At 39.0% G+C, this 288,358-nt stretch overlaps 1 protein-coding gene across 5 annotated transcripts; it reads right to left on the bottom strand.

Annotated features, from left to right (window-relative positions):
- Nucleotides 1-58,396: 58,396 nt before the first annotated feature.
- On the bottom strand, nt 58,397-257,664 carry AGTPBP1 (ATP/GTP binding carboxypeptidase 1). 5 transcript variants are annotated; one of them, XM_037998587.2, is made up of 27 exons: nt 257,407-257,480; nt 239,217-239,326; nt 232,549-232,613; nt 213,118-213,242; nt 202,977-203,044; nt 199,941-200,004; nt 199,070-199,216; nt 194,163-194,294; nt 191,107-191,200; nt 182,606-182,643; nt 179,118-179,326; nt 176,932-177,109; nt 168,280-168,377; nt 164,716-164,832; nt 154,183-154,895; nt 142,202-142,285; nt 140,225-140,311; nt 139,992-140,140; nt 116,799-116,886; nt 112,743-112,887; nt 109,790-109,943; nt 108,563-108,743; nt 107,141-107,270; nt 105,741-105,872; nt 98,845-99,021; nt 95,297-95,457; nt 58,397-59,140 (listed from the first exon to the last, which is right to left on the bottom strand). In XM_037998587.2, the coding sequence occupies exons 3-27, from the start codon at nt 232,578-232,580 to the stop codon at nt 58,963-58,965; spliced, it is 3,681 nt and encodes a 1,226-aa protein (XP_037854515.1). In that variant the 5' UTR covers nt 232,581-232,613; nt 239,217-239,326; nt 257,407-257,480; the 3' UTR covers nt 58,397-58,962. The 5 variants fall into 5 exon arrangements, with proteins under 5 accessions (XP_037854515.1, XP_007967824.2, XP_007967827.2 ...); XM_007969633.3 differs by lacking the exons at nt 232,549-232,613; nt 239,217-239,326 and having other exon boundaries at nt 154,183-154,558; nt 154,658-154,895; nt 257,407-257,618; XM_007969636.3 differs by lacking the exon at nt 239,217-239,326 and having other exon boundaries at nt 257,407-257,589.
- Between the last annotated feature and the right edge of the window lie 30,694 nt (nt 257,665-288,358).

Below are 288,358 nucleotides of genomic sequence, written 5' to 3'. Positions count from 1 at the left end.
TCTCTGTTAACCAGCCAGAGTGAAAGGAAAGAGGATTTTTTAAGTGTCCTAGAAGTACTTGCAATTACATTATACACTAGGGATGATTTAGGAATAATGTAGAGGAGAAATTCCAACCTCACATTGGAAAATGTAATGCTGATCTCTGTTCTGCAGCTTCAGTCGAGACTGTGTGTGACTGTTCAGGAACACAAGATTTGTAGGAAATCAGAGCTTCTGATTCTGAAAATCCAGACTGCATACATTAAAATGTGGAAATGCATCATATATTATCTGTCCTTCTTTGTCCTCTTAGAATTAAAAATATTAATATCATAATTAATTAATGATAATTTTTTAGAATCTGTACCAGTCAGAGTTTCAGCAGGAAAGAGACAACACACTCAGGATAATTCAAGAAATATAAGTAAAAGAACCCTCTAAGATTGCATGGGGAAACCACAAGAAATTGTGTGGTCCCTGGGGCTAGTGTCATTGACACTAGACACTGGGCACTCACAGGTGGACAGGAAGGAGTGCTTATGACCAGAGGGAGAAAGTTATGTGAGAGGCATTGTGATCTGTCAGAGGGTACAGTGGTCCAACACAAACCTGCAGGGAGACCAGGAGAAAACACACCCCAGCCTCATTCTCCTCCCTCCTTCCCATTCTCCTCCCTCCTTCCCATTGGCTAAGGCCAAGTGAAAGTGAGAGGACATGAAAGCCCATGTCCCCTAGCTTGGTTCAGCCATCGCCCCTGGGTAAAGAGAAGGGTAAAGTAGAGATGAGAGTGCAAAGAAAACATCCAGCCCAGAGCCCGAGTCTCAAAACCAACATCCACTTCCCTAGAGACCCCAAAACGACTTCAAAATGAACTCAGTAGACCCAAGATAATTAGAAAACAGATGTAGCCAATTCTTAGTCCAAATTGGACCATCCTCCTGACCTACCCAGCTGCTGTGCTCTTTTTTCCTAGCCCTGTATCATCAGATGCCAATTGACATCCTTAATAAATCATCTAATAAGATAAAGATATGGGTAACAATTTAGTAAATGCAATTAAGATGTAGCATCAGAAGTATGATTCATGAATGGGAACTGGAGCATCAATAAAAATTCAAAATCATCCACTATTTAAATATTGCTTGCTTGCTTTTCTTCTCATTGTTATATATTTTAGGTATAAAATATTTGTGTATTATTTACATAGATGCAGAAGATATTCTATAACAATAGGACAAGACTTGCCATTAGAGATCACCAGCTGAATACAAATAATTACCTTTTCTTTCTACCACATCCCAATGAAATAAAAGAAATACATATTATGAAAACAAATTCATAGCAATTCCCACAAGCCAGGGGGTGCCACCAGAAGACAAGATAATGATCCATGTGGAGATAAAGCAGAGGGGAGCAACTGATGCCAAACTCAACAGACTCAAGGAACCCGTCAACCCTAAGTCAACAGGGATATCCAAAACTTGTGAGGCTCGTCCTTCAGAACCTCTGAGTAATCCCACATCAGCAACAAAGTCCTGGAAAAGGAGCCTTTAGGGTGCTACATGCTGACAATTGGCTTTGATTTCTAAAATTGTCCTTCTGATGTGGCAGCAACCTGGGGTGGTTGCTGGGGGTCACCAAAGCTGACTGTTATAATAGACAGGTGGGGCCCTGTAACCCAGAACACCACCAGCATACCTGCCTCACCATGGCCTTGGCCAAGAGAAGCAGCTCACCGTGACAGCTGAGGGCTCTGGGACCCCACTGGGGACACTTCGGAGAGGACATGGGCTCCAGGTTCGCAAATCGCTGACATGAGAAAGTGTCCCAAACTAGGGAGCGTAGCAGCAGGAGCTGAGGGTGGAAGTAAACAACCATAACATTCAACTTTCTAGTTTCCTAGAAAGGAAGTTCCTGGTAGCAGAAACATGGTTTTTGTTACATTTTTTTCTATTCCTTGAATGTGTCAAATACTTTACAATGATTTTTTCAGAATTATAACAATATCTTGTAGCAGAGAAACATTTATCTGAAGTCCAGTATTTCCTTCAGTTTCACTTCAGCTTCCTTTTCCAACGATTTCAAATAAATTCCAGAAATTTTGTTTTTTAAAAGCTCTGTGTATGGTATAACCCTCCTCTTCTGAAGTTATTTCTGTAAGGACGTGTATGCTGAAATGTGTCTATTTTAATGTTCAGAAAATATTAACACAGGTGTTTTTCAGGATAATTAGGTTTACTGTGGTTTGTTGCCTTCTTTTTGTACCTTAAAAATACCATGTTGGCTGGGCACGGTGGCTCATTCCTGTAATCCCAGCACTGTGGGAGGCCAAGGTGGGCAGATCGCCTGAAGTCAGGCACTCGATTCAAGCCTAGCCAACATGGTGAAACTCCTTCTCTACTAAAAATACAAAAGTTAGCTGGGTGTGGTGGCAAGCACTTGTAATCCTAGCGACTTGGGAGGCTGAGGCAGGAGAATCACTTGAATCCAGGAGAAGGAGGTTGCAGTGAGACAAGATCGTTCCACTGCACTCCAGCCTGGGCAACAGAGCAAGACTCCATCTCAAAAAAAAAAAAAAAGTTAGTTTTTTATAATGAGCATGTAGCATCTGTAGAAAACAATATTAAATCTATGGGGCTAAAATCCTGGGGACCTGACCACTTTCCCTTGAGCATAACATAGAAGGAAGGAGTGTTCTCCTGTTGCTCTGTGGAATAACCAAGGCTGGTTAGACCTCGGCAAGTGCGACAGAGCAGCATCTTCTAAGAGAGGCTGAGGAACCAGCAGCACTGCCAGGGCTTCGGCAACTCCCACCCTGAGCCGAGCCTCTCATTCTCCCGACCACAGTCACAAAGACATGTATGTCATCAGCAAGACTGAGCCTGCAGAGAATCCAGCTCTCAGGAACCCAAGTTAAGCACAGAGCCATGGTGGTGAAGGCATAAGCTGAATGTCAGAATGGTGGGGCCCTGGGCCCCTCTGCCTTGGAGCACATTACAATACTTTTTAAAGACTGAATGGACTGCCAAAGGAACCATATCCTTCTTACTGTGTGAGAGCAGATCTGGGGCGCAGCCACAACTATTTAATCCCATGCTTCTGGGCCTGCCGATCCTCTGTTACACCAGCCAGTCAGGGCTGCCACATCAAACATCCTAACAGCTAGCATCAAGCCCCAGGCCACCAGAGGAACACTGGGGTATCTGATCCACTAGCAAATGTGACTCTTAGAAAATTAGGGTACAGTGGATATGATGGGGGATTATGAGAATATCAGGGTAGAAGTGGCCTCAGGAAAAGATTGGTCTCCCTGCCACACTAGGTTAGGACTCAGACTCATTATAATACAGGTATTAAGGCACAAGTGACCTAATCTATTCTTCCAAACTGTTTTCATCTTTAACCTCTCTTGCATGCTACTTTTTTCTACTTCATCCCCTCATTAGAAGGAGGAAAGGAAGGATTATATGTATGTGCGTGTGTGTGTGTGTTTGTGCAAAGGAAGGATTGCACGTATATTTACAGCTATGTATCTTTGTATATATTCCCACACATCTTTAGCTATTTATGTGTCTCTGATTTGCTAACTCAGCCCTTATTCAATTTCTTCATAATGCATATCCCATCAGAAATTATTTCCCTTTTCTAACAATTGCTTTCTTCTCCCTTCATCCCATAGTGGATTATAATCTCCATGAGGGCAGGAAGCTGGGCTACACTGGAGTGGGAGCAAACACAAGCCTCTGGGATGAATGGCCATGTCCCAGGCAACAAGATACTGGGCCCTGAGTCACTGAAAACAAGGGAGGGGGCTGTGAGACCCTAAAAGAAAGCCAGGACACCCAAAGTGGCTACATATTCACTGAAAGGGTGGATGGGCAGGACATCAGCCAGAATCGAAAAGGACCCACAAGGAAACCTACCTGTCTCTCCCTGAGACTCTGTAACCTTAGGCCTGTTCACACAAGAATCTGAGAAACAAATTCACACCAGCTGTGGTGGCTTTGCAATACGTCCACTTGGCTTGGCTGGACCACACATCCCAGGATTCCCTTCCTTCCGTATTTCCGGTTAGGGTGGGCAACAAGTGACACACTTACGGAGCTTTGGAGGGCCAAAAGAAGTAGCTGCCATGTTGCAGCTCCCCTGCTTCTCACTCACCTGCTGGGTAACCTCTATGGCCTGCAACTGTTCCATCTGCCTCTGGACCCTCCTTCAGCTTCTCTGACTCCTGGACCAGGGGTGTGTGTTTAGCTTCAGGACAAAGGGCCCATGCCACTAAGATCAAAGGCAAAGGGAACTAACACAGACTCCTGTCTGTCCTCGTGGGCTCCCACTTGTACTGGGGCATTCCGAATTGTCATTGGTCTCCCCTACTACACAGTCATCTTTCCTTTCCAACCACCTGCTGGACTCAAAGCCCCAGCATCAGAAGCAAAGACAGGAACCCTACAGAGCCTGATTAAACAGCAGCCACCACTGCATAAGGACAGATCCAGTAACAAATCACATGCATGTATATGTCCTAGTTTTTCTGCTTCCCTGGTTGAACCTTTCTTTTCTGCATTTGTCTCAGACTTAAGCAAATGCCTGATAGTGGCTTGGTTAGAAGATTCACAAAATGCCCCAAGTGTCACTAAAGCTTATGAAAATGGGCTTGGTTTATGTTCTTATAAAACAAGAGGTTTTTTTGTCTTTTTGTTTTTTGTGTTTAAGACAGAGTCTTGCTCTGTTCCCAGGCTGGAGTGCAATGGCACAATCTCAACTCACTGTAGCCTCCGCCTCCCACATTCAAACGATTCTCCTGCCTCAGCCTCCTGACTAGCTAGGATTACAAGCATGAACCAGCACACCCAGCTAATTTTTGTATTTTCAGTAGAGACGGGGTTTCACTATGTTGACCAGGCTGGTCTCAAACATCTGACCTCAGATAATCCGCCCGCCCTGACCCCCCAAAGTGCTGGGATTACAGGCGTGAGCCACCGCGCCCGGCCAAAACAAGAGTTTCTGACAAACCGCAGTACATCCAGACAATGGATGATTATTCAGTGCTAAAAAGAAATGAGCTATCAAGTCATTAAAAGATATGAAGGAAACTTAAATGCATATTACTAAATGAAAGAAGCCAATATGAGAAAGCTACATACTCTATAATTCCAACCATATGACATTATGCAAACAGCAAAATTATGCACTCAGTAAAAATGTTCAGTAGTTCCCAGGGGTGAGGGGAAAAGGAGGGATGAATAGGCAGATGACAGGATTTTCAGGGCAGTGAAAGCTCTCTGTGTGATACTAACAATATAGGAGTCCGGCAGGGAAATGCTGGGCAGAGAAGAGCTGGTTCCTGGCCAGGGTTCCACCCTTGGGCCTGGGTCCACGCACCTAGGTGAGGACAGGTTTTTCTGTTTTCGCACCCGAATGTTACGTTTTCTAAGACCACCCTGGCCCACCACACCCTCATCCTGTGCCCGTAAAAACCCCGAGACCCTCACGGGCACGCACACAAGCGGCTGGACATGGAGAGGAACACACCAGCGGAAGAACACACCAGCGGAAGAACACACCAGCGGAAGAACACACCAGCGGAAGAACACACCAGCGGAAGAACACACCCGTGGGCCCGGGAAGACGCCACGGCCCGGGAAGACTCCACGGGCTGAATGACGTGGGCAACAAGGGGAATTTGGCGGGGGCGGTCAGAGGAGAGTCCAGCCGCTGAGCCGGCTGACTCCAGGTAAAAACCACTTTCCCACTCCATCCTCCTCCTGGCTCCCCATCCATCTGCTGAGAGCTACCTGCACCATTCAATAAAACCTTGCACTCATTCTCCAAGCCCACCTGGGATATGATTTTTTCCTGTACCCAAGGCAAGAACCCTGGGATACTGAAAGCCTTCTGTCCTTGCAATAAGGCAGAGGGTCTAATTGGGCGATTAACACAAGCCGCCTACAGATGGCAAAACTGAAAGAGCACACGGTAACACATGCCCACTGGGGCTTCCGCTGTAAACGGAATGGGGAGTTTACATCTTCACCCCTAGACACTGCCATGGGGTCGGAGCCCCACAGCCTCCCCATCTGCATGCTCCCCTTAGAGGTTTGAACAGGGGGGACCTGAAGAAGTGAGCCACACCCCCATCACATGCCCTGCCAGGGGGACAAAGGAACCTTTACCCTTTCACTATAATGGTGGCTACATGTCATTACACATGCATTCAAGCGTGTAGAATGCACCGCACCAAGAGTGAAGTCTAACGTTATCTATGGACTCTGGGTGATATTGATGAATCAATGTAGGTTCATCAGTTGTAACAAATGTACACTCTGGTGAGGGGCATTAATAAAGGGGGAAGCTGTGCATATGTGGGGTCAGGGAAATCTAAGTCTTAAAAAAAAACAAGTCCTCCATTTCAGGAGTGGAAAGGCCAGATATATCAAGTATTGCTGCCTCAGAAGTTATAGTTTCACCAGAGAGAGAGAGAAAGAAAGAAAGAAAAAATTATTAGCAGAGATATTGTCTCTGGGAAATTCTAGTCTTGGCGCAAGTTGACATCCCATCCTTAACTTCACACGCATCCTGTGGGACTTTGTCAGCTAACATGCTGCCCTCCCAACAACCAGAGGAAACACTTCTTCCTCACAGAAGGGCCCTCAGAAACCTCAAATATGGAGAAAAAAATCTCAACAACAATGATTTTAGAGGAAGTTTACAGAGGAAAAGTTTATGCAAGAAGCAAATCCACTTTCATTAGGATCTTTGTAATATTTTTTACTAGATAAAACTCGAACTTCAAGCATATGCTATATTATGGGAAAATATACTTAAAGATATAGAGAAACTTCACTGGAATTATAGTAGTGTTTGTCAGATACTTCTGAATTTTAAGCTATTTAGGGTTAAGATAATTTGAAAATATTATATTCACTTTTCATTATTACTTTTTTAGCCATAAAAAGTAAAGTACAGCCATTTCAAAAATTGAGAACAGGCCAGGCATGTTGGCTCATGCCTATAATCCCAGCACTTTGGGAGGCCAAGATGGGTGGATCACTTGAGATCAGGAGTTCGAGGCCAGCCTGGCCAGCATGGTGAAACCCCATCTCTACTAAAAATACAAAACTTAGCCAGGCTTAGTGGTGGGCACCTGTGATCCCAGCTACCAGGGAGGCTGAGGCAGGAAAATAGTTGAACTCGGGAGGTGGAGGTTGCAGTGAGCTGAGATTGCACCACTGCACTCCAGCTTGGGCAACAGAGCAAGATCCTGTCTCAAAAAAAAAAAAAAAAAAAAAAAATTGAGAACAATGTATATATCAAAATGGTATGTTTGTATATTCTTCCAAATATAAAAACAAAAAAATGTATTTGTATTTACTTATAAAAAATAAGATGGACAATGGAGCTGCTCTTCAGAAATCTGTGCCTTTGGAAGAACACTGGGACAAAGAACATTTGAACGGTACCCGAGGCTGCAGAGAAGGAAACAGAAACCAGTGGGCAAATAAAGATAAGGCTGGGGCTGGGCGCGGTGGCTCACGCCTGTAATCCTAGCACTTTGGGAGGCTGGGCGGGAGGATTGCCTGAACTCAGGAGTTCGAAACCAGCCTGGGCAACACAGTGAAACCCTGTCTCTACTAAAAATACAAAATAATTAGCCGGGCATAGTGGCATGCATCTGTAGTCCCAGCCACTCAGGAGACTGAGGCAGGAGAATTGCTTGAACCTCGGAGGCAGAGGTTGCAGTGAGCCGAGATCGCGCCACTGCACTCCAGCCTGGCCGACAGAGCGAGACTCCGTCTACCAAAAAAAAAATATAAGGCTGGAAGCTCCACTATGAAGTTACTTGGACAGGAGTTGGACTTGCTAAAAAATGGAACACATCACACATCTGGAGCAAGTGTTTGAGACCCCTAAGTGAATGTACCTTGTGGTGGGGCTTTGTGAACAGGGAGAATTTGAAGAAATTCTGAATAGGAGAGGGCACATCCAGAGAATGAGTCAAGGTAGGTCATCCTAAGCCTCACATCTGCTGTAGCGTATCTTCACAATAAAGTACATAGAAATCTGAAACTGGAGAGCATAATGGTTCAAAGCAGCTTTATTGATGCTAACAACAAACTGAACTTCAACATAAAGGTAATTTTGGCTTAGCAGGGAGGAAGCCATGCTGCGCACCACATGTGGGGCTCCCGTCTGCACGACCCCTGAAGTTATCAATGCCCAGAGCTATAGCCAGCAATGTGACATTGGGGCCATCAGGTCACAAGGACATATCATTATGTGGGAACCCCCTTTATGGCAAGTTCAGAAGAGACATTTTTGAATTAACAAAAAGAGAGAACTACATTTTGAAGATCCACTTTGGGATTCTATAAGTGATTGCACTAAAAGCATTTTGAAATGACTTATCAAAGTGGATCCTGCTCCCAGAATCACAGCTAAGGAACTGCTCGGTGCCCAACGGCCAGCAGGCCATCTACTTCCTTTGGCGAGATCAACAAATGTGATAGAAATGATTTAAGAATGGAAAGACAACCCAGGAACCGATGAGGAAAACACGGCAGGTCAAAAGAAGAGCAACCGCTCCATTCAAAGATGGTTGAGAAGCTACCAACCCGGGGAAATGCCACTGATGTCCTAAGACTTCAATTGAGGAAGAGCAAAACCAGCCCTCTTGTGAAAAGATATCTTCTGTGGCCAGTAAGAAGGCAAATATGGACAGAAGGCAAATATGGACAAGCAAATAAGGACCACATGTAGCAAGCACTTTCTGTTGGGCTCAGTGGAGACATAGAGAAACCCCCTGTGACTTCAAGACAGAGAATAACAACCAAATGCATTATTAAATCAACTGCAATGCCCTGTGTAGAATCAAATAAGGAAAGTTCAAGGTTTCCTCCAAGGCTGAACAGTACAAGGACAAGCTATTCTTCCTTGTGCTAAAATGAGAGGATGAGAGGAAGAAAGGACAGGACTATTCTGAGCCTGTCAGCTCTACTGAGCCTTGTAGCTGCTTGCATCAATTTAAAATGAAAGCTGTGGCTGGGCACTACGGCTCGTGCCTGTAATCCCAGCATAGCACTTTGGGAGGCTGAGGCGAGCGGGTCACGAGGTCAAGAGCCCGAGATCATCCTGGCTAACATGGTGAAACCCTGTCTCTACTAAAAATACAAAAAATTAGCAGGGCACCTGTAGTCCCAGCTATTTGGGAGGCTGAGGCAGAAGAATTGCTTGAATCCGGGAGGTGGAGGCTGCAGTGAGCCGAGATCATGCCACTGCTCTCCAACTTAGGTGACAGAGCAAGACTCAAAAAAAAAAAAAAAAAAGTAATTAATTAAATTTAATTTTAAAAATAAAATAAAATGGAAGCTCTTTATCTGCAAAGCAGCATGAACTGTATGTGGTGTTACAGCACAGTCACCAATGGGCCTGATCACAGGCTACAGCCAGAATCAAGTCAAGACCAATCACAGGCCAAAGTTGTCTAATGGACAGATGCCCTCAAAGCCATAGGACCAGCTGAGAAGACTCTGAGTTATACTTGCTCAGTTTTCCTGACTGTGACAGCTAAGTTTATGCGTCAACTTGAATGGGCATTGACCATGAAGTGGTCAGCTTAAACATTATTTTTGGGTGTGTCTGTGAGGTTACTAAATTACTTATATATATCCAATTAAAAACAGATATTAACCCTGACCTTCATTCCCTGACCTCCCCCACCCGCCACACACACACACACACAAAATGAAGTCTACAAGAGTGTGGTGAGATTCATTGCTCATAGTAATGTCAATCAGAACAAATTTTCTTAAAAGTAATGCAGTTATAGCAAAAGCCTTTAGGACATACATATTCTTGGTGCAGTCATCCTTAGCCTCAGTCTTCTCATCTGTAAAATGAGGACAATGATACCTCTATATGACAGCTGAAATTCTGTATTCAGGCCATCTGAAAGCTACAGTTGCTTAATAAATGCCACTTCCATTTCTCTCTTTCCTCTGGTAAAACCCCATCTTGTTCACTATCCAAACAACAGCATGGTTAATACCATGGTTACCTATGTTATTATTTAGAGCTGTTATCTTGCAAAATGCACTTCCACATGGCTTTTAAACAAGGATGATAACCAGGGTAAGTCTGAGACCAAGAACCCAATTGCAATCACCTTATCAGACATTAACTTCATGATGTTTTTATGTGGTTTGATGTGTGTTCTGACCAAAGAAGCTAAGCAGGATATAGAAAATGTACCATGGCCATTTGTTGTGGACCCAGGACTGTCCCATGCGTGACTTTCCTTAATCTACACAACAACTGGCTAAAATAAAGCATTAGTAACTCCACTGGATAGATGAAGAAACTGCAGCTCAGAGAAAATAAGTGGCTTGTGCAAGGGCTCAGAGGTAGAGCCAGCATTTAAACCAAGATCTTCTGGCTCTAAGAAGCATCTATGGTCTTTCTTCCAACATGCTACCCCAGGGGAACTCCTGGCTTCACCTCTGACCGAAGTACTCTCTGACCAAAATCAAGTAGAGCCTACAGATGTCTCCGTATGGCATCACAGAAAGGGCAGTGGACTCTTTTCATTCATCTTTCAACAGGTATTCATTGAGCATCTTCAATGTGCAGGCTCCATGATAGGGTCTAGGAATGCAGAGGTCACCAAGCAAAACCCCTGCTCATGACATTGACTTATGTTTTAGTTAAGAAGCCCGCTTGAGGTGAATAAGTGCATGTAATGAGGTAAGCACAAGAATTGGTTGGCCAGAAGATCCAAGGACATCATATTGGAAATAAGACCTGGTAGTGCCAACCCTGCAAAGAACTCAGCGTTGGGGGTCGGAGGGTCTAGGCAGAAAAGCAGAAAGAGAAAAGAGCATTGGATGACATCAAGATTGTGAAGTAGGAAGCCCTGGAGCCTCCGTACCCCTGCTAACACACTGATTGAACAAAATTCACAGACAAGTTCCCTTCATGAGAAATCCAGAAGCTAATTGAAAGACAAAAGAACTAAAAGACTGACAGTAAACAAATCACAAAATGGCAATAGTGAATTCATCCTTATCAATAATTACTTTAAATCTAAATGGATTAAACTCTCCAATCAAAAGATACAGTGGCTGAATGAATTTTTTTAAAGACCCAACTATTTGTTGTCTACAAGAAATTCACTTTGGATGTAAGGACACACAGGCTGAATGTGAAGAGATAAAAATAGATATTCTATGCTACAAATAAACAAAAAAGAGCAGGGTAGCTATATTTATGACAAACAAAACAGACTTTAAGTCAAAAATTGGCACAAGAGATAAAGATACAATGATAAAAGATCAATACAACATCAGAACACATAAATATATAAAGCAAACACTGACAGAACTAAATGGGGAACTAGATACAATAACAGTAGGAGATTTAAACATCCTTTCAATGATATTTTTGATAGAACAGCAAGTCAGAATATCAATAAGAAAACAGCAGACCTGAACACTACAGACCAAATGGACCTAAAAAACATCCAGAATATTCCACCCAAAACCGGCAGAATATACATTTTTCCAGCTCATGCAGAAGTTTCTCCAGGATAGATGACATGGTAGATCACAAAACAAATCTTCACAAATTTAAGAAAATTGAGGCAAGGCATGGTGGCTCATGCCTGTAATCTCAGCAATCCCAGCACTCTGGGAGGCCAAGGCAGGAGAATCACTTGAGGCCAGGAGTTGGAGACCAGCATGGACAATGTAGTGAGAACCCCTCACTACAAAAAGAAAGGAGAAGAAGAGGGAGACGAGGGAGACGAGGGAGAAGAGGAAGAGGAGGAAGAAGAAGAAGAGGAAGAAGAAGAAGAAGGAGAAGAAGAAGAAGGAGGAGGACAGGGAGGGGGAGGAGGGGGAGGGGAGGGAGAGGAGGAGGAGGGGAAGGAGAGGAGGAGGGGGAGGAGGAGAAGGGGGAGGGGGAAGATGAAGAAGACGAAGATAGAAGAAGAAGAGAAAGAAGAAGAAGAGGAGGAGGAGGAAGAAGAAAAAGAAGAGAGGAAGGAGGAGGAACGAGAAGAAGAAGGAGAAGGAGAAGACTGAAATCATACCAAGTATCTTTACTGAGCATAATGGAGGAAACCAGAAATCAATGGCAGAAAAAAAAAAACTGAAAAATTGATAAATACATAGAAATTAAACAAGTCACTATTTAATAACCATTGGGTCAATGAAGAAATCAAAAAGGAAGTTAGAAAATATATTGAGAAAAATGAAGACAAAGATGCAAAATACCTAGGATACAGCAAAAGCAGTACTAAGTGGGAAGTTTATTGCAATAAATGCCTACATTAAAAGAGAAGATCTCAAATAAGCAACCTAATTTTATATCTTAAAGAACTATAAATAGAAGAACCGAAACTCAAAGCAAGTAGAAGGCAAGAAATTACAAAATATTAGATCAGAATAAACAAAATAGAAAACACAAAATAGAAAAGATAAACAAAACTGAGTTTTGAAAAAATAAAATTGACAAACCCTTAGCTAAACTAATTCAGAAAAAAGAGAGGAGTAAATAAAATTAGAAATGAAAGAGGAGACATTACAACTAATACAACAGAAATAAGAAGAATAATAAGAGACTACTATGAACAAATATACACCAACAAACTGGATAACCTAGAAGAAATGAATACATTCCTAAAAACATACTGCCTACCAAGAATACCCATGAAGAAATAGTGAACAGAAAGTGTGAACAGAACTATATCTAGTATGAAGATTGAATCAATAATCAAAAACCTGTCAACAAAGAAAAACCCAAACCAGATGCTTTCACTGGTTAATTCTACCAAACATTTAAATAAGAACTGATGCCAATTTTTCTCAAACTCTTTCAAATAATTGAAGAGGAAGGAACACTTCCAATTTCATTTTTTGAAGTCAGCATTACCCTGAAATCAAAGCCAGCAAAGATACCACAAGAAAACTACAAACCAATATCTCTGAAGAACATACATGGAAAAATCCTCAACAAAATACTAGCAAACCAAATCCAGCAACACATTAAAAGGTTCATACCTCAAGTGGAAATTTCCCCTGATATGCAAGGATGGTTTAACATATGAAAATCAATTATGTGATATACCACATTAACAGAATAATGACAAAATGTGCATAGTCATCTCAATAGATGCAGAAAAAGCATTTGACATTATTCAACACTCAATAAAATCTCTCAACAAATTAAGAATAGAAGGAAGGTACATCAACATAATAAAAGCCGTATTTGAAAATTCCACAGCTAATATCACATTCAATTGTGAAACACTGAAAGTTTTTCCTTTAAGATAAGGAAAAAAGCAAGAATGCCCAGTCTCCACTATTTCTATTCAACATAATACTGGAAGTCCTAGCCAGACCAATTAGGCAAGAATAAGAAATAAAAGGCTTCCAAATCAGAAAGGAAGAAGTAAAATTATCTCTGTTTGCAGATTACAGGATCTTATATATAGAAAACCCTCAAGACTTCATAAAAAACTGTTGGAACTCATATATAAATTCAGTAAAGTTGCAGGATATAAAATCAACATACAAAAATCAGTTCTATTTCTATACACTAACAAACTACCTGAAAAGGAAATTAGGAAAACAATCCAATTTACAATATCAACAAAAAGAACAAAAATACTTAGAAGTAAACTTAAAGAGATGGAAGACTTACACTAGAAACTATAAAACATTGATGAAAGAAATGAAAACACAAATGGAAATACATCTTGTGTTCATAGATTGGAAGACTTACTATTGTCAAAATATCCATACTACCCAAAGCAACTTAAAGATTCAATGAAATCCCTATCAAAATCTCAATGGCATTTTTTTACAAAAATAGATAAAACAATTTTACAATTTGTATGGAGCCAGGAAAGACCACAAATAACAAAATTAATCTTGAGAAAGAAGAACAAAATTGGAGGCACCACACTTCCTGATCCCAAACAGTATTACAAAAGTATAGTAATCAAAACAGCATGGTACTACCATAAGACAGACATAAACCAGTACAACAGAATAAAGCCCAGAAATAAGTCCATGCATATATGGTCAACTAATCTTTGGGTAAATACCCTTTGACAAGGGTACCAAGATTAGAAAATGGGAAAAGAATAGTCTCTTCAACAAAACTGAATGTCCAAGGGAAAAAAAAAAAATGAAATTCTACCATCCACAAATACTTACATTCAAAGATTGGGGCAGGCATGATGGTTCATGCCTGTAATTTCAGAGCTTTGGGAGGCTAAGGCAGGAGGATAATTTGGGCCCAAGAAGTTTGAGGCCAGCCTAGGCAGCATAGCAAGACCCTGTCTCTACAAAATATTTAAAATTTAGCCAGGCATGATGATGCACACCTATAGCCCTAGCTACTTAGGAGGCTGAGTTGGGAGGATTGCTTGAGCCCAGAAGTTGAGATTACAGTGAGTTATGATTGCGCCATTGCACATCAGCCTGGGTGACAGAGAGAGACACTGTTTATTCAAGGAAAAAAAAAAGATCTATTCAAAATGGATTAAAGACATAAGAACTGAAACCATAGAATTCCTATCAAAAAAACAGGGGGGAAGCTTTATGACATTGGTCTTAGCAATGATTTTATGAATATGAAACCAACAGCACAGGCAACAAAAACAAGTGCAACGCTGTACCTGTAGTCAACAATAATGTATTGTACTCTTAAAAATGTGTTAAGAGGATGGATCTCATGTTAAATATTCTTACAATAATAATGTTTTAACTTATAAGGAAAAGAGGTTTATTTGGCTTATGCTACTGCAGGCTGTATAAGCATAGCACCACCTCAGCTTCTGGTGAGAAAGAAGTCTTTACTCATGGAAGATAGTGGAGGGGAAGCAGGCACTTCACAGGGTGAGAGGGAGCAAGAGAGCAGTATAATAAATAAACAAATAAATAAATAAATAAATAAATAAATAAATAAATAAATAATAAGAGCAAAGAGTATTGGGGTGGGCAAGGAGTGAATGAGGGGATCAAGGAGCAGAACAATTGCTGGAGTGATGTGAGGGGGCGCAGGACGTAAGCAACGCGTCCTCATCCGTCAGGGCTGCGTGGGCCCAGGTGGGACTGTACTCTAAAGGATGGTGGGGGAAGCCATAGGGGAAGTGACACCACCTGATTTATATTTTTTTAAGACCCCCGTGACTTTAATGTGGAGAATGGAGTGAAAGCATTAAGTCCAGCTCCAGGACTCCAGCTGTACTCCCGCAGCAAGAGAGTGGTGGCCTGGTGATGGGCAGAAGTGGTGAGCATGCAGGAAAGTGGGGTTCTGAGTCACCTTGCTGATGAATTGGGTATGTGACTATCAGCATGAGGGTAGGGATAAAGGAAAGACAGAAATCATGAGTGAGCTCTTGTGTGTTTACTTAAACAACAAGGTGCCATTAACTGAAGTGAGGAGGCCAAAGGAGAAACAGATGGAAGGATTTGATGTTGTCAGAGGTAAGTTTGAGCTGCTGGTGAGATATCCAAATGAATATAAGAAGTTGGTAGTTGAACTTAGAAGCCTTTGGTTCCTTGCAGTGTTCAGGGTTGGACTGGATTAACTAGGAAATCAGTCTAGAGAAGAGAAGAGGGTCTAGAGACAGTCTGGCTCCTCATTTAGAAAGTTAGAGCAATGATTCCCACCTAGTCTACCATGTAGGGTCTCCACTAGGATTCATTGAGGAGAGGGCAGAGCTCTGTTCTAATTTCAAGGATTCTAAGTTGCAAACACCACCCCACTATTCCTTCTTATCAGAGGTAAGGAGGTTGGAGAGGAATTTCCAATGTGGGAAAGCTCTCCAATGACACTGGAAAGGTTGCTGAAGCCTCTACCCCCACCTCCAGGACAGGCTGGTTCTCCTAAGCCTTAGCCTCATTTCAACGATGCTGAGACAACCAAAAATGATACCTGGTCTTCTTCCCCATCCTGCCCATTGTTATTGTGAAGCCCGTCACCCCTTCATCAAAATACATAGCACAGAAGAGCCTACTCTGTTGTTGAGATGCTCATGAAACCCTTGGGCAGTTGGCCTGAGAAGTTTGAGAAACACCAGTGCCTCCTTTTCTCGAACTGTACAGGCACATTTTTCTTCATGCAGAATTTCACATGTGGAAGATTTCACTTTGTAATTCCCAGATGTTCTTCTGTTATCTATGAGTAAGATAAATTCTTTTTTTCTTTTCTGCATGTTACACACACACACACACACACACACACAGATGCACACAACCATCCTTCCATCTAGCAGCAAAGCAGAAAACATTTTTTCATTGAATTGTATCTCTCCCCTCCTTTTGAATGCAGAACAAACATGGAAAATTTTCAAAGGAATAATCCCTCCCAAGTCTATGATGTAAATAAAGAGGGGGTGATGACGATGTCCCCTGGACGCAATGCCGACCGCTCCTCACTATCACCCAGGGGGCAAATGCTGCCAGCGCAAGGCCAGCCACCTGCACTTCATCCACGCCTCCACAACTTGTCCAGCCTTTCAGTTGCCTTGGCCTTCATCTCCCATCTTTCCAGTGAAGAAGATGAAAGCATTCATTCCCTCCCTAAGGATGTTGTGGAAAGAGTATGTAAGAATCCACTGTGTGTGGCTGTGTGGTCGGAGTTACTCTAAAATGGAAAATATAATAATGGAAGTATAGAAAATATGAAATCCTTGCTTTAGGAAAGAGGCTCCTTTGATCTTACTTGATGATTAAATAAATCAGTATCATCGACACAATAACAAGTGTTTCCTACTCCTTCAAAAACGTTCTCATAAATATGTTGCACGAATCTATGTACCTCTATTACATAGACACACACATACTTCTTCTACACAGTTACACATAAGGAGGCTGTAGGTTGTATGTATAATACACATGTACAAATCTTCTCAGAACTCCTACTGTGTGCCAAGGTCTATGCTAAGTGCTATGGATGTGAACATGAATAATGCACAAAATGCCTTTCCTTGTGGAGCTTGCTGGCTAGTAGTGGACACAGACTTCTAGACAATCTCAGCCTGCCTGTCAAGTAAAACAACAGGCATTTTCTCAGATTTGAAGAATTTCAGAGGACAGACAGAACATCACTTTCTGGCAGAAAGTATAGGAGACTGGATACTGGTCCCCAAAGATGTCCATGTCACAATCCCAAAGCCTGTGACTGTCATCTTGCGTGGCAAAGAGACTGTGCAGATGGGATTAAATTAAGAACCTTGACAAAGGGAGGTTATCCTGGATTATCCAGGTGGGCCCAAGGCAATCACAAGGGTCCTAGAAGAAGGAGGCAAGAGGATACAAGCCAGAAAAACAAAATGTGATGATGGAAGCAGAGGTTGGAGTGATGTGTTTTGAGGATGGAGGAAGGGACCACAAGCCAAGAAAGCAGGACTGTAGAAGCTGGAAAAGGCAAGGAAATGATTCTCCCCTAGAGCCTAGAAATTGGCCCTGCCAACACCTCCATGTTATGCTCTGACCTCCAGAACTGGAAGAGAATACAATTGTGTTGTTTAAGCACTAAACTTTGGGAAACTGGTACAGCAGCAAGAGGAAACTCACACGGGTTAGGAAGAGATTACCGGTAGAGATCAGATTTAGGCTTTGAAAACTAAGTAGGAAGTTTCAGGAGGTCAACACAGGGGTGACAGGTGGGAGCACCCGGGCGTGGGGACCATGCAAGCAGTGGACGGAGGGTGCACATCCTGCAGCATCGCAGAGGCTCTGCTTTCCTTTGTCTTTTGTTCAGACGGTAGAGGGTAGTGGAGAGGAGGAGGATGTGATACTGAGTGGACTGTGCAAGGCCTTAAATGGGGAATATCAGCTACAGCCACAATAATGTTGTGTAACAAACCACCCCGAAACCTGTGGCTTCACACATCAACCACTATTACTTCTCACAAACCAGTGGTCAGCTGGGTGGTTCCGCTGATCTGAGCCGACACACCGGTGTGGCTGGGCCTGCACACGCATCTGTGGTTAGGAGCATGTGGGCTGGTTGGTCTGCGGTGGCCTCAGCTGGGAGGCTTGTGGCTCTCTTCCCTGTCTCTCTCACATTCTTTTAATGGGCTACCCTGGGTTTGATCTCTTGGTGGTAGCAGGGATGGAAAGGGAAGAGCAGAAGTTCACAAGCACTTTTTCAATTTTCTTGCATAAAGTTTGCCACACTCTCACTGGCAAAAGTAAGTCACATAGTGTATTGGTTTGCTAGAGCTGTCAGAACAAAGTACCACAGATGGTGGCTAAAACAACAGACATTTATTTTCTCACCCTTCTGGAGGCTGGAAGTCTGAGATCAAGGTGTCGACAGAATTGGTTTCTTCTGAGGCCTCTCTCCTTCGCTTGTAGATAGCTGTCTTCTCCCTATGTCTTCAGATGGCCTTTCCTCCATCTGTCTGTGTCCCAACTTCTCTTTCTTTCTTTTTTTTCTTTTTTTTTTTTTTTTTTTTTTTTGAGTTGGAGTTTCACTCTTGTTGCCCAGGCTGGGGTGCAATGGCGCAATCTCAGCTCACTGCAACCTCTGCCTCCTGGGTTCAGGCAATTCTCCTACCTCAGTCTCCTGAGTAGCTGAGATTACAGGCCTGCACCACCATGCCTGGCTAATTTTTTTGTATTTTTAGTAGAGACAAGGTTTCTCCATGTTGGTCAGGCTGGTCTCGAACTCCTGACCTCAGGTGATCTGCCCGCCTCAGCTTCCCAAAGTGCTGGGATTACAGGCGTGAGCCAGCACGCCCGGCCTCCTAACTTCTCTTTCTAAGGACAGCAGTCATATTAGATTAGGACCCACCCTAATAACCTCATTTTAACTTGGTTACCTTTTTAAAGACCCTATCTCCAAATTCAGTCACACTCTGGGATACCTGCTGTTAGAACTTCTACACGAATTTGGAGGAGGGAGGACACAGTTCAGCCCACAGCCTATGGCCAAGTTCAGAGTCATTAAGGGAGAAGAACGCCAAGGGGCATGGAGCCTGAGAGAAATGAAAAATTTGGCACCAGTAAGGTCATCAATGTGCTAATGAAGAATTAAGAATTTTGATTTAGATTCATTAAATGATGGGAAGCCTCTAGATTTTTAGCAGAGGAATATAATGATGAAAATTGCATTTAAGGAAATTATCGTTCCAGATAGGTGTCTTGTGACACAGAACATGGATTTAAAGAAGATTATTAGAAGTGGATTCTAAATGTCATGGCTCTGATCCAACATACTGATTTCAGTTATCTATTGCAAAGTGTCTCAAAACTTTGTGGCTTAAACAACCATTTTATTAGATCTCGCAATTTTGTGGGTAAGGAATTTGGACTGGACTAAGCTAGGCACTAGAGAGTTCTCTAAGAGCGAGAATGTGGGAACATGCAGTCTTTTTTGTTTGTTTGTTTTTGTTTTGAGATGGAGTCTCGCTCTGTCACCCAGGCTGAAGTGCAGTGGCATGATCTCAGCTCACTGCAACCTCCACCTCTCGGGTTCAAGTGGTTCTCCTCTTCAGCCTCCTGAGTAGCTGGGATTACATGCGCCCACCACCATGCCTGGCTAATTTTTGTATTTTTAGTAGAGACAGGGTTTCGCCATGTTGGCCAGCCTTTTCTCAAACTCCTGACCTCAGGAGATCCACCTGCCTCGACCTCCCAAAGCACTGGGATTACAAGCATGAACTGCCGCACCGGCCTTTACTCTTTTTTTTTCTTTTTTTTTTTTTTTTTAAGAGAGACAGGATGTCTGCATGTTGCCCAGACCAGAGTTCAGTGGTTATTCACAGGTACAATCATAGCACACGACAGCCTCAAACTCCTGGGCTCAAGTCATCCTCCTGCCTCAGCCTCCTGAGTAGCTGGGACTAAAGGCATGTGCCACCATGCCTGGATCAACTTGCAGTCTCTTAATGACTGGACTCAGAAACTGGCACAGAGTTAATTCAACTGCATTGTGTTGGTCAAAATAGTAATAAGCAAGATCAAGCTATTCATGTCTAAAAGCCATGCTTCCTTGGGAAGGCAGGGTGTGAGTAGCTGAATTTACATGTTATCTTTTCTTCACATATTTAAAAAGGGCTTTGAAAGAACAAGGGCAACATTTCGAAGCTAGGTGATAACTGTCCCCCCAGAACAGCATCTGATGTGGAATGCAGGTTTGGTCACCCATTCTCAGTCTTGCTGTAGATTCACATTCTAGAGGACGAGCCAAAATGCCCATGCACTGCACCCCGACCCAGGGTCTCCCAGCATGCACTTCTGTGCGTTTGGGTGCAACCAGCAGTAGTAGATTCTAAACCCTCCCAGGAGTGGAAAGAATGCAGAGGGACTGACTGCTGGCCCTTTTCTCTTGTGCTGTCATTCTACTGGCCCCTCCAACAAAGAAGCGAGGGAAACAGTGCACTGTGCCAGCCCCTCCAGGCAGTGAGTGAGAAAGAATTGCCACCTGTTCCAAGCGAGTCTATGAGTGTGAAACACCACTAGGGGAACGGTGAAGTGAGACCGGGAAGGAAGGATGCCAAGAGGATGTGCTAGTGAGGAGACTGCCTCTGTGAGCACTGGGGCTCACTCTGGCTGGGGGTTCCGGGGGCTGCTGTAGAGCACAGCGCTGAGTTGGCCCATCCGTAGAGTGGAAGTGGGATCTTGGCTTTGCAGCCCCTCTCCATCATGGCTGAGGGTTGTTCCCAGGGCATGGACTGCCTTGTACATCGAGCCTGCTCCATGCGTGGTTCTAGCAGCCAGAGAAGGCTCAGGCAGAGAGTTACAGATGCTCATAGGAGAAGGGCAGGAATGGCAGGTATTCAGGGGATCCACATGAGGCCCCAACAGCGTGTGCTGGAAACTTATATCAGGGCACCCACCTTGGACCTCACATCATGGCCATTTTCACCAATTACACCATTGAGACATTTTTATCAAATAATCAAAATATGAATGTAGCATGGATGCTCAGCAAATAAAATACAATGAAGTAAATTCAAACAGTACAGAAATGTGTGTAATCAGGGCGCAGTGGCTCATGCCTATAATCCCAGCACTTTGAGAGGCCGAGGTGGAAGGATCACTTGAGCTCAGGAGTCTGAGACCAGCCTGAGCAACAAAGTGAGACCCCGTCTGTACAAAAAAACCCACAAAGATTAGCCAGGCATGGTGGCACGAGTCTGCAGTCCCAGCTAGTTGAGAGGCTGAGGCGTGAAGATCACTTGAGCCTGGGAGGTGGAGGTTGCAGTGAGCAGAGATCACACCACTGCACTCCAGCCTGGGCAACAGAACAAGACCCTGTCTAATCAATCAATCAATCAGTGAAAGTACTATCATGTCTTCCTCCCTCTACCCATTCCACAGAGTTGTCCATTCTTGCAATTGTTTCTGTTTTAAACTGTTGGTTACAATCATCCTTCTAAATAATATACTTCAGAGAATAGGTCCTCATTATCCAAGAAAAATTGGCACTGGAAAAAAAAGCCACTTAAAGTGAATCCATTTAAAACAGCGATCAAGATTTCACAGTAAATGGTGATTAGGAGATTATCTGGAAAACTGAAACTAAAATTAGAAAAATGAAAGTATTTTTATTCAATAAAACTTAGATTATAATGGCAAGTGTGCATTAATTCTTAGAAAGAGTGAAGAATAAATCAAGTATTTAAAGAGTGTGGGGAGTAATTTTTATACAAAATTGTACAATAGCAGGATGCATCAAGAGGGAAGGAGGAGAACAGAAGGAACTGACATTTCACACGCACATTTCGCACACTCACTGCTGCACCAGGCTCTACATATATTATCCCCTATCATCCTTACAACACCATCAAGCATGAGTATTCCTGTTTTACAACTACTAAAACTGAAGCTCAAAGAGGTAAAGCAAATTATCCAGGTCATTTAGCTTATAAGTGGTAAAAACCAAGATTTGAATGCATGCAACTTGAGTCAACAAGACCCTTTCTGGGCACAGGCATGCAGAAGAGAATATTTTGGCTAAACTGTGTCCTCTTCCCAAAATGTGTATATTATCGCCCCCCACCGCCACCCCATGTACCTAGAATGTGATTGTGTTTATAGAGAGGACCTTTGAAGAGGTAATTTAAGTGAAATGAGATCATATGGGTGGACCCTAATACAATTTGACTGTTGTCCTCATAGGAAGAGGATATTTGGACAGAGAGACACCAGAGCTACACAGTCATAGTGGAAAGGCCATGTGAGGACACAGCAAGATGGCCGCCATGTGCAAGGCAGAAAGAGAGCCCTCCCCCACAATTGAACTTGTGGCACCTTGATTATGGTCTTCCAGCCTCCAGAACTGTGAGAAAAGTCATTTCTGTTGTTCAAGTCTGCAGTACTTTGTCCTGGCAGCCATCAGGAACTAACACACAGGGAAATGGAAAAGGAAAGGCGGCAGAGGAGGGAAAGAAAAATAAGAGGAGAAGGAGGAGGTGAGAAGAAAAGTATTCAATCTCAATTTACCTTGGGATTTGGGGAGGAGCTTGCCTATATGCATGAGTGAAAGGAATACAACAGTGAGCAAAACTTTGAGAAAACTTCTTAGAACCATTGTCAGGGATGCCTCTCCAGTGAGCTGCACATAGACACAAGCTCTACCCACACACCCACCGTCAACCCTCCAGGGCAGCCTCTGACTCCCAACAAGGAACAACCTTTGTGTTACCAGTGCCTACATTCTTAATGTGACATGTTACCACCTCAAGGGAACCATCCAAAGGAAATCCTATTAGATTCCTACTAAATGGTTGGGTTCAGTTTTTAAAAAGGTTTCCAGATGAATAGTGAGGAAGTGGTTGTGATCTGCATATTTTTCCAGACCTTGGAGTTTTTCCACCCTCGCTGCTTCTAGTTCTGCCTTCAAAGGGCCAGGGAGGTGAACTGAAGGGAAGATAAGCTCCTTTGTCTCCATCAAAAGCAGATGCCACAAAGCAGGGAGCAGCACTCCCCACAGGGCCTGTCGATCCTTCAGTGTTTTACCGTTTTCCTCGCAGTTAAAGGCTTGTCAACTGGGGAGGGTTCCACACTGGGGGGCAGCGGCACCTGCCAAGGTATGTTTACAGCAGATGCTTAGATCTTGTTTTAATGTCATCTGATCTTTAGAGGGAGCAGAGCTTGAAAGAGTTTCTGTCCAAGGATGCAAAGAACTGAGAACCTCACACTAGCAGCTGAGAAAGTAATGTTTTGAAAGATGGGATAAATTGGTGACCACAGAGGAAAGTTGTTAGAGCTGGGGAAGGGCAGATTTTCTTTAACCTTTCACGAGTGATTCTGAAATAACAGATGGAACACGGCCGTCGACTGCATTATTAGTTTGTTCTGTTTTCGTTGTATTTCCCCACTCTAAGAACCAGGAAAACAGCCAAGCTTTTTCTTGGTCCCTGACTTTAGAGAAAGATTGTGTTACAGGGCAGACAGCAGGGGCTGCCTGCATGCCATTTGCTTCTTGTGTCCCTGAAACATGGCATCCTTGAAGAGGTGTCTCTGAGTTTGGGAACCTCCAGAACAGCCCCCTGGACAAGGACATCAGTGCATAGAGTTTATTTGGGAGGTGAAGGCAGGACCAGCACTGGGGCAGGTAGGGAAGTGAAGGAAGATGAAGAAAGATCCCACTAGAGGGAGACAGCAGGTTATCAATGTGGGCAACTGGGGCTCAAGCCTGTTGGGAATTCTGGGAGACAGTGTAGACGATGCCCCTGAGTGATCCCAATCAAGAAGCAAAGAATCTGGGGTATTTATGCATCAAATCCCACATAGCATTTGTTGAGATTGCTCCTGGCAGGACATCAACTGCCCCGTCCTTCAGCCTGGCTGAGCAGGCCACAGGGCTGCAGTGAAGAGGAGGGCAAAGAACCCACATGTTCTTGCAGGTGGACGTGGACTTCCAGTGGGCTTTGAGTCAATGGACTTTGAGTCAATGGACTTGGGAAGGATGAAGGCTTGAGAAGGCATACGTGCACCATAGTCTCTGCCACAGTGGTTATGCTAAGAGAAGGGTGGGGAAAATGCCTTCTAGGACCATGAGAAAGAGGAGGAGAATTCCAAAAATGAAAGGGTGATGACGAGCTCACAGGTTTTGAAAGTAGGATTGTTAAGACCTAAGACTCATGTCTTCTGTGGACTTCGTGGAAGTGACAGGACTGGATTGGCCACCCAGTGTTTGCTTCCACACCTGGGGCCCATAAATTACTCCTGGAGCTGGAGTCTAGTCTCCTTACATGCACTTCACAACTGCCAATCAGAACAAATGCCCTGCCAATTATAGTGGACATTCAACCAATCAGAATAGATTCCCGACAATTTAGAACTGATCCTCAGCCAATCAGAACCAACTCTGGCCATTAACGATGGGTTCTGCTGATTGTACAGACCGAATAGCTCTAGCTGGGGGTAAACCCAGGCCTAAGCACAGACTTGTAGTCAGTGAGCCTGGACTTCAGCTTCCAGCCTCCACCTCTGTATCCTTTCCTCTCCCTCCTGTTATATTTCTTTCAGCAACCTAAAACCTTCATGTGGCCCAGTCCTCTTGGCTTCAGAATTCTCACAAAGGAAAGGCTCATGTATCAGTCATTTACACTATAGTATAAATTCAAGACCCTAAAGCATCTAAAGAGTAAACTTCGTATCTGATTGTTGAAAAAAGACAGAAGCCTCAATGAAAAGACACATCCACAACAGGGAAGGTCTTTGCCCCTGAAATAACTCCACAGTAGCAGCCCACATCAGTAGGCTATAAAGCAGCCCATCTTACTTCAGTGCTTTTAGGGAGACTGCTGGCTGCCTGTCCTCCCAGATGTGTCACAGCAGTTGGTCCTTGTGTCCCTCACATGTCAAAGTCTGATGACCACCTTTGCTATCCACTCAGCTGCTCCTGAAGGCTCCATCCACTCACATACGCATAACCTAATGGTCCGTGAGGAACTACAGGCTTAAATGAAGCTGAAAGCCCTGCTTTTTACAGCCTGTGCCAGCCAGGTTTCAAAGAACATCATGTAATATAGGTTATGTGGGATTTGGGCTGGGAGCAGCAGAGGTGAGGAGGGAACCCTATCTGTTCTTGCACAGCAGTATCTCTTGCAATGGCCCTTCCTTTCCGTGCCTGCAGCCACAGCTCACCTGAGATCGCTTCTCATGGAAAGCAGCCCAAAATGCCCTCCATCAGTCTCCCCGTCCCACCCTCCAGCCACCAGCCACCACTTTGTTGGTGGATTTTGCTGCTGATTCCTCTTCTGAAAGCACAGCCTGAAGTAGGCCGTTTCCTCCAGCAGACCTTCTAGTGGGTTCCGGCTGCTGGAGTCTCCTGGGCTGGGAGGATGACTGGGACTAGGACTGCCCTCCAGAGCCCCTCAATGTGGCTGCTCCTCAGTGTGGCTTCCCTAGGGCGTGGCCGGGGCAGGGTGGTGGGATTCTCACGTGGGGGCTCAGGGCTCTGAGCGAGCATTCTCACTCTCAAGGCGGAAACTGCAACTCCTTCACTGACCCCACCTTGCAAGTCCCGCAGCGTCACTTCCACTGGACTCCACTGGCAACATACAGGTCACCAGCTGCGCGATTCAGAGGGAGGGGAATTCAACTCCACCTTTTGATAGGGAGAAAAGTGTGTGGCGTGGGAGACATTGTTGGGATCATCTTGGGAAAACAGAATCTGCCCCATCGCTCAAAGCCAAATAAAGCACTGGCTCTACCCAAGCGTGCCCACACTCTCCCAGGCCATGTTCATGACGCCCACCTGTGACCCATCCTTCAGGGCCCACCACAATTGCCACCTCCTTCAGGAGGCCAGCATCCCAGCCAGAAGCAAGCTCTTCCTCCTCCGCCCACTCACCGTACTGCAGCTGCTCCTTCCGGCACCTACCCTCTTCCGGCACCTACCCTCTCCCGGCACCTACCCTCTTCCCTCTTGCATCCTAGGGCATCTGGCCTGCCCTGGGTCCTTCCAGTCACGAGGACACACGCCCCAAACCTCCCTGTGGCCCCACTGTGTCTTCAAACTGCCCTGCCACATAATATACTCAGACCCCACACGTTTTCCCTCAGCGCACCATGAGAGGCCGGCAGAATCGGAACAGCGCGTGCTGGGGACGTTTCTGTCCGTGAAATGCATCTCCGGAAGGTTTATCAGCCTTTGAATATGGCCCTGGGCCCTGGCCCAGCCCCAGCTGGCAAGCTCTGGAGGATGAGCTGGATGAGCTGACACCGTCACGAATACTGTCCAAGCCCACATTTCCAGCGTGGCTTCTTACATATGATGCCCTAAAACAGTGTTCCTCAGCCTTCTAGTCCAGACAGACGTCGCCTGCGGGGCTGTGTGGGGCTGACGGACAGGCTGGCACACACAGCTCTTGGCTGTACAAATTCTGCCTGGGGGTCCTTGGAGTCCAGGGTCTGTTGAGACATCTTTTCCCCGTGAGCGACGGCATTCACCTGCCAAATGTGGCTGCTCCATCTTCTTGACCCAGTTCAACAAACTACAGTTCAGGGAACCCAGTCCAGCCCCCTGCCTGTCTTGATAAAGTTTGATTGGAACACAACCTCGCCCATTCATTATGTATTGTCTATGTCTGCTTTCACTCTACCATGGCAGAGTTCAGTCGTGTGACAGAGAAATCATACCACCTGCAAAGCCTAAAGCATTTGCTATCTGGCCCCTCCCATAAAAGATTGCCCACCCCTGCCCTACACACTTGTAAATGACCTCACTGTTCCACAGTCCAGAGATGGGCTTAGGGAAGAAAGACATTCCCCATTGGCATGTCCCACCTCCTGCCCATTCAGTCTGAGAGAGCCCAGGAAGACAAGCAAGGGAGGAAAGAGCTCCAGGAAGACCACAAGAAAGAGGCCCATGTTACAATGGGTCAAAGGCACATCCAGAAGGAAGCAAGAATCCTCCTGGGTCCACCAGGCCACCCCAGCCTCTGCTTCTCCAGTCTCCTCCTGGGCAAGGTCCTTTCTTCTGCCTCCACTAAGAGCTGGGATTGGTATTGTATTCAAGGAAGACCCGGACAAACAAAAGGGAGAGGACATCAAGAAGCTCAGGAATGGCCTTATCTCCACACGGAGAGCCACGCTGCTGCCGTAAGGAAAGTGCACCTCCAGTCTGCCCACAAGAACTGCCCCAGGCTCACAGCCCTGCAGCCTCCCCTTAGCCAGGCTGGGGCACCGTCACTGGCTGGCCCAAAAGCTGGGTCCCAGCATGAGATTCGGGGCCACCATACAAGGTTTTTCTCTCTGGGATCCTTTCTCACCTCAGATCACTGCTGACACCCTTAACGGGTGGGAACCTGTAAACTCATTCTCCCCAGTGAACCACCTTCTAGGTGACTCTGCAAAGGGACACCTCTATTCTCAACCATCTGCAGGAAAGAAATGTGGACCCTACCCCAAGCATAGAATGAACAGACGCTTTTCCTTCTCAGGTGACCAGTGTGTAGCCCTGTCCTTAAGGAAAGAAGCTTGCAGAATTCTAATTCATAAGACTTTCAACATGATAAGTTCCAAGAATGAATCTATCACTTGCCAGCTTCATAAACTTGAGCAAATTACTGAAATCTTCTGAGCCTTAGTTTTCTTTTTTTATTTTATTTTTATTTATTTGTTTAATTTTTGAGACAGGGTCTCCCTCCATCACCCAGGTTAGAGTGCAGTGGCGTGATCATGTCTCACTGCAGCCTCGACCTCCTGGGCTCAAGCAGTCCTCCTGCCTCAGCCTCCCAAGTAGCTGGGAGGCACACACCACCACACCTGGCTAATTTTTGTATTTTTTGTAGGGATGGGGTTTCGCCCTGTTGCCCAGGTTGGGCTCAAGCGATCCACCTGCCTCAGCCTCTCAAAGTGCTGGGATTACAGGTGTGAGCCACTGCACCTAGCCCAGTTGTCTTTTTTTTAAATGGGATAATAACCCCAACCTCACATGGTTAAAGGATATATATGAGGCCCTTACTATGGTGACTGGAGCACAGGATAAATAAGGGCTTTGCACAAATGAACAATGATCGCACATGCAGCAAAGGAAGTCTCATTCTCTCACAGAACCCCTTGGGAATAGACCTAGTTTCTCCCCTTTATCCTGTCGCATTCAATTTACCCTTTTTTATCTCCATATAAATTTCTTCCCCTTTCTATTCCATTGTCAAGGCAATAAAGAATAAGAAGGCATACTTGTAAATTGAACTACATTTACTTATTTTGAAATACAAAATTTGGCAGGACAATCCCATATTCCTGCTTTCTGTCTCTTACCTCAAACCAACACCAGCCTTCATCTACAGAGCCAAATTTACATATGCCCCGTAAACATATCTGTGTGCTCCTGGTTTGCATAAGGAGGTAACGAAATAAAAAGGTTTAAATACTGGGACTCAGTAGGTAACCACCAGACTTAAACTTTTGCTTTGCCATAAACACTGTGTAAGCTTTAGAGGTACATGACCTGTGTAGATCTCAGTTTTCCCATCTGCAGCCATGAGGGATTTAGACACGATTCTATTATGCCCGGCTGTATTATGGGATATATGATATGAGACAAGGGTTGAGACAGAAGGACCTAAAGGATCTTTTTAGTTGGAGTCAATTCGCCATTGGTGAGTCAGAGCTGGCAGGCTCCCAGGCATCAGAAACCAATTTTTAATCTGATTTATTTGTATGTCAGTTCTCCTCCTTACTGCTGTACCCACTAGCCATGTGTAATTCCCTGCGACTTCACTCTCAGTCATCCTCCAAAGAAAATAAAGTTTTAAATAATCTGAAAAAAAATCGCTGATTATCTGAAGTAATTCATCCGTGGGCATCAGGTTTCTTGGCAACATACTCCAAGAATTGGGACGCTCAGGGGTGGTCATCTGTCTGCCATGGAGCCAATCTTATATGTGGCTAATGGATACGTGTATGCGCATTTGGTTTCCATAAGGAAGTAGCAAAATAAATAAGTATTATTCCCATGGCATCCTAAAAGTCATTTATGGAAACTTCCAGAAACCACTGGAGTAGGCAGGATTAGGCCCCAGTCACCAATCAGTAGGTCCAGGCCAAAAGCATCACTTACTCTTCAGAGCAGTATCAGGCCACAGACTGCCACCCTGCCCAGTCATCCCCCCAGCAGGTCATGGCGGCAGAAGAGCCCTGCCAGGGTGGTGAGCAGTCTCGTGGCCGTTGGGGCTTCTGCTGCCCTCCCCGCTGTATGGCTCATCCTTCCTGCTGTATGGGACAGGCCAGACTGGAACCTGAATGCCAGGCTTAGGACTCAAGGCCCCACCCCCTCTAGTCACTGCTTCCAAGACTGCAGCTGGCTCCCTGCAGAGAGGCCAAGGCTAAAACTCCATGACCGTCTCCTCTCGGGCCTCCCTGCAGCCCCTGCCTGCTCCCATCCACCTTCCACACTGCTCAGCGATGAGCTCTGAATTGCGTAAATGACCTGGTCACCCTGTTTAAAAATTCCTACTGGTCACTTGAAATTCAGTCTACAGCACCATGGCATTCAAAGACTCAGCCAGAGCTTCCCAGCATTATTTCTATGCCACAGATGCCTTCCCTGCCACACACACACACACACACACTCATGCGTACAACACACACAGAGTTATAAAGATACACTCATACCTGCACGCACCACCATGCCCGGCGAGGTGGATCACACCTGTAATCCCAACACTTTGGGAGGCAGGGGCGGGTGAATCACCTGAGCTCAGGAGTTTGAGACCAGCCTGGCCAACGTGGTGAAACCCTGTCTCTACTAAAAATACAAAATTAGCTGGGCGTAGTGGCAGGTGCCTGTAATCCCAGCTACTTCGGAGGCTGAAGCAGGAGAATCACTTGAACCTGGGAGGCAGAAGTTGCAGTGAGCCGAGATCACACCATTGCACTCCAGCCTGGGCAACAAGAGTAAAACTCCGTCTCAAAAAAAAGAAAAAAAAATTCATTGAACTATACACTTGAAATGAATGAAGCATATGATATGTAGAATATACCTGAATAAAGTATTTTTCAGTTCTGCAATTCATAAGCCTGTATTTAAAGACCATTTTGTTTTGGCATGACTGTCCCCTGCTTTAGTAAGCCAATCAGGTGAACCACATACATCTGCATCTGATGACTACTGAAGGTTTTACAATAGAGATGCGGACACTTCAGATGCAGAGCTGAAACTGTAAATCCCACAAGACCTACCCAGAAAACTTATTTTAAAAATTGGCAGTCTCCAGTTTTGACTCACCTGCAAGATGTTCATATTTCTGTATATTGGGTTCTGATTTGATCAGAATTTTATCCTACTGTCTTCTGTCTTCTTCCAGAATCTCCTGGGGGCTGGGAGTGGGGCAGGGTGGAAAGAGAGTGAGACTCAGAACCATGCAAGGCAACCTCAGACAGCGACCCTATCAGTTCCTGCACTCCCCATCACCGAGCGCATAGTAGGAGCTCAATCTGTGCAGGGCTGAACCCAAGCCAGGGCGTTTGTGTCTCATTTGGGAAACAGACATGGCCCAGTGCCGAGCACCTCCAAGCGGAGCAGCTGGCTAAACACAGCACCAGTGAGTCAAATTTGCGTTTGCAGGGGGAAACAAACAATTAAAGCAGATCAAAGGCTTGATGTGATAATTAGAAACACGCTCATCGCTGTTCAGAAGCTGCCGAGGCTCTCCATGCTCCAAGATGGAGAAAAAGCAGCAGGCACCGTTTTAAATCCATCCTCACCCTCTACCAGCATCCTTTGGATTTACTTTTATTTTTTTTGCTGAGGGGGGTTGACGTTTCTGCTTGCCAGATTTGCAACCAAAGGATAGTCCCCTTTTTTTCTCAGTCGGTTGGCCTCCCTACATCCATTAAGACAACTCAAAGTCCATGTCCTCTGGGAAACTTCTCCTGGTTCCCCACTGCGATGCTCACGGTTAGTTGTTGGAGCACATTCTGCATTCTGCTTAGTTCTCATAGCTGGGGGTGAGTCTGCCTGCCTCCTGGCCAGACTGTCAGCTCCATGAGGATAAAATGCAACTCGGCACACGCTCAATAAGATGAAATACACGCCTTTGGCTGTGTGCTGTGTATTCCCCTCTTCATGGGGCCTTCAGCATGCCCTGCACTGCTGTCTTACACCTTCAGCCTCCACTAGCCCCTTGATTCACAGAGGAAAGAGAAACATTTGGTTCTAATATTCCCTCCGCCTCTAAATTGTTCACCTGTGCCAGCTCTCGCCTCCTCTTTTGAGTGTGAAAACCCAATCAGGGAGGTAGATGGAGGTGTGGATTCTAGATTGGCCAGTTTGTGTTTTAAAAGTACACTCCCCAGAGGAGGCAATGAAGGGGACAGGAGTCACCCAGGCAAGGTGACTCAGGCGTATTAGTGGGTTGTCCAGAGCAAGGTGTATACTGCATAGGAGTGCAGGGCAGATGTGAAAGCATCAAGTTTACAGAAACAGGAAGTATGATTAATACAGTAGGTGCTGGCTGGGCGCAGTGACTCACGCCTGTAATCCTAGCACTTTGGGAGGCCAAGGCGGGCAGATCACCTGAGGTCAGGAGTTCAAGACCAGCCTGGCCAACATGGTGAAACCATGTCTGTGCTAAAAATACAAAAATTAGCCGGGCGTGATGGCGCATGCCTGTAGTCCCAGCTACTCGGGAGGCTGAGGCAGGAGAATCTCTCAAACCTGGGAGGCAGAGGTTGCAGTGAGCCAAGGTCGTGCCACTGCACTCCAGCCTGGGGGACAGAGCGAGACTCCATCTCTAAAAAAGAAAAAGAAAAAAAAAATAGAGTAGATGCTTACCGTAGCATGTGAACTGTCTGTCCACCCATCCATCCATCTATCCATTCATTCAAATGAAGTAGAAAGAATGACCAAATGGACGGATGGATGGATGGATGGACAGACAGCTCATATGCTAGTAGTTTCAGGTCATCTAGAGAAGTGACTGAAGCACTTCAATTTTCCATGCTTTAGTTTTTCACATATTCCAAATATGAGAGAATTGGGATTTGTGCATAAGACAATTCGCAGGCAAACTTGAGAAATAACAAGAGTTTTCTCCCATAGCCTGGCTATGGTAGAGGTATTTTACAGGTAGGCCATTTATTCACAATGTTTTCTTCTAATTAGGGTTAAACACAAAATTCATATTATAGTTCTAGGGAGGGAGGATGGAATTTGCATTGACCATCCCAGAAAATGCAATAAAAAAGGCAATATTCTGGTTTCGAAGAGCTCATTTGTGCTGATGGAGTCCCAGATCTGGAGCAAGATGTCCAAGGTCAGAAGAAAATAGAGCATTTGAGGGAACCCAACCTCAGAGTGGGTGGCTTCAGAAATAGCTAAATTGAGACTGAAACCCCAAGACCCTGATGCCTGACACCTACCTCACCTCTCTGTTCCCCCCCCTTCCCTCTGCTACAAATACCGAATTGTAGCCACTGATTAACAAATGACTGATGATTTCAAACCGAAGGCAAAGACATTTCAAAAGGAAGCCACACTTGGGAAAAGAGCAAAAATCGAACGCATCCCCCATCTCCCTGTGGGGCATCCCCTACCTTTCTCTGAGTTATATGTGATTACAAGGGGATTTTAACTCTTAGGTTTGGCATCATCAACCTCCTTAAAAACACTCTGCTAGCTTACATAATCAAAATTAATATAAATCCAAAAAGATATTTAAAAAATAAGACTACATTCTAAAACGGAAGACAGCAAACCACTGCCACAATGGAAATCTCATTTTCAATAATTTTTTTGTCTACCATTGGAACAGTGTTGGAAGACATTTGAGGAGCTCAGAAGGTGAATGTACAGCCGAATTCCACCATTCCCAAAAGGAAGGCCACAGGGGGCTCATGTAGCTTGGTCTTTAGCTGGAAGCTAATAGAAAGTGGGAAAATAGAACACATGACTGTAGTCAGAACAAGAGAGACAATACTCGGGTAAGCAGGCCAAGAAGTTTATTGCCTATTTCGTAGGGCCCAGTTCATTAAGCGTCCTACTGAAAACCGTGATGGTTCCAAGTTCTAAATGAAGTGAACTCTGCTGGCAATGAATGATCCGGGTAACTTCAGACTAAACTGCCATTGTTTTTTCCGCAGGGCATCAGAAACAAGACGAAGCCTTGGAAACGTCGGTGACTGGGCACAGGGAGTAAGATCAGCATGCCCAGGCCCTGGTCAAGGGAAATTCATAACAATCTTGGACTCAGAAGATGGCTTCATCGGGAGCCTGCGGGACCCGTGCACCACCACCGCACTCTCTCCAGCCCCCAACACCCAAATCACATTTCCTGAAATGCTGTTAGCTCACTACTACTCACTTTCCTTGTGCTGGACAAATTGTAACAACAACACCGTGCTGGAAGTCACCAGTCCTGTCTTCTTTCTGCCCTGCCACTGCTCGTGTACCAGGGGCCTGTCACTGGATAAGTTTGCTAACTTGCAGGAAAATTTCCCATCAAAAACATTCTTCCCCCTCCCTGAGTCCCAGCTCTCTGCTTTCTGTAGGATCCCACATACAGCCAAGGCTGGGCTGAGCCAGGATGGCAAGCTTCTCTGTCCCGGGAGGGGCCGTCTAACTCTCACCCTCCCACCATGCCGCTCCTCTCCTCTGACCCTAGGAAACAGTGGGCATCAGAGGGAGGGCTATGGTCTTCACTGTCCCTCTCTTCTGGGATGCATGGCTTGTCCCTGGGTCCCATGACACAAATGCTCGTGGCAAAAGTCTCTCCTCATCCATCTTTCCCCACATGATCAGTCCCTGAATCTATATGGCCTCTGCATTGGCCCAGTTTTGCCATTAAACTGATACTCTAGTCCCCAAATCCCAATTCCCACCTCCACTAGGGCCTGGGATCTATGACCTCTCTACCAGAAGAACTTTTTCTTTAATGGTTTCCTTGAAGAATTTTGATTTCAATCCCCAGCACTTGTTAAAAATATAGTCCCAGATGGTTCTGTTGCATAAACCAAGATGGAGACCCCTGAATAGAATCTCCACATCTTCTGTAGTAGCTGTTCTGTGGAAATACTACTCTAGATATACTGGGTCAGTTTGACTATGCACTAGACATTAGATGACATTATACAATTGTTGATAAATTCCGTTAGGTGCAATCAAAGTGTTGTAAGAGTACTGAAAATTTAAATGCCTAGAAAGAATAGCTAAATTATATATAGCAAAAGTAAATAATTGATCTAGATGGAGGATATATGGATGTTTATTGTACTACTATTTCAACTTTCTTCAACATTTAAACATTGTCATAACGGAAAGCTAAAATAAGAAAGCAGACAACCAATAAAATATTTCATATAACCGCAATTTATGTTAATAAGAAAAAATAAAAACTTTATTATATAAAGGTTTTCCATGTCAAGTTATGCTAATCATTGGGAAATCTAAGAGAAAATCACTCCAGAAAGTGACAAAGATTTGTGCCCTGAGGTGATAATGAGGGTGTGAAGCTGGGGTCAGCCTCATAAGTGGCAGGGGTAGGTGTCATTCACACAGACTTTGGGGAGGGTAGTTCAGGAATGTTGATCGAATGCATTTCTCCAGCAATTCCACTGCTAGAAGTTTACCCAAAACAAATAGGAAAACAAAGGGAGGAAGACATACACATGAGGATGTTCAACATAGTATAGTTTTTAAGAAAAAGACAACCGGTAACCAACCGTCTCTCAACAGGGGGCTGATACAACTGCATGGTGGAATAATATTCAGCCATAAAAATGAAGGTATAGATGTCTCTGTGTGTACTTGGAGAGAACCCTATGGTTGCAAAAGGCAGGTCAGTTATAGACAGGCAGATAGATAAAAATCAAGAAGAAATTATAGTCCTCATGGAGTTCTTTTTTGTTCATGTGTTGTTTAGTCTTGAGTCTTTTTATTCCTAGAAAACATTTAAATGAACATTTATTACTTTTGTAATTAGAAAAAAAAACTCTAGCCATTTCCATTTGGGAATTCAAAGGACACAACCCCTTCCACCCAGAGTGAATCAATGTGGCACAGCACGTGTCATGTGGCCCCACCTGTCCCCAGGGAGAGGACAGATAGCTTTGACAGAGTCCCCTTCCTGCTTAGCCAGGGCTGATGGAACACATCCACCAGGATGCCTTCCAGGGGCTGATGAGTTAACCACGTGTGCAGTCCTCGGCTTCTCAGAAAGAAGAGTACACACTGTTATGATCTTTCTCTCCAGGCATGCCAGCCTGCATTTCATAGTTTGATTGAAATTGTGCCATCCAGTCTGTCTCTTCACAAACAAATGGAATATTCTGAGCTGCCAGCATTTGGAGGCGCACAGCTTGCATCTTTTTATGAAGAAAAATAAACACTGTGTATCGTAACAACCAAGTCATGATGGATAAAACATGCCTGTGATCGAGAACCACTTGCACGGCCCACGCCACAGACTCGAGGCAGGTGGGGAACGGCTGGACAGTGATGGAGAACAGGCTGCGGGCGGCTGGCCGAGAGAGATGAGTGGGAGCCGCGTGTGGACGTGCCGTCAAGGAGAACTCTCTTTTCTGGTGGCATCCCCGCCATTCCTGAAGAACGCAGGCACGTGTTGTTTACTCCATGGGTGACAATTAGTGGTGGCGTCCAGCTCCCTTTGTGCTTCCAGTCATTACTCGAATGCTTCAGACTTGTCCCATCTCCTGGACATCCTTAGGTTGTTTTGTGGACTGGAAAGAATTTTAAACCACTCCCATGTGATTTGCCAACTCATTCCTTTGGACAACTGCTTTTCATAGCCCCAGAGTCCTAGAGCAGTGGTGCTCAAGCTGTGGTCCCTGGAGCATCAGCATCAGTCAGGGAACTTGGGAAACATGAAAATGCTTAGGCTCAGCCCCAGAGCTGCTAAAGGGGGATGGGCAAAGGGCGAAGAACTCACGTCAAGTGAATTTACACCCGTTTACACACTTTCTAGAAGTTTCATCCAGTGAGCTCTACTTAGGTCTCTGGCCAGAATGGTGTCATATGGTCGCTACACACTGCAGGAAAGACTAGGGAATGGAGCTTTTGCCTTGGGCCTGTTAGCATCTCACCAGCCCTCTGGACACACACACACACACACACACACACTCTCACGTGCGCGCACACACTGCACACGCGCGCGCACACACACGCACATTAACCAGGGTCCTGTCAGCAAGAAAGGCAGGCAGGCAGGCTGTTGAGCAGGGAAGTGGGAGTGCCCGCCGCCGTTCTCCTCTGTCCCTACTTCATCCCTCCTCTCTCACTGTCTTACAGCAAAGGACTCAAGAGAGCGCGTTCGGCGCCTGCGCGGCCAGGCCCGGGTGCTGGGTGGCGGCTTCCCGCGGGTAAATTTACCCTGTGGGTTCCGGATCCCCCTCTGCGGAAGGCCAGGAGAAGGCGGTTCCGCCTCTTGTGTCCTCTCTCTTCCCGCATCTGCGGATAACTCTCCCCGCATCGGCCTCTGTCTGCTGACATTAGAAAGACGTCCCTACCCCGCGGCGAGCTTCCTTTACCCCCAAGAGCGCTCCCTTTCTGTGTGCGGGAAACGCCCCCGACTCTGCGCGATCGCCCGGTGCACGCAGGAGTGACAGGCGCCCCAGCTCGGCCTCTCAGCCCGCCAGGGCTTGGCTTTGGCAGACCCGAGGCTCCTGACACGCCCTGAGGGACGGGTTGTACTTCCTGAGAATTGATCCTTAGTAAGCTCAAAAGCCCCAGAAAGGAAGTCTGTACAAATCCTTGGTGATCCAGTCAATTGTCGCTGCATAACAAACCACCCAGAACTGGTAACTTGAAACAATCACTTATTCTCTCGTATAGGGTTCAGGGGTTTTCTGGCCTTACCTGGAAGTTCTCACCTTACCTGGAGTCTCCCACGAGGTTGCGGTGGTCAGATGCGGTGCATCGTCTGAAGGCTCGGGTGCCTCGACATGGCAGATGGCTCCCTCCCAGGGCAGGTATGGGTGCTGACTGGCAGCCGAAATCTCCAGGGCTGGAGACTGAAGTGTCCGTTTGCACATGGCTTCCCCATGTGGCTTGCAGTTTTCACAGCATGGTGGCTGGGTCATGAGAGAGAATGTTCCAAGAGGCCCACACTGAAGCTGGAGGGCTGCTTCTGAGCTTGCCTCAGCCAAAGTCCCAGCCACATCACATGGGTTAAGCAAGTTACTTAGGCTAGCCCAGTTTCATGAGGCTTGGAATTAGATGCCACTCGTCAATGGGAACTTGTGGCCATCTTCAGTCTACCACACTTTGTTTCATAAATAAGGAAACTGAGGCCCAGGAAGGTCTAATCCATAGTCACTCACGCTGTTAATGGCAGATTCTGGGCTGATACCTACTCCCCATCCATCCCTACTCCAGCCCTGCAATCTTCATGATTGCTGATAAAGGTGTACAGTACTTTTTTTCTTATAAACACAAATATTATCATAATTAGAAGGGGAAAAACCCTCCTTTAGGTCAAAATTCCAGGCTTTGTTTTAGGGACTACTCATCGAATATAGAATTTTTCGCATCGAATATAGAATTCTACTTTTCAAATATAGAATTTTCATTGAATATAGGGATCTTCGTAAGATCCCTCCCTATTTCAAATGTGATGGGGATATGTGGTTGTCTATATAGATACAAAATTCATTCATAGCAAATAAAAGCAGCCATAACCTCCCGTGGCCACTCAACTCAAAACTAGATCCCGGGGAAATTCTCAAATTATCTGTGACAAGTATTTGCCGAGCCTCTGTCTTTTGAGTATTTTACCAAATACACCATAAAGAAGGTCTCCCCTTGTGGAAGTCTGTACTTTAAGGCCAGAAACAGAATAGAATGGGTAGTGCTGTCTTAGAAAGCCTACTACCCCGAAAGATGCCCTCACCACATCCTTCCCAGATACTCCACTGTCAACCCAAAGCAGTAGAATTTCTGCCAGAGTGTCTTCCTCATCATCTGTGTGGCAGAGACTTTAAGATATCCAAAAATCTCTCCTCCAATTTTTCCCACAAGTTTTATCTGGCCATATGGCTGTTTGCATAAGAACTCTAATTCCCAGCTGCTCATGCACCACATTCGGACCAATAGGAGATGCACTGAGGTAATGTGTGCAGTGTCTGGACCCGGACTTTAACGGGAAGCAGTATAGCCTCCATCTCTCTTCTGCCTTTTCTGCTGGCTGAAATGCCGACGTTCCCGTCAGAGGTAGAACAGTCCTAGCAGACCCACAAGATGCAAGCCTGCTGTAAATGCCAGTGTGACAGCCACTGGTGCTGCTTGCCGTGTTCAGTTCTCATTGCTCTGTGGGAACACCTGCAGGAAGATTTCTGGCCACTGAGTTGCATGTGTCACTTCCAGTCTCAACATTCTATTGCTGATGTAAGGCGTGTACTGTGGCTGCCAGAAATGTTACAGAGAGTGGCAGTTCCTTCAGCATGACTCTCAGAAAAGGACAATGCCCCTTTGTTGATCTGCAACAGACAGCTAGCACAAGGGAGAAATAAAACCTTGCTGTTTTCAGCCACTTAGATGTTTAGGATTGTTTGTTTCTGCAGCATAGCTAGGGTTTCCTGACTAATACACCAGGCAGCAAGATAGAAGTGTCTTGGGTCCCTAAAATCATAGCACCACGATCACTTCTGCACTGGTGGTTCTTTAGCGACCAAACTATCTGCTTGCCAATATAATCATCTTTAAGGGATCACATTTGGAAGGTTTTCTGGCTCCTGGTGATTAAAAGGGCACCAGAAACCTGAGCTTTGAGTGCTGAGCATAGTTGAATGTCCAAGTTTGAAGAAATAGAGTTTAATCTCACAAGGGAAACTCTGAAAGCCAGTGTCAAACCCACACTCCAGTTATTCCACCGAGCATGGTAAGGGAGCTGGGGTCTTTATTCATCAAATCCTGAGACTCATCGGTTGAGTGTGGCTCCTAATTTTTTAGCATTCCCAGCCTGATGTGTTGGCAGCAAGAAAGTCAGTTTGGAAGACAGAGAAAGCCTTCAGGTGAAGCAATGTAAGTGCCGGCAGCGTTGAAATTTGGCCTGTGTGCACCGAGGAGGTAAGAGCAAGAAGATAGAAACAAGGCTCCTCCAGCAGGTGCCATGTTCTTCTAGTTTCTCCCCCCTATCCTGAGCAGGAGCCTCTGTGTGCAGGTGCTGACAGAAAGAGCGTCTACAATCCAGCAAGCACAGCCACATCTGAGTAAAAGCCCAGCACAGCCCAGACCCTGCTCCCCTTTCTAGCCTTCTTGTTTATCCTTTACATATTCTGCACTAACCAGGCTGAACATCTGTAGCTCATCCAATATTTGTGCCTGTCACTCTCTAGCCTTCAGCACATTCTGTTCCTACTGCTCAGAAGTCTCTTCTCTGGCTCCAGAGGCTGAAATTCAGACATAACTTCCCCCAGAAGGACTTCCCTAGCCACTCAAGTCCAAGTGAGATGCCCATCTTCTGAGCTCCCTTTGCCCAGGTCTCCCAGTGTCCACCCCAGTTTACTTGTCCCCTTGCCCCTAAACCAATAACCCCAGACAAAATCTTGACTAGCAGATGAAGCAAGCACGTCTGAATACTAACACTGCAGTAAGCAAGAATCTCATTCTTGCAAGAGGTGGACACTCCTTCCACGCCCACACAGCACCTTCTGTGAAATAACTGTCCCCAAGCACCTTGATCGCTGGATTGGCCATTTTTGAAACTCTTTCTTTCAAAAAAAGAAGTCCCAGGGTGGTAGTTCTAAATGAACAATAAACAGAAGAAGGCAGCAAGCTGGTCAATCTACAGGTTTTGTATAATGATAGAGAAATTACCATCCACCCCTTCGCACCCACCCCAACCCAAAGCTGACCCAATGCTTCCTCTGACTGGAACAGGAAGCTGTGGCTTCCTGCACCATGTTCTAGAAGCAGTGTCTTGTCTCTCCCACTCAGTGCTTCCTCTCTTCCTTCTGTCTTGGAAGCTTCCTGGGAAAGCATCATCTTCCCCCTAAAATCCTAAAATGATAATCAACTGTCTCCAGCCTCCCTATCATAAACAAATAAAGAAGAAACACAGATAAAGGAGCAAACATGAAATAAGATGTTAAAGAATACAATTCTCACCAAGAGCCCAGTGGACTCCCTAGAGCTTCCCAGGTTGCAGTGGTTTGAATGATGGCTTCCACTCCAAAATTCCTATTGAGACTTACTCTCCAGTGTCATGGTATATTAAATTATGAGGGCTTTGCCCTCATGAATGGAATTAGCACCCTTATAAAAGAGCTTGAGGGAGCCCTCTCTTGCCCTTCTGTCCCTTCTGTTGTGTGAGGACACAGCATTTGTCCCTTCCAGAGGACGCAGCAATGGAATGCCATCTTAGGCACAGAGCATAGCCCTCACCAGAAGCCCACAGGCCGAACTTGATTTTGGGCTTCCCAGTCTCCAGAACCATGAGAAATAAATTTCTATTGTTTATAAATTGTCCATTCTGTGGTATTTTATTATAGCAGCACAAACAAAGGTATCTTTTGTCTGAAAATCTAAATTCCAAAAGCAGGCCTGGGTTATTCTGGGAGTATTTTTGGCCAAAGAAGGTTGGACCTGCCTCTGAGACAATTTACAACCCCAAGTGAAAAAGCCAATCCCCAGTGTCCCCCGCCAGTGCATGGACTACATCAGGGTCTCACTCATCTGGAAGTAGCACCACCATTTTCTGAAGAGAAAGAACTCCCATTCCCAAAGGGAACAGAAAAAAAAAATCACAACTATACTCTTTCTGCTTCTTGACCACACATTCCTCTGACTTTCGTTCTTCGTTTTTTTCCTTACTTGAAAGCAGTAGGGAAGAATTCGTTTGAGGGAATACTTGTAACATTTCTTCCCTAGTAAAAAATAAGGAAAAACAAAATATGATCATAGAAAAACAGAGTCAAAGGAAAGGAGAGAAGGGAATCAGTATTTGTTTAACGCTTAGTATATGTGCGGTATTGGAATAGCTGTTTTTATCTTATCATTACCCACAATCTTCTGAGGTGGGTATGACCCTAATTTACAGATGAGAGGAATGAAAATCAGAGAGGTTCAGAAATTTGTCCAAGATCCACAGCAGAGGTAGAAAACTCTAGTATGATCACTCTTCTTTTTTATCGCTTTAACACGGCCAGCCATCTGCTCTCTCCATTGCCAAGTTCATCTGCTGTCTGAAGGCCTCACCTCCCCTATCACAAGCTCACCCAGGTTGATCCAGGCACCTAGTTTGCAGAAGCTTTCATGTCTGTTGGACAAAACACAGGAAAGAAAGGCACTCTAGGCACAGTGTGAGCTGCAGAGCTTTCTGGAACAAAGGGTTTTAAACTCACCTTTTTTGAATGCTCTCAATTCTGAGAGAAACAAATAAAAACAAGAATTTTTCAGCTGTGGTCTGTTGGAATAGCTGGACACTTTTCTCGGCGCGTGACACCATTTTCCTTCCAGACTTCCGTGATAAAAATAGCCTGGCAGACCCTTTGAACTATTGTCTTCCTGAAACACAATGTGGATCGTGTGTGTGTTTACCACTTTGAAGAAACACTTTGTGACATGAGCCATGCTGACAAGCTGTTCCAGGGGCCTGACTGACACACAGCAGGACCTGTACACTTGTTAGGCTTACACTGAGCAGACACACACACACAACACACACACAGATGCTGCTCTTACGGGGTCCAACCATCCCACACTCAGCACGAGGCCCCCATTCTCTCTCTCTCCTAGGCAGGTAGATCAGGAAGATGCCTGATCAGAATTGTAAGAAGCTGCCATCTTAAATTTTCTAACTGCTTTCCTGTCTGGGTGGACTTAGCACATCCCGTCTGTGGACTGTGTCACTCAGGTGACCTCTCTGGGCTCTGGAAAGGTGAGGCGAGTAGGCCTCCTCTGTCCTGGGGCCTTGACAAGGGCTCCCCCTTATAGTAGCACTTTAGATGGAGAGCTGGTTGCCAGAAAGGAAGTGAGGACACTCACTGTGCAGCATATTTTGGGAGCGCGGGGAAAGGAAACAGACCGGTGTCCATGAGACTCACAGTATTAGAGCCTCTCAGTTAGACTGAAACATTCTGGCCAAGACCAGCTGCTCCACCCCTCCCCCAAAATCTTCAGATGAACAGTCACCAGGGCATGAAGCCACTTGACTAAGTCTCATAGTCACCTGTCAGCAGCCCCCAGCAAGGGCTCCACACCCAAGCCCTTCCCACATCTGGATGTCCATGGCTACCCCGTATCCACAGGCGAGACGGCGGGACCGAAAGGGTGGAGTCATGACTGGCCCTCCCACCAGAGCAGCAGCAGAGCGGCCTAAAGGTCTCCAACAAAAGTGAGTCTAAGTGTTCAAAGTGTGCGCCCTGTGGGTGGCAGTCACTCCTGCACTCCCTGTCAGCGTCCTTGGTCAGACCCAATGTACCAGCTAGTTCAACTTTCTCTAAGCATCATCAGGCCCATGACCAGCAGGAAGTGGTGACCAGCAGATGAGCCTGCCTTACTCTAGTGCAAGGGCAAGTGGACCACCAACTGCAGGAGTGTAGCCCCACCACCACCCCTACCTTCATACGCAGGCAGGCCCCGGGGCCATCAATCAAGAGGCAGCATGGCTGCAGACCACCACCAGCCTGCTGTCTCCTCCCGTGCCACCTCCAGCCCCCACCTCTAGTGCCCTCGGCTGGAGTCACCTGCATGGAGCCCATGGCCTTGCAGGAGCACTGGCCCATCCATTGGGCAGCAACTCAAGTGGGACACAGGAGAACCATCTCAATCCCAGCTGCCTTCCACAAGATGCCCTCCCTGGGCCCAGGGAAACTCTTACGTTCCTGCCTGCCTCACCTTTCCTTTAGGGCCCATCAGCATTTTGATCATCAGTAATCCCATATCCGCTGAAGGTACAGGTGAGAACACAATTGGTGAAAACAGCCTGAAAATTCCACCTTTCTGACATTCAAAAGTGAAGATGGACAAAATCATGCCAAAAAAAATGGCACCTTGTAGTGGATTCAAAACTGTTGGAAAAGGAGAATATGTGGCCGGGAGTGCTACGCAGTGAGAACATTCACATATTGTGAATAGCTCCGTGCAAATATGGGCACCAAAACTGGCTGAGCTAAGTGGTCCCCCTTGGGTCAGGCAACTTCCCAGACCACCTGGCAGACATCAAGGACAGCACTGGGCTGCTTAACAATCTCATTTTATTACATTTTATCTCTTTTTCTCCAAAACTGAAACCAAACTATCACTCCACACTGAATATCAGCCACATGGAAAGCCTTAAAATTCAACCCATTCTCAATAATTTGACTTTTTTAAATGCGGAAGGTATATTGTTCTTATTTTCCTGATTCTCATACTCAATGGGGAATTGAAACAAACTTTTCACCCACTTTGCAAAAAATACATAAAAAGTATCACCCTGAAGCTGAAGCCAAACATCAAATGTTCAACTCAAGCAATATGAAAGGTGGTCAGTTTTGCTCATGAAAGCAGTCACGTCACAGTTTCATAAGCAACGTGTAGAACTCATTGCATGATAGCATGGCAGCTGGCATTTGGTTGTTTTCTGTTCTCTTCTTTTTCCTCCAGTTCCTCTCCACTGTATTTGTGTTCTTTTGAGCCCCCAAAATGACTATAAATTTACCAGATTTAGCAAATCTAGCACCATAAATGTACTATCTCACAGTTTCTGTAAGTCAGATGTCTGGGCATAGCATGGTTCTGCTGGTTCTCTGTGTGGTCTCATAAGGGTAGAGTCAAGGTGGCACCCCTTTCTGCGGGCTCTGGGGATGAACTCACTTCCAAGTTCATTCAAGTTGTTGGCAGAATTGCCTTCCACGTAGGACTGAAGTCCCGTTTCCTTGCTGGCTGTTGCCCAGGGTCATTCTCAACTTCTAATTGCTTTCTGTGGCTTGGGGACTCCTCTTGCATCTGTAAATCTTTCTGGCTGAGTCTTCCGCATTGAAGGGTTCCTGTCAGTACATTGGGCCCACCCAGATAATCCAGCGCAATTTATTCTAAGGTCATCTGATTAGTAACCGCCTCTGACAGCATGCTGGGCCCCTACCAAATATCAAAGGCCAAGGACATGGGCTTTGAAGCAGCCCGAAGGAAACCAGAATCTTCTCCGGGAAGAAAGCTCATGATGGGTATTCCTGGGTCTCCCTTTGCTGATCACACACATCCTACCTCCATCTCTTTTTTTTATATTTATTTTTAACCTTCCTACTACCTGCTACACAATGTTTCCCACCTCAGTTGAAGGTTACACTTTCAAGTCCCCAAAACTGAGCATAAAGATTGATTTCTCTTTATTTCTTATGCCTCCATACACAAATCAAGTCTTGTTTCCACCTCCAAAAGATCACTCAAATCCTAAACTTAAGAAACTCCAGTCCTTTATCAAGACTGCATAAACTTTTCCTCAGAGATTGACGTGGTTTTTATTCTACTGGTCAGCAAACAATTGGCTCTCTGTTTGAAAAGAAGACACATTCTTATGTTCCCAAAGCTGTTTGCTTGAGAAAATAGTCTAGAACAGAAGCTGCAAGTGCCTCTGCTTACATGATATGCAGGAGCAGAAAAGATACATGAAAAATGTCTCCCAGGGCTTCTTTGAACCGTGTGAAAATTAAGGAAAAAGTAAGTTGATGTAAATGTTAGGGTGCATTAGGTTGCAAGTAACAGAAATCCCCACTAACAGTAGCCTAAGCAATAAAGTACAGAATAGGAAGTCCAGAGCTGGTTTGGTACCAATGTCAGTGGCAACAGGGACTCAGGCTATTTCTGTTCCACCATTCTCATCTTGTTTCCTGTTGGTCCTCATGTTCTCAGGATGGATGCTGCAACTCCAGGCATCACAACCACTTTTAAAGGAAGAAAGTAATAGCATTGCCAGGTGCTGAAAAGTTGCCCCTTTTGTGTGTCTTTTTCTTTTTATCAGGAAGAAATATTTCCCAGAAGCTCTGCAGAAACCTTCCCGGTGTGGCCCATTGGCCAGAACTTGGTCCCTTGGTTACCTCTATCTCTAAGGAAGGCTGGGGAAGCATTTGGTAAAGGGGAATAGGAGGCAGTGTTTGGTTTGGATCCATTACGATCTCTCCGAGGATTTATTGCCACCCTAAATAAAACCAGAATTCTGTAAGGGGAGCAGAGAATGTTTCCTGCTCCACCAGCTAAGTGCTATGCTGTGCAGGGATAGTATCTCACACTAATCAGTGAAACTCAAACTCATTTCAAAGAGAAAGGCAAAGTCCTGTAAAGAACTTCCAACATCAAATACACAGAAACAGGGCTTCTCCACTTCAGCCAGGGGTGAGCATTTGAGTCTCTATCTACTTAACCTCCACTCAACAAACCTCATCAGCACACACACACATAGTCTCACATACACACACTCATACACATACACACACTCATACACATGCACCCACTCATACACACATGCACACACATATACACATACACTCACACACATACACTCACACATACTCATACACTCATACACATGCACACACTCATACACACATACACACATACACAAATACACTCACATGCACATACTCATACACAATCACACACACTACACACCCACACACTCATCCACATAGACATACTCATACACATACACACACACTCACACACACATGCAGTCATACACACACATTCGCACATGTACACATACACACATACACTCACATATATGCATGTACACATGCATATAAACACCACACACACACATAAACACACACACTCACACACACATGTACACTCACACATGCACACATACACACATATGCACACACACACATACACACACGCAGATACAGACACACACAAACTCATGTACACAACAGGAGATAAGCTAAAGTCTTTGAGATAAGAAAAAAATGGCCATTTGTTTCAAATAACTTGGTGAATAAGGAAATTCTTTTAATAGGCAATTTTTCTCAAGGAATGTGGCCAAATAGCAGGAATACACGTGGCCCTAGAGATGCAGTGAGGTGGTCAGGAGCAAGAAATTCGTCCTAGTCGGGGCAAGTTGTGTTTATCTTTAGGTGTTTTAGACTCAAGGAGTAGATAGCCCAGCTGAAGTCCTTGTCTTCCTCCTAGCGCCCTATTCACAGGACTAGATCTTTCTACTACCCCACGCGGGATTCAGCCAGCATCCTTGGATGGAAGCTGAAGACTCTGAGGATATGAGAGAATATTGGGGGTCTGGGGTCTCTGCACTCTGGCTAAGGGGTGGCCTGGGGCCAGGACAGGAGAGTGGGGGCACCGGGCAAGACAGACACAGAAAAGGAGGCCACTTCCCTGTGGGCTGCCCTGAGAAGGCCACACAGGAAAGTCCTGCCCCTTGCTCAGGCTCAGGAAGTGGGTGAGGCAAGCCACGGGCTCAGTTCCTACTTTTCTCATCTCCCTTTGAATCCAGATCCACAGGGCATGAGCACACTTTTCTGAACCCCTCGGTGAAGAAGTTTTCACATCTCAGCAGAACCCAGGTGCGCTCCCATCGGTGCACGAAGAGCCAGGAGGAGGCCCAGCAGGTGCTGACCCAACTCGAGGGGGCCAGAGGCCAAGTCCCCCAACTGTCCTCTTGGTGGGACACAAAGGAGGCACCCTGCCTCACAGATGTCCCAAAGGTGAGCGGAATGTGGACCCTGGCCTGAAAAGAAAATGGTAGATTGTTAAGATACAAACAATGGGAACCCCTAGAACCTGACTTATCTTCCCTCTCTCCTTCTCCTCTCTCTCTTTCCCTCCTCAAACAGACTGTAAGGCCTCACTGATCCCATCTAATCAATCCATGTATATTGATCCAACATTTCCTTTCCCATCCCACTAGGAGGCTTCTAGAACTTTGGTTTGGTTAAGAGAGACAGTGAGCAGAGTTCAATGTGGGATTAATGATAGTAACAATTATTGTAGTAATAAGCCAAAGTCCTGCTTGGCACACTTTACATACTTCATACGTCAATGAATCCTCGCTTCCACATAAGGAGATGGGTGCTCCAGTTTTCTGCCAGGGCAGGAATCAGTCAGCTATTGCCTGGACACAGCTTTGTAACAAACCACACCAAAGCTCCTTGGCTCTCAGCGAACACTTACGTCCATGTTCACGGGTCTGCAGGTCGACTCAGGTCCAACCGATCTAGCCTGACCTCAGCTAGAGTTGAGTGTCTCTCCAGACTGACTCTCCTCGGGGAGGAACTACTCAGCAAATTCATCAATTGGAAATTTGTTTGCAGTTCTGTTGAGAAGGAAAACGAATCGTCAATGTATAGAAGATCTCCTAACTACCCTCCCCAAACTGTGTTTCTGTGACAATACTGATCCAGCCTAGAATCCTTAGTTGAAATTTCAAGATTTATCATTTGCATATGCTTGTTAAATTCAAGAATGTGATGTCTTAGAAGAAGTGGTAACCTTAGTTTGCCAAATGATTACAGCTGTCTGCCTTCCTCTGGGCTTCGGGAACAGGCTGCCACAGGCTCCGGCCCCGCGAGAGGTGGGTCCTCTTTCTGCGAGCTTGGGGTGGATGTGTTGCCCGGGGGCAGCTATCAGCCAGAGGGAGATGGGGGTCACATATGAACTCGTCCCCAAGGAGGGGAGTTGAGAGGCAAACCTAAGAAACTCAGCTGATTGTTGAATCAGAAGTGAAATCAGAGGTTTCTACCACTCCAATCCATTCCCTGTCTTTCTACAACATAACTGTAATCCCATTACTTAACTTGCTTAAGACCCATCCATAGCCCCCCACTGACCTGTGGACACAACACCATAGCGTGGCTTCCAAGTCCTTTCATGAAGGGACCCTATTTACCTCTCCTCGCCTACCAGCCTCCACCCTCTGCTCAACTTGTTTTCTTTGCCTGGATCCCTGCCCTTCTTCTACTCTCTCTCTGCCCCCATCTCCCTGCCTGCCACCTTTTCCCTATGTGTTATCATTCCCACCTTCTTTAAGATCCAGCCCAGCCTCCCAGCATCACGACACCTTTCCCACAGGCCCGTTTCGGGACTAGTCATTCCTTTGTTCCCACCCTGGCACTCGGTCCCTCCTGGCACATCATGTTCTGTCTTGCATCATTGTTTATGGAAACCAGGCCTATCTGCCCCATGGCACTCTGAATTCCTTGAGGATAAGGACCACATCTTACTCACTCTTGCATTCCTTTCCCCTTCTCTGCTGGCTTGCACAGCAGTACTCCATAAAAGTTTGAAAAATGAATAAGTGAATGAATGCCCTAAATGAAGAGCTTCCACACTAACCGGCGGGTTTTCTGTATGGCCCAGGCTAAGGGCAGATGGTGTTTCTACTCCAAGAACTAAACAATCAAATCATTTAGGCAACAGGAAAGAAAAACTTTCTTTTGTTTTTTGTTCGTTTGTTTGATAAACCTACAAACAATAGAAAGTAACTTCTAAACAAAGGACAGGAACATGGAACATAAAATTTGGGGGGAAAATGTCAATCCTGAGGTACTATGCTACAATTCTGCAAAATAATCAAAATCTTAACCAGTATTTGGGCAATGACCTGACATTTTGTGCCTTTCAAAATACAAAATGTACCAAGATAACCACAGACCTGCTATCAGACAACTCGTGTCACTGCAAAGTCCATTACCAAATCCCATTTGCTCCCATTTCTCATTTCGCGTGAGCTATCATCTTGCCGCTCTCCTGTGCCACCACTTAAGAGCCTCATTATTAGGAGTGGGGAGTACACATTTGGATGGGCAGAGTGTTTGCAATTATATTTTAAGGTGCTTCCTAAAGCTATAAAGTCAGAGCTCTAAACGGCATGATGGACAACGTAATTGTCAACAGACTACGAAACGAGTCTGAAAATAGAGTCAGCACTGCTCGGCCTAGAACGATGCACCCGCAGAGCAGACACATCCAGAAGGACTGATGGGGGGTTCGAGGAGCAGGGTCAGAAAGCTGAGTGGCCTCGAGCAAGTCACATAACCTCCTTGGACTGAATTTCTTCATCTAACAAAGACAGTGGGACGTGATGACCCCCGAGGGTCCTTTCATACTAAAAGTCTCTAGGGAGGAACAGGAAAATTCTACATTTGTTTGTTTCTTTGTTTTTTAGAGATGGAGTCTGGCTCTGTCACCCAGGCTGGAGTACAGTGGTGTGATCTCAGCTCACTGCAAACTTCACCTCCTAGGTTCAAGTGATTCTTCTGTGTGAGCCTCCCAAGCTGGAATTATAGACAACCGCCACCACACCTGGCTAATTTTTGTATTTTTTTTTAGTAGAGACGGGGTTTCACCGTGTTGGCCGGGCCGGTCTTGAACTCTTGACCTCAGGTGATCCACCCGCCTCAGCACTTCAAAGTACCGGGATTACAGGCGTGAGCCGCAGCGCCCAGCCATAAATATTAAGTAGAATAAATGAGACAGCCAAATGGGCCACCAGCCACAGGACACACTACTTATTGAGCTGTTATTTTGTGCTAAGCTTTGTGCCTGACATCCTACAATTGTAATTAAATCCACACACAATACAAAAACAGCACCATGATTGCCACTTCACAGGTGTGGAAATTCAGGCACAGGGAGACGCAGTGTCTTGCCCAAGGTCACCCAGCTGGCTAAGTAACATGGCAGTGGGAGATGAACTCAGGTCTGCTAAATCCAACACCCAAGCTCTTTCAACTAAGTGCAACTCCCTTTTTTGTTTTGTGTTGTTTTGTAAGGCACTGAAGGATTCATTATGCAAAAGTCTCACATACTGCACTCCTGTGACAACGTTGTTGCAACTCTACCTTTTCAAAAGGTTGCTCCCATAGGCTCCACTTACACAACAGTGTGACTCCAAGGCCACGCCAGGCCCTGTGCCCCTCTTGGTGATCTCCCTGATGAAGGGGCGCACTCATTTTCTCAAGCATATTACAACCCAGTTTCACTAGTGAAAATCACCAAGTGAGGACATGGGACTGACAGAGACTCAAAGGCTGAATGAGTCAGGTCCAAAGGTCTGGTGAGGTTGCCCTTCTGGTGGCTCACTGACTAAAATGTCTATGCTTTCAATGAAGTTTTAGGGACATTATTGATCGAAAATGAAGGAGTAATTCCTAGGTAATCTTCATCAAGATACTGTAGAACATCTCTTGCTTTCCTTCCTCTCCTTGTTATAAGCACACATTGTGGGAATAGAACAGACAAAACTCCTGAGTTGTACCATTTTTCAGTAGCCAATAGGTTGCTGCTATTTGCTGAGTTCTCAATAACCTTATAGGCTGGGACTGTAATATTTGGTGATTTGATTAAATGGACATTGAGTGCTCTACCCAATGCAAAATAATCCCACACTAGAAAGTAGGCCTGTGAAAAAGCATGCTCTGTCCCTTTGAACAGTTAGATAAATTCAAAGAGTCCACATTTCATAAGATTCTACGATTCCTCCTGCTGGGACAATAAAATAAACGTGCTGTGGATGCTGGAGAACACATGGGTGGTGCTGATAAGCGGAGAGGTTAGAGACTAGAACAAGCATTTGAAAGACCTACAGTGAATTTACACCTTTAGGTGTCATACCTGTCCCTTACAAATGCCCAGGCAGGTAGTTCTGATGTGGAATGAGGGCTATTTAAATAGTAAAGAACTAAAGGTAAAATCTTGGTCTATTATGTCTGGTTTCTACCCATTTGTCTTCCTACGCAGACCTCTAAAATGACACCATTTTAGACAAAATGGTACCTTACAAAATTAGGTAGGTAGGTTAAACAATATTCTTTTCCCTCACAATCATAGAAAGAGAAACCAGAAGGACGAAGAAAGGCCTGTACTAAACCATTACCTATTTTGTTAAACATAAAGTAAAAAAGACCCAAGGGCCTCTTTTCTTTGGAAAAAAAAAAAAAAATGTTTAGAAATACAAACTGGATGTACCGCGTTCTTCCCAATCACCCATAAAAATAGTGATTTGGAAAATATGAGAATCTTCCCATGAGCTAAAATAGAAAATGTTTCCATTGAGATTGTTTTCATAAGACACCCAGGAGAGTGCTTAATCCACATTAGATATGTTGTCAGTTTCAGCTCTCTCCAATCTCCTTAGGAACACTATGGCTTGTAGTGCTGAAACAGTTGCCATATTTTTCCAGTGTCATCAAACTATTGATACAAGGCTGACTAGGCTGACTTGCTTGCAAAGCCTGGCCCGGCCACAGGCTAGCTGACTGTGGGAGGAAGCACTGGGTCGTTGGCAGCCCCGGCAAGGCTCAGGTCTGAGTTCCCACTCCGCTCTGCACTCACAGGTGCAGGTGAGACACAGGCCATTCTGATCCCCAGTTCCCTCGCAGGTAAAGTGGAGAGGCTAATGCTCTCTGTTCAATAGTGTTTTCGTGATGCTGAAATGAGGTACCTTTTAGGAAAGCACTTCCTAAACTTGAAGGGGATGTTCATATGCTCTTTATGAATCCTGTGTGATGAAAAGGAAGGGGGTTGCAGTTCCGCTCAGTGAGTGGATGAAAATAGCTTTGAAATGCATAGATGAATAATGCTAAGACTTCTTCCCATTATATTTGTTCATGCTAGAAATTTCCAGCTTTTACTCTCAGTCATTGCATACTCGGTCTAATTGATATGGCCCAGCAAAGGGATCTCTGCCGTTCCTCAGCTTGCCCTCCGGGTCCATCTTATTATCATGATGCACCATTAAAGAGGTACTCAATTTCAACATGAATATTCAACAATATTTGTGTCCGTCATTACTACTAGAGAGAACTTTGAAGATGCTGAAAAGCCAGCTCCTAGGACAATATTATCTCTGAAGAAAACAATGACAAGTCTCACCACTGGAGGAAATATTTCCCGAGTTTAGCGCGGCGATGATAAAAATGTGGTTCATTTCCGGCTCAACATTGTTTTCTGGTAGACACAAGATAAAAATCAGTCGGTTGGACATGTATGAGCGGACATCTGCTGTTTTTGCCTGCCCAGGGTCCTTTTGGGTAAAGGAATGCATCTTTTCCCTTTGGCTTCTCTTGGGACATTAGCTGTGGGTGGAGCCACACCTTCCAGAATAGAGACTACAGGTTGCTGGCTTTTGAGATAGGTGTCAGACACCTGTAGGACAGACATATCTTCACTAGTAACAAAACATTCAAGTAACTTAAACAATGAAGGTGGCTTATAGGTCCATATAACTGACACAATTTAAGGTTTCATGTACAGTTCAATACCGGGCTGAAATGATAAAGGACCCAGTTTCTCTCAATGCCTTGGCTCCATTCTTTCAGTGTTGGCCTGCCTCAGGAATCTCTCCTTTCACACTTGCCTGGTGGCTGTCAGTAGCTGGATCCTTCCTTACCGAAGGAAGGGGCTTGCTCTAGCATTGTCCTGATGCTCACTCTGCGTGGACTGGGCTGGCTGACATGCTGGAGTGGACATTTGCTGTTTTTGCCTGCCCAGTGTCCCTTAAGAACTCATCTCTTCGTTTTAATGTTTCTGAGGACATTAGCTCTGGGTGGAGCCATGCCTCTGGAATGGACACTACAGGTTTCTGGGTGTAGGAGGATGGCTTGCTGTAGGATTGTAGGATCGCCATCAGCTCAGTCCCTGCAGTCAGCAGTGGAATGTGCCAGATGGCTCAGAGCAGGTCATGTTCTTCACCCCTGAAGTTGCTGGGAAATTAATGAGAGATCTAAAACACTGGTGAAACAAAGGGGAGAATGGGTATTTGGTAGGCAACCACATAAGGGTCCACTCCGTCAGGTAAAATACTTTAATTTTTATTTATTTATTATTTATTTAATTTGTTTGAGACACAGTCTCACTCTGTCACCCAGGCTGGAGTGCAGTGGCACGATCTTGGCTCACTGCAACCTTCGCCTCCCGGATTCAAGCCATTCTCCTGTCTCAGCCTCCCAAGTAGCTGGGATTACAGGCACGTGCCACCACGCCCAGCTAAGTTTTTTTGTATTTTTAGTAGAGGCGGGATTTCACCATATTGGCCAGGTTGGTCTTGAACTCCTGACCTCAGGTGATTCACCCACCTCAGCCTCCCAAAGTGTTGGGATTACAGGTGTGAGCCACCCTGCCTAGCCAAAATATTTTAATTTTGGCATGTAATCGTGATGGTGGTTTAGTTTTTCCTATTTTTTCATTTCGTAAGGCTCTTCGGAGGGAGAAGACTAGCAAAGGTAGGTGTACAATGGACATTTCCCTCTGCATTAAATAAAAATTAGACTCCTTTAAAGGGGATGTTTTCAGATTTTGAAATTTATCTTCTTACATGAAATTATACAATTCATCCACTCTACTTCAAGTGCCCCACATTCTGACAGAAAAAAAATGTAGATGAAATGTCAAACATTTCTAGAAATATGAGGAAAACAGGAGAAAGAACAATCCTACAGTTGACATAAGGGAAATATGGGAATGTATAAATAATTTAAGTCATGACACTGTAAATGTGTATGTAATTTGACTTTAGTAAATATTTACCATTGAACATGAAAACAAGTTTCTAGTCATAAAACCCTCTACTTGATTACACTTTTAGCTAGAGAAAAATCTACAGAGAAGTCAAGCTACTTTCAAAGGTGCAGACATTAATTTATTAAACACTAGTCTTTTCTAATTTTCAGTAACAAACATTTTTGCCTTTTACAATCTCTTCACATTTGCCATTTATCAAAGATCTGTATGCGGTTTAAAAGCACATCACGAACATTCAGGAGATCATGCATCTTCATAACTGACCAGATGTTTGCTATTGCCTACCCCACTCTTCTCAATGATGTCTTTGAGAGAGACAGTCCTACATTGGGTATTATAAACGTCAATCTTTCTAAATAATCAGAACAAAATCTCTTTAGCCCTTTAAGGTTATCTGGGTTTGCAAATAGAAGAATACCACAAATCCATTTCCACTTCACAGGGATCTAAGTATGCATGCAAATGCACATACATGAAGAATGCTGTAGGACTCGAGTGTCAACCACATCTTAGACTCCAAATATTACCCTGACTGACCTGTGTGAGGTCTGTATTCCACTGTAAAAGGGCCATTCACATGAATTTTGGCACTACAAAGTTAGCGAACTCAAACTGAGAAAATGTGTAATTATTCAATGCCTCCCAATAACCAGCCAAGCTGGAAGAAATGGTAGGATTTGATAGAGGGCACCGAGATTCGAAGAGTTGTAAATAAGGCTTGTGAAGCAGAGTGGGAAGGAGGAGTGGCCAAAGGCCACGTCATTGTTCACGTACTAGAAAGCGGAGTATTAAAAAAAGACTCCCATCTGCCCCGTATCAGCCCAATATAGGTAAGTAAAAATGCTTTGTAAATATTATTAATAGTGGAAAACAACTGATGTGATGTTTGAGGATTAAACCTTCAAAATACTCATTTTCATAAAGAAAATTAAACTTTCTTCTAGGTTTCCTTTTCTTTATGTCACAGGAATTTGAATATAGTTTAATCGGAGAAATACTTAATATTAACATCCTATTGTAAAAGTAGAATAGCATTCTAATTAAAACATTGCTTCAATAGGTTTTTCCTAATGGAAAGAACTAGAGTTTACTTACAGCTAAACCTTCACCAACATAAGAGAAAAATTCACCAGTTTTCAATGAACACTTTGTAAAGTATGTATAGGAAAACAAGGATTTATAAGGATACACTTATAGTTCCATTACTATCATTTATTACTGTATCATGCACAAAACAATTCCATTAATACATTTATTGTATTATCCATTTCAGTACTTATACTAATATAGTCATTTTAATTTGGATATTTGAAATTTAGAATAGATTCATTGCTGTTAGTGCACTATCTGAAGAGAATTCTAGGTTACTTATTTGTAATTAGGATTCAGACAAATGCCCATTTCTAAACACCACACAAAAACTAGCACAAGTGGCAGAGACTGATTCTACTTCCTGTCTTCAAAAGACAATGATCACTACAAAAAGTCAATGTGAACCATAGGATTTTGCTTTCTACCTTGCCTGAACAAATTTCATAAATTCAAGAAAGATCCTTGAGCTTTAAGCAGTTCTTACTCTTTGGGGAAAGGCAAAGGATAGCAGCTCCTCTGCGGTAAGGACCTGAGGCAGTTGTCAGGAGACCTGGGCTAAAACCCTGGCTCAACCCAAGTGCCCCTGTGACCTTACTTGACCTCCTTGATTCTACAAATTAGTTTGATCTAAATTCTCCCCAATGCTAATCTGCAGTTCACAAGTCCTATGATTCTCAGGAAGGTGTGAGGCTGGAAGAGCATATTGGATTATACTAGTGATTCTCAAAGTGTGGCTCTGCAGCATCACCACCTGGGAATTTGCAAGGAATGCAGATTCTTGGACCTCCACCCCGATCTACACAATCAGCAATCTGTGTCTTCAGAAGATATGCAGAAGATTCTGATGCACATCACAACGTGAGAACCAGTGGACTAGACCAAAACTACATTTAAGAGATTCAAAGTTCCAAATGCAAGGTAAAGGAAAGAAATCTAAACTCCATCATCAGACTCAGTTTATCAGATCCCATCACTGCTGCACAACGTAGATAATTTTCAGGACTGTGGCACTGAAGACATCTAAACCACAATTTAAATACTGAATAATCTGAGAAAGAAATGAGGCCACAGAAGTAAAAATAAGGGCATTTTTAGCTATTAATAGTCAACAAAACTTAATTATATTTCTAACTAGGCATGTTAGGATTTTGATTTTATTTATTCTTTTTTGAGACAGTCTTGCTTTGTCGCCCCAGCTGGAGTGCAGTGGCTCAGATCTTGGCTCACTACGGCAACCTTTGCCTCCCAGGTTCAAGTGAGTCTTATGCTTCAGTCACTCAAGTAGCTAGGATTACAGGTGCATGCCACCATGCCTGGCTAAATTTTGTATTTTTCATGGAGGTGGAGCTTTGCCATGTTGGCCACGCGGATCTCGAACTCCTGACCTCAAGTGATCCACCCGCCTCAGCCTCTCAGAGTGCTGGGATTACAGGGGTGAGCCTCCGCACCCAGCCCTAAATTATTTTTTTATATTTTCAAAGCTATTTATTGTTTATGAAAAAATCATTTCCTAACTATAAAGAATTTCTCCTTCAATCTTGTGAATATTTAATAAAAAGTTTTATTCAGGCTCATAATGTATGCTAAAGTACTTCATTAATATAAAATATAATAATATGTGGTTAGGAGTTTTTACACTGCTAACATAATAAATTGAAACATTTGAGTCATTCTGCACATTATAGTAACTGTAGTTACTTTTTACACATGACTATCTTGGCGTTTAATTTCTAATTTTGTAAAAGCCAAAAACAAATTCATATACAGCCAGTCCTCCATATCTATAGGTTCCATATCCACAGAGTAAGCCAATCTCAGGTAGAAAATATTCAATAAATAATGAACAATTTTTTAAAAGGCAAATTTAAAAAACTGCCAGGCACAGTGGTGAGTACCTGTAGTCCTAGCTACTTGGGATGCTGAAGTGGGAGGACTGTGTAAGCCCAGGAGTTCAAGACCAGCCTGGTCAAAGTGTCCCATTGTGAGTCCTCATCTCTTAGAACACACACACAAACACATACACTATATAGTATAACTGTTTACACAGCATTTGTATTTATATTGTATTAGGTATATAAGTAATCTAGAGATGATTTAAAGTATACAGGAGGATGTCTACAGGTTAAATGCAAATACTACCCCATTTTATACCAGGGACCACAGCATCTGTGGATTTGGGTATCTGTGCAGGGTCCTGGAACCAATCCAAGAATACCAAGGAACAACTAACTGTATGGACATAATCTACTGTATGGCTCCATAATCTACTCTCTGAAGAAGTGTAACTATAATAAAATATGTAATTGTTTTATACATAAAATATACGAAACAAAAAAGTTTATAATTTTATAATTATAAATAATTAAATGATTAAATACTTTCCTTGCTAAGTTATCCTGATCTTTCCTAAATTTGGTTACCACACAAAGAGGACTAGGTCTACTTCACAGTCTATTTGATCTTTGTTTTCTGAGATTAGGAAGAATTAGGCTAGTGAAAAAGACCCCTTTTCAATTGCTCCATACTACGTTTTTAAACATGGCTCCTCAAACATCAAAAAGAATCGACACTGTTAATGAAATACTTTAAATATTACAAAGAAAAATCATTGATTTGGAAAACACAAAACTCTGAAATCCATCTCTATCATTTCTTTTTCAATTCTAACAGGTTAAAAACACTTTAGGAAAAAGTGAGGAGGATATGTGCCAAAACCTAAGCACCTGAATCCTGGCGAAAATCTGCAATGAGGTATCTTTTGGAGGTTGTTTTATTATATCAGAAACTTAGTTCTTAAAACACTTAGCCAAAGTCAATGGATTTGCTTTATTTTATTTAAAAATAAAGTCATTCCTGCAGCAAGAAGGCTAAAACCCAGGTAGGTATCACTACAAGAAAGGGTTTAACCAGGCATGGTGGTGCACGCCTGTAATCCCAGCACTTTGGGAGGCCAAGGCGGGCGGATCATGAGCTCAAGAGATCAAGACCATCCTGGCCAACATGGTGAAACACTGTCTCTACCAAAAATACAAAAATAAGCTGGGCGTGGTGACGGGCGCCCATAATCCCAGCTACTTGGGAGGCTGAGGCAGGGGAATTGCTTGAACCCGGGAGGCAGAGGTTGCAGTGAGCCAAGATCATGCCATTGCACTCCAGCCTGGGTGACACAGTGAGACTCTGTCTCAAAACAAAACAAAAACAAAAACAAAAACAAAAAAAGACAGGATTTAAATGTACTGCAGTCATCTAGGATTCTGATACCAGCATCAGCACGCCCTAAATCAATTCACTTCAGTAAGTCTAATAACACAGCACAGCTCACGAGATGCTGAATAAGCTCAACAGACAAATGCACATTTAACATCAGATCATCTCCTCACTGCAGTTTGCAAGCTTCTTAACAAACTGTTCAACTGCAGTGATACACTTTAGGTATATCCATGAGGCAAAGTATTAGAGAAATGGGCTGTTCAGATATATCTCTTATGATAGGTGTGGGTATACCTCTATCATAACAAAATTTAAGACTAGCATATTCAGTTTTTTTTTTTTTCCTTTTAATGAGACAGTCTCACTCTGTCACCCAGGCTGGAGTGCAGTGGTGCTATCTCCTGGGTTCAAGTGATTCTCCTGCCTCAGTCTCCCGAGTAGCTGGGATTACAGGCGCGTGCCACCACGCCTGGCTAATTTTTGTATTTTTAGTAGACAGGGTTTCACCACGTTGACCAGGCTCAAACTCCTGACCTCAAGTGACCCACTCACCTCAGCCTTCCAAAGTGCTGGGATTATAGATATGAGCCACCATGCCCAGCCAACTTTCTTAAAAGCAACTTTTTATCACTGTGTCCAATTCTGGGTTTTCATCACATTCTCACAAAGTTCTATACATCAAATAATCTGAGCTGGTTAAAGAAGATGACAAAATGAATGCAACATTTAATACAGTTTTATTTGTTTAATTTGGTAAATGTAGAATGTAATGGTTTCAAGGCAAACCCTGGATTACTTCAGTCACAACCCAATAGTTAACATGATTCTGAAGAACAGTCTTATCTTCAATATCTACCCACTTCTAAACAAACACATCTATAGAAATCCATGTACATATATATTAGTTTTCAACAACTCAGGATTTTCAACAACTCTAAAATTTCAATTTTATATTCTGAACACACTTCAAAATTATCCATTTGATGCAGGATATAACCATAGGGAGATAAAAATTCATGCAATGATACTCAGGTTTTTTTAAAGGTAAATCCAATATTTGATCATTCAGTGCTACATAAAGTGCACTGAATATCTAAAATAAAACAAGTGCCAATTTTATTATTAATTAATAACATATTTATTGTCTTGAAACCAAACTGGCCCAAGTTACTTTTTGTCTTTTTGAGTCAGCTCTGTATAAACTCATGTCGCTCAAGTTTCCTGTGAAATAAAAACCAAGATATTCCATTTCTTCTTTGCGGTTAACAAGAGATGGCAGCAGGCTCAAGGTAGGTATGTTCTTGATAATTCAGAGTCAGAAAGCACTTCTTCTTGAGCAGAAGGTTCATAATCTCCTACATTTTCAGCCAACTCAATATCTAACTCATCATTACTTTCTGCACTGTAATCAACTTCTTCAAGGAATCGAGGTTCATCTTCATCCAAAACGTAAGTGGTAGGGCTGCAGCCAAAACACACAGAACATACAAGACTTTGTTAGGTCTTAAGGTCCTAATGTAAGATTATTTCACCATACTGGACTAACTTTGATTCCAACATAATATAAGCTGCATTAACTTTAAAAATCTTATCCAAATGAACAAGTTGAGATTTATAATAGGTGAAAGTTCCTTGTATTGACAATAAGCAGTGAAATGTGAATTATTAATTATATTACAAGAGTATCGACATATATCCTAACATTAGATAGCTTAAAAAAACAGTGAACTCTCTCATCAGGTTATTTCTTTGAAAGACTTCATCAATTTGCAAGCTAAGATTTATTTTTAAATTCTACTTTAATCACTGTAAATCAGGCAAATATAATTTCAACAGTCCTTACAAGAAACTGTGAGCATTTAATTGGCTTCTCGAGCAATGCACTAAAACCACTCACTCTAAGTCTATAAAGTGATTAGCTGCCATAAAAACAGCCCATGTACCCACCCCCCGAGTTTCCGTAGGTCAAGAATAAAAATGAAAAACAAGTGAACACTCTATACCCAGATTAATACTTTCCCTAAGGATACAGAATAAGACATTTGCTTAAAAGCACTAAGTGCTTCTAAATATTTTATGAAGTAAGTCGTTTGGGACTGAGACAACTTTTCTACTAGGTTCTGTAACGTATTCTTCCTAGAAAAATATCACATCATTCTGATATCTCCCTATTTGTGAGATACACCCCCCCACACACAATATCAAAGAAACACTACAGAAACATTTCAAAATCTCTAAGGTAGTGCCCAAAACTACCTTAATTTCATATAGATGTATGTTTATTTATTTCCCACCTGTTTCCAAAAAGGATTTCCTATAACTGATGCATTTAAAACCTATAAAATCAGACAATGAAAAGGGAACAATAATCTGTTAAAATAAGAGAGAAGCAGATGTCATTAGGCACCTAAAATGAGAGAATTCATGCAACTGAGTATGAAATTCAGTCCAGATATCTGGAAGTTAAGGTGGGATGGGAAAGTTAATAGATTACATGGTTCTAATTTTCGGAGAAGTTTGCAAGACTTTATCTGGCAAGAGTACCTTTTTTCCTATACTGGCTTTAATCTTGCTCATTAAAGAGAAAAATACATTGCAAAACCACCTTGATCTAATGTAGCAAACTTCCTCTTAAAAGTTCAGAGCTTGCAATATGATACAGTAGTCCAAATAAATCAGGCTGAGTGGCTTGAAGGATTGTGTGAGACTCAACAACATACCGAACCCTCGCAAGAACAGTTTCAGTTTTTAATTCGCAACTAAAATATTTAGTATGAATCTGTTAGGTCTTTAGAGAAACAAGTTAGGTTAAAAGAAATGATTATTTGTGTTTTTTGTTTTTGTTTTGTTTTTTTTGAGATGGAGTCTTTCTCTGTTGCCCAGGTTGGAGTGCAGTGGTGTGATCTCGACACACTGCAACATCTGCCTCTGGGTTCAAGCAATTCTCCCGCCTCAGCCTCCTGAGTAGCTGGGACTACAGGCTCCCACCACCACACCTGGCTAATTTTTGTATTTTTAGTAGAGATGAGGTTTCACCATGTTGGTCAGGCTGGTCTCGAACTCCTGACCTCAAGTGATCTGCCTGCCTTGGCCTCCCAAAGTACTGGGATTACAGGTGTGAGCCACCGTGCCTGACCTTATTTGGCCTTTTAAAATGACTTACCATGTTTCTTTTGAAATACAATAATTCATTCTTCCTCCTTGAGTTTGTATTTCAAATTCTCAGAGGAGTCCCAGGTGATTCTTAGAATAAATGGAAAACTAACTGAAGCAAAGAAGGGGAAAAAGGGAAGGGAGAAAAGACAAACCTTCTCTTGCCACATACTTATTTTCTTCCTGGAGACAGTCATAACAAGAAGAAATGATAATGGAAATGTGAGGAAGAGACACATACTAAAAAGTTATGCACTGTGCCAGCACAGGGGCTGGGGAAACCACCCAGAACTACAGAGGCTGCTTCCAGATAGACAAGAGTGGCCAGCGTCTCCCCACAGGTGGGAAGAACACAAAATCCACGTGTTGGGTAGGTGGGCAGGGAAGCACGCACTGTTCAAGAGATCTATGGACAACGGAATTCCAGCCTACCTTTCCCATCTGAAAACAGACTTGGCATAAGTGAAACTGGCTGCTGGGAGCCCAGCCACTGCACTGGAATCAGAGTAAGGATCTCATTCTCCATGGGAAACTGAATATTAGAGAGTTAATCAATTTGAACAAAAGGAAAGCGTTTACAGAAAAAGCCTACTCTTATAAGCTGAAGTCAGTGAGGAAACAGAATGACAGAAGTATGATTTAGGAGCAAGAAGGATGCCCAAGATGGAGCTAAATAAGCTCCTTGACAGTATGGAATCTACGGCAATGTTTGTATCAGATGTTGATGTGCACTTTTAAGACAAAGTAGCACAACCTGGAAGGCAAGCACCTGGAAAATTAAAAGAAGCATCTTCACAAGAAATGCTCAGGAAAATAATCTGATCCTGTCAGTTCTTGATCTTGGCTCATCCATCATGTTGACTATGAGAAGAACTCTATTCATTTATTGAAATCACCCATTCGCGTAAGGGTATGGAACTGGTCCATTCCTCTGATTCCACTCCTATAACCCACAATGGCCCTAACATTTGACTCTTGTTTCTCCAGGTGCTAATAAAATAATGTTCCTAGCCACAGCTTCATTAAGGTCTACCTTAGAGCTGAAGTACACAGCACACATCGAGTTATTGTGATGGGCCGACCAGTGCTAGCTCAGGCACATCAGTCAGGCTGAGTGTGCAAAGAGGAGGAAGTTCATGGTGGAAAGAGGTATGCACAAGTGTGTGTAAGAGTGAGTGTGTGTGTGTGTGTGTGGGGGAGAGAGAGAGAGAGAGAGAGAGAGATAAGAGATATTGGGGGATCTCGAAGGAGCTAGGGAAATAAATACTGAGACAGGGGAAAGAGAAAAACAGAAGATTACAACCCCCAACATTTCACTAAAACCAGCATTCAGACTGCTATTCCAATCACCATTTTCCAGTCCATTTTTACTAGCTCTTTCCACTGTGCTTCATGGTGGTGAAAATTCTGATACCCTTCTATTCTAGTTTGCTTAATTCCTTTCTGTCCCTTCTCAATGGTGATCATGTGCTCCTCATCCTCTATGTATTCCTCAAACCTAGGCACTGCATTTATAAAAATGCTTTCTTAACCAACAGCTCTTATAAGTATCCCGTCTTTGAACAAGTTCATCTATTTTAATCTGTATTCTGATTACTTCCAAATCCAAATTTCTGGCCCCAACTTCTCCACTGAATTTCTGTAGATGCATAGACTTGCCAGTTGCATGACTGTCTCACGTGCACCTCAAATGTAGCATCTGGAGAACTCACTGTTCTTCCCAAGCCCAATCCTCTTCCAGTATGCTCGGTATCAGTCACTCTGAGAGTCATGCAAACCAGTTTACTATAAGCAAGTCTTGCCACTCAATATCCTGACCACTCCATGCCTCACATTTCATATTGCAAGCCTTCACCGGCACTGTTTCCTCTGCATAAGGTATTGATAGGGTTTGGATGTGTGTCCCCTCCAAATCTTATGTTGAAATATAATGCCCAGTGTCAGAGGTGGGGCCTGGTGGGAGGTGCTTGGGTCATGAGTGGCTTGGTGCCTCTCATGGTAATGAGTTCTCACTCTGTGTTCATGCAAGATCTGGTTATTTAAAAGAGTGTGGCACTTCCCCCTCTCGTCATGTGACATGTCTGCCCCTGCTTTGCCTTCCACCATGAGTAAAAGCTCCCTGAGGCCTTCCCAAAAGCCAAGCATACTGTGGCACCATGCTTCCAGTACAGCCTGCAGAACCATGAGTCAATTAAACCTCTTTTCTTCATTAATTACCCAGTCTCAGTTTATAAGTACCCAGTTGCTACAAAGGAATATCTTTGTAATGGACAAATCCAGGTATACTTCACATCTTTCTTCCCCTAAATACTCTTATTTTTTCAAAACACAGCTCAGTCTCATCTTCAGATGTTCGTCCTTTAAGCTTATCTTGGGATATGTGTCCTTTTTCTGTATCCCCTTTGTACCTTGCACATTCTATCTGATCACTTTATGTATGCAATTGAAACCACTCATTTGTGTGCCTATCTTCTCAGTGTTAAATCACAAGCACCTGTAAGATCAAGAACTGTGACTTACCCATCTGAGTACCTCCTGTCAGCTTCCAGAAGGGCATGACACATTGCAGGCACCTCAATAAATGTCTGCTAAACTCTTTATGAAAAGCCTTGAGGTTGACAAGATCCTCAATTTTAATCCCACAGATTTTATTTAGTGAACAAACTTCAAGGCACAAGACCAATCACAGCAATTCATCTTTGCTTTTATTAATAATTTCAACGTATGTTTTGAGCACTTTACAACATAGGAAATGCTTTCATAGACATTATTTCCTGTGATTCTCACAAAACCTTCACTTAAGAAAAAGACTTCAAGGTCACTTGCCCTATGTTTATAAAATAATCGCTTAAATAAGCAGATACGAGTCCAAAAATTCTTACAATCATGAGAAAAAAAAGCCTAACCAGTACTTAATTATTTCCCATCATGATTACTTTGTTTTAATGCCACCATTTCCTTGCGTCCCCCATTTTCTTCACATAAGTTTACTCCTTTTGGCTTGTTCTGCTTCATTCTCTGACAGCTGCCCTGTGTACACCTGCCTTAATATCCATCCTTCTACTCTGAATAGACTAAGCCAAAAGCAATTAAGAAATATTTCATCTTAAGGAAAACAGCATTTTAGTCCAAAACCAAATACTGTCATGCTGCTTCAAGAAAAACATCGAAACTTTCACCCAAAGAGCCTTCCTCACAGGATGAATGCATTGAAATTCTCCGCTGTATGGTGTCATTATGATGCAGAAAAGGTTTATAATTTCAACTGATTTCTAAAGAGAACAGAAAAAAATTTTACTTCATGTAGATTCAGAAATTTTTCTGGCTACCCTCACATTAAGCTATTAAGTATAACACAAAACTGAACCTAAAAAATTCACCATCTCCCTCAAATATATGCCATCTCCTTCCACGAGAGCTGATTTGACATCCAACACACCAGAATGTGGACCCTCAGCTCCATCACCTACAACAGGCACAGCGAAGGCAAAACACTGCCTACGGAGTTGGAAATTCTGGGTTGTGCCTCTACTGTATTTACCAGTTGTGTGACCCCAAGCAAGCCATTTCCTTTCTCCGAGCACAGGTTTCTCAGTGTAAAGCAGAGATAACAATATCAGTCCTACCCATCTTACAAAGTTGCTGTGTTCATAATATGACAATAATAAAACCTATCTTGTTCAAGAAAACAATAAATCAACCTTTCTCAATTCCTAAAGAACCCAGGCAATGGCCTGTCTCAAGCCAATAGGATGAAAAATACTCCATCTACCTGTGCACCTCAGAACTCTGCACTCTGAACTCCTGAGCATAACCCAGCTGTTTTAAGATAGCATAATAAAATATCACGGGGGAAATTTTTTGAAAATGATGCACAAGCAGAAAAATATGCCATTGCCTCAATTATCAGCATTTGTGACTTGCTGAGTGTGTCTGATTTTCTTGTATTGAAATGTCAGATTTAGTGTGAAAGAAAATCTTTCTATTTGCACAAATACCAGAGGATGTTTCATTTATAGAATTTATAAAATTTTATTCCTATCTTGTGAAAGATAAATACAGCATCTCCTAAAAATATCACAAAGTAAACAAAGTTATCCATAGAAAATGCAAGTAACAATTTCTGTCAGGCTTAAATAGCTACAGTATATAGACATACATGCATACACACAGAGCTAGCGTACCGAATATCCAATGAGAGAATATGTCTATTTGAAAAAAAAATTTGCTAATTCATTTGTACTTTTGTTGAAAAGAACAATACAGTCCCTGACTTGTAATAGTTCAACTTAAATTTTTTTGACTTTACAATGGTGCGAAATCATTCTGTTTTTTTACTTTCTGTATAATACTCAATAAATTACTTGAGATATCCAACAGTTTATTATAAAACAGGCTTTGCCTTAGATGATTTTGCCTGACTGCAGGCTACTGTTTAAGTGTTCTGAGTATGTTTAATGTAGGCTAGGCTAAGCTATGATGTTTGGTAGTTAGGTGTAGGAAATGGTCTTTTAACTTCCGGTATTTTCAACTTACGATGGGTTTATCAGGACATAATCCCACTGTAAGTCAAGGAGCAGCTGTATCACTAAACTGGCTTTGGGAAGCGGCAATTAACTATGTCACTAAGCTCCAACTTATTTTGCCATTGATTTAAAACATTACTTACACATAATGAAAGTGTTAAATGATTAAATTATCCAAATTATACAAGAGCATTTCAAAAATTGAAACCATTATATTCTAGTAATTTTGGTTATACACTTGGGGGACAGAAGATACAATAAAGGAACATGAATTTTAGAGTTAGACCTCAATCCAATTCCTGATTCTGACAGGAATTTCTAGATGGATGGCCTCAGGTAAATTTCTCTCTCTGAGCCTCAGCTGCACACATCCATAAAAGGATCACAAAACCATCTGCCTCTGATCATTCTCAGTAGAACATTAGAACCTCTGGGATAACCAACCTTTACAGAAATGGAGAATGAACATGCTCATCAGGGGTCCCAAGACCACCTTAGGGTTAGTGATTTGCTAGGACGACTCACAGGACTCAGCACACAGTCGAATTCAGTTATGACTTATTACAGTGAAAGGATACAAAGCAAAATCAGCAAAGAAAAAAAGGTGCGTGGGGCAAAGTCCAGTGGAACCCAGGCCAAGCAAGGGCAGCTGTTAGAGGCAGAGAAGTCATCAGAGCTTTCAGCAATTTCAAAGGATTGGAGGCAAAAACTGAAGTTCAGAGCTGCCAAGGTTCCTGAAAGAAGGGAGGTGCAGAGATGTGACCTCAACACTTGACAGTTTTCCCTCAAAGACATTTGACAAATTTTTAAATTACATAGCAGAAGAGGCTAAAAACCAATGCATAAAGCAGCAAAACAACTAAAACAAAAAATAAAAAAGTGAGCAACAGAAATTTCTGGTAGTCCTGTGGTGCTGGGGAGAGGAGGAGCCTAGATCTTCAGTTGTGACCTCTGGAGGGCTACAGCTTACAAGAGTGAACCAAGAGTTAAAAGAGGTTTCACAGTTTGCAGCCCTACCTTAAGGCAACTCAGTGGCTCTCTGGACTGAGGCAATCTGCCCTACTCTAAAAGCCTACCAGTAGATAAAATGAATCTTCCGTGAGGGAAGATAATCCAGAGCCTCTGAAGTTTTTATACATAATACCTGGCATTTGACCAAATATTACCAGACCTATTAAGAAACAGAAACAGGAAAAGTATTTCAACAGAAACAGACCCAAAGGTAGTTCAGTATGGGGTTTCTCAGGCAGGAACTTTAAATGATAACTGTAATTAATATGTCCAAACAGACGATGAAATGAAGAATTTCACCATCTATTATCTATTTAAAGAGAATCAAATGGAAAGCCTAGAAGTGAAAAATATTTAACTGAAATTAAGAACTCAATTGTTTTGGACACAGCTGGAAAGAGAATTAGTGAAGAAGAGATAGGTAAGTAGAAAATGTCCAAATTGAAGGGAAGAAAGCAAAAAAGGATAGAAAACTTAAATCTCCACATAAATTAAACCTGCTGAGGAGAACTGAATGTGGCAGATGCAACATTTGAAGAACTAAGGGCTGGGAATTTTCCAAAAACAATGCAAGACTCAAATCACACATTTAGGAGGGGCTACAAATCCCAAGTAGTATAAATACAAAGAAAACCAACTCTCAGCACTCATAGCAAAATTGCTAAAAACCAGAGACAGAAAAACCTAAAAGCATCCAGACAAGACTCATTACCTTCAAAGGAGTAAAAAATAAGGTGGTAGGCTGGGCGCAGTGGCTCACGACTGTAATCCCAGCACTTTGGGAGGCTGAGGCGGGCAGATCTCGAGGTCAGGAAATCGAGACCATCCTGTACAACATGGTGAAACCCCGTCTCTACTAAAAATACAGCAATTAGCTGGTTGTGCTGGCACGTGCCTGTAATCCCAGCTACTCGGGAGGCTGAGGCAGGAGAAGCACTTGAACCTGGGAGGCAGAGATTGCAGTGAGCCGAGATCGTGCCACTGCACTCCAGCCTGGCGACAGAGCAAGGCTCCATCTCAAAAAAGACAGTTAATTTCTCAGCATAAACAATGGAAGCTCAAATTCAATGCAGTGGTCTCTTTAAAGCGCCAGTGAGTGGGGCGAGGCAGCACTAGGGGAAAGAGCCACTTAGAATTCTATACTGGAGATACAGTCTTCAAAAGTGAAGGTGAAATAATAAGAAAATTTTCAAATAAATAAAAATGGAAATAATTTGTTGTAAGCAGACATGCACTAAAAGAAAAATAATCTTAAACCAAAACACAGAAATAGAGGAAGAAATGAAGAACAACAGAAAGGTAAATATAAGTGAATATGACTAACTAAAACATTAATAATGTGTAATTAAATTTAAAATATATGGAGTTCAGTTTAACAAACCCTAGGGCATACTTTAGCGTGGAAAGTGGGAGAACAGAAAGGATCAGAAAAAAATAACTATTGGGAACTAGTCTTAGTACCCGGGTGAGGAAATAATCTGTACAACAAACCCCCGTGACATGGATTTACCTGTGTAACAAGCCTGCATATGTACCGCTGAACCTGAAAGTTTAAAAAATACTAATAAAAAATAATAAAATAAAATATATAGAGTTCAATTAAAATATATGACAGTAACACAAAAGGTGAAAAGGTGAGTAGAATACATCCCAAGGTCCTACCATTGTCTGTGAAGAGGCAATAAGAGTACTTTTTATTATACGCTAATAAACCAAATATCCATGTTGTCATCTCTAGAGCACCAGTAAAAGAATAGTGAAAGAGAATGGAACAAGCTTATAGAGAGACAAAACTGGAACAATAAAATGTTTTGAATTAATCTCAAAGAAGGCGAGAAAAAAAAACATAAAACAAGTGAAACCAATAGAAAACAAATATAGTAACTTACAAGTTTAATTGTATTAGTAATTCATTAAATGGAAATGGAGTAAATATTTCAATTAAAAGACAAAGATGACTAACTGGATTATAAAATACAATTACATGATACACACAAGATTCCTATCTTAAATATAAAGAGAAAACTGGGACTAAAAGGATGGAAAAGATACATTATGCAAAAACTAACCAACCAAAACTAGGACAGCTACACTAACGTAAACCAAAGCAGGCTTTTAAGCAAGAAGCATTACCAAAGAAGAGACGTTTCATGATAAAGGGATCAATCACCAGAATGATGTAATGATTCAAAAGTTCTACACATCTACTATAATAATACATAAAGCAAAAATTGACAGAACGAAACGGAAAAGTGGACACATTCACAGTGATAGGGGAAACTTGAAAACATCTCTCTTAATACCTAATAGAACAAACAGACCCAAAAACCATTACAATGTGAAAAATCTGAACGACAGATTTAAAAACTTGACCTTATCAGGAATATAGAGAATGCTACAACCAGCAACAATTAAGGAATATACACTATTTTCTAATATGAATAACACTATGTATTCTTCCTTATGCTGATATATTCTCATTTCGAAGTCTCACTTATTGTGAGAGAAATAACCTTCCAAGAGGCTACCAAAAATATAAATATCCATAAATCTTTACAATCATCAAATTCCTCATACAGCTAAGTCTTATAGACTAACAATCACTAATTTGACAGCTATTTACATCTGTTTAATCATTCAGATAACAGATAAAATAAAAATGCCTTTTGCTAAGCACAAAAATACTATAGCCATTTGCTTTTATGAGTCCTACCAGTATTTCCAGCTTTGGCCTGAAAGAGAAACACCCACCCCAGGAAAAACGTAATGCAGACTTAGTGTTGCATCAGATGGAATTTTTATTATACAACACAAATGGGCAAAATTAAAATGGCTTTTGTTTGGTAATTACCAATAAATGCCGTGGGAATATATAACGTAATGAATATTCAACAATGAACATTATTGAAAAGAAAGTTCTATAACTTTTGGTAAACACAGAGGATCTAACATAAGCATTTATTTCTGATCCCTTCTTAATTACTACTATGATGACAGTAAAAAAAATATATAACTTTTTTATTTTTAAGGATAAATTCATAGGGAGAAAATAAATTCAAGAGGAGGTAACGATGAGACAGGAATAATAGAGGGTGGACACAGGAGAATAGAAAATTCCAGGCAGCAGTTTCACATGACTAGCAAAAAGAAACTGCTGAAATGGCTACAGAAACTAGGGACTGGTAAGACCCTGAAAAACCAGGGTGTGGACCTGGCTAAGACCAACTGGACCCAACACAGCACTGGAATTGACCTAGGTTTTACCTAGGACCCCATCATATGCTCACTAACATACTAAGTCACACACCCACCAGTGTCATGACAGTTCCAGGTACACCCATATTTGGTGTAAAAGTGGGTGGCACAGCAGTTCTGAGAAATCTCCACCTTTTTCCAGTTATCTTCACAAATATTCCACCTTTTGATTAAAGAAACCGTACAGATAAAAGATAAAAATCCCAGACCCCACTGTGGGACTGTCTCTTGAGTATGCCTACAGTCCCCTTTCTTGAATGTGTACTTTTGTTTTGCAATACATCTCCGTATTTTCACTATATTCTGACTCATCCTTCAATTCCTTGGCATGCTGGTGTCAACAGCCTGGACACAGACACTGGCTGGGGTCAAGGTCCCATCAGCATTTGGAGACCCCCTCCAGCATACCAGTATCAAAAGCAAACAAGAGATATCAACAAAATGTTGGAAGATGGAGGCAGGTGGAAGCAGATGGATGAAACTAATGGTCTTGAGTTCCAACTTCCTTCACTTTGCTAAGTACCTACAGTAGGGAGAGAAATCAAGGGGAAAAAATGCTGATTTACATTACAAAGCCCTAGAAAAGTTCAGCAATTGGAGACAGTGGTTATTTTTAACAAATGAGTTTTAGGGTGGAATTGAAAACAAGAACCAGCTAAAAGATTTATAAAGAGGAGTTAGACCTTCAAATTCCCTTCTTCAGCCCATCTCCTATTTCACAAAGATGGGAAGTTGGCTTTCAAAAGATGCTTCAGAGAGGCTACGCACATAGGGCCAAAAGGCAGAAGTAGCAGAAGTACAATCCAGAAAATGGGGGAGCAAGTGGGGAGTGCAAGTCAAAGTCTGCTCGAAAGTAAAACCTATTGAGCTCCCCAAATGCTGGCTTATGCCCCGAAGGCAATATTTCTCAAATTAAAAAAAAAAGAAAAAATCCCCTGGAGTCTTTGTAGATAAATGTTTTTCCTAACTCCCACCCCTTAATCAATTACATCAAGTATTAAAAAGATAAATTTAATGTCAGATAACACCCAGCTAAACAGAGAATGGGTAAATCAGAAGGTGGGTTAGGAAAAACATCCAGAAGAAAGCACAAAGAGATAGAAATCTATTTTCTATAAATAGAAAGGACAGAAATTTATTCATAAGAGAATAAAAGACACAGAGGATATAGTGAAAAGATCTAATGTAAACATAAGCGGAGTCCCAGAAGGAGAGGTAATGAAGGCAGGAACAATGTTTGAAGAGAATATAGCTAAGAATTTCCCAAAACTGATAGAAGACATGAAGCTCCAAATTTAAGAAACTTCGGGAACCTCAAGCAAAAATAAAAAGAAAATCCTATCTATATAAAACTCCTAAATATGAAAGACTAAGAGAAATTCATAAAAGCAACTTACCCTTAAAAGACAGACCATTTTCAGCCGGGCATGGTGACTCACGCCCAGCACTTTCAGAGGTGGGGGCGGGCAGATCACGAGGTCGGGAGTTCAAGACCGACCTGGCTAACATGGTGAAACCCAATCTCTACTAAAAATACAAAAACTAGCCAGGTGTGGTGGTGCGCGCCTGTAGTCCCAGCTACTTGGGAGGCTGAGGCAGGAGAATTGCTTGAACCCAGGAGGCAGAGATTGCAGTGAGCCGAGATCGCACCACTGCACTCTAGTCTGGCGACAGAGCAAGGCTCCATCTCAAAAAAAAGAGACCATTTTCAAAAGGGCAACAATAAGACGAACAGCTAACTGGACATCCCAACAGTGGAGATGGAAGACAACAAAATCATATCTTTGATGCACTGAAAGAGAGTAAATGTCACCTAGATTCTCCAGCCAGTGAAAATATCCCTCACAAGTAAAGGTGAAGAGATAACAGTGTTCTTTGGGAAAAAGAAAACTGATCTCAGATAAAACCCAAAATGTAGGTAAAAAATGAAGAGAAAAAAGATCAGGGGGTGGAACGTGTAGTGAGAGCTAATGACTGCATTAAACAATAATATCTATAAAGTTAAAAATACTCACAGTACCTGAAAGTATCTAACAACAGCAACAGGTATGTTGAGGGGGGTTCAATGGACTTAACATGCTGTAAGAATCCTGTATTGTCCAAAAAAAGATCAAAGTAAATTTTTTTTCTTTTTTTTTTTTGAGGAGTCTCGCTCTGTCACCCAAGCTGGAGTGTAGTGGTGCAATCTCAGCTCACTGCAACCTCAGCCTCCCGGGTTCAAGCAATTCTCTGCCTCAGCCTCCTGAGTAGCTAGGTGGCACTTGCCACCACGCCCAGCTAATTTTCATATTTTTAGTAGAGACGGGGTTTCACCACCTTGGCCAGGCTGCTCTTGAACTCCTGACCTCCTGATCCACCCGCCTCGGCCTCCCAAAACTACAATTTTATGTTAAGAGTTTGATAAAGTGAGACTGCATGAAGTAATGCCAAGTGTCCATTAAAATCAGTTAAGAAAATAAAACCGATATAAATCTGAAATCAACCAATCCAAAAGAAAGAAAAAAAAAAATAGGACAGATGGAACAAATAGAAAGCAAATAATAATCTGGTAGATTTAAACCTAAATATGTCAATAATTACAATAAATGTAAGTGAATGAAATGCTCCGGTTGATAAAGAATAACTATATTCTGCTTACAAGACATATTTAAATTTAAAGACACAAAAGGCTAAAAACAAATAATAAAAAGATGGCTTACATACATAGTAACACCAGCAGGGTTCAGATTCTGTCAACTTTGTAATATTAACTCACACACTCAGAAGTTTCAAGCTTTTCCAATTAAAATAATTTTACAGATTAGTAGTTTTAAGCTCTGTTTAATTTACACCTATTTTTTAAATCTCCAATGTTATTTAAAAGACTAAACTTATCTTTCACCAGATAAAGCAATGGTGTAGAAACTAAATGGAATGTGGTGACTTATTTTTCATAATTATCACAAATTCACTTTGAATAAGTCTGTTACCTTTTTCTTAGTTTATTTAAACAAACTTAAATGTTACATGCCAAAAACCTGATAGTTCAGTGTTGTAAAGAATAATTACATAATATCTGAAATTGGGCGAATATTTACATCCCCCTTCCCACCCCAATTCATATGTTGAAACCCTAATTCCCAAGGTGATGGTGTTAGGAGGTGGGCCTTTGGGGGGTGATTAGGTCACGACGGCAGAGCCCTCTTGAATGGGATTAGTGCCCTTATGAAAGAGACCCCATAAAGATCCCTCACCCCTTCTGCCATATGAGGTTACAGTGAGATGACCACTGTCCATCAAAGAAGCAGGCCCTCCCCAGACACTGAATCTGCTGATACCCTGATCCTGAAATTCTCTGTCTCCAGAACTGTGAGAAATAGATTTCCGTTCTTTATAAGGTACCCAGTATATGGTATTTTGTCACAGGAGCTCAAACAAACCAAGACAGAAACTGACACCAAGAGCTGGGGGTGCTATTGTAACAAACATGTAAAAATGTGGAAGCAGTTTTGGAAGTGGGTAGTGAGTAAAAGCTGTAAGAGTATGGAGGTGCATGCTACAAAAGGGATACATGTATGGCTGTGAATGCCCATAAAGAGTGATTCTGATGAGGCTCAAAAAGAAAACAGGAAAGCTACAGAGAAAGCTTCAGACTTCTTAAAGAGTACTTAATAATCCTGATAGAATGTTGGTAGAAATATGACAGTAAAGACCATTCTGATGAGGTCTCAGATGAAAATGAGGATATTTGGCCAAGGAAATTTCTAAGCAAACTGTTGAAGGTATGGCTTGGCTTCTCTTGATTGCTTATAGTAAAATGCAAGACTAGAGAAATTAAAGATGGAATTGTTCATGAGAGAGGAAGCAGAACTTAAAAATTTGGAAAACTCTCACCCTGTCTATATTGTAACAAATGAGAAAGAGTTTGGGAAAGAATACCAAGGGTGTAGCCAAAGGACCAACTGATAAGGCATAAAGTCAGTCAAATAAACAGTGCCAGAAGCTACTGTCCAAGACAAGAAAAGAATGACCACCCTCCCTAACAGGCAATTCAGAGATCATCAGAGTGGTTTCAAAAGAGGAGCCGCCTGTGCCTGCAGGCTCGCAGACTCCACTCCCTGCAATCTGGCACCCTGCTCCTCAGCAGCACAAAGTGAGGCTCTGGAAGGTCCAGGTGTGGTACACATGCAGTGGTCACCACTGCAAAGGCTGCAGGCATTTGGCAGCATCCATGTGTGCTGTCTCTGCTGAGCCCCAGAATTCACCAGCCTGGGGAGCATGGCTACCTCCACCTAGATAGCGAAGGATGGAGCCATAGGCACACAACCCAGGCAAGGAACCACAAGGGCAAGGCCACCGCAAAGAGCTGCTACCAGGGCACGGCCCAGCAAAGCCGTGGGGACAGGACTGCTTGGAGGCTTAGGGATCCAACCACTGGCCAGCAAAACTGTAGGGATGGAGCCCCCACTCGAGTGTGTCCAGAAGGTGGAACGGCAGCCCCAGTGGGCCTGAAGAGCAGAGAATGCAGCTAAAGATCATTTTCAAGCCTTCAGGTTTTGGACATGCTCAAGAACTGTCACTCCTTTTTCTTTTTGGAATAAAAATGTCTGTCCTGTTCTTGTCCTCGCATTGTATTTTAGAAGCACCTAACTTGGTTGATTCCACAGGCTCACAGCTAAAGGAAAATTTGCCTCAGGACAAATTGTATCTTGAATCTCACCCATATCTGATTTAGATGACACAGTCATATGCTCCAATGATGTTTCAGTCAACGATGTCATGCATACATGACAGTGGTCCCAATTATAATACCATATTTTTACTGTGCTTTTTCTATATTCAAATATGTTCAAATTCAGAAATACTTCCAATTGTGTTACAATTATATATAGTATTCCATACGGTCCCATGCTGTACAGGCTTGTAGCCTAGGAGCAATAGGCTAGACCATATAGTCGAGGTGTGTGATGGGCTATACCATCTAGGTTACTGCAAATACACTATATGATAGTCATACGATGGTGAGATCACCTAACAATACATTTCTCAGAATGTATTCCTATTGCTAAATGATTCATGACTGTACTCACATGAGTCTTTGGACTTCAAACTTTTGAGTTAATGTTGGAATAAGCGAACACTTTGGGGCTATTGAGATGGAAATGATATATTTTGCTTGTGAGAAGGACATGAATTTTGGGATGAGAACAGGGATGAAAGGTAATGAACTGAATGTTTATGTCACGTGAGGTTACAGTGAGAAGAAGGCCACCTATGAGGAAGCAGGCCCTCACCAAACACCAAATCTGCTGTTGCCTAGCTCTTGGACTTCACAACCTCCAGAACTGTAAGACATGAATTTCTGTCATTTATAAGCCATCCAGCCTATTGTACTTCATTATAGCAGTCTGAGCGGACTAGGATAACATCTGTCAATGAGTTACTACTTATGTTGAAAAAGACATTTAATGTAAACATTTATTCTTATTGCTGCAATTATCAAGCATATTTGATATACATTGCCTATAAATGAAAATAAATTAATTTATAACAGATACAGTATCTCGGGAAATAGTTAAAACCAAGAAGGATAAAACTGAATTGAGGGCTAATTTGTGGAATAACACGATCCACACTGCATACAGGTTGAATAAAGCAAAATTCTGGCAGGGAAAGATGGATTTGAAAGATAATAAAAGGGTGAACTCAACTAAAAAAAAGTTGGGGGAACTTATATTCATTAACTTGATACCTCAGTTTCACATTAGGACACGAAATAGATTAAAAATTATAAGGACAAAGAAGGGATCCAGAAGAGCACAGACAATAAAGAGAAAAGGACAGGGGGGTGATCTTAGTAAAAGTTAAGTAGTCTCCTAGTTCCATCTCTAATACTGTCATTTACCCTTTTCACTTACACTTGGAAATGTGGCTTCCCCTACTCTGATTCCATATTCCTCATTACGACCCTCCAATGCTACCTAATACTACCTCCTCAAGCAATCATTGCCCCTTATCCTCACTATTCTTATTGAAGCACTCATCCTCCTCTCAAATATAAATGATTCCAAACACTTTCCTTAAGAATTTTCTTGCCTCCACTTTGCCAGTTTCAAAAAAATGCCCATACACTTCTTTCAGGTAAAATGGCATACTTTGTCAGTGGCTTTAAAACTCCCAAATGACTAAAGGATAAAGTCTAATGTGCTTACATGATTAATTAGGGCATATAAGATAGTGCTATTCCCAGAAATCTAATTCCATTGAATTTTTAAATCTTACATAGCTACCTACCTCTTATTCGAATAACTCACTATGTGACTGGCACACACTGCAAGGTACCATGAATGGCACATTATGCAGTACTAAAGAGCACAGATACAGTCTCTGGGGTTAACTAGGAGTTAGCCAGGCAAAGTGTGAGCAAAAGGCTTCTCTTAAAAGTTGGTACTGAAGCCAGGCACAGTGGCTCATGCCTGTAATCCCACACTCTGGGAGGCCGAGGTGGGAAGACTGCTTGAGCCCAGGAGTTCAAAACCAGCCTGGGCAACATAGGGAGGCTCCCTCTCCACCAAAAAAAAAAAAAAAAAAAAAAAAAAAAAAAAAAAAAAAAAAATTAGCATGTGTCTATAGTCCCAGCTACTCAGGAGGCTGAGATGGGAGGACTGCTTGAGCCCAGGAGGTTGAGGCTGCAGTGAACTATGATCATGCCACTACATTCCAGCATGGGCAACAGAGCAAGACCCCGTCTCAAAAAAAAAAAGAAAAAAAAAAACTGGTATAGAAAAGTACATACTTTTAGGTTCCTGTTATCCCTGTCCCAAAGACAGAGCAATGATTAGGTAAAATACAAAACAGGATGACAAAAATTATACATATGCATATAGAAATAAGATATACATCTCCTTGGACCGGAAAAAGAACAGAATCACGAAGTCAGGTCATGGGTGTGCCACCAGGTCCAAAAGCAGGCAGCAGTAGCTCCTTCAAGGCAACAGAGAGGCTGAGAAAGTGCCCTACAGGCAGGGAGCTAAATTCAGACTTGTGAATGCAGCAGCTGGAGTTAGGCTTCCCACTTTAGAAAGGAGGCTGAGAAAATAAGGCTGAGACTTCTGCCTAAAGCTAAAGCCTTTATAGCATTGCAATTATAAAGTCAGAAAGAAAGACAGAGGGGATCACAGCCAGAATTTTCATGAACTCAGTGACTTGTCCTGGAAAATCCCCAATCACTAAAAGATGGGAAGTCTGAAATGTCAGTATCATGCTACCATAAACTTGTGCCGGAGCCCTGAGAGGGCCAGGTAGAAGGAATCACAAAATCATTAAAAGATTACAGGGAGAGGCTTGAAAGGCCTGGGAGTGGGGGACTCTTACTCAAAGTGAGCCTGCAAACTATAGGATCATGAGAAATAGTGGATGAATTTACCAACACAATAAAAATAAACAGCACAACCTACAAATGACTTTGAAAGTGCTTAGGGTCTTCAAAGAAGGAAAGAATAACGGTCATAAGATAAATAAGAAAATGCGAGGGCTGGGGTGGTGGCTCAGGCCTGTAATCCCAGCACTCTGGGAGGCTGAGGCAGGTGAATCATTTGAAGTCAGGAGTTCAAGACCAGCCTGGCCTACATGGTGAAGCCCCGTCTCTACTAAAAATACAAAAGTTAGTCAGGCGGTGGCACCTGCCTGTAATTCCAGCTACTCAGGAGGCTGAAGCAGAAGAATCGTTTGAGCCTGGGAGGTGGAGGTTGCAGTGAGTCGAGATTGTGCCACTGTATTCCAGTCTGGGTGACAGGATGAGACCCTGTCTCAAAAAAAAAGAAGAAAGAAAATGTGAAATAAACGCAGAAACAAAACAGAGCAAATTAGATGTGAAATACATAGTCATTAAAATAAAAATCTCCCAGGAGATAAATTCTGGAACTAGTTGGTGAATTATAAAATGCTACTGAAGAATTTACCTAGATTGTAGCAGGAAAAGGAAACATGAAAAAGTGGTTAAGAGATATGCATGGAGAACAGACTGAGAAATTCCAGTACAGGAATTCTAAAAGAACAGAATAAAGGGAATGATAAAGAAGCAATTTTCAAAGAGAAAGTGGTTGAGAACTTCAAAACTGAAGTCAAGAGTCCTCAAATTAAAAGTACTTATTAAGTGTCAAGCAAGATATATTAAAAATAAGTCTACTCCTAAACACAATGTACTGAAACTGAACCAGATTGAGGATAATAATACAATCTTAAAGAAGTGGAGACACAGACATTTTGGTAGAGAAAACCAAAAATGCAAAGACCCTAGAGTGACAAAGAGATTGATCTGTTCTAAAATAAGGCTACTCAAGGTGTGGTCCACTGACCAGTGTGGTCCACAAACTCTTTGTTACTGGCCCATGGTGACAAAAGTACAGAAACTGAAATGAAGTGTTCAGAAACCCTTATAACAATTTGACACAGAAATTATAGGTATGGTGAATCTAATAATAAGAAATTAGAGGGGGAGGAGCAAGATGGCCGAATAGGAACAGCTCCAGTCTCCAACTCCCAGCGCGAGCGACACAGAAGACCGGCGATTTCTGCATTTTCAACTGAGGTACTGGGTTCATCTCACTGGGGAGTGCCAGACGATCGGTGCTGGTCAGCTGCTGCAGCCCGACCAGTGAGAGCTGAAGCAGGGCGAGGCATTGCCTCACCTGGAAAGCACAAGGGGGAAGGGAATCCCTTTTCCTAGCCAGGGGAACTGAGACACACAACACCTGGAAAATCGGGTAACTCCCACCCCAATACTGCGCTTTAAGCAGACAGGCACACCAGGAGATCATATCCCACACCTGGCCGGGAGTGTCCCACACCCACGGAGCCTCCCTCATTGCTAGCACAGCAGTCTGTGATCTACCGGCAAGGCAGCAGCAAGGCTGGGGGAGGGGCGCCCGCCATTGCTGAGGCTTAAGTAGGTAAACAAAGCTGCTGGGAAGCTCGAACTGGGTGGAGCTCACAGCAGCTCAAGGAAACCTGCCTGTCTCTGTAGACTCCACCTCTGGGGACAGGGCACAGTAAATAATAACAAACGCAGCAGCTCTGCAGACGCAAACGACTCTGTCTGACAGCTTTGAAGAGAGCAGTGGATCTCCCAACACGGAGGTTGAGATCTGAGAAGGGACAGACTCCCTGCTCAAGTGGGTCCCTGACCCCTGAGTAGCCTAACTGGGAGACATCCCCCACTAGGGGCAGTCTGACACCCCACACCTCACAGGGTGGAGTACACCCCTGAGAGGAAGATTCCAAAGCAAGAATCAGACAGGTACACTCGCTGTTCAGAAATATTCTATCTTCTGCAGCCTCTGCTGCTGATACCCAGGCAAACAGGGTCTGGAGTGGACCTCAAGCAATCTCCTACAGCTACAACCCACAGCTGAGGATCCTGACTGTTAGAAGGAAAGCTATCAAACAGGAAGGACACCTACACCAAAACCCCATCAGTACATCACCATCATCAAAGACCAGAGGCAGATAAAACCACAAAGATGGGGAAAAAGCAGGGCAGAAAAGCTGGAAATTCAAAAAATAAGAGCGCATCTCCCCCGGCAAAGGAGCGCAGCTCATCGCCAGCAACGGATCAAAGCTGGACGGAGAATGACTTCGACGAGATGAGAGAAGAAGGCTTCAGTCCATCAAATTTCTCAGAGCTAAAGGAGGAATTACGTACCCAGCGCAAAGAAACTAAAAATCTTGAAAAAAAAGTGGAAGAATTGATGGCTAGAGTAATTAATGCAGAGAAGCTCACAAACGAAATGAAAGAGACGAAAACCATGGCACGAGAAATACGTGACAAATGCACAAGCTTCAGTAACCGTCTCGATCAACTGGAAGAAAGAATGTCAGTGATGGAGGATCAAATGAATGAAATGAAGCGAGAAGAGAAACCAAAAGAAAAAAGAAGAAAAAGAAATGAACAAAGCCTGCAAGAAGTATGGGATTATGTAAAAAGACCAAATCTACGTCTGATTGGGGTGCCTGAAAGTGAGGGGGAAAATGGAACCAAGTTGGAAAACACTCTTCAGGATATCATCCAGGAGAACTTCCCCAACCTAGTAGGGCAGGCCAACATTCAAATCCAGGAAATACAGAGAACGCCACAAAGATACTCCTCGAGAAGAGCAACTCCAAGACACATAATTGCCAGATTCACCAAAGTTGAAATGAAGGAAAAAATCTTAAGGGCAGCCAGAGAGAAAGGTCGGGTTACCCACAAAGGGAAGCCCATCAGACTAACAGCAGATCTCTCGGCAGAAACTCTTCAAGCCAGAAGAGAGTGGGGGCCAATATTCAACATTCTTAAAGAAAAGAATTTTAAACCCAGAATTTTATATCCAGCCAAACTAAGTTTCATAAGTGAAGGAGAAATAAAATCCTTTACAGATAAGCAAATGCTTAGAGATTTTGTCACCACTAGGCCTGCCTTACAAGAGACCCTGAAGGAAGCACTAAACATGGAAAGGAACAACCGGTACCAGCCATTGCAAAAACATGCCAAAATGTAAAGACCATCAAGGCTAGGAAGAAACTGCATCAACTAACGAGCAAAATAACCAGTTAATATCATCATGGCAGGATCAAGTTCACACATAACAATCTTAACCTTAAATGTAAATGGACTAAATGCTCCAATTAAAAGACACAGACTGGCAAACTGGATAAAGAGTCAAGACCCATCAGTCTGCTGTATTCAGGAGACCCATCTCACACGCAGAGACATACATAGGCTCAAAATAAAGGGATGGAGGAAGATTTACCAAGCAAATGGAGAACACAAAAAAGCGGGGGTTGCAATACTAGTCTCTGATAAAACAGACTTTAAACCATCAAAGATCAAAAGAGACAAAGAAGGCCATTACATAATGGTAAAGGGATCAATTCAACAGGAAGAGCTAACTATCCTAAATATATATGCACCCAATACAGGAGCACCCAGATTCATAAAGCAAGTCCTTAGAGACTTACAAAGAGACTTAGACTCCCATACAATAATAATGGGAGACTTCAACACTCCACTGTCAACATTAGACAGATCAACGAGACAGAAAGTTAACAAGGATATCCAGGAATTGAACTCATCTCTGCAGCAAGCAGACCTAATAGACATCTATAGAACTCTCCACCCCAAATCAACAGAATATACATTCTTCTCAGTACCACATCGTACTTACTCCAAAATTGACCACGTAATTGGAAGTAAAGCACTCCTCAGCAAATGTACAAGAACAGAAATTATAACAAACTCTCTCTCAGACCACAGTGCAATCAAATTAGAACTCAGGACTAAGAAACTCAATCAAAACCGCTCAACTACATGGAAACTGAACAACCTGCTCCTGAATGACTACTGGGTACATAACGAAATGAAGGCAGAAATAAAGATGTTCTTTGAAACCAATGAGAACAAAGATACAACATACCAGAATCTCTGGGACACATTTAAAGCAGTGTGTAGAGGGAAATTTATAGCACTAAATGCCCACAAGAGAAAGCAGGAAAGATCTAAAATTGACACTCTAACATCGCAATTAAAAGAACTAGAGAAGCAAGAGCAAACACATTCGAAAGCTAGCAGAAGGCAAGAAATAACTAAGATCAGAGCAGAACTGAAGGAGATAGAGACACAAAAAACCCTCCAAAAAATCAATGAATCCAGGAGTTGGTTTTTTGAAAAGATCAACAAAATTGACAGACCACTAGCAAGACTAATAAAGAAGAAAAGAGAGAAGAATCAAATCGACGCAATTAAAAATGATAAAGGGGATATCACCACCGACCCCACAGAAATACAAACTACCATCAGAGAATACTATAAACACCTCTACGCAAATAAACTGGAAAATCTAGAAGAAATGGATAATTTCCTGGACACTTACACTCTTCCAAGACTAAACCAGGAAGAAGTTGAATCCCTGAATAGACCAATAGTAGGCTCTGAAATTGAGGCAATAATTAATAGCCTACCAACCAAAAAAAGTCCAGGACCAGATGGATTCACAGCTGAATTCTACCAGAGGTACAAGGAGGAGCTGGTACCATTCCTTCTGAAACTATTCCAATCAATAGAAAAAGAGGGAATCCTCCCTAACTCATTTTATGAGGCCAACATCATCCTGATACCAAAGCCTGGCAGAGACACAACAAAAAAAGAGAATTTTAGACCAATATCCCTGATGAACATCGATGCAAAAATCCTCAATAAAATACTGGCAAACCGGATTCAGCAGCACATCAAAAAGCTTATCCACCATGATCAAGTGGGCTTCATCCCTGGGATGCAAGGCTGGTTCAACATTCGCAAATCAATAAACATAATCCAGCATATAAACAGAACCAAAGACAAGAACCACATCATTATCTCAATAGATGCAGAAAAGGCTTTTGACAAAATTCAACAGCCCTTCATGCTAAAAACGCTCAATAAATTCGGTATTGATGGAACGTACCTCAAAATCATAAGAGCTATTTATGACAAACCCACAGCCAATATCATACTGAATGGGCAAAAACTGGAAAAATTCCCTTTGAAAACTGGCACAAGACAGGGATGCCCTCTCTCACCACTCCTATTCAACATAGTGTTGGAAGTTCTGGCTAGGGCAATCAGGCAAGAGAAAGAAATCAAGGGGATTCAGTTAGGAAAAGAAGAAGTCAAATTGTCCCTGTTTGCAGACGACATGATTGTATATTTAGAAAACCCCATTGTCTCAGCCCAAAATCTCCTTAAGCTGATCAGCAACTTCAGCAAAGTCTCAGGATACAAAATCAATGTGCAAAAATCACAAGCATTCTTATACACCAGTGACAGTCAAACAGAGAGCCAAATCAGGAATGAACTTCCATTCACAATTGCTTCAAAGAGAATAAAATACCTAGGAATCCAACTTACAAGGGATGTAAAGGACCTCTTCAAGGAGAACTACAAACCACTGCTCAGTGAAATCAAAGAGGACACAAACAAATGGAAGAACATACCATGCTCATGGATAGGAAGAATCAATATCGTGAAAATGGCCATACTGCCCAAGGTAATTTATAGATTCAATGCCATCCCCATCAAGCTACCAATGAGCTTCTTCACAGAATTGGAAAAAACTGCTTTAAAGTTCATATGGAACCAAAAAAGAGCCCGCATCTCCAAGACAATCCTAAGTCAAAAGAACAAAGCTGGAGGCATCACGCTACCTGACTTCAAACTATACTACAAGGCTACAGTAACCAAAACAGCATGGTACTGGTACCAAAACAGAGATATAGACCAATGGAACAGAACAGAGTCCTCAGAAATAATACCACACATCTACAGCCATCTGATCTTTGACAAACCTGAGAGAAACAAGAAATGGGGAAAGGATTCCCTATTTAATAAATGGTGCTGGGAAAACAGGCTAGCCATAAGTAGAAAGCTGAAACTGGATCCTTTCCTTACTCCTTATACGAAAATTAATTCAAGATGGATTAGAGACTTAAATGTTAGACCTAATACCATAAAAATCCTAGAGGAAAACCTAGGTAGTACCATTCAGGACATAGGCATGGGCAAAGACTTCATGTCTAAAACACCAAAAGCAATGGCAGCAAAAGCCAAAATTGACAAATGGGATCTCATCAAACTAAAGAGCTTCTGCACAGCAAAAGAAACTACCATCAGAGTGAGCAGGCAACCTACAGAATGGGAGAAAATTTTTGCAATCTACTCATCTGACAAAGGGCTAATATCCAGAACCTACAAAGAACTCAAACAAATTTACAAGAAAAAAACAAACAACCCCATCCAAAAGTGGGCAAAGGATATGAACAGACACTTCTCAAAAGAAGACATTCATACAGCCAACAGACACATGAAAAAATGCTCATCATCACTGGCCATCAGAGAAATGCAAATCAAAACCACAATGAGATACCATCTCACACCAGTTAGAATGGCGATCATTAAAAAGTCAGGAAACAACAGGTGCTGGAGAGGATGTGGAGAAATAGGAACACTTTTACACTGTTGGTGGGATTGTAAACTAGTTCAACCATTATGGAAAACAGTATGGCGATTCCTCAAGGATCTAGAACTAGATGTACCATATGACCCAGCCATCCCATTACTGGGTATATACCCAAAGGATTATAAATTATGCTGCTATAAGGACACATGCACACGTATGTTTATTGCAGCACTATTCACAATAGCAAAGACTTGGAATCAACCCAAATGTCCATCAGTGACAGATTGGATTAAGAAAATGTGGCACATATACACCATGGAATACTATGCAGCCATAAAAAAGGATGAGTTTGTGTCCTTTGTAGGGACATGGATGCAGCTGGAAACCATCATTCTTAGCAAACTATCACAAGAACAGAAAACCAAACACCGCATGTTCTCACTCGTAGGTGGGAACTGAACAATGAGATCACCTGGACTCGGGAAGGGTAACATCACACACCGGGGCCTATCATGGGGAGGGGGGAGGGGGGGAGGGGGGAGGGGGGAGGGATTGCATTGGGAGTTATACCTGATGTAAATGACGAGTTGATGGGTGCAGCACACCAACATGGCACAAGTATACATATGTAGCAAACCTGCACGTTGTGCACATGTACCCTACAACTTGAAGTTTAATAATAATAAATAAATTAAAAAAAAAAAAAATGAAGGATGTTAAGGGAAAAACTAAAAAAAAAAAGAAATTAGAGCTCATATTTGTATTCTTTGGGGTCCTCTCTTCCATTTTCATAGTATTTCATTCTCATCGTATTTTTACTCAAGTATCAGTACAGAAAAAGTTGTAAAACAGAAACTGGTCCTTTGCCATAGCTGGTTTAGAAGCACTGTTCTGAAAATTCAAGGGTGGTCAGTGCAGTTAGAATGATAAGGATACAAAGTGAGAGTAGGACAAGCTGAAAGAGAAGAGGAAGGTGTAGGTAGCTTATGCTGGACCTCAGAGACTCTGACAATGGATATATTCCATTACACACCTGGGACACTGATAATGGTTTCTAAGCATGAGAGTGACCAATGCATGCAAAGAAGGTGGAGGATACCAGAAGTAAAGTACATGGAGCAAGACCAGTCAGAAGGTTACTGGAGTCGTCCAGACAAAGGGTAATGGCAGCCTGGACTACTGTAATGGTAAAGGAGATGGAGAGAAATGAATGCTCTGAGAAATATCTTAGAAGAGAAATCGAAAAGTTCTGGGTGATGGATTGGGTTAAGGGTAAGAGAGAAAGAGGAAAATGCCAAGAATAAGACATGAGCATCTGGGTGGACAGGGACGGCTAAGAATGAACGGGTTTGTTCTGGGAGCAGGAGTCACAAGCTGAGTTCTAGACCAGTCAGTTTTGTGTCCAGGTGTACAGAAGCAAGTTGGAAGATGTATCCACAGGTCTGGGAGATTGTAACTATTTTGGAGTTGTTAACACACAGGTAGAACGTGAAGTTACAGGAACGAATATCACCCACAGAAAGCAGGGAAGCTGAGATGTGGAAGAGGAGAAAAAGCAAAAGAAGATGAAGGAAAAAATGCTCAAAGGAAAGTTTATGAACACACCACCCCTGTTTCCCGCTCAACAAATAAACCCAAGTGACCTGTGTTAATTAACTATGGCTGTTGTTACCAAAGTAACTTATTAGTGATCACTGATGCAGAGTACAACTAAAGGATGAATATCAACAGCTAAGAGAAGGAGGTAAGGATAAGAAATATGTACAACATCCCCCACATCACATTACCAATAATGTAAATAATGACAAGAATTTGCACTTATTCCTGAAAAGTTTCCAAGAGCAAGAAAAAGAATAGCTGAATGAATAAGCAATTCCTATAAAATAAGATATTAAAATAATAAATAGCAGTAACTAAGGAAAAAAGCTTTGCCAACCTGTATTGGGTGGGGGAAAGTAGGCTTAAAAGCAACAAGTATATACCAAAGATCTGATCTGAAATTATAAAGCTGGCTAGTTTCATCTTCATCCCATAGTCAGAACCTCCCTCATCCCCCTTATTTACTCTATCTGTATTACATGAAAAACAAAACAATAACAACAACACATTTACATTTAAGAAGCAGCATAAACTGAATAGCAGTACGCTAGTAATGTGTCATATCACACCGGAAGTATCCACCTCAAAAAACAACTCCAGATCGCTCTGCAGCCGCCACTCTCCTTAGAGTACCACATTAGCTGGTGCTTACGTCATAGAAGCACTAGGCTACTATAAGCTTCTAAATGTTGTGAATTAATACATTTTTCACATAGGATGGATCATTTATCATTCCCTACTTAAAGACACACACAATTACTATTTCCTCTTCTATAAAATCTATACTCATTAGCAAAGAACTGAACACGTGCTCCTCTGATGTTTTCTTGAGTCTTAACTTTTCTAAGCTCCAGATAAGTCTTTCCACCTTACCTAGTCTACAGTAGTCCCCTATTACCTGCAGAGGACAAGATCAAGACCCCTCTGTTCATGCCTGAAACTGTGGACGGTACCAACCCCATATATCTGGTTTTTTCCATCTGATAACTGAGACAGCTACTAAGTGACTAAGGGGTGCAGGGGGTGGGTAGAGTGTGTCTATAGTGTGGCTACGCTGGACAAAAACAATGACTCATGTCCCAGGTGGAATGGGGTGGGATGACAGGAGACGTCACCACATTACTGAGAACAACATGCAATTTAAAATTTATGAATTGTTTATTTCTGGAATTTTCCATTTAATGTTTTTGGACTGCGTTTGACCACAGGTAAATGAAACCATGGAAAGTGAAACCAAGGATAAGGGGGCTACTGTATTTTCCATTGCTAACTTTGTTTCCTTCACGTTCAGCTGCTATTTCTTTACCAAACCTCATCTACTATTATTTTTCAAGCCTTACTCTAAAACCTAATGACTTGGGAAAAACTCTCCCAGATAAACCCAGACTTCACTCAGTCACTCTTTTTCTTCAAATGTCTATGTAATTTTTAACTGTTATTTCTGTACTCTTTTATAACACCATCATGCCACTTCACAAACATAAACTGTGCTTTCTCCAATATACTATCGGCTCCCCTCAGGACATGAGCTCTCATTTCCCATTTCTCCTACTTTTGCAGAGATTCTAGCTCAACACTGCCCATAATAGGTTTGCAATAAACATCTAAACATAATGACTCATTAAAAGAACATAATTGGTCAATGAATAGCTACTACATGACAGATACTGAGATTACAAAAATAATTTTTAAAAAGCTCCCTCCCTTTGGATTGTTGGAGCCTAAGCAGGGTGAGGAAGGTATCCGAGAGAGAGCAGTGAGATAGATTAGTTACACACAGGCAGGTTGATCAAATAAGTAAAAAATATTCAAGATAATGACAGCCAGGTTTCTCACTGTTAAGGAAGGGAATTAGACATTTAAAATTTTAAAACTAGACTTAACCCTTAGGTGTAGAATCAGAATTGAACATATCACTGTGAACTCAGAATTTTCAGGTTATGTCTGTCTTTATTTGAGCACACATGTATATGCATGTGTGCACATACATAAAAATTCATGTATGTAAATACTTAAATATATTCTATAGCTCTGTCCACTGAGAGGACTTCAGAGCAGTAACATCACAAAAGCAATAAATAACAACTAGCACCGAGGCTTACATATAAATACTGTTTTCCACCAAAAGGAATCAGGGAGCATTGAAGAAATGACTGATTCCAACACTGAGATAAATAACATGCAATGACGGCCTGGGAAATCCTGTTCTGCCAAAAAGCAAGGAAATCCTCAAAGAATGATGGGGACATATAAAAAACATACAGAAGTTTGAAGGGGCCAAATCAGGAAAATTTTGAGCATCAAAATAAACAATGACAGCAATAGATTAAAACTCACTGAATTAAAATTATAAATCATAAACTCAATACATACAAATATAAGATGAATAAATTAAAAGTAGGATGATAAAATGGAATACTGACAGTTTCAAAGTACATGCCCATAAAAATATTTATTAATTATAAAAGAGGAAAAAACTAACTTCATAATGGAGAAGTTTGGCAGATACCATCTTAATTAAATGATCAAAGGGAACATCTTGAGTAATGGAATAAATTAAAACTGCGTTCTATGATAAGATGCAATGAGAAGCGCACAGTATCCGTGACAGTCTCGCCAAAGATGCATCATCTGAATATAATCATGCAACACAGACAAACGCAGATTGAGAACCTTTAATCCTCAAAAGTGTCAGGATACAGAAGTCAAGGAAAAGTCAGAAGTATGTAAAAAATTCATCTGAGATAGGCAAAGAGGAATGATAGCATGGAGGAAAAAGTGACTAGTTTCCTACATCAATAAACAGGAGAAAGAGCTACAGTAAAATCTCAAAAGAAAACTGAATTTGTAATTGGCCATTATTAGTTGTTGTTGTCGTTATTTTATTTTATTTTATTTTTTGAGGCACGGTTTCACTCTGTCACCCAGACTGGAGTGCAGTGGCAGGATCTCAGCTCACTACAACCTCTGCCTCCTGGGTTCAAGCGATTCTCCTGCCTCAGCCTCCTGAGTAGCTAGGACTACAGGCACACACCACCATGCTTGGCTAATTTTTGTATTTTTAGTAGAGATGGAGTTTTGCCATGTTGGCCAAGCTGGTCTGGAACTCCTGACCTGACCTCAAGTGATCCGCCCACCTTGGCCTTGCAAAGTGCTGGGATTACAGGTGTGAGCCACCGTGCCTGGCTTGGTTTGTATTTTTTTATATATGCAATGATAAGGATGAGGAGCTCTTAACCGTTTTTATGCCACAGTTCCCTTAAAGAGTATGATGAGGCCTCACCCATGGAGCCTCACTCACTGTTAGCACATCAGTCTGAGATCAAATTCTGAGGCAGCAGCGAGGCTAGGGGAAGGATGCCCACCATTGCTGAGGCTTGAGTAGGTAAACAAAGCAGCTGGGAAGTTCAAACTGGGTGGAGCCCACCACAGCTCAAGGAGGCCTGCCTGCCTCTGTAGACTTCACTTCTGGGGGCAGGGCATAGCTGAACAAAAGGCAGCAGAAACTTCTGCAGACTTAAGTATCCCTGTCTGACAGCTTTGAAGAGAGTAGTGGTTCTCCTAGCACCGAGTTTGAGATCTGAGAACCGACAGGCCATCCACAACAAAAACCCACTGGTACATCACCATCATCAAAGACCAAAGGTAAATAAAACCACAAAGATGGGGAGAAACCAGAGCAGAAAAGCTGAAAATTCTAAAAATCAGAGCGCTGCTTCTCCTCCAAAGGAACGCAGCTCCTCACTAGCAATGGAACAAAGCTGGACAGAGAATGACTTTGATGACTTGAGAGAAGAAGCCTTCAGACAATCGGTAATAACAAACTTCTCCAAGCTAAAGGAGGATGTTCGAACCCATTGCAAAGAAGCTAAAAACCTTGAAAAATGATTAGACGAATGGCTAACTAGAATAACCACTTTAGAGAAGTCCTTAAATGACGTGATGGAGCTGAAAACCATGGCACGAGAACTACGTGACGTATACAGAAGCTTCAGTAGCCGATTTGATCAAGTGGAAGAAACGGTATCAGTGACCAAAGGTCAAATGAATGAAACGAAGCAAGAAGAGAAGCTTAGAGAAAAAAGAGTAAAAAGAAATGAACAAAGCCTCCAAGAAATATGGGACTATGTGAAAAGACCAAATCTACATCTCATTGGTATATCTGAAAGTGACATGGAGAATGGAACCAAGTTGGAAAACACTCTTCAGGATATTTTCCAGGAGAACTTCCCCAACCTAGCAAGGCAGGCCAACATTCAAACTCAGGAAATACAGAGAACACCACAAAGATACTCCTTGAGAAGAGCAACTCCAATACACATAACTGTCAGATTCACTAAAGTTGAAATGAAGGAAAAAGTGTTAATGGCAGCCAGAGAGAAAGGTTGGGTTACCCACAAAGGGAAGCCCATCAGACTAACAGTGGATCTCTTGGCAGAAACTTTACAAGCCAGAAGAGACTGGGGGCCAATATTCAACATTCTTAAAAGAATTTTCAACCCAGAATTTCATATCCAGCCAAATTAAGCTTCATAAGTGAAGGAGAAATAAAATCCTTTATAGACAAACAAATGCTGAGAGATTTTGTCACCACCAGGCCTGCCTTACAAGAGCTCTTGAAGAAAGCACTAAACATGAAAAGGAACTACTGGGTGCCAGCCACTGCAAAAACATCCCAAATTGTAAAGACCACTGATGCTAGAAAGAAACTGCATCAACTAACGAGCAAAATAACCAGCTAACATCATAATGACAGATCAAATTCACACATAACAGTATTAACCTTAAATGTAAATGGGTTAAATGCTCCAATTAAAAGACACAGACTGGCAAATTGGATAAAGAGTCAAGACCTATCAGTGTGCTGTATTCAGGAGACCCATCTCACGTGCAGACACACACAAAGGCTCAAAATAAAGGGATGGAGGAAGATCTACCAGGCAAATGGAAAGCAAAAAAAAAAAAAGGCAGGGGTTGCAATCCCAGTCTCTGATAAAACAGACTTTAAACCAACAAAGATCAGAAGAGACAAAGAAGGCCATTACATAATGGTAAAGGGGTCAATTCAACAAGAAGAACTATCTTAAATATGTATGCACTCAATACAGGAGCACCCAGATTCATAAGGCAAGTCCTTAGAGACCTACAAAGAGACTTAGACTCCCACACAATAATAATGGTAGACTTCAACACCCCATTGTCAACATTAGACCGAGACAGAAAGTTAGCAAGGATATCCAGGAATTGAACTCAGCTCTGCACCAAGCAGACTTAAGAGACATCTACAGAACTCTCCACTCCAAATCAACAGAATATACATTCTTCTCAGCACCACATCGCACTTACTCCAAAATTGACCACATAGTTGGAAGTAAAGCGCTCCTCAGCAAATGTAAAAGAACAGAAATTAAAACAAACTATCTCTCAGACCACAGTGCAATCAAACTAGAACTCAAGACTAAGAAACTCACTCAAAACTGCTCAACTACATGGAAACTGAACAAATTGCTCCTGAATGACTACTGGGTACATAACGAAATGAAGGCAGAAATAAAGATGTTATTTGAAACCAATGAGAACAAAGACACAACATACCAGAATCTCTGGGACACATTTAAAGCAGTGTGTAGAGGGAAATTTATAGCACTAAATGCCCACAAGAGAAAGCAGGAAAGATCTAAAATTGACACCCTAACAACACGATTAAAAGAACTAGAGAAGCAAGAGCAAACACATTCAAAAGCCAGCAGAAAGCAAAAAATAACTAAGATTAAAGCAGAACTGAAGGAGAGAGAGACACAAAAAACCCTTCAAAAAAAAACAATGAATCCAGGAGCTGGTTTTTTGAAAAGATCAACAAAATTGATAGACTGCTAGCAAGACTAATAAAGAAGAAAAGAGAGAAGAATCAAATAGACGCAATAAAAAAATGATAAAGGGGATATCACCACCGATCCCACAGAAACACAAACTACCATCAGAGAATACTATAAACACCTCTACGTAAATAAACTAGAAAATCTAGAAGAAATGGATAAATTATTGGACACATATATCCTCCCAAGATTAAACCAGGAAGAAGTTGAATCCCTGAATAGACCAACAACAGGCTCTGAAATTGAGGCAATGATTAATAGCCTACCAACCAAAAAAAGTCCAGGACCAGCAGATTCACAGCCTAATTCTACCAGAGGTACAAACAGGAGCTGGTACCATTCCTTCTGAAACTATTCCAATCAACAGAAAAAGAGGGAATCCTCCCTAACTCATTTTATGAGGCCAACATCATCCTGATACCAAAGCCTGGCAGAGACACAACAAAAAAAAATATACCTGAAAAACATCGATGCAAAAATCCTCAATAAAATACTGGCAAACCGAATCCAGCAGCACATCAAAAAGCTTTTCCACCACGATCAAGATGGCTTCATCCCCAGGATGCAAGGCTGGTTCAACACAGGCAAATCAATAAACATAATCCATCATGTAAACAGAACCAAAGACAAAAACCACATGATTATCCCAAAAGATGCAGAAAAGGCCTTTCACAAAATTCAACAGCCCTTCATGCTAAAAACTCTCAATAAATTCGGTATTGGTGGGACATATCTCAAAATCATAAGAGCTACTTATGACAAACCCACAGCTAATATCATACTGAATGGGCAAAAACTGGAAGCATCCCCTTTGAAAACTGGCACAAGACAGGGGTGCCCTCTCTCATCACTCCTATTCAACATAGTGTTGGAAGTTCTGGCCAGGGCAATCAGGCAAGAGAAAGAAATACAGGATATTCAATTACAGAAAAAGGAAGTCAAATTGTCCCTGTTTGCAGATGACATGATTGTATATTTAGAAAACCCCATTGTCTCAGCCCCAAATCTCCTTAAGCTGATAAGCTACTTTAGCAAAGTCTCAGGATACAAAATCAACATGCAAAAATCACAAACATTCCTATTCACCAATTACAGACAAACAGAGAGCCAAATCATGAGTGAACTTCCATTCACAATTGCTTCAAAGAGAATAAAATACTTAGGAATACAACTTACAAGGGATGTGAAGGACCTCTTCAAAGAGAACTACAAACCACTGCTCAATGAAATAAAAGAGGATACAAACAAATGGAAGAACATTCCATGCTCATGGATAGGAAGAATCAATACTGTGAAAATGGCCATACTGCCCAAGGTAATTTATAGATTCAATGCCATCCCCATCAAGCTACCAATGACTTTCTTCGCAGAATCGGAAAAAACTAAAGTTCTTATGGAACCAAAAAAGAGCCCACACTGCCACGACAATCCTAAGTCAAAAGAACAAAGCTGGAGGCATCACACTACCTGACTTGAAACTATACTGCAAGGCTACAGTAACCAAAACAGCACGGTACTGGTACCAAAACAGAGATATAGACCAATGGAACAGAATAGAGCCCTCGGAAATAACACCACACATCTACAACCACCTGATCTTTGACAAACCTGACAAAAACATGAAATGAGGAAAAGATTCCCTATTTAATAAATGGTGTTGGGAAAACTGGCTAGCCATATGCAGAAAGCTGAAACTGGATCCCTTCCTTACACCTTGTACAAAAACTAATTCAAGATGGATTAAAGACTTACATGTTAGACCTAAAACCATAAATACCCTAGAAGAAAACCTAGGCAATACCATTCAGGACATAGGCATGGGCAAGGACTTCATGACTAAAACACCAAAAGCAATGGCAACAAAAGCCAAAATTGACAAATGAGATCTAATTAAACTAAAGAGCTTCTGCACAGCAAAAGAAACTACCATCAGAGCGAACAAACAACCTACAGAATGGGAGAAAATTTTTACAATCTATCCATCTGACAAAGGGCTAATATCCAGAATCTACAAAGAACATAAACAAATTTACAAGAAAAAAATCAAACAATCCCATCAAAAAGTGGGCAAAGGATATGAACAGACACTTCTCAAAAGAAGACATTTATGCAGCCAACAGACACATGAAAAAATGCTCATCATCACTGGCCATCAGAGAAATGCAAATCAAAACCACAATGAGATGCCATCTCACACCAGTTAGAATGGCGATTATTAAAAAGTCAGGAAACAACAGGTGCTGGAGAGGATGTGGAGAAATGGGAATGCTTTTACACTGTTGGTGGGACTCTAAACTAGTTCAACCATTGTGGAAGACAGTGTGGCAATTCCTCAAGGATCCAGAACTAGAAATACCATTTGACCCAGCCATCCCGTTACTGGGCATATACCCAAAGGACTATAAATCATGCTGCTATAAAGACACATGCACACGTATGGTTATTGCAGCACTGTTCACAATAGCAAAGACTTGGAACCAACCCAAATGTCCATCAGTGATAGACTGGATAAAGAAAATGTAGCACATATACACTATGGAATACTATGCAGCCATAAAAAAGGATGAGTTCATGTCCTTTGTAGGGACATGGATGAAGCTGGAAACCATCATTCTAAGCAAACTATCACAAGGAAAGAAAACCAAATACTGCATGTTCTCACTCATAGGTAGGAATTGAACTTGAGAACACTTGGACACAGGGTGGGGAATGTCACACACCGGGGCCTGTCGTGGGGTCAGGGGAGTGGGGAGGGATAGCATTAGTAGATATACCTAATGTAAATGACGAATTAACAGGTGCAGCACACCAACATGACACAGGTATACATATGTAACAAACCTGCACGTTGTGCACATGTACCATAGAACTTCAAGTATAATAATAAAAAGAAATTTAAAAAAAGAGTCTGATGAGGCCTATAAATTCCTTCTCATAGTACTTTTAAATATATAAAACAAAATAAATATGATTACAAAGGAAATCAATTATATGGAAATACAATTATCAAAATGTTAAAACATTTGTGATATAGCAGTATATGTGATTTCTTTAAAATATGTGCTTTTCAAAATATATTTACTCCCCTTAAAACAATAAGACCAGTGGAGGGTCTAATCATAACCATAGTTGTGAAGTATTAGTAAGTATAAATATATCTAAAGCACCGGTAACGTGTCTGTTGACTATGTTAAGAATACATGAATTAAAACGTGAAAGGAGGCTTAAGTATCAGTGAGAATTGACAATCATCATATTCATTTCTATTCTTGTTTAGGAGGTACTTTGAAGGGTAGGGAATGCAGGTGATTATTTGTCTAAATTATCACATTTATGAAGAATTGAGTTCCAAGTAACGTTTGTCACACCTAAAACTACTATGCTGACATAACAGTGCAGAGCAATAAATTAACAAATTTGATGACAAGTTAATACCTAACAACAAAAATCATGAAGGTTCTATAAAATGAGACTATTCTTACCCATATACACAAAACTATAAAATGCTAATCTCTGGCATTATGATTAAGAATTATGATATGAAATTATCTGAGCCTATAAACTTATCAAATTTGTATATACTAAATTTTAGGAGAAAAAGACTACCTATTTAGAAGTATATTTGGCAGACGCTGTTAAATTTTCAAAGGAATGCTAAATTAGCTGTTTCTACTATATATAACTAGAAGGATACTGGACAGCCATCTGATGTGTGTAGACATCAACAAAATCTTCTGAAATATTCCTGACTCTAAGCCCTCTTTCTCCTTTTTTTTTTTTTTTTGAGATAGAGTCTCCCTCTATTGCCCAGGCTAGAGTGCAGTGGTGAAATCTCGGCTCACTGCAACCTCCACCTCCCAGGTTCAAGTGATTCTCCTGACTCAGCCTCCCAAGTAGTGCTGAGATTACAGGCGTGAGCCACTGCACTCAGCTGTCTAAGCCCTCTTAACTTAGATATTAGCTAAGTACAATATTTCTCACATTGTTCATTTTAGGGTTAAAAGTAAACCAGCACAACCACTAAAAATATTTGAAATACATTTTTATTAAAATCTCATCCAAATATCAACATTAAAAGAATCAGCAGTATAATAATTTGGAATGAATATTAGATGTATTAACTTAATTATATTAATTCTAAACATGTTCTCGCCTGTCAAAATTTCCATGCCTTTTCTATGCTAAGCTATTTTAATGACGTCTAATAACATACTACAATATAATAAAAGAATAAACAATTTTGTCCTACCTAGTTACTTTGCAGCTTGATTCAATTAAATCATTTTCAAAGTCAAGCAGGCTGGAAGGCAGATTATACTCCAGTGGAGAGGTCAGTCTTTTCAAACGTAAAAGACCAACACAAAATTTTGCTCCCATCTCTTCCAGTTCTCGGGTACCAATCTGTAAACCCTTGAAATAAAGAATATTATGCATATAATTACAAAGTTTGCTATCTTCTGGATACATCTCAATGAAATTATATAAAAGGAATTTATATTAATAAAATTAAAAGGCTGGTACTTTGTATGGAAGTAGGACTCAATACGTTTAACATCTTAACAGTACAAGATTATTCTAAGTCACAAATGAAACTGTCCTAAAAGACAATTTCTAAAACGTCTATTCTCTTTCACTATGATGCAAACTATTTTCACCATCACACTAGGGGGAAAAATACAGTAACACTATGTTACTTGTAGAATTCATGTGAGAAACTATATTTTAACAAGAGCTTGTTAGTATTTCTTGTAATCCACTACTTTGTATGCTAATGTTGAAATATTATAGTATTAAAATCAAGGCTCCAATATGTATACTTGAAGTACTTTATAGATGCTTTTGTATGATAAGAGAAATTGATCAGTAAAAAGCAAATAAAGGTAACTGTCAAAAAAAAAAGAATCAAATCTAAGCCAATGAAGTAGTGGTAAAATAAATTCCTATGATTCATGTCAATTCAGAATGCTCATTTCAAATTTTGCCTACTAAAGCAAAAAGAGTATTTTATCTTAACCTCCCTATCTTTTTTAAAAAATGGTTTCCCAATAAGTAACATAAGGTTTACCAAAAGTTAAATGTTATCATATAAAACCATAAAAATGGCCTGCAAATTAATATACTCATCATTTTTTTCAGATATAAATAAATCCCTAAAAAAGGCAAAATTCTTGCACCTATAAAAGTTGTAGGTGTAGATGACAGCTGATATCAATTAGAGAGAAAGTATTTTAAAACAGCTTTTCAGTGACCAGACTAAGTGTGTTCCTATGGCACACAGTAACTGAAGAGAATGAACTGTAACAACTGTTACTTACTCTACATGAAGCACATGACTTTACAGTAATTTTTTAACTTTTCAACTTTTTGGTTTAACTAGTTTGGCCAACTCCCAAATATTCTAGGAAATAAGACCTAACTGACTTCGTTAGAACATTCATTTGACCTTTTGATTTGTAACTTTTAGAAAGGTTATACGTGTTTCTGAATTAGTTCATAGACAATAAAAATAAAGAATACTTACATCCTAAAACTCAGTAAGATAAAAATATTGTTGAGGGTGAAAAAGACTGTTACCTAAAATATTATGAGACTCACATACTTATCAGCTAACAAGTTTAAGAGATGTTAAGTGTGTGTGGAGAGGTTGGGAATGTATGGGAGCTCTGTGTACTTTCCACTCAATTTTGCTGTGAACCTAAAATTGCTCTAAAAAATAAAGTCTATTAACTTTTCTAAAAGTATATGTTATGATCAAAATCTTGCATTTTAGACATTAAAGGAAAGCCCTGGCTTAGTAAGACACTTCTCTCAGGAAGAGTTTTAAATCAATGTATACATTATTTACTAAACAATATCAAAGAAAAATGAGTATTAGGTATCCATTTTGTTTGTAAAAGTTTATATATTTATACATTAAAAACAAAAATGACTTGAAAAAATGATTTCACATTTTACATTTCAAAATATATCTTAGCTTTCTAAAAATCTGTGTTTTTAAAATGACCAAATTTATCAAAATAGAAATCAAAAAGCATTTTTAAATTCAATGAAAGTCTATCAGTAGAATCCAAATAGAGTGACAAAGCACTACTATTGTATACTATGGATGATTTCAGGGGTATCCAAGTCAGGTGTCCTGACAGCTTCTTTCTCCACTGCCCAGAAGCTTGTTTCAGAGACAGTGATGCTTTAAGTCACCTTCTGAGCCCAACTGCATAAGTCAACTCTTTAAGAATTAACAGTGTTTCCATAAATCATATAGCCCAAGGTTTTTCCCTAGAAATCACCTATATTCTTATAAAAAGTGATTCTCAAGTTTCTTCCCCATCCCACACACTTACTGAGTGAGACCCTTAACAACAATTGTCCACTGAAGCAATGATCAGGTGCAGGGGCTGCAAGCTGGAGTGGTACTAAAGCTACATTTTCTCTCTCACCACCACCATGCCCTTGGTAAAACTACACTGACTAGAAGTCACTGTTTTTACAATATTCAGGGAGATCTCATATTACACTTTGGAAGATCACATTGTGATCAACCTAAAATTCAGGGAAGAGTCACTGAACAGAAAGAACTGGAATTTCAGTAAGTTCTACTTTACTACTACTCTTCTTATTTAAGTTCTACTTTACTACAACTATACTTATTTAAGTTCTACTTTACTTAAACATCCCTTGCAAAATCAATGTAATTTTCTTCCAGTTTGTTACAGACTGAAAAAGTCATTATTTAAGCTCTCCTAAAATATTTCACATCAACCATAATATGTTTACATTTTAAATGCTAACCAGTTAGATGTTTCTTTTCAAACACGAAGTTATAACCACCTTTATGTGAGGTATATAAAAATCATTCTCAGATTCAGTACCCTCTTTCCCCATAACAAAAGAAATGAACAAAATGGAATGAGTGGAATAATTAGCATGACACCTGAAAATCTTTCTGGGCCAAGGCGAGACATAGAAATGCCCAGTTTTGCTCATTGCTTATCTAAAGTCCAACTCATTGCACATTAAGTCTTCAATCTCTAAAATTAATAAATCCAAAATCACCTAACATTTTACTAGTATTTAATTTCAAAAGTACAGTTTAAATTCTAATTATCTCCAGTAAAAGCCTATAGTACCACGAATGAGTAGTCTTAATGAAGAAAAACGTTTACTAATGGGATATGTATTTAAAAGTCACACATAAGGCCAAATGTGGTATCTCATGCCTGTAATCCTGGCACTTTGAGAGGCCAAGGTAGGAGGAGTGCTTGAGGCCAGGAGTTTGAGACCGGTTTGGGCAATATGGTGAGACCTGTCTCTATTTTTATTTTTCAAAATATAAACAAACAAACACATAAACAATAGCTACACATACAAAAACCTAAATATAACAAACCTGCTGCTTTTTAAATAAATATGATGTGTTTATTTTAAATGCATAAAAATATATTTACACCCAATAAATTAAAACAATAGAAAATTTTTAACGTACCACTTACACAGGTTAATATAAATTACTAATGAGTAAATATATACTCTAATATGCTCGCTTAAAAATTATGAACATAAACAGACTCAACCAAGAATTTAAGGATCCAAGCAAGCTATTTAGTTCAGAGAAGTAAAGAAATCAACAAAACAAAAAATAAAAACCTATTCTTAAGACTGTATGTGATTCCATTATTACAAATTACATGTAACTCAATAAAACAAACATCATTTAATATATACTTAAAAATCACAAGACATATATGAAAGGAAAGTCTTCAAATATCTTTCGTGGTTAGAAAACCTAAGATGTTTTACCTTGTATTTTCCCTGATCACAGCCACATAAAGTACTCTCCATGGTATAACTTCTTTGTACTCCTATTTCCCTCCAAACTACAACACGTGCTGTGGATTCTTTAGATTTTTCCACTACGAAGCTACAGCTGCTCATGCAAAATGCTGGGGCAATATGGCTCAGTATCTTAGGCAATGTCTGTTAAAAACAAGAATGATGATGATAAAATAAACCAAGAGGTAGTTTTTAATTTTAAATGTTTTTATTTTTAAGAAGTTTTTGATGAAAACACAGTAATCAGAGCAAAGCCATGTGGATGTTCTATTATATATCCCTTGCCATTCAAACAGCAAAACAATCCTCTTAACTAATTTCAAATTTTCTACTTTTCTAAACAAATACAGTATCCAGTTAGAAAACAATGGAAGAATCACATTCACAGTATAACCAGTAAGCAAAATAAAATCATTTGAGAAAACCATGTCTAAAAATATGAAAAAAATGTTTAAAATGTGAAATTTAGTCATAAAAGACTAATTGAGATGTTTAACACTGTAAATGCCAATCATCCCTAACTTAATTAATAAAGCTAAGACAATCACAATCAAAACTACTGTCAAAGTTTTCTGCAACTGAAATTATTCTCAATTTCATCTGAAAGCATAATATAGAAGTATACCCTGAGAAACTGTAGGGTCGGGGGGAAGGCTGTAACTAGAGAAATAATCCAACATATCAAACTAGCTTACAGACCTAAACTAAGTTAAATTGTGATACTGACACAGGAACAGATGCATCTCTAGAAAGAAAGAGAGTTCAGAATTAGAACCAAATGTATTAAACTTATTATTAGTAAAGAAAAGACTGATTATTCATTAAATACTGGCACTACTGGATAGCCATTAAGAAAAACAATCTAAAGTCACTCTTCATTAAATTAAGTTCTAGCTGGATTGAGAATATAAACTTAAAATTAATAAATATTTTTAAATGAAACGAAATAGTAAACATGGAACTGTACTTTTAAAACTTTAGAATGGGTCAGGCGTGGTGGCTCATGCCTGTAATCTCAGCACTTTGGGAGTCCAAGGCAAGTGGATCATGATGTTAGGAGTTCAAGACCAGTCTGGCCAACGTAGTGAAACTCTGTCTTTACTAAAAATACAAAAAATTAGCCAGGCGTGGCGGCAGGCACCTGTAATCCCAGTTACTTGGGCGGCTGAGGCAAGAGAATCACTCAAACCTGGGAGGCAAAGGTTGCGGTGAGCCGAGATCACACCATTGCACTCCAGTCCGGGCGAAGTGCAAGACTCCATCTCAAAAACAAACAAAAAAATGTTTAGAATGAAAAAAATCTTTCTAAGCCTCAAAACTCCAAAAAACAATTTATGAAATTAACAAATATAAAATTTTAAATTACTACACATCATAAACAAAAAATTAAAAAATATACTTGCAATATATAAAGAGGTTTTTGTTTTTGTTGTTTTTGGTTTTTTGTTTGTTTTTTTGAGATACAGTTTCACTCTTGTTGCCCATGCTGGAGTGCAATGGCACAGTCTCGGCTCACTTCATCCTCTGCCTCCCAGGTTCAAGCAATTCTCCTGCCTCAGCCTCCCAAGTAGCTAGGATTACAGGCATGCGCCACCACAACCGGCTAATTTTGCATTTTTAGTAGAGACGGGGTTTATCCATGTTGGTCAGGCTGGTCTCGAACTTCCGACCTCAGGTGATCTGCCCGTCTCGGCCTCCCAAAGTGCTGAGATTACAGGCATGAGCCACCACGCCTGGCCTAGAGAGTTCTTATTTAAAAAACAATAACAATTACATGACCTGAACAAAAGTAAGCAGAAAATATAAGAAAAGACTATTTTAAAAGACACAGATCATAATTGGCCAAAACATAGGAAAACTCAACCTTATTTATAATTATAGGTATGTTAGTTAACAATCAGGTATTATTTTCACCTGACAAAGATGATAGTACAATGTAATAAGGGTGTGGAAAAACAGTACTATCGTTCATGGTATTTGGTAGTATCAATTTGTACATTCTTTATGGAGGACAATTTAGCAATACTTATTAAATGACTATCAACAGAGACCGCTAAGTAAATAAATTTGGGTACAGTCTACAAAAATAACAAAAATGCACAATGGAAATCTTATCTGACTGTTTAAAAGACGGAGACAGATTCAGACATGATGATCTGGAAAGATGACCAATAAATATTATCATGGGAAAAAGTTACTATGTAGTGTTTAAAATACATTAAAAGACAAAAACTGCATACGCTACTTGCATATCTATATGGATGTGCTCAGAGGCAAGTCTCACAATATACATGGTAAAACTGCCTAGTGTTAAGAGAATGACTAGGAAAAGATAACTTTCACTCACTTCTTTATATAAATCTGGAGTGTTTCCCCATTTTTTATATAATTCTAATCACTTTATTTATTTAGGAGAGGGGAAGAAGAGAGAGGGCACCCAAAAAGAAAATGTGCTTTGAAGTTCTGCTAAGAGCTGCAGTAGGTTACCGAAAATGTTTTTTGGAAAATAACCTAGGGCGCTGGTTTAGGCATAACTGTAGGAAGAGAGGCACTGTGACAGAATGGAAAGCACACAGGACTTAAAGCAACACAGCTCATTTCAGTCCTAGGCACACCATATTTTGGCCAAGGCCTCAAGCATGTCAACTAACTCAGATGTCTTAGTGGACTTATTTGTGTAGAAGGAATGATGATCCCTACCTACATCACAGAGCATTGTGAGGCTGGCACAGAAAATTCATATGAAAGCTATAAGCACAACACTAAAAGCTGTAAGCACAATACAAATACGGTAATATAATTGTTACATGTTGGTCTATAGGTATAATTAATTCATCCATCCATTCAACAAACATTTACTTAATGCCTACTAAGAATCAGGGATACTCAGTCAACCAAATAAACAAAAGTCCTAATTTACATTGTTGTTAGTCATCTCATTCAGGAATGACGATCTACTATCCATAATATTTAGCAATATTAAAACATCCCTAAAAAGCTAATAGTTTTGTTGAAGCTAAATTACATGTTTCCATAGCATCATATGCTATGACGTTCACCTTACTGGAAGGATGCTATGATGTTCCCCTTATTGGAAGCAAATATATGATTTAACTTCAATTTAAAAATCCACTATGTTCCAAATTCCAAAATTTTTTTAATGTCAACATGATGCTCAAAGGAAATGCTCGTTGGAGCATTTTGGATTTCAGATTTTGGGATTAGGAATGCTCAAACTAGCAAGTATAATACAAATATTCCAAGAAACAAAAAAAATCTGAAATCTAAAACACTTCTAGTCCCAAGCATTTTAGATAAGGGATACTTAACCTACAATAATAAATATTTGTTTTGTAAACCTTTTATTTTAAGCTAATTTTAAACTTAGAGAAAAGGTGCAAAAACAGTAGAATTTTCATTTTTCTGTCACCCTTAACGTTAATATCTTGACTATAGTTCAGTATCAGAACCAAAAAATTAGAATTGATACAATACTATTGATAGACCTTATTCAAACTTCATCAGTTTTTCTAATGCTGCGTTTCAGGATCCTATCCAGAATCTCACATTGCATTTAGTTACTGTTCCTCTTTAGCCTCCTGCAGTCTGTAACAGTTCCTCAGTCTTATAACTTTAATAATCCTAACACTTTTGAAGAGTATTGATTAGTTATTTTTTCAAATGACACTCAATTTAGGCTGGGAGTGGCAGCTCACACCTGTAATCCCAGTACTTTGGGAGGCCAAGGCAGGCAGATCATTTAATGTCAGGAGTTCGAGACCAGCCTGGCCAACATGGTGAAACCCCGTATCTACTAAAAATACAAAAAAAAAATTAGCTAGGAGTGGTGGTGGGCACCTGTAATCCCAGCTACTCGGGAGGCTGAAGCAGGACAATCACTTGAACCCGGGAGACCGAGGCTGCAGTGAGCTGAGATCGTACCACGACACTCTGGCCTGGGTGACAGAGTGAGACTCCATCTCAAGAAAAAAAAGACACTCCATTTATATGTCATAATTTTTTGTATTTTCCCAAAAAACATAAACACTTGCACTAAAAGGACAAAGCAGTACTATGATCTATCATCAGAAACAGCACATAGCATTTATGTGTATTAGTCCATCCTTTCCCAACCCATCTGCAAAAAAAAAAAAGGGTTCCATGGTATGGTAGTTGCCATCAAAAATGTCTTAATCACCAGAATCTAGGAATGTTACTTTACATGGCAAAAGGGGCTGTCCATATGTGATTCAGTTAAGAATCTGAGATAGTAAGATTATCCTGGATTATCTTAGTGGTCCTTGCCATCACAAGGGCTCTCATAAGGGAAAGGGGAAGGCAGCAGCAGGAGAGGAGATGTAGCAATGGAAGCAGAGGTCAGATTTGATTCCTGGTTGAAAGGGACCATGACGCAAGGAACACAGACATGCTAGGGGTGTGGAGGAGAACAAGGAAACACTTCTACCACAGGGCCTCAAAAATTCATGTAGTTGATGACACTTTGATTTTAACCCAGTGAGCCCTGCATTTGACTTCTGATCTGCAGAACTGTAAGTCAATTTATTGTGCTGTGTTTGTGGTAGTTTCCTATAACAGCAATAGGAACTAACATGATTATAAAATTATGGGAAATACTCCACTTTCACACATGTGCACACACACCCACATACACACACGCCCCACAATGTAAGCTTCTTACGTTTCCTAAAGAAAAGAAACAAAGTTGGCTGTGTCTAATGCAATTACCTGATGTAACTAATTACACAACTACTGGTGAATCTTTTTCTCTTTTTTTTGAGAGAGTCTCACTCCCCCCCGGGCTGGAGTATAGTGGTGAGATCTCGGCTCACTGCAAGCTCCACCTCCTGGGTTAATGCCATTCTCCTGCCTTAGCCTCCCGAGTAGCTAGGGCTACAGGCGCCCGCCACTGCGCCCGGCTAATTTTTTGTATTTTTAGTAGAGACAGGGTTTCACCGTGGTCTTGATCTCCTGACCTCATGATCCGCCCGCCTCAGCCTCCCAAAATGCTGGGATTACAGGCGTAAGCCACTGCGCCTGGCCAATTTTATCTCTTACAATGGAAAAACTCTTTTGCATTTACCTTCCCACATGTCTGTCTGCCATTCATCCAACAACTCACCTAACAACAAATACTTATTGAGTACTTATTATGAATAAGGTATTGTGCTATATAGTGGCAATGCTGACAAAATGAGTAAATCAGACATATTTGCTAGGCATGTGGCGCTGACTGAGAAACCTATTAATCAAATAACAGAAAACCTTACCATTATAATTCTTAAGTGTTATGAAGGAGGCAGAATCCTATAGATGTCTGATCTGATTTCGTTTTGGGGACTAAGTGAGAATTCCCTGAGAAGTGAAGTATGATCCAAGCAAAAACGACTGGGTGAGGCAATGGTGGCAATGATGGTGCTGTTCCAGAGAGCAGCCTAGGGAAGGCTCTGTGCAAGTGCTCTTCATCCAGCTTTCTCCCATTCTCTGGGCCTCTCACTAGTCTCATTTTCTTACATTTTTTTTATCTGGGTCTCAACTAAATATTCCCCTTTTCTATATCACTGAGGTCTGCTAATCTACTTGGTTTCCTTTATTTAATGCAGTCTAACCTAATAAAACTCTATTTTCTGAAGGTCGTGTGGCAGAAATATTTGTTGACTGTTGACATGTTGGGCATTTTACATACATTCTTGGGCTCTCCCTCCACCTTTATCCTGGGCTTTGTCTCTCTCTTGAACTTAATTTCTGTATGCCTTCCTCTTTCATATATTCCTTTATTTTGGCAAGAATGTCGTCCAGCAGCTTCCAGAGAAAGGCTATTTGTGAGGTAAATTTTTGAGACTTTAGTGTCTGAGAACATCCTTTTTTATTTTCACACTTGCTGATGGTTAGAATGGGGTATGAAAATTACAGGTTGGAAATCTAGTTGAAAATGATGAAGGCTTTATTCCACAAAGTTTTGCTTCCAGTGTTGCTACTGTGAAATGTGATGCCATGCTTATATGTAATCCTTTGTAGAAGGATCTGAAAAATTTGCAGAAATTTTTTCCAAAAACACACCAAAAAATCAATAGCTTTCCTATGTACCATCAATGATCAATTGAGGGGAGGAAGATATGTGGGGAAAAAATCCATTCCCACCTGCAACAAAATTCATAAAGTATTTGGGAATAAATCTAACAAACATTTCACACCTTCGTGAAAAAATTGCATACTTTATCGAATATAAGACTTGACTAAATAGGCACATAGGCAATGGTCACACAGATAGCAATACTACATATTATTATAATAATTCTCTCCAACTTTAAATTCAAGGCAGCTCTAATGCAAATTCAAACAAAGTTTATCCCAAATGGATCCTAAAATTCAAAAGTACAGAGGAAAAAAGTCAAAGCAATTTTTAAAAGAATAAGAAAGGAAAATTTGCCCTACATGATATCAATATTAATTATAAGCCTATAGTAATGAAAGCAACATTGTATGCAAAGAATGAAACAAGAATGGCTATAATAATAGCCTCGCAATACACCCATATTTACAAAATAAGGTATGTAACAGATGGCGTCATCAAACCGACAGAGGAAGGAGGTACGAGCTAGTTCACGGTGCAAGCCAACTGGTATTCACAGAGAAAACAGAAATGGATCCCCACATCTCACACAAACATTAATTCCAAACAGACAAAAAATATAAACACAAAAAAACTTTTAAAAATGAAAAATCTGAAACAAAAATGGCAAAATGTCAGTATTTATTGAATTTGAGTAGTTCATATATGTTGTTTTCTGTACTTTCACAAATGCTTGAAATTCAAAAACTCATGACTCATTTGTAATAATTACCCTGTATCCCGTATCTTCCACAACATCACATGAAGTTGCATTATCATTGGTATGCCACACTGTCTCTTTGATGCTGCAACCATACATAAATACGTTCTTCTTTCGGGAATGGCCATGATAATCACAATAAACCTTGAAAATACATATTTTAAAAATTAAAAGGCTCCAAGTTCATATGTTGCCAAGTAAAGGTAGTTAAAATATCAAGCCAATAAACATGTAGGTCTGTGTCCCTTGGTCTTTTTTATTGTAAAAGAACCACCATTTAACAATTAGAACCAATGAAAGTAATAACACCTAGTTTGGGAAAGGATCTATAATTAATTCTAGAATTGCCAAATCCTTTAAAGGTCCTATGTCACCTTTGTGTTTACTATTCACGGTTTAAAAAACAATACATTCCATTATAGTTCCAATCTACAGTTGTGGTGATTGCTGCCCCAAATGGCTGTGAAAACATTTACCTAACTTGGCCTGGAGCAATGGCTCATGCCTGTAATCCCAGCACTTTGGGAGGCCAAGGCGGGCGGATCACTGGAGGTCAGGAGTTCGACGTTAGTCTGACCAACATGGTAAAACCCCGTCTCTACTAAAAATACAAAAATTAGCTGGGCGTGGCTGTGGGCACCTGTAATTCCAGCTACTTGGGAGGCTGAGGCAAGAGAATTTCTTGAACCTGGGAGGCAGAGGTTGTAGTGAGCTGAAATCGCGCCACTGCACTCCAGCCTGGGCAACAAGAGCAAAACTCCGTCTCAAAAGAAAATAAATAAAAATAAAAAATAAATAAAAACAAGCAACAACAAAAAACAAGAAAATGCTCCTATACAAAAACACCATTAAGAAGGGTATGGTTTTAATTTAATTTTTAAGTGCATCATTAAAAAAAAAAATTAAAAATAAAGGACATGTCAATTTTACTCCTCTGCAAAGTTTTTCTATCTTTCCTAAAGAAAGATTAAATAATATACACACTAACATAACAGGAACATTCTAATCAAAAGCTGGTAAGAACAGGAGGAGCATATGTATATAGTCCAGTCCAGTCATGCCTGGACTACATTTCCCATGTGTGTAGTAGAGACTTAACAGCTTCAGAGCTGACTAGAAAACTCAGAAATAAGTTTCTAGTTTGAGAATCTAGAAGATACATATTGTTACCTTAGCGTTGTTCAAACAGTGAAGTTAAATATCGAAAACTTACAACCAAGAGTTACCAATATTCATAACCAAAAAGGAAAAAAAAGAAGGCTTATGAGAATTAGAAACATTCAACCTTATAAAATTAAGACTACTAACATAATGGATTAATTTGACCTCATGATTATCACACAAGTGCTTGATAATAAAAAATGACATTTTATCTTTAACTATACCAAGTAAAAACAAGTATTGCTACTTACCAAGGGTAAACGCTTCACTGCAGCCAAGTATTGCAACAGCCCCTTAGCATGGTAAATTGTAGGATGTAAATCCGGATTTGGACTTTGCCACTGCCTATTCAAATCCTCTCCACTTAAAGAACAGCGATGACTACATGTACACACACACGAAGACAGAAAAACACTGGTATCAATAAACCCTTATATACACTTCTTAAACCCTTATATACATTTCTGGTTTAACTTTATGATTCTATTCCACTAAGCATTTCAAATAGGTATAGATGGTAAGCTCAACCAAATGCATACTATATTCATTATGTAAACATTTATTGAGTGTTTGCTATGTGCAAGCTTTTGTGTCACATGCATTTAACTGTGGTAAGTTTTCAGATTCATAATCACAATTTTGAAAATATAGAAAAAATTAATTCTTAATTCCAGGGTTTTCTTCCATATTTTATAAAAATGTATTAATAATCACATTTTCCATTCTGACTACACAATAATTTATGTTAGCATGCTATATCTTGACTTCATCAATTAAAGTACTATCTAGGTGCTTCTTCTGAGAAAGACAAGTATATGAAAAGTATACATTGTTGTAAAAAATCAAATACCTTTTTGTTTATTTATGGGTTTTAAGTAGTAGAGCTATCATGCAAATAAGCAAATAATCATAAAGGGATGACAAATATAAATAGAACTCTAACTGGTCAATATAGTTCTCAATTAAAAAGAGACATCGTTTTAGTTCCATAACCATAACATATTAAGAAGAAATTCTATATTTAAAAAATTCAGTAATTTCCTAAAACATGAGAAATATTCATGCTACTTTTATTCAAGTAAGACATGTTATCCTCATCTTTGGAGATATTCATGACAACTAGACTAAATCCCATCTTTCAGAGTGGCACTACAGAGACCTTGTCAAATTACTAGAATAAATGTACTATACTAACTATATGCAGCCACCTCTTACAAAGTAATTATCTTCCACTATTCCCCCGCTAAAGAACTCCTGTCAAAAACTACGCCTCATATCATGAAGAGGTTAGCAGGTGGGGCTAACATTCCAAGAGATCCCAGAAGGATCTTAATCTTAGAATAATCTAGGTTCATGCCACTAACAAAAAAAATAAAGGAATATGAGAGGTATGAGTTAATCTTTCTTACAACCTGACATTGTGATTTTTCTAAAACAATTCAAGCATTTTATGAAAGCATATTCCCATGGATACAGAATTTCTCATAATTTCATACTGCTACTGGATTCCAAAATATATTTTCATTTAAAAGTTTATCTTAATTTCCCACCAAAATTTTCTTTATTCTAGAAAAATCACTAAATTTGTTAACGTGGACACTGTTATTTCAACAAGTTTATACAGGACAACCGAAATGGTCTAGAATATATTCTATAACTATTGCTTAACTTACTTTCCATTGATGACACCATCTGGATTTAACATAGGGACAATTTTAAAAATATAAGATTCTCGTAAGCTCTGAGCAGTGGGGTTATTGCTCATGAGATATTCCAACGTTCCTTTCATAACCCAACTTGCATTAGTTTCTCCAGGATGTACCCGAGCAGACAAGAAAACGTAAGGGCGATTTCCTAAAGTACACATAAAATCTCAAATTAAAATGAACAGCTACTAAAAGTTTGTATATTTTATTTTGGGGCTTTAGAAAATGTCTCTAACTCAATTGTGAATTCTGATATAAATAAACAGAACCCAATGGTGCATCCTACAAGCACTGCACTAGGCCCTATAAAATAAACAAATATAAAAACCGATAAAACCATATCCCGAAGGAGCTCATAACAGGACATAAAACAGTAAGTAGTATTTGATCCACTTATTTACTTCCCAATGACTAATTTAACATGTAAAATTAGTTATTTAGTATAATGTTAATTTTATAAAGAACAAGTACTTGGGGGAAGTTTAAAATATAAAACTATTTTTTCATAAAATCATGGGGAAAAGAAAGAAAATATAATTTCAGCCCTGTCTTACAGTTGCTCTGATAGAGAAAAAAGTTTATCTGCTCAGAGATTTAGCCTCCAAAATTTCACTATATATATTTAAATACACAAATCTACAAAATAATCATTCAGCTCATCACTCATATTTTCATACACAATGAGCTCTGTTTCCTGAAAATACTTTGCCTTCTTATCAAACTGAAACAGTTTTATTTTTATTACTACAGCTGTACATTCGAGGCAATTTAAAAAAATATAAATGGCAGGGAAAAATGAGTAGCTATTCAGTGCCAGCTATCAAAACAATTGATAGGTTTCTGGTTGTTTTATTTACAAGTAAAATCTGTTCATTTCTAAATTGATAATATTATTACATGACCTCTTAAAATAATTTGTTGTATTCTACTTTGAATACAATTTCTAAGGATAGAACTAACAACAGTAGTAGCAAAAGAGACCTCAGAGAACATTTCATGTAGCCCCTTATTTTCAGGATAAGGAAACTGAAGCCCAGAGGTGGGCCCATGGCTAGCTAAACAATAGCAGGGCCAAGACTAGAGCTCGAGTCTTCTGGTATCTGTTCCTATCATCATTTCCATTATAAAATACAGATGAAGCAAATCAAAGTGGGTGAGAATGACTGCTCTTGTGAGCTGGGAAGACAAACTTACTGAAATGACAGATATGTTCATAATAATTAGACTCTGGCATTGCTGTTATGGTCACCAAGGGGCAGCTGTTTCCAGACAGGGTTTCACATAACACATCTTTCCGAAAATAGATTTGTTGAGGATTGTGTGCTGATTCCAATTTTTGAAGATGCATCTTGATAAAAATTTTAAAACAAAGTATACAATCACTTAAAAAGTCCCCATGATATACAGAAATAACGCATCCAGATCTCCACATAACTAGAAGTGAACCAGATTCTTAACCCCTCATCCAAAACCCTCAGGGCCAGATGTAATCTAAACATCAGCGTTTGGGAAACTTGAAAAAGGCAATACATTGTTTAAATCATTAATTATGCAGCCCCACCAACAGGGTCAGGGGTAGCAATCTGTAATACACACATTATTTGTGCAGCAAAACATATGAAGAATCACCCTAAGTGGAATCAATATTCTAAATAAATTCAGGTCAGGCTTTGCCTCCAAATGAGTTCCAAAAAACCTTTTGGTTTTCAAAGCCTTTTGAATTTTGAAATTGTGAGTGATAATAGACCTGTAACAGCAACAATCTAAAATTTGAAAAATAAAAATTATATAGCACAAATTTCAACAATTTATTTTCCCGATTTCAAGATTAATACGGGTTTATTGTAAAATGTCTGAAGGACAGTGGAAAAAAAACAAAGAAAACTTTTTTTAATGTTTTAAAAATTTAAAACATCCACAATTGCACCGCCTAGATTACCACTAACACAAGGTATGTAAGCAAAACCATGATTACACAAAGACTTTTATAATCTGATTTTATCACTTAAAAATTTATACATACACACAAACACATATATATTCATAATTATGAATACCATACCACATCATTAAACATGTTAAATGTGTAGTTTTTGAAAATACAAGTTTTAATGGTCTTATGATGTGGTTATACCAAAAATAAGTTGTTCAATTCCCTATTTTTAGATATTCAGTTGATTTTCAAACTTTTGCCTATGTTCTTTCACATAATCACTATTGACTGAGTGGTCACTATTTTCCAGAAACTGTACAGGGCATTGGGGATATGACAATGAATAAATGAACCCTACCCTAGGGAAAATAGAGAGTGCTGTGGGAGCCTGTAATAAAGGGAGGGGAGCCTAGCCAAGTCTGGGCAGTCAGGGAAGGTCTTCTAGAGAAAACTACATTTAAACTAAACTCCAAAGGACGAGTAAAGAGGGCAGAATACTGCAGGCAGAAGGAAAAATATTAGGAAGACCACAAGACAGAACAGGGCTTTTCAAAGAATTCAGTAAGATTCATTATAGCTACAAAGGTAAGGAACAAAGAACCTGACACAGAATGAAGGGCCTGGTAGACTGGTCTTTCCCAAAGCATAGCACTGGTAATTGAGACATACCACTGGTAATTGAGACAACTAAGTGATATGTAGGTAACCATTTTAGAAGTTTAATAGGTATATATTTTATGTGAATTAGAAACAAGTCTAGCACATTAAATCTTTCATGGATTTCACACATATTAACTGAGGATGAGGATATAATTTAAATGATTTCATGGATATTAATTGAGGACAAGGATACACTTCAAAGAGTAATCTATTTTAAAGTCTATTTAAAGATAAATAATACTTCAAATAGTAAGTGGATATGGCAAAAAAAAAAAAGGGGGATTATTAGAAAAAGGACAGGGTGAATCATGGTAAGAATTTTAGACTTCATACAAAGGGCAAGGGAAATCACTAAAGAGTTTTAAGCAGGGTATTTTGTGATAAGATTAGCTATAAAAGGACCCTTTGGCTACAGTCTGGGGTTTGTCGGAGGGGGTGGGGTAACTAATGAAGAGCAAAGCGGGCAAAACCGAATCCTAGGACACCAGTTACAAAGAGGTTGGCAGAAGCCCAGGTGAGAAACAATGGTCCTGCCTGGAAAACATCATGGTAAGGGGACTGAAAGAAAGCAGAATTCAAAATGTACTAAAAGGCACAATCAGTAAAGAACAATAACATAAAATCAGGCAAATAAAAACAGTGAAAATATATTTTTATGTGCGTTCTTATTTGTTTTCCTAGGATAAATTACCCAAAAGTAGAACTACTAAGCACAGAAAGATACATGAACATTGTACCTTTATGGTAGGTTGTAACCTTTATTAAAGTACAGTAAGTCTCATTGAAGGCTGTCAGCCTCATTTAGTCTTCTTAGGTTTGATCTCTCTTCTGCTCTATAGACTACATTTTTCTTTCATTTTCTCCTCTCTAATAATTTGGGAGCTTGTTTCTAATTATAGTGTTCCAATTTCTTTATTGGTAAATTGATCACACCTTCATGATACTTGACCATTAGAATAGATATTCTGTTCTGAGAATAAATATCAACCACAGTTGATATTTAATTACTAGACTTGTTTGTTTAGTTTTTTAGTTTCGTTTTGCCAATATTCAAAATCTCAAAAGGTCTCACACAAAACAACTCTTATACCCCAGATTCTTAAAAATCTGGATCTAGGTCTCCATAATAAAACCGTTTCCTTCAGAAAAAGATCTCAATTTTTCCTTCAAAAAAACTCAAATTGCATCCACATTTTCCTAATATTCTATTTTCTATGAGATTCTGGTTAAACATGCAGAAATCTCACCTGGTTAAAATTTGTAAATAATGGAATCTTAGCTCAGAGAACTGTGGATTTCAACAAAAGATGGGAAGTAAAAATCATGTCAAAGTTCCTTAATATTTCTATTAAAAAAAAATAAGAATCACATTCCCATTTTACTCCTCAAGAAATATTGTAGTATTTTCCAAAATCTTCAACACTAAACCCTTTTCTTATGTTATGATATTTAACTAAACTTCATTTTCCTTATGTTACAATATTTAACTAAACTCAATTTTCTTCCATTATCTTACACATATCCATATAATACAATTTAATTTAGAGTTCTTACCTGTAAAGTTGAATACGTATATGGATAGTGATAAGCAAAGTAGCAAACATCATCTTTATGTGGAAAACTGACAGTAAATGTAATTGTATAGTAGGATTTTCCCTTTTGCCCACCTGCAGCAACTGAACTTCTTGAGAAATGATTTCTACAATAAAAAAGCATAAAACATGTTCATTTCATACACACAAAAACTGATTTTCCTTGTTACTCTTATTAAATAGAACTTCAGGGAAAAAAGAAAAACCCGAGTCTATAAAAAGTGTAACTTAAATATCCTATTAAAAAAAACTTAGTACTCATAAAGCAGTTAACTGTTATTAGCCGATGACACTACATAACTTTTCACTTCTGAATTTACTAATTAAATGAGCTAATACTCTTCACATCAAAAAAAATTTTTAGAACCCCATTCTTTGACATCCATACACATTATTGAATCTAGAAAATGATCATCAATGGCTGCTACAATCAAGAGAGGAAAGGCTGATGGACACCTTTACGTGGATGGATCAGGCTACAAGACCTGGGTTCACTAATCAATCTTAAGATTAAAAAAAGAGAAACAATCAGAGATGATGTTGTTTCCTGACATGATGCAATGGGAATTCATTGCACCACCTATTAAGTATTCTTGCCGAAAATCAAACCTGAAGTTGATCAAGCTTCTAGATCTAACTAACAGTTTATAGGAAACTGGTGAAACAAGTACTTGCTAACACCACAGGGATGCAATCCAATAAAATCCAAATGTGAAAAACCCCACATGACAATCCAGCATCTTTAGCAAAATGAGAAATTTAAAAAAAGAGAAAAGGGAAGCCTATAAATTAACAGACTTAAGGGACATGTCAACAAAAATCAAATGTAATGTGTGATCCTTAGCTGGATGCTGATTAAATAAAACTATAAAACACCATTTAGAGGCAACTGGGGAAGTTTCAACATTGGATATTTCATCACAGTAAGAAATTTTCCTAATCTTTCTGTGTTGTGATAACAGCATTGTGGTTAGATTATCTTAAACAGCCTTTGTCTTTTAGAAATACGTATGTAAGTATGCATGGATAAAACACAGTATCTGAAAATGGCCTTAAAAATTCATTATGGAAGTATGAGTAAAAGTTTTAATTTCCAAAATGTTAACTGGAGATGTGTTCCAAATACAGTACATCAGCTTACACCATTCATCTTTAGGACTGTAAATATGTGATCTACGTATAGCAAGTTAGAAGTAAGTGCTAGAGGTCGCGTGCAGTGGCTCACGCCTGTAAACCCAGCACTTTGGGAGGCTGAGGTGGGCAGATCACCTGAGGTCAGAAGTTATTGCCAAAAATCAAACCTGAAGTTGATCAAGCTTCACCATGTGATGACAATTGTTGAAACTGGGTGATGAATATACGGGGCCTCATTATCTTATTCTCTGTTTTTGTAAATGTTTGAAGATTTCCATAATAAAGTTTTTAAAACTATACATTACTTTCCAGACTCTAAATACTGCTGACATATGCTGACTTAAAGATGCTCTAACAACTTAATTTCTAAAATTCTGAATCATCTTGTATCATTTAAGCCATGAAATGAAGAAAAACCAGGGCCTATAGGTTATTTTTTCATGCACATAAATGTTCAAAGTATTTTCAAATTGATATAGTCTTCATTAACTTATGCACAGTATCTTGAATAGATACCCAATGACAGAGTGCTAAGGATTAACAAAAATGCAAAACAAGTTCAAAAACTCGTCCTTGCCAACTCTTTTCCCTCAAAAGTTTAACATTTAATTGGAGAGGTATTTATACTACCACATTATAGCTATATAGCAGTTTCTAGCTTATAAACCAGTGAAACATATATTATCTCATATAATGGTGAAAAGCAGTTTTATTCCATTTTATAGATAAGACAAACAAGCATCACAGGACTTAGCTGACATGAAAAGTTACGGCACAATGCAAAAACAGATTTTAATCCTTATCATCTAAATTTCAGGCCGGGCACTTTTGTTCATGCCTGTAATCCCAGCACTTTGGGAGGCTGAAGCAGATGGATCGCAACATGGTGAAAACCCAGTCTCTACAAAAGAAGACAAAATTAGCCAGTTCACAACTGTAGTCCCAGCTACTGGGGAAGCTGAGGTGGGAGGATCACTTGAGCCTGGGAATGATGATATGCTCTTGAGGCTGCAGTGAGCCGGATCGCACCACTGCTTTCCAGCCTGGGCAACAGGGCAAGACTGTGTTTCAAAAAAAAAAAAATTAAAATTAAAATAAATAAACCTATCTCAGGCTTCAGGAAAACAACTAGAATAGAGTCTTACACAGAAAAGTGGTTAATAAATGTTTGTTGAATTGAACTCCACTTACAGATCAGGAAGTAGTAGCCAAAAGAAAAGACAGAACCTAAACTAAAAATATAAAAATCCTTGCCATCACCCCTTACATAGAATAGAACAACTTGTCCTGCTACGATCATTCATTTTGCAATGTGAAAAAGCATTCCTTGATTGACAGTTTCTAATGTGACAACATAAAGAAACATGAAAGAAAGAATGCATTTTGAAAAACATTGTTTCATTCTTTAACAGTCTAAATCTGCTAAAATCTAGCCAAGCACTGCTCAGGTAGCTTCACCCAACTTTATGAGAAAGAGACAAGTGATCAAAGACTATTTTTACGTTAGTCTACCATTAAAAGAAGTACAAGATGTATTATGGTGCAGATGAATTACATATTACCTTTACTTCTGTTTCTCATTTATTTGCTATTCATTTTGCTAATAAGAGTAAGGAAGAAATCTTACTGAGATGAATCCCAAGGAAGGTTTTCTTTCCCAGAAAATAAGAGTACTTAAGACCAAGTTTTTCCCAAAGCCATGTCAAAACAGTTTAATTTTAGAAGCCTTCTTCTAATTGATAAAACTAAAAAAGAGGGGCATTAGTGCCAGTTAAGCACAATCTAAAAAGTCAAAATTCCCCATACAGAAATGTCAGGATTGAACTTAGTGAGAGCAGAAACAGGGGTGCCAAGTGGAACCAGCAATGAACATTACCTGGAAACATTTGCAGACACAGAGTAAAAATGAGAAGCAAGATACATGAGAATCCTCGAGTATCTAGAGGTGGAGCTGAAGAATAACCAAATGGTTCCACAGAAGTAGGAAATGATTTCTAGCACTTAATTCCTTATATTTTATTTTTATTTTATATTTTATTTATTTTATTTTATTTTATTTTTATTTTTTTGAGATGGAGTCTTGCTCTGTCACCCAGGCTGGAGTGCAGTGGTGCGATCTCGGCTCACTGCAACCTCCACCTCCCGGGTTCAAGCGATTCTCTTCCCTCAGCCTCCCGAGTAGCTGGGATTACAAGCACACACTACAATGCCCGGTTAATTTTTGTATTTTTGGTAAAGACGGGGTTTCACCATGTTGGCCAGGCTGGTCTCGAACTCCTGACCTCAGGTGATCTGCCCACCTCTGCCTCCCAAAGTGCTGAGATTACAGGCGTGAGCCACCATACCCAGCCTCTAGCACTTATTTCTAACTTGCTATAAGTAGATCACATATTTACAGTCAAAGATGAACAGTGTAAGCTGATGTACTGTATTTGGAACACATCTCCAGTTAACATTTTGGAAATTACAATGAAGTAAATATTGTGTGTTAATATAAAAAGGGAAAAACTAAGAGTTATACTTGATATCATAGGAACAACAAAAAGCCACTGCAAATTACTACTCGTAATTCCTAATTTCAGTTTTATTCAATAAAGTTTCCAGAGTTTTAAAGCTGGAAAAGCTGAGGACACGTAACTCTCTAAGCGGTGGAGACACGGCCTGGACCTAAGTTTATCTGTCTATACAACACATTTTATTTCTACTATATACACTCTGTAAGTGGATCTCAAGTTCGAAAGGATTTTTTAGAATTACTAAAGCATAGCACCACAATTCAAAGTATGCAATAATAACTCTACTGTTTCCTTTTACACTGAAACAGGATGTACTTAATACTGCCTTCTGTAAGCTGACGTTCTATTAATATTCTTAAAATACTTACTTATAGTAACAAATGTCAGTCCCCATACGAATCCACCATGGTCTGGCATTTAATGCTTCCTGAACCGAATACATGAGTGGTTGCATACCTTTGAAAGACAGAAAAAAGACAGAAAATTATTTTCAGAATTTTTGAATTAAAAATTAATCTTGCCTTTGTAGAAAGCACCAAACATTCAGGAAAGCAGAAGTAAATTACATTTCAGTGTTTTAGTATGTATTTTAAAAATCTGATGCATTTCTTAAACATCCCAAGTCAATCAATTATATGCTTTTTTTTTAGTTTAATAATACATGATTGCAACTTTAGAGTGAAAAGTCATTAAACTCTTTTCTATTAAATTTTCTACATGAAATCAATTAAAGATAACATATTCCTTATAAAAAGTGAAACAGTCAAAACATACGTAAAGACATAATGTACAATCACCCCTCTAACTCTCCGTGGATTTCCACCTACACTGAAATTAATGGGAAAACGTCAACAAAATGGCATGTTTGCTTTCTTCCCCACTCTTCTCCATGAGGTATGTGTTCGTAGGAGAGAAAAGGAAGAGGGACTCAAAAATATAAAGTATATTTTCTTGGGTATTCTTAGAAATATGTTTTCCACATGAACTTTAAAATCATCTTACCTAATTTCTAAATGATATACTAGGTTTCTAGATTGAACTGAATTAAATTCATGTTAATTATAGAAAGGCTGACAACTTTTATTGAGATCTGGTTTGACTTGTCTTAAATTCTAACTTAAGGATAGAGTTATTTTCTTTTCCTGGTACAGAATAATTTTATTAAACTTACCTGTGAGTATTTTTATAAGATTCTTTTTTTTTTCCCTTTCCATTTCTGATTGGTTATTCCCACAATGAAGCACTATTCATTTATTTTTTATATTTATCTTAATATTCACGTTACCAAATAAACTAATTTTAACAGGTTTTTAGTAGTCTCACGGATTTTCTAGTAATATAATTAAAATATTTTATCTCCTCTTCTAGTATTTATATCATTTATTTCATTTTCTACTCTTACTACATTTAGATAAATTAAACCTCAAAAAAAATTATGCTGAATATAGTGGTAAGAACAAACAATTCTTTTTCATGACTTGAACCAAAATGTTTTCCATTCCATGAAATACTTGTCCCTTTTTTGCAAATCAACTTTGTCATGTTTAAGTAATAAAAATAGCTAACAATCAATAATTTCTGTATGTGAGACACTGCTCTAATGGTTTTTACCTGTATTAAGTAGTTAAATCCTCACAACCACTTTTAGATGGTAAATGCTATTATTATTCCCATAACTTGAGTAGTTTCACTATAATTTTTATTATACTTCAGAGTTTTAATTACTTTATCAAATGCCTTTTCAACATCTAATAATAGAATCAAATGGCTTTTCTCCTTTAAACTGCTGATTCAATAAATTATGTTGGTAGGCTTCCTAATGTTGAACTATCTTTGCGTTCTAAGAAAATGCTACTCTTTTAACACTATGTGACTAAGTTAACTAATATTTATAATTTTTCCATCTAAATTCTTAAGATGATCTTTCTTATTTCAATTTACTTTTACCAAGTATGATAAAGGTTATACGAGCTTCAGAAAACTAACTTTTAAAACTTCCGAAGAATAAATAATAAAAGCACCATCTATTTTTTAAAGGATAAATATAATTCAGCTGGAATGCCATGTCAATATGGTGACTTATTAATAAACATATTTTTAAAAATTTCCTTTTAACAGCTATAGCCTCTTAAGAATCTCACATTTTCCTAATCGCTTTTGGTATTTCTCGCTCTCTCTCTCTCTCCCCCCCCTAATGTCCCTAAGTTTTTGGTTTCTTTATCATGTTATATCATTTCCTAGAATTCAGTTCACTTTTTTTAAAGTGTATTTCCAGGATACAACTAACTTTTAATTCTAATTTGGATGAGTTGCTTTCTAGGAAATCTCAGATTTCATCCTGTTACTTCTTTTCACTGGACTCCCAGATTAGTACCACTTTTTCTTGTATCTCACACCTCCGTCTCGGGTTTCAAATGGGATCCTAGTGAATCAAAAAATCAAACTTGTTGATTATATTATTCAAATTCTCTATAGCCTTACTTATTTTTGTCTTCTTGATATGTCAAATTCTGAAAGGAGGACTTTAAATTCTCATAAATGTTTTCTAATCAAGATGTATTTCCTCAGCTTTTTGCCCTGCTTATGTAGGTGCCATGTGGCTAGGGTTGTTGTGCTATATAAAGGTTTACAGCATCTTCAAGGACTGTAACTTGCAAATACAAAATATCTGTCTTTATGAAAGTCAGTATTTTTGACCTTGACATTTTAGTCTTACATTATTATTTATTTATTTTCCGAGATGGAGTCTCGCTCTGTTGCCCAGGCTGGAGTGCAATGGTGCAATCTCGGCTCACTGCAACTTCCACCTCCCGGGTTCAAGTGATTCTCCTGCCTCAGCCTTCCGCATGCCACCGTACCCAGCTAATTTTTGTATTTTTTGGTGGAGATGGGGTTTCACCGTGTTGCCATGGCTGGTCTCAAACTCCTGACCTCAGGTGATCTGCCCGCCTCGGCCTCCCAGAGTCCTGGGATTACAGGTGTGAGCCACCGCGCCCGGCTGACTGACACGAATATTAACCACTTTTGCTTTATTTTAATTTCATTTGCCTAGTTTATCTTCGCCCATTCATTTTCAGCCTTGTCACTGAATACACACACACACACACACACATACACGGTGGGGAACAGAGGAGAGAGGGAGAGAGAAAGACAGAAGAACAGAGGGAGAGAGGGAGAAAGAGAGAGACCACACTAAACTGTGTTACTTTTAATATCTGACCTTTTGAGGGTACTTCAGTTTATTCATAGTTGGTGATGATGGATATACATTTCATTGTATTCCCTACATCTTATTTTCCACTTCTGATATCAACAAATGCTTTTTTTTTTCTTCCTTACCATTTTATTTTTATTGGTTTGGTTACATTGCTCCACATTTTCTTTTCTTCCTTAATCTGGAAGCTTTCTATCACGCTTTTCAATTCTACTTTTCCACCCTCATAGTCATGACTGATATTTTTCTAACACTATATTAAATAACTAAGCCACCCCACTGAGACAAGTTAATTTTCACTTCTCCTATATTATCCCCCTTAGAATATTTTTGGTTAACACATTTTATAAGTTCCAATACTTCTACCTTGAGACCTTTTACTCATGTTGTTCAGAGAGAGATCAGATAGCATATCTCTGAATTACTGTTTTTGAGACAGACCTTCACTCTGTATATTTTCTCAACTCTTATAAACACTGACATGCAGTTTGCTGGCAGTGACAAACAATTTACAGATTCTTCAAAAGACATTTGGATGTCCACTGGCTTCCAGTGCCACAGACGAGCAGTCCAACACTAGTTTAATTTTTCAAATATGCAGAAAAATACAGTGATTAAGAGCATGCAATCCACAACCAAACTTCCTGGGTTTGAATTCCAACTTCACCACATACCAGACGCGTGATCCTGGCCAGACTATTAACCACTCTATGCCCCCATTTTCTTTTCTGTAAAATGAGGGTGACAACCTCACTGGGTTGTTTGTTGTGTGGATCACGTGTTAGCACTTGGAACAAGGCCTGGCATGTGGTAAATAATCAATGAATGTTAGCTGCTGGTATTATTATTATCATTATTTCCTTTTAAGTAACCTATTCTTTTAAAGTGGAAGCATGTTAAAATTTTATCTTTATACTTGAAACTCAGAAATGTCACTGGTACATATAAAATAAGTCTGCCTTCCTGATCCCTTCCTGGGACGCAGTGAGCAGTGCACTTCAATCTGAAGTTTTGACTCCTTCCACCCACATAAAACTCACCGTAACACAAAACTCATTATAATAGTTTCAATAGTGACCACGGGAGACAGAGGAGGGGCTTCAAGATGGCTGACTAGAGGCATCTGGCACTTACCTCCTCCACAAAGCAGCAGCAAAATAGTGAGTAGATAATCACACTTAAAATAGATTATCTAAGACAGAACACTGAAACCCAACAGAAAACTAACCAGAATACCTAACACAAGGAAGGAGAGGGAAGGCGGGCAGGCTACTTGGCCGGGAGCCAGGGAGGCTTCCCAGTACAGGAAAAGGGTAAGTGAGATTCTCAGTGGTCCACATCCATACTACAGACTCCTCCAGTCCTAGCCAGGGGGGAGCCCCTCCATCCTCGCAGGTCCTGAGACTAACACAGGGAGCTGCCTTGAGACTGCACGAAGGCATTGCTCCAGAGAGTGAGTTCACATGGGGTGTGACCTAAGCAGCAGCAGTACTGGCACAGTTTTGAGAACCCAACCCCCACTCAACTGCATCCTGCCCCCTGCCTCCCCAACCCACAGCCACCAATGTCACAGGCTGCTGCCACTGAAACCTAAGCAAAAGTCACTGGCAGAGACCCCACCTCCCAGCAGCAAGCTGTCATGCATTTGCAGGTGCCCAGAGGACAGGCTCCTCTACCTGCAGCCACCACCACTGCTGGCCGCTGCCACTGGGGCCAAAGCACAAGCCCCTGGCAGCAACTCCAATGCCCTTGGCAGTGTGGTCACCCTACATTAACACACGCCCTGCAAACAGGCTCCCAGGTCCCCAGCTGTCGCCTGGGGCTGAGGCACACACTCCCCAGCCTGCCACTGATAGCAGCTTAGCAATCCCTAGCAGCAGGGCTGGGGTACATTTGCAAGCTCCCTGAAGGCAGGCTTCCCCAGCCCACCAGCTCTGCTGCTGCCCCCACTCAAACACTCTAAGGGGAGTCTAGGGATCACCCCACCCATCCTCGTTACAGCCAGAGCCCCTATAAATCACGTGAGGGGTTTGAGGACAGGCCTGCCTGGCCTGGCTTCCCCACCATCCCCAACACCAGAGCATACCTGGGAGCCTAGGGATTGCTCAGCCATGTCACCCACTGCTGGCACCTGAGCATTCCTCCCAGGGGTCTGAGGATAGGCCACCTCGCCTGCCACTACCTCTGCAGCTGGCACACCCTCACACACCACCTGCGGGTCTGGGGACTGGACCACCCAGCCTGTCACAGCCACCACCAACACTAGCACACACCACGCAGGAGGCAGAGGGTTGTCCCACCACTGGTCCTGCCATTGCTCATGCTATGCCTTCTGCTCAGGAGCCAAAGGACCCACCCACCTATCTGGCCCAAAGCTGCAACTGCCAGCATCTGAGAAGGCTGCAAGGGGGCCCAAGAACTGGTCGACTTAGACCCACTAACACCAGTCATGCTGGGTCCTAAGGACAGGAATCTGGCCTGCTGTTGCCACGCCTGGTGCTCAAGGAATGGCCAATCTGGCATCCTCATTCCCAGCAAAATTTCACCACAGCCACCACCAACAACCACCCCCTAAGCCACTGAAGCAATTACAGAAACCACTGACACTGTTTATAACCAAAGACATCATAGAGGGGCTACATTACTGCATCCACCCAGAATCAAAGCCACAGTGCCCTACCCAGCCAATATCATAGACAGGCCTTCAGAAAAAAGTCCTCCCCATGAAAGTAAATTTAAAAAATTGGAAGATGCGACTGTTATACCAGATGTGCCAATAATAACATAAGGACACAAGAAACACACACACACACACACACACAAAACAAGAAAATATGACACCTCCAAAGCAACCAATAATTCTCCAGCAACAGATTCCAATGAGACAGAAATACATGAAATGCTGGAAAAATAATTCAAAATAATGATATCAAAGAAGTTCAGTGAGATACAAGAGAACACAGATAAATAATACAAAGAAATCAGAAAAACAATTCAGAAGGTAAGTGAGAAGTTTAACAAAATAGATATCATTTTTTTTTAAAGCCAAACAAACACGGGAACTGAAGAATATTCACTGAATGACAGAAAAAAAATATATTGGAGATCTTTGACAATAGACTAAAGCAGAGGACAGAATTTCAGAACTTAAAGACAGGTGTTTTCAAATAACCCAGTCAGACACAAATAAAGAAAAAAGAAATAAAGAAGAATGAACAAAGCCTGCATGACATATGGCACACCATAAAGCAAACACATATTCAATTTTTTGGTGTTCCAGGAAGCAAAGCGAAGATGTGAGAGAAAGTAAACCTATTTAACAAAATAAATAGCTGAGAGGCAGAACAAGGTGGCCAAATAGAAGCCTCCAGTGATTACCGCCCCCAACTCCATGCCCCACAATAGGAACACCGAATTGAACAACTATCCATGCAAGAAAGCACCTTTTTAAGAACCAAAAATCAGGTGAGCGATCATACCAAGGAAATGCACTGAAGAGGGTAGGAAAGACAATCTGGAATTGCTCACACCACCCCCACAGTCCAGCAGCAGTGGCCACATGCAGCAGAGAATCTGTGGGCTTCAGGGAGAGAACATGCAGTGACTGTGGGACTTTGCATTGGAACTCAGTGCTGCCTATGTCACAGCAGAAAGCAACACCAGGCAGAACTCAGCCAGTGTCCACGAAGGGAGTATTCAGACTGACCTAGCCAGATGGGAATTGCCCATCCCAGCTGTCAGAACCTGAGTTCTGGTCAGCCTCACCACCGCAGGCTAAGGCACTCTGGCGTCCTAAATAAATTTGAAAGGCAGTCTAGGTCACAAGCGTTGAAATTCTGGACGAGTCCTGGTGCTGTGCTGGGCTCTGAGCCAGTGAATGTGGGCTGCATGCGGCCCAGTGGGACACCAACCAGAGCAGCCAAGGGAGTACTCATACCACCCTTCCCCCAACCCCGGAAGCACAGCTCCTAGTTCCAGAAGAGGCTCCTTTCCACTTGAGAGCGGAGAGAGAACAAAAAGGTCTTTGTCTTTTAACTTGGATACCAACTCAGTCACAGTAAAACTGGGTACCAGGCAGAGTCCTGAGGCCACCATGACAGGCCCTAGGCCCCAGCTGACATTTCTAAACACACCCTGGGCCAGAAGGGAACCCACTGCCTTGAAAGGAAGAGGCCAGTCCTGGCAGGATTCATTACCTGCTGGCTAAAGAGCCCTTGGGCCTTGAATAAAAACATCAGTGGTGCCCAGGCAGTTCTCACTGCAAGACTTGGGTGAGACCCAGAGCCATGCTGGCTTCAGGGCGTGGCCACAGGGAGGTACTACTTTTGCTCAAGGAAAGGAGAGAGAACAGTAACGGGGACTTTGTCTTGCAGCTTGGTCACCAGCTTGACAACAGTTCCAAGAGGGCTCCTCGGGTCCACGATTTCAGGTCTTGGCTTCTGGACAGCATTTCTGGACCTGTCCTGGGCCACAGAGGAGCTTGCTACCCTGAAGGGAGAGACCCAGGCCTGACAGCATTCACCACAAGCTGACTGAAGAGACCTTGTGCTTTGAGGGAACGTCAGCAGGAGCCAGGCAGTGGTCAACGCAGGCCTGGGATGGTGACGGATATGGGAAAAGACTTCTACATGAAGAAAAGAGAGAGAAGAGTGGGAAGAACTTTGTCTTGCAGTTTGGATGCCGGCTTAGCTGCAGTAGAATAGAACACCAAGTAGATTCCTAACATTCCCGACTCTAGGCCCTGACTCCTGTACAGCATTCTGGAACCTGCCCTGGGCTGGGGGAAGTTCATTGCCCTGAAGGGTAGGACACAAGTCTGGCTATAAAGCCCTTGGGCCTTGAGTGAACACATCAGCAGTAGCTAGGCAGTGGTTGCCGCGGGCCTTAGGCAGAACCCAGTGCTATGCTGGCTTTGCATCTGACCTAGTAGAGTACCAGTGGTGGCAGCCACAGGGTTGCTTGTATCATCTCTCGTCCGGCTCCAGGCAGCTCAGCACAGAGAGACAGACTGTGTGTTTGGGAGAAAGTAAGTGAAGAGAACAAGAGCTTCTGCCTGATAATCCAAGAAATTCTCTTGTACCTCGCTGAAGGCCACAAAGGTGGTATCTCTACAAGTCTGTAAGGGTCACAGTGTTACCAGGCTTGGATCCCCCTAGTGCAGATATGGCTGCAGTGACCAAAGATTTAGACCACAACATGCAATTCCCTTTGAATATTTGGAAACCCTTCCCAAGAAAGATGGGTACAAATAAGCCCAGGCTCTGAAGACTACAATAAATACCTAGCTCTTCAATGCTCAAACACCAACAAACATCTGCAAGCATCAGGACCATCCAGGAAAACATGACCTCACCAAATGAACTAAGGCACCAGGGACCAATCCTGGAGAAACAGAGATACGTGATCTTTCAGACAGAGAATTCAAAACAGATGTTTTGAGGAAGCTCAGTGAAATTGAAGATAACACAGAGAAGGAATTCAGAATCCCATGAGATGCATTTAACCAAGAGATTGAAATAATTTTTAAAAATCAAGCAGAAATTATGGAACTGAAAAATTCAACTGACATACTGAAGAATGCATTCTACATTATAGTCTCCCGGCAGCAGAACTGATCAAGTAGAAGAAAGAATTAGTGAACCTGAAGACAGGGTACTTGCAAATACACAGAGAAGACAAAAGGAAAAAAAGAATAAAATGAAGTATGCCTACAATATCTAGGCATACTTCAGTATCCTCAAAAGGACAAATTTAAGAGTTATTGGCCTTAAAGAGGAGGTAGAGAAAGAGATAAGGTAAAAAGTTTATTCAGGCCGGGCGCAGTGGCTCAAGCCTGTAATACCAGCACTTTGGGAGGCCGAGATGGGCGGATCACGAGGTCAGGAGATCAAGACCATGCTGGCTAACCTGGTGAAACCCCATCCCTACTAAAAAAATACAAAAAACTAGCCAGGCGAGATGGCGGGCGCCTGTAGTCCCAGCTACTCGGGAGGCTGAGGCAGGAGAATGGCGTAAACCCAGGAGGTGGTGCTTGCAGTGAGCTGAGATCCGGCCACTGCACTCCAGCCTGGGCCACAGAGCGAGACTCCGTCTCAAAAAAAAAAAAAAAGTTTATCCAAAGGGATAATACCAGATAACTTTCCAAACCTAGAGAAAGATATCAACATTCAAGTACAAGAAGGCTATAGAACACCACGCAGATTTAACTCCAAGACTACTTCCAGCCATTTAATAATCAAACTACTAAAGGTCAAGGATAAAAAAAGGATCCTAAAAGCAGCAAGACAAAAGAAACAAATAACATGCAAAGGAACTCCAATATATCTGGTAGCAGACTTCTCAGTATAAACCTTACAGGTCAGGAGAAAGTGGCATGCCACATTTAGAGCACTGAAGGAAAAAAAGCTTTGATCCTAGAATGGTAAGCACATCCATTGAAAATGTCCTTCAAACATGAAAGAGAAATAAAGACTTCCCCAGATAAATAAAAGCTGAGGGAATTCATCAACATCAGACCTGTCCTACAAGAGATGCTAAAGCGAGTTCTTCATTCTGAAAGAAAAGGACATTAATGAGCAATAAGAAATCATCAGAAAATACAAAATTCAATGGTAATAATAACTACACAGAATAATATAATACTATAATTGTGGTGAGTAAACTACTCATATGTTGAGTAGAAATACAAAAAGATGAACCTATCAAAAATAGTAATACAACTTTTCAAGGCATAGAATAATAAGATATAAATAGAAACAACAAAAAGTCAAAAAGTGAGGGGGGAAGAAGTTAAAGGTATAGAGCCTTTATTAGTTTCATTTTTGTTTGTTTGTTAATTTGTTCGTTTTTGCAATCCATGTTAAGTTGTCATCAGTTTAAAATAATGGGTTACAAGATGTTATCTGCAAGCCTCACAGTAATCTCAAAAAACCTACAATAGATATACAGAAAATCAAAACAGAAATTTAAAAATATCACCTAAGAAAATCACCTTCACAAAAGGGAAGATAGGAAAGAAAGAGGGAAAGAAGAGAGGACTACAAAACCATTAGGAAACAACAAAATGGCAGGAGTAAGTCCTAAACTATCAATAACAATGAACGTAACTTGACCAAACTCTCCCATCAAAGGAAACAATCAACAGGGTAAATAAATGACCTGTCGAATGGGAGAAAATATTTACAAACTATTTATCCGACAAGGGATTAGTATCCAAAATATACAAGGAACTCAAAAAACTCAATAGTAAAAAAAAAATCGTAACAATCTCATTAAAAAGTATGCAAAGGACATAGACTTTTCTCAAAAGAAGATATACAAATGGCCTACAGGCATATGAAAAAAATGTTCTACATCACCAATCATCAGGGAAATGCAAATCAAACTACAATGAGATACCATCTTACCCCAGTTAAAATGGCTATTATTAAAAAGGGGAAAAAAAAGTAACAGATGCTAGTGAGGATGTGGAGAAAAGAGAACTCTTCCACACTGTTGGGAACATAAATTAGTGTAGTCACTATGTAAAACAGTACAGAAATTTCTCAAAAAGCTAAAAATAAAATAACATAAGGTCCAGCAATCCCACTACTGGGTATTTATCCAAAGTAAAGGAAATCAGTATACTGAAGGGATACCTACACCCACCCCATGTTTACTGTAGCACTATTCACAATAGCAAAGACATGAATCAACTTCAGCATCCATCAATGGATGAATTAATATAGAAAATGATATATATACACAATGAAATACTACGTGGCCATAAAAAATGAAATCATGTCCTTTGCAGTAACAGGGATGGAACTGGAAGTCATTATGTCAAGTGAAGTAAGCCAGGCATAGAAAGACAAATCTTGCATGTTCTCACTCATGTGTGGGAGGTAAAAAAGTTGATCTCACGGAAGTAGAAAGTAAAATAATAGATACAAAAACTGAGAAGGGTGTGGGGCAGGGATGGGGGGATGAAGACAGGTTGCTTAATGAGTGCAAGCATATAGTTCAAGAAAAGAATTAAGTTGTAATGTTCGATAGCAGAGTCGGTGATGATCAGAAACAATACATTGTATGAGAGGACTTAAAATATTCCTAACATAGAGAAATGATAAATTATCAAGGTGATGGATATCCTAAATACCCCGACTTGATTGTTACACATTCTATACATGTAACAAAATATCACACATACCCCATAGATATGTGCAAATATTATGTATCAATTTTTAAAAGTTAACTATATAAAGAAGTGAAAGGTTCAAGTTGAAGTCAAAGGGCACTTTAGATTTGTCTTATGTGTTCTAATGTTATAAAAAACAATTATTCTTATATTACATTTAAAACAATGTATTCTTATATCACATTTAAAACGATCATATGAAATTTTGGTCACAGTGAAGTTAGCTATATTTGGATATTCTGACTGTAACAAAAACCATTTGGACAAAGTAAGTTGCCCCAGCAAGAATCAATCAAATGAAATAAACTCAGACTAAATAAACCAGTCTATTCAACCTGATATAGTAATACAAAGCCTATATCTGAACAAGATTTATTCATTAGCCAAAGGATAAACCTTCATATACATGAAACAAGTGTGCTTAAAATTGTCCATTTTTTGCCTCAAATATAGATAATCAAAATATTACATTGCCAGAGTAACATCCAATGGCAGTAGCCCCTAATAATATCCAAGTAAAGGCCAAATTTTTATTGAGGACATGGTCAATATTATGTGCAAATACAAAGAAAGATGAGGTGTTTTAGGTCCTAATCATTAATGTACTATAAATCACAGATTTGTAAAATGTTGGAGTTGATGTTAACACCCTCATTTAACAGATGAGGAGAACAAGGAAAGTTTAAAGTGGAGCTCTAATAAACCTGAAGGTACTTATCGTAAGCTGCATGTTATCTGCACTCAGTGACTCTATGTAGAAAAAAATACATGCTTCTAACATATCTAGTACTACAGCTGCAATTTCAGATTTAGATTCAGGTGGCTGCCATTATCCTCCAGTCTCAGAATTTGGCTTTTCATCCCAACCAAAGAAATAAATAAACTCAATAAGTAGCACAAACAAAACCACACATGGCCCAGCCCTTCAGCATTACTAGAAGACAGAATATAACAAACTTTAAATTGTTTATAAATAGTAAAATGAGCGAAGATATAGAGGGCAGATGGAACAATAAAATCGGGGTTGAAATCCTTAAAGGAGATTTTAGAACAAAAAATATTTAATGAGAAAAAGGAGGAACTTTATAACGACAAAGTCACAATTCATAATGAAAATATAATACTTAATATCAATGCATCCGATAAGATCAACCTCCTACATAAAGCGGAAACTACAGGAGATACAAAGAGAAATCGACAATGACATACTATCGATAATAGTCTTCAAAGCACCACTCTCAGAATAAGATGGATCAATTGAACAAGAAAACAAAACATAGAGAACCCAATAACATAGTCAATATGGCAATTTTTACATCTAAATGTCAAATGTCTCATCCTGACACAGACGAAAAATATATCTTCTTATGTGACGATATATTCTTTATATCTTCTTCTCAATAGCACATGAGACATTCATAAAAATTGATAATATATATGACAACATATTATCAGCAAATTTTAAGCAAAGATAACTTCTTTGCTTGGAATTTGATGATAATATATTAAGATATAAGATATAAAGAATATATCTTCTCAATACCACAATACATTCATAAAAACTGATACCGTATTACATCACAAGGAAAACAACAGTAAATTTCACAAAATAGAAATATTACAAACTCTCTGATCACAGTGTACTAAAACTAGAAATTACAAACAAAATGAAAAAACAAACAGGGAGGGAACCCATGCAGGAGGATGGAAAGAAGACTGATTTGGGATATCAGACCCTCAATAAGGTGGAGGAAGGCATCTGTGAAAATAGACAATACAGAGACTGTTACATAAACTGGAATTGATCTAATAAGTTACATGGATAATGGGGCCCAAAATTATCTATCTTAGAGAAGAAAGTTGTAAATATGCAAAGAAAACAAGAATAAAGCCTGTGTTATTTGCTTGAAAGTTAAGGTATAAGTATAACCTCATGGCGTGTATGTGTGTGTTTGTGTGATTATATACACACACATATAAACATGTACATTCAAATATGGAAACCACTACAAATGTGAATTTCTGTTTAAATACTATGTAGGTACTAAATATACTCCCTAATTGTTCATTGAGATAGTTTGGTAAGAACCCAATAGCAATGTGTATACCACGTGTCCAGATCTTGGTTTTCAAGATAATTTCTTTTTTTTTTTTTTTTTTTTCCTGAGACAGCGTTTCACTCTTGTTGCCCAGGCTGGAGTGCAGTGGCGCGATCTCGGCTCACTGCAACTTTCACCTACTGGGTTCAAGCAATTCTCCTGCCTCAGCCTCCCTAGTAGCTGGGATTACAGGCGCCCGCCACCATGTCCAGTTAATTTTTGTATTTTTAGTAGAGATGGGGTTTCACCATGTTGACCAGGCTAGTCTTGAACTCCTGACCTGGTGATTCGCCCACCTTGGCCTCCCAAAGTGCTGGGATTACAGGCGTGAGCCACCGTGCCCGGCCAGATCTTGGGTTTTAAACACCATTCACTACTAAAGCAAAACGGCACTCTTCGGAGAAATGGCAGATTTCATTCAGGGGCAGGGAAAAGCAAGATAGGCCTTAAGCATCTTGTTGTGCCAAAAAGCAAGGGCACCCATAAGGAATGATAGGGATATCCCAAAAGGGCACACACACCAGCATGAATGGTATCCCACTGGCCAAATCATGGACAATTTGAATATCAAAATAAATAATGATAGCAACAAATTATAACTCGAGTCAAATAGGAAACCAAGTCTATACTGATATGAATAAATTAAAAGCTTGAGAAGGAACAAGATATTTAGATAGTCTCAAAGTACCTCAATGTAAAATACTAATTACAAAGAGAAAAAGGAAATGTAGGAAAGCCACACAGCTAAATAATATGAAACTGTAAAGAGCACCCCAAAAGGTAAAAATGTATGAGCAACATTAGTCAGGGGGACCAATCCATTCTAGGGAGGCAGAGAAGACTTGAATTAACTAACACGGGCAAAGGGTTGAGAATGTTACAGGCTAGACTTCAAAATTCTACTTTACTGCCTGGTTCCAAACGTGTTCAATTTATTTAAAAAGGCAGTTGAAAATCCTCAAATATCTGAGAAAAACAAAGATGGAGCGAAAGTGAAAGAGAAGCTTGGTACTAAAATGCAAGACTGCCATCTAGTGGTAATTTCAGCAAATCCCTTCCAAGTAATGGGGGGTAAGACGGGGAGTGATGGATTGAAACAGATAGCACTACTATTTATTGACATACATTCTCAAATTCAGTATTTCAAAGGCGGTATTCTCTTTACAATTAAAAATACAGTACAAAACATAAATATTTTTATACTGCTTAACTTTAGGATCATTCACTTATGAGAAACACTAAGTATTCAATAGAATCACTTTTTAAAAGCTCAAAGAAAAGGGCAACTTGAAAGAGAAGCAACTGCCAGCCTGTTCCTTTCTGGAGACACTGCCAAAGAACAAGACCTCTATTGGGCACATTTTCGAGAATCCAACACTCAAATAGTCCCCCAGTCAGCACGCCCCAATAAAAAAAATTTTTTTTACAGACAATAAGCTACTCTCCTAATTGATACAACTTCCTCATTTCAATCACGTATGACAATTAAACAAATACTTCCAGATGAAGACGTTTCCACTGTACATACTTTCTTTGGTCACAGCCCCCACCCTTACAATGAATTATTGCTAGTTATAATTGCTTACAATATTAAATTATAGTTTACCAAAATATTTTGGTCCCTTTCTTTTAATTCTTTTAATGTTAAGACAAACCAAGATTTGCTTTATGTTGTGCTGACCTAACAAATCTAAAGATAAGTTTAATAAAATATTACATCTACCTAAACAGCTCCATAGCTTCTACTATCTTCCTAAATACTTACGAATACATGCAAATAAAAAGAAAACTCACAACAGACAACTTCTCAGAATCTGGAAGGAATCTCTATTAAACTTAAGGCAGATGGAGCAAGACTGAAAAATCCAATGCAGAATATGCCTCGTGATCTGTATCTTGAGGTTTAGGGGCTTTTTAAATTTTTTTTATTTTTTTTTTTTTGCATTTTACATTTTGGATTCCACAGCTAAAATAAGTGTCACACTAAATAAAAAATAAACAATAAAGAAGCACAAAAACAGAAAGCATAAACACCCAAACACCTCAACCGTAAGAATTTTAAATAGGTTAAACTTATCTATTAAAAGACAAATGGTCAAACAACAAAATCCAACCTCTTATTTATGGAAAAAAAGGCAAATATACATCAAGCAAATTCAAACCAATATAAAAACAGAATTCAAGGCAAAAAATGCTGAATGAGATAAATGTGATAATTTTATACTATTAAAGGGATATGCAAAAGGAACATGGAAAACTTACAAAATTCTATGTGCCAAGTAACCCCACATTAAAATAGAAAAAAATATTTTTTAAATGAAAGCTTGACAGAAACACAACATAACTGAGACTGTTAAGTATTTTTAAGTCTTAGGCAGATAGAGAAGACAAAAAATAAACAGATATAGAAAGTTGAATAGATATATAATAAAAAATATGAAATAATATATTTTTCGGGGACAGAGTCTCACTATGTCACCCAGGCTGGAGTGCAATGGCACAATCTCAGCTCACTGGAACCTCCACCTCCCGGGTTCAAGCAATTCCCCTGCCTCAGCCTCCTGAGTAGCTGGGATTACAAGGTACGTGCCACCAAGCCCGGCTAATTTTTCGTATTTTTAGTAGAGATGGGGTTTCACCATGTTGGTCAGGCTGATCTCGAACTCCTGACTTTGTGATCCACCCACCTCAGCCTCCCAAAGTGCTGGGATTACAGGCATAAGCCACCGTGCCCAGCCAAATATGAAATAATAAGAAATCTCTCTATACATATTGGTCTCTACCCCCCAGTTCCTGGCACAGAGCTCCTAAAACCCTTGTCAGTTCCTAAGCAATGCAGGTGCCGGGAACATGTTTTGTTCTAATATTTGGTCTTTGACCTCACTCCCTGACAGAGAGCATCTAAATCTCTTAGAACTTCCTGGGTGATAGAAACAACTTCTATTCTAATGAAGCAGCTCTTGGTGTTCTCCTTGATGGGGACTGGTCACCAAAAAGAACAAGCCATGATAAGAAGCTTGGAACTTTCAGCCAAACTCCATCCTCAAGGGAAAGGAAAGGAGCTGGAAACTGAGTTAATCATATCAACATGATGAAGCCTCCATAAAAATCTCCAAAGCACAGGATTCAGAGAGCTTCTGAGTGGTGAATGCATCCACATGCCAGAAGGGTGGTGCACTCCAACTCCATGGCGAAGAAAGCTCCTGTACCCAGGACTCTTCTGGACCTACCCGTTCATCAGGCGGTTCATCTGAATCCTTAAATCATATCCTTTATAATAAATGGGGAATCATAATTCAGTGTTTCCCTGAGTCCTGTGAGCTGCCATAGCAAATTATCAAAGTGAGGAGGGTTATGGGAACCCCTGTTTGAAACCAAGTCAGAGAGAAGTATGGTAACCTGGGGACCCACTACTTTTGATTGGCATCTGAAGTGAGGGGCAGTCGTGGGAGACTGAGTCCTTAATCCTTGAGGTCTACACTAACTCCAGGTAGTTTGTATCATAACTGAATTGTAGGAAGGACACCAGTTGGTGTCTGGAGAGTAGGAGAACTGGAATGTGTGGAGAAAATCCCCACACATTGGGCACAAAAGTGTTGGAAGTGGTGTGAGTAGTAGAAAGAAAAACATTTTTTTTCTTCTCACTAAACAATGTATGTTACATTATGTTGCCTACAAAGAATGAATATTATTTTCCAAGTGCCCATGAACACAAAAACTGACCAGATATTAAGCCACAAAAAATTACTGCAAATCATAAATTCCACACCAATGAACAAAATGGATTAAAATTTGAAAGAATGAAAAAAGTCTTCACAAAATAGAACCAACTAAAATATAAACTCTTGCCTAAATAATTCTAATCTAAAGGATACCAACATTGCATACAAGTAATACAAAAAATAACAAGGAGATCTTATTATTAAAATTTGGGAGGGGAATACAGAAGTTGTAATCAAGAGAAAATTTGAAACTTACTTTGATCAACTGACAAAAATAAATTTAGGTAAACCTACCAGAAGTTAGAAAAAGAAAAAAATCAACCTGCAGAGAGGTAAAGGGATAAATTAATAAGTATAAAAAAGTCCAGGCCGGGCATGGTGACTCACACCTGTAATCCTAGCACTTTGGGAGGCTGAGGCGGGTGGATTGCCTTAGTTCAGGAGTTTGAGAAGAGCCTGGGCAACACGGTGAAACCCCATCTCTACTAAAACACAAAAAATTAGCTGGGCATGGCAATGTGCACCTGTAGTCCCAGCTACTCGGGAGGCCGAGGCAGGATAATTCCTTGCACCCGGGAGGCAGAGCTTGCAGCAAGATCACACCACTGCACTCCAGCCTGGGCGACAGAGTGAGACTCCGTCTCCAAAAAAAAAAAAAAAAATTCCAATAGAAATAATGAATACACCAGCTTTTTAAAATTGTAAAACAACAAATTTAAGCTTTAAGTATCAAAAACTTGGAAAAAACTAAGCCAGAAAATAAGCAAATATACATATTGCAGATAGCACACAAATTTCTGCTACTGAATTTTTAAAATCTAAATGTCACTTACATTAAAATATATAATACAAATTATCAAGACTCCCTCAACAAAAAATAAAAAACTAGTCTAGACTAAGTTATAGAAAACTCTGAAAAAGTTCAAAAGCACTCCCTTTCACCCAATTAAAGGGTACAAAATCAGAAAGTTTTAGAGGCATATTGTTTGCAAATTTCATTAAAACATATGTTATTTCAACTGCTCCAGAACATAGGGTGGAGAAATAAAGGCCTTTACATTTAAGTGTTCAAAGTCAGATCAGCCTCCTTCCAAAACTAGACAAAGATAGTTTCCAAAAAGGAAACTGACTTGTCTAGCTTATAATGTAAAACCTTAAAACACAATTTTAACAAACAAAAATAGCTGCGTCATAAAAGATCAATTCACACAGCCAAGCTGACTTATTTCTAAAATCCAAGGATGGCTTAATAAGAGGAATATTATTAACACAATACAGCACATTCAAAGGTTATAGACTAATATGGTCACATTACATTTATTGATAAATGCAAAAAATTTTTTAAATCTGATTTTTAAAAAAATAGAAATTCTTCATTTCTATTTTGAGCAACAGAAAAATATGTATCTCAAAATAAGAATACGCTTAATGTAAATACTAGCAACACGCCCATTAAAGTTAAAATAAAATACAAGGATGCCCAGTGTATCCCTTTTATTTTAAACATTGCCAAAATTCTATTCAAAAACAATGAAAGATACACAATATAGCTATGAATCACAGAATTCTAGGTATTTATCAAGAAAATCCAAAGTACCAACTTAGAAACTATAAGAACTAATAAAAAGTTCAGCAAGAAGGTTGATTTTCAAGTAAATATATAAAAATCAATAGCTTTCTTAATAGAAGTAATGTTTGAAAATAGGAGTACTCTTTCACAAAACTCTTTCATGACAGAAGCAAAGGTAAACAGAAATACAAAACTTACAAAAAGAAAACTAAAAAACATAGGTGAAGGCATAAAAAAACTTGAATCAACAAAACAAAACATCATGTGCCTTAGTAGTAAGACTGGATATAAAAAATTCTGTCTCTCCCAAACTATTCTACAAATTTAATCCAATGGAAATTTTTGGTATTTGATAAAATTATTGTGAATCATATTCTTCAGAATAAACTATTCAGAAAAAATAGGTAGAAAAGTCTGTAAATTGTTTTTGAAAAGAACTACAGGATGTTAGACTATATTTTAAAGTCAAAATAAATTAGAAACACAGTGGTACTAGAGCAACAAGAAAGCCCCAAACATAACTAGTATGTAGGACCACAGATTATGAGAACTGTGGTGTTTCAAACCAATGGGGACATATGTGTAAGAGGTCAAAATAATTGAATTCAAATTCAAAAAGTGAGGAATTATAAGCAAGTTATGGTGACATTTTATCAATCAGGTTCCAATCTGTTTTTATTAACCTGACCATTGTAACAGCCAAAACAGAGTAACAATGTTTAATGGCTTCTGAATGATATTTCGTACCTTTCTTTCATTAGTGGACCAGGTATGCAGTTGTAAATGTGAAATGTCTAACAATTCAATAAATTCATCGACAACACTTTAAAACTCTTTGGAGAAAGAATGAATTTAGTTGTAGCTACTTAACCACTAAGAATAGGATTAAGTTAAATCCCAATTCACAGAAAATACCAAAATAAATCCGGATGGATGCTGTTAAATATAAACACTGAAAACATACTATCAAATGCACTTCAAAAAGGCTGAACTAATTTAATACTTCACCAGCACTGTAGTACCCATTTTCCCTAGTCTTCAGCAACATATGTTCATTCTCTTTGAGAAACGCAACTTCTAGGAATTCATGACAATAATCAGACACATATATGAAAACAAATAATTAAGGGTATCTACTGCAAGACAGCTTATAATTTTGAAATGTGGAGAAAGACTTAAACCTTCAATCTGTTATCACTCAAGTCATTTATTGTACCTTACTCAATAGAACATTGCACAGACATTACTAACGATGCTGCTGAATAATATTTAATGGGCATGAGGAAATTTTTTTCACAAATTATTGTATAGTTTTAAAAAATGTAGTGTTACACACAAGCTTTCATATTATAATCCCAAATCTGTAAAAGAGTAAAATGTAATTTTAAAATTATATATGTGAATGTGAATAAGTTTAAGAACAGATAACGAAATGTTAAACAATGGTTCTTTTGGATGCTCCTTTTCCAAAGATTTTCCGTTAAACTGTTTTTAATTTGCTTACTTTCCCATATTAATATCTACTGTTTTATCATCAGAAAAACATGCATGTGTACCTGGCATACAGATACTTCTCTGAATTATAAACACAAATATCTATGTATAATAATGTTTATCTCAGCAATATTTAAAATAAAAAGTAATCAGAAACAACTGTCTTACAAAGAAAGGTTTGGATAAATTATAGTACTTCTATTGGATGTCTCCTAAAACAATGTTTCACAGGAATATTTAATAACCAGAAAAAAAATGCTGATAACATAAATTTTGATTAAAATACAGAATATGAAATTGCATGGGTTATGAGACTTCTTTTTTAAAAATAAATGCATAACTATATGTAAGCAGAAATCATACATTGCATTATAAAAAAGGCTGGTAAGAAGCAACAAATGTTAAAGTGATTATCTCTGGATGATGCATTGTCAATGGTTTTACTTTTTTCTTAACACCATTCTGTTTTCCAAATTCACTACATAGTGAGTTTGGAAAGTGTGATATACATACAAGAATATCCAAAGGAGAAGGGGGAAGAAGGAGAGGAAATTTAAAAATAAAGCAGCCATCTGTCCCACTGCTTTGAATTAGTTTTAATTACAGAATTTTATTCATTTTAAAATTTCAAATGACACTAGAGGAATTATTTGATCTATCACATAAAGGTATAGGTTTTTTTAAGAAACAGAGAAGCATTGCTCCAAAACGTATACTTTTAATTTAAAATATTATTTTTTAATAAAGTTTAAAGTGCTAAGAGTTCTATTTTTAAGTGAATATAGTTAGTAAAAATGCAATCTAGTTGTAGCACTTCTGAAAATTATATTGACTATTATGTCAGGAATAAATATGCCTTTATATTTAACTCATAAGGAGCACCCAACATACCAACAAAATTAATTTAATTAATTGTTCTTTTCTCCTCTAAAAATATTATATAGCATCAATACAAGTTAAATAGAGAAATCACTAGGTTTCTTTACTTATTGTGATAATACTTTGAATGGGTTTCAATTAAGGAAATTTTTAAAGTTAATTGAAAGTTTAAGGTTAACAAATATTTCTGAGAAATATCACATTCCATAGTTAGTAGTTTAAAATCACAAAAGACTGTGAAACAGACTGCATCAAGAATATTCCTATCATTATTCACATAAATCCATGTACTCACTGAACTTTTAGTCAAAATATACATATTTAAAAGAATAAACATTTAAACATTAATTACTTAAACCATTTAAAAACCTTAGAAAAGTGTTTATAACTAAACCAGGTATTATGCTACCAAGTCTTCCTACAATTATTTCATTAAATAAATGAATCTGATTAAAGCTTTTTTCATACATGTGAAGTAATTCTAGAGTATACAATATCCTATTTTCCACATAAATAATGACAATTGGGAACAACCTCTTCAACTGTTGAAAGCTTTAATTTTCAGAAATGTCCCCTTAAAGAGCATGATCATATTCGTGCTTTTAACAACTCAGAGGATTTAAATGAAATGGATGATAAAATATTTCATGTCTCAGTTATTAAAAGCTTTTCAATCTTTCCAACAAATGGTTGAGACCTTGGAGATTTTGTAACTTGTCATACGTATGTTTCTTCTCAAGCCCCAGTGTAAGTTTTCTTGTATGCCAGAAAAAAAAAATTCTTTTCTTTTACACAAAAAGATTGTCATTACAACATTAATACTTGAAACTTGATGTTTCAATTTTAAAATGCTGATATTAAGTTCATACAAGTACGTTATTTTCCACAGGCATAATGTTTGACTACCAGGTGTCTTACAAATAATCCTTAGTTTTGTATATATTAAAGTACTAAACACAAAAACCTTGAATGAGGCTATATTTTAAAGATATTTGTGGGTACAACTCAGAGTTTTTTTAAAACGGTCTCATGAGACAAATAGTAGGGAAAACCAATGAAATGAAACATTAGTTCTTCGAAACAGTCAATAAAACTGATAAACCTCTAGAGTTAGACTGACAAAGAAAAAAAGAGAAGAAATTATCATTAGCAGGAATTAATTAGGGGCTATCACTACAGACCCTGCAGAAATCAAAAGGATAGTAAGAGAACACTACAAACAACCCTGCACATTGGTCCATTCCTAAAAAGCACCAATTCCTAAAAAGCACAAACTACCACAACTCACTCAAGATAAAAGTGATAATTTGAATACCCCTAAAACTATTCAAGAAATTACATTTCTAGCTGGGCGTGCTGGGTCACACCTATAATCCCAGCACTTTGGGAGGCCAAGGCAGGCAGATCACTTGAGGTCAGGAGTTTGAGACCAGCCTGGCCAACATGGTGAAACCCCATCTCTACTAAAAATACAAAAATTAGCTGCGTGGTAGCACGCAATTATAGTACCAGCCACTTGGGGGTCTGAGGCAGGAGAATCACGTGAACCTTAGAGGTGGAGGTTGCAGTTGGCCACAGACACACCACTGCACTCCAGTTTGGGTGACAGAGCAAGACTCCATCTCAAAAAAAAAAAAAATTACATTTCTAGTTTAAAAGACTATCAAGAAAGGAACTCTCCAGATTCATCAACTCTCCAAATTCTGTTTCATTGCAGAATTCTACCAAAGTTTAAGAATTAACACCAATGCTAGTGCTTCCAGCAAATAAGAGGAGGGAACACTTCCCAACTCATTTCATGAGGTAATACCATGATACCAAAAGCAGATACAGTACCAAACCAAACAAAAAAAAAAAAAACAAGAAAGACAGACAACTATAGACCAATATCCCTCATTAGTAGAAATGAAAAAAATATTAACAAAATATTAGCAATTTATATACAATGACCAAGTAGGGTTTATTCCATACTTTTTTTTTTTTTTTTTGGAATAAATAAATCCCACTTGGGATTTGTTTACCCCAAATCGGGTTTATTCCAAATAAAAAAGGCTCATTCAACATTCAAAAATCAATCAACATAATATACCATATTAACAGGCTAAAGAAGAAAAATTACACAATCAGATGTCACCATCGGAGTATACATAATAAACCTTTAGTTCCATTCAATTTGGATGAAATCAAACATTACACTTTAAAGGACTTGCCTATACAAGAGTAACTCTTTTTCACCAACAAAAGCTTGACCTATTTCAAATGTTGCATAATATCTGAATTTTGGGAACTAGAGAAAACAAGACACTGAAACATTTTTTAAAAGTTGATAATTTTTTTTTAAAAACTTCCCTTTTCCACAGTTAAGATGCCTGCATGCCATCTCAATTGGGAAGGAAAATTGTCTTACCATAATTAAACTGACTGTTGGACTTTTCACAGTTAATGATGTTAAACCTGTAAGCAACACCTGGCCGCATTCCACTGACTTCAAAGTAAAACCACTGATGATAATGATTGCTGTTTATATCTGAGTTCAGAATAAGATCATATTCATTTCTGAAAATAGAAGACAAAGAAATCTGATGAAAATTAGGAAAATATCTGTGCACATACAAAATGAGAAAATCTTAAGTGACTTACTTTCTAATTTGAATTACTTTGCGCAGATTCCCAGATTCAAATTTGGAGTTAAATTTCAAAATATCTCCCTCTTCTGGAATGGTGTAACTAAATAAAATTTTTAAAGTAAATATATTAAAATACATTGCATTTAAATAGATGAGCAAAAATTAAATAAAATTATAATTAAAAATACATCACTACTGCCATATCACCTTCCTCATTATTTTTAAGCTGAAGCACAAAACAAGCACAATCAATACATTAAATGTGGATAACATTTATGGACAAACTTATAATTAGAGACTTGTTCTTATGTTTATACTGATATAGTAAGAACTTTTGCCTCACTGAATGCATGCCATTTCTAAAATACTTATTTTTATACAAAAAAGAACATTTTTAAAACTGCTGTGACCTGTACTGAGCAGCAATAATTCTCATAAACTATACAGTTCTCAGGTAAAAATATTATTTTGAAATCAAAGAGCTAAATTACCTATTATGTTATTTCATTAGCATCAAGAAGCACACGTATTAATCCTCATTTTACATACTGATTATTAAATAAGCATTTACCATGTATCTACTAGGTGCCAGATACTGTTTGAGACACATGTCTGCTTGGTTCCCTGACTGAATGCAAACTCTTGCTCTTCTGGAGCCTACTCTCTAATAAGAGAAGACTAGGACTCTAAGATGCTCAATAATTCTGTCCAATAGCACAGGTATGCCACACTCAGGGTTCCTGAGTTTCTGCTTCTACCACTCTGCCTGTCTTATCTGACAAAGAATTATCAATGTTGAAATAATTAAACAAATAAGGTATATGTTTCTTCTCTTCTATAACAGTATTATTTCAAATGTAGTCATTAGCTTTGCTACAGCTTATACTTTTATCTAACAAAACTTTAAAAAAAAAAAAAAAAGTGTTTTAGCCAGGCACGGTGGTTCATGCTTGTAATCCTGGCACTTTAGGAGGCCAAGGCGGTCAGATCACCTGAGGTCAGGAGTTCGAGACCATTCTGGCCAACATGGCAAAACTCTGTCTCTACTAAAAATACAAAAATATTAGCCAGGTGTGGTGGCACTTGTCTGTAGTCCCAGCTACTCGGGAGGCTGAAGCAGGAGGATCACTTAAGCCTAAGAGGCAGAGACTGCAGTGAGCTAAGTCTGCACCACAGCACTCCAGCCTGGGCGACAGAGTGAATGAGACTCCATCTCAAAAAGAAAAAGTGCTTTTTTCCTCCAAATACGATTGGCAAGATGTGAAATTTTCCAAAAATATTAGTATGTTGAGGGAGAGAAGAAAGCCACTGAGGGCTAATTGAATTTCTCATACGAGAAGGCAGCTGACTAAATAAGAGTCAAACTCAGTATTTGTAATTTTCATTTATTTACTTATATTTAAATCCTAAAATGTGATGATATCAGTGACAATCTTAAATAGTAAATGACTAACACATCAAGGATCACAAAAAAAAAAAATGCATTCCAAAGATTGAGCAGGCAACCTAAATGAGCCAATTATAAGCAGCGAGAGACAACAGGGTATGGGGAGGACTGTGGAGAAGGATCAAGCAGATGTTCCTTCTAAAGGGATGGTAACTTGTTATCCCAATGAAACAAAGGCTCAGTATTGCAGGACAAGCCAGCATTTCATGTAAAATATCCACTCTCCTAGTGAAAGTAATTTCAGTTCTTTAAAAATACAACATCACTGTGTAACCATTACCTTAAGCCCATTAAAAATCTACCTAAAAACAAACAAAATCTCATGATAGAGTTAAGTAGGTAAACATGACTTACCATTACCATTACATCCCAAAGGATGAAAACCTAATTAAATCGCAACTAGTTATAAATTAACTATATTTTTTTATTATTTTAAAAACTACCAACATTTTTCACAGAATATTTTTTTACCTTTTAGAAATAATACTAAAATTTTATAGAAAAACTTAAAACCAATAAAAGTTTGTTAAAATCAAGACTTACTTTGGGTTATCTAAGTCATATACCACACGATCTATGATATCACTCTGATGTATTAGCCTTTCAATATCTTGAGCAATTTTTGTCCTGAAATCATAAAGGTTTAACCAAAATGTATTATTATACACTAATGCACAACTTTCTCCAAAATAAATTTCGAATGAAAAAAGTATATGATAAAAATTCTTAAAATAAAAATGATAAATTCCTCCATCTACATATTTTGCATACAAAAAAATTAGCAATACATAACAAGACAAAAAATCAGTATCAGAATCTGAGTTCTAGAAAATAACCACATAGAATACAGGCACAAGCCCAATCATTAAAAAAAAAAAAAAACCAAAACTTTGAATGTCTATTTATGCCTTTCCTCATAGAAATGTTGTGGTTTCAGTATCTAACCCTTGGGCAAATAATTCTGTATACATAATAGCAGTATTACTAGAAGGTATAAAGATCTGAAAAGCCAGAGATTATTTAAGAAGAGGTTTTTTTAAACCCACCTGGCTGGAATTTAGCTAAAATGCAATTGGCAGTCAGCCTGCATGTTCTGTAGAATCTCTCCTCTCTTTTGTGGTGGGAAAGGAAAGGTAGAGGGAAGGGAAACATCTGTTTGAGGGAGCAGACGATGATTCCCTGAGCACGCAAAATTCTCTAGACTTGATCTCTCCCTGAATCACTCCAACAAAATAAACATTCACTAACTAGAAAGTTCCTACAATCCCTGCCACTGTCCTAGTAGACTAAGTCACCCATAGAACCCACAATCTTTACCCCATCAATATTTAAGCAAACGAAGACAATGATTACCAAACTGTGACAAAACAGGTGACACCAAAATATAGCCAAAACAGAACAGATTTGGTTCCTAAAGCCAGACTGTCTGGAACTCCGGGTAGACTGGCCACAAAGTCTCGCTAGTGTTAATACATGGCTACTTCTCATGTAAAACTTATTCTTAAAGAGGAAGGTGATTATATGCACTGATTTAAATTTCAAGTTTGTTCGCTTCAACTGAAGATAAGTAATGCAGATTAGAACTGTGGCTTATAGATTTATTGAGAGCAGGGTGAGAAAGTGTACCAAAATAGTTTATAACAAAATCTCAAGAATCCATTAAACACTGACAGTCTTAAACTTCAGGCAAATCTGAAACTAGTCTCCTGCACAAAGATACTTTTCCATGATTAAAGGATATTAACTCTCATATAATTTAGAAATATATGTAACAATATCACAGTATAACTTTAAATTTAAAATAAGCCAAGAACCTACGCTAATTGAAAAATTAAAAATTACTAGGAAAAAAAAAAGGTATGATAGTTAAACATATAAAAAAAGGGATATTAAAAAAATAAGTACAATGCAGCCGGGCACAGTGGCTCACGCCTGTAATCCCAGCACTATTGGGAGGCCGAGACGGGCGGATCACAAGGACAAAAGATCGAGACCATCCTGGCCAACATGATGAAATCCCGTCTCTACTAAAAATACAAAAATTAGCTGGGTGTGGTGGCATATGCCTGTAGTCCCAGCTGCTCAGGAGGCTGAGGCAGGAGAATCGTTTGAACCCGGGAGATGAAGGTTGCAGTGAGCCGAGATGGAGCCACTGCACTCCAGCCTGGTGACAGAGCAAGACTCCGTCTTAAAAACAAACAAACAAACAAACAAACAAAAAGTTAAAGTGCTAAAACTAATCTTAATCTACTAAACAGTTAAGAATAATTCACTTTTAATTTTATTCTATAAAAAATAACTCACTACTGACACAGTAGTCTATCAGGAAAAAAAGATGTAGTATCAAAAAATTAAGCTGCGCATTCTTGATGTAAGTTTAATGTCATAACTTTAAAATGCCAATTATAAAGAAACAAGCTTTTTTAAAAGCTCTCAATTACAGTAACACATAAATAAATTCAGAATTTACATTAACCAGACGGTCAACAGTGAAGGATATGGCACTTTCACATACTCAAATATATCACATGAAAATTTAAGTGGTCAAGTATGGGTGAATGACTAAATATATCTATTCGTCAGAATAATTTATTTAATTAATAAATAAGGTTGATATATGCCACAAATATGTAAAAATTAATTCACAAAGGTTTGGTTTTTGATTTTTTAGCAAAATGTTATCAGAAGGCTAGTTTTAACAGCTCAGTTCCACAGTGATGTTCCATAACGCAAAACAGAGTCAAAGAGCTTGGGTCCTACAGGGGCCAGCAGGTACGAGAAATGAGTGAGGCTGACGGGCAGGAACCGTAGAACACCAAGGACCACAGCCACGGTCTAAAAACAAGCTGACTGCTGCTAGGCAGGAAACAGAGGTGAAGGTTGTTGACAACCTTCAAGAAACACCAGAAACTTGGACTTGTTTGGGAGATGTGGAAATCTCCCAAATTTTAAAAGCTGGCAATGGGTAAAAAAAAAAAAAAAAAGCCGCTCTGCAAGTTAAGCCCAATCATGTGCAAGTTGAAAATGGCCTATATACCTGTTTGTAAACCTCTAACACTGTATTTTGGGGGATATAATTGCCCATTTATATTAGACTAGATCTAAAATACTTGAGGGAAATCTTTGCCCTGCCCTAAGCCCTCTTTAATAAAGAGGAAAGGCGGGGCATGGTGGCTCACGCCTGTAATCTCAGCACTCTGGGAGGCCAGGGCGGGAGGATCACGAGGTCAGGAGTTTGAGACCAGCCTGGCCAACGTGGTGAAACCCCATCTCTACTGAAAATACAAAAATTAGCTGGGTGTGGTGGCGGGTACCTCTAATCCCAGCTACTCAGGAGGCTGAGGCAGGAGAATTGCTTGAACCTGGAACGCAGAGGTTGCAGCGAGCTGAGACTGCACCACTGCACTCCAGCCTGGAAGACAGAGACTCCATCTCAAAAAAAAAAAAAAAAAAAGGAGAGGAAACAGCTTTTCAGACATGTATTTCTGTTAAGCAGATCAACTTTTATAAAAGAATGGCAACTCTTTCTTCCCTTACCCCAGCCTCCTATTGAAATACATGGCTTTCCAGTCAAAACAACAAATATTCCAGGTACTCTCAGGGACTATCACCTCAAACTTACTGCCATTCAACACTTACCAAAGACTTGGCACGGAAAGTAATAATGTATGCAGGACTGTCTGGAAAATATACAGCCTATTCAGTCCATACTGGAAAAAAATATGTGACAGGTGGTCACCAGCAAAATTGTACTTTGTTAGGTTTTCAACCACAGAGCAACACTACAAGAAATAAGTTAGTAAATCTCATTGCCATATTTATTGTAAGAACATTATGGGAAATGTTCATCACATAACAGTACGCTCTGAGGTTCCATATTATTATCTGTATCTGCTAGAAAGAAGATTCAAGAGCATCTTCTTTACAGAGAGTATAACATATATATGTGATCAGTACATATATATGATCAACAGGATAGGCTCATGATATAGACCAGGGTTTGGCTCTTGGCTCTGCCATTTACCAGCAGCATAACTCAACAACCTTGAGCTTCAACCTACTCTTTTGTAAAATAAGAGAAATAAGAGCACCTTCCTCATAGAGCTGTTATAGTATTAAATGGCACACTTTATATGCATATATACACTGCATATAAAATGTTTGTTACTGAATTGTGTGTCTGGCCCACAAAATGCCTCTAATAAAAGCTATCTGCTGCTTTTGCTCCTATCAATACTTCTTCCACTATTGCCTCAATTCCAGAAGTACCTGTGTTTTCCAAGCCATTCTGAACTTCATATAAGAAATCCACGGTTTTGTTTTCCTTATTTTGCCTTTGCCACAATTCTTTATCTACTTTTTAATTTAAAATTTCTGAAAAGGTAATATGCTGGCACATTACACAAAATCAAGTATGACATAAAAGCATAAAATGACAAGTCTCACTTATTAACACAACCCGTATCTTCCATCCACATAATCAGGGAACTACTTTACTTCCAGATTTTACTTGATGAAAACATAAATGTAGATTGCTTTTCCCTCTCTCTGATACAAAATCTAAAGTGTCATAAAACAAGCACCTTGTTTAATTCATTTCATAATACACTTTACAGCTCTATCAGGGTACAGGCAGCTTTTTTTTCCAACCAGTGCACATTATTCATAAAAATGTTATACCATAATTTATTTAACTAGTCCCTGACAGATAGGCACTTGAGTTGTATCCAATCTCAAACCAATTCTGCAATGAAAAACTTTGGATGCCACTTCACACATACACAAACTATGTGTGCACACAGACATGTGAGATTTGAGATAAACAGATCTCACAAATTCCCAGATGTGGGACTGACATGTCAACGGAAACATGCACGTTAATCTTGATACAATCTGTCAGATTGTCCTCTACCAGTGGTATTCTCAACTGACATTCCCACCCTTAATGTACGAGAGAGGCTGTTTTTCCATAACCTCATCAATAGAATGTGATGTTCAATTAGATTTTAGCCAATTTGATATGTGGAAAATGATATCTCAGTACATCTTAATTTACATTTCTCTCATTTGGAGTGAAGTTAATCATGCTTTTGTGGTTGTCACTGTTTCTTTTCCCTTATTTTTCATTTTATTTTCATAACTGTAAATTTTTAATACCTTGAATGTTTTTTAAAACAGGCAATACATATTATATAAAATTATAATAAATTTATAATAAAACTTTTTTTTAAATACAGTTTTGGTTTTTTTTGTTTTTGTTTTTTTTGCTGGGCACAGTGGCTCACACCTGTAATCCCAGCACTTTGGGAGGCCGAAGTGGGTGGATCACAAGAGTGGGAGATCGAGACCATCCTGACTAACACAGTGAAACCCCATCTCTACTAAAAATACAAAAAATTAGCTGGACGTGATGGCACGCGCCTGTAATCCCAGCTACTCAGGAGGCTGAGGCAAGAGAATCACTTGAACTGGGAGGCAAAGGTTGCAGTGAGCCAAGATCGTGCTACTGCACTCCAGCCTGGGCGACAGAGCAAGACCTTGTCTCTATGATATATGAAAAAACAATGGAAAGAAAAGAAATCAAAATGTTAATAATGGTTATCTCTGCAGGATGGGACAAAAAGTGATTTCTTCTTACTCTCTAATGTTACGGACTATAAAAGCAGGAAAAAATGCTAAGCATACTTTAAAATAAGAGATGAATTTAATTTTAAATCCAACTTAAACCAAAAATATAGGCTTAAGTAATCATCAGTATGTGTTTACAATACAATTTTTTAAATGTTAGTGTGCTACGTACATTGAGATATGAATCTTACTTATAATGGACTGTTTCTCTTCCATTTGGAGGTAAAGAGATTTTTAATCAAGTTTTATTCATTTTATACTGAACTTTCTTTAAAACAGTGATTGCCATAAGAAAACTGTACAGTAGAAATTCAAAATAACAATCAGGATATTTTCACTGAAATAATTTAAAGGAGTCTAATGCTTCCTTTTTCTGAAAGTGATAAAACAGTAATTCTTCATTAATTTTGACATCATTCATTTACAATGCATTCAGGAAGGGACTGTGATAAGTTGGCAAATAATTCACAAAATATCATCATTTGCTCAAAAATAAGATGCAGAAGACTAGGCAAATAAGCAAACAAGAATTACCATCCTCAACGTATTTTTTAAAATAAGCATTTCTGAGTACTTTGGAAATACCTTTGACCTAAACTATATTTGACATTTTATCACAAATATAGAACCATAAAGCCTTCAGAGTGGCTACAGGGGTCAGCAAACTTCTCCTACAAAGAGCCAGATAGGCTTTGCAGGCCACATGGTCTCTGTCACAGCCATTCAACTCTGCAATGGTAGCACAAAAACAGTCATAGATAATGCATTAAAAAACAAGGCATGGCTGCATTCCAACAAAATGTTATTTGTGGACACAAATATGAATTTCATATCATTTTCATGTGCCACAAAGCTTTATTTTCCTCTCAATTGTTTTAACCATTTAAACATGTGAAAACCACTTTTAGCTCATGGGCTGCACATAACCAGGCAGATCTGGTAGATTTGGGATGGATTTGGCACACGGACCACAGTACGCCAACCCTAACCTAGGCGAATGACCACCAAACTTTTTTTACTATGACCAACAAGAAACACATTTTAAAGATCACAAGCCTACAAAAGAGAAACAGAGGGGTGAATCAAAAGAATTATGAAACAATACATAGCTGTACTACATGTGACACACTGTTGCGTTAATATTGGTTACTAATGAGCATCAATCCAAATCTGACAAACACTGATCTAATCTTTGCTTTTAAAAAGTTAAGAAAATTGGTATCTAGAGAAATAAAGTTATTTGCGCACACACACATATACACACACACACACACACACACACACACAGAGTGGGAGAGTTAAATCTAAAACTTGCTTTTCAGAGAGCATCCTGCCCTGCCCTGACAAGATGTCTCACCACACATATGGTCTCACCCCTCTCATCAAGTCTAACCCAATTATCCAAGCATTTCTGCTATACACATATATTCTTCCAGTCTCACATTAGTGTTACTTGGAGGAACAAATAATTTTGAAGAGTTTCCTACCCATTATTCAAAAATAATGGGTAAAAAGGTGAAAAGGGAGAGTGAAGGCTTTGGAGTATGCACCTATTAAGATCCACACTGCACTGCTCACCATAACTCCCAAAAAAACACTTGAAAAACTCAGTTGACCCCTGAACAATGCTGGTTTGAACTGCACAGGTCCACTTATTTGTGGATTTTTCTTCCCCTTTGCCCCCGCTGAGATAGTAAGACCTACCCATCTTCATCTTCCTGCTCCTCAGCCAGTTACTTAACAGAAAGATGACAAGGATGAAGACCTCTGTGGTGATCCATCTCCACTTAATGATTAGTAAACATATTTTCTGTTCCTTATGATTTTCTTAGTAACATTTTCTTTAACTTACTTTATTGTAAGAACACAGTATATAATACATATAACACAGAAAGTAAGTGTGCACTGTTTACATTACTGGTAACGCTTCTGGTCAATAGTAAGCTATTAGTAGTTAAGTTTTGAGGGAATCAAAAGTTATACTTGAATTTTTGACTGCACAGCGGCTGGTGCCCCAACCTCTGCACTGTTCAAGGGTTGACTATGTTTGCAAAGAATATGTAAAATTAGGAGGGGAAAGGCAGTAACTTTCAAATACCAAAGTAATGTTGTCTATTATACAATCTGTAATCATTTTTAAATAAAAACACTTTATTTTTTGTAGTAGTCATGGCTAAGGTGATTAACATTATTGGGGAAGTCCTATACATCTAAGTAACATAAATAGAATCACATTGCTTTGTTGAAATATGAAATCTTCAGCCCCAATAATGCAATCATTCTCAGGACTACAACTTCGTAGTGAAATATGGTTATACTCCTGCTGCATGTCAACTATCTTAATACCCACAGAAATGCTGGCAAATATGGCATGAAAATGGAGGGACAAATATGATGAAAGGTGTTCTTTGAAACACAGGGTATACAAAGCAGTCAAACTTGGTAAGAGTCACCGCCAAACAATTATATGATGATGAGACTAGCAGACAAAGGTTTTAGATTGCTTCAGAATTTATGACTTATTTCTGCAGCAACAAATCAGAACACATCTCCATCAAGGTCATGAAAATCAACGGGAAAACATCTCCATAGGGAAAGAAATCTTTGAAACTTCTGGAGAGACGTGGATCACTTGATTCTCAAAGGCGTTTTGGAGCCAGTCCTGCTTTTCCCATTGCAAATTTTCTAGGAGCAAATACAGGTAACAACGGAGTTGATTTTGTTTAGTGTTTTTTGTTTGTTTGTTTGTTTTGAGACAGAGTCTTGCTCTGTTGCCCAAGCTGGAGTGCAGTGGCGCGATCTCGGCTCACTGCAACCTCCGCCTCCCAGGTTCAAGTGAGTAGCTGGAACTATAGGTGCCCAAGTAGCTGGGACTACAAGCACATGCCACCACACCCGGCTAATTTTCTGTATTTTTAGTAGAGACAGGGTTTTACTGTGTTAGCCAGGATGGTCTCAATCTCCTGACCTCGTGATCCACCTGCCTCGGCCTCCCAAAGTGCTGGGATTACAGGCGGGAGCCACCGCACCCGGCCAACAACAGAGTTTTAAATTTCCAGGTTTTTTGTGTTTGTTTCCTTGAGCTCCATCTCCTTTGCACTTTAACTTGCACACCAACATATCTATGTCTAAAGCACCTGTACCAACTGTCATCCACCTTTTGATTTCTTATCATGCTACTTACCTCACACTATCAAAAATGTATCTTAAAGCTTTGTTTTGGACTCAGTAGTATATTACACTGTACACAGGCAGTACGAATGTCAGTTACTTCAGGAAAAACTCCTACAGATGGCCTAATATGTGGAAGAAACTGGACTCTAATCTGTACATTTGCTGGACAATTCTGAGGTCCATGTTTCAGAAACAAGGTGAGAAAACTAATCACAAATATTAAGACACAGAAGGTTGGAGAAGAGTCACAGTAACTCCCAATATGTATAAATTCCTCCATCATCAGGATAGGCTCGGTCAGGGAGAGAGAGGAAGTGAAGCTTGGAACCATGGATAGAACAATATTACCTGAAAGGTCAAGCAAGCCTGGCAAGGACAAAACCCAGTATCAGAATAGTGGCTCGGCCGGGTGCGGTGGCTCAAGCCTGTAATCCCAGCATTTTGGGAGGCCAAGACGGGTGGATGACGAGGTCAGGAGATCAAGACCATCCTGGCTAACACGGTGAAACCCCGTCTCTACTAAAAAATACAAAAAAAACTAGCCGGGCGAGGTGGCGGGCGCCTGTAGTCCCAGCTGCTTGGGAGGCTGAGGCAGGAGAATGGCGTAAACCCGGGAGGCGGAGCTTGCAGTGAGCTGAGATCCGGCCACTGCACTCCACCCTGGGCCACAGAGCGAGACTCCGTCTCAAAAAAAAAAAAAAAAAAGAAAAGAAATAGTGGCTCAAAGAGGACAGAGGTCACCAGAGCTGAGGGTGGTAGTCCTCAATCTGCATACAGACATTCAGAGATATGACAGCTAGTCAAAGCCATCATGCATTTACCTGCAATACATCTACACTTAATTAAAACATTAAGTTTCTTTACATATTGATATATACAATCAAGCAAACAGAGTTTAGCACTGGTTATCGAATGTTGCTCAGAAGCACTGCTTGGCAGGGATATATGTCCCTTGCTAACATAAACAGATAAAATATATAAATAAGTGTCTTGACCGATGAAAGCTTTCACAACATAAAGTTCAGGAGAGGAAATAAGAGGGTTCGTTGGTAGTTAACATTCAGGCTGAGAATCAGAGGCTTATACGAAATTGTGCCTCTTTTCTAAAATCCTTCTTCCTTCTAACCTTACCTCAAATATTATAGGCTAGTAAGAGAAAATACTTTCAGTTTGAGGCAATTTAATAACAAAATTTGCTTTCAGGGCTTAAAGAGCACTTAAAATTCAGGAAGTGCCTTCTGTAGTCAAAATGACATCTTCAACTTTGGAGAGATAAAGAGCCTAAGAGATGATGCTGAAAAGAAGAAATACCAAGTTGCTGCCTGACTCTGACCCACTCCAGGTGTGTCCTTCAGATTCTTCAAAAAGCAGATACCAAGGCATGATGAGATATGCTCCTGTGGGCCTCTCCAAAGGGGAAACTTGGAAGAGAACCAGTGAGACAGAGTTCATCCTCAATCACTGTAATTGTTCTCAGGGTTACAACCCTTCATCTCTATCCCTCACGATTGATTTACTTACTTACTTACTTACTTACTTATTTTATTTATTGAGACAGAGTCTTGCTCTGTCACCCAGGCTGGAGTACAGTGGCACGATCACGGCTCACTGCAGCCTCTGCCTCTTGGGTTCAAGCAATGCTCCTCCCTCAGCCTCCTGAATAGTTTGGACTACAGGTGTGTGCCACCACACCCGGCTAATTTATGTGTTTTTAGTAGAGGCAGGGTTTCACCATATTGGCCAGACTGGTCTCAAACTCCTGACCTCAAGTGATCTACCCACCTTGGCCTCCCAAAGTGCTGGGATTAGAGGGGTCAGCCACCGCACCCAGGCCCCAGGATTTCTTTAAATCCCTCTCACCCTCAGCTATCACCTCTGCAGGTCTTAATAACTTATCTGATTAAGCAATCCAAACTCTCATTCCTAAGCAGTGTGGCCCCCTGGGAATCATTCTCATTCCAAGGTGGCTGTAACGTGTCCATTCACAGTTAAAATTGAGGAAGGGAGTAGGCAACAGGCTAATCACTGGATTGCCTGTGTTCCACACATAGTCAACCCATCGCCACTGTGTAAACACAACCCTATCTCCGTTAGCTGATCTGGGTCAATCACTTGTGTCAAGATGGTATGTTTTTCCCCTCACCTGCTGGTCTTAGACACAAGGAGTCCAGAGTACCCCACTGGCAACCAAATCTTGTTACACTGTACCCTGTGGTAAGACTGAGCCCACTTTGGGAGCAAGGACTTCTAATCCTGCAGAGCCCAGAGGTGGAGGGACAGAAAACAAAAAGTCCCTGGGTGGATACTGGATGCTACACTAAATAGGGCCACTTCTGTTCCCACCTCCTGGTTCCCAGGCTTGTGTATGCTTTCTACGGAACTATGCAAACATTTCTAATTTAGTGTATGTACTGCATGCTGCAAGATGGCAACCCAACCATGCAGAGGATTTCCTGAGTTAGAGCTTGCATGGGCCTTTTGAAGGCCACTGGAGCACTCCACGAGGCCAGCTGCCTCTGGATGGTGCCAACTGTAACATGGTAGATGCCCTGGCACAGACCCACTCCCATACATATTTCCCAGGGAAGTAAGTCCCCCATTCTTGATGCTATGATGTGTGGGATGACACACCTGTGAATCAAGGGGCCAACCAGTGGCACTAAACATACACTAAGTTGCCAAGTAAAAATAATGAATTATATAAGATGCTACAGGTAAAAAAAAAAAAATAAGATACAGTTATTTTCTCAAAGGAACTTATAGTCTAAAGAGAATCAAATACAGCAAGTTCTTCCTTGTTCATTACATACTATGCTTGTTACAAGGGTATACTATTTTTTTTCAGATACTGATATAAGCCATTATCACAAAATCTTCACCATAATCACCAAAACCAGTCCTGATGCAACAAAAAAGGTATTTTTATAGACGAATATTCACTCGTTGGCAATATTTAATATTATTTGTAATATCTAACCTTACTCGGTAATATTTAATAACCTTAGTTACTGCTTTTATGAATCCCGTATTTTTATCTTATATATTTCCAATTAAAATTTCAAACTTTACAACAAAATAATACTGTCTATATTGCTTCATTTATAGTCTATTTTTATTTTTTCAATTTTTAATTTTTGTTAGTACATAGTAGGTACATATATATATATTTATGGGGTGAATGAGATATTTTGATACAGGCATACAATGCATAATAATCACATCAGGGTAAAAGGGGTATCCCTCACTTCAAGCATTTATCCTTTCTTCCAATTATACTCTTTTATTTTTTAAATGCACAATAAATTACTGTTGATTGTAGTTACCCTATTGTGATTTATAGCCTATTTTTAAATCATATACTTAAATCAAGTTCAAATGAAAAATCACTAAGTTAACAAATATTGCTAAGGTAATATTTATTCAAAGATTATTATATAATCTGTTATTATATTTGAGATTCAGTATTAACAGAAAATTTCTAAACTATCCAATGGTCAGGTTTATCATTCTGGCTTCATCTGAATAAGTAATAAGCTCAAGAAATAAAGTAAACCAACAAGGACAATTTCAAAACAATGCAAAATTTCCAAAGCACAATTTAAAAATACAAGAACTTATAGCTCACAGTAATTATCTTCCTAAATGCCCGAAGTAATTTTTTTAAGACTACCTCATATCTTGACAATAGCCTTACATAGAAGAGGGGAAAATATGCAACTCACCTCTGTACACCGTAAGGCCTTTCTAAAATAGGCTCTTTGAATGGAGGTGGAACGTGACCAAAATAATCGGGATAAGCCACCTCTGAATATTCCGGGACAGATTTTGTATTTTTCACAATCTCAATATAGAGGTCTGGGTCATGGAGTGTTGGTCCATCAGGTACTTCAACCGATGCTTGTTCGACTGATGAATTTGACTCCGTATCTTCATCATCTTCAGTTTCAACTCCAGTGCAGCAAAGCTTCCCTAGCTGAACTGTTCTTCCCTCAAACAGAACATTTCCACAAGTAGCCATGTGTGGACACGCTTTAGCACATGTAAGGACAGTAAGAGGAAGACTGCAGTCCTTCTTCACTTCTGCAGTAAAACCTGGGGCTGTTTGAGAAGGAATATTCTGCAATGTAATTCGGTCCAAGGCCTTTACAATATCATTGTTTAAACCATGGACTGATGAAATAGTTCTATTTTGATCACCTGGCTGCTGTTGTAATGTTCTATCATTATCTTTAGTATCTTCTTTTGCTAGATCCATAAAGGTAGACTTCTTTTCACCTTCATCTTCTTTAGAAGATATGTTCTCCTTCATTACAACTTTTCTTAAATTGCCAGAATTCCCAGATGTTTCCTCACCTGCCGTAGGAACAACAATAGGACCACGTACTTTTCCCTCAAATACAAAAGGCTTTGGTTCTTTGGAGATTAAATCATAGTCCTTTGAAAATAAAAAATATGTTTAATCTTTTAACTATAAATATTAAAACATATTAACAAAACTAATACATTCATGTTGTATATTGTTTCAGACATTTTTGAAAATTTTAAAGATAGATAAAACAGGGTTTGTTTTCATTTCACTAAAAAGACAAAATTTTTAACCATAACAAATTCATAACACCTACTTTACTTTTTCTATTATAAAAATAATGCCTACATGTCACAGAAATGTGGGAAATCTTAGAATTCTAAGTTGAAAAACATAAAGACTCCAAAATCCTATTAGAGACAACAACTAACTTGTTATTCATTAATTCAATAACATTACAGTGTCTGTTTTGTGCAATATTCATGAAGTGTCTATTTTGTGCCAAGCCTTGTTTCAAGCACTTAAGACACTTAAAAAACAACTCTTCCCTTTTGTAGCTTACATCTTTATAGAGGTAGAAGAGAGGACTGTCAATACAACAAGTAATAAATACAATATATATATTTATATATAGAATGTTAGAAGGGTAAAGCGCTACAGAAAAAAAAAAAAAAGGAGGAGGGAGGGCAAGGCCGGGCCCGATGGCTCACACCTGTAAGCCTAGCACTTTGGGAGGCTGAGGCAGGCGGATCACCTGAGATCGGGAGTTCAAGAGCAGCCTGGCCAACATGGTAAAATTCCGTCTCTACTAAAAACACAAAAATTAGCCGGGCATGGTGGTGGACACCTGTAATCCCAGCTACTCAGAAGGCTGAGGCATGAGAATCGCTTGAACCCAGGAGGTGGAGGTTGCAGTGAGCCGAGATCATGTCACTGCACTCCAGCCTGAGTGACAAAGTGAGATTCTGTCTCAAAAAAAAAGGAGGGCAGGACAGGCAGGACGTAATGTGGATTGGGAGTACCAAGAGAGCAGAGGTAAGTGGCAACTCTAAATGTCATTGGTTAGGGAGTCTCACGAGCAGATGAAATAGAAGCAAAGACTTTAAGAAGGTAAGGGCACCACACAAGGGGCACATAGACTACAGAGAGGCAGAGAGGACTACAGCACATAGCTCCCAGAGTGGAAGAATGCCTGAGGTGTTCAAAGAACAGCAAGGATAGGGTGGCTGGGAAAGAACAGACACAATGAATGCCACGATGAATGCCAAGCGCGGGAGAGCCTTACAGACTATAAGAATTTGGGTTTTTACTCTGAATGAGATTGGAAGCCATGACAGGGAAGGATGCCATGACATGAGTTATTTTTGAAAGATAAGATCCTAGTGCAGGGTTTCTGAATGACAGCAGCCAACACTTTGGGCCAGATCATTATTTTTTGGATGATTTAAACAGATAAATAAGGTGTATATTTAAGTCATTTCCAAAATTTGGCTATTATACAAAACTGCAATAAAAATCTTTTTGCAAAGAGTTTTTGCTTTATTTATAATGATTTCCTAAGCACTGAAATAGAAGTGCAGAATCAGATATTATAATCAATTTTAATAATGCAAACTGACCAGAACACTAAACTCTTCAAAAACACTTATATTAATGTATATTCCCGGTAACTATACATAAGAGTATCTCTTTCAACTGCTGTCTTCTTTGCCAACATTCGACACTATAGTTTTTAAAAAAACATTTTCTAACATGGTAGATAAGAAATACTATCTTGCTGCTATTTTAATTTGCAATTCTTTGACTACTAGGAAGCAAACACTTTTCTATACATCTGTTAATCAGCTGCAATTCTTAGGTAACTTTTTTGTTCCCGGATACAGGGTCTTCTTATTTTATGGTATAAATTTTCATGTTAAAAAATTTGTATACACATACATACACAAATCCTCCAGCTAACCCATTTTTTGAAAATTATTTTTCTGGATTTGCAATTGATCTTTTATTTTGGGTTAATTTCCTTATATACATCATGGAGTCAAAATGAATCTTTCATTGTGATTTATTCCTTGAATGTCCACTGTATACAAAGCAAGGATTCAAAGATGATTCACAGGACCCCCTGTACTACAGCTAAGCCAAGAAGACAGTGGAAGCACTAAGGAGGGAATGGGTAGTTCTGCATTAAAAGGGCTAAAGGGGTGGTAAGTTTGCATTAAAAAACACATTTTGTAGGAAACATGGTAGGATAAGTATCCATCCCACAGAACCATTTACAATTGTTACATATATTAAAATATTTTAAGTATGTCATAAGTGGATAAGAAAGCAAGGATAAAGGCAAAGTTTCGAATGAAGAAGGGATCCCTATGTGATAAGCTGAAGACTGAAGCTAGTTTTCACTTTGAAAACATGTGATAAACCAGGTGACCTTGGGTACGGATTTTCCCATCTCAAAGACGATGAAGGACAGGAGAAAAACCCTGAACTGGCATAAGGTAATTTTCCTCTCAAAAAGATTAAACTCCAAAACTACATCTTCAATATATAGATCCTAGAAATACTCCCACCACAAAAGGGGGGAAAAAAAAAAAAAACAAAAAAAACATAAAAAGAAAAGCTAACTGTCTTAAATTTTAAACCATAGCTCTAACACAGTGAAAAGTATCACTACTCACAAACTGGTATTAAAAGCCAGTCATCAAATCACATGGATTTGTAGCCTGAATTCACATCACCTTGGTGGTCCAAAAGCCCTTGAGGATTCAATCTATAATGGTGACTCTCAAAAGCAACAGCTTCTGGAGTTTCCACATACAAAATTAAAAAGAAGGAAAGAATCCTAAACATACAATTCAGCAAGGTAGAAGGAAAAAGAACCAAAAGAAACATCAGATATTGAAAAAGATCTACAAGAATCTCAGACTAAGAAATGACCATATTTAGTATGTTCAAAGAAAGAAAATATAGAAAACAAGAATTAAGACTTATTAAACGCATTTTGTAAGCTTTTTTTTTTTTTCTTTTTTTTTTTTTTTTGGAGAAGGAGTCTCTCTCTGTCTCCAGGCTGGAGTGCAGTGGCGCAATCTCGGCTCACCGCAACCTCCTACTCCCTGGTTCAAGCAATTTTCTCTGCCTTAGCCTCCCGAGTAGCTAGGATTACAGGCACGCACCACCACACCCAGCTACTTTTTGTATTTTTAGTAGAGATGGAGTTTCATCATATTGGCCATAGTCTCGATCTCCTGACCTCGTGGTCTCAATTTCCTGACTTTCTGATCCACCCGCCTCGGCCTCCCAAAGTGCCGGGATTATAGGCCTGAGCCACCGCGCTCGGCCCCTAGTAGACATTTCTAATGACAGATGAGACAAAGCCAAAAAGAGAATTAGTAAACTGGCAGATAGTTCTAATGAAATAACCTGAGGGCAGCATAGAGAGGCAAAGAAAAGGAAAACAGAAAAAAGAGGTTAAAAGACACGGAAGGGAGTAAAAAGGTCTACATTCAATTCGAATTGCAAAAGAGAGAGGGCGAAAACAAAATGCAGTACCTGAAGTACAGAATGCAGTTTTTCCAAATCTTATGAGAAAACAACTCCCAGAATCCAAATGCAATAAATCCCAAACAGGATTTTAAAAAAGAAAATCCACACTTAGTCAACATTACTAGGAAACTGTAGCGTTAAAGCAAAAACAGTGTATGTTAAAAGCCACATATACTTATAAATAAAATAAAAACATACACTTACCATACATACCACCTATCAATTTCACTGATAGGTATTTACCCAAGAGAAATGAAAGCATATCTCCCCAAAAAGATTTTTGTTTGTTTGTTTGTTTTTGAGACAGAGTTTCGCTCTTGTTGCCCAGGCTGGAGTGCAGTGGCACGATCTCAGCTCACTGCAACCTCCAGCTCCCGGGTTCAAGCAATTCTCCTGCCTCAGTCTCCCAAGTAGCTGGGATTACAGGTGCCTGCCACCATGCCCAGCTAATTTTTGGTTTTTCAGTAGAGACGGGGTTTCACCATGTTGGCGAGAATGGTCTTGAACTCCTGACCTCAGGTGATCCATCCGCTTCAGCCTCCCAAAGTACTGGGATTACAGTCGTGAGCCACCACACCCAGCCACCCCAAAAAATTTTGTGCACAAAATGTTATCAACTTTACTCATATTAAAGTCCAATGAAGTCTAAAACTTCAGACATTCCAACACTCATCCACAAAGAAATTGTGGTATATTTCCACAATAAAATACTGCCAAGCAATTAAAGAAAGAACCACTGTCACGTGCAGTAACATGGATAAACCTCAAAAACACACGCTCAGCAAAAGAAGCCTGACCCTAAAAAGGAAACGCTGTATGATTCCATTTATAAGAAGTTCTAAAACAGTCAAGACTAGACACAATGACAGACAGTAGATCAGCAGTCACCTGCACAGGAGAGAAAAAGACTTCAAGGGGCCCAAGGAGACTTTCTGGAATGACAAGAAATAATTCTGTCTCAATGGGTAGTAGTCACATAGGTGGATAAATCTGTCAAAACTCACTGAACTTAAGTGAAACTTACTGTATGTAAATTAGAACTCAATAAAGTTGATTTTTAAAAAGTAGCCAGAGGAAGAGATTAATTTTAAGAATGTTTTAGGAATGTTTACAAAATAAAGAATGTTTACAAAATAAAGACACTTTCAGGGAGAGAGGGCAAGAGAGCATGTGCACAAGTGCATATCAAGTACACGCCACTAAATGACAGGATCCCAGCAGAAGGTCTGAGACACAAAAGGTAATGAAAATTTTTAAAGTGGTAAAAATGTGGGTAAGTCTACACTAAACGTTTTACATTTAGTAAAAAAAGCAAAGCAGTAACGACAAGTGGGGGTTTTTTTTGGTTTTGTTTTGTTTTTTTTTTTTGAGATGGAGTCTTGCTCTGTCGCCCAGGCTGGAGTGCAGTGGCCAGATCTCAGCTCACTGCAAGCTCCACCTCCCGGGTTTATGCCATTCTCCTGCCTCAGCCTCCCAAGTAGCTGGGACTACAGGCGCCCACCACCGCGCCCAGCTAATTTTTTGTATTTTTTAGCAGAGACAGGGTTTCACTGTGTTAGCCAGGATGGTCTCGATTTCCTGACCTCGTGATCCGCCCATCTCGGCCTCCCAAAGTGCTGGGATTACAAGCTTGAGCCACCACGCCCGGCTACAAGTGGGTTTTTTAAAAGCTAGAGTTAAGATATATAAAAAACCTATCTGACGTTACTGCTTCGCTTTTTACGTTTAGTAAAAAAAAGTATATGTATATAAATATATACATATAAAAGTTGATTTGGGGAGTCACGGTAGTTAGAATACTCGAAGTTTCCATTTATCACTGTGGGAAAGAGGAAAGAAAGGTCCTGATTTACTTTAGACTTTGATAAATATGTTGGAAAATCTAGAGTAACTAGAATTTTTGCTTATTTGTCAATAATCAAACTAATACTTTAAATGGATACAGTTTATGTAAATTATACCTCAAAAAAGTTGATTAAAATAAAAAATAAAAAGACTATATGTACAGTTTTCATACTAGTAATAGGTAAAGGTGGAGTGAGAGAAAGATAATCCAAATGAAGGCAAGAAAAAGAGATAAACATAAAGAGATAAAACTGTTAAAAATAAGATTTCATAAATATAAATCCAAATACAGAAGTAATTACATGTAAATTATCTAAATGCTTCAGTTAAATGACAAAACTCAGATCTGGTATTTTTAAAATCCAACTATACGCTGTTCAAAAAATACACATCGAAGGATACTGAAAAGTTAAAAGTTAATATAAGTACATTAATATTTTTTAAAGTGCTTTTTGTCTTAGAATCTTAGAGGTAAAGACAGTAACTTCATGATAAAAAGTCCAATTCAAAAAAGGAAGAAAACTCAATCTACATGTATATACAATAAATAATAACCCTCAAAAAATATGTAACAAAAAACCGACAGACCTGCAAAGAGAAACATACTCATAATCACAGTGAGAAATTTTTCCATTGTGAGAAATTTTTTAAACACTTTTCACAGTGATTAACAGAATAAGAATAAAGATCCATAAGCATAAATGAGAACTTAACTTCTCAACACAATTAACAATCCTTCTCCTAACAGGCAAATAGACAACTGTGACTAACAAGTGCAGAATAATTTTCAAACACAGGAAATAGTAACAGAAGTTGATCATATCCAAGGCCATAAAACGAGCCTCAAAAATTTTAAAAGGTTATCATAAATAATTTGTCCTCTTATTGTACAACTACATGCTAGAAATCAATCAAAAAGATTTAAAATTTTTTATTTTTTAGAAAGCCAATTTTAAAAATTATCTTTTTTAAAAAACCAATGAATCAAAAAAAACGCATAAGATTCAGAGTAAAGATAATAAAAACATTAAACATCAAAATTACTGCTTATAACATGCAGCAAAAACAGTAATTATAGGGAAATTTATAGCCTATCTATGCATGCATACATACATACCCATGTGCATGCACACGTGCACGCACACACACACACACGAAAAGAATAAGGGTGAAAATTACTGGATGTCTACCTTAGATTATAATGCAAAAAAAGAAAATAAAAAAGAATGAAGGCAGCAAAAGTCAAGACACAGCACTTTAAACATATTATTTAGAGATATGAGGATTAACTCAAAAACATACAAAAAGTAATTTCAGGATTTAGCATGTGGGAAAGGATTACCTATGTAAAACTATCTGACGCTTTAAACTTTTTCCATGAATAACTTTGACGAAAATTGAAAACCAAATTTAACAAGAGGAAAACAAGAAAGAAAAACAAAATATAACAAAAGTCCACATAGTAAATGTCACCATACTACTACAGACGTATGAGTAAAAGAACTGTGAAAATGCAGAATTTTGATACTTTCAATATTCTGCCATCAAGAAACAAGAGAAAATAAATCTATAATTGTCACTATGAGTAAATAAACATAGCTTTGAAAGCATGGTAAGGATGTTGATAATTACTTTAATAATACCATTTGTTGCCTTCCAGTAGCATTCATTTTCCATCTGGCCACTGAATAGTGGCCTTAACACATCTGGAAACAAAGTGGGCAGTGTTCAAGATAGAAACAAACACATAAAGTAATCTTAAGCATTAATGGTTGATGCTGAAAATAATATACAAATGAAAGTGGAAAAAGTCATAATTGAAATTAACTTCATTTATGTTTATTATCTTATGATCTACAAGAAATGGATACAAAGATAGCTGAAGAAATTTCTTTCAAACACATCCTACCTGGAACTAACCAATCTTTTTAATCCTTGAAAGCATGTCTTACATATCGCTGCTAAAATTCAAATACACACCTCAAAAAACAGAGCCTGAAGTATCAAATAATGCATTCCTTTGAAACTTAAAAATGACAAAGATAATCAAGTGGCAACACAATTACCTTAGAAATAATTTTTTGATTATGTCAATAAAAGACAATATGCTATTTCCCATTACATATGCTACAGAAATAGAGCTACTCTACATAAAACTTTACAGCAGAATACACAATAAATTAATAAATGTGTACTACTTGAAATATCTGAACTACCATCTTTTGCTTAAAGAAAATAAAAACGAGTAACTTAGTGACAAGCTCTTTCACTCAGACCTGTCTTTACAATCTGACACTGGAGAAACCAAACTAATGGACAAGTTGGCAGGCTGTTCATAAAGTGTCATGTAGGAAATCATCAAGGTTAGCCTATTCTGGGTGACAAACTATAATTAGAAAACAAGGACTCTAAACATAGAAAGCAAGAATAATTCATCACAATCTAAAAGGAAGAAAACTCACTTGTAAGAGAATGAGAATCAAAGTCCGGGGCTTAATACCCAAAAATAGGTTACTTTTTTCTATTCCCAAATCAAAACTACAATGTGTAATCACATGAGAGTAGTGTCCCCTTAACTAAGGTTTGGATTTCCATGGTTTCAGTTACTGGAGGTTAATCACAGTCTGAAGTATTAAACGGAAAAGTACAGAAATAAAAATTTCGTAAGTTTTAAAGAGTGCTCCATTCCGAGTAGCATGACATAATCTCACACCATCATGCTCCATCCCACCCAGGACATGACTCATCCTTTGTCCAGTGTATCCACAATATCTATGCTACCAACCTGTTAGTTGCTCAGTAGCCATCTGTTATCAGAGCAGAAAAAACATGGTATTTAAAGGGTTTGGTTTCAGGCATCCACTGGGGGTCTTGGAACCTATCTCCCATGGATAAGCGGGGCCTACTGTATATATTTCTTACATGTACAGAAAAAGTAGAATATACAGAAGAAATAGGCGATTTCTTCATACAATAATCGATTTCCTCCTCAAACCTTTTCCACAGTATTCTTCTGCCTTGATTTAGTAGTATTTGTTACTGCTGGTATTTTCAAGTGGTGCTTAGCTAGGCACAAATGTGTCACGAGAGCTAACAGATAACTGCTGTAGGTTGAATGGAAGAGAATCAACCTACACTCTTTCCCAAATGCCTCTTCCTGTCTTCTTTTTTTATTTTCTTTTGACAAATACCTTCTCCTTCATTCCTGCCTTGCTTCTATTACCCCTGATTTCAAAGTACCTTCTCAGGTACCTCAAATCTAGGGGGAATAACAAGATACCAGAGCAGGGAGTGGCAGGCAGGGCTGCAGAAGGTGGATAGTTGTTGCATCTTTTACGGCATCTAAGGCTTCTAAGTTCCCAAGGTGAAACCTGAATGATTAGAACCATGAAATGTAAACTCTAGGTGATAAATGTTTCTTCTTTTTTTTTTTTTTTTTTTTTTTAGACAAAGTCTCGCTCTGTTGCCAGGCTGCTGGAGTGCAGTGGTGCAATCTCGACTAACTGCAACCTCCAGCTCCCAGGTTCAAGAGATTCTCCTGCCTCAGAATTCGAGTAGCTGCAACTACAGGTGCGTGTCATCACGCCCAGCTACTTTTCTTATTTTTAGCAGAAATGGGGTTTCGCCATATTGGTCAGGCTGGTCTCGAACTCCTGACCTCAAATGATCTACCCATCTTGGCCTCCCAAAGTGCTGGGCTTACAGGCATCAGCCACCGCACCTGGCAACGAGTATTTCTTTTTTATTTCTCATCTATAACCTCACAACTATAATCTCACAAGAAAGTATTTTTCTTTAAGCAACTAGAAATTAAGTGTACGAAATTTGGGGAGCAAAGGAAGGGCTAAACAAATCTTTAAGATTATCTAGTTCAAACTCTTTGACATTTTAAGATCCTGGGCGATTTCATAGATATATCCAAGGAATCATCACAAAAGCCAGTTAAATGCCAACAATTCGATCAACTTGACTTGCCCTATAATCCAGGCTGAATAAAAAAACTATGTCCATTAAAGTGATGAAAAAAAAACTAAAGTGACAAAAAATGTAATAGTCCACCTTCCTTTTTTATCTTTTTCTTTTTGGAGATGGAGTCTTGCTCTTTCTCTAGGCTAGAGTGCAGTGGCACAATCTCGGCTCACTGCAACCTCCACCTCCCAGGTTTAAGCTATTCCCCTGCCTTAGCCTCCCGAGTAGCTGGGACTACAGGAATGCGCCACCACGCCCGGCTAATTTTTTTTGTATTTTAGTAGAGACGGGGTTTCATCCTGTTGGCCAGGTCAGTCTCGATTTCCTGACCTCGTGATCCACCCACCTTGAACTCCCAAAGTGCTGGGATTACAGGCGTGAGGCATTGCGCCCGGCCCATGTCCCCTCATTTTACAATTGCTTAACTGCAACTCAGGATGTTGACATAATTATTCAATGTCACTCAGAAAAGCAATGCTAGTTTCACTTTATAGAAATGGAAAGAGAATAAAAACAGTGATTATCGACCTAAGCGAGAAAAAATAACTTTTTATTAAAATCAGTTAAGATGCTGAATTTTCTATATTTATACCTGAAAATCATCAACAAGCTCAGGGAAAAGGTGTTCATACATTTTTAGATCTTCTATTGTTCGTCCCGGTTCCTGCTGGGGTTTTAGTTTGTTAATATCTGTTTCAATATCATCATTCTGAAATGATAAAAAGAGTATGTTACCAGGTAAAACAAAATTTGTAAAAATTACAGAATACATTTTAGATTTGAAATGTTCCAAGTTATTAATTACATGTAATTAAAGAATAATTACTGAATAAATGCTGCATTAATTTTATCTTAAATTCAAATTTCCTTATTGCTTTGGGGTTGTTGTGTTATTGTCGTGTACTTTTGTTTTGTTTTCGTTGTGGTTACTCTAATATAACAGAGTATTTGGGCTACTGAAAACAGAAAAACTTGTGCAAAGATCAAGACTCCAGTACATCCTCCTCATTCTCCCTTACTGCCATCATTTTGTTCATATTAAAGGGCAGTAAAACTTAAGAAGATTAAATTGGAAAACATACATATATATGATGACGGTGATAATAAAACAGCTAACATTTATTAAGCACTGAAAATAAATGAAGCACTATGCTAAGCATTTTACATATATTATTTAATCTATTCTGCATAAGAACATTATGAAATTACCCCCATTTAACTGAAGAGGAAAATGAGCTATGGAGAAGTTAAGTCATTTGCTGAAAATTACACATCTTGCAAAGACAGGAGTCAGGATAAAAACCAGTTAGAGTGATTCTGAAGCACCGCACTGTCAGCCAGCATGACACACTGCCCCAATACAGATTAATGATGACCACACACTCTTAGAGTGCATGGGAAATAAAGTTCCTTTAGAAAAGCTCGGTGTCACCATTCACTCTGTTTTCAGCGAGGGGAAAAGTTAGGAGTGGAACAAGAGCCAGAAATGATTTCCATGTCTCTCTAGGAAGAAAAGCAGGTGGATGTAAAGGAAAACTATGTCCTCAGAGAAACAACATATGTATCCAGGATCATTGTGTTCTATACGCTTTTCAGAGAAGAGCTAATGAATTCCATGATAAGAGGGCAAATGTCAGCTCATCTACTACCCAAGCTATTTTCTAGGATCCTCAATGACTCTGGCCTCACACAAACTAATTATTATCTTTGTTATGGCTAAAGAGAGATAATACTACCATTTATTAATTTTCAATTGGTACTATTTTTAATTTTGTATTTACTTACTACCAGTGTAAGCTACTTATTTTTCAGCCTAATTTACAAATTTATTTTACTATACTTCAATCCTCAAAAAACTTTATATACATGTATCTGACCATACTTAACACATATTAACTACTAGTTTAAAAGAAAAAACATACTATGTATTTCTTATTATTTCATATTCAGGAATTTAGCTATTATTTACATAGCCAGTGAAAAAGATTTTCCTCATTGCTATGCATAATATTGATTTTATTTAAATATTATCATATTAATCACTGTATCATTATTGTATAATTATTACATGAATATGTAATTTAATCTCTTTAAATTACACATTTATGAACCAATAATGTAATAATTTTCCTGTTTAACATCTAATAGAATACATAATGTTTCTAAAATAAAAAATAATTTACAAAGGTATTCTTTTCTCTAAACTTACTAGTTCAATATTTGATATCGTTTTGTGAAAATATGGTCTTACACAGGTGGCTCTTTATTTGGGGGGGAAAAAAAAACAGACTTTACCTGTAAAACAGGCATAATGAGGAAAGAAAACTATAACACTCCAAAAGCTCAACAGCAGGGAATTTTGTGTCTTGGTTTAAGAAGAAACAGTAGTGAAGAACTACTTACAGACTCATCAGAAAAAAAACAAAACAACCTGCTACCACTCCTTAAAAGTTCTGCTAGTTAAGGAAGGAACAAAGAGTGCACTGGAACTTATATACAGTCAAGTTGTGGCTATCTGGAGATGAATCTTCTAGAAGCTACCAGTTTCTATAAAGGCTCCAAACTCTGAAAAATCTGGGGCAAAGAAAATGGAATCACAGTAAAAAAAAAGTTACTAGCATAAGAGAACACAAATAAATAATACTCCTACTACAATGTAGCAGTTCACCTGAAGGATGAAGGAATAGGATTCAGATAAAAAGAGGAAAAATTGAGTAACGTCTAAATGTAAAGTCAATGAGAATAAGAGGCAGGGCAGTAGTAGGAAAGAAAAAGAAGATAATAAAGCTCAGCAGTCTCAAAAAGCCAACAATTCTTTAGTTCTTGAAGAAAAATTATCTTTTAGTACAGTATAGTGGTAAAGAGAGTGGACATTCCACTAGACTGCTTTCTGAATCCTGGCTCCACCTCTTATAAACTAGACTGAGAAGCTCTCTCTTCCTCTGTTTTCTATGTGCTTATACAACCTGTACTTACCTCATACAGTTGCTATGAGGATCTAATGGTTACTATGTATATGTAAAGAGTTTGGACTAGCACAGTTAAGTGTTCAATAACAAAATGTATTTTGTTCTTATTACTGTAACTGCTGTGTTAAGATAAAGTAGGAAAAATGTGAGCAATCACTGATAGCCCAGTGAATAATACAAGCTCACAACTACATTTTCCAAAGATGTCAATGTTATAAGACAAAGAAATCTGCAGAAATGTTCCAGATTAAAGGAGACTAAAGAGACCAGACAATTAAGTGCAGTACCTGATGCCAGGACACAGATGTAGTTTAGATTGGCTAACTTGACAGTTTCGTCAAAGCTTGCCTTGGTGATCACATTTGCTGGTTACAAAATTGGTTCTGTATCTATTAAGACAGAAATCTTCCAATATCTTAACTTCTATCTCCAAAGTGAATCAAATACTCAGTGTACCCCAATTTTGATACAGTTTTGCAAGACAAAAATGGTCCAAACAGGCAAAAGTCAAATTAATTCCTCCTTCCCCACAAAAAAAAAAAGCAATAAGCTAAACAGCTAGCAAAAGAGACCACTTTTCTACAGATGCTAGAGTGGTCCTCTCTCAATAAATAAAACAAAACATAGACTTTCTAGGCTTCCAGAGGTACAATGAAACTCCGAAAACTTACCTGCCTCCTTTACCTAACATCTTATGTAATATGACAATAATTTTATATTTTCTCAATAACATTTTTTTCACTTCCTTGTTCAATTAACTGAAACCTAAGAAGCATTATGCAAACACTAATTCTCACAAAAACGAATCCATTATAGACTACTTTCCTACTGTTTTTGTATCCCCAAAAGATTGCTGACAAAGGGTAATAATGCATTTTGAAATAAGTTGTCACAATAGAGTTTCAGATCACTTTCCTTCAATTTTGTAGATTTCAAAATCTAAGGCAGAAAGGTTCGATAAAACCTTTCTGGTCAGAGAGAGTGAAAACAAGTTACTTTAAGGTCCTTTTCAGACCAGTGGATTTAAACCAATATCATCTACCCCTTTAACTGCATAGTCATCCACGGTAAAAAGATGTGGACAAAGTAAAACCCACAATTACATATATATTTATTTACCCAATTTTTGTTTTACAACTGTAGTATATCATTTATAAAGCTAACTAATTACAGAAATTTATACTAACCTTAAAATTTTGATCTAGGTCATCTTCATTCTCAGTTTCGTTTTCAGCTTCTACATCAATATCATCGTTGTCATCACTTTCATCTACTACGTCATCCACTATGATACAAAATGTGCTATAAGTAGGTCAGAGGTAAGCATTCTACAACATGCATAGCCAATGGTAGAATGTGACTTATATAAAGTATTTCAATTACCAAAGAAAAAGTAAATGAGATTTCTTATTTAAAATGTCTCTAAGGCTGTCCCAGCTGTTGACAAACCAATGAGACAATATGAGAAAGTGCTTTAAAATTTGGAAAGCACAGTAAAGATGAATTTTACTAATGTTCTCGGTTTTTAAAAATAATGTCTTACATTGCAACAGCCTGAATGAAACATCTTGTTTTCTATTTATTATAAATTTCAATGACTCACTTCATCCCTTTATAATTGAACCCCTCTCTATTTGTTTCAATGATGGTCATGTGCCACATACTGTGCTATGTGCTGGGAATTTTTTCCAAAGATGTGTAAATCGGGGTTGTCTAATCTTCTCGTTCCCCTGGGCCACACTGGAAGAGGAAGAATTGTCCTGGGCTACACATAAAATACACTAATACCAACGATAGGTGGTATGCTTAAAAAAAAAAAATGACACACAAAAAATCTCATATTGTTTTAAGAAAGTTTATGAATCTCTGTTGGGCCACATTCAAAGTCACTCTGGGTTGTATGTGGCCCATGGGCGTGTGTTGGAAAAGCTTGGTGTAAATATAGTCGCTTCCCTCAGGTAGCTCATGAGGTTAAAGAGCAGAAAGGAGTAAACATGTAATTATAGTACCAAAGATAAACACTAACGAAGCCATAAACTCCAAAATGCTATGGGAAAACAAGGAATGCAGTAACTAACTGTAAACTGCTTGGCGCCAAGGGGCTTGATGCTGACCACTTCACAGAACAGGTGATATTTAAGCAGTATCTTGTAGAAAGTATAACAGATTTCTATGTGAATGTAATGGTGGGTGATTTTGGCTTTTAAGAAGAGGAAATAATACTACTAAAATAAGGAAGTGAAATGATATCTTTAGAAAATAACAAAAAGTATAACTAGGATGAAGAGTATGCCTATGAAAGTAATGAAAGGAAAATAAAGAATTAAAAAATGAAGGATGTTACATAGTAGGCCAAGTAGTTTTGACTTTCAATATTAAGAAGATAGGCACTGAGAATTTTCAAGACAAGAATGGCTTAATTCAATGTTAAGAGGTGAGAGAGAGCATATGGGTGGAGGGTGACCAACAAATAGGAAAAGAAAAAAACAACACCACTGTCCAGACCATTATAGCAGTAACAGGAATGAAACAAGAATATCTCAGGGAGTAGAATGTAAAAGGACATGGGACCATGGATGCGGGGGAGACAAGGGAAGAAGAGGGAGAGTACTTGGAGGATTCTCATGTAAAAACCAGCTTCTAAACAAAGTAGAATATATTTTTAAAAGCTATTTTCCCAAACTCTTTTCACTTCCACTTCCAATGCGACTTACAGCAGTGATTAACTGGCCCCCTTAGTATTTGTTCACCTCCCCTTCCTTTTAGTAATTGAGCCCCTAAGTTTTAGCTATGGAGACTCCAGCCTCCCTTGCAGCAGTCATAGCCATATATATGACCAATTTTTGGCCAATGGTATAGGAGGCAAAGTGATAAATACAAATTCTAGGTCACATGCTTTAAAAAGAAAATTGTCTTCTCCATTTTTTCCATTCGCATCTTCCACATGAGGCAACCACATAGGAGAAGTTAAAAACACAATAAAAACAACCTGTTTTCTTTGATAACCCAGTAGAGGTCCACTGCCTAGGACCACCTGTCTATCTTCTGGACGGATATGTGGGGGGAGAAACATTCTATGTTGTAGCAGGATAGCACAGGGGTTCTGGAAACAAAATACTTGAATTCAAATCCTAGCTCCCCAGCTTACTAGCTATCTGACCTTGAGCAAGTTATATCAATTATTTGTCTTCGTTTCTTTGTCTATAAAATGGAGATATCTACTCATAGTATCTTTGTGAGCATTACAGGAGTTAATATATGTTAATAAAGTGTCAGGCAAAGACTATGTGTTACACAAATGTTTATTACTGTTGCTGCTTGAGGGACTGTGCTACTGGGTCTCTCTGTAACAGCAGTTTACTCAACCCTAACTAATACAGGTACAAATATAAAAAACAAATCACCTCAAATTCTTAGAAACAGATAGCAAAACATAAATATTCATATTTCACATGGTAACCTGGGTTGATTTATACTTATGCTCTAACAACATTTGGTCATGGATAAACAAGGGAAGAACTGACATTTGGAAGAAGAAAAGGAAGAAAATAACTCCTAGGAAAAAAGAAAGGGATTGCATTAAGAAAATCCTACTGCAAATAGGAAAAATGACTGCTTGGAAAGAAAGGGAGAGGAGAAAATGGAGTTCAGCATCAGAGAGAAAATATGTTTTCAATTTTTAGTCAAGCCTTTCAAATATTTTCCTTTGTATGATGTTTTCCTTTGGGTTTATACTCCAGATGTGAAATGCCATATAGCTTAGAGTGTCTGAGACCTTCTCTGCTATTTCAAAGATCCATTCATTATACCAGTACCAATAATTAACAATATTAATTATTATAACTAATCAAATTAAAACCAAGGAATATAAATGAAAATTCTTACTGATTTTCAAAATGTCCTTGGCTTTTTTATAGTAAAAACAGAAATATAGAAAACAAATGTCTATCAGTAGGAAACCAGTTAAATTATACTATGACTATATGATGTAGTCATTACAACAGTCTGCACATTCTATAAGGATTGGAAAAGTACATTACAGGAAGTTTATTTTGTTGTTGCTATTGTGCCTATAAATGTGATCTACTTTCCCTTTATGTTTTCTAAGTGATTTTTGTTGATGCATATATACACACACAGAGGAAGGCTATTTAATTTTATTCATTTTTCTTGTAAATAGTACTTTACTGTTCTTTTGCGTAAGCTATGTTTTTACGATTGATTTGCTTGGATTTTCTATATAGATAGTAATATCCTCCACAGACACTGATAAATTTATCTCACTCTTTTAACGGTTAAGACTTTCTTTTCCCTATTTTACTGACTTAGCTAGAGTTTTCAAAACTATGGTAAATAATAATGGTTGAGAGAGGCATCCTCTAACATTTCATTACTATTTATGATATTGGCTACTGATTTGAGTTAGATAATACTTGGATTGGTCAGGAAATATTCCTGGTTTCCTTAAGAAATTTTTCTAGACTGATATGATTTTTATGAAATCTTTTCAAGGTATTTACTGAGATGATCATTTTTGTCCCTTTGCTCTACTGATAATACATTTTACTAATTAAAGTCTTACTATTACAATAAACTTACTTCCTTAAAAATCATCTTTACTTGGGCAAGGTGTCCCACACGTAAACAATACTGCTCAACTAAATTTGCTAATACTTTAGGATTTTAATATTTATTTTCATGAGTGACAGTGATCTGTAGGTTGTTTCAGATTAATCTTAGCAGATTATGTTTTCAGCATCATGCTAGCCTCTAAACTTTCCTTTTTTTTTTTTTTTTTTTTTTTTGCTCTGGAAAATAAAGCATAGGAAAATTTCTTGAAAGTTTGGGAGAACTAATCTATGAAGTCATCACCAACTGGTGTCTTCACTAAAGAAGCTTGATTGCATATTCAATTTCAAGTTTTTTACTATTTAAGTCAATATTAGTTACTCATATTTTCCTAAAATATTGTCCATTTCAATCACACAGTGACCCTTGAACAATCTAAGTTTGAACTGTGCAGGTCTATTAATAAACAGATTTGCTTCTGCCTCTGTCACTCCTCAGACAGCAAAACCAACCCCTCCTCTTCCTCGGTCTATTCAATGTGTAGACGACAAGCATGTAAACCTTTATGAAAACCACCTCCACTTAATGAATAGTAAATATGTTTTCCCTTCCTTATGACTTTTTCAATAACATTTTCTTTTGTCTAGCTTACTTTGTTGTATAGAATATAACACATGTAACATAAAAAATATGTATTAACTGTTTATGTTATCAGTAAGGTTTCTGGTCAACAGGTTACTAGTAGTTAAGTTTTGGAGGAGTCAAAAGTTCTATGCAGATTTTCAACTGCACAGTCGATACTGCTAGTCCCCAAGTTGTTTTAGGGTCAAGCGTGTATTCAAATGTATTCGCAGGAGTTGCCTTTAACATCTACTTGGACTGATTTAACCACCTCTATTTACTTTGCCACCAATGTAGAGGTATATTAAAAACAACCACCAACACTGTTTCTACCAATGTCTTTCTGTTACTCAAATGATTATAGTTTTATCCACTTTTAGTATTTGGCACATGTGTTATCTAGCTTGCATAAAATAATCTTCACTGCCTCGTTTTAAACATTTTTTATTCTGTATTCGTGTTTTGTATTAACAGTAATACTCTCCTTCTCACCTCTTTTGGGCTAGGAAATAACACATACATATTTGCTAATCTGTTTACTTTAAAGCTTTCTATCCTGCTGTCTTAAGAGACTTCACATGTACCAGCTAGTCGGATTTTGTTTTTTAACCCAATCTGGGAGTCTCTTTCCTTTAATAGGAGTATTTCATCCATTTAGACTTATTACTGAAACTGATCTGCTTGTACTTGCTTAGCATTTAGTGCTCTCAGGATGTTGTGCACCTTTGAAATTTACTTGTTTTTACACAGCAATGATGGACCCCTATAATTTCGCATCAATTTTCAAAGTGTCCATCGTCTCCAAAGGCCACCCATGTATTTCTATGGGTCAATGGACTCCTGTTTAAGGATCTCTGTTCCAGATGTTACTTTTACATTTGGAGAATATATATTTAGACTATTCATATAATTTTCATTTCAGAAATGCAAGAATAGTATAATATTAGGAAATCTGTCAATACCAATTTTAGCTCATTTATGTAAATACCCACTTTATAATAATTGTATTATGTATCTTTTGCCAACAATTAGTTAACATGCTCCATAATAATACCATAACAACTATTTAGTATTATATAGTTAACAGATTATAATGTTTAATACAAATACTCTTAGGTAATGTCTACATTCTTGACATCTCTAACTCATCATTTGACTGGCTGGAGTAATATTTCACATAATTACTTCAGGAAGGGTATATCACACTTCAGGAAGAATATGTCACCTTCACATATGGTGACAACTCATAAAGGTCCAGAAATCTTGAGTCAAAACCCTTTCCTTCAAATCTCCACAGATGCAGCATTTAACATTCAGAAGAGTAAGTATCAACATCGGCTTGATTCATTCATTCAACAAACATTAAATGTATTTATTATGTCCCACACAATCTAAAGGATGCTGAAGACAAAATGAAAAAAACAACAGCCCTATTGTGATATATATTTGATCTTTGTCCCAGGTTCCTGGCACACAGCTGCTAAATCCCTTAGAATTTCCTAGGTAGAGGAGCGTCTTTTGTTCTAATGATATGACTCTTGGTGGGCCCCTTGATAACTTCAGGATAGAGGCTGGTCACTAGAAAGATCAAGGCGTGATTAGACAGTTGGAACTTCAGCCCCACTCCTCAACCTCTGAGGAGAGAGGAGCTGGGGACTGATTTTATCAAAAATAGCCCCAAGCAATCATACCACGTAATGGAACTTCCTTGAAAACCCTAAACAATGGTATAAAAGCTCAGACTTTTGGCCGGGGGCAGTGGCTCATGCCTGTAATTCCAGCACTTTGGGAGGCTGAAGCGGGCAGATTACGAGGTCAAGAGATTGAGATGAGCCTAGCAAACATGGTGAAACCCCGTCTCTACTAAAAAATATATAAAAATTAGCTGGGCATGGTGGTGTGTGCCTGTAGTCCCAGCTACTTGGGTGGCTGAGACAGAAGAATCACCTGAACCCGGGAAGCAGAGGTTGCAGTGAGCTGAGATCATGCCACTGCACTCCAGCCTGAAGACAGAGCGAGACTCCATCTCATAAAAAGGAAAAAACAACACACCACTCAGAGTTTCTGAGTTGGTGAACACATCATGGTGCTGGGAGGGTGGTGTGCCTGGAGAGGGCACGGAAGCCCCACACCCCTTCTCTTATACCGGGCTCTATGCATCACTTCCACTTGCCTACTCTCGAGTTGTATCCTTTATAATAAACCCATAACCATAAGTAGAGTGTTCCTGAGTTCTATGAGCCATTCTAGCAAATTACCACACTTGAGGAACAGGTTGTGAAAACCCCCACCCCCATCAACTTTATTGCCAACAGGTCAGACATACACGTAGTCCAGACTTGTAATTGTTATCTAAAGTGGTGGCAGTCCTATGGGACTAAACCCTTAACCTGTGGGTCTGTATTTACTCCAGGTGTTCAGTGTCAGAACTGAACTGAATTGCAGAACACCCAGCTGGTGTGTGAAGATATGGAGAACTGGTTGAGGGGAGGACAAAAGACACATATTTGGGGTCAGAAATGCTGCGAGTAAAAGAGCTCAGACCTACCCTTGTGGACTGACATTCTAGCTGAGGAAGGTAAATAATAATAAAGACTGTGAAACATATAATGAAGCCTGACGTGAGAAAATAATGAAATACAAAGCAGTGGCAAGGGTGCGTAGTCCCAGCTACTTGGGAGGATGAGGTGGGGGGATCTCTCGAGCTCAGGACTTCAAGATCAGCCTGGGAAACACAGGGGAAGGAAGGAAGAAAAGGAGGAAGGAATAATGGAAATAGAATGAGGGTATTTTCCTAGTATCTATACACTTGCTATTAGAACCCTCCTCTCCCATCTGAATCATGAAGGCTTGTCAGTCAAGGTAAATATGCATTTCTAGTCCAGTGACTCATTGGTCTGAGAAGTAGGCATAAAAGGAACCAAAAGAAAAATATAACTTCTCATTTGTTCCCATGTTTGGTGAATTTGCTGCACTAGAGGTCAGCTTCCTCTATCCATCAATCCAGACACTAAATAAAGAATTTGCGGGGGCATATCCTACCTCCTTCCTGGTGTTACTACTGGCCGCAGCACAGGGAAGCCTCACCAGCTTTCCACCAGTGAGAACCACCACTTTAACCCCCATGATCCTACGCTGATATAGGAAAGAAAGGGATTCCAACTGCTTCCTGACTGTCCCTCCAAATTGGTGCTGATGGCACCTCAACTTTAGCAGAAGATAATGCATTCCTAGAAGTCTGATGCTGCTCCTGCATTTATTCACAGCTCCACCACATTTCTTGCATGTTCTGTATTTGTTCCATGCCCCTTTTACCTAGTTTTCAGATTTGGTACAGATTTTCTCCTGTAAAAGGCTGTCGGTAATTTCAAATGGAATGGAAAAAGGGTATTGGACCATTGCTTTTACTTAGCTTTCTTACTCATAAGTCCTAGACTTAGTCTTAGACTTTTCAACATTTTAAAGGAGGTTTCTAAATAATCCATTTTGATGTTTTGTGTCAAACTGTGTTTTGATAATTACATATTTTTAAAATAAAAACATAATAGTACCCTATGACATGTACCATTAATAAATTTATATCAAGGATAATGAAACTAATATAATTCCTTGAAAATTCTTTTAAAACACTTGCTTCAAATAAGAATTTTTATATATAAAGAATCTTCAAATTTTTTTTTCAAAAAAGTAATCAACTGACAAGAAAATACTATAGAAATTCTATTAAAAGCCAGGACTACTTTCTCTTTTTCACTTTGGTAGATGTTATCAAAGAAATTCTACTTCACCGCATAAATAAACGTAAACTCTTACTTCCTCTACTGTATACTTACAGGATAATATGGAAAATGACAAACAGTCTGCCTCAGATAATTTCATATTTTCCTCCAAGTAAGTCATGTGCAAGTTTTTGTTAAGCATAAAACCATAGTAATTTTGGTGATTAATTTTTTTTTAACTTAAGAAAAAAAAATTCACTGAATTTTTTGAAAAGCTACAAATGTAAACCCAAACACAATTACCTAAACATTTAATGTTTATATTTTTACACTTTAAAAGCATACATAAGTTGGGCCGGGTGTGGTGGCTCATGCCCGCAATCCCAGCATTTTGGGAGGCCAAGGCAGGCAGATCACTTGAGGTCAGGAGTGTGAGAACAGCCTGGCCAACATGGCAAAAACCCGTCTCTACTAAAAACACAGAAATAACCCAGGAGTGGTGGCACATGCCTGTGATCCTGGCTGCTCAGGAGGCTGAGGCAGAAGAATTGCTTGAACCCAGGAGGCAGAGGTTGCAGTGAGCCGAGATTGCACCACTGCACTCCACCCTGGGCAACAGAGCGAGACTCTGTCTCAAAAAAAAAAAACAAAAAAAAGTACGTAAGCTATCAAATAATGTTCCTATGTGAAGCTTAATTATTTCACAATTCACATTTGCATATATACAACACATCCCACACCATTCGCTTAATTATTGCCTCCAATTTCTTATATTTAAAGAAATGCTTAAATAAAATAAAATGTGAATGTTTATCATGTTCATTAAGGCCTTCCTTTGCTGAGGAGTTAGACATAAATTAAAAAAAAAAAATGACAGAGTCACATAATTCTAAGAATCCACAAAAAGCAGCAGTAACCCTGTGATCCTACCTTCAGGGGGTAAGCTGTAGAGCTGAGCCACAGGACCAGTCACAGGAATAACAGGCAACTGGAAATGAAAAGAACTTTTAATTGTTGGGAGTGGCAGTCGATTTTTTGGGAAACACTTCCTCATTATCAGACTGGAGGTATTGACAAGAGGATCCAGAGTCCTGACTGCCAGACATTCCTGTTTTTAAAAAAAAAAAGAAAAAGAAAAAGAATGGTTTTGATGAATAACTGAACCAATTTTACTTTACTTCAAAAAGTAATACATTAATAATTTTCTAGAAACAAATGTCTCAAAAACCAGTATTTTAACACAGAATAATTACAAAATAGCTTTACTATTCAGAATTATCTATCTGTAAGAACCCCATGTGGCAAATTGAGAAAAACTTTTCCTTAACTATTTCACTAAGCAGAAATCAGTACCATCTTTGAAGTGACTTGGGGGGACACTTAGCAAGCCTAGGGCATAAAATAGACAATTTAAGGGAAAAGGGGGAAAAAAGATTAAGCAAGAAAATTTAAAAGGTGTAAGAAATTAAAAAACAACAACAACAACAAAACATGCATTTGACTAAACCTTCCTCAGAACTGTATCAGTTAGCATGCAATAATACCTCTCATAAGTTGGCTATTCACCTTATAAAAGGATAGCCTGAATTTCATAATATAAAGGTTTTTTGTTTTTTGGTTTTTTTTTTGAGACAGAGTCTCACTCTGTCGCCCAGGCTGGAGTGCAGTAGCGCAATCTCAGCTCACTGCAAGCTCTGCCTCCTGGGTTCATACCATTCTCCTGCCTCAGCCTCCCGAGTAGCTGGGACTACAGGCGCCCGCCACCACGCCCAGCTAATTTTTTTGTATTTTTAGTAGAAAGGGGTTTCACTGTGTTAGTCAGAATGGTCTCAATATTCTGACCTTGTGATCCACCCGCCTCGGCCTCCCAAAGTGCTGGGATTACAGGCGTGAGCCACCACACCTGGCCCACAATATAAGGTTTTAAGAGTCTGAGTACCATCCTGGTATCTAATCTGGAGAAGGGTTAAGGGATATGGGATATGAAACTGTCATATAACAATAGTATTATTAGTGACAACTGACATTTAGATGGTACTCTGATACACTGTAAAAGTTTCCATATACACTTTCACATCTGACCTGTCAAAACAAATGAGAAATTAAGATCAGAAATGTTAAGTGCCATAAACCAAGTCACCTAACTCTTCCTCATATATAAAATATCCATCAATGTCTATACTAGGAATAGTAAAAACAAGTGCATATGATTGACCTAGAAAAGAAAAAACTAAGGTAAACATAAAATATGTGTTCAGATATCTTAACTCTTGTCATATAAAAATAGGTTGTGTTTGTCATGTGTAAGACCAGGAGGGCACAATCAATATAACTGACTGATATTTTCAAAAAGACAGCTTTCTTTCTAATAATTATAGCTTTCTTTTAAAAAAACGGGGGTGGGGTTGCATTGCAACATCCTCATTCCCCATAGCTGACAGTCAACACAGATGCTGGAAAAGATCTCACTAAATATATTGTCAAAAATGTTTATGCTTCAAATGGCTGGCAGATCTAGCATTCCCAGTTCCAGGTTTCATTTTTATACCTTCTCTATTCAAAAAAGCCTCTATCCAGCAGGAAAACATGCACAACACTCACAGACAACAAAGCTGCTCTACAGGCTATAAAGGATCCACAGATACCTCATGAGAGGAGCATACAACACTGAGTACAGCCAACTACACATCCTAGAAAACATGGCTTCATGGAATCCCCTCTTGCTAAGTGGATGAATTTCTACTTCTTTCTTTTGCCTTTCGAAGAAAATGTCACATTGCAGAGCTGTGCACTGACCATTTCCTCCAACTCAGCCTGAGGTCACATGTGAGAAATAATGTGTGTCTTTCACTTTTAAGATTTTCACATGTGTCTTTCACTTTTAAGATTTTCACATGTGTCTTTTATTTTTAAGATTTACACGTGTCTTTTACTTTTAAGATTTTCACGAGTGTTTTACTTTTAAGATTTTCACGTGTCTTTTACTTTTAAGATTTTCGAAAAATGCATTTATCATGTGTATATGTTTCTGAGTATTTGTACACTAATTCAGTTTTCTTAACAACCAAATCGTATCATTAGTACATAATCAGGATAAGAAGAAGAAAATAACTCACTTGTGAAGTGTTATACAGAATTTTCATCCCATTGGCATCAATAAAGGCTTTTCTTCCCAACTTGATGTTTGTAACACTTTTTAAACTCTGTAAAATTCCTTTCCGAATGAGCATGTTTCTATGCCGGTTATCATGGCGGTGCCAATCTACATAAATTGTTAAAAGCACTTGGACATATCCTCTGTCTACAGCTCTCCTGGCATTTGTTTCTTTAACAAAAGAAAATTGAGAAAGAATATTTTTTAAATGACGAGAGAGAGTGGTAGAATAAATCAAATTTAAAATATTACCTCAATAGTGTGATGGATACTCATAATTTTTTTTCCAAAACAAATGACAACCACATATTTAAATTTTTTCTAACAAAACAAATATGAAGTTCCAGAGAGCAAATTACAACCTCTTCCAAAATCTGCCTGTATACTGTTTCACAATTTATAAATATCAAAATCTCTTTACTAAAATTAGAGGAACATCTTTTTAAATGCTTTTGTTTACTAACAAAAGCTTCATGTATTTTAAAATTTATGAATATACTGATTTTTGTTACACCAAATGAAATGTATAAGCTTTCTACTTGCTAGTTGTGAATGTGATTTTTAGAAGATCCGCTATCATTTTTATAATTTATATTACAAACTTTATGTTCCCACTGAAATAAACCCTATTGAATTGTAGCTTCTATTGCAAACTTTGTTTCCACTAAAATTAATTGCTCTAATTACTCCACAATTATATAAATATTCATACTAAAACAATGCTCATTTAAAAATACTTACATAACTTTTTTAGTAAATGAAATTTAAGGAGCATTACATGATTAGAGAATAGTGCTTTGTGGCTTTCTAGTCATTAGATTTTTACTGCAGTAAGAACTACACTAAAGGTTTTTGTAAATACTCAATTTTATTGGAGTAGAATTAACAAATAAATCCACGTTTGACCTAATTTTATTATTTTTAAAAGTATGGTATTTAAAATTATTAACCATAGGGTGTATTTTACTCAGATAGTGGCAAGGGAATCACATCAGAGCAACATACCAACTCACCCAATGCTACTGTGGCAGGTTAATTACAAGGAGCGCAAGATGATGTGCAATACCCATCTGAGGTGGTTTAATTACAAGGAAATACTAATCTCTTCTTAATCTCAAATATACCTATAAAATAACCACTAGGTTCACAGTATGGACACTAAGATAATGCAATAGTAAGGCTCCAATGATTTTAGTTGCCTGAATTATTACAGTTTCTAAATGTGCTAGTACAAACCTAAAACATAACACTGAGATGAACTTATTAATTCCCTTTCAGAACTATGTTCTGACATTAGGCAGAAGACATTTACTAGAGCTAGAGAAAAGATTTCTTATGTGAAGGCTTTAAACCCTCTATTGTGTCTATAATAGCTAGTGTGCTAAGGCTGTGGCTGTTTACAAAATCACTTCCATTGTTTTGACCAAGAAAAGTTTCATACATTTTACATGAATATACGCTTTGTTTATACCAGTTGGAAATAAGCCTTTAGTTTACTAGCTGTGAATGTGATTTTGTTAAAAGCCATTATGATCATTCTAATTCCTATTACAAACCTTGTGAGTTTCCACCATGATTCCCAATAGCCTAAATGGTATTTATGAGAAATATTAAAATTCTTCACGAAAGATCAAGAAAGAAACTTGCCCATAATTCAAACACAGGTGCTGAGTGCCCCTTAAAGAAAGTGAACTGAGCTACATGCAATCTGTGCTGAGCACAATTAAAACATTAGTAAAGGGAACTTTATTCATGTATTCAGTGTACCAAACTCACAATTAGCCTATGTCTCTTCTTCCCTCTCTAAAATCTAATTTATCCTTTTAAAGAAAATGATTGCTCCTCCCCGCCAAAACCAAAAAAAAATTTGAAAAATAAATGAGAATGCTCCAAAATGCCATGATTTGTTTAAAAATATGCAGTACACTACTAAATTTTATTTTGCATCATTCAATTTTCATCCTATTTAGGGCTATGTGTCATCTGAAAATATATTAAATATAAACTGAAGTCATTCTACTTGTCAGTTACATTCCTTATTCTGATGGAATAAACAGGTATGTTTGCCCACCACCCTCGTTTGAAAAAGCAGGGAGTAAAAAGGAGACTACTAAAAACTGAAAATATTAAATTACAGTCATCATGAATTAATTGATTTCTATAAAATACTTGCAATTTATGAGAATTTTAGCTTTTACTAACTTAGAATTAATGACTTTGCTATCAGTGATCCTGAAAATTAGTAAGCTTTAATAAAACTTTAGTTTTAACAGCTATTCTAATCTACTCCAAATCAAAAGTATTTGCCCATATTAAGAATTAATCTTTATACAGTTTAAACCACAAACTCAGGACCCATCAAAGCAAAGCTAAAAATATCTTCTAAAATTAATCCACATGTGATCTTGGTCTAAAGCTTACCACATCATATATGAAAATAGAGCTACACAGCTAATCTAATTGAGTGTCATATCTTCATTTGAAAAATAAAGTTGTTAAATGAGAATTATATTATTTACTACTAATACCTAAGGTGATTTTTAAAATTTAATAAATCATTACCAAATATTAGATTTTTGATCATTTCATTATTTGCTATTATTAAAAAAAAAAAATTCTGGTAATTCAAATGTAAGGGCAAGTTGGTCTCACCCCTGACAGACAGTTCTTGATGAGCTAGCTGTTAATTATGTTTTCCTTGTGGAGGGTGGAATGTGGTGGGGACATACAAAAGTCACCCAGCCACCAACACAGATTGTTAAGACCAAATGTTACTGTGATTAAACAAAACGTTTATTTAATCAACCAATAGAACCCTGGAGCCCAATAAAAAAATATTTAAAATAAAGATACTCAGTATCTTGGAGAGAAACAATATATATAAGTACAGACGATTACTCTCCAAAAGCATAAGACATATCTACTCCAATGCTTCAATTCTGATAAGGAAAACAGTGCTTTATTTTGTAAGTGAATTAGGCTGTAAATGTATATTGTCACATTTTCTAAATGTTATGTAAACTTACATTTATGGTAGAAATAAAATTTGTAGGGTTCTAAGTTACTCACAAAATCAGAGATAGTAGTTGTTAAAGATATTTCTTATAGTAAAAGTTCAATACCATGTTAGCTTTACTTTCAAAACATGATACTTATATATTTTCCTCTACTAATGGATCGTAATGTTATCTAAATTACTTAGAAATAAGAAATCAATGTGCTTGACTAAATTATACAAATGTACTAAATAAATTATAGCTCAAAAAACATAATATGGTATTAGTTATGATGCATAGCAACTACGCTAAAAGGAAAAATCTATTTTGACATTAGAATATTATAAACCAGTTTTATTACTATAGTCTAAATCTACATTTCCAGTTTCTTTAACATAGTAAATAGAATTCTCAGAAAAATAGTATCTAGTATTTCTAGTATTTAAAAACTTACTTGATTTTAGCAATGCAGCAAGAGTGTCTAAAGCAACCCTGTCAACACAACAAGAAAACACAAACAACAACAAAACTAGTAAAATTAATCTACAATAGTAAATTCATACAATCTTTTTCAATAAGTCATTATTCTATTATCTATTCCAAAGTTTATTCTTTTTTAAGTTAATTACACATGGTATTTCTCTGTATGCATCTCTCCCTTCAGCTTAAAATTGGATATGAAAAAGATTGAAATATCAATAGATGGGAACAAAAAAATGTTTTGAGAAAGAAAAAGAAGGAAATTAACAATGTCTAAGTTTTTGCCAGAAGTTAGATGAACGGAATCATTCATCAGCCTCTGTATCTGACCTGAGAGTTAACAAAGGAACCACGCTATTAAAAATCAGACGCCGTGACTTGCAAAGGCATTAAAAACAAATCTTAACACGAGTTCATAACAACAAAATTCTATAGATATTGTAACTTTCTGACTTGAAAGTTATTTCCGTTCTATCGAGGTATATATCCTCCTATTTAAGGCCATAACAAAGGAAAAATATTTTGGAACTTGAAGGTTGGGGAGAAGTATGAGCCCTTACCATTTTTCAGCTATGACGCACCAAGATGAATAAGAAGCCTAAGTAATATCTCAAAAACTCTTACTGTCCCTTAGAGGACAAAGCAATCACCCCCAAAATCAAAAGTATTTAAACTGTATTTGAACATAAATAGTCACACACAGTGAAATCAACTGCCATTAATCAGCTGTAAAAATACACACAATATCACCATGGAAAACCTGTAATCCAAATCGCTTATTTTTAATCAGTTACTGAAGAAATGGCACTTAATTTCAATAATTTTTAAAATGTAAGGCACATATTATGGTACCTCTTGGTAATACAGCAACAATTATAATTAATTTGCATTAAAATTGTGTATATTATGAAACAATCATTTCACTCACCATTAAGCATTTGTTGAATGCCTACTTGATAACCACAGTAGCAAGTTCTTCATCGTTATAAAATTAGAAAACAAACTTATCTCTTCCACAGATAATTTTACAATCTACATAATGTAATAAAAGAGCACACCTATGAAAAAACTGCTCAAGAAATTAAAAACAAAAAGGAAGTAATAAAGTAAAAGTTGCATACATCAGCAGTAAAAGGGAAGTAGCATGACTAGGTGTAAGTAAAGGTAAAGAGCATAACAGATTACAAGACTTAAGATGGGTAGGTAAAGTTCATAGCAAAATTTGAAACAATAATCCAGGACTAGGCACACGGTAAGTGCTTAACAAATGCCCAGTAAGAGGAAGTTCTTAATGGCTACACTTTCATTTACTGACAAAAATAAAGCAACCATGTAAATCTTTATAATAATGTTTGTAAAATAATAAATAAATTCATACCTGTAACTTCCTCAAAACAATGTGAAGTGTTGGTGAGTTAAAAGTAAACATTATAAAATTTTGTATTACATTTTCATTGCATTGAATTATCAGTAAGAAACTTTCCATACTTTTACACTTATGCAATAAAATGTACAGGAGAATATAAAACTATGAGAATAAGGATGGCTTTTAAATTGTTCAAAATTAAACACAAAACTAAATGAATGTTCCATATGAGACTGCAATTTATAAAAACTAAAATGGAAAAGAAAACTACTTCAGCAAGACCTGACAAATGCCAGACACTGTTACAGGTGCTTTATACATGTTTTCTAGTTTCCTTCTTAAACAGAACTGAAATATAACAGGCCTAGGGCCACATAAAATCTCAATGCAACAGAAAATGAAGAATGTAATTCTCTTGTTAAGAAAGGAAATTATGAAATCAGAAACGTCAGTCTCCCTTTGAGAAGGCTATCTGAACTTTCACTTCCAGACAAGATGGAGTAACAGAAACCGGATGTACCCTCTCATTTGATGTAAATTTTTTTTATGGACAAAATGGAATGGCTGTTTAAGATACTGGATATCAAGCAATGAAAGAGAGAGATCCACAGAAATGGCAAAAATGAGATGGGCCCTACAACTGCCCCAGCTTACTACACCTTGAGAAAGAGACCAACCCACAGCACAGGGAGATGGAACCTAGGTAGAGTCTGGCAGATCCCAAAAGTTGAGCAGATGAACTCCCTGACTGAGGACACAGAGGGTCCAGGGAGGTCAAGTCAATTAGAGTTCACAGGGCAGAATACCAGAAAATGAGAGCTGTACAAAAAGAATGCTCAGGGATTTTCAGCGAGTTGTGTTGGAATATTCAGCAAAGTAGTGATCAGCACATGTGTGTGAAGTAACTACTAAGGATGGGGAAAAGCCATCCAAAAGGACTGGAGAACCACATTCAGTATTCACACAGGGCTGAGAACTGTGCCTGTTCCCACCAATCGCACTGGAAATCCTTGTAATTCATTGGGTAGAGTGCTCCTAAGGATTCTGCCTCAGTAGTGGGGAATAATCAGTCCTAAATGGTGCTTTGATTCCTTCTAACAAACGTGAAAAGACATTTACAGATCAAACTATTTCCAACTAACTTAACCACATCCCAGAACAAACCTCAAGAATATAGAAATATGAAAATATCCAGCACTCAACAAGGTGAAATTCACAATGACTGGCACTCAAAAATTATCAAGCATGCAAAAAGCAGGGAAAAAAAGACCCACAATTATAAAAAAAAAAAAAAAATTGAAGCAGACCTAGATCTGACATAAACATTAGAAAACATTAAAACACTTATCACAATAGTACTCCACGTGTTCAAGCAGAGGAAAGAGTTAACATACTGCAGAAAGGCAGTTTTTCTGAAAAGCTGCCAATTCATCCAGCCATTCCACTCCTAGATATCTATTCAGCAGAAATAAAAAATATATGACCATAAAAAGTCTGTGAATGCTTGTATATCCCAATAAACATTCACAGCAGCTTTATATATATTTGTAACAGTCAAAAACTAAAAACAACTCAAATGTCCATTAATAGGTGAATGGATAAACAAATTACAATACAGCCATATAATTGTGACTACTACTCAATAATAAAAAGGAATAAATTTTTGATACGTGCAACGTAAGTGAATCTATAATCATGATACATGGAAGAAGCCAGATCCAACCTACCACGAAAAAGAGTACACACACTATGATTCCATTTATATAAAATTCCTGAACTTACATGTAACCAAATCTACAGTAATAGAAGGCACAGCCATGATCGCTAGGGCCAAAGGAGAGACGCAAGGGAAGAACTACCAAGGGGCACAATAAAGCTCTGGGGGTGATGGAGATGTCAGCTTGATGTGGTGACAGTTTTTCACAGCTTTAGCCATATATCCAGGATCACATTACGATTTTCATGGGCTCCAGACGACTTCTTTGCCTTCATAGGCCCCTCCCTTCAAAAAAGTATTTAAAATTCATATAGCATTTTACAACCATGTTGGTGTTGGTATAAAGATGAATGCACTAATATCACAAATGAAAACACTTTCTTCAGCCTAAAAGTTCATTTTTTATATGATTTTTAAAGAAATTAAAACATTTTTATGGGACCCTAGAAGTACTGTGCCTACCAAGCCTAAAGGCTTTAGCCCAGCCTATATGTTCGTTCTCATCAAATTGTACACTTTGAATGTACAGATTTTATTATGTCAACTACATCTCAGAAATGTATTTTTAAAAACAAGTCAATGTAATATAAGAGAAACTAAGTAAACCCCTCTTCCTATGGTTACTCTGTTTAATTTCTACATGTTATAAATCTCTTCTATTTAAAAAGTGATTAAGAAAGCTGAGACAAAATATTTCCTCCCCAAGGCACTAAACAATCTGCTGATTAATCATGTTAAGAAGGTCTCAAGACTCACTGCATTACATGCATTATCTACAGTAAGCAGCAGACTCCACTTACCATTCAATGTAGTATGTTTCTTACCATTACTAAGAAGGCTTCTTTGTCAACTTTTATGAGAAACTACCATGATCCATCAAAAACATTAACTTCTACGTATATACATAGAAGTCAAGTTTTGTGAAAGACTATGCAAACTATGCAAAGTTAAGACACAGCTAACATAGAACACAGTGAAAGATCACAAATTGTGCTTACTGCTAAGTACATACAGTTAAATCACTGTTATGGGGTGAACTGCGTCCAAAGAGATATGTTGAAGTCCCAATCCCCAATATCCCAAATATGACCTTATTGGAAAACATGGTCATTGCAAATGTAACTAGTTAAGGCAAGATCATACTGGAGTAGGTGGGCCCTTAATACAACAGACTGGTGGTGTTATAAGGAGAGAGAAGACAATGCAAAGACAGACACAAAAGAGGAGAGTGCCACGTGATGATGGAGGCAAAAATCGAAATGCTACGGCTGCAAGCCTAGGAACACCAAAGATTGCCAGCAAACCACCAGAAACTAGGAAGAAGCAAGAAAGGATGCTCCCTTACAGGTTTCAGAGGGAGCACGGCCCTGCTGACAAGTTGATTTTGGACTTCTAGCCTCTGGAACTATAAAACAATAAATGTCTGTTGTTTTGAGCCACTCAGTGTGTGGACTTTGTTATAAGAGCCCTAGAAAACTAATACAATAACTTACATGCAATCACTTACCATGAACTCACAAGACTTTCCTTTCTACAGCTAATTCTTTACTCAAAATTGTAAAAATCTTAGAGTACTTTCAGAAACTCTCCCTACTTGCAGTTGTTTACAACTGTTTAAACCAAATAAAAGTGCTTCTGACAGTTTCTAATCCTGAAATAGAACCTTTTTTTTCTGTTGATGTTTATTTTTCAACACTGGAAAGCTGGGATATGAACCCAGTTCTTTCGGATGGCAGTTTCTTATTTCCAGTAGATTCAAAGATATAGTCAAGTTTGGTGCAAAGTCATCTGTACATTTTTACCAAATGTTATTTAAGAGTTATTTTTAGAACTTTACCACAAAGAAATTGCTGAAATTCTATAACATTTATAAGTCAGAGTAAATTAATATTCCAAAAGAATTGTAAAATATTAGATTTATTGAAATGCATAGTTTGTATTATGTTAATTAACTAAAATTTCTCAGTATAAATAATTTATACTTCCTCATGTATTTTTCCAGTCTTCATATTTCCACAAATAATACTATAAGCAACGATAATTCAAAAAGTAGTCTGTGGCTTAGATTTAGGAGATGTGAAGGAAAAAAGCTTAAGTCCCCAGGTACTAATGAAGTGACATCTACTTTCAGTTGTAGGGCAGTCCTTGCAATGACTTCCAAACCTACGGGGAAACTCAAAAAGATACAGTTAAAATAACCTCCTGAGTTGCTTCCTTCTAGATTAACAGTTTTAAATCCAAAACCTAAAATTTAAAAGGAAAGGAAGCATAAGCCTTCAAATATACCTCTTCCTCAATCTCAATCTTCTTCCCATTAAATGTGGAGCATTGTTTAAAGGGAGGAAGAAATACAACAGAAAGCTCTAGATGTCTGAGGTTTTTAGTTAATTAGAGGAGAGACCCTCAGATTACTAAAAATGATAAGAGATCAAGATATAGCAAGTTTGGTCAATGAATGGCTTGTTCTTTTTAAAGTAAAAGTAAACTAAAAGATTGCTTTTTCTTTTTAAAGTAGAAATAGAAAAATAATGAATAATTCATCTTTTCTCTGATGTTTTAGATCCACTGATTTCTATAAGGTTTTGGATGTACCCCATGTGGTATATTATAAAGATCCTTTTGAAATGCTCCATTTCATTTCCCCTGGGAACATTTTATATTAGATTTGATAACTTGGTTATAATAGAGCATAAAGTACATCTTAAGTAGGAGATCATGGACATTATACAAAAAATAAATTTTAAAATGCCATACCGATTAAGGGGAAAAACAGCATATAAATGAAAGCATAAAGAAAGTACTTTCAGTGTTACCTAGGAATCATGCATACACACACTACTGCATTGCTTACCTAAACTGTATTACATTAATACAGGCACTGTGCTAATTATAGGAATCATTTCATTACAATCTTATAATAGAGGTGCTAATACTATTACCATTTTACAGACAGGAAACTGGGGCATAATAAATTAAGTAACTTACTTGCATCCTAGGGCCAGTAAATGATAGAGCTAACATGCAAATCCAAGTCTGTCTGCCTGCAGAGCCCACTCTAAACCACCGTAAGACGTTAATATTCTGTTACTGATTGTGATACAGACGTTTTGTTTGCTTTGTTACATTTCATCAGATAATCTGGGATTGTGTATAATTCTTACGCAGCTGTAACTATGCTGTCATCCCACCAAATGATATTTAATAAATAATCATATGTGCAAGTAAGTTCCCAAAATATTTTAAAATATTTGACCGTTATTAACAAGGGGTGAAAACACTGGAAATGTCCTGAAGCCTATTTGTTTAAGAGTAAAATCTAATCAAATAGTTCATATGGACAAGTTCTGCATTACAAAAGATTCACAGCTAATAAACACAGGACAGAAATAAAATTAGATAAGTTATTATTTTCCAACCACTAATGAAATAACAGATATAGGCAATGTCATGAATGACTGCTAAATCACTAACTGAAAAGTGGATGGGGACATTTCTAACGGATAGATCACCTCAACTCAATGATCTTAAGTGACATAAAACAAAGTTGCCAGCTCCACCTATGAAATATTTTTGAACAAAAAAAAACAAACCAAAATCCCAAATCTAATCAAGCCACAGTTTTATCAGTATATAGAAAACGTAAGGGTATATAGAAAACGTAACTCATATGTTAAGTTACTCCAGGATATAGTCAATGTAAGCCAGAACATGGGACATTTTAAAAGACCTATCACTCAAGTCCTTCATCATATAAAACAAAACCAAAACATAGGAAGACTTTTTTTGATTTCACAAGATGATGAGACATAACAATCAAATATAATGTAGAGACTTAATTGAGACCCTGAACAAGCAAGCCAACTGCAAAAAAAAAAAAAAAAAGGCATTTCCTACATAATCAGAAAATATCAGATACAATGGCTGATACTTGCTTTAAAATACGCTTGGAAAAAAGAAAAACAGAAAAGGAAAATGAAATTAAAATGACAGATTTTTGACAGTAAAACTGGGTAACAGATACATCAGAGTTCATTATATTATCCTCTCTACATTTGTGTAGGTGTGGAAATTTCCTAAATATAATGAAGACTAATGCATGTATCTTGTTTGGATTCTGAGTCAAACAAACCAACTAAAAAAGGGCTATTTTGAAACAACTGAAGAAAACCAAACACAGACTAGATTTTAGATTGTATTAAGAAAGTATCAGGAGAGAGAGGTGGAGGATCACTTGAGCCTAGGAATTTGAGGCTACAGTGAGCCATGATCATGCCACTGCACTCCAGCCTGGGCAACAACTCCATTTTTCCCTAAGGATACTGAATTCACAGCTGAGAGAGGAAGAAAGAGATGCGAAATTATTTTAAGCTTTGACAACCAAAAATGTGTACACTTAGTGATACATAGCCAAACTGCATCTCAAAAAAAAAGAAATTAATAATTGTATTGGCTATGATTGTAGTATTCTGCTTATTGTTAAGTCCTTATTTAGTAGAATTATATACTGAGGTATTTAGAAAATAAATAATATTCAAAGAAAATAATCCAAGAGAAAATATCTAGGATCTGCTTATAGAAATACACACACATTTATGTACATATAAAACACCTGAGATTTCTTAAAAGTACTCCAGGAAAAACAAACAAACAAAAGTGTGGAGTGGAAATAAATGAAACAAAAATGGTGGAATGCTCAGAATTGTTAAACACAATAAGTAATTAATATAAACTCAATATAATTAGTTTAATATAATATAAACTCTATTTTATGTATATTTTTAAAATTCCACAATAAAAAAAAATTTTAAAGAAAGAACTCTAAAATGGTTTAAGAAAATATTAAACTGTAACCAATAAATGAGACATGACTTTCATTTTCTGAGGCTGAAAGGCCTAGGAATGAATAAAAATACATACATACATACATATGTATATATATACACACACATCTATGGATGGGGAAAAAGAATGATGTGATTTTGACAAAATAGAAATATATCAGTTTAAGATTGTTCAGGTATTCATAAGAATGAAGAAGTCATTACAAGATTGTAAAATTGGGTGAAAAATATAGTAGGCACTCAATAAATGTTTCTGAATGAATACTCTATAGATAATCTTTTTTCCTTTTACCGTATCTAGAAATGTTCAGTCTCAGTTACTATAAACATTATATTCAATCAATTCAAAACTGTTCAGTTTTGATATATTTGTGAAGATTAAATTTTATACTAAAGAAAATCTTTATCATGATAAAATCATTATTTAAGAACTAAGAAACGAAGTAACCCTGGAGACAATTTAATTCAACCTGCTCATTGTACATATCAAGATAATGAGGCCCAGAGTAACAAAGGCTATGCCTATGTTTATATTCAAAACATTTACTCACTTTATAAGACTGGAATTCTTCTTACTAAATGGTCCAATGATTTTAAACATCAGTTCCACAACTCCATTTTTCCCTAAGGATACTGAATTCACAGCTGAGAGAGGGAGAAAGAGATGCGAAATTATTTTAAGCTTTGACAACCAAAAATGTGTACACTTAGTGATACATAGCCAAAAACATATACAAATTGTATAGTAAATGTCAACTCAAGCCACTCTTAAAGTCCATCTAAGCTAACCACATGAAGAAATACTGTTTTTTGTTTTTGCTTTGTTATGGAAAGTGCAGGGAAATTCTGAAACAAGTTATATGCAAAAAAAAAAAACAATTATAAAAAAAATTCTTCAGTTACTCCATACTTCTCTAATAAACTTAGTGAACCTCACTGAACACCAGGTTACGGGGATTCCAAAACAAGAATAGCCTCTGACCTCAAAGAACAAAGTGCAGAGAGAATGAAACAAATAATTACTAAATTACTTTCAAAATTGATTAAGAATTGTAGACTATTTGGATTACACCACTGAGAAGTTCCTAATTCAGAGTGAGACACAGACATTTCTGGAGAAAACGATGCCTAGGCTCAGTCTTTAAAAGTGAGTAGGCATTAGCTAGGACAGGAGTTGAGGTAAAGCAGTAGATGTGGCTCTGGACACAGGAATGATACAAACAACAGAACGAAGACAATGAACATCACCATGTGAGCAGTTACATAGTGTTAAACACAGAGTATCAAACAAAGATACACAAATAGGAAGATGAGGTGGAAAAAGAAGTTGAGAAACAAATTATGAAGGGCCCTAGAAGTTGTTAACTCTTTTGACTATGTGGAATCACCCAAAAGGAACAACAAATCAGATGTGCATTTTAAATAAACAGGTCAGAATTCAAAGAACTCTGGGGAAGCTGGTTTTGAAAGACACATTAGGAGGCTACAGTCTAGGTAACAGGTAATGAGGACTTTAATTAAAGCAAGAGTAGCAGGGAAAAAGATGAAACAATTTCAGTGTTTAATATGGAATATGCAAATAATTACCTAACCAGAAAACTGTGCTTAACATTTTTAATTCTGAACAAATGTTATTAAATATATTGTAGAACCAGGCACAGTGGCATGTGCCTATAGTCCCAGCTGCTTGGGAGGCTGAAGCAGGAGGACTGCTTAAGGCCAGGAGTTCAAAGCCAGTCTGAGAAATACAGTAAGACCCTGTCTCTAAAAGAAAATTGTTTAATAAACAATTTTTAAATTATAGATAAGCCGTTTGCTAGCCTTCTACTGGTTAATCCAATAAAATGCCACCAAAAATGTAGCTCCTACTATTTCGTAGGATGATCTTAATTTTCTCGTATCTGTTTATTACTCCATTATTGCTTCTAATTTCATGTCTATACTGTATTCCTTTTACCTTGACTGGAGTATTTGGTAGTTTAGTTGTTTTACTTTTTACATTTTGGGGTTTTTGTTGCATTGTTTTTTTTTTGAGATAGTATCTTGCTGTGTTGCCCAAGCTGGAGTGCAGTGGTGCAGTCTTGGCTCACTGCAGCCTCAACCTCCTGGGCTCAAGAAATCCTCCCACCTTAGCCTCCTGAGTAGCGGAGACTGCAGGCACACATCACCACAACCAGCCTATTTTTTGTAGAAATGGCACCTCACTATGTTGCCTGGGCTGGCTGCAAACTCCTGGCCTTCAGTGGTCCTTCTGCCTAGTTTCCAAAGTGCTGGGATTACAGCCATGTGCCACTGTACCAGCCTATTTTATTTTTAATCCAATACAGTTGTTTTTTTTTTTTAATCAACTGCTTTTCTATTTTCTAATGCATATTTTTCATTTTCCCTTTATTATTTCATTTCTTGACTTTCCCGGTGTTTATTTCTCTGTTCTTAACTTCATTGGTTAGGTATCTAATTCATTTATTTCCTTATGTTCTTTTTAATTACATAAGTGTTATTTAAGTGTTCTAAGCTGTTTTCCACAGAGCACACCTTTAGCCATATTTTAAAGGTACTGATATACACACACAGAGACATATACGTAAGTTTACGTATGTTTATATATTACATATATGTATATATGCAATATACACACATATCTAGCACTCTATCATTATTTTGCAATGATATTCTGCAGTAACATACATTCTGCAATTCAATCTTAGGTTCTTTCATTAACCCCTTCAATTCTGCAATAAGAGAATAGAAAAAAAATCCACACCTCATGGTGTGGAACCTCGTGTTAGTGAGAGTGTGTGTTCTGGAAGACATTTTATCTGAGTCTATCTCTCTGTGATCCCTCTTCTCTCCAGCTTCCTCAGAGGTTCCCATACTAGTTATTTTCAGTTCTACTACTTCCCTACTGATCGCTGAAGAGAATTAGCTCCAGGTGACCATGCTACTGCATCCCTTCCTTTTCTGCTTTCCTCTCATCTGTGACAGTCCAAAGAGGCACAGGAGCTTTTCCAGTGGCCAATACCCTCATATTCTTCCACATACAGGCTGCCTACCCATCCTCCTCACTCCTATCCTTTATAAACTGGGGAAATTAGTTAGAATGTTCAAGGTTTTATCAACTTAATCTTCTTCTTTTGTTGTTGTTGTTGTTGTTGAAATGGAATCTTGCTCTGTCACCCAGGCTGGAGTGCAATGGCACAATCTCGACTCATTGCAACCTCCGCTTCCCAGGTTCAAACGATTCTCCTACCTCAGCTTCCCGAATAGTCAGGATTATAGGTGCCCACCACCGTGCCTGGCTAATTTTTGTATTTTTAGTAGAGACGGGGTTTCGCCATGCTGGTCTTGAACTCCTGACCTCAGGTGATTCGCCCGCCTTGGCCTCCCAAAGTGCTAGGATTACAGGCATGAGTCACCATGCACAGCCCAACTTAACCTTACCCCACATCACTTTTGTTGTGGTTGGAGTCAAGAGTTAAAATGAGCCATATTAAATCTTCTCTTTCCTTTTTCACAAATTTCAGAGGTTTACAGAATCACAATACTTTAAATTCTTTTTGTGTAACTTTACAACACTGAGTCAACTAAAAGCCACCTAAATACTCACAGTTGGCAGAATATACTCGTAAAAGCTGAAGGCAAGGTAGAACCAAGCGATGATTCTGCAAATTCTGCTTGACCAAATTCAGGGTTATATTCAGAGCCCCATTAATTCTAGCCTTTACTCCAAATTTTTTATCTGTTTAAAAAAAAAAAGACAATTCACGCATAACTTTTCTTTTCTTTCTTTCTTTCTTTTTTTTTTTTTTTTTTGAGACAAAGTCTTGTTCTGTCATCCAGGCTAGAGTGCAGTGGCTCCATCTCAGCTCACTGCAACCTCTGCTTCCCAGGTTGAAGCAATTCTCCTGCCTCTGCCTCCTGAGTAGCTGGGATTACAGGCACCCACCACCACACCAGGTTAATTTTTGGATTTTTTAGTAGAGACAGGCTTTTGTCACGTTGGCTAGGCTGGTCTCAAACTCCTGACCTCAAGTGATCCACCCGCCTTGGCCTCCAAAGTGCTGAGATTACAGGCATGAGCCACTGTGCCTGGCCCACATGTAAGTTTTGAATTAAACGATGATATTATAAATCAGAGATGTAAATTTTAAATTTACATTGTGAATTAATATTATGAAATATAAAGTTGGCCTGAAAATAATAAAATTATAATCCTTATTTGTATTATTTTTAAAATAAAACATCCCTTTTATTTTAAAACATTAGTGGAAAGAACATACCAAGAAACAGACAGGGGGATAGGGCAGGAGGATGGAGGCCAGAGTAGCCCAACACTTAGACTGTCATAAAAAAAAACTGAACTGCTCTACTACACGTATACATTTGTCCAGTTCAACACATTTCCCAAAACACCATCAAAGAGTCAAGAGGAACAAAATCTAAATGTCCATTACAGCAGTACTTACTTAATATGAACCATATTCCTTTCTGACTTGTAAAAAAATAAAAATTAATTTAAAAAATGAACAGCTTACATAGAAAATAATCTGGCAAACATTACCAAATAAATTTCTAAAGGGAAATAATTCTTAACACAGAAAGGGAAGAAAAGATGTTCTTAATTTTTATTCTTATGAAGAGATTAAAACAGTAAAAAAAAATTTAAATAAGAAAAACTTAAGAATGTTAAGATTTATAGTAGACATTGGAGATACAAACGGTGGCAGGGTGGGTCAGGGGTGAAGGTTGAAAAATCACCTGTTAGCTACAATGTTCACTATTCAGGTTATGGGTACATTAAATGCCCAGACTTCCCCACTACACAGTACACGCATGTAAGAAATCTGCGCTTGTACTCCTTCACTACATAAAAATACAAATAAAAATGAATTTTAAAAAAGACTTAAGATTGGGTGCAGTGGCTCACGCCTGTAATCCCAGCACTTTGGGAGGCCGAGGCGGGCGGATCATGAGGTCAGGAGATGGAGACTATCCTGGCAAACATAGTGAAACCCCGTCTGTACTAAAAATACAAAAAAAATTAGCCGCTACTCGGGAGGCTGAGGCAGGAGAATGGTGTGAACCCAGGAGGCGGAGCTTGCAGTGAGCCAAGATCACGCCACTGCACTCCAGCCCGGGTGACTGAGCAAGACTCCGTCTCAAAAAAAAAAAAAAAAAAGACTTAAAGTAAATAGGACCAGCAAACAAAGAATTTTAAATCAAAATAACTCAATATTCCTGAGGGAAAATTATCTTACCTCACTAGAAAAATAAAAAGAATAGAAAAAACACTCAAAAAATTACCATATAATGTCCTTGAATGACATAAAAATGAGAAACTAGGGCAAACCATAAAGGAAATAGCCCAAATTTAAAGAAATATATAAAAGAAAATAAAGATGAACTAAAACTTAAAATGGATATTAAAGAACTATTTTAAAAATCAATATCTTAATTTCATGAAAAGTAGAAGACAACCTAGTTCTGATTAGAAGAGAAAGCACAACAATACTCATCAAAAATCAGGGGGTTTTAACCAATTTTCTGCCAAATTATGGTTTTCTAGTTCTGATTAGAAGAGAAAGCACAACAATACTCATCAATAAATCAGGGGGTTTTAACTAATTTTCTGCCAAATTATGGTTTTCTTTTTAAATTTTCATTTTCCACAAAAATCTCAAAACGGAGTCTTTAGATCTTAAATACAAGAGCTAAAGAAAAATAAGAGATAGCTAACATATTCCTTAAATAAACTAAATACATCTTTAAGTCTTAAAGCTTCTAATACACCCGGAAAATTAACGTCACCTCAGGGTTCCTTTCTTTAAAACAACACCTATAAAAGCTACTAATTACTTATACAATACATAAAGACAGGCTAGAAATATGTATGTTAATAAATACACAAACTATGTACACATGCATCCTCATTTTTTCCAATAAGCATTTTAGCCAAATACTCAAAGTTTAAAACTCACATGTATGCCACAGGCAAAGGCAAAACTCTTTTTTTTATTTTTGAGACAGAGTCTCACTCTGTCACCCAGGCTGGAGTGCGGTGGCACAATCTCAGCTCACTGCAACCTCCACCTCCCAGGTTCAAGCAATTCTCCTGCCTCAGCCTCCTGAGTAGCTGGGACTACAGGTGCGCGCCACCATGCCCAGATAATTTTTTGTATTTTTAGTAGAGATGGGGTTTCAGCATGCTGACCAGGCTGGTCTCAAACTCCTGACCTCGTGATCCGCCCACCTCGGCCTCTCAAAGTGCTGGGATTACAGACATGAGCCACTGCACCCGGTCAAAGGCACAATTCTAATAATTTAAGGAATTACTTTAATCTTTGTGCAAAGAGACAACTGAACTTGAGTTCTAGTCAAAGGGTGCCTTCCCTAGTCAACCTAAACTCAATCAACTTCTTCCTTTGTTCTATATCCTATTTTTCTCAATTTGCATTTTTCAATATTTCACGTGTCTTACAGATGTAATAACTGGTCTCATAATTTTTCTATTTTTCTCTTCTTAAGTAAGATTGTAAGTTTCCTGAGCATTCACACTATGCAACACAAATATGACTATTAAAGAAAACAGTGACATATTTTACCTCCATGTTCTTCAAAACATTCCCATCCATACTCCTGCCTTCTGGCCTCAACAATACCCATATTGCATGTATCCTTTAGAAACACATTGAGAGGGCACATACACACTCCAAGACACATTTGTGGCCCAAAAATTTTTCTTTTTTCTACCACATGCAATAGAATTCCTCATAAATTTTGGATTCTCAGTTCTTGCAGGTCACTAGTTGACTATAAAAAAGCATTTCGGCCAGGTGCGGGGGCTTACGCCTGTAATCCCAGCACTTTGGGAGGCCAAGGTGGGCGGATCATGAGGTCTGGAATTTGAGACCATCCAGGCCAACATGGTGAAACCCCGTCTCTACTAAAAACACAAAAAATGAGCCGGGCATGGTGGCACGCGCCTGTAGTCTCAGCTACTCGGGAGGCTGAGGCAGGAGAATCGTTTGAACCCAGGAGGCGGAGGTTGCAGTGAGCCCAGATCACACCACTGCACTCCAGCCTGGCAATACAATGAGACTCTGTGAAAAAAAAAAAAAAGAGCATTTCATTACTAAATCTAAGAAAAAGCTGTAGCATTTTAGATTTTAAAAATTAAGTACTCTCCATAAGAAAGCATTGGAGAAATGCTTCTGGACATTAGTCTGGGTAAAAATTTATTTAGTAAGACCTGGAAAGCATAGGTGACCAAAGCGAAAACTGACAAATGAGATTACATCAAGCTAAAAAGCTTCTGAACAGCAAAGGAAACAATCAACAAAGTGAAGAGATACCTTACAGAATGGGAGGAAATACAGACTACTCATCTGACACTAGATTAATAACCAGAATATATAAGGAGCTCAAATAACACCAAAAAAGAAAGAAAAGAGAAAGGATTTTTTAAACGGGCAAAAGATCTGAATAAATATTCTCAAAAGAAAACATATAAATGGGCAATGGGTATAGATAAAAACGCTCAACATTACCAATCATTAGGGAAATGCAAATCAAAACCATAAGATCATCTTATCCCAGTTAAAACAGCTGTTATCAAGAAGACAGAAAATAATAAATGCTGGTGAGGATAAGGGGCAAGGGAAACACTCATACACTGTTTGGAAGAATCTAAGTTAGTACAGCCACTATGGAAAACAGTATGGGGGTTCCCCAAAAAACTGAAAATAGAATTACCAGATGATCTAGCAATCCTACTGTTGGGTATATATCCAAATGGAAGGAAATAAGTATACTGAAGACTATCTGCATTCCCATGTTTACTGTTGCACTATTCACAAAAGCCAAGGTATGGAATCAACCTAGGTGTCCATCAATGAATGAATATATAAAGAAAATGTGGTTTATTTACACAATGGAATATTATTCAACCATAAAAAAGAATGAAATCCTGTCATTTGCGGCAACATGGATGAAACTGGAGGACATTATGCAAGTGAAACAAGACAGGCACAGAAAGATAAATATCAATATTCTCTTTCATACGTGGAAGCTAAAAAAATTGATCTCATAAAAGGAGTGAATAGTGGTTATCAGAGGCTGCCAAGGGTAATGGGGAGCGGGAGATAAAGACGAGTTTGTTAATGGATACAAAAATACATTTCAATAGAAGGAATAACATCCAGTGGTAACATAGTAGGGCAACTATAGTTAATAATAATTTACTATATATTTCAAAATAGCTATAAAAGAAGATTTGGAATGATCCCAACACAAAGAAATAATGAATGTTTGAGGTGATGGATACCCCATATACCCAGATTTGATCATTACAGATACATTTGTATCAAAATATCACATGTACCCCCATAAACATGTACAATTACTATGTATCCATAGAAATTTAAAATAACATTTTTAAAAACTGAGTAAGAGGTGAGAGAATCATGTTACAAAAATAGTTCTAGATTCAACAATCATACAAATGAAATCCCTTACCTTTTGGTCCAATCTTTGCAAGAATAGAATGAATCTGTACCATTAAGTCCTCATGTGGGGGAGATTCTTTGCTGGCATTCATAAGTAACTGCAACAGTATTTGAGAACCACCTTTGGTGACTAAGAAACTCACTCTTCGACCTCCACCTAATAAAAAAAAAAAATTGAAACAACAAATCCTCCCATATTAGGTATCATAACTTGTTAGCATTCAAGAAATGGTTAAAACTGATGACTTCTAAAATCAAACAAATACGGCCGGGCACAGTAGCTCACTCCTGTAATCACAGCACTTAGGTAGGCCAAGGCAGGCGGATTCACCTGAGGTCAGGAGTTCAAGACCAGCCTAGACAACATGGTGAAACCCCGTCTCAGCTAAAAATACAAAAATTAGCCAGGCATCGTGGCGCACAGGTATAATCCCAGCTACTTGGGAGTTTGAAGCAGAAGAATCTCTTGAACCCAGGAGGCAGAGGTGGCAGTGGGCAGAGATCGCACCACTGCAGTCAAGCCTGGGCGACAAAAGCAAAACTCCATCTCAAGCAATCAATCAATAAAATCAAACAAATACCGTCAACATATTTTGTTTAATCTCATTTATTTAGAAAATAGAACACAAAGGGTAAACACAAATCATGCTGAAATTCTAGGTTCAAGGCTGTGAAATACATGGCTATGGGGTAGTCTGAGGGATACTTGAAAAGATACCAAAAACAAAGCAACGACAACAAAGTATGATATTTCAGTTTCTAAATTCCAATATTCAGAATAGCCTCTATAAGAGTATCAGAAAATTCCAAATAAAGTGAATATGATACATTGTTGATCACTGTTTAGAAACAGAAATTAGACCAAAGAAACAAAAACTTACCAGCTGACACCAGCTCAACAAGAATGCTTAAGATATTAAGTGTAGTTTGAAGATCTTTTGTGTTCTGAAATAAATAGTTCGTTTTATTAAAACATTGTAAACTTTTGATTCCCAAACTTCTGAATCCACTGGGAACTACCCATATTTTACAAATGACCTTTCCAATTTCTCTAGGAACAAATGTATTCAGGTTTTCACTATTCTTTCATCATTTCAGTCTGTTTCCTTCTGCCTTTAAGAATTTTTACAAATCATTTTTAGTTACTATATTACTTGCTTAATATTGACATTACTCCAAGAAGAATCATTCTGTCATTTGAATTCCTCATCTTTCTACCAAACAGATAATAAAAAGTAAATGAATCAAAATTTAAATGGCACTACAACGTATGTCTGGTGACTACTCAATCACCTAGCTGCCCTCTCAGAAGACGATCATGTTATTAATTTCTTTTGCATTCTGCCAAAGATAATATGCATATATAAAAGAAATCCATGTAAATATACATGTGCATACAGGTTTATTTCTCCAAATGGTATTGCTCTATAGGTACTATTTTGCACCTTGATATTTTACATATCAATAGATAAAGAGCTGCTTCTTTTTGAGGGCTACAGGATATATTCCATTATATGTCTGTATCACCATTGTTTAAGTAACCAGTCATCTACCCATGAAATATTTAGGTTGCTTTTAATATTTTGCTATTAAAAGTTTCAAATTTAACTAAGGATATATATTTACACGTGGTAAAGTACATCTGTATAGTAAGGTAAATGCCTACAATTTCAAGTTCAAAGAATATGGGCCTTTATTTTAATAGATATTACCAAGCTGCTCTCTAGGAAATAATTTATACTCCCATCAGCAATGCAGAGGAGGGGCTATTTCTCCAAGTTTGGACAACCGATCTCATAAGTGAAAATGTTGAAACATTGTACTTTGGTTTTATCTTATTAAAAGTAATGCTCAATCTCAAGTGACATCTGTGTTTCTTTTTCTGAGAACTGTGCATAGCCTTTACATGGTTTTTGAGGGTTTTGTTTTGTTTTTTTTTCCTTCCTAAATGAAGAAGTTCTTTTTTTTTTTTTAGACAGAGTCTCACTCTGTCGCCCAGGCTGGAGTGCAGCGACCCGATCTCGGCTCACTGCAAGCTCCACCTCCCGGGTTCACGCCATTCTCCTGCCCCGGCCTTCTAAGTAACTGGGACTACAGGCGCCCGCCACCACGCCCGGCTAATTTTTTTTTTTTTTTTTTTTTTTTTTTTTTTTTTTTGGTAGAGACGGGGTTTTAGTAGAGCGGTTTTTACCAGTCAGGATGGTCTCAATCTCCTGACCTTGTGATCCACCCGTCTCGGCCTCCCAAAGTGCTGGCATCACAGGCGTGAGCCACCACACCCGGCCTTTAACTGACGAAGTTCTTTACGTGTCAAAGAAATTATATAAGCCAAAATACTTTTCCTCAGTTTTCCAAGTATCCATGGTGTTTTTTTCTACATCCTTTTGTTAATATAGTTGAATCTATCAATCTTTTATCGTTTCTATTTTTTCATACTTAAAAAAGCCTTCTTTGTTGTAAGATTATTTTAAAATTCCTCTCTCTTTCTCTAGTATTATTATTCCATTTTCCATGCTTAAATATTTGCTTCATATGGAATTTATTTGGGTGTGGAATGCAGGAAATCAGGATTCAATGTTATATTGTTCCAGATCGTTACCACTCTATTCCTCACTGATCTGAAATGCTACCTTTAATAAATAATACTAAATTCCCACATGCATTTTGTTTTTGGATTTTCTATTCTGTTACACTATAGTAGTAGTCTATCTATTACTCATGCATAATTTCCAAACTATTTTAATTACCAAAGACTTCTAATGTTCTTTGATATTTAATGGGGATAGTCCTTTCTCATTTATCTTCATTCTCAGAAATGTGCTTTATATTTTGCTGACTATGTCTCCCCATTTGGACTTTAAAAACAAAACTGTTAGGCCAGGCACAGTGGCTCACACCCGTAATCCCAGCACTTCGGGGGGCCAAGGCAGGTGGATCACCTGAGGTCAGGAGTTCAAGACCAGCCTGGTCAACATGGTGAAACCCCATCTCTCCTAAAACTACAAAAAGCAGCCAGGCATGGTGGTGTGCACCTATAATCCCAGCTACTTGGGATGCTGAGGCAGGAGAATCACTCGAACCTGGGAAGCGGAGGTTGCATTGAGCTGAGATCATGCCACTGCACTCCAGCTTGGGCAACAGAGTGAGACTCCATCTCAAAAAAAAAGAAAAGAAAAAACATTTGGTAAAATTTTGGTTAAAAAATTTGGTAAAAAAAAGAAAAAAATATTGGTAACTTTTATTGAGATTGCTCTGAAGTAACAGATCAGTCTAGGGAGAAACGACATCTTTATGATGCTAAGACCTCCTATTGAAGAACACGAATTCATTTCTTGTTCTTAACATTGCAACTGAACAAAATACAGAATCCTGATTCTGAATACATCCTGTTGGTTCACCCAAAACTTTACACTGGCATAGAAATTCAATTATCATCAATATAATATAGTTAACCAATATGTGTAGTAAAATCACAAATGTATATCAGCTAAAACAATAAATGATAATTTTCAATGTCAATCATTTGTTTTAAGCTAAAGATTTATTTCCAGCTAATGCTTTATTTTCTATTACCAACTAGAATGACATATTAGGATTACAATTTAGTTATCATTATAATTGTATAAGGGAAATATACTTCAACAGTCACCTAACACATATTAGAATATTTATACCACCATTCCAAATAGTATTTTAAAAACCTAAAACAAACTTCCATTCACTGGCTTTACCTCTAAAATAAAAATTGTTACATATATATATATACACACACACACACGTGTGTATATGTATGTGTATGTGTATATATGTACATGTGTATGTGTTTCTGTGTGTATTTATACACACACATAGGCTTTTTCTTCTTCAGTATCGCTTGGCATTAGTAGTTACATAATTAAAGTGTGTCACTGATTTACCTCTAATGTTGACAGCAGAATTTCCATTCCTGTAGAACCTTTGGCTGTCATTTCTCTCCTTGTTTTTTCTGAAAAGTAGCAAACAATTCTTTTCTCAAACATAAATTTTTAACAGTATGTATAGTTTTGTTGCATATAGCTAATAAAGATTCAACAAGCCTCCACTGGTACAGTAAACACTCTGACTTGGATCACAGACATTCTTCCCTGTGATGTTGCTAATTCTACCATATGTGGACTTCGAGATTTCAGTTAACATAGCATTCTTCACATTTCATCACAGCTCCCGTCATGAATTAGGTGATCCCTATTCATTCATTTAGAATCTTAAAATCAATAATATAGTACAGGTGCCAGAACTAGGGAAAGTAGGAGTCTTGCCTCATCTTCATGAGTAGAACTAGAAAACCGTTGATCAAAATGGGTGAAAACAAAAACCTACTACCATTTTCCAATGTTTTGATCGTATTAATACCTTTTTTGTTTTGGAGATGGAGTCTCACTCTGTCACCCAGGCTGGAGTGCAGTGGCGCAATCTCCACTCACAACCACCTCTACCTCCGGCGTTTAAGCAATTCTCCTGCCTCAGCCTCCTGAGCAGCTGGGATTACAGGTGTGTGTCACCACGTCCGGCTAACTTTTGTATTTTTTTTTTATTATACTTTAAGTTCTAGGGTACATGTGCACAACGTGCAGGTTTGTTACATACGTATACATGTGCCATGTTGGTGTGCTGTACCCATTAACTCGTCATTTATAATAGGTATATCTCCTAATGCTATCCCTCACCCTCCGCCTCCCCACAATAGGACCCAGTGTGAGATGATCCCCTTCCTGTGTCCAAGTGATCTCATTGTTCAAGGCAGCCCTGCTGCCTCCACCAAAAAATATTGAGTTATAAAATAAAACACTGTTTCAAATATCTAATGTATCCTTGATATCGTATTTTAAAGGCCCCCGATTTAATATTAAAGCCAAATTATTTTTCAATATTAATATCACCACTAACAAGCCATTACATTTTCACCTCCATGAAGGGTAAAAAAACTCTCTTCCTTTGAAGACAGTATAATGCAGCCTCCCCTTGTTAACATTCACCACTGTTTTGTTTACGCCTCACACTAAATGAGAATTAGGTGCTCAGACTAACAGTTTTCTACTCTACTCCAAATTCTGCCATGATCTTGGAAGACTTCAATGCCAATGTAGAAAATTCATTCAAATACCTAGTTCCATAGTTTCTTGACCTCAAACTTCCCTCTGTGCTCCAATTCGTCAACATTCTGGATGGCCATTCTCAGGACCTCAAACTGCTCTGCCTCTGATATCTTAACCTCTAATCTTTTAATTATGGGCCATAACCTCCTAACATTTCTATTCATCTTTCCTTTATAAAGACTATATAAACCTCACTGTCATCTTTGTTGAAACTTCTTATCCAGTGCGAGGTAGCACTGTTTTCCCACAGTATTAGTCCCCTCCATGCTTAACTTGGATTCCAAGCACATCCACCCCCACCAACTTTCCCACCACAAACCCTGATACAGAAGTGAATCCCAAAAAGCTAAGTTCCCTACTCCTACATCAGAGATAAAATAACACCACAATTTAAGACTGTTAATACCATAAAATTAATGAATTGCAACCTCACTTGGGAACACAAAACTGCTCCTTTCACTTATCTTAGCTCACATCCATCACCGTGGGCCCTGCCATAGCCTATAGCTATTCCAACATTTATAGTAGCCCTCAATCTTTCCTCTCATTCTCTGGACCTCTCGGAACCTAAATTTTTCCTCATTAAAATGAAGCAAAGTAATAGTTAACAAAACATTTTACTAATAACAACCAAACTCTATATGCTCCTGTACCAAAATCCTTGACAGTCTTGCATTCCTTCTGCCAAAAAATGGCAGAGAGGAGCAGGGAAGTGGAGGTTAGGAAGAAATGTCCCTTCATCTATGTTCTGAGTTCCATCCTTTCTATGTTCTTATGAACCTTTATCTTCAACCTCTACCAACCATCGGTTGTTCCTCCTCAACCAATAAATACACTTTTTATTATTCCACATGCTTACCAAATCTTATTTTACCCTGCCTCCCCCTCTATTTCCCTCTTTTCTTTTTCAGTGAAGCTCCTCAAACAAGTACTCTATATTCCCTGTGATTATTTCATTTGCCACTCACATTATAATATACTGTAATCTTCCATCTAATCCTACCACTTGAAAAGTGCTTTTGTTGTGATCAATAATTTGTTAATAATCCAACCAAAAAGAACTTTAACTAACCTTCCTAACACTTAGTACTGTTGACTACTGCATCTTCTTTTGGCTTCTTTAAATATAATCCTTCCCAGTTATTATAATGCTGTATTCTTTCTTCAACAGCTTCAATTATCTGAATGTTAGATTTAGATTTACAGACAAGAATTTTAAAGCAGCTATTATAATAAATGACATTAAAGAAGTACACAATGAATGAAAAGACGGGAAAACACTGCAGAGAAATAGAAACTACAAAAGCAAAAGAACCAAGTGCACTCTTGAGAATAAAGAAAATAACACCTGAAATAAATTATCAGACAGCTAACTGGAAGAATGCATAGGAAAGAGGCAGTGAAACTGACAATAGAACAGAAATTATCCAACCCAAATAACAGAGAATTAAACTTAAAAGATACAAGCCTCAACAATATCTGGAAAAAATACCAAAAATCTAATACATGTATAATCATACTTCCACAAGACAAATAGAGAAAATAAGGGAGAAAAAAATTGAGCAACCAAAAATGTCCCAAATTTGGCTAAAGATAGAAACTTACAGATTCAAGAATATCAGTGAATTCCAAGAATATCAGTGAATTCCATAGTTATCAGTGATAACTATGAAGAAAACTACAGCCAGTCAAACTTGAAAAGCAAAACCAAAAAAAAAAAAAAAAAAAAAAAATCCTGAAATCAGCTAGAAAAAAATCACACATAACATTCAGGAAAACAAAGATTCAAATGACAACAGAGTTCTCATTTGAAATTTTGGAGGCCATAAAATGGTGGAAACACAATTTTAAGCACATTTTAAAATGCTAAAAGATGATGACAATGATGAAACTGCCAACCCAGAATTGTATATCCAGTAAAAATATCCTTCAAAAATGGTGAAATAAATTCACTGTCAGATTAAGGAAAAAAAAAAATCTTCCACAGTCAATCTGAACTACTGGAAATGACAAAATTCTGTAGGTTAAAGAGAAATGGCACCAGACCAAACTCACATCTTAGAAAATAATAAAGAGCTCTCAAAATGGTAAATATCTCTGCAAATATAAATTCTACCTTTTTTCTTCTTAATGTCTTTAAAACATACATGACTGGATAAAGCAAAAATTGTGTTGTAATGTATATTGATGTCGATATATATGACAATTACAGCTGAAGAACGGCAGAAAAAATTTAAGATTCTAAATTTACATGAAGTAACAATAATAATTCTAAGCAAACTGTGAAAAGTTAATGACATTTACTGCAATCTTCAAAGAAATTACTTCTTAAAAATGAAAAGAGGTATAACTAAAAAGCCAATAGGTAAATTAAAACAAAATTCTAAAAAAAAAACAAATAATCCAAAATAGGGTAGGACAGGAAGAAAAGGAATAAAAAACACAAAAGACAAAGAGAAAATAAAATTGCAGACCTAAATCCAATCAACAACTACATTCAATGTTAACAGACCAAATGCTCAAATGAAACACTCAGACTGTCAAACTGGTTAAGTATTTTTTAAAAAAAGATCCAACTATATGCTGTCTACAGAAATCATACTTTGGATTCAATGACACAAAAAGGTTGGGAGTAAAAGAATGGAAAAGACTGTATCATGCAAAACAACCACCACAGGAAAGCTTGAAGGGTTATACTAATATCAGACAAAATAAACTTCAGACAAAGAACACGACCAGAGATAAAGAGAAACTTTCCGTAATGATAAAGGGGTAAAACACCAAAGACATAAAATCATGTGAACGCACTTGATTATCTTCACAAGACCCCCTTAGAGCCCTATCTAAATGTGCACAGTTCCCAGGACACAAGCCTCAGCTTTCTCACTCTACATCTCCTTCTAAGGAAACTTAATTCCACCCCTGTTACTTTAACTATCAATCTGTTCGCTCTTAATCCTGCTCTTCATTCAGAACTTCTTTATAAAGCATAAGATGTGTAAGCAATAATTATAACACTGTATTGCTGGGATTCTAGTATGTATAAACATAACATGTAAATCAATAACAGCATAAGGAGTGAGAAGGAAATGAAGCTATATGGGGAGTTTTGATACTGACTGGAATTAAGTGCACCACAGTACATTGTAAAAAGATGCACATTTTAATCCTTACAGGAACCACTAACAAAAGACCTACAATTTCTTAAAGTTAGATAACACAAAAGCAGTGAAAGAATGGGAAGAATGGAAAACACATGAAACAAAACAAATAGCAAAATTGCAGATGTAAATCCAATCATATTAATAAATGCATTAAATTGGAAGCACTAAAACACTCAGACTAGTTAAGAAGCAAGATCCAACAATATGTTATCTTCAAGAAACACCCTTTAGATTTGAAGGTACAAACAGGTTCAAAGTAAAAGGAATGAAAAAAGGTACGATAGGCAATGAGTAATCATTAGGCAGCTGGAGTGGTGATATTACCATTAGACAAAATGAACTTTAAGTCTAGAACTATTATGAGACAAAAAGCAGTATTTCACAATGATGGAAGAGGCAAAGCATCAGGAAAATGAAACAACTATAAATGTATACACAGCTAACAACAGGGCCTCAAAATACATTAACCAAAACCTGCCAAAATTAAAAAAATAAATCCACAATTTAATAACATTTTAACACCTCTTAATAATTAACAGAGCACCTGGATAGAAGATCAACAGTGTATAAGAGATCTGAACAACACTATCAACTAACCTGACCTAATTGATATGTATAGAACACTTCGCCCAACAACAGCAGAATATACATTCTTTTCAAGTAGGCACGGAACATTTTTCAGGAGAAACCATAAACTAAGTCATAAAACAAGTCTCAAGCAATTCCAAGAATTGAAATAATTCAAAGTATATTCTCTGGCCACAACAGAATTAAATTAGAAATCAACAGAAGGAAATTTAAGAATTCCTGAAATATTGGGAAATTAAACAACACACTTCTAAAACAACCTATGGGTCAAAGAAAAAAATCACAAAGAAAATCAGAACGTATTGTCAACTGAATGAAAACAAAAATACAATAAATCAAAATTTGTAGAATGTAGCTAAGGCAGTGTTTACAGGAAAATCTATGGCTTTGAATGCCTCCAGTAGAAAAAAAGGTCTCAAAATAAATAATCTAGACATCCACTGTAAGAAAATGGCGTCCAGGCGCAGTGGCTCATGCCTGTAATCCCAGCACTCTGGAAGGCTGAGGCGGGTGGATCACCTGAGGTCAGGAGTTCAAGACCAGCCTGGCCAACATGTTGAAACTCCGTCTCTACTAAAAATACAAAAAATTAGCCAGGTGTGGTGAGAGGTGCCCGTAATCCCAGCTACTCGGGGGTGCTGAGGCAGGAGAATCACTTGAACCCAGGAGACAGAGGTTGCAGTGAGCCGAGATCTTACCATTGCACTCCAGTCTGGGCAACAAGAATGAAACACTATCTCAAAATTAAAAAAAAAAAAAAAGGGCGAGGAAAGAGCAAATTAAACTCAAAACAAGCAGAAGGAAGAAAGCAATAAACAAAAGAAGGAAATCAATGAAACAAAAGAGAAAATCAATTAAACCAGAAGTTGGTTCTTTAACAATATCAACAAAATTGACAAACTTTTAGCTAGCCTAGGGTTTCCTAACCTCAGCACTCTTGACATTTTGGGACAGATAATTCTTTCTTGTGGGGGGCTGATCTATACATTACAGAATGTTCAGCAACATCTCTGGCTTCTATCCAACAGATTCCAGTAAGCCCCACTAAAAAAAAATTTACAACTAAAAATGTCACCAAACATTGCCAATGCCCCGGGGGGAAAAGTGGGGCAAACGCAATCACTCCTGGTTGAGAACTAATGAGTGACCAAGAAAAAAGAGAGGGCACCATCAAAATCAGGAATGACATTCCCTACTCTATAGAAACTAAAAGGATTATAAGGAAAGATTAGCAACAACCATGGGCCAACAAATTAACCATCTGCATGAAAACAGATAACATAAATGTTTCTAGGAAAAAAGCTAAAGGGAAATTGCAAGAGATAACCATGTTCACTGCACATAAGTAGTTAACAAGAGGCAAATTATGGAAATGTATAAGTTCAATGTGTTGTAGGGGTTGGTTTTTTATATCATTTAAATACATAAGTAGTATATGCTTGTTGCAACAATTTAAAAGTGTCTGAAACAAAATTAGCTTACCTTATTCTCCTCCATTCCTATCCCATCAATATAGCTACTGCTAACAATTTGATATGCATCCTTCCTTTTATCTTTTGGCCTAGCTCATACAAATATTACATACAAATATAATGGTTTTATACAAAAAATGAGACTACACATATTTTGTATAAAAATGAGACTATACACATTTACAGTCATATGAACTAAAGAATCTTGCTGTACGTAATATACTAAATTTAAGCCTCCAAGAGAGTGCATATAGTTACACATTTGAACTGTATGTTTCAATGATAATTTTTTTTTCAGCGTCTACAATAAAGTTTATAGGAACTCAGCCATGCCTGTTTCTTTATGTACCATCTATGGCTGTTTTTGTGCTACAGGCCAGAGACTGTATGGCCCACAAAGCCTAAAATCTATCTATCTGGCCCTTCCCAGAAAACACTAGCCATTCCCTGTCTACAGCAGTAGCTCTCAATTTTGGAACCATCTGAAAAGCGTTAACAATAAGATTTAATTAGTTTGGGGTGAGCCTGGGTGTGGGGGTTACAAGAGTCCCCATCATAAATAATGTATTATTCATAATAGCTGCATAATATGACTACAAATTTCCAGTTTGGCTATATCAAAAATTATTCACACATTCTCTTAATGATAAACATTTAAGTTGTTTCTTGACCTTTGACATTACAAATAATGCCACAATGAATATCTCTATACTCTAACTAGCAATTTTATTTCAGTTAAAATATATTTCTTGGCTGGGCACGGTGGCTCACACCTGTAATCCCAGCACTTTGGAAGGCCAAGGCGGACAGATCACCTGAGGTCAAGAGTTGGAGACCAGCCTTGCCAACATGGTGAAATCCCATCTTTACCAAAAATATAAAAAATTAGCTGGGTGTTGTGGCATACGCCTAGCAAAAAATTAGTTGGGTGTCGTGGCATACGCCTAGCTGGCGTAATCCCAGCTACTCGGGGGACTGAGACAGAAGAATGGCTTGAACCGGGGAGGTGGAGGTTGCAGTGAGTCGAGATTGCGCCACTGTAATCCAGCCCGGGCAACAGAGTGAGAGAGACTGTCTCAAAAATAAATAAAATAAATAAAAATAAAAATTATTCATATATATATATGTATTTCTTAAAGTAAAAATCAAACACCAGGTGCTGGGTCAAATACCAGGTGCAATTTGTTTTAGTACACATTGCCAGATTATTTTCTCCAAGTTTGTAATAATTACTACACCTCCAACAGTATATGAGAGTACCCTCTCCCTGTGCCTTCAACAGCACCAGACATTGTCATTCTAATCTCTGTCAATCTGACTAATGAAAGATATCTTTGTTGTTTTCATTAGCAGTTCCTGAACTGTAAGGGAGTAAAGAAAATTTCTGTACATTTCTTGGTTGTTTGTGTTTCTTTTTTCAACTATAAATTCCAAACTTTTTCTCCCAAATGGGTAGCTAACTGGATTATCCTATAAAGGATGGGACAACCTTTCACTACCAACTTATACTGTGTTAGTTGGCTAATTCTAGGCATCATAAACAGAGTCACGATATTACACAACCCAAGGGACAGTATTCGGGAGTTAAGACTCCAGTGGTGGCTGAAAAGGTGGGAAGAGGGTCATTCTCTGACAGAGGTATGGTTAGGAGTATTTTCAGTGGTAATGCTGGAGTAGGGGCTTCTAGGTTGTGACACAAAGAAGAGTCTACAGTGGTAGGAGCAATGGACAAAAGTGTTTATCTATAGGTCTGAAGGATTCATTTTCTTTTGTTTTTGTTGGGTTATTTGTTTGGTTTTTTTGAGGAGGAGGTATTTCACATGACAATGCAGTGAATATACCTGGCACATTTAATTTTGCACTGATACAATGAACATCCTTGTTCATTAGTTGCCTTAGTTAATAAGTACAACATTTCCAGAGCCTGGAATCCAATACAGTGGCTTTCTTAATTCAAAGGTACAGGTATTTTAAATTACGTGAGAAACAATGGGGTGGTGTCAACTATCCCCCAAATGCATGGGCTACATGGGAGGAAGTGATCAAAATAAATATAAGTGTCTATGAACAAGAAAAAGGGTTAATAGATACTGAGCTCTTGAAACAGTAAATGCCTGCCAAACATCTTATAAGAATGACCTAAGCCTCCAGAATAATGAAGTTTTTAAAAATTAAATAAAGATTATAATTATTGAACCTTAATTCTAACAGAAATACCTTTTATGTGCACTGTTAAATATTAAAGTAGCTGCTGGTTTTCTCTTATTCAAATCATGCACAGTTTTTAGTCTTATCAAAGTCCTTTTTACTATCTATTAAGATAATTACATGGATTTTATTTGACCTGTTCAGATAATGTTATACTGACACATTTCCTGATATTAAACCATCTTGCATTACTGAAATGCGTTCTTTTTATTTTTTATTTTTTATTTTAGATGGAGTCTTGCTCTGTCGCCCAGGCTGGAGTGCAGTGGGGCAATCTTGGCTCACTGCAAGCTCCACCTTCCGGGTTCACGCCATTCTCCTGCCTCAGCCTCCTGAGTAGCTGAGACTACAGGCGCCCCTCACCACGCCGGGCTAATTTTTTCTATTTTTTAGTAGAGATGGGGTTTCACAGTGTTAGCCAGGATGGTCTCAATCTCCTGACCTTGTGATCCACCCACCTCGGCCTCCCAAAGTGCCGAGATTACAGGCGTGAGCCACCATGCCCAGCGAAATGTGTTCTTTAACAATGATATTCATATTTCCATATATAGACTTAATTCCCTAATGTTTTATTTGAGCCTTTTCACATTATGTTCCTAAGTACAAAGTCAATACTATTTGTGTACTCCGTCAGGGTTTTGAAATCCATTTAGTACTATTACCATCATAAAATATAAAAATAATGTCTAATTACAGAGGACATTTATAGAACATTTTAAACATTCTTTTTATATGCTTCTCATGTAAATCTCATGACAATCCCATGATATTTGTGACCTCTACTTCAGAGATGGTATAGCTACTATACATCCTAGAAATTCAATAACTTCCCTAAGGTACCCAACCACTAAATGGTAGAGCTTGAATTTCAAAGTAAGGACCACATAATAACCAATATTCTATGCTACTTGATATCTTTTTGCCAAAAACCTATATCAAGTAGCACTGGAATTCGGTACTGTCTGTAAATTGGAGGGTGGCAATCATATATAAGTAAAATTGTAATCATTATTAGAAACAATGTTTTGAAGATCAGTTTCCTCCAGAGTTATTCAGTTTTCTACTCTTGAGTTAATTTGAGAAAGTTTGATTCCTTTTTTTTTTTTTTTGAGACGGAGTCTCGCTCTGTCACCCAGGCTGATCTCAGCTCACTGCAACCTCTGCCTCCCAGGTTCCAGCGTTTCTCCTGCCTCAGTCTCCCGAGTAGCTGGGACTGTAAGCGCATGCCACCACACCCAGCTACTTTTTGTATTTTTCAGTACAGATGGGGTTTCACCATATTGGCCAGGCTGGTCTCGAACTACTGACTTCGTGATCTGCCCACCTCGGCCTCCCAAAGTGCTGGGATTACAGGTGTGAGCCATCGCGTCCAGCCTGAAAGTTCAATTTTTGTGGAAAATCAACCATTCATTAGAAGTTTGAACATTTTTAGCATCCACTTTTAAAGAATTAAAAAAGCATTTCAAAAACAAAGAAGAGATCAATGTTTACCTTGACTCTGAGCCAGATGAAGAATTTTTGATGTAACATATCGGGCAGTGTCTGATTCTGAAGGTTCAGCATTGATCTTCTCCAGCTGAGCCAGGAGTCCCACGATCCTAGAATTATTGGTAAGGCTAAAAAGAATGTAGGATGTTAGGGCACATTCTAAATCAATGGTATAAATTCAATACTATAATGATCACTGTTTAAAAAACAATTCTATTCTTTTAAAAACAGTAAGCATTTACACGTTGCACTTTCTTACTCTGTTCTATAGCTTAATATTGTTAAAATTCTACTGACTTAAGTGAGAAACACATTCTATCTCAGAAAACCACAAATCACAAATATCCCTTCAACCCTGTTCAGTAACCTTACATCACACCTGGAAAGTTCACCTTTCCACTCTCAAACACTTTTTACACTTACTCTGCTCTCCTCAAAACTCTGAAAATCCTTCTTCCCATCCCACTCCATTCTCAGTTAGTGCCCTGCTTCATAACCGGTATAAATCTAGCAATACACTCACTTTCCTGTCACCAAATCCTTAAGCCTACCTATCCTCCACCTATGTTCTTTCTTCCCTGCTCCTATTTATCATACAAATATTTGTACATAGGCCGGGCGCAGTGGCTCACACCTGTAATCCCAGCACTTTGGGAGGCCGAGACGGGTGGATCACTTGAGGTCAGTTCGAGACCAGCCTGGCCAACATGGTGAAACCCCATCTCTACTAAAAATACAAAAAAATTGGCCAGGCGTGTGGCGCATGCCTGTCATCCCAGTTACTTGGGAGGCTGAGACTGGAGAACTGCTTGAACCCAAGAGGCAGAGGTTGCAGTGAGCTGAGATTGTGCCATTGCACTCCAGCCCGGGTGACACAGCAAGACTTCATCTCAAAAAAAAAAAAAAAAAACTGTACATATGGTACTGATCTTGGTATTGTCAATACAGTGTAAACAAAATAAGCAAAAATTCCTACCCCGCATAGAGTGTACATTCTTATGGTGAGAAACAAGTCAAATAAGTAAATATGTACATTTTATATGTCAGGTGATGGGAAGTACTATGGAGAAAAAGCACCTTGGGGGAATAAAAAGTGCAGGGAGAGACAATTTTAGACAGCATGGTCAGAGAAGACCACTGAAAAAGTACCATTTAAGAAAAGGCCTGAAAGAAGTAAGTGAGTAAGCCATGCAGACACCGGCGAAAGGAGCTATCCAGAAAAACGGAGGCGCCAGCCTCCAAGATCCCCAGGCAGGAGCAAACCTGCTACATTCTATGAACAATGAGGTGGCCAGTGTGGCTGGAGGAGACAGTGAGGAACAAGGTCACAGCTGGGGGTAGGCATGGGAGAGAACAGAGAAAAATAGCAGATTGCTTAGAGGCTTGTAGGCCATTTTAAGGACTTTGGCTTTTACAATGAGTGAGATGGGAAATTTCTGAGCAGAAGAGTTACATGTTCTCACTTTTAACGGGCTCTATTTGGCTGGTACATTGAGATTCAAAGAACAATCCACTCATACACTTGCTCCCAGTCCCTTTCATTCTCAAAGTACTTGCTTTCTCTTTCAATTATACTTTCTCTGATCCCTCATCTATCTTTCCCCTTCAATTAATCAGATTTGTAGGTACACAAGTATGATCTAGGAGCTCCTACCAGTAGTTTCTCTGATATTCCTCCAAAGAGAAGTATGTACTGCTCTCTCCATTTCCCCACATATTGTTCACTTTTCAAACCACCAGGTTGCCTTCTGAACTCCTGAGATCTCCCAAAGCCTCCTGTGGTCACTTCTAATCCCAACATATTCACATCTCTGCACCACACAAACCAGTTATCTCCTCTTTTCTTAACACCCTTTCTTCTTCAGGATTCAATGACTCCATACTCGCCTGATTTTCCTCCTCTTGCCCCTTCTTTGAGATCCCCTCAGACACACCTCTAGACACTGACGTCTCCCCCAGCAGCTCTGTCCCAGGCCACTTCTCTTCACTCACTACACTTTTGCCTTGAGTGATCCCATCTAATCGCACAGCTGTAATTATTATCTGTATGCTGCTTGGCTCCTACGTTCAACAGCAGCCTCAACCTTTGATAGCTTCACCAACCTAACGAGCCCAATGTAAAACTTCTGTTCCTCCTCTCAACCTACTCCTCCTGCAATCTTAACCTTCTCAAATTCACACGAATTCAGTTGCTCAACATAAATATCTAGACTCCCTTTTCCACATTGCAATGCAATACAAGCTCTATCTCTAAAACACCTCAAAGCCATTAACTTCTCTCCATTTCTACTATTACTACCCACATCCAAGCAATCATCACCTCTTACAACCTCGTGACTAGTCTGCTTCCCTTCTTGTGCCCAATAATCCATTTCTACACAGTAATTTTTTTAACTTTTTATTTTGAAGTAATTATAGATTCACAGGAAGTTGCAAAAATAGTAGACTGGTCCTTTGTAACCTTCACTCAGTTTCCCCAATGGTTACGTATCACATAACTATAGGACAATATCAAAACCAGGAAAACTGACAAGTTGCTTTCCTGTGAGGGCCTCATGGGCAGCCTGTACTGGCCCTTGGGTGCTCAGGGGCCCCTTGTTTTATCTGATTCTTAAATGTTTGTTACCACAGAAAATAAAACAGAGCAAAAAAAAAAAAAAAAAACACTAAGGGTACCTGAAACCCTTTCAGAAAATGTGCAAGGCCAAAGACAATTTTCATAAAAATACTAACATACTATTTACCTTTGACATTGTGTTGACATTTGCACCTATGGTCCAAAGGCAATGATGGGTAAAGAGTTGGCATTGCAGCAAAATGAAGGTAGTGACACCAAACTGTTCTAATAGTCAGTGCATTTTTCACTGACCGTTTTCACTGACTATTTTCACAAATTCACCATGAATTTGTAGTTTAAAGAGAATGCCAGCTTTACCCATGAGTGTACATCATCTTTAATAATCTGTGTGCATAAAAACATTTCTGCTGCATATTGAAATATGACGGTTATCTTGGAAGAAAATACATGCAACTGTCTCAATGACAAGCTAAACCAGCCACTTTTTTCCACAGAACATCATTTTTACTTCAAAAACACGATGGACAAACAATGATTATTTAGACTGGGATATTTTGCCAGACATTTTCTTTTTCTTTTTTTTTTTTTTGAGACAGAGTCTCACTCTGTCACCCAGGTTGGAATGCAGTGGTGCAATCTTGGCTCACTGAAACCTCCGCCTCCCAGGTTCAAGCGATTCTCCTGCCTTAGCCTCCCGAGTAGCTGGGATTACAGGCATGAGCCATTACACCCAGCTAATTTTTGTATTTTTAGTAGACAAGGGGTTTCACCACGTTTGCCAGGCTGGTCTCGAACTTGTGACCTCAAGTGATCCACCCACCTTGGCCTCCCAAAGTGCTGGGATTACAAGCATGAGCCACCATGCCTGGCCTTTGCCATTTTCTTTTCATGGAGATAAGCAAAGTGAGCCTGTTACTTCAAAGGAAACAACTAATAGATTTGTTGCTGATGATAAAATTTGAGCTTTCAAGCAAAAACTGGAGTTTTGGAAAACACTGATCTACCATAATGACCTTGACAGTGTCTCAATATTTAAAGAATTTTCTCATAAAATCAATGGTGATATTAACAAATATAATTTTTTAATATTGTGTAAAAAAATGTGTCAACCCAGTTCGGCGCAGTGGCTCATGCCTGTAATTCCAACACTTTTGGGAGGCCAAGGTGGGCAGATCGCTTGAGGTCAAGAGTTCGAGACCAGCCTGGTCAACATAGTGAAACCCTATCTCTACTAAAAAGACCAAACTTAGCCAGGCATGGAGGCACACGTTTGTAATCCCAGCTACTTGGGAGGCTGAGGCAGGAGAATCGCTTGAACTCAGGAGATGTAGGCTACAGTGAGCTGAGACTGTGCCACTGGACTCCAGCCTGGGTGATAAAGTAAGACTCCGTCTCAAAAAAAAAAAAAAAAAGTATCAATCAACATTTACGAGATTTGCATAACTAAATCAGTACCGAATGACCAATGCATGGTGTTACAAAATCAGACATGGGTAAAAGAACTATTTTAAGTGCAAGATAGACCAAAGGATTTTAATGTAACAGAGTACAAACGTTCACTAATATGGTTTCAGATTCCACATCGTAACTAACATTTCAGACACTACCACTTACCAAGTTTTAGTGTAATATCAAGGAATATAAATTTCAATTTGAATTTCAAATAATATGGCTTTATTTCCAAAGCACATTTTCATTTAAAACTGTTTGTTCTGCATTTTAACTATTATTTTTGCTTTGATCACATTTTTACTGCTTTTCTCCAAATAGTGAACACACAATTTTATTTTTCTCCACCATAAATCGAAGGACAACAATCTAAAAAGGCCACAAAAGTACTCCTTCCTTTACTATATATTTCTGTGTGAACCCAGACATGTTTCTTCGTATCCTTCAACAATACAATACACACACAAAATATGTACATGTATATATATTTACATATAACATGTCAACTCAGAAGCAGACAAGAGAATCTGTTTTCTATTAAGCCATACGTTAATAAGGTCTGCAAAAATGTAATAAAATATGCCACTCTTCTTACCAAATCTATTTTGTTTAGGAAAGCACAGTTATTTTTAATGCAAAAACATTATATGTTATGCAATGGGTTTATTATTTTAAATGAATTGATAAATATTTGTAATATGATAAATTATGGGTTTTAATTTGTTATATGATAACTATCAACAGATAAAATAATCCGCATGCACAAAAGTTTTTTGGAGTATCATTAATTTATAATAGAAAAAGGGTCTAAAGCCAAAAAGTTTGAGAACTGCTCTCTTAGGCTTATCTTGTGCATTCAGTGATCTTGATCTGGTTCTTTTTGGTGAGAAACGGTATACAAGTCACCACAATCTGTGTACTAGAGAGCAAACACATCTTCTTAAAAATTTCTCTAACCCAGATTTGAGAGAAATTCGCATTCACAGAAACCAACATTCTAAAATTTAATAACTGACCATTTTGTTTTTCATTATTTTTCTTTTAAAAGGTCATCTGTTATTTTTTTCAGCAGTTAATAAAACGTCTATTCAAAAAATTCAACATAAAACAATTCACAAACATACAAAACACACTGAATAGAACACAGGTCCTAAAATTAAGAGCTTGCTTTGCCAGTAACCCTGACTAGTTAAAATTAATTACACCAATTAAAATAAATTTGCCACTATAAAAAAAGACTTGCATCTTAGTGATTCCTTTGTGAAAATCATGCTTTTCCAAATGATGGATAAATTTTTTAAAGGCAAATAAATGGAAATAAACAGTTAAGTCAATTTATTTTTATTTTTATCTACGGAAGGAAAGTGGAACAAAATTATATTCTAAGCTACTTCCCAACTCCAGACTGTTGGTTGACGCTAACGTTGAGAGTCAGAGGGTGAACACCAGAGGGCAGCTCTACCATTTGACTACATTTTGGGTTTGGAAAATCTGAGGGTGGTTGGATGCAAATGAAAGAAAGCTACTAATGAGCAATTTAAGATAACTACACTGCAAAGCAGAAAAATGTTAAATAAAGACACTTAGAGGGGGAAATGTATCTTCCCCACCTAACCCTTTCTTTTTCTTTTTTTTCTTTTCTTTTTTTTTTTTTTTTGAGACTGAGTCTGGCTCTGTCGCCCAGACTGGAGTGCCGCGGCGTGATCTCTGCTCACTGCAAGCTCCGCCTCCCGGATTCACGCCATTCTCCTGCCTCAGCCACCTGAGTAGCTGGGACTACAGGGGCCCGCAACCACGCCCAGCTAATTTCTTTGTATTCTTAGTAGAGATGGGGTTTCACCGTGTTAGCCAGGATGGTCTTGATCTCCTGACCTCCTGATCCCCCACCTCGGTCTCCCAAAGTGCTGGGATTACACACCTAACCCTATTTTTAGATGCATCAAAATAAGGCTGAGACCAACTTTGGGAGGTTCCATTTGTAATTGTTAATGTTATGTATGTAACAGTGAGAAAATTATGGAATTGAAAAAATGATCAATGTGAAACACATCAAATCAAGTTAACTTCAAATGCATATTTTTAAAAATAATTTCATTTATTTATTTATTTTTAAGAGACAGGGTCTCACTATATGCTGCCCAGGATGATCAAACTTCTGGGCTGAAGCAATCCTCCCAGGTCAGCCTCCCAAAGAGTTGAAACCATAGGTACATGCCACAACACCCAGCCCAAATAAATATTTTAAGGACATTATCACTCAAGTACTTGTTTCACTGTATTGGTCTCATGCTGCTTTCGATTCTTTGAGTTTATATTCAATCTTGGAGCTATTTTCCTAAAAATATAAATTTTCTTGAATATTGCAAAAGTCCCAATGATATGCAGATATTGTCTCTGCAACAAATAATCTCTTAAGTAAGGGCAAGGGATATAAAATCTATATTCATATTATAAATAAATTGCACTACCTTTTTCACCTTACAATGTAAATCAAATGCAGGTAATAAAGACTTCCTCATAAATATGGTTTTAAAAAAGCAGCAAAAATAAAACCCATAAAAATATACAAAACTTTTAGAATTATGCAGGATGCATGGTAGTAAAACAATTTCAAACAATATGGCTTTATTTTCAAAATGTACCTTATCTTTCAGAAATTTCTGCTCAATTATAACTATTACTCTGGCTTTAATCACATTTTTACTGTTTCTCTCCAAATATTAAACACATAACTTTGTTTTCCTCTACTTTATATGGAATAGATTTTTTTCTACCATAATACAAATTAAAACTGAACAAATGTTAAAGTACTCATTCATCATTAAATCACTTAAAAATAATAAATCGGTTACATAACATTTTTATAAATGGTATCTGTATTTTACCAAAAAAGAAAAAATTTAAAGAGCGGCAGTGTTTTACATTACTACAAATCTCTTTTAATGTCTGGCTCAGTAGAAGACAGAGTCTCATACCTACTTCTGCATTCAGTCTGCTATAGTATGACACATCATGAGGCCTCTGGAAAATAGCACTTTATACTCATGAGAAAATGAGCGCGAATAAAGCAAATCATCTCTCAGTACTACTATTAAAATGGCTGTGACCGCATTCCTCTAAGGTCCACAGCTAACACCTTGAGAACTTCTGGGCTAGGTTATACTGCCAAAACGAACAACTCCACAATCCCCTTGGCTTACTCAACACAACGAAAGTGTAATTCCTGCTCACATCACACGTACAGCGCAAGTCAGCAGGAGACTCATTCAACGACATAGGCTGCCGAAGATGTTTTCATATTCGCAAAACCAAGAGGAAAAAAAAAGAGAGAGAGATGTGGCAAATAGTGCACTAGCTCTTAAAGCTCTCACCTGGAAATGACAAATATCACTTCGGTTCATTTCACTGGCTAAAGCAAGTCACACAGCCACAGATTAACCTCAAAAAAAAAATACAATACAACCCTGCCAGGTACCCAAAAGGAGAACTAAAATATATGTGACCAGCCCTTGTGACTACCACACTAGGCATAGCCATGTGTCCAAGTCCTGGCAAGTGAGATATAGGCAGATAAGATGTGAGTCACTTTGCAAGTTTTGCTTTTAAGAATAAGATGTGCATCCTTTCTGCATTCCCACTGGCTATGATAGTGAGAACAAGAGAAAACACCTGCGACCCAGAGATAGAAGTCACATATTCAGGAAAAGCAGAGCCATTCCACCACCCTTGAACAACCACCTCTAGGTTAATAAAACAGAAATAAGCTTGACTATTTAGCCATTGTATTCTTGTATTCTGAGGTATCTATTACATCAGCTTAGCCTATATCTAAACTAATACATTGCTATATATATTAAGCACACTTTTTTTTTTTTTTTTTTTTTGAGACAAGGTCTTGTTCTGTCGCCCAGGCTGGAGTTCAGTGGCACAATCTCGGCTCACTGCAACCTCTACCTCCCAGGTTCAAGGGATTCTCGTGCCTCAGCCTCCAGGGTAGCTGGGATTACATGCATGTGCCACCACGCCAAGCTAAGTTTTGTATTAGAGATGGGGTTTTACCATGTTGGCCAGGCTCGTCTTGAACTCCTGGCCTCAAGTGATCCACCCACCTTGGCCTCCCAAAGTGCTGGGATTACAGGCACGAGCCACCACGCATGGCCCTTTTTTTTTATTTTGAGATGGAGTCTTGCTCTGTCACCCAGGCTGGAGGACAGTGGTGCGATCTCGGCTCACCGCAACCTCCGCCTCCCTGGTTCAAGCTATTCTCCTGCCTCAGCCTCCCAAGTAGCTGGGATTACAGGCACCCACCACCATGCCCAGCTAATTTTTGTATTTTTAGTAGAGACAGGGTTTCACTATGTTAGCCAGGCTGGTCTTAAACTCCTGACCTCAGGTAATTCACCCACCTCGGCCTCCCAAAGTGCTGGGATTACAGGCATGAGCCACTGCGTCCAGCCAACTTTTTATCTGAACCAAAATATATGTGTATAAAGAATTACATCAATTACTATATTGTAGGAGTGATCAAACAGTCCACATCAGGAACACCATGAACACAACACAATGTAAAAACACCGTAACAGAGGACAAAAACAGACTCTGACAGATTGCTTTATAAATAGGGAAAGCAACCTCTCCAAGTCCCCAAAACCACTATTCCACTCTCTACTTCTACACAATCAACTTACATATACTACCTTTTACCTGTCTTTACCAATAGGTCAATTAGGAAAGGAAAAAATGTGAATTCCTTTACGGGAACTGCTTCACCTGTTTCCAAAGGTTAGTGTCTGCTTTCATTACTGTATTCAAGATATTCTCAAATGTCTGTTTTTCTTTCCTCTCTGACTCAGGTTGTTCAAGAGAGTTTTAAATTCAAGGTGAACAGGCTTTGTTGTTAGAAGCAGCCTGATTCTTTTTGCCTCATATAATTTTATCTTTTTACCTAGCTACCTTTAAGGTCCAAAACTTCTCTAGAATATGTTCTGCTATCTAGCATACGTCCTACTCTGTGTAGTTTTCTCTGACACAGCCTGTGTGTTTTAAGTCATCATTCTTCCTTCTCCCTCCCCGCACTCAACCAGAAGTTTTCTTGATACATTTCTAAAAACATAACTTTTAAATAACACATTCTATTCCACTGTTTCCATTCCTTCCTTGGAAATTACAGTTACAAGTATACTGGACTTCTTTTGCCAGTCTTCCACATCTAACCTTTTATCTCTAATTCCTTTAATCATTTGTTGACATCCATTAAATTGTGTTCACTTTTTCCATTACTATTCTTCGTATGTTTTACTGTGCTTTTATAACATCTATTTACTTTCGTACTGCTGCTAATTTAATTGTCCTTTCTGTGATATTTTCTCTTCTAAGTATTGCCAGTTCACATTTCATCTCTTCCTGCTGACTCACAATATCATCTCTCAATGTATCTGTTTCTGTTTTATGATCTTCACAGAGGTTACTGCAGCATCAGTTTTGTTACTTTTTAATTTGTAGTGAAATATTTCATAAGAATTTTCACCTGCTTCCTAAAAATGTTATTTCTGGTAACAACTCTCTGTTTCTCCCTTTTTTTTTTTTTTAAACAGTACCTTTTAATTACTCATGGAATGAGCTGAATTTTCCTTGATCGGTAACTTGTATAAGTTCCTAGAAAAAGATGGGAGGTGAAGGAAGACCAGGGTAGCATTTCAAATTAATTAGGTCTCACAATTGAATGGCTCTCTCCTTCGCTGCCACAGAGACAGACTGCTTTGGGTACATGCTATTGGTTTACATAATTGTTGAATAGCCTGTCTGATCTGCTTCTCTGAACCAGTCCCATCCATGAAATACTGTTCTCCCATCTCTGCACAACCCAGATACAGTGAGTTGTCAAATTGCTGCAAAACAATTTAGGGTCCACCCGAAGCCTTCAACAAGTATATTTTTGCTGGAGCTTTCTGAGATCTGCTATTCTGAGCCCTCTGGTCCCTACATGTACTTATCTTCACTTCCTCCCAAGTGGCTTCTGCCCAATGTCCCAGTTGCATTTGGCAGCCTTTACATGTATTGCTGAGTCTGCAGCTAATGTTTCCTAATCTTGCCAAAAACTGAATTTTCAAAGAATCAGGCTGTTTAGCCCTCCTAGTTTTCTGAGTATTTTAAATAATTTCCAGGAAGAGATGGGGAAGACGGAATTATTCAATGATATTCAAACTGGAAGTTTAGATACACAATTTTTAAAGGCCTCCTGGCTCTTGTGAAGTGAACGGATTACATAAAGGAATCAAGAGTAGAGGCAGAGAAGTAAGTAAGGAGACTATTACAGTGGTCTTAGAAAGGGATGATAAAAGCCTAGTCAAGGTAGCAACAATGGGCATGGAGAAGTACATAGACAAGTGATTTACTTTTAGTGATAGATACAAAACATAGTATTCATGGTAGCCTGGATGAAGAGTGCTAAACGAAAAGACTGTCAAGGATGACTCCTAGATTTACGGCTTGCACTTGTGCATGGTTAGAATGTCATTTCACCGAGTCAGGAGTAACACTAGAGGATGAAAAGATCTGCAGAGGCTCAATTTGGGGGAACACATTATGTGGGAGACAACTATTAAACTCCCAGGTGGCAATACTTAACAGGCATGGAGATACAGAGGGACTGGTCTCCACTACAGATGACATCTAAATCAACAGGACTCAAATAAGATTGTCTTAGGACACTGTATAGGTTAAAAGGAGAAAAAGTTTAGGATGAGTCCTGAGGACTATTTAGAGGTCCTACAGAGTAAAAAGTCCCATAAGTAGGTTTAGAAGCAGTGGCGAATGAAGTGGGAAGAAAAACAAGAGACAATGGTACCACGGAAACCAACTGAAATACGTTTCAAATAGGAGGGACAACATCTAAAAGAAATGTCAATTTCTGATTAGAAGTTAAATAAGACAGGAGCAAAAATAAAATAAAACAAATCCACTAACTTACCACCTGAAAACTAAAGGTGGCCTTGGGCTTCCATATCCTACCAATATGGAAAGACAGGAAATAAATGAGGTAAACCAAGTACCTGCCCCAGCTTACAGCCTTGACAGTTTCAGGCAATGTAAGAAGGCAGAACCCAGACAGCCCACCAGACTTCTTTAGTTAAGGAGGTAATGCTAAGAGGCCAGGAAAACCATCGTGGCTAGAATTCCAAAGAGAGACGACCAGAGGAGAGACAGCTGCACAGAAAAAACTCCAGAGACCTGCAGAAAGCCTCCCTCAAATATACAGCTGAATATAGATCAGTGCAGAAGTGTGAGGAAACTACCCAAGACTAGGAAAAAAAATCATCAGAAAGGATTCAAAGTAATACTGCTAGGTGATCACAAGACAGGGAATTGTGTCTGTTTCCACCAATCAAAATTTTAAAATCTCATGATTAGCAGAGCACTGGATAGAGTACACACAGGGGTCTAACCTCAGTAGTAAGGAATAATTTAGTCAGATGGACTGAGAATAGCTCCAGTCCCATCTAACAAACATTAAAACAAAGACTCAAAAGATTCACACTTTTTTGAAGTAACTTAACTGCATCCCAGAATAAGGCTCAAGAATATTTAAAGAATACAAAAATGTCCAGGACAGCAGAAGGTAAAATTCACCAATCAAAAGTTACCAGGCATGCACAGAAACAGATAAGTACAATCTATAATGTGAACAATCAAAATGAACAAAAAATAGATACAAACATTATAATTAATATCAAAATGAGTGTTGTAACTATATTACATGTGTGCAAAACTAGTCACTTAAAAAATATTAAAAAGACCCAAATCAGACTACAATGTCTGAAATGAAATATACTTTGTATGAGAAAAACAGCAAATTTTATGTGTCAGAAAAAAAGATGAGTGAACTTGAGGATACAGCAATAAAAAGTATCCAAAATAAAAGAGAGAGAAAAAAGAATTAAGAGAAAAAATTTGACAGGGCAGTGATCTGTGGACCGACTTCAATGAAAGACATATACATTTAACTGAAGTTCCTAAAGAGAGACAGAAAAGAACAGAAATATGTAATAAAATTATGGCCAAAATTTTTCCAGTTTTGATAAGCTACATACCCAAGAAGCTCGATAAACTAAAGGAACAAGAAACATTTAAAAAAAAAAAAAAAAAAACTTACATTGAGGGACATCATAATCAAACCTTCCAAAATCAGTGATTTTTAAAAGAAAACGGGAAAAGCAGTCACATAGCAAAAGACAGGTTATACACAGAAGAACAAAGATAAGTATGACAACAGAATTATCTTTAGAAAAAAAGCAAGCAGCCAGGACACCAGGAGCAGTGGCTCAGACCTGTAATCCCAGCACTTTAGGAGGCTGAGGCAAGAGGGCAGCTTGAAACCAGTAGTTCCAGACCAGCCTGGGCAACATAGCAAGACCCTATCTCTGTTCTTTAAAAAAGAAAAAAAAGAAGTAGAAAATGAGTGATAAGACAACGATACTATATATTATTTAAATTTCTCTAAAAGATAATTATTTAAATTAAAACGAAGTACTATGCTGAGTCCATAACATATGTAACAGTAAGCGTATGATAAACAGCACAAACGCTCTGTCGCCCAGAGGCGCGGTCTCTGCTCACTGCAAGCTCCGCCTCCCGGGTTCACGCCATTCTCCTGCCTCAGCCTCCCGAGTAGCTGGGACTACAGGTGCCCGCCACCACGCCCGGCTAATTTTTTGTGTTTTTAGTAGAGATGGGGTTTCACCACGTTAGCCAGGATGGTCTCTGTCTCCCGACCTCGTGATCCGCCCGCCTCGGCCTCCCAAAGTGCTGGGATTACAGGCGTGAGCCACCGCGCCCAGCCTATGGAAGGTTTTTATCCTATGTAGGAAGTGATGTATCACTAAAAGATGGACTATGATAAGTATACTAGATGTATAGTATAAACCCTATAAAAGTCACTAAAACAAAACAGAGTTCTAGCTAATAAGGAGCTAAGCCAAAGAGAAGATGAAATGGAAACAGGAAGAAATACTCATTAATCTAAGAAAAGGAAGAAAAGGAGGAAGAAGAGAATAAGAAATGAAATACATAGAAAATAAATAGGCCAGGCACGATGGCTCACACCTGTAATCCCAGCACTCTGGGAACCGAGCCGGGTGGATCACAAAGTCAGGAGTTCAAGACCAGCCTGGCCAAGATGGCGAAACCCCATCTCTACTAAAAATACAAAAAATTAGCCAGGCGTCGTGGCAGGCACCTATAATCCCAGCTACTCGGGAAGCTGAGGCAGAGAATTGCTTGAACCCGGTAAGCGGAGGTTGCAGTAAGCCAACATCATGCCACTGCACTCCAGCCTGGGTTACATGGCGAGAGTCTGTCTCCAAAAAACAAAAAAGAAAAGAAAAGAAATAGTAAGATGATATTTTTTAACACATTAAATATAGAGGATCCAGGACCAGGCACGGTGGCTCACGCCTGTAATCCCAGCACTTTGGGAGGCTGAGGCGGGCGGATCACGAGGTGAGGAGATCGAGACCATCCTGGCTAACACAGTGAAACACCATCTCTACTAAAAATACAAAAAAAAAAAAAAAATTAGCTGGGTGTTGTGGCAGGCGCCTGCAATCCCAGCTACTCAAGAGGCTGAGACACGAGAATGGCATGAACCCGGGAGGCAGAGTTTGCAGTGAGCCAAGATCGCCCCACTACACTCCAGCCTGGGTGACAGAGCAAGACTCTGTCTCAAAAATAAATAAATAAATACATAGGATCTAAAATCCTCAATTAAAAGACAGAGAAGGGTAGACTGTATATTAAAAGAAAAAAAAAAGGCAGACACATATACCTTGCCTACAAGAAATGCACTTTAAATATAAAGATAGAAATAGGCTAAAAGTAAAAGAACAGAAAAAATACATCATGCTAATAACTAACCAAGTCAACTATAGAACTAATGTCAGTAAAAACCTTTAGAAACCCCTCAAATATTTGGAAAGTAAATAACAAGCTTCTAAATAACCCATGGATCAAAGAAAAATCAAAAGGGAAATCAGAAGTTATTTCTAACTGAATGAAAATACAGTATATCAGAATTAGCAGGATATCACCAAAACAGTATTCAGGGGGAAATTTACAGTAATAAATGTCCACAGTAGAACAGAAATGTCTAAAATCAATGACCTTAGCTTTCAATGTAAAAAATAAGAAAAAAAGAGCACATGAAACTCAAAAGTAAGCACAAGTCAGGAAATAATAAAAATTAAAATAGATATCAAAGAAACATGCAGAACCATAGGAAAATCAACAAAACCAAAAGCTTCTTCTTTGAGAATATCAGTAGAACTGATAAACTTCCAACCAGGCTGATCGAGAAAAAAGACAAAACACTAATTCCCAATATTAGGAATGGAAAAGTAACATCACTATAAATGCTAAACAGTAAAAAGATAAAAAAATACTTCAACAACTTTATGCCTACTAAATTGGACAACATAGAAGAAATGAACAAATTCCTTGAAAGACATTAGCTTCCTAATACTTTCATATGAAAGTATTTGTTTCCTACTACTGCTGTAACCAATTACCACTAATCTCACTGCTTAAAAACAACATGCACTTATTATTGTATTACAGGCTAGAGATCAGAAATCCAAAACCAGTTTCACTGGGCTAAAACCAAGGTGTAAGAAGAAATGGTTTGTAACATGTTCTCACTCTTAAGTGGGAGTTGAACAATAAGAACACATGGATACAAGGAGGGAAACATCACACACTGGGGCCTGTTGGGGGGTGGGGGACTAGGGGAGGGATAACATTAGGAGAAATACCTAATGTAGGTGATGAGTTGATGGGTGCAGAAAACCACCATGGCACATGTATACTTATGTAACAAAACTGCACGTTCTGCACATGTAATGCAAAACTCAAAGTATAATTTTAAAAAAATAATAAATTTTTAAAAAGAAGAAGAAGAAATGGTTTTTCTAGAGGCTCTAAGGGAGAATCCATTTCCTTGCCTTTTCTAGTTTCTAGAGGTCACCTGTATTCCTTGGCTCATGGCCTCTTTTTTACATCACCCTAACCTTTTGCTTCCATCCTCACATCTCCTACTACTGACTCTGATCCTCTTGCCTTCCCCTTAATAAAGACCCTTATGATTACACTGGGCCCACACAGATAATCTAGGATCATCTCTCCATATCAAGAAGCCCAATTTATTTATATCTACAAAGTCCCTTTTATCAAGTAATGTAACACATTCACTGGATCCAGGGATTAAGGCATGGACATCTCCTAAGGGACCATTATTCAGACTATCATAGACACAAATTACCAAAACTCACTCAATAAGAAATTGAAAAACCTTAATAGTGCTATCTATATCTATTAAAGAAAGTGAATTTATACTTTATTGTTTGTTTGTTTGTTTTTTGAGACAGAGTCTCACTCTGTCACAGAAGCTGGAGTGCAGTGGCACTGTGTTGGCTCACTGCAACTTCCGTCTCCTGGGTTCCAATAATTCTCCTGACTCAGCCTCTCAAGTAGCTGGGATTACAGGCGTCCACCACCACGCCCGGCTAGTTTTTATACTTTTAGTAGAGACAGGGTTTTACCATGTTGGCTAGGCTGGTCTTGAACTCCTGACCTAAGGTGATCTGCCTGCCTCAGCCTCCCAAAGTGCTGGGATTACAGGCATGAGCCACCATGCCCGGCCATGAATTTATACTTTAAAAACTTGCCACAAAGAAAATTCCAAGTCAAGGTGCCTTAACTGATGAATATTACCAAACATACAAAGAAATAATACCAATTATATACAAACTCTTCCAAAAAAACTGAAAAGGAGGAAATGCTTCCTGATTCCAAAATTCTGTGGCTAGTACCTAATACCAAAACCAGATAAAAACATTACAAGAAAAGGAAAAAGCAGCCCAATATGTTTCATGAACATAGATGCAGAAGTTCTAAACAACCCTTTAGCAAATCAAATTCAATAATATATGAAAAGGATAATAACAATATATCATGATGAAGTAAGATCAATCACAGGAATGCAAGGTTGGTTTAATATTTGAACATCATTCATTAAAATTCACCTATTAATAAACTAAAAGAAAAACCTTGTAGCCATCTCAACAGACAGAAAAAGTATTTCACAAAATCAGACATTCATACTGGACAAAAAATTCTCAGCATACTAGAATATAAGAGAATTTTTTCAACCTGATAAAAAGCATCTACAGAAACTTGGTTAACAAAATGCTTAAAGGTAAAAGAATGCTTTTCTCCAATGATCAGAAAACAAGATAAGGATATCCACTGTCACCATTTTTTTAGTGATACCTACTAAATGAGTTCATCCTCCAATGCCATTCAGCTGTTCAATAAAGGTTATCCAGGGTAAGGACTTCGTCTCTTGGATGTGATGGAAAAATTTAAAGTGAGGTAAAGACATCTTAGGTATCAGCAAGAATGTGTAATAATGGACAACAGATTCTATACTAATAAAAGAGAAGGAGGAAGAGATGAATGAGAGAAAATAAAAGTTAACAGAGTAGAGCTCTGGGTGAGGTAGAACTCTTAGAGAACAGATATTTGAGCAAGTGAGCTACAAAGACAACAGATTATAGTTGGAGAATGAAAAGAATAAATTAGTATTTTGAAATGAGAGATTTTCTAATGATAAGATTTAGGGCATGACCACAATGGTACAGAGTGAAGTGTAGAGAATATTTCTGCTGCTTATATTTCACTAGACGTGCTTCTTTGATTTAAATCGCCACTTACTGCCATCTGCCATGGTCTTTAAATCTGCCAATCTAATCTATCTAATTAGAATATTTGTTTAAATTCAGCAACTCTGAATATTCCACTAACCCTCAAGCTACCCTTGCTTCTTCAAGCCCCTATCACACAATAAACACCTGTTTATGAGTACCTTATTTTCAAATTCTATACACCTCAAAATTTAACACTTCACTACACACTGGTTAAGTCACCATACTGCATTTGTTCAGATATTCTTTATCAGCTTACAGGCTTTGCGTAAAAAGAGAATAGGGCTTTTTTTTTTAAGAACATATTCAACACTCATTTTCTTCAATACACTGTATTAAGTGTTATATTCATGTTTTTTTCTACTGTCACAGATTTAGTACCAAGCTAGGTACATAAAATTTCTCATAATTGAGAAATAAATCAAAAAGAGGCAAAGGAAAAAAAAAGAAATCGAAGAGTATCTACAGAAGCCTCTAGAGACAAGAAAGTACACAAAAGATGACATGAAAGTACACAAAAGATTTTCTGTGAAAATTGGTGAGCTCTCATCAAATTTGAAGAAAAAAATTCAAAACAAAACCAGGAAGTATTATTTCTCCCCGTTTTTCAGACCCTTAGAAGACATTCTTGTAAGTTCTCTGACACAGTCTCAATATGCCATACTATGGGAAGGGAGCTTTGACCCTTTTCTATCTATGTCAGTTTGTCTTATTGCATTCAGCTTTCTTCACAGAGCAATATGACAAGTTTTACTAGAAATTATAATTGCCTTTAGACAAAGACTATTTGCAGTGATTCCAAATTAGTTACCCTACAACAAAAACAAAAACAAAACAAAACAAAAAATATCCAATAAAATATACTTCAGGAGAAAAAAATTTTAAATGGCCTTAGGAGCCAGAGGCTTTCAAACTAAAAGTAATTTCACATTTTTATGCACAACGATCTAGTAACTTTAGATAGTTTAGCTAATCAATAGAAATAGCATTATTTGTTTGACCTGATGCAAAAAGTAAGGCATTTTTCAAAAAGATCCTTTTAAAAATAAAAATAATGCCTAATTCCTTTCCTATAGAAATTACACAAGTATGTGACTAAAATGAAATTTGGTATGATGTATTACACAGTTAATAACTGCAAAACCTAGCAATTTAAGGAATAAATCTAACCTAAACAGTGTGTATACAATTCATTATAAAACAAATATAAAGCATACCTATGAATGTAAAGTTGTATACAGGTAACCATAAGAACATTGCGACAAAGCAGAAACTTTCACTACAAATATTAATACACTGTTAATTATACCGAGCCAAATACCATCTAATCTTCACAGCCTTATGATAATAGCATTATCATTAAAATAACTGTGCAGATGAGAAAACTGAGGCTTCACAAAGTTACACATTTTGCTCATGGCTGTATAGCCAAGACAATTTCAAATACAATCAATCAGAATTATCTTTCAACTGAAAGAAATAAAACCAACATTAAGACAATTTCTTGATATTTAAGAACTTTAACAGAGATGATACAGTGTGCTTTAACTCAGGAATCAGTTAAACTTTTTCTTTTTTCTTTTCTTTTTTTTTTTTTTTTTTTTTTTTGAGACACAGTCTTGCTGTTTGCCCAGGCTGGAGTGCAGTGGCGAGATCCGGGCTCACTGCAACCTCTGACTCCCAGGTTCAAGCAATTCTCCAGCTTCAGCCTCTCAGGTAGCTGGGATTACAGGTGCCCACCTCCATACCCAGCTAATTCTTGTATTTTTTATAGAGACAGGGTTTCACCATGTTGGCCAGACTGGTCTCGAACTCCTGACCTCAGATGACCCACCTGCCTTGGCCTCCCAAAGTGCTGGGATTACAGGCGTGAGCCACCGTGCCCGGCCTAAACTTTTCCTATAAAGGGCCAAATAGTATATATTTTAGGCACTGTGAGCTACGCAGTCCCTGTCATAACTACTCGAATTTACCATTTTAATGCAAAAGTGGCCACAGACAATATGTAAATGAATTAGCATGGCTGTGTTCCAAAAAACACTTTATTTATAGATGCTGAAATGCAAATTGTATATAATATTCATGTATCACAAAATACTATTTTTTTTAACCATTTACAAATGTAAAGACTGGCCTGGCATGGAGGCTCACACCTGTAATCCCAGCACTTTGGGAGGCTGAGGCAGGTGGACCACCTGAGGTTAGGAGTTCAAGACCAGCCTGGACAACATGGTGAAACCCTGTCTCTACTAAAAGTACAAAAAATTAGTCGGGTGTGGTGGTGGGTGCCTATAATCCCAGCTACTCAGGAGGCTGAGGCAGGAGAATCACTTGAACCCGGGAGGCAAAGGTTGTAGTAAGCTGAGACTGTGCCACTGCACTCTAGCCTGGGCAACAAGAATGACACTCTGTCTCAAAAAAAAAAAATGTAAAAACCATTCTGAGCTCACAGGCCATACAAAAACAGGAGGTGGTCATAGTTTGCTGACTCCTATTTTAACTGAAAAGTTAAATGTTAATAAACATTTTTAATTACATAAATGTATTATCTACTTAAACACAAATAATACTTTGTCAAGTATTGAGTTTCAAATAATTCTGTCATACATTATTTCTGTAACTTATGCATACTGATATTTAGAATTACAGTACCTTTTCTCTGGTATCACTTTTAACTTGCTCATCTTGAGTTATTTCATTTCATAATTGCAGATAATCTAAAAGAAAAATGTTAATGATATTAAAAACTTGTAACTCTTTTTTCTATACATTAGATATCACAGAAGCCATACAATGGAAAGTTTTCATTATGGGCAACACAAGATAACACCAGAAACAAAAAGAGAACATTTGAGTCCTATGCGCTTCTGCTGGGTCACTTCAGAATGCAATGTATGACTATTAAAATACCTATCATCAGCCAGGCAACTGTTATCAAATACCTAAAATCAGCCAGGAAACTGTTATCAAAATCAATTTTTTTTTATTGATTTTGATAACAGTTTCTGCCACAAAACGCAGAAACTGTAGGTTTCTGCTACAAAAACACAGAAACCTAACATAATGTCATTTGCAACCTAATGTTAAGATCTTTTAGGGCCGGGCGCGGTGGCTCAAGCCTGTAATCCCAGCACTTTGGGAGGCCGAGACGGGCGGATCACGAGGTCAGGAGATCGAGACCATCCTGGCTAACTCGGTGAAACCCCGTCTCTACCAAAAAATACAAAAAACTAGCCGGGCAAGGTGGCGGGCGCCTGTAGTCCCAGCTACTCGGGAGGCTGAGGCAGGAGAATGGCGTAAACCCGGGAGGCGGAGCTTGCAGTGAGCTGAGATCCGGCCACTGCACTCCACCCTGGGCGACAAAGCAAGACTCCGTCTCAAAAAAAAAAAAAAAAAAAGATCTTTTGAGACAGTTCAAATTATCCTTCCTGTTCTAATACTCTTCCTTAAAATACATAAACCAATCACAGCATCCTGTGATTAGTGCACTTACTGTACACCATTCACACAGTAGTCAAATACTAGTAAATATGTGGTATTTCCATATAAGAATATTTTCAAATTAGTAAAAGCTTCTATGCACATCTTCCCTCAAACAATAGGTTTCATTTTTAGACATCATACGTGTTAAAACAACCTTAAATCTCAATTCACACAATTTTCATAAATCTTCAAGTTTATTTTGCAACTATTAACCCAAAAATACTCTAAATATCTTTTAAATACCAATGCTTACTGAAGCAGAATTTTTTGGCATCACTAAAAAGTGGAATAACTACTGTGAATTCAAAAAGTTAAACACGGCTGGGCGTGGTGGCTCCCGCCTGTTATCCCAGCACTGTGGGGGGCCAAGGCGGGTGGATCACCTGAGGACAGGAGTTCAAGACCAGCCTGGCCAACATGGTGAAACTCCATCTCTACTAAAAATACAAAAATTATCTGGGTATGGTGGCAGGTGCCTGTAATCCCAGCTACTCAGGAGGCTGAGGCAGGAGAATCACTTGAACCCAGGAGGTGGAGGTTGCAGTGAGCCAAGATCGTGCCATTGTACTCCAGCCAGGGCAACAAGAGCAAAACTCTATCTCAAAAAAAAAAAAAAAAAAAAGTTAATCACATACTTATGAAATATTTAGTAATGTCATATTTAAAGAGACAACACACACACAAAAAGGGCAAACTTCAAATTGTTTAACTTAATACATTTAGAAGACACTCTGATAAAGTAGAAGATATTCTGGATGTTTTTCTTCAATAACAGAACTTTTCAACAAGACATACATAATTTTTTTTCATTTTCTTAACTAAAAAAAGGAAATATTTAGAATTGTGTACAAAAAATACATCAATTGTTTTTAAAGTCAATGAGAAATTTTAAATTGTAATCTTTTTTTACTCTTTTTTAAGACACAACTACAAAATCAAAGTAACTTTTTTCTATTTCTAAATTAAGTAAAAATCACTATATATCCACAGGGAGAAAAAAATCTTATGTGATTTCAAAAGCACTGTTGCTGCCACAAACAGAAGAGACTATGAATACACTAACAGCACATCTCATGAGAAGTTCCCTGTGGATTTTATTAGAGGTGATAGAGTTGAAAAGAATAATGGTGAGCACTATTATCACAGCCAACTCTATTTCAACAGATAAGAAATGATTTGAACTTGCAGTTCACAGTAAAATAAACCACAGGCATTTCTCTCCTCTTCCTCTTGTGACTAGATTACAGAAAAAGTAAAGAAATAAAGTTGGTTCCTCTCAAGTCCTTCTGGCGTTACCAAAGTGAACAGACCCTGAAGAGGGTCCATAGGTGGGAAGTGAAGTCAGTGCCTCAGTTGCCTGTGTGTGTTTTGTGCCTTACTCTTTTATCACGCAAAAAAGGAGAATACTGCAGTGAATGAAGTGCATTTTAGCACTGCTTTTTCTACTGTAGTTGGTGTCTGAATGAGATGACAATGGAAGAGATGAAGAATGAAGCTGAGGCCATTTCCATGTTTCATATGCCCTTCCATGCAGTCATGTATCCTGTGTTGAATGAGCTAGAAGGAGTAAATCTGCCTGCGGCTCTAGAATGAGTAAATCTGTCTGCAGCTAGACACCGAGACCATTTTCATTATGGCTGAAAAAGACAATGGTAAAATGTAGCTTCATCATAATCTCACACTGAAGACTTTTTGCATCATTTCTGCTATATCATTCTAAGAATTACAAGTCAAAAGATTCTATACCTTAATGTGTCATTATATAACATTCCTTAAGATAATTGTAGATACTGGTGTTGTTTCTGGCATTTTAACTTGAAAGTGATATACTGCAAGATAACATATTTAAGAATATTTGATGGCAAATATTCAATATATGGTATATATCTGTTAAACATCTCTTGAAAAAATGCATATATATGTGTGCATATATGATCAGAATATCAAGACAACATGGTGTAATGTCTAAAAATACTTCTAACAGGAACTTATTATAGCAGTTTATCAAAAATAAAGGGCCTGGCGCAGTAGCTCACACCTGTAATCCCAGCACTTTGGGAGGCCAAGGCGGGCGACCTGAGGTTGGGAGTTCAAGATCAGCCTAGTCAACATGGTGAAACTCCATCTCTACCAAAAATACAAAAATTAGCCTGGCCTGGTGGTGTAAGCCTGTCATCCCAGCTACTCAGGAGGCTGAGGCAGGAGAATCACTTGAACTGGGAGGCGGAGGTTGCTGTGAGCCAAGATCGCACCACTGCACTCCAGCCTGGGTGACACAGCGAGACTCTGTCTCAAAAAAAAAAGAAAAATGAAAATAAAGCAACAAGAATTCTGAAGAAGGGAGCGAGGAAGGAAGGAAGGTTGGTTATGTTTAAGCCTACAGTGACAGAAAAGAAAACTAAGGGGGAAGAAGGAACAGGTATTCTGCTAAGAAGAACCCAGGAAACTAGTAACCTAGCACTCAGAAACAAGGACGACAGAGGAAGACTACGAAACGGGGCTCACTAAAACGTTGGAACTGCAAATAGTAACTTCTTACCTCTTCCATATCTTCCATGCCCTACCACTGTGGGACATGCTCAGCAGTAACAAGCATCTAACCCCGGCAAATAATCTTCACTGAAGAAACAGACAACTTCAAAGAATTCTGCTTTCTAGGCTTAAGAGTCCCCCATGAAAAAAGTCAGCTCTCAACCCTATTATCCTAAGGCAGGCCAGTGTATCCCTTACAGTTCACTTTTTATTACCGAAGCCCGAAGCCAGAACACTTCAGAATAAATGAAAAATCTTGCAAAAGCTTGTGCTGATTACAATATGGTGTAATAGAAAGTGCAGGCACCTAGAAGCAGAAGTGTTGCATTTCACCAAGTTTGTGGCTTTGCCAAGCAAGAGTGATAAAGCAAGAGAGGGGCAGAGGAACTGAGAATGTATGAAAAAAAGCGATTATAAAAACAGAGCTCGGAATTTAGGTATAATATCCTCTTTCCTCTTTATTGAATCATTTTCATCACCATAAAATCAAGATATTTCTGTGTCTTAGGAAAAAAACTTTCTCACTCCTATTCCCCCAATCCAACTACTGTCCCATTTCTCTCCTTCTGAAAGCAAAGACTTGTTTATGCACACTGTCAACAAGCCTCTCTTCCAATCCTCTCTGAAACACATTCCAATCAGACTTTCCCCACCCCACTCCACCAACACCATTCTTCTCAATAACCAATGATCTCCATGTTACTAAACCCAATTGTCAATTCTCAGTCCTCATCTTATTTGTCCTATCAGCAGCATTTGATAAAGCTGACCACATCCTCTTCTTGGAAATGCTTTCTTCATTTGGCTATATACTTTGTTTCCTCCCAACCTCACTGACCACTGCTAAGTTCACTTTAATGGAATGCCCAGGGCTTAGTCCTTTCCCTGTCCTCGCCTAACTACAGTTACTTCCTTGGTGATCTCATCTAGTCTTGAAATTACTCAACATTTCCACTTCAATCTCTAATAATATTACCAACTCAACACATACAAAACGGATCTGACCTTCCCTTCTAAGTGTGCTCTACCCTGGCTTTCCCATCTAAGTTAAAAACAATTCTATGTCTCCAGTTGCTCAATCCAACTTAGCTTCATCCTTGTCTCTTATCCCACATCCAATACAATGGGAAGTCTTGATAATTCTACTTTCAAAATATATCCAGAATCTGATCACTTTACCACATCTACCATGGTCAAGTAAACAACGTCACTAGTCTCCCTTCTACCTCTGACGCCCCCTACAGTTTATTCTCAACACAACATGCTTAGTGATCCTTTAAATACACTGGAGGATAGAAGAAGGAAAAAACACCTTAGGTAGATTTTTGTCACCACTCTGCTCAAAGCCCTGTGCGGCTACCCATTTCAATGACATAAAGGACCCTAGGGGAATACCCCCAGTCCCTACCTCCCTGTCTTCATATCCTACCTACAAGTCTTCTCACTCACTCTGCTCTGGACGCACTGCACTGGGTGGGCCTCCCTGCTTTCCTCCAACATGCCAGGATCTCACTTTAGTGCCTTTGTATAAGCCGTTTCTTTTGCCTGGAATGTGCTTCTGCCAGGTATCTCAATAACGAACTCCATCACTTCCTTTGCTGAAGTAACACCTTTTCAATACAACTCATCCCAACCATCCTATTTAATACTGCAAACTACCTCCAGACCCTAGCATACCCATTGCCCTTGCTGGAATCTACTTTGTCTTCTTCCAAAGCACTTACTGCCCTCTAAAACATGATGATTCAAAAATAACTGAACAGGCTGGGTGCAGTGACTCCCATCTGCAATCCCAGCACTTTCGGAGGCCAAGGTGGGAGGACTGCTTGAGCCCAGGAGTTCAAGACCAGCCTGGGCAACATAGCAAGAGCCCTTTTCTACAAAAACAAAAAAATAACCAGGCATGGTGGCATACACCCGTAGTCCCAGCTACTCAAGAAACTGAGGTGTGAGGACCACTTGAGCACGGGAGGTTAATGCTGCAGTGAGTTGTGTTCACACCACTGCACTTCAGCCTAGAAGACAGAGAAAGACCCTGTCTCAAAAAATAAATAAAATAAAAATAACTGAACATTTTTGCTATGGTCTGAATGTTCATGTGCCTCCCAAAATCCATATGTTGAAATGCTAACCCCCAAGTGACAATATGAGAAGTTGGGGCCTTTGGGAGATAATTAGGTCATAAGGGTGGAGGCTTCATGAATGGGTTGAGTGTCCTTTTTTTTTTTTTTTTTTTAACATACTTTAAGTTCTAGGGTACATGTGCACAACGTGCAGGTTTGTTCCATAGGTATACATTGCCATGTTGGTTTGCCACACCCATCGACTCATCATTTACATTAGGTATTTCTCCTAATGCTATCCCTCCCACAGCCCCTCACCCCCGACAGCCCATGGTGTGTGATGTTCCCCGCCCTGTGTCCATGTGTTCTCATCTCATTGTTCAACTCCCACTTATGAGTGAGAAGATGCAGTGTTTGCTTTTCTGTCCTTGTGATAGTTTGCTGAGAATGATGGTTTCCAGCTTCATCCATGTTGCTACAAAGGACATGAACTCATCCCTTTCTATGGCTGCATAGTATTCCATGGTATATATGCACCACATTTCCTTAATCCAGTCTATCACTGATGGACATTTGGATTGGTTCCAAGTCTTTGCTATTATGAATAATGTCACAATAAACATACGTGTGCAAGTTATTGCCTCAATTCAGAACCTGTTATTGGTCTATTCAGAGATTCAACTTCTTCCTGGTTTAGTCTTGGAGGGGTGTAGGTGTCCAGAAATTTACCCATTTCTTCTAGATTTTATAGTTTATTTGCATAGAGGTATTTATAGTATTCTCTGATAGTAGTTTGTATTTCTGTGGGATCAGTGATGATATCCCCTTTATCATTTTTTATTGTGTCTATTTGATTCTTCTCTCATTTCTTCTTTATTAGTCACACTAGTGGTCTATTTTGTTGATTTTTTCAAAAAACCAGCTCCTGGATTCACTGATTTTTTAAGGGGTTTCTTTGTGTCTCTATCTCCTTCAGTTCTGCTCTGATCTTTGTTATTTCTTGCCTTCTGCTAGCTTTTCAATTTGTTTGCTCTTGCTTCTCTAGTCCTTTTAATTGTGATGTTAGGGTGTCGATTTTAGATCTTTCCTGCTTTCTCTTGTAGGCATTTAGAGATGTAAATTTCCCTCTACACACTGCTTTAATTGTGCTTCCCGGGTGAGGTGACGCCCCGCCCTGCTTCAGCTCACCCTCCGTGAGCTGCACCCACCATCCAACCAGTCCCATTCAGATGAACCATATACCTCAGTTGGAAATGCAGAAATCACCCATCTTCTGTGTCTCACTGGGAGCTGCAGACCGGAACTGTTCCTATTTGGCCATTTTGGAAGCTTCCTCTGGGTTGAGTGTCCTTCTAAAAGAAACCCTAGAGAATAAGCTCTTCCCTCCCACCATGTGAGCACACAGTGAAAAGGCACCATCTATGAACCACGAAACAGATCCTCACCAGATACGAATCTGCCAGTGCCTTCATCTTAAACTTCCCAGCAACCAGAACTGTTAGAAATACACATCTGGCCAGGTACGGTGGCTCACGCCTATAATGCCAGCACTTTGGGAGGCTGAGGCAGGTGGATCACCTGAGGTCAGGAGTTCAAGACCAGCCCGGCCAAGATGGAGAAACCTGAACTCTACTATAAATACAAAAATTAGCCAGGTGTGGTGGCGGGCACTTGTAATCCCAGCTACTCAGGAGGCTGAGGCAGAAAAATCATTTGAACCTGGGAGGCAGAGGTTGCAGTGAGCTAAGATCACACCATCAACAGAGTGAGACTTCGTCTCAAAAATAAAAAAAGAAAAAAAAAGAAATAAACATCTGTTCTTTATAAGCTACCTACTCTATGGTATTTTGTTATAGTAGTGTAGACTAAGACAACTTTGAAAATTGTCATTACTGAATAACCAGTGATACATGAACCTGTATCAAAACCAATTTTTGAGAGAACAATCAGTTTATTTTTATAAACTTACAAATGCTCAATATATGCCACATCATAACACATACATTAACGCCACGATCTACTTTATCCCAGACCCTTATCCATTAATCACCATTGTTTACTACAAAAGCAACCAAAATAGATTATTTCCTCAAGGTTGTGGGGAAATGGTTCTTGACATATCCGTATACTCACATGGTATAATATCTAAGATTTGACTCTTTTTATTCACACAATAACACAGAAAACGTATTTAACAATGTGTTAACGTCTATTATCTTATCTCTTTCCACTGGAATTAAAGCTCCATGAGGACATGGATCTTTGTTTTGCTCACTAAATGCCGCCCAAGTGTCTAGAAGAATGCCAGCACACTGCAGGTGTCAAATAAAATTTTTAATTAATGAATGCTTTTAAGTTTCCTTTTGAAAAAAATTTTACTACACAAACAAGCAAGAAAGTCTTCATTTTTAAAAATCCAGTAATATGGCAGATCTGGTATACTGGCACACAGTATCTATCCTAATTTCCCTCTACTGTGCCTTCCTATACCACAGGAACTTGAAAGTTTAAAAAGTAAAAAGCATTTCCCAGACTCCCCTGCACCCTGCAGCTACACTTCCAGATGTAACTGAAGTCTACCAAATTCGTCACTTGTGAGAGATTTAGAAGATGAGCAAAAGCTGCCTGATTATAGAGGAAAGCACAGACACAGGCATGTTCAGTTTTTCTACAACAATGTATTCGAAGAGGTCCCAGAGTGTAAGGCAGGGATTCTCAACCTGGAGTCCACAAGATCAATATTGAAGATACTGCTTGAGTTCTTTGAGAGATCAGAAATTTAACAAAAAAATTTAAAAAAATTTTTTTAACTTTTGTGCATCAAGCAATGAAAGTATTGACAGTAAATGAACAACCTCATTAACAACTGTGTTAGAAATTAGCCATATGTGGTAGTGCACAGTAAGACCATGTTTATTGGGATACAGTTGTCCTTGATAACTGGAGGTTGCAACGCATGGGGGGAGGATGGTAGGGGGCTAATGAACATCAGCCTCTCCCTCTCCAATTACCTCCCCAAACCTCCCTCTAGGCACCACCAACTGCCTGATATGAGCAAAAAAGTTCTACAAGTGTAATGGAAAATTGGAGAGAAATTTTGATTCTGATGAAAAGGCCAGCCACAGTGGCTTATACCTGTAATTCCAGCACTTTGGGAAGCCAAGGTGGGAGGACTGCTTGAGCCTAGGAGTTCGAAACTAGCCTGCACAATATAGTGAGATCCCATTTCTACAAAAAATGTAAAAATTAGGCCAGGAGCAGTGACTCACACCTATATTCCTAGCACTTTGAGAGGACGAGGCAGGCAAATCACCTGAAGTCAGGAGTTCGAGACTAGCCTGGCCAACACGGCGAAATCCTGTCTCTACTAAAAATACAAAAAAAAAAATTAGCCAGGAATGGTGGCACACGCCTGTAATCCCCGCTACTCGGGAGGCTGAGGCAGGAGAATTGCTTGAACTCAGGAGGCAGAGGTTGCAGTGAGCACAAATCATGCTACTTACACTCCAGCCTGGGAGACACAGCAAGAGTCCGTCTCAAAAAAAAAAAAAAAAAGAAAGAAAAAAATTAGCCAGTGTGGTGGCATGCACCTACAGTCCCAGCTACATGGGAGGTTGAGGTAGAAGGATCACTTGAGCCTGGAAGATTGAGGCTACAGTGAGTCATGTTCACGCCACTGCACTCTAGTCTGAGTAACAGAACAAGACTCTGTCTCAAAAAAAAAAAAAAAAAAAGTTTACACCTTGCACCTCAGTTACCCCCAATGTTTTGCTATTTGGTACAAGCTTTGTAAAACATGGACAAAATTACAATGGAATTATATCATGAAAATTTAGTTTTGTGATTTTTCTCAAATAGTTTTTTGTTACGGTCTATGTCTTATGCATTAACATCTGCATTTTGCAAATGCCCGATAATCCAACGTGGTAATTTCTGAGGATGAAGTGTGAGAATAGGGCCAAAGGAAAATTCCAGCAAGGCTGGTAAAGAATGGTATCTAGTGAGTCATTTCATGGCACTAGTACACCAAGAGACACATGAAACAAGTCCCTCTTTACAATGCAAACTACGTATCAATGGATGTACACAGGGCTGCACTAAGTTTTCCCACACCATTTTGTGGTGCCTGTGGAAAACAACTTTACAAATACAGCAATGGTTTCAGCAAAATTCAACAGACACTTAAATACAAATTACATTCATTTGACAAGTTAAATGTCAAATGTAATGGAATCTCAAAACAAACTGAATATTTTGTTTAAAAAACAAAAATCAGTGAAAAGGCTGAGGCAGCAAGTTACATAGTAGTAGAATGTATTGCCCAGCAATGGGAAACTCATACAATTGGTGGTGAGAATCTACTATAATTATAATAAAAAATGTAAAATTACACTGAGTAAAAGATCAGTAAAATGTTTATATGAGATACAGATAAGAAACTGAAAAAAGTTCTACAGTACATGTTGAGCATCCCAAATCTGAAAATCTGAAATCCAAAGTGCTCCAAAATACGGCCAGGTGTGGTGGCTCACGCCTGTAATCCCAGCACTCCAGGAGGATGAGGCGGTTAGATCACCTGAGGTCAGGAGTTTGAAACCAGCCTGGCCAATATGGTCAAACCCCATCTCTACCAAAAATACAAAAATTAGCTGGGCGTGGTGGCATGCACCTGTAATCCCAGCTACTCAGGAGGCTGAGGCAGGAGAATCGCTTGAACGCAGGAGGTGGAGGTTGAAATGAGCCGAGATTGCACCACTGCACTCCAGTCTGGGCAACAGAGGGGGACTTCGTCTCAAAAGAATAAAAGCAAACCCCACTTCACAACACAGTGTTTTCTTCACAGAGAGATGCTCGTGTCAAAAGCCCTAGGAAAGGAAATTTTTAAAGTTCTAATTGAAGTTCCAGAATAAGTATTAACTTATATAAAAACCTGTTCATTCAAAAATGTTTAAAGAACTGTGTAAAAACATGGATGAAGAGCACATAAATCTACTATATACAGAAATACAGTGGCTTAGCAGAAGAATTCTCAACAGGTGTCTAAGCTGAAAGATGAATTCCAAGAGTACTTTCGCAAACACAACGGACCAGATTTTGCCAAGTATTTTGAGAATGAAGAATGGCCCAATCTGCAAACATTTGTTATCACATGAAGTAACTGAACAACTCTCCGTGAGACCTTAGAGAAAATAGTTTTAAGGCCAGTTGTGGTGGTTCACAAGTGCTTTGGGGAGACGAAGGCAAGAGGATCACTTGAGGCCAGGAGTTCTGTACCAGCCTGGGTAACACAGTGATACTTCCATCTCTACAAAAAACAAAAAAAAATTTAAAAAATCAGCTGGGCATGGTAACATATGGCTGTAATCCCAGTTACTTGGGAGGCTGAAGCAAGAGGAATCTCTGAGCCCAGGAGTTCAAGGTTGCAGTGAGCTATGACTGTATCACTATACTCCAGCAAGACCGTGTCTCAAAATACACATTATATATATATATAACATATAACTACAATATATATTTTATACATAATATATATTTTACATATTATATATGTTTAGTTCAAGTGACAAGATTCTTGGGGAAAAAATCCTGTGATCAAAAAAAGGAAATCTTAAAATGTTTCCATTGTTTCTTGGGCTTGAGAGTAAGAATGTGTATCTGCAAATCTCAAGTCTTGCTGATATAGGAGAAAAATATTAAAAAGGAAAAGTAAACAGTATTTCCCTTTTCTTTTCAAGTAAGTGTAAGACTGAAGAAGGACCCCTTTCTCTGAATCTTGTGCTCAGGCTGAGACCTTAACTTTGAGGAGGAGGAATTTGCTCTTCCTCCTCATTAATGATACACTCAAGATGAGATTTACGCTCTTGATTATACACTCAAGACAAGATTTAGTGATCATAAAAATGTTATGGATTTCCCTGAACCGCAATGTCCTGCCAATCATAGGAAAGTAATGAACATTTAGCTGCATGTTTTCAACTTCTTAAGTTTTTTCTTATTTAACAAGCACCTACAGCAAGGAGGAACTGTCTCATGTCAGATAAAAATCAACCCTGTGAATGCTTATTTCAAATTAAACAAAACAAAAATAGGTTTCATGTGAACAAGATGAACTTCATTCTTTTAGTTTTAAAAGGCAATTTTATTGTATATGTTAAAGCCTATAAAAGATTAAAAAGATCAAAACACATGCAAATATTTTGTTAACTTGTGGACCTACATTTCAGCCTCACCATGCCAATCAGAAAAAAAAAAAAAAGTTGGCTTATTTCAAAATCTTACATAAATTATGACTTGGACTATATTTTTATTAGTATCACTTTGGCTTATGGTTTTTAATAGCTTTGCTATTTGATATTGTCAATAATTTTCACGGTGTATTAGGTGCAAAAGTAATCACAGTTATTGCCATCACTTTTAATGTTAATTGTACTTTTAATTAAAAGTAATGGCAGAAACTGAGATTACTTTTGCACCAACCTAAATAAATAACATTAATTAAAAACAGCTAGTAGTAGCATACAGACAGACATACAGACCAATGGAATGAAAGTTCAGAAATAAATTCATATATCTATGGCCAATCGATTTTTGACATGGGTGTCTAGTCCATTCAATTGGAAAAAACAGTCTCTTCAACAAATGGTGCTGGAACAACATGATATCCACATGCCAAAGAATGAAGTTGGACCCCTATGTCACATCACATACAAAAATTTACTCAAAAGGGATCAGCAACCTAAATATAAATTAAAATTCTTAGAAGAACATATGGGGGTAAATCTGCATGCCTTGGATTTGGCAATGAATTCTTAGGACAACAAAGGCATGAACAACAACAAAAAATAAATAAATTGGACTTCATCAAAACTAACAACTTTTGTATATCAAAGGACATTATCATAAAAATGGGGAAAAAAACAAGTGTTAGGATGTAGAGAAACTGGAACCTAGGTATGTTGCTGGTGGGTGTGTAAGAAAACACAACTACTATGAAAAACAGTTTGATAGTTCCTCAAAAAGCTAAACATAGAATTACCATATGACCCAGCAATTCCACTCTTAGGTATATACCCAAACGAACTAAACACAAAGACTCGAACAGATACTTTACGCCAATGTTCACTGCAGCATTATTCACAACAGTCAGAAGATAAAAACTACCCAAGTGCCCACCAATAGATAAATGAACAATATGTAGTATCAACATACAATGGAATACTATTCAGCCATAAAAAGCAATGAAGTTCAACATATGCTACAACATAAATGAACCTGAAAACATTACACTAAGTGAATTAAAGACCTAACTGTAACACCTGAACCGAAAACTCTTAGAAGAAAACACAGTGAACAAGTTCCGTAGCACTGGTCTAGGCAATTTTTTGTATAGGATCTAAAGTATAGGCAACAAAAACAAAAACAAATGGGACTATGTCAAACTAAAAAGTTCTGCACACCAAAGGAAATAACAAAATGAAAGACAGCCTATAGGTTGGGAGAAAATATTGTGCCAGCCATACATCTAGACATATGGCTTATCTCAAGATATAAGAGGTTAATATCTTAAATATATAAGAAACACAACTCCGTAGCAAAAAAAAAAAAAAAAATGGATAACCCAATTTAAAAATCAGCAAAAGACATGAATAGATACTCTTCCAAAGAAGGTATTAAAATGGCCAATAGGTATATAAAAAGGTGCTCCACATCACTTATCAGAGAAATGAAATTCAAGACCACAATGAAATATCATCGCCTCACACCTGTTAGGATGGCTATTATCAAAAAGACAAGAGACCTAAAAGTTATTTCACAGTTCCTCCAAGATACAAAGATTTAGAAAAGTTGGGGCAGTCACTAGCAGGCAGCTGGTGCACACGAGAACAGGTCCAACAGGGTTCTACAGCTAGTAAGCATAGTCCGAGGTTCCTGATCACCACAGCGTCCTAACCTCAACTGTTTCCAGATTCTGAAACAGCAGTGTGGTTCCAGAAATGAAGCTCTAGAAGCAATTTCACAATTAGACCGGAAGTTTCCTAATCACAAAAGAGATAACTCTCTTGGTTTCCCAGTTCTGTGCTAAGATGTGAGAGTTGTTCCTTAAAGCTCAACCTACTGTCTCTTTCTTCAGATCTCCCAACTTAATTCCTCCTACGTAAGCCACTTAATGCCTATGCCAGATAATGATTTATTGCCCCTCATCTCCCAATTCACCCTTTTTGTCTGCTCTGTGAAAATGGATATGTGCCCTTTAAATATTTTTTTATCTGCCAGCTGACATGACATTAAGCTCTGTCAGGAGAGGGCACTGGAAAGGCATTGCAAGGGAAAAGAATTGTGCTTCCTGGTTCCAGGGCATTCACTTGGCTCCAGTAGGCAAGACTTTTCCAGGGCCCTACTCCTTCAACAAGGATGGTTTCCCCACCACCAGGCTCCTCAGTATGTGCTCTTTTTCCAACAAGAGCCTAGGTAGTTTTGTAGTAGAGGTCTCTGATGAGATACCTCTTCATAAACAGCATTCCCTGGTACACTAAGGGGCAGATTTCCAGCAAATTCCACTAGTGCTGTACCATAGCTTGAATTTGCCCTTTGACATAGCCTGGACCATGCCCTTTCCAATAAGATCTAGGTTCATCTGGAAGATGGAAACGCACTCTATCTTAGTCTTGGGATAGTCACTGTTCCTTATACCTGCTATTCCTATATTCTTTAGCATTATCTTTACTTCTCACTGGTAAATATCTTATTACTCCAATCCCCTGTTATAGTCAATAATTCCTTATATTATTCTTTCCCTGCTAAATTACTATGTGGTTTCTGTCTCCTGATTGAACCCATACTGACACATTCCAACAATTCTTTAAACTATTTAGCAGCCTATGGTAAACCCTCTCTTTGCTTAAGGGAGAATGGTTCTTTCTCTACAAGTGTGTCTTCACTGTTTTATTTTTAAACGAAGGATTTGGGCTGTGGAGTGGGAAGAGAATAATACAATATCCTCAGAAATGAAATGAAGTTGTAACATCAACTTTTTTAAATTAGGAAGTGATACTAATCATGTATAGCCAGGGTCAAGAATCATTCCTAGGTCAGCCTATTCAATACTTTTAATTGGAATATTAACTTCATCTTAGAGTACTACCATTCCTGTTATGCCTAACTGCTATTTTGAAACTTAGCCTACAATGAGATACATTTCACAACCAATAGAATGGCTAAACTTTAGAAAGACAGATAATAGCAAGTGTTAGCAAGGATGTGGGAAACTGGAACCCTCACACATTGCTGACAGGGATGTAAAATGGTGCAATTACTTTGGAAGTAGTTTAGCAGGGTTTTTTTTGGGGGGGGTTGTTTTGGGTTGTGTGTGTGTGTGTTTGTTTTTGAGACAGGGTCTTGCTCTGTCACTCAGGCTGCAGTACAGTGGCACAAACATGGCTCACTGCAGCCTCAACCTCCTGGGCTCAAGCAATCCTTCTGCCTCAGCTGGGACCACAGGTGCCCACCACCACCCACCTAATTGTTTTTTTCATTCTTTGCAGAGAAGGGGTTTTGTCATATTGCCCAGGCTGGTCTCAAATTCATGGGCTCAAGGAATTCTCCCACCTCGGCCTCCCAAAGTACTGAGATTACAGGTGTGAGCCACCGAGTCCAGTCCAATGATTATGTTATATTTTAGTACAATCTGCAAACAGGCAAATTGATTTCACCTATTTTATTGTCATTAATTTTATCAAAGAGTATGAGTAAGAGTAAACCTACAAAAAGCTTATATATCTTTCCTGAACATGCATTCTTATCAAAACCAAACAAATCTGTAAGGTTCACACACTACTCCACAAAAGATGTTCAGACACTTATAAAAGGTCTAATTAGTTTTGCTTTGTGACATTTCCATTTTACTATCAAAAAATGAGGTGGATTTGAAGAGCAGAATCCCATTACCTTTCAATTATTAAATGATTTGTTTAAAAAACTATTCCTCCAACTCAGATTTCAACTATTTTCAGACTTAAAGCCAAAATTTCTAAGTCTATACAGGTGATAAATGAGATTTAAAATCTTACCTTGAAACACACATTTTTCTCTGCCTCTAACCTATGACTGTGAGCCATTTTTATAAAGAAACCACTATAACCCAAAGTCAGCTCCAGCTAATATCCCAATATAAATCAAAATATACAAAATATGAGGAATAAAAACAGCTATATGGCATACAAAAAACAAAGAACAGAAATAAGCCCCTAGTATTTAAAGTAATTACTTCCTAAAGTAATTAGGAAGTAATTACTTTAAATGTAAAGGGATTAAATTTGCCAACCAAAACATAAAGATTGGCAGAATAGATTTTTTTTAAATGATCCAACTGTATGTTGTCTGCAGAAGACTTACTTTAGATCCCACGGCACAAATACATGGAACGTGAAAGAATGGAAAAAGATATTCCACGCAAATAGTAACCAAAAGAGAGCAGGAAGGGCTATACTAGTATCAGACAAAACAGACTGAATCAAAAAAGTTTACAAGAGAAAAAGTATATTATATTTTAATAAAAGTTCAACAGAGCAAGAAGATAAAACAATTATAAACATTTACACACCAACAAAATATATGAAGTAGTTACAAATCATCAAAATATGAGGCAAAAAGTAACATAATTAAGGGGAGAAATACTTCTATAATAAAAGGTGGAGGCTTAATACACCATTCTCAATAAGGAAAAAAATAACCGGAAAGAAGTGAAGAGAGAGACGATTTGAACAACACAATGAATCAACTAGATCTAACATATATTTAGAACAAGGTACTCAACAGCAGAATATGAATTCCTCTCAAGTGCACATAGAACGTTTTCCAAAACAGGCCATATATTAGGATACAAATTAAGTCTCAATTGATTTCAAAAGATATTTATCATACAAAGTATGCTCTCCAACCTCACAACAGGAATAAGTTAGAAATCAATCTGAGAAAGAAAACTGGAAAATTCACAAATTCATGGAAATTAAACAACACACTCTCAACCAATGAATCAAAGAAGAAATCACTGGGTTAATCAGAAAACAGAGACAAAAGAAAGCAAAGACATGACAAACCACAACTTACAGGATATAGCAAAATCAATGCTAAGGAGAAAATTTATAGACATAAACACATTAAAAAGGAAGATAGCTCTCAAAACAACCTATCTTTATAACTAATGAATGAGAAAAAGAAGAACTAAACCCAAAGTGAGCAGAAGGAAGAAAATAAAAAAGACCAGAGCAGAAATAATTAAAATAGAGACTAGAAAAACAATAAAGAAAATCAACAAAACCAAAAGTTGGTGCTTTGAAAAATTAACAAAACTGACAAACCTTTAGCAAGATTTAAAAGAGAGAGAGAAGACTCAAATTACTAAAATCAGAAATGAAAGGGGAGACATCATGACCAATTCTACAAAGGCAAAAAGGATTATAACAGAGTACTGTGAGCAACAGTACACCAATTGGGTAACGTAGATGAGATAAATTCCTAGAAACACAAAACCTACCAAGCCTGAACCACAAAGGAATAGAAAATCTAAATACCCATAACTACTGAGGAGATTTAATCAGTAATTAAAAACCTCCTTACAGGCTGGGCGCGGTGGCTCACGTCTGTAATCCCAGCACTTTGGGAGGCCAAGGTGGGTGGATCACAAGGTAAGAGATCGAGACCAGCCTGGCCAACATGGTGAAACCCTGTCTCTACTAAAAATACAAAAATTAGCTGGGTGTGGTGGCATGTGCCTGTAATCCCAGCTACTCAGGAGGCTGAGGCAGAAGAATCACTTGAACCCATGAGGCAGAGGTTGCAATGAGCCAAGATCACACCACTGCACTCCAGCCTGGCGACAAAGAGAGACTCCGTCTAAAACAAACAAACAAAAAAACCTCCTTACAAAGCAGAGCCCTAAACCTGATGACTTCACTGGTAAATTCTATAAAACATTAAAAAAAAAAAAAAAAGACCAGTTCTTTTCAAACTCTTCCAGAAGAGTGAAGAAGGAACACTTACTACCTCATTCTATAAGGCCAGCACTGCCCTGATACCAAAGTCAGACAGATGCTACAAGAAAATGACAGACCAATACTCTTTATGACCATTAATGCAAAACTCTTCAACAAAATACTAGCAAACCAAATACAGCAATGTGAAGGCAAATCAAAACTACAAGATACCACTTCGCAGCCATTAGGATGGCTGCTACCAAAAACAAAACAAAAACAGAAGATAGTAAGTGCTGATGTGGATAGATTAGAATCTTTGTGCACTATTGATAGGAATATAAAATGGTGCAGCCATTATGGAAAACAGTATGAAGGTTCCTTGAAAAATTTAAAATAGAATTATCATATAATTCAGCAATTCCACTTCTGGGTATATACTCAAAAGAACTGAAAGCAAGGTCTTCTTTGGGAGGCCGAGGCAAGTGGATCACAAAGTCAGGAGACAGGGACCATCCTGGCTAACATGGTGGAACCCCATATTTACTAAAAATACAAAAAAAATTAGCCAGGCGTGGTGGCACACACCTGTAGTCCCAGCTACTTGGGAGGCTGAGGCAGGAGATTCACCTGAACCCAGAGGCGAAGGTTGCAATGAGCCGAGATTGCACCACTGCACTCCAGCCTGGGCGACACAGCGAGACTTCATCTCAAAAAAAAAAAAAAAAAGCAAGGTCTTGAAGAGATGTTGACATACCTAGATTCAAAGCAGCATTATTCACAAGCAACTCAAGTGTCCATCCATCAATGGATGAATGCATAAACAAAATCTGGCATATGCACACAACAGATTATCCAGCCTTAAAAAGAAAGTCCTGACACACAGTACAACATGAACAAAGCTTGAAGACATTGTGCTAAATGAAATAAGCCAGTCACAAAAAGATAAACGCTGTATGATTGACTCCACTCATGTGACATACTCAGAGTTGTCAAATTCATAGCAACAGAAAATAGAACAGTGCCTGCCAGGGAATGGACTACGCGGGAGGGGGAGAGTAATTAATACATAGAGTTTCCATTTGAGAAGATAAAAAAAGTTCTGTAGATGTACGGTGATGACGGCTGCACAACAATGTGAATATACTTGATGCCACTAAACTACACACTTCAAAATGATTTAAATGGTAAAGTTTATGTTATAAATGTTTTACCATCATTTTTTAAAATGAATATTTTTTTAAAGACCAAAATATGAATCTTGTGTTAAAAACTGGGGGAAAAAGTTGTTTCAAATGTAAATAAAAGTTAAAATTAATGAGATTAAATTAAAAGGTGAGAGATTAGTTTTCACCATGCACCAAAAAGGAGTCTAGAAAGTGCGTTGACCATAAATTAATAAATCTAAAGAGTTCTTGCAAAAATAATATTTTTTAATTCACTAAATTCTATTATATGTGGGCAGTGTTCAGATTTTTATTAACATTATCTGACCATAAATCCCCCTGGCTGACTTTATGACTGTTTTTAATCCCTCTATAGCCAATATCCTTATAATCTTCATAATTTTAAATCATTTTCCCCATAAGGAAAAATGTAAGGCAAAGACAGCAAGTACCTGGCATTTCTCCACAGGGCAGCTCATCCTCAGCATGAATTAAGTGAGAAATGAGCAGAGATTAAGAAGGGCAACCAGGTCACTTTTTTTAAGCTTATGAGTTAGATATTAGTGGAGCTTTTCACATTGTGCCTTCACTGTTTAATATTTACATTCCAAAAATGTTAAATTTGAACATTTACACAGAAATGTACAGCAGGTCTGATTTTTGGTTTTAGATGGTATTCACATTACTAATACTATAATTCCATTGCATCAGCACCTGACTAAAACCATTAAGAAACTTTCTGTGAATAATCTTTACTGTACTTAATTTTGTATGTTAAAATATTTTTCTTTAAATTTTTTAATTCACACATAATAATCATATGTATTTATGAGGTACACAGTGATCTTTTGATATATGTAATGTATAGCAATCAGATCAGGGTAATTAGCAAATCCATCATCTCAAACATTTACCATTTGTTTGTGTTCAGAGCATTTGATATCCTCCTGGCTATTCGAAAGTATATATTATCAATTACAGCCATTCGATAGTGCTAGAGAACACTGTAGAGCTTATTCATCCTATCTAGCTAGAATACTTTTTTTTTAATACAGCCTTTACCAGGTCCCAAAGCCTAAAACAAAAACAAACCAGAGATTGTCACTACCACTTCACTTCTTAATCAAAGGTTTGTGAGAAATCCTCTTTAAGATTTAAATCCAGAAGTTCTAAAAGCATGGTGCATGGGCCCCTGGGGTCCTGACACTCTTTTAGGGGACCCACAAGATGTGTGGTCCCTTATTTGTATAACACTATTTGTATAATACTAAAATTTAAAACATTAAAATTACTGGCATCTTGGACTGAATTAAAGTCACCATCAACCACCAACAATTATAAAACAAGAAAAAGCCAGCCGTGGCTCATGCCTGTAATCCCAGTACTTTGGGAGGTGTATGCGGGTGGATCACAAGGTCAGGAGATCGAGACCATCCTGGCTAACGCAGTGAAACCCCGTCTCTACTAAAACCACAAAAAATTAGCCAGGCATGGTGGTGGGCACCTGTAGTCCCAGCTACTCGGGAGGCTGAGGCAGGAGAATGGCGTGAACCCAGGAGGCAGAGCTTGCAGTGAGCTGAGATTGCACCACTGCACTCCAGCCTGGGCAACACAGCAAGACTCCACCTCAAAAAAAAAAAAAAAAAAAGACAAGAAAAAGCCAATGTCACTTAAGAATGTCCTTGAAACAGTAAAAATTCTTAATTTTTACACACCTTTTTATGTGACAAAACAGGAAGTTTGCATGAACCATTTCTGCTACATACTGAATTATAATAGTTGATGGTTGTCTCAAAGTAAAGTGCTTTTGTAACTGAACTGACAGCTTGAACTAGCCTCTTTTTTAATGAAAGTGACTGAAAGAATGATTGACAGACTATGGTTATTCAAATTGGAATATTTTGGCAGAGGTTTTCTCAAAAATGAATAAACTGAGCTTGCTTGTCACTTTAAGTAAACAAGTCACATTTGTTGCCAATGATAAAATTTGAGCTTTCAAGCAAAAATCCAAATTCTGGAAAATTCATATCCACCATCGTCATGTCAAGACCTAAACAGCTTCCCAATAATTTATCTCTAACAAAATGGGTGGTGATATTAACAACCATAACTTTCTTTGACATTGCATGATGAAAGATGTCCACATTTGGAAGATCTGCATAACACTGAACCAATATTTACAAATGACCAAGGAATGATGTTACAATCTCAGGAATGGGTATAAGATCCATTCAAAGTTCAAACCAATGGGTTTTACTAGAGCATGCAAAAATCCACTTACATGATTTCTCACTGCATCTAACCTTTAAGAAATTGCCACTTACTGAATTTTGATATAATACCAAACAAGAATATCCACAATTATCTGAAAAGGCTATTAAAATGCTCCCTCCCCTGGCCTCTCCACCCTGTTCAGCCATTACCTGTGTGACACCGGATTTTCTCTATATGTCCTTCAACCCAAACAACATATTGCAATAGACTCGATGCAGAAGCAGATATGATAATCCAGCTGTTTCCCTTAAACCAGACAGATTTACAAAAAAAGTAAAACAATGCCACTTTTCTCACTACCTTATTTTTTGTTTTAAAAAAAAGTTGTTTCCATTAAAAATACGGTGTTTATATTAACATGTAAAGAGTTTATAATTGTCATTTTAAGTGAACTGACAAAACAATTTATATTTCTCTTTTCATTTACAATACAGTAAACATAGATAAATTCACAAAAGCTTTTTGGGGATCCTCAACAACTTTTAACAGTGTTAAAGGGTTCTGAGACCAAACGTTTGAAAGCATTTAGAGTTTTAATATTAGACCTCTGCAAACCAAGAACAAGTATGTAAAATCATACTGGAGGGAAAAAAAAAAGTTCCTAGGAAAATTATATGAAAGCTGAAAATGAACACAATGTCAAATCAAAACTGACCTCACTCTATATAATATCAATAAAAAAGAAAATAAAGAATACTTAGATAAAACTGATTTTGTGTGCCCTGGAAACAACATACAATATTCTGATCAAATAAACACGTATGTACCTACCAATATTTTGACAGATTACATTTTTGATAACGGCACATTATGGTCAAAGAAACACCCAATCACAAACTCAAAAACAGATGATTAAAAGATTAAAATAGCAGCCATCACCAACAGGAGGGACACAATCCAAAGTTCTGTCAGAAGGGACAAACAGGGATGTATCAGCAGCTCTCCAGCAGCATCCCAGGGCATCCCGCTCAGGGTCTAGCTGTTCTATTTAAAACTGACTTACATGTTTCCAAGGCAGGACAGTGAGACTAAGCTCTCATTTAACCCCAAAGGAGCAAATGGGTCATAGTGGAATTAATCTGCACTAATACTGCTCCATCCGCCAAAAGTCCTTTTTCCGCTTACTAGATCCCTTTGAAGACTGAGGAAGAGTAACGGTAATAATAGCAACATTTCCTAGGCACCAGTTACTAAATGGCAGGCACTGTGGGCTAAGCACTGTACATGTATTAATCACTTAATATTTGAGAATATCTTAAGAGTATATACTATTATTATGTCATTTTTGGAGCACGAAAAGGACAAATAACTTGCTTTAAAAAAATAAATACATAAAAATAACTTGCTTAAAGTAAAGCCAGGACCCAAACCGAGCCATCTGGCTCTGGGGCCCAACCGCTTAGCCACTACACTATAGTACACAGGCATAGTCATCAACAATAACATCTGAAGTTTAAAATTCAGGGCCCACCCTACACAATTTCTGTTGTTTATACTGAAACCCATTTCCTAAGGAAAGCTGCCATCTTGCAGACGGCCCTCTGACAGGTGCATCAATTGCTATTCACGCACTGTTCAACTTTCAGATAGTGGGGGACTTCAAGCAAGAAAAGCAGATTTGGGAAGATGAATACTTTGGATGAGGTTTAAAAAAAATTAAGGCCAGGCCGGGCGCGGTGGCTCACGCTTGTAATCCCAGCACTTTGGGAGGCCAAGGTGGGCAGATCACCTGAGGTCAGGAGTTCAAGACCAGCTTGAGTAACATGGTGAAACCCCGTCTCTACTAAAAATACAAAAAATTAGAGCCGGGCGTGGTGGTGTGCGCCTGTAATCCCAGCTACTCGGCAGGCTGAGGCAGGAGAATCGCTTGAACCTAGGAGGCAGAGGTTGTAGTGAGCCAAGATTGTGCCACTGCACTCCAGCCTGAGCGACAAGAGCAAAACTCCGTCTCAAAAAAAAAAATTCAGGCCAGACGCGGTGACTCACGCCTGTAATCCCTTCACTTTAGGAGGCTGAGGCCAGTGGATCACCTGAGGTTGGGAGTTCGACACCAGCCTGGCCAACATGGTGAAACCCTGTCTCTACTAAAAACACAAAAACTAGCTGGGCATGGTGGCGCGCGCCTACAATCAAGAAGCTGAGGCGGGAGAATCGCTTGAACCCGGTAGGGGCAGGCTGCAGTGAGCCAAGATCGCACCACTGCACTCCAGCCTGGGTGACACAGTGAGACTCCGTCTCAAAAAAAAAAAAAGTAGAATACAAATTACAAAATTTAATAACTCTTGGACTTCTTTTCCTTCTGCTAATGGAAGTAAAACCATTATTATATAGCAACCTAGCTAGACTTTTCTAAAGAGAACAATGCCTCAATTCAAGTCAATTGGAAAAGCTTCATAAAAATTGCTTCTACAAAAGTTTAAATTGCATTAATAGATTCAAATGTTTTGCTATGTTGGCCAAATACGAGGGTAGTGTTAAGCCTATCCACTTCATTTCCAAGTTCAGAATGAGTCTGCAGTTGTAATTATGTGATGAATCAATTCAAGGCAGAGTTTCGTGATCATTAAAAACGAACCTATAACTTCACCATAGAATTTAACCCAATAGAAGTGGAATGGGAAAATGAACAAGTCATATTAGAACTCTGCCTGCAGGATGAGAAAGAGTGGGTATGGCACGACTTATTATCTCGCAGTAATTCTACATAGGAAATACTTACAGATCTTTTAGAGTTTTGTTTGGTTCTGACATTTGGCACATGTTTTAAAATAAGCACCATTTAAAGTTCCTTAAATAAATCACTTCTTTTTTGGCCTACTGAACTAAAAACATTCCACAATACAATTACAAAAATAACTTTCTGGTTTTCTCAGACAACCAGTTTATAAGAATAATTCAGAAATTCACAAAGGATAATTTGATCTACATAAAGCTTAAAAACTGGACATAAAAGGTAAGTGAAAATGAGTGATTAACAAGACTGTTAAGGTCCTTTCTAACCACAAATTGTCATGAATTGTAATTAAACACAACTACAATTTTAAACACCTGAAGGAAAAAACCCAACTAGAATTAATACTGCCAAAGAAAATTTCCGCTACTTTCAGGCACTTGAGTGAGCTATGTTAAAACGGGAAATGGGCTTTAAATTATCAACATTCACATCGATTACACTATGATGCATGAAAACTCCATTCTACAATGAGTAAACGCCCAGGAAAGGAACCCAACCAACTCCAATTGCCCTGGTGCTCACAAGAGGTTTATACGGCACAAGGGGTAAAATTACGGTAGAGTCGAGCAAGCCTTTGGGTTACCGGAGTCCTTGAACACTTGAAATTGAGAACCCGCAATTCAGGAAGGAAGACACTAAGGAAACTCTGCACTGTCATCGAGGGTGATCCGATTCAGGTTCAAACCAAACGCTCAAGGCGACAAGTTGTAAACAGAAGACACACTTCAGCTCAAACCACCCAGTGAGAGGAAGCAAACCTGCCCATCGCCGATGTCACAGCAAATCCCACCTTGCTGGCGCTCAGCCGGGAACCCTAGGATTCCCAAACACAGGGGCCCGCGACCGGGCGGCCGGCTACCACTGCGGAGGGGGGGCGCGGGGCTGGGCGTGCCCGCCCCCGGCCCTGCAGCCCCTCGGTTAGACTCCCCGCGGCGCCGCGAGCTCGGGCCCAAGAGAAAGGGCAGAGCAGAAGGGGCGGCCTCCGCCCAGAGACCGCGCCCAATACCCTCCGCAAGGACTGGGACGGGGCTCCACCGAGGGTCCGGGGACTGGGGAAGGCGTTTTCCACACCCAGCCAAAGCCCCAGCCCGTCAGGGCTTTCCCTCAAGACCGAGTGCTTTACCCTCACGCCCCGTGAAAGACATGCGTTACACAACCCGTCAGGTAAGGGGCGCAGGGATCCGGGGTCACCCCTCCTACCCCCGGGCGCCGCCGCCTGCATCTCCCGCGGCCCGGAGACAGCAGAGGGACGGACGGCCGGGACGCGCGGACGGCAGCGAGGCGCTCACCGGCTCAGGATGGGGCGCTGGCGGGGACCGCGAAGAGCCGCAGCACCCGGCTCGGCACCTGGATCACGGCGGATCCCTCGCCGCCCGCCGCCCGGTGTTTTCATACAAACCCCGGTGGCAGGCGAGGCGGAGGCGGCGGCGGCGGCAGCAGCTGCGGCGGCGGCGCTGGAGGCGGCGGAACCTGCCCGCATCCCGGGCAACGTCAGCGCGGCGCCCCGCCCACCGCACGCCTTGCCAGCCGGCTCCCAGCACGCGCAGGGAGTGGGGGCGGGGCGTACGAGGCCACGAAAGGGGCGGGGCGGAGCGCACGCCCCCTTCCCGGCGCGTCCCCTGTTACCCCCGTGCGCGCTCCGCCCCGCCCCTCTGCGCGCCCGACGGGAGGGAGCGCGCGCGTGGGGGCGGAGCGTGAACGGGAGCGGGAATTAGGGGCGGGTGTTCCGCGGGCTGCCGGCGCCTGGTCCCCAGCAGCCCCGGGCACCGCCCCACCGTACCGAACTGCGAGCGACTCCCCACGTTCTTCAAGTCACCTTTCTGTACACTCCCAACGAGGGCTCCAGCCTTTTCCCGGAACTAAGCCCGCGCCCACCCCTTCCCCCGCCATCAGTCACTCTTAGGAAGGGTTCTTAACGCTCCCCACCTGATCCCGGGGTCTCATTAAACGCTGGGGACTGCGGTAAAACTTAGACCTTTCCTGACCTCAAGGAGGGTCCGTAATAAGAGGCTGGAAGGGACATGCTGTTACTACAGTCGGGCTCCCAGAAAACAACAGGATTGCACCTTGTGGCCAAACCTCAGTAAATTGGATGCCTGGTGCTGCAGCGAACAAAATAGCAAGGTGCCTGCATATAATCAAAATGGTAATGCTAAGTTGGATACTGAAGGCAAAGGCGGAATGTTTTATCTGAGCCAGAGTAATGTGTCAGAGAAATTACTAATACACCCCCTTCTGTTTTGACTGTATTTAAGTGTACTGTAATGTATTGCAAATAAATACTGACATCATTTACTTTTTCAAGATGCACAAGATCATGTTTGCTACTGTTTATGGTAAGGAATGTAATATTACTACTAGATAAGGGAATGCATTGAGAACTGTGGGATTTTTGTTTTGTTTTATGATCTCGTTCAAATAAAATGAAGCAGGTGTGAAAGCAATTCAAAAAGTAACCTAGGGTACACCACAATGCTTCTTACAGTTTACCCTTGGTAGATGTCTTTATTCAGATGAACAAGAAACTGCCATTTTGTAAACATCGTAGTTTTCTTCATCGTGAGCACTAAAAGATAGGTTACGGTATTTAAAATAATTTTAAAACAACCACCACCCCAAACCACCCAATCGGAAAGGTATTATCTGAAAATACCCAATAATAATGTAATAATTTTACAATAATGCTACAAATACATGTAATATACCTGAAACTTTTCTTAAAGAACATGTTTCTAAATGAGTCAACCTGCAATATAGGAAGGTATTATGTAGATGTGTGTGTTTGTGGAATTTGAATCCCACTTTCACAAGCACTGTTAGCGTAGTTTGATGACCAGGACACAAACCCAGGAGATTAACCGACACAAGATAAACAGCAGCGTTACATTGCTTTGAAATGATTCCAATCACACAGTTTGCCACAAGAGTGAGTGATTTATGTTTTGTGGTAATTAAGAACTTAGAGCTACTCCACCACCTCCTGGGAATGTGACATCACTCTTCATCAGATCCCACATGTATGAAGTTGAAATAAACTTCACCTCCCCTAGCTAATGTGGCATTACACCTTATCAAACACCATATATAAGTTACTGACTTCAACTACAGGATTTCAAAATACATATAAACTCAAGAATTTGCGAGATGCTTTGAGAGCTCAGCGGGTGGCAGGTCCTAAGCTCTGTCAGCCACTTCCCTAAACACTACCGGCTCAGGCTGCAACAGGGCCACACCCTGTTAGCCTTTAAGCTTTGAAGCCTGTCCACCAACACTGGCACCGCCCTGTAGCATCGTGGGACTTTGCATATCCTCACAGATCTCCTGTATGTTGGACACCATCTCTCCCAAGAACCTCAACCTCCAAAAGGTAAAGGTACACCTCAATTGTTTTTCTTTTCTTTTTTTTTTTCTTTTCAAGACAAGAGTCTCACTCTGTTGCCAAGGCTGTAACACAGTAGTGCAATCATGGCTCACTGCAGCCTTGACCTCCCAGGCTTAATGAATCCTCCTGCCTCAGCCTCCCACTGAGTAGCTGGGACTACAGGCACATATCACCACATCTGACTAACTTTTTAAATTGTTTTTGTAGAGTCGGGGTCTCCCTAAGTCGCCCAGGCTGTTCTCAAACTCCTGGGCTCAGCAGTCCTCCTGCCTTAGCCTCCCAAAATGCTGGGATTACAGGCATTAATACCACACCCACCTCAATCTTTAATTAGACTTTACTTTCCACAGAGGTCTGCTTTAAACTTAATTGAACAACTAGATTTTAATAGTTTTGGAACTCACTATGTAGTTAATATACATCATCTGTGGAGTTTATTCCCTGTGAAATTATTCCCTTAATTCTCTGCCTCTGTACATTGTGAACCTAAGAAAACAAATTATCTTCATATGGCAATAAACCATGTTGACGTAGGATTTTTTTCTCCTTATCTCAGCTAGATCAAGGTTCTTGTCTCAAGACCAGGAAAAATTGGGTACGCAGCCATTTGAAGAGTGAGTGGAGTAGAATTTGTTAAGCAAAAGGAAAGCTCTCAGCAAAGAAAAGGGTCCTGAAAGCAGGTTCCCAGTTGCCCGCTTCACAGTTGAATACAAGGGCTTTTACATGCAAGCTGATGGGGCTGGGTTCCCTATTTGTATAAGGCGCAAATTCCTGGTGGCTCCACCCCATTCCCCCAGTGTGCATACGGGCCCTTAGTCCACTGTAGGCATGTTTAGGCAAGACGCCTGTGTAAGTTCCCTTATCTGTACAAAACACGGATGGGAGGTTCTCTGGGGACCCTTCCCTTACTGTCTGCCTAAAGCAAGCTGGCTGACTCCTTTCAATGTAATTCAGGAAATCATACTTTTATCTCCCTACTTTGAACCATACAGAACACAGAGCTAATTTCTATTGGTCACTCTTTCCACAGCGTCTTCAATAAACCTTATCATGATACATAAAACTAAATGTGAGTAGCTGATATAATCAGAATTGGGCTATATAATGGAATTCATTTAACTTGGATTCCTCTATTCAGTCTAGCCTTGTAGGTACTCAATAAATGTTTGCCTGTTTCATTTTTGGACTAATCATGGGGAGAGAGAGGTAAACACTGGAGCCCAGCTATCTCTCTCTCCTCTTCTGCTGATTTCCTTAACTCCATGCCTTTCATAAGGTAACATAGAAAATGCAACACACTATATTACAAAACCCTGTAGTCATAAGGCTTAGAACAGTCATGGACCTCTCAAAAAGTCTACAACAATTTCCATCTAGAACATAAACATTAGGAGAGCATGATTGATCATGAGGTTTCTGAAACATAGCTGGTCCTCTGGAGTTAGAGGATTGATTGTTGTAACTATTGAACAAACAACCATTTATTGAGCACCTCTTATGTACCAGACAGTCCTCTTGAGATCTTCTGAGGAATTAAGCAAGTAATAATGCTCAACAAAAGACCTAACCACTGTGGTAAAAGGTTTACCACAAATAGACCACAGAACAGAATGTAGTACCAACAACCAGAGCTGAATCTAAATGAATGCAGCAAAACTGGGAAATGGAGGGAAGCAATCTGGGATTTCACACAATGAATGGTTCTGATGCAAAATCTTTTACAGTGGCAAACGGTTTCCATGGTAAACTGTGAATGATATGTAATTCAGGGTCAGAAAAATTGAACTTAAATGCCAGGTGTGGTGGCTCATGCCTGTAATCCCAGCATTTTGGGAGGCCAAAGCAGGAGGATCAATTGGTGATATAGGAGTTAAGAAGAAATCACTTAGGCAAAAAATGAGAGTATGGGAGCCCTTGGTAAGGCTTTTCTCTTTAATGAAAAGCAGCCCCAAATCATTTTCTAACAAAGAGCAGCCTGTAAGGTCGAGCTGCAGACATAGACAAGCAAGCTGGGAGCTTGCACTGGTGAATGCCAGCAGAAACTCGGGGATAGACATGTTCAAGATGGCAGCCCCACCCTCCCTTCTCTTTGTCAACCACGTGTACAGTAAGAAGCAGACAACATGGTGCAGATAACAGGAAAGCCCATTTGCAGAATAAGACTAGGGTGGGGAGACAAGCCTTCCTTTTCCCCCACCCCCACACAGTATGTAGACGTCATACCTGATGGAACCAATGTGTGAGCCCTATGTAAATCAGACACTGCCTTCTCCAACCTGATGCCTATAAAATCTGCTGTGGTCCACTGCCTCACCCCCTCTTCGGACATCTCTCTTTCCCAAGAAGCTGCTCTCCTCTCTCCTTTCTTCTGTCTATCAAACTTTCCACTACTTAACCCACCCACACGTGTCTGTGTCCTGAATTCTTTCTTGGCACACAACAACGAACCCCAGGGTGTATACCCCAGACAGTATAGGCATATTATTGGAACCAGGAGTTCGAGACCACCCTGGACAACATAGCAAGACCCCCCAACTCTACAAAAAATAAAAATTAAAATTAACTGGGTGTGGTGGTGCGTGCCTGTAGTCCTAACTACTTGAGAGGCTGAGGCAGGAGGACAGCTTGAGCCCAGGAGTTCAAGCCTACAGTAAACTGTAATCACACCACTGCACACCAGCCCAGGCAACAGAGCAAGATTATGCCTCTAACGAAAAGAAAGGGAGAGAGAGAGAAGGAGAAGCAAAATTGAATTTAAAGATCCATCCATATAAACCACTACACCCTCACTCACATTCTTCTTTTTTTTTTTTTTTTTCTTTGTTTGTTTTGTGAGATGAAGTTTTACTCTTGCTGCCCAGGCTAGAGTGTAATGGTGCGATCTCGGCTCACTGCAACCTCCGCCTCCCAGGTTCAAGCAATTATCCTGCCTCAGCCTCCCAAGTAGCTGGGATTACCAGGCATGCACCACCACATCCAACTAATTTTGTATTTTTAACATAGATGGGGTTTCACCATGTTGGCCAGGTTGGTCTCAAACTCCTGACCTCAGGTGATCCATCCACCTCAGCCTACCAAAGTGCTGGGATTACAGGTGTGAGCCATTGTGCCTGGTCACCCTCACATTCTTCATTTGTGAAGTGGAACTTAAATACTCCTGCCAAATCTAAAGCTTTAAAATTTACCCTTTGATTCTCTTACAGGAATTTATCCTAAAGAATGTATCCAAGTGACATCATATTACCCAACTTCAAACCGTACTACAAAGCTGTAGTCACCAAAACAGCGTGATATTGGTATAAAAATAGGCACATAGACCAATGGAACAGTGTAAAGAACCCAGAAATAAAGCCAAATACTTACAGCCAATGGATCTTCAACAAAGCATACGAAAACATAAAGTGGGGAAAGGACAACCTATTCAACAAATGGTGCTGGGATAATTGGCAAGCCATGTACAGGAGAATGAAACTGGATCCTCATCTCTCATGTTATGCAAAGATCAACTCAAGATGGATCAAAGACTTAAAACTAAGATCTGAAACCATAAAAATTCCGGAAGATAACATGGGAAAAATTCTTTTAGACATTGAGTTAGGCAAAAACTTTCATTACAAGAACCCAAAAGCAAATGCAATAAAAAACAAAGAAAAATAAATAGATGGGACTTAATTACACCAAAAAGCTTCTGCACAGAGAAAGAAATAATCAGCAGAGTAAACAGACAACCCAGAGCGGGAGAAAATCTTCACAATCTATACCTCCAACAAAAGACTAATATCTAGAATCTACAGAGAGCTCAAACAAATCAGCAAGAAAAAAACAAATAATCCCATCAAAAAATGGGCTAAGGACATGAATAGACAATTTTCAAAAGAAGATATACAAATGACCAACAAACATGTGGGAAAATGCTCAACATCACTAATTATCAGGGAAATGCAAATCAAAACCACAATGTAATATCACCTTACTCCTGTAAGAATGTCTGTAATTTAAAAAATCAAAAAATAATAGATGTTGGTGTGGATGTGGTGAAAAGGGAACACTTTTACACTGCTGTTGGCAATAGAAGTTAGTATAACCACTATGGAAAAGAGTATGGAGATTCCTTAAAGAACTAAAAGTAGGTATACCATTTGATCCAGCAGTCTCACTACTGGGTATTTACCAGAGGAAAGTAAGTCATTATATGAAAAAGACACTTACACATTACACATACATGTTTATAGCAGCACAATTCACAGTTGCAAAAATATGGAACCAGTCCAAACGCCCATCAACCAGTGAATGGATAAAGGAAGTGTAGTATATATATACCGTAGAATACTACTCAGCCATAAGCAGCAACCTGGATGTAGTTGGAGACTATTATGCTAAGTGAAGTAACTCAGGAGTGGAAAACCAAACCATATATTCTCACTTATAAGTGGGTACAGCATACAATGCTAGGGTGATGATGGGTGCACCAAAATCTCGTAAATCACCACTAAAGAACTTATCCATGTAACCAAACACCACCAGTTCCCCAAAAACCTACTGAAATGAAAAGGAAGGAAGGAAGGGAGTTGGGGGGGGAGGGGCGGGAAGGGGAGGGGGAGGGAGAGAAAGAGAAAGACAAAGAAAGAGAAAAAGAGAGAGAGAAAGAAAGAAAAGGAAAGAAAGAGGGAGGGAGAGATGGAGGGAGGGAGGCAGAAAGAGAAAATGTGTCTGAATTCAGTGGCCCACGCCTCTAATCCTAGCACTTTGGAGGCTAAGGCAGGATGATCCCTTGATTCCAGGAGTCTGAGGCCAGCCTAGGCAACGTAGCAATACCCTGTCTCTACAAATTTTTTTTAAAAAATAGCTGGGTGTGGTGGCATGCACCTGTAGTCCCAGCTAATCAAGAAGATTAGGCAGGAGGGTCCCTTGAGCCCAGGAGTTTGAGGCTGCAGTGAGTTATGATCACCACTGCACTCCAATCTGGCCAGTGGAATGAGACCCTGTCTCAACCAAATAAATAAATAAATAAATAAATAAGAAAGGAAGAAAATATTTGAGTTCTACTTCTACATATAAACCAGAAATCTTTTCTTATTCATCACTGCAGTTCATATGCATGCTTGGATATGCACAGAATATCATTGAAAGCTAAATAAGGAACTGATATAACGGCTGCCTCTGAAGAGAACTGGTAGGCTATCTGGTAGAGGTGAGAGGGAGACTTATGTTTATTGAATACTATATCATGACTTTAGATTATGTCATGTGTACATAGTACCTGTTTGATTTTTTAAAAATTTACTTGATTATATTTAAATTTGAAACTTTTGGTTTAGCTTTTTTTTTTTTTTTTTTTTTTTTTGAGACAGAGTTTCACTCTTGCTGCCCAGGCTGGAGTGCAACAGCGTGATCTCCACTCACTGCAACCTCCACCTCCGGGTTCAAACGATTCTCCTGCCTCAGCCTCCTGAGTAGCTGGGATTACAAGCATGGGCCACCAAGCCCAGCTAATTTTTTTGTATTTTTAGTAGAGACGGGGTTTCTCCATGTTGGTCAGGCTGGTCTTGAGCTCCCAACCTCAGGTGATCCACCCGCCTCAGCCTCCCAAAAGTGATGGGATTACAGGTGTGAGCCACCGTGCCTGGCCATGATTTAGCTTTTATTCAGCATTTTATATAGAGGAAAAGCTTTTCATGTATAGATTAATCCACAGTCATTTCATATGGTTTGGCTCTGTGTCCCCACCCAAATCTCATCTCAAATTGTAACCCCCGTAATCCCTGCATGTCACTTGAGGGACCTGGTGGGAGGTGCTTGGATCATGGGGGTGGTTTCCCCCATAGTGTTCTTCTGACATTGAGTGAGTTCTCAGGAGATCTGATGGTTTCTGTAAGTGGGAGTTTTTTCCTGCATGCTCTCTCTTTTCTCTCTCATGCCATCATATAAGATGTGCTTTGCTTCCCCTTCATCTTCTGCCATGATTGTAAATTTCCTGAGATCTCCCAGTCATGCAGAACTGTGAATCAATTAAACCTCTTTTCCTTTCTAAATTACCCAGTCTCAGGTAGTATCTTTATAGCAGCGTGAGAATGGGCTAATAACACATATACACAGATGAGGAAACTGTTAAAAACCAGTCAAGAGTGGCATTACATTGTGCACTCAAGTTAAAAACAGAAATTCCTTTTGAAAAAGTCATGTGTAGGCCAGGCACAGTGGCTCATGCCTGTAATCCCAGCACTTTGGAAAGTGAAGGTGGGTGGGTCACCTGAGGTCAGGAGTTCAAGACCAGCCTGGCCAACATGGTGAAACCTCGTCTCTATTGAAAATACAAAAAAATTAGCTGGGTGTGGTGGCAGGCACCTGTAACCCTAGCTACTTGGGAGGCTGAGGCAGGAGAATCGCTTGAACCCGGGAGGCGGAGGTTGCAGTGAGCCGAGATCATGCCATTGCACTCCAGCCTGGGCAACAAGAGCGAAACTTCGTGTCAAAAAGAAAAAGAAGTTATGTGTATATGTATGAATATATATATTTGAATAAACAGCTAGCATATATACTAAAAATAATAACAACTATCTCTGAATGTGGATAAGTGATTTTTTATTTTCTCCCTTTTACTTTTTTAATTTTCTAAATTTTTATAAGGAACATAGGTCACTTTTGTAATTAGAAGGGAAGCCAATTTAAAAGATGAAATCTTCCCATGAGTTAAGCCCAGCTGTCCTAATTGATTTATTTTTCCATTTCCTTGCAGCAAAAAGAATGTTTCCAGCAGCTACAGTTAAGAGAGAGCTGGCCGGGCGCGGTGGCTCACGCCTGTAATCCCAGCACTTTGGGAGGCCAAGGCGGGCGGATCACAAGGTCAGGAGATCGAGACCATCCTGGCTAAGACGGTGAAACCCCATCTCTACTAAAAATACAAAAACACAATTAGTCGGGCGTGGTGGCGGGCGCCTGTAATCCCAGCTGCTCGGGAGACTGAGGTGGGAGAATGGAGTGAACCCGGGAGGCAGAGTTTGCAGTGAGCTGAGATTGTTCCACTGCACTCCAAGCTGGGCGACAGAGCTAGACTCCGTCTAAAAACAAAAACAAAAACAAAAAGCTACCAGAGAGTTTGGCTTGCTGATTACACTAACAAAAATCCCAGACGAGCAATTCTTCGTGTCTTCAATATGGTTAGACAATAAATTTGGCTTTTTTCAGTAGGTGCATCGGAACATTATCAGTTGATTGAAAACTAATTGATGTTAACTGAACTCATGAATGGCTGAATTATACCCAGATTAATAACGTATTAAAATAAGGGATATGCTTTTCTGGTGAACAAACAGCTCTGGCCCATCTTCTTATTTGTTATTGCTTTATTTATTTAGCAGCGGTATGCTTTCTTCAAGCAACTGTGTTTTGTTTTGTTTTTATGGACAACCAATGTATAACAGAAAATGAAGCTGCTCTGATTGAAGACAGACGACAAACCTGCCCAGTCTCAAGTTCTCCTTCCTTTCCCTTCCCCAAGATGTTCCCTAAGAGGGCTCCTCAGAATCCCCAAGACTTCAGAGAATGAAGTTTAACACCAACTCATCTGATGATACCAAATGGATAAGTAGAAGGTTGTTTGGTAAGCATAGACCTGAAGCAAACAAAATTAGAGGAATACTAAAATCCAGATTCTGGGAAATAGCTGATGAGTTTTTCTAGTTCCACAATAGTACATGCCTCTCTGAGAGATAGGAATATACGTTCCTGATAGAAAGAATCACTCTGCCTTCAACAGTGCTAAACAATAGTGGGCTAGTAAACCAGCTTACTGAAAACAAACAAAATAACCCAAAAATCCCTGGTCTACAGCAATTTGGCCTTTTCTGTGGTGTAAACACTCCCACAGTGGTCTATCAACAGAATTTAACAATGGCTTGCAAAATTCCCGAATATTTATCAGTTCTTGTAAACCCCTACTAGCTGACTTTAGCACACACTGGCAGAAAACCCCTAACCAGCTCTTATTATATGTGTCCTCCACACGGAACCCAACCTGCTGTTTCTTCTTTATTTCTTCATACACTTGGGTTATAACATAGCTTATCAAGCTACAGCTTTCTTTGGGGATGTACTTGCCTCGGTAATAAATGTGGATCAACTTTATAGGATTTAGGAGTTTCCTGAAACTCTAGCAATCACATATCTACAAACCATCTCTGGATGGTTTCTGTAAAAGGCAAATTGATTTGTCATGTGTTACTTGTTACCGGCTTTGTTCAGAGAGCAGCCAGATAATGAAAGCCCCATTATTTATTGACAGCAGTGATTTCTTACAAATTGTAGACATCCCTTCAGCATTGTGATTATTTCATACCTAAATGTCTTTTCTTCCCTTATGAATCATGCTGCTGTTTCTTCCTGGAAGCCAGATGGACTTTTTTTTTTTTGGAGACAGTCTCACTCTGTCCCCCAGGCAGGAAGGGCGATCTTGGCTCACTGAAGCCTCCTCCTCCTAGGTTCCAACAATTCTCCTGCCTCAGCCTCCCAGGTAGCTGGAATTACAGGCAGGCACCACCACGCCCGGCTAATTTTTGTATTTTTAGTAGAGACGGGAGTTTCACCATGTTGGCCAGGCTGGTCTCAAACTCCTGACCTCAGGTCATATGCCCACCTCAACCCTCCCAAAGTGCTAGGATTACAGGTGTGAGCCACCGCACCTGGCTGACAATTTTTAATAAATGTTTTGTCCAAATGGCTCTGGAACAGCTGGACCTGGACAAATAACTGGGTTAGTCTAGTTTTACTGTTTTTCATTCAGTGCCCTAGTTTATACTGAAGACCGGGACGACCACTTCTGCTTTCAATAATAAAGCAGCTCCTGGTTCAGTTTTTTAAAGAGTTGTGTAAGATCAGTTCACACTTTGTGCAGAATCACAGACATTGTAAAACATTTCTACTTATCTTCTAGGCAATACTAGCTAGCACTAGTGACTGATATGCTTTAAAAACAAAAAACAAAAAACAAAAAAAAACCTTAACTGCCTCCCAAAATATCTTCACTACAGTTATATCAAGTTGCCTAAAATTCTCAGCCTAGCAGTCTCTTGTTTGAGGTAAATTACAGTTCTCTGGGAGATTTTATAGCTATGAAATATTTAACCTATGAGGGAAATGCCTTTGCAGCTAAAAACACAATTTTCAGATATCTATGAATTCAATGAAAAGGAAATAAGCCACAAAAGATAGATTATCATGAACGAATGGTTTAGAGTTTGAAAGAACAATATGTTCGGGCTCTGGGCCAAATGAGGCACAGAGAGGCAACGAGCTTCGAAAGTATCAGAAGCAGTAATGGGAGGTGAGGGAGTGGAAGACAGATTTTAATTCTGTGACTTTTTTCCTACTGCTGGCTTTGGTTCTAGCACATATGTGATTCTGGAAAATAAAGCATAGTGTTCTCTTTTCTAACTAAAGTGCTTTCATTTCCATTGCTATAGCAGCTGAAACTGAAAAGTGGATGGCACCACTGTGAAAACCTACCAGTCCAGTACAGAGCCCTTTCTTCTATGAATCAGCAGCAATCATGAGTATGAGTCAACAGAGTACTCCTGGAAAGTCACCCGTATGTAATCGGATCAGGTATCACCAATGATTACAGAAGATGAAAGGAGATAGTAGCAAAATGAAAAAGAAATTTGACCTGAGGCGTGCAGCCTGAAGCAACTGGAAAGCCAAATCATAGTATGTCCAGTTAGCGCTCCAGAAAACTCCCTTATAGCCAGGAAGGGTTTAATTTGATTAGCAAAGGGCTGCAGGAAAAGGGCATGTGAAACCTTGAGGCTGGCTAGGTATCCTGAGCTCCAAACCAGATTAATTTTGGGAGATTTATCAAAATTCCCTTGCTTCAGCACCTAAGCCCATCCTGAATAAGCTTCCTGAAACTCAGAAGAATGCTGTGCCCCGCACCTTGTGTTTCTGCATGTACTTCACTGCTGCCACCTGTATCCCTTCCTCCCCAGCTTCCCACTGCCTGTCTACTTCACATCCTTATTTCACAGACACAATCTAATCCTTCTGTATTCTTTTTTTTTTTTTTTTTTTTGAAACGGAGTCTTGCTCTGACACCCAGGCTAGAGTGGTATGGCACGATCTTGGCTCACTGCAATCTCTGCCTCCCAGGTTCAAGTGATTCTCCTGCCTCAGCTTCCCGAGTAGCTGGGATTACAGGCACCCACAACCATCCCCAGCTAATTTTTGTATTTTTAGTAGAGACGAGATTTTACCATCTTGGCCAGGCTGGTTTCAAACTCCTGACCCCATGATCCATCCACCTCGGCCTCCCAAAGTGCTGGGATTACAGGCGTGAGCCACCATGCCTGGCCTCTCGTCTGTCTTTTGCATTCTTCCCTAAGCACTCCTCTCCCTGCATTGGCCTAGCACATCACTCCCAACAACTCTCAAATTCTACCCTCCACGGTTTAACTGACAACTGGAAGAGCATCCCCCACCAACTCCCTACGTGACTGCTAGATGACCCTCATAGTGCGTGTTAGCATTGTGGACAACACTTTGGAAATTTCTCATTTTACATATGAAGAAACTAGACTCAGAGATGTTAGTAACGTACTCACAGTCACAGAGCTAAAAAGAACAACAGTAATAATTGCTATTATTTATTACCATTTGCTGAAACTGTGCTGAACAATTTACATACATTTTCTTAGAATGAGAAACCTAAGGTCAGTTCTGGCTTTCGAATGTCACCCCCAAATACGCTGCTGCTTCAGCTTCAGTATGCTAATTAGTTAGAACTGAGGGCTTTGAAGGAAGACTAGGAAGTTACAAAGAGGGAAGAGGGAAATGGGAGTGGGAAAATGGAATGGAGGGCTTAGCAGCCAAGGAAGAAAATGAACAAAGGATCAGAGTTGGGACTAAGAGTTTTCTGAAGGACTTTACAGTAATAAAGAGGTGCCATCTCTAGATGTGAGGAGAAACACAGATTCTGTATATGCCCTTGGGTAAGTCTTGTCACTTCTTTTTTTTTTTTTTTTTTTTTTTTTGAGACAGAGTTTTGCTCTTTTTGCCCAGGCTGGAGTGCAATGGCACGATCTCAGCTCACTGCAATCTCCGCCTCCCGGGTTCAAGCGATTCTCCTGCCTCAGCCTCCCGAGTAGCTGGGATTACAGGCATGTGCCACCACCCCGGCTAATTTTGTATTTTTAGTAGAGACGGGATTTCTCCATGTTGGTCAGGCTGGTCTTGAACTCCCGACCTCAGGTGATCCACCTGCCTCGGCCTCCCAAAGTGCTGGGATTACAGGCATGAGCCACCGCGCCCAGCGAAGTCTTGTCACTTCTAAGACTTTAGATCTCTCTTCTGTAAAACAAAAGATCTGAAAAATAAACAAACAGAAGGGCTGGGCTAAACAAATGGGGAGCTCTCTTTGGAGAGTCTCAGAAAAGGCAGAAAAGATGCTTATAGCAAAGGTAGAGAATTGGCAGGTAGCTGTGCGAAGATTTGGCTTTTGGGGTTGCATTAATTATTTTACACTCGAATCACAATAATAATAAAGAGATAGCTCCTCCTAAAGATCTGGTAGAAGGTATGAGGTTTAGTAGACGGTGAATGAATGAACGAATGAATGACCTATACTCAGTGTCTTTGGGCACCTAGAATTATGCCTGTAACCACACAGTTCCCTTGATATGTCCTCAGCTGGCCATTTATGTATGTCTGTTGCCTCCACTAGACTCTGAGGGCCTCTTGATCAAGGACACACAGTCTATAGTACTTCGTTTCAGCAGCCCAAAGTGACAAAACATGCCCCATGAGGGCAGAGACCTTATTGTCTCAATTACCACTGTATAACCGCTATGTTGAAATAGCCACATACTACCTAGCACACAGTAAGCGCTCAATTAATATTTGTTGACTTAATTAGTTCCATTCCATCTTTAAGTATAATAGTGTAAAATACACTAAGAAAGACAATATTAGTGTTGAAAATAGAATATAAATAAGGCAAGCTGTATTTATTGAGGTCCAGGCAACAAATAAAATTAGGCTCAAATAGTTCTCTCTTTTTTTTTCTTTTTTCTTTTTTTGTCAGACAAGGTCTTGCTTTGTTGCCCAGGCTGGAGTGTAGTGGCACAATCTCAGTTAACTGCAACCTCCGCCTCCCGGGTGCAAGCGATTCTCCTGCCTCAGCCTCCTGAGTAGCTGAGATCACAGACTCACGCCACCACGCCCAGCTAATTTTTTTTTTATTTTTCAGTAGAGGCAGGGTTTCACCATGTTGGCCAGGCTGGTCTCGAACTCCTGACCTCAGGTGATCCACCTGCCTTGGCCTCCAAAGTGCTGGGATTACAGGCACGAAGCTCAAATATTTCAAATGATGAGTCTTTAATGAGGGAACTACTTAAAGAGCTCCTTCATGAAAGGACCAAGCAAAGAACGTTGAGCCACCTAGAGCTTGCAACAGTGGGGCTCCATTACCATTTCTAAGGCTGAAGATGCGAGGGCAGGAAATAGTGTTACCAGAGCGCAGAGAGTGCAGAGCCGGAGAGGATGGGCCATCTTGCAAGAGCTACAGCTGTGCAATGAAGCTGCCACTGTCAAAACCACAGAGCCCTCTTAACATTGCTTTTGCTGCATCCCAGAGATTTTGGTATGTTGTGTCTTTGTTTTCATTTATTTCAAATAATTTTTTTATTTCTGCCTTAATTTCACTGTTTACCCTAAAGTCATTCAGGAGCAAGTTGGCCTAATTTCCATGTAATTATGTGGTTTTGAGAGATCTTCTTGGCGTTTCTATTTTCCACTGTGGTCCAAGAGTATGGTTGGTATAATTTCGATTTTTCAAAAATGTATTGAGACTTGCATTATGGCTGAGCACATGGTCAATCTTTGAGTATGTCCCATGTGAAGAAAATAATGTATATCCTGTGGTTGATGGGTGGAGTATTTTCTAAATATCTATTATGTCCAGTTGGTCAAATGTTCAGTTTAAGTCTAGCATTTCTTTGTTAGTAAAAGCAGTGATAAGAGGAAAGTTTATAATTCTAAACACCTACATCAAGAAGTTAGATCTCAAATTAATAATCTAACATCACATCCAGAGGAACTAGAAAAATGAGAACAAACTAACCTCAAAGCTATCCGAAGAAAATAAATAACTAAAATCAGAGCAGAACTGAATGAAATTGAGACCCCAAAATTCACACAAAGGATCAACAAAACCAAATATTGGTTATTTGAAAAGATAAGCAAGACAGATAGACTGCTAGCTAGATTAACAAAGAAAAAAGGAGAGAAGATATAAATAAGCACAATCAGAAATTACAAAGGTGGCATTACAACCAATCCCACAGAAATACAAAAGATCCTCAGAGACTAATACGAACACCTCTATGCACATAAACAAGAAAATCTAGAAGAAATGGATAAATTCCTGGAAACACACAGCCTCCCAAGATTGAATCAAGAAGAAATTGAAACCCTGAACAGACCAATATTGAGTTCTGAAATTTAATCAGTAATAAAAAATTTACCAAACAAAAGTAGCCCTGGACCAGAGAGATTAATGGCCAAATTCTAACTGACTTACAAAGAAGAGGTTCTACCAATTCTACTGACACTTTTTTCAAAAGAATTGAAGAGGAGCAACTCCTCCTTAACTCATTCTACAAAACCAGTATCAGCCTGATACCAAAATACAGCAAAGACACAATGAAAAAAGAAAACTGCAGGCCAATATCCCTGATGAACATAGACCCAAAAATCGTCAACAAAATACTAGCAAATTGAATCTAGCAGCACATTAAAAAGTTAATGCACCACAATCAAGGTATTCCTGGCGAATAAGCTTAGTTCAACATATGCAAATCAATACAGGTGATTCTTCACACAAACAGAATTAAAACAAAACTATACAATCAATAGACACAGAAAAAACTTTTGATAAAATCCAGTATCCCTTCATCATAAAAACCCTCAACAAACTAGGCATCAAAGGAACATACCTCAAAATAATAAGAGCCATCTATGACAAACCCACAACCAGCATCATACTGAATGGACAAAAGCTGGAAGCGTTCCCCTTGAGAACTGGAACAACACAAGGACTCCCACTCTCACTATTCCTATTCAACGTAATAGAAGTCCTAGCCAGAGCAGTCAGGCAAGAAAAAGAAATAAATGGCATCCAAATAGAAAAATAAAGAGTTAAACTATCTCTTTGCTGATTATATGATTCTTTACCTAGAAAACCCTGAAGACTCCACCAAAATGTTCCTCGACAGATTAATGTCCTCAGTAAAATTTCAGGTTCAAAATCAATGCATGAAAATTAGTAGCATTTCTATACACCAATAATATTCAAGCTGGGAGTCAAATCAAAAACACAATCCCTTTTACAATAGCCACACACACACACACACACACACACAAATAAACAGGAATACATCTAACCAAGGGTGTAAAGGATCTTCACAAGAAGAACTTCAAAACCCTGCTGAAATAAATCAGAGATGACACAAACAGAAGGAAAAATATTCCCTGCTCATGGATTAGAAGAATCAATATCATTAAAATGGCCATATTGCTTTGGGCCATACTGCCCAAAGCCATCTACAGATTCAACACTATTTCTGTAAAACTTGACCAGTGTAACTTTTCACAGAACTAGAAAAAACTATTCTAAAAGTCATATAGAACCTAAAAAGAGACCAAATAGTTAACACAATCCTAAGGAAAAAGAACAAAGTGAGAAGTATCACATTACCTGATTCCAAACTGTATTATAAGGCTACAGTAACCAAAACAGCATGAGACTTCTACAAAAACAGAGCACATAGACCAATGGAACAGAATAGACAACCCAGCAATAAAGCCACACACTTAGAACCACCTGATCTTCAACAAAGTCAACAAAAATAAGCAATGAAGAAAGGATTCCCTATTCAATAAATGGTGCTGAGGTGGATTGGTTAGTCATATGCAGAAGAATGAAATTGGATCCCTACCTTTCACTATACACAAAAATTAACTCAAGATGGATTAAGGATTTAAATGTAAGGCCTCAAACTATAAAAATCTTAAAAGAAAACCTAGGGAAAGAATTTATGAGGAAGTCCTCAAAAGTAACTGCAACAAAAACAAAAATTGACAAGTGGGACCTAATTAAACTAAAGAACTTCTGCTCAGCAAAAGAAATTATCAATAGAGTAAACAGCCTATGGAATAGAAGAAAATATATGCAAACTATCCATTCAACAAAGTTCTAGTATCCAGAATCTAGAAGGAATTTAAACAAATCAACAAGCAAAACAAATAACCCAGCTGGGCGCAGTGGTTCACACCTGTAATCCCAGCACTTTGGGAGGCTGAGGCGGGCAGATCACCTGAGGTCAAGAGTTCAAGACCAGCCAGGCATGGTGATGCACGCCCGTAATCCCAGCTACTCTGGAGGCCGAGGCAGAAGAATCACTTGAACCCAGGAGGCAGAGGTTGCAGTGAGCCGAGATCGCACCACTGCACTGCAGCCTGGGTGACAGAGTGAGACTCTGTCTCAAAAAACAAAAACAAAACAAAACAAAACAAAAAATAACCCCATTAAAAGTGGGGGGGTGAAGGACATGAACAGACACTTCTCAAAAGAAGACATACAAGCAGCCAACAAACATGAAAAAATGCTCAACATCACTAATAATCAGAAAAATGCAAATCAAAACCACAATGAGATACCATCTCAAACCAGTCAGAATGGTTATGATTAAAAAGTTGGAAAATAACAGATGTTGGTGATATTCTGTGGAGAACAGGGAATGCTTCTACATTGTTAGTGGGAGTGTAAATTAGTTCAGCCATGGTGGAAAGCAGTTTGGAGATTTGTGAAAGAACTTAGAACAGAACTACCATTAGGCCCAGCAATCCCATTACTGGGTATATACCTGCAGAAAAATGAATAATTCTACCAAAAAGGCACATGCACTTGTATGTTCATTACAGCACCATTCACAATAGCAAAGACCTGGAATCAACCTAGGTGTCCATCAATGGTGGATTGGATAAAGAAAATGTGGTACATATATACCATGTAATACTACACAGCCATAAAAAAGAATGAGCTCTTCAAGACCAGCCTGGCCAACAGGGTGAAACCCTGTCTATACAAAAAAATACAAAAATTAGCCGGGCATGATGGCAGGTGCCTGTAATCCCAGCTACTCATGAGGTTGAGGTTGGAGAATCGCTTGAACCTGGAAGGTGGAGGTTGCAGTGAGCCGAGATCTTGCCATTGCATCAAGTTTGGGCAACAGGGAAAGACCCCATTTCAAAAAAAAAAAAAAAAGAGCTGGGCCAGGCACAGTGGCTCACGCCTATAATCCTAGCACTTTGGAAGACTGAGGCAGGCGGATCACCTGAGGTCAGGAGTTCGGGACCAGCCTGGCCAAGATGGTGGAAACGTGTCTCTACTAAAAAATTTAGCTGAGTGTGGTGACTCACGCCTGTAATCCCAGCTACTCGGGAGGCTGAGGCATGAGAATAGCTTGAACCCAGGGGACAGAGGTTGCAGTGAGCCAAGATCTCACCACTGGACTCCAGCCTGAGCAACAGAGCGAGACTCCGTCTCAAAAAAAAAAAAAAAAAAAAAAAATTGGAGCTCATGTCCTTTGCAGCAACGTGGATGCTGCTGGAAGACATGATCCTAAATTTAAAAAAAAAAAAAAAAGAAAGAAAAAACAAAAACACACAGACACACGAACAGAAAACCAAAAACTGCATGTTCTCATAAGTGGGAGGTAAATATGCGGTACTCATGGACATAAAGATGGGGAACAGTAAACACTGGGGACTACTAGAAAGAGGAGACAGAAAGAGGTGCAAGTGTTGAAAAGTGTTTATTGGATATTATGCTTACTACCCGGGTGATGGAATCATTTTGTACCCAAAACCTCAGCATCACACAATATACCCATGTAACAAACCTGCACATGTACCCCTGGAATCTAAAGTAAAAGTTGAAATTATATATATAAAAAAAAAAACCACACAGAGCCCAAGTAGTGAGGAAATGGTGGAATTAATACTGACTGCTGTCTCCTCTACACTCCCCTGGCTAAACCCGACCAGCAGTCAGCTGATAAGGGAACATAGGTAACACAATCCTTCGCTTCCAGGAACATTGAGAAAGGCAAAGAATGGCAGAGAATGAATCTTGGATGGTCAAATGGAAAACAACTAGCAGAGATACAAAAGAATGTTCTCTTGAAAGAATAAAGAAAATAGACCACAGAAAAGAAGGAAAAAGTCAAGTATGACAGGAGTATCAAAGGGAGTATTCTGTTACCCTTCACTCTCTTAGTTTTTCTTCTTGTAGTAGGTATATTCATTATTTTTCTCCTGGAGCCTTATTATTGTCCTCATTTCTAAACATTTTCTTTAAGTATGAATGTTTTCACTGTCATAGATGATTTCAAACATTTATAAAAGTAGAGTCATGTAATAAACTCCCGTTACACCACCCAGTTTCAACAATTAAAAACATTTGGCCAATCTTCTCTATAATTCAACTCTTTCCCCCTACTCAGATTATTTTAAAGCAAATTCCAGACTTTATACATACGTATTTTATACATATAATAAAGGTGACAACTCTTTAAAACACGGCTATAAGATCATTATCAAATCTTTAAAAAGTGAACCATATTTAGCAGCTGAATATCATCAAATATGCAGTCAACTTTTACAGGTTCCTGATTTCCTTACAGAATTTGTTTTTACACTTTATTTTGTGAATCAGAGTCTCAATGAGGTATATATATATAGTTATATATATATTTGTTGCCCAGGCTGGAGTGCAGTGGCATGATCTCGGCTTACTGCAACCTCTGCCTCCTGGGTTCAAGCGATTCTCCTGCCTCAGCCTCCCAAGTAGCTAGGATTACAGGCGCCCGCCACCATGCCCAGCTAATTTTTTTGTAATTTTTGTATTTTTAGTAGAGATGGGGTTTCACTATTTTGGCCAGACTGGTCTCAAACTCCTGACCTCAGGTGATCCACCTACCTCGGCCTCCCACAGTGCTGAGATTACAGGTGTGAACCACTGTCCCTGACTGAGGTCCATATATTTTAACTGGTTGATACATCTTTTAATCTTTATATCCCCCTTCTATTTTTTTTTCCTTTTTCTTTTCTTGTTTTTTAATATGCTTTGCAACTCAACTTTTTTTTGTCAAAAACAAAACAAAACAAAAAAACAAAACAAGATTGTCTTCCACAGGCTGGATTTTCTGGTTGCATCCCTAGGGTTTTTTGTTGTTGCTGATGTTGTTTTGAGATGGGTTTTTCCTCTGTCACCTAGGCTGGAGGGCAGTGGCACAATTACAGCTCACTGCAGCCTTGAACTCCTGGGCTCAAAAGGATCCTCCTACCGCAGCCTCCTGAGTACCTGGGATTAGAGGCACGTGCCACCATGCCTGACTAATTTTTAAAAGTTTTTGTAGAGACATAGTCTCACTGTGTTGACCACACTAGTCTCAAACTCCTGGCTTCAGGCAACCCTCCTACCTCAGCTTGCCAAAGTGATGGGATTACAGGCGTGAGCCATCGCACACCAGTCATAGGGTGTCATTTAACACATTCCTCTAACCTTTTCACTGCAGTTTAATTTGAAGTCTTGATCAGATTCCCTTTTTTTGGAGGGGTGGTAAGATTGTTTCACAGGTGGTGCTACCTCTACCTTTTTCCCACAGGAGGCACTGTGTCTAGTTGTGTGTGTGTGTGTGTGTGTGTGTGTGTTAGCAGTTGATGATGACAGCTGCCTATGTTGATTAATTTATTGGGAACTGAAAAATGGTGATGCTCTAATTTTACCATTCTTCTTTATTTATTAGAGGGAATATAACTATAAAGAGAAACTTCTCATCATCAACTACTTGGTTACCCTGTGGTACCAGCAATATAAGAAAGACAAAATAAATGCTTCATTCTTTTCCCTTTACCAGTTTTCAGCATAATGAGTTACTTTCCTAACATCCTCCAAAAATGACCAATGGTATTTTCTTCTTTAGTGTCATTATGAACTCATGGATTTTAAATATATTTGAATATTTTAAACAATATTGAAATATTTGAAGTATTTCAATCCTTTGAAGCTATTATTATACATGTTAAAATTTCTCTTGCTTTGGCCAGCGGAAGTCTATTAAAGTTGGTTTCAGGTTCCTTTAATGAAACCCTAATAGTCTTTGATAGCTTTGTTGTTGTCTGGTATTGTAAGATATTCCAGCCTCCTCTTTTACTTTCCCTGCCCCAAACATGGAATCAACCATTTTGCCAAGATGTCGTGGTGCTCTTTCCTAGTTAGTAGGAAAAAAACCAGAGACAGTGACCAGCTGAAGAGCAACGAACACCTGAAGTGGCCAGATTGGGGTCTTCAAATAGCATTTTTTCAGTATATCATTGCTTCTAGGCATTGTAAAATGTGCTAGAAAATGATGGTAAATTGCAGAAATTGACACAAATTCCTCTCCCTCCTGCATACCCTATGTCTCTTCGTAATGTGGCTCTGACACTTCTACCATTGAGAGGTCGAGTCTCTTTACCCCTTGAATCTGCACTTGGCCATGTGATTTGATTTGGCTGATGGAAAACAGCAAAGGTGACAAAAGCAGAGACTTGAAAAACACATGTGCAGTGGGGCTGGCTCACCGCACTGCTGGGAACAAGCCTTGATTACGCTCCTAGAGACTAAAACACCACATGGAGAGAGGCACCTGCCATCCTAATTGTCCCAGCTGTAGCACAGATGTGAATTATGCCATCCTACACAGTCCATCCACGAACTAGCCAGCCAAAACTGTAAACTAGCCAGCTGACCCACAGAACAATGAGAAATAAAAATGTTTGTTGTTTTAAGCCATTAAGCCTTGAGGTGGTTTGTAAAACCCCAAAAAAGCAAAAGCTGACTGACATAAAAATATTTTTTCTTTATTTAAATTATTTTATTGTTGTTGTTTTAAGTTCTGGGGTACATGTGCAGGATGTGCAGGTTTGTTACATAGGTAAACCTGTGCCGTGGTGGTTTGCTGCACCTAACAACCTATCACCTATGTGTAAAGCCCAGCATGCATTAACTCTTTTCCCTAACGCTCTTCACCCCCACCCCCTGCCCTCCCCCGGCCGACTCCAGTGTATGTTGTTCTGCTCCCTCTGCCCATGTGTTCTCATTGTTCAGCTCCCACTTGTAAGTGAGAATATACTGTCTTTGGTTTCCTGTTCCTGCATTAGTTTGGTGAGGATAATGGCTTCTAGCTTCATTCATGTCTCTGCAAAGGACATGATCTCATTCTTTTTTATGGCTGCATAGTATTCCATGGTGTGTATGCACCACATTTTCTTTATCTAGTCTGTCATTGATGGGCATTTGAGTTGATTCCATGTCTTTGCTATTGTGAATAGTGCTGCAGTGAACATACATGTGCATGTATCTTTATAATAGAATGATTTATATTCTGGATTGCTGGGTCAAATGGTATTTCCTGTTCTAAATCTTTGAGGAATCACCACACTGTCTTCCACAATGATTGAACTAATTTACATTCCCACCAACCGTGTAAAAGCGTTCCTAAAAAATATGTATTTTAAAGATAAAATATGTGTTGACATTAACACTTTAAACTAAAACCCAAATCTATAGGGTTTTTATTTTAAGCCCTTTATTGATCTTTCACTGAAACTTCTTTCTCCTACTCTAAAAATTCCAATTGTAAACAAAATAAACAGAATAACTCATTTGTTTTATCTCGATCTACATACACAGAGGTCTCAGAATGATGATACTAATACAACCTCTGTCACAGGTTGCATTTTCTGGAGTAGACGCTGAGATGGAATTTGGGGTACAACATGAGAAAGAAGGGGGGATCAGGAAGAATCGAGCAGAAGGCAAATCAACATGATACCGTGTGATCAGGCCATTCAAATCTTTGGCCAACCTAGCAGGGAATTCTGGAATAATGAATACCCATCAGAGATGTCTCATGTTGGGCCAAACTGCTCGGACTTTATATTCTTGTCATACTTGATCACCAGATGTGGGCTATACCAGGAAGCTCATGACTTCACGCATGACAACTCCGCATATGATAACAACCCTGGAGGAGCTAATAGTCTGAGGCTGTCCATTTCCAGCAGCAAAAAGCTCTTCCCCGCAGGAGGATCTGAGCAGCACTTTTCCATGTCCACCACAGTCTCCAAAATATAGTTCCTGAGAACAGGATTATTTTTATACATCTTTTTGTCCTTAGTATATATGCCTCTAGGTACATGCAATCAAACTATTGAACAGATGATCCTCAACTCGATGGTTCAACATACCAATTTTCAGCTTTACTATGGTACAAAAGCTATATACATTCAGTAGAAACTACACCCCAAATTTTGAATTTTGATCTTTTCCCAACCAGCAACATGCGGTACAATATTCTCTGGAGATGTTAGGCAGTGGCCATGAGCCATAGCTTCCAGTCAGCCATGCCATCAGGAGGGTAAACAAATTCTGCACTCTGCAGTGTACTGTATTCAATAAATTACATGAGATATTAAATATTGTAAAGCATACTTTATGTTAGATAATTTTACACAATTATATATAATGTAAGTGTTCTGAGCACTTTCTTTTTTTTTTTTTTTTGAGACGGAATCTCACTCTATCACCAAGGCTGGAGTGCAGTGGCGCCATCTCGGCTCCCTGCAAGTTTCGCCTCCCGGGTTCACGCCATTCTCCTGCCTCAGCCTCCCGAGTAGCTGGGACCACAGGCGCCTGCCACACGCCCGGCTAATTTTTGTATTTTTAGTAGAGACAGGGTTTCCCCATGTTAGTCAGGATGGTCTCGATCCTGACCTGGTGATCCGCCCGCCTCGGCCTCCCAAAGTGCTGGGATTACAGGCGTGAGCCACCGCACCCGGCCAAGCACGTTTAATGTAGATGAGGCTAAGCTATGATGCTCAGTATGTTAGGTGTATTAAATGCATTTCAACCCACAATGTTTTCAACTTATGATAAGTTGATCAAGATGTAACCTTGTGTTAGGCTGTTCTTGCAATTCTGTAAAGGAATACCAGAGACTGGGTAATTTATAAAGAAAATAAGTGGGCTGGGCGCGGTGGCTCACACCTGTAATCCCAGCACTTTGGGAGGCTGAGGCGGGTGGATCACGAGGTCAGGAGATTGAGACCATCCTGGCTAACACGGTGAAACTCCATCTCTATTAAAAATACAAAAAATTAGCCGGGCGAGGTGGCGGGCGCCTGTCGCAGCTACTCGGGAGGCTGAGGCAGGAGAATGGTGTGAACCCGGGAGGCGGAGCTTGCAGTGAGTCGAGATCGCGCCACTGCACTCCAGCCTGGGTGACAGAGCGAGACTCCGTCTCAAAAACAAAAACAAAAAACAAAACAAAACAAAACAATAAAACCCAGAAAATAAGTTTAATTGGCTCACAGTGCTGCAGGCTATACAAGCATGGCACCAGCATTTCCTCAGCTTCCAGGGTGGCCTCAGGGAGCTTATTACTAATGACAGAAGGAAAAGTGAGAGCAGCCTTGTCACGTGGCAAAAGCAGGTGCAAGAGAGACAGTGGGGGAGATGCCACACACTTTTAAACAATTCGATCTTGTAAGAATTCACTTACAATAGTGATGACAGCACCACGCTATAGGGGAGGCACCCCCATGACTGAAGCACCTCCCACCAGGCCCCACCTTCAACTCTGGAGATTACATCTCAGCGTGAGATTTAGAGATGACAAAATCCAAACTATATCAAACCCCATCATAAGTTGAGGAGCATCTGGTTTTTGTTTGTTTGTTTGTTTTGTTTTGTTTTGTTTTTTGAGATGTAGTTTATCTCTTGTTGCCCAGGCTGGAGTGCAATGGCATGATCTCAGCTCACGGCAACCTCCACCTCCCGGATTCAAGCGATTCTCCTGCCTCAGCCTCCCAAGTAGCTGGGACTACAGGCATGCACCACCACCCCGGCTAATTTTGTACTTAGAGACGGGGTTTCTCCATGTTGGTCAGGCTGGTCTTGAACTCCCAACCTCAGGTGATCCACCCACCTCGGCCTCCCAAAGTGCTGGGATTACAGGCATGAGCCACCGCTCCCAGCCAAGGAGCATCTGTAATTTAAAGACATTCATAACAATATCTCTCTCTGTAGTTATGCCATCAATTGGATCTCTTATTTTAAGTTCATTTGTTTGCATTTTAATTTTACATTTAATTTTATATTAAGATTTTTCTTTTTCTTTTTCTTTTCTTTTTTTTTTTTTGAGGTGGAGTATTGCTCTTCTTGCCCAGGCTGGAGTACAATGGCAAGATCTCAGCTCACTGCAACCTCCACCTCCCAGGTTCAAGCTATACTCCTGTCTCAGCCTTCTGAGTAGCTGGGATTATAGGCATAAGCCACCATGCCCAGCTAATTTTGTATTTTTAGTAGAGATGGGGTTTCACCATGTTGGTCAGGCTGAACTGACCAACCTTTGGGAGGCAGAAGCGGGCCTCCCAATTTGGTCTCGAACTCCCGACCTCAGGTGATCCACCCGCCTCGGCCTCCCAAAGTGCTGGAATTACAGGTGTGAGCCACAGTGCCCAGCCATATTATGATTATTTTTTAAAAATTTATATGCTTCCAAAATCAAATATATAAACAAAATGTGTTTGAAAAAATTAGCTTTTCTCTGTCTCCGCTCTTCTCTTCCTCCCTATAGGTAACCTATTTTTTAAATTTTAGTAGTTTGTCCTTCCATTTTATTGTTAATTTAAAATCACTTCACTAAGCAATTTAAAATAAATCATTTTGTTTGGTAATAAGAATATTAATCCTTACGTTTACCTAGAATTTCACAGTCTGCAGAAGTCCTCTTTGATTGACAATTGCATTGTATAAAAAGTTTCCAGAGGAAAATGTGCCACTGAGTCTCTATGTACCTCTTCTCAAGTGAGATGTGATGCTAAAAGATGCACATTTTCCTCTTCTGAAAATTATGAAGACTTAGGAAAGTTGTGCTTTTTTGCCTCCAAGTCATCACATAGAGGTATGCATGCCAATGTATTGAGGCGAGCCCACTGAGAAATGAAGGTAATGCCAGAGGTAGGATAATCAATGCTTCTTTCCAACTGTTATTTGACTCAGGTCCCTCTGTTCTTTCTTGGTTCCTCTCCAATAGCTAAATTAAATTCATAGGAATTTTAAATTCACTTCCACGATTCAGTCCATACAATTTGGAAAATGATTGCTTAGTGTTGTAGGAGATATGACAAAAGGCAAAGCCCAATGCTTGACTCTAGAAGCTCAGAATCAAGTGGATTTTTAAAAAGACATTTCAACAATCCAAACATTTTTGTTCATTGAAAACAGCCCTACTTTGCATAGAATTTATTTTCTGCAGAGCTTCATCTAATGGAAGTCTTTGAACCAGGGTTTGAGAATAAATTAAAATGCTGCTGCTTTTTTGTCTTCAGATTAATTGTGGAAAAACTGTCTTCTGACTTTAGGATTGTAGCCCTGGCTCTAGAAGGAGCTTCAACATTACTATGCAGGGTAAGAGCAATAAGGTAATGTACAGGCAGTCCCTCCAACACAGAATGTTCCTACTATGAACAGAACCTAGAGGAGAAGAAGCTAAACATACTGTCAGAAAGACGTATGTTATATTTCCACATAGCAACAACTGTTTTCTCTTTGAGGTTTTTAACTAGACTCTCCAGAGAACCCCCTATAGAACAAAGATGGTTGAAACAGTTTCATGAATGATCTCTTAAAAATAAACAAATTCACTAATTTTTTATATCACAATTTACTTCTAAAATAGCATAATTAGGAAAGAAACTTTAGAAAAGGCAAAATGATTTCACTGTTTTTTCAATGTTGTTAACTCTTTAGCAAGTGAAGGTTGCAAAGATCTGTCATTGTAACACATGGTTTATGAATAGGAAGATGTTGGTTTGGTGTTTTTAAAGGAGCTCATTGTAAATATACAGTTAAAATTTATGAAGCAAAATTACATGACCTTGAAAACGTTTACCTTCAAGCTGCTACAAACATAAATAGTGATAATACTAATGCTATTTCCATACCACAAAATACTTTTTGAGTTTAGTGAATACTTACCTTGTACAAGACAGGGCGTCAGCAAACTATGACCTGCAGGCTAAATCCAGCCCACTGTCTGGATTTAGGATCTTCAAAAAGTAATGTCCTCATTACTATTCAGTCTCTTCATAGTCAGCTAATTTATTTTTCTTTTTCTGGCAATTTAAAGAGCTTAACTTTCTGGCTAGCTAACTTTTTTTTTTTTTTTTAAGACTGAGTCTCCCTCTGTTGCCCAGTCTGGAGTGTAGTGGTACGATCTCAGCTCACAGCAACCTCTGCCTCCCAGGTTCAAGTGATTCTCCTGCCTCAGCCTCCTGAGTAGCTGGGATTACAGGTGCACACCACCACGCCTGATTGATTTTATTTTAATATTTATATATTTTTTAGATGGAGTCTCTGTCACCCAGGCTGGAGTGCAGTGGCCCGATCGCGGCTCACTGCAACCTCCGCCTCCTGGGTTCAAGAGATTCTCCTGCCTTAGCCTCCCAAGTAGCTTGGATTACAGGCATGTGCCACCGCCACCACGCCCGGCTAATTTTTGTACTTTTAGTAGAGACGGGCTTTCACCGTGCTGACCAGGCTGGTCTTGAACACCTGACCTCAGGTGATTCATTCACCTCGGCCTCCCAAAGTGCTGAGATTACAGGCATGAGTCACTGTGCCCAGCCTTTAAAAAATATTTTTAGTAGAGATGAGGTTTCAACACGCTGGTCAGGCTGGTCTGGAACTCTTGAGGTCAAGTGATCTGCCCACCAAAAGTGCTGGGATTACAGGCCTGAGCCACCGTGACTGGCCCTGGTTGACCAACTTTGATATGTATTAGGCATGGGGTCTGGAGTGAGCTTCAGATCCTGCCTATCAATGGCTTTACATTTTGAAATGATTGGGAGAAAAAAAATCAAAGGAAGGATGATATTTCATGGCACATGAAAATTATATATGAGATTCAAATGTCAGTGTCTGTAAAGTTTAATTGGAAATTTACCATGCCCATTCATTTCCCTATTGTCTTTGCTTTTGCACTGTAACAACAGAATTGAATTGTTGCAGCAGAGACCATATAGCTAACAAATCCTAGATATTTACCACCTGGACCTTTACAGAAAAAATTTCCAACTCCTGTACTAGGCAGAACAGGTGTGAAACATGTACTGATGAGTCACAACAGACAAGATCCCTTGCTTCAAGGAATCTACCAACAAGACATTATCTCATTTTGACCAAGCGCGGTGGCTCACGCCTGTAAACCCAGCACTTTGGGAGGCCGAGGTGGGTGGGTCACCTAAGGTCAGGAGTTCAAGACCAGCCTGGTTAACACAGTGAAATCCTATCTCTACTAAAAATACAAAAGAAAAAAAAAAAAAAAAACTGGGCATGGTGGCATGTGCCTGTAATCCCAGCTACTCGGGAGGCTGAGGCAGGAGAATCACTTGAAACCAGGGGACGGAGGTTGCAGTGAGCCAAGATCAAGCCACTGCACTCCAGCCTGGGCAACAAGAGCAAAAACTCCATCTAAAAAAAAAAAAAGAAAAAAAAAAAAAAGACATTTCACTTAAATCTCATAACAAGTCTGGAGGTAGAGGTACAATTTTATCATTATCTTCATGAGGCAACTGAGGCATGTAATTATTGTACCCACAGGCAACTGAGGTACAGAGGTTAAAAAATCTTGTCAAAATCCGCACAGATCACTGAGGGAGGCAGGATCCACAGCTCACTCCAGACCCCATGCATATGTATTCCCACTGATCAGCAATAGCCAGCTAAGAAGTTAAGCTCTTTAAATTGCCAAAGGAAAAAAAAAAAATAGATGCTGACTATGAAGTAAGTGAAATAGTAATAAAGATGTTATGATTTTTCTGACAGGTTTAGATTTACAGAAAAATTGAGCAGAGACTACAGAGAGTGCTAATATGTGACCCCATCTCTGCACATAGTTGCCCCTTTTAGTAATATTTTACATTAGTATAGTGTTTTGTTACAATTAATGAGCTAATATCGTTACTTTATTATTAACCAAAGTCCATAGTTCATTCAGATTTTCTTAGTTTTTCTCTAATATCCTTTTTCTTTCTTTCTTTTTTTCTTTTTTTTTTTTTTTTTTTTGAGACAGAATCTTGCTCTGTCGCCCAGGTTGGAGTGCAGTGGCACAATCTTGGCTCACTGCAACCTCTGCCTCCCAGGTTCCAGCAATTCTCCTGCCTCAGCCTCCCAAGTAGCTGGAACCGCAGGTGTGCACCACCACGCCCAGATAATTTTTTTTTTTTTTTTTAAGTAGAGATGGGGTTTCACTATGTTGGCCAGGCTGGTCTTGAACTCCTGACCTCAGATGATCCACCCACCTCAGCCTTCCAAAGTGCTCTGATTACAGGCATGAGTCACCGTTCCCGACCTCTAATACCCATTTTCTGTTCCAGAATCTCATCCAGGATACCACATTACATTTTGTTGTCCTATCTCCTTAGGTTCCTCTTGGCTGTGACAGTTTCTTAGACTTTCCTTGTCTTCAATGATTTTGACAGTTTTAAGGAGTACTGGTCAGCTACTTTTTAAAGTATGTTCCTCAATTTAAATTTAAATGGAATGTTTTTACAATGATGAGACTAAGGCTATGGGTGTGGGGAAGGAAGACGACAGAGGTAAAATGTCACTCTCCTTACATCATGTCAATGGTACAGACTGTCTGTGTGATTTGTGACTGTTGGTGTTGACCTTCGTCACCTGGCTGAAAGAGGTTTGTCAGGTTTCTCCACTGGGAAGTTATTCTCTTTCCCCACTTTTCCATGATGTATTATTGAAAGGAAGTAAAAATGTGCAGCCCACACTTAAAAGGCAAGAAATTATGTTCCCAGTTTTCAGAGTGAAGTACCTACTTACATGATTTTGAATTCTTCTTTACAGGACATTTGTCTCTTCTCTCCCATTTATTAATTTAGTCAATCATTTATTTAGATCAGTAGGAATTGCTGGGTATTTTTTGTACTTGGGTTATAATTCAATAGTACTTCTTTTTTTCTCTAATTCTTCCAGCTTTGGCCATTGAGAACTCTTTCAGTTGGCTCCTGGGACCCTTTGAAATGCCTTTTTTAGTTTTTTGAGACAGAGTCTAGCTCTGCCGCCCAGGCTGGAGTATAGTGGCACAATCTTGGCTCACTGCAATCTCTGCCTCCTAGGTTCAAGCGATTTTCCTGCCTCAGCTTCCCAAGTAGCTGGAATTACAGGTGCATGCCACTACACCCAGCAATTTTTGTATTTTTTAGTAGAGATAGGGTTTCATTTGTTCATTTTTGAGAAATTCCTGTTTCTAGCACTACAAGATGCCCTAGGCTATTCATGTGTATATCCTGCCCAGGACTAGAATCAGCCATTTCTCCAAGTAGCCCTGGTTTCTTCTACTAGAGAATGGTATTACAATAGAAACCAAGATCTGAACAGGCACTGTGTGCTACCTTGTTTCGTTTTAGGCCCTCTCAGCTGACAGAGCAAATAAATATATGTGTATATACTAATCTGTATGTGGCAGGCCAAGAACAGCCCCCTAAAAGATATCTACCTCAAATTCCTAGGAACCTGTGAATGTTACATTATTTGGAAAAATTGTCTTTGCAGTTGTGATTAAGGATTCACACTCAGCAATGTTTCCGTTTTCCTTCCACTCACTATGCATTGTTGATTATGAACTCAGCAATATATAGTTAGACACAGCCTATCTGACTTCTCTCCCAACCACAAGAAGGCCAAC

This window comes from Chlorocebus sabaeus, chromosome 12 (genome assembly GCF_047675955.1).
Source record: "Chlorocebus sabaeus isolate Y175 chromosome 12, mChlSab1.0.hap1, whole genome shotgun sequence".
In the NCBI taxonomy this organism is placed as follows: Eukaryota; Metazoa; Chordata; class Mammalia; order Primates; family Cercopithecidae; genus Chlorocebus; species Chlorocebus sabaeus.
The sequence above is the reverse complement of the archived record's forward strand: the minus strand, read 5'-3'. Positions and strand labels throughout refer to the sequence as shown.

Excerpts from the sequence above, each read along its gene's own strand:
- AGTPBP1 (XM_007969631.3), bottom strand. The coding sequence starts at position 257,597 with ATGCGGGCAGGTTCCGCCGCCTCCAGCGCCGCCGCCGCAGCTGCTGCC. Across the intron at positions 116,887-139,991 it reads CAACAGTCAGTTTAATTATG|GTATGCAACCACTCATGTAT; the intron begins GTAAGACAATTT and ends TGTCTTTCAAAG. Across the intron at positions 107,271-108,562 it reads GATGGTGTCATCAATGGAAA|TCATCGCTGTTCTTTAAGTG; the intron begins GTAAGTTAAGCA and ends GTGTACATGTAG.